Source organism: Stenella coeruleoalba (assembly GCF_951394435.1).
Source record: "Stenella coeruleoalba genome assembly, chromosome: 19".
NCBI classification, from domain to species: Eukaryota; Metazoa; Chordata; class Mammalia; order Artiodactyla; family Delphinidae; genus Stenella; species Stenella coeruleoalba.
In genome coordinates, this window is record NC_137165.1 from 39,983,408 (window position 1) to 40,257,418 (window position 274,011).

Here is a 274,011-nt window from a genome sequence, read left to right on the forward strand (position 1 = left end):
CAGTTCCCAGAGGGGAGGACAGGAGAGCCCTGCAGTCCCACTGCTGCTTTTTTTTTTTTTTTTAACGGGAATTTCAGTTCCCGGACTAGGCATTGAACCCGGCCACGGTAGTGAAAGCCCAGACTCCTAACCACTAGGCCACCAGGGAACTTCCCAGTCCCACTGCTTCTAGCCTGCCTTCCCTCCTGCTGCCAGGCTGCAAGCATCCTCCTCCAGGGCCCTCGCCCACACCCTGGCCGCCTCTCTCCCACGCCCCCCTCTCCAGCCATGCAGGGCCCAGGCCCTCACCTGGCTCTCCTTGAGGCTCATGTAGCCCTGTTCCTTGTTCCCGGAGAAGGGCTGGCAGCAGCGCCAAACGTTCTCGCCTGGCCTCACCCGCTGCACAAAATTGGCTGGGAAGAAGCCAACCCGGTCGCCGATCTTGCCCTGGGGATGAGGCTGGCAATGAACACTCGTGCCACCCCCTGACCCCCACTGCTTTCTCTAGACCTAATGCCCACTCAGAGCCAATGCTGTCATCCTCCAGATTTGGCTTCTCTGTATTTGAGCCCCTAGTCGGGTGGCTTCTGGGCTGGAAAGGGCACAAGGTGGACGGAGGAACAAGGCTGGGGCGGGGAGGGGCACAGCGAGAGTAAGACCTGAGGGTGGGCCTAGGCCTGGCTAGGGCCGGTGGAGGAAGGAGAGGAGGTCTTTGGGGCTGTGTTCTCTGAGGGTGCGGGCTAGTGATGTACCTACCACCCCCCACCCTCCGCTCCCCACCCTGCCAAGTCACCTTCCACCAGTCCTCGTTAGAGTCATCCACCAGCATGATCCGGTCTCCAGGCCTGGGATGAGAGAGCGGAGGTAGCACATGGGGCAGGAGGGACCCTCCCACTCTGCATCCCAACAGTCCTAGGCCCCCAGATCCCCTGCATGCCCCCCTCAGCTGGGGGAGAGTTCTCGATGCCCTTGGAGGACCCTGAGTGACTACAGGTATGGCGGACGCTCTCCAGGACAGAGACCGGGCAGGGGGCAGGAAACATGACATTAGCACCAATCCCTCTTGGACTCTGGCACCTCTGTCTCCTCTTTGGGCTCAGTAGCCTCAAGTGTGCCAGGAGGAGGTTCCTGAAGGTCTCCCTCACACTCGTGTTCCAAGGTCTGGGAGCACAGAGCCCTGAGGTTGGAGCCAGGCAGCTGCCCGGGGTGGGGACTGGGCCGCTGGAGGACTTACTGCAAAGCCAGGTCGTTGTTTTCCTGGGGCAGAAACTTGTAGAGCGCGACGTAGGAGTACATGGGCCCCACATCCTTCCGTAGAAGGGGCCTGGGGGCCTGTGGAAGAGCTCTGGGTCATTGTGGGGGGGACACCTTTCTTATTCCACCTACTCTCCCCTTGCCCTGACCTTGCCTACCCTGGGGGCTAGGAGATGGGGCACAGCGCTCCTGGGTCAATGACAGGGGAGGTGAAGACTGTCCTATCTGCCGTGCTTACACACCCCTGAAGGGACTGGGCCAGGGATGGAGAACAGGGATCCTCCTCTGCCTGCTGCACCCTAGAACTGCCCACCCTTGGGGCAGTAGGAGTGGGCACAGTAGGCATTGGGTCAGTGGAGTGGTAACACCCCTGCCTCCCGGGCCTACTCACCCCGGCATTGCCCATCCCTGTAGACTGAGGATAAATGATGGAACAGGGATACTCCCACTCAGCACGCTGTCACCCACCTAGGGATCAGTGACAAGGAGAAGAACAGCCCCTTCCCACCTGGCCTGCCGGGGGCTCACTGCCAGCCCAGCCTCACCTGCTGTCCAGGGCTCTTCTCCTCTGGTCCTGACCCTTCGCTCTCGGCCGGGGCTGTGAATACTGGAGATGCCAGGGTGGGGCGAGGGTGTGAGGCAGCAGGCAGCGGCCCGTACTGCGCTCCATTCCTGCCCCTGGTCCCCAGTCCCACTCACCGCTGTCGCCAGGGCCCTCCTCTGAGCTGCGGATGCTGCCTTCCCCGTCCTCAATCAGCTCATCCCGCTCGCTCTAGGGACACAGCGAGGGGAGGGCTCAACCCCTGGACCCCCCACCCTCTGAGACCTCTGCCCCCGAGGCTCCCCTTTGGTGCTCCCCATACCTACCAAGCTCCGCGTGGGGGACTCAGAGGTGCTGCTGAAGCTGGAGCGGTTCATCAGGGCCAAGGAGGTTCCGTAGCGCAGGGTCTCATAGACGGGGTCCACCTTCCCGCTGGCCCCTACTGAGGAGTCACCATCAGGGCCGGGCACCCTGCTGCCAGCCTCGCTCTGCCCTGACGTCCTGCATCTCAGCCCTGGCTGCCCTGCGGGCTGTCCCGCTCAGCCAGCCCTAAACTGAAATCTGCACTCCTCTCACCTGCCCCTCCCAGGTCTCCCTCACGGTATGAGAGCTCCGTGTCCTCCCACGGTGCCCAGGCACAAACCTGGAGCATCCTGGACCCCTTGCCCGCCTCACTGCCTGTGTTCACTCCATCACCTCATCCTACCTCCCAAACACTTCTAGAATCTGCTCACTTCTCTCCATCTCCACTGCTACCAGCCTGGTCCAAGCTACCAAACTCTTTCCTGGCAACCATCATGGCCTCCCAACTGGTCTCCCTGCTTCCAGTCCAGCCTCTCCAACCCACACAGTAGCCATAATGCTCTTGTAAAAACACAAAAATTGACCTTATAATAAAGTCCAAAGACCTGTGGTTACCAAGGGGGAGGGGGAGTGGGGGAGGGATGGATTGGGAGTTTGGGATTAGCAGATGCAAACTGTTTATACGCAGAATGGATAAACACCAAGGTCCTACTGTAGAGCACAGGGAACTATATTCAATATCCTGTGATAAACCATAATGGAAAAGAATATGAAAAATAATATATATATATGTATAACTGAATCACTTTGCTGTACAGCAGAAATTAACACAACATTGTAAATCAACTATACTTCAATTAAAAAAAAAAAAGAGAATAAAGTCCAAAGAACACTCTTAAGATGGACCCCGAGGCCCTGCACCCAGGGTCCCATCTCACCCTTTTACTCTGACTCCCTCAGTCCCATCCTCATTATCCTTTCTTTAACTCTCTGCCTCTCCCTACCTCTGGCCTGCCTCCTGTCCACACTGGTCTTCCCCAGATCCTCAGACTAATTCCCTATCTGTCAAGTCTCCCGGATGCCTTCTTTGCCTCTGTGGATGAGGTCGGTGCCGACTTTATCCTCTCTTTATTCCCTATCCTTCCGTTTCAGGCATTCACCAAATGATGGTTAATTGATGATTTATGTGATTATCTATTTCATGTCTAGCTCCCTTACTAGACCATGAGCTCCACCTTCTTCAGGGCTGTGTTCCCATGTCTAGCACAGTGCCTGGCACTTAGTAGGTGTTCAATAAAGTGTTTGTTAAAGGATGGATGAATGAATGAATGAACTCTACATTCAGGACAGCAGCATTCAAAGAAGGGAAGTGGGGAAGAAAACCAAAACAGACAAACAAAAAGAAGAAGAAGAAGTCTAAAAAAAAGAGAAGGGAGTGGTAGTCGTGCCAAGAACGGGCAGTGCCATGTGACTCAGGTGCTCCTCTGAGGAGTGCATGGGTCTCTCATCCCACCACAGTGGGATCAGGGGCAACAGTGGACACTCACCAGTGGGTGGGGACTCCTTGCTCATGGCACAGGCTGGTGGCGGCTCATGCACCAGGAGCGGGGAGCTGAAGTTGCGGCGGAAGGAGGAGGACTGTGGCGGGGGGTGGGGTGGGGCAGAGAGAGGGCACAGGGAGGTCACAGCCCCTTGAGAGTTTGGCCTTCCCCAAGCCCAAGCACCACCCCACATGAGGAACCAGCCCTGCAGGGCACTCATTCCCCCACATGCCAGGCCTGGGAGCATCAGCCAGCCATCTCTGTGTGGTCCCCACTCACCATCTTGCCTGGGCATTGCTGGTGGGAGATCTCCTCGGAGCACCAGAGGTGGACGCTGACTTTGCATGTCTTACACCGCAAACCCTGCTTGGAGTTTCCTGGGAAGAATGTGGGTTTGGCAAGAGGGGGTGGTCAAGAGAGGCTACATCCAAGGGCAAGGAGCAAAGGAGGCAGGTTAGGGCATGAGGGAGCAAGGGACTGGGCATCCTCATGCCAGCCTGGGGCCTAGCTCCGACCTCCACACAGTCAGGGTGGAACCTGAGCTGTTAGTAAACACAGCAACACGGGGTCCCCACCCACCCCCAAGGGTGCTCATGTGTCCTCCCAGAGGGAGGGGCACAGTTAGGTTTAGCAGCAGCCCAACATCAGGCAGTCAGGTCCATGGGCCCACACCCACACTCACCCCGACCCCTTCTGTTGCCACCCAGGCACCTACCCACAATGAACTGTTGGCACAGCTCACAGGGGCTGGCTCGCTTGAAGACGTGTTCCTGGAAGCTGTGCAGCCTCACTGGTTTGAGTGGTGCCAGGGGGCGTGAGATCGGGCAGGGGGACAGGGCTGGGGTGTGTAGGCCCCAGTCTGCAGACGCTGGTGGTGGGGAGGGAGGTGGCAGCGGGGTCGGGGGCGTCAGCAGCACCTCGGTGGGGCATTTGGGCTCAGACCCCGAGCGAAAGAAGAAGTTCTCCATGCTCTTACTTCGGAGGATGTTCTTGAGGGAAAGTGAGCGCTTGAACCTCTGGAGCTGAGAGAGGAAAAGGGGCTGTGAGCCTGGAGGGGACTGGCTCCCCGGGATCTCTCCTTGGCCAGCGGCAGCCTGAAGGCTGAGAGCCAGAGGTGAGATGAAGTACTGAGAAAGAGGCTGCCAAGTCCCAGAAGGCAGGTCACCATCCCAGGTGCCTACAAGAGCCAGGCAGGGAACCTCCTCGAGCAAAGGAGCTCTGGCTGGACAGGCACCTAATTAGGAGTGGTGGGAACTGGACAGTCAGCGAGTAGCTGCTGGTCTCCTTCAGCCAGCTGAGCTAGTCTGTAGGGCAGCCCAGCGTTGCCAGGTTTCTCAATTTTCAAAAAGAAATCTAGACTTTGTTTTTTAAAAATATTTATGGGGCTTCCCTGGTGGCGCAGTGGTTGAGAGTCCGCCTGCCGAGGCAGGGGACACGGGTTCGTGCCCCGGTCCGGGAGGATCCCACATGCTGTGGAGCAGCTGGGCCCATGAGCCATGGCCGCTGAGCCTGCGCGTCCGGAGCCTGTGCTCCACAACGGGAGAGGCCACAACAGTGAGAGGCCCGCGTCCCGCAAAAAAAAAAAAAAAAATTTATTTATTTGGTTGCATTGGGTCTTAGTTGTGGCAGGCAGTTTCCTTAGTTGCAGCTCACCAGCTCCTTAGTTGCGGCACATGGGCTCCTTAGTTGCAGCATGTGAACTCTTAGTTGCAGCATGCATGTGGGATCTAGTTCCCTGACCAGGGATCGAACCCGGGCCCCCTGCATTGGGAGTGCGGAATCTCAACCACTGAGCCACGTGGGAAGTCCCTAGGCTTTTTTTTTTTTTTTTAACCTCTTTATTGGAGTATAATTGCTTTACAATGGTGTGTTAGTTTCTGCTGTATAACAAAGTGAATCAGCTATACATATACCTATATCCCCATATCTCCTCCCTCTTGCATCTCCCTCCCACCCTCCCTACCCCACCCCTAGACTTTTTGTTTATAAAAGTAATTTTTTAATAAAAAATATTCATCCATTTCATGAACTTATGAAATTTAAAGTCAGTTAAGAGGGACTTCCTGGTGGTTCAGTGGTTAAGACTCTGTGCTTCCATTGCAGGGGGCACAGGAAGATCCGCATGCTGCGTGCAGCCAAAAAAAAAGAAGTCAGTTAAGAAACCTAGAACTTTATGTGACATTGGATAGAAACAAATTCAAGAGGCTTTATTTCCTTTTTAATTTGCAGAAATGGTAGAATACTATTTCTCCCGTGCCTTGCGTTTTTCTTGGAAGTCATTCCATACAAATACACACAGAGTTTCACCATTCTTTTTGTACGGCTGCACAGGAATTTCACTGAATGGAGGTACCATTTACTCGACTTAACAAAATAATACTTTGGGGGCCAAAACACACCAGGTCCTCGGTCCTTGAACGGGGAGTGGGGGAGTGGTCACCCTGGACCCTCATCCTCAGGGCTGATTCTCCCTCCAAAACACCTCTCCAGTTCATCCCCTGTAACACCTCAGCACCCCAGAGCCCTGCCCTGGTTCAGGTTCCAGCACCCTGTCGGGTTCAGGGCCATAGCTCTTTGCCTCCGCCTTGCCCATCCCCACCTGTTCTCCATGCACCTGCCAGGGAGGTGATCCCTGACCCCGCAAAAAACCTTTCATGGCTCCTCAGGACCCAGCCAAGCCCCTGTCCCAGCCATGAAACTGCAACTTGGCCAAACCTGCCCTTGCAGCCCAGGCCCTCCACCTGAGCCCACATGTGAGGACTTGAACTCAACCGTGTTTCATGCCTCTGCGCTTTTTACGTGTTTGTCCTCTTTGCCTTATCCAGTTATTCCCCGCTTTCTTCTTCAGGGCTTCCTGTGATTCTTCCTTCTCTGGGAAGCTGTCTCTTCTTCTGCAGGAATTCCCTTCGGTGGGACCACTCCCTCCTCTGGCTGGCTGCATCTGGACGGGCTTCCATGATAGCTCCGATCAGGTTTATGTTGTCCTTTACTTCTCACTCCTCCGGGAGGCTGTGAGCCCCTGGAGGGCAGGGAAGGTTGCTTCAAATGCCCATAACGGGCCTCAGCACATAGTGGGTGCTCAGTCAATGTTTGTGGAATAAATGATGAGCAAGTGGCTGGAATCCTAAACAGAGCACGTGTTCTGGAGTGCACGGTGGATTCTGCGGTGAGGCCAGAGTTATTCCCATTGCTCACCCAAACACACCCTTATTCTACCCGGAGTGAGATCTGGACCTCTCTAGCCAGACCCCTGCCCTACTCCCCTCCTGTTGAAAGCCCCTACCCCTCCCATTCCTTTCTACCAGTTAAAAAAAGAAATGGGTGGAGGTGGGGGGCAGAGGCCTGGCTCTAGGCAGGGAGACTTGGCCAGGGTTCCCAGCTGGGACACCAGGCAGCCTGTGTGCCAAGGGAATGGAAGTGGTGGCCCCTCTAACCCTAGGGAGGCCAGCAGGCCACATGACAGAGGGGAAAGCAGAGGGGGAAATGTTTGGGCAAAAGGCGGGCCCCGGTAGGCCAGCTGAAAGGCCAGAGCCCTAGGCGGACTGGCATGCTGAGTTGCTCAGCTCCTTCCAAATCCAGCTTCCTGGCCAGCACTGTGGGCTTCTTTGTGTGTCTCTGAGAAGCAGGGCCCCGGGCCCCAGCTGCCTGGGCATTGGGGCAGAGGTCGAGGCCCAGAGGGACAATTAATTAGAACACGAATATGTTCTATGTGGCTCTCGGGGCTCTGACAGGCCCAGAGGGGCGGGTGAACCACCCACTGCTCTGCACAGGGGCCGTGGGCACAGAGCACAGGAGGTCTCTGGGAGGATGTGCTGGGGGGGTGGGGGCAGAACGCAATCTGCTGCCTGAAGGCAAGTTACTTCACTTCCTCTCTCTCTAAGCTTCAGTTTCCCCACCTCCAAGTCAGGGTTAGATGCTCTCTAAGCAATACAGGCTCAAGTCCCCAAAGCAAAACCTAAACTTATGAACATAATGAGGGACTGTCGTTGTCAGAGTCCTGGAATTGATATGCAGAATCTCATTAACCCTGGCACGACCCACTGAGGTGGTGACAATTATTGGCCCCCTTTGCAGATGAGGAGCTGAGGGGGTTAAATCACTCACTCATCATGAGTCCGCAGCGGCTAAGTAGCAGAGCCGGGACTTGAACCAGTGGCTTTGGCTATTGAGCGCAAGTGACCAGGAGCACCCTGCCTTGGCCCTCAGCTCTGGCCCTCAGTTGTGCCATGGGCTTGTCATGAAATGTAGGGTTAGAAGGGACTTGAAAGACTGGGCACATAGAGCAGTCCCCACCCCGCACTGCTCTGGCCATGTCCCCTCTGAATTATTGTCTGACTCTGTTGGTCACCTCTTGTGACGGCAAGCCCATCCTCTCTTGGGACAGTCATTCCATCTTTGGGCAGCTGCAACCGCTGGAAAGTGCTTCCCTATTTAGAGCTGAAACCTGCCTCCCTGCCTATCGGCCCTTGTCCCTCCCTTGGCTCCAGGAAGGGATACTCCCGCTTACACACATCAGTTCTTCAAATATTTGAAGACATCAATAATGTTCCCCCCTCCTGAGGCCATTATTTCCAAAGTAATCCTCACAGGATGAGATTTCAAGCCTCCCTACTCTCCAGCCTGTGCCCTTTCCTGGTCCCCGCCTGGCCTCAGTGCCAAGAGCCACCTCTGCAGGGTACCAAAAGCCTCTGGAACAGAATGTTCCCTGCCACCAGGGCAGCCCCAACTCTGCCCCAGATCCCAGGAGGGTGGAGAAGTGGGAAGGAATGCCACCTGGGGTGGCTGGCAGATGTCAAGGGCTGTGGCTGGAGGGCAGATGACGGCATCTCTGCCAAATGGCTTAATGCCCGCCCACACCAGAGACATCTGGCGTGGCCACCCAAACCTCATTTGGGCTCAGCCTGGCCAGGTATTTCCATTCCTGGGACTCCTAGTTCCCAGAGAAGACCTTTCTCTACCTCCCCACCCTCTATCTTTTTGGTGCCCCCACTGTCCCAGGACCCATTCCCTGGCGTGAGAAGAAGTCACCATACACCCTGGCAAGCTGGCCCACCTGGACCCCATTCCCTCCCAAAGCACCAGGAGCTTGTCTGGCTTGGAGCCTGGACCATCAGACCTGTTATTCTGAATCCCCTCCTGGAGGCAGGACCTGGCCTGCCTGCCTCCTCCCCACCTCTCCACACCCTGGACAGTCCTTTCCTTCCTCAGCTCCTGCCAGCTCCTGAAATGGCACTAGGCAGCTGGCAGAGGGTGGTGGCAGATGTGACACAAGCTGACTCAGATGGCAGAGCTGGCATGGCAGGGTCTTTCCAAAGATGGCAGCAAAGGGGGTGCTGGCAGGACCTATGTAGTAGGATGGGATGGGGACCCAGAGAGGGCGATGCTGACACTGGGAGGGTGGCTGAGTAGCTTGGGTGCCGGAGTGAAACCCGACTTTAGGGTGAGCAGGAGGCTGGACTTGGGCTGGCAAGAAATCCCCAGGGAGCCCCAAACACTGATGAATAGGTCTGGAATGTTGACTTCACTGCCTAATGAAGACAAGTACACCAGCCACCTCTGTTGTACCTGCCTCAAACTGAGCTGGGTGGGCAGCACCGACCCTCTCCCTTCCTCTTCTCCACCTCTACAGTCTGAAGACAGAAGCTACTTTGGGACAAGTTGAGGTGGGGGAATGGAAGGAGGCTGGCAAGTGTTCTGAATCCTCTCTCTGCCCACCTCTGCCCTCCTGAGTACCTTCCCCCAGACCTGCAATCCACCTTGTGTTGTTATTACTGAGTCCTTCATAAATGAGGTACGGGGAGGGCGGCAAAGGGGCAGGGCTCCAACTGGCCTGGCACAGAGGGACCAGGTCAGGTGTACACTCCCATTCCTTCCCTGCTCCTCAGATCTCCATGGCTCAGACCCAGAGGTGCTGGCATGGGACAGTCCTTGGGCCAGGAGGAAGGAGGTACAGACCTGCCAGGCCCTGACCACCCCTCCCCACACAGCTGAGCCTGCAGCCTGCTGACTGCTGAGGCAGCACTGCCCAGCCCTCCTGCCCGCTCTGGAGAACTCTTAAGGAGGGGGCTGAGTGGCCAGGCCGTGGTGTGGGAATCAGGGCAGGACCTGGGAGGCCCTCAGTCCCCTGGGAAGCAAGCAAGGAGTTTGTATGTGTCTGTCCAGGGTGACTAGAAGGCAGCTGTGAAGCTCAGGGGCGCTGGAACTCAGGATGCGGCTCAGTTCCCTCAGGATGGGGATCTTCTGCTTGAAAGAAGCTGTCACAAATATTCCAAGCAATATTCTGCCCCCCAACACCTCATTCCTTTCCCAGTAGACTTGGCTCTCTGAGGGGGAGGTACCTCTGTGGTCTGAGAGCCCAAGGTCTGGTTCTCAGAAGGGAGCAGGAGAAGGTCAAGTGTGAATCTGAAGACTTGGCTGTGGAGACCCACCGGGTCGCTTTGGTTTAGGCATGGGGAGCCTACCTGGGGTGCCTCAGCCAGACACCAGCCACTCTGGTCCTACTCATCTTCCCTTGGTCACTCCCTTGAAGACCTTGACCTTGAATTAACCTCATATCCTGGGGGCGGTCAAGACAGAATTAGGAGGAAGATGGGCATTGGAAAGAGCTATAGATGAGCCAGTGATACCAGGGGGAGCCAAAGACCCCACCCATTTCTGGTCCTGACTGCCCCCCTCCTCATCTGGGTAACAGAAGCCGGGTGGGAACAATTTACCAGGGTGGAAAGGGAGAGAGTAGTCTGGGCCTGAAATCTGGGGGGGTGGGGGGTGGGCAGAGAGAGCACTGCCCCTTCTTCTCTCCCCATCCCCAGGTCCCCCGCTCAGGTCGCTTCCTGCAGAACTTCTTGCGGGTCAGCACCTAGAACTCGGGGAGGGAGCAGGCAGAATAGAGGCGTGGGGGGGGTTGAATGTGAGCAGTGTTCTCCCCCACCCCACCGCCTTCAGCGCCAGGAGTCTGCGCTCCGCCTGACTTCCTTGGGGAATAATTTATTCATTGTGACTCCCGCAGGAGTAGCAATCATACATAATTAGGGTTAATTATGACATTCATTAATTATGATGACTTCCCTTTTTGTTTCTAGCTGCTCCCCGCCCCCCTCCCCGGCACACGGCCCGCTGGCATGGGCTGCCTGTCTTTCTCATCCGGAGCCGCAACAACAGTCCCCGGGTCCCCGCCAGTGATGGTCCGCCCTGCAGCAGCCCCCAGCTGCGAACTCAGAAGCTGCGCAGCCCCCGGCCGCGGCCTCACGTCCCCGAGCCTAACCCGGTTGGGAGGGGGGCGAATGCAGGACTGCGGCGGGTCAGAGAGAGACATCTAGAGAGACTCAGAAATAAACACACAGAGACGCCGAGAGGACCCGAGACGCACACAGAGAGATACCAAGACAGAGACAAACAGGTTGTAGAGACATTTTCAGAGAGACACAGGCAAAGAGAGAGGGACAGACAGAGACCTGGCGGACACGGGAGGGGTGCGCCTCGCACGCACACGCGGGCGAGTATACCAGCCCACACCCGCTACACACCGCTACACACTGCCTCCGCCTTCGCTGCGCCGACTCCCTCCAACAAACGCGAGTTACATACAATCTCCCTGGAGGGTCGCGGTGGAGCGTCCGCTCATCACGCGCTCAAGGGCGTGTCGTGCTTGTGTGATGGGGGCTCCTTGTGGCCCCTCGTCACGAGCCCACTGCCCCCGGGTCGCCGCGCGGAGCGTTAGGGACCACACGGGCCCCGCTACTGTGACCCCAGGGCACCCGAGGCCACAGTGGCAACCGCATCGGGAAGAGGGCGCCCGGGCTGGGGGCGCGCTGGGCAGGGGTCCAGGCCTCGCGCCTCCCGAGTTACCTTGGTTTCCTGGAGGGCAGAGACGGTCCCCGGGGGGGTGTGGGTGGCCGCGTCATCCGGTTCGTTCTCCTTCTCGCTCATTTCGGTCATGGTTAGGTGAGAGGGTGCCGAGACCCGACGGCAGCCCGGCTGGAGGCAGGCTGAGGGTGGCAGGCGTCTCTGTGGGACCCTGAAGCCCTTCTCTAGAGACTGCCCCCCAACGAACCCCAGGAGAAACCCGCCCAGGCAAAGCACCCCCCCCCCCACTCCCGGGTGCTGGCGGAGAAAGTTCCCGGGTTCGTGGGTGAGAGGAGGTAATTACACGGAGCCGCGGGAGCAGGACGACCCCAGAAGTGAGGACCAAGGATGCTGCTCCGAGCGAGGGGAGGAGGGAAGTGGGGACTCGGGGATGAGCCGAGGGAGGGAGCGATGGAGCTGTCAGTGTCCGGCACGCTTCACTGTCCTCTACGTCCGCCCCGCCACCCCCTCCCCTTCCCCTCCCCCCGCCGGCCCCAGCCGGGCACCCCCTCCGCCCAGTCCTCGCCTCCCAACTTTGATTTAGGAGGTCGCCTGGTCCCTCCCCTTTCCCTCCGCAGCTCCCCAGCGCCTCTATGCAAATAAGGTTCTCAGCTATTGGCAGCCGCGGTGGCCAGGAGGGCGAGCTGGGCGGAGCCTGGGGGGGGGCTTGACATGATGGGGAGGGGCTTGGAGGGTAAAGAAGTGGAGGGAGCAGTTTTACCTGAAAAACCCGGAATTGGGGGCGTGACAAGGTTGAAGGAAGCCTCAGGAGATCATATTCGAGTCTGGAAGGGTTGGGGGGGGAATAGAAATAGGTTGGATCTGCAGAAGGATAGCTGAAAGTGAGATAAAGGTAGGACCTCCTGATAGCGACGTGAAGAATGGGGACACTTCCGCCCAATTAACTGGATGTCTCTCTGCCCTGGAGACACTCTCCCCAAATGTGTCTCTCCTCGGACTATGTAGGGGTTTCCTCAGCAGAGAATGGACAAATGAACATCATGTGTCAAAGGCCAGCCCTGTCCTGGAAAGCAGGACAACTATATTGTTTTCCAGTCTTGTTGCCTGGACTGCAGCAGAGAAGAGGCCTCGGTCCCCACACTTGAGGTCCCCAAACCTCTCCAAGACATGCCCCCTCCTAAAGATCCTACCACAAATGGAGTTAGATGGGGGTAGGGAGAGGTGAGGGGGAAGAGGTTTCTTACCCTCCAAGGTGTCCTCTGTCCACTTGGCCTGAAGCTAATGCATGTCACCTACCTGCTATTTCCCGAACTTCCCCTACCTCTCCTCCTGCCTCTTCTGGTCCTGATCAAAAGGTCTAACTTCATCTCTGGGCCTATCCAAGAAAATGGAGGTAGGTTGGAGGTTGAGAGAATCCTTCCCTGGGTGTGGGTGGAGAGACTTCTGGGTCTGAGTCTCCTTCCTCCTCATCTGCTGTGGGTGATGAGATGAGGGGGTGGGTGGCACTCAAGAGGGTCCTGCCTTTATGCCAGCCCTGGAGGAGGGGGCTGAACCTAGTGTTCCGTCCTCCGCCCGCCCTCCCCCCATGCACCTAGCCATTCATGCCATCTATCTCCTCCTGAGGATGAGCTCACCGGTGGAGCACTGCTCAGGTTACTGCGTCCAGGAGTAGAGATTTATTTGCCACTGGCAGAATTAGGACAAGGGTGGACGGGAGGGTTTGTGGTAGTGGGGGCTTAGTCCCCTCCCCCTCCAGATCCACACACTGCAGACTCTCTGAGTGCTAGCTTTCCTGAAAGGAGTTTGAATAGAACCTGGCCTCAGCCCTCAGACCAGTTTCCCCAAAGGCCCATTCATTACCAACTGCTCCCCTCTGAGGGCCACCCTCCTCCCTCCTGCCCAGCACAGGTCAGCCCAACGACCCCCACCTAGGCAACTCAGACTTAGAAATGCTTGGAGCACCTGAGATGGGGTCATCAGCCCTCTATCTCTACCTGTCCTGGGCTGGAGCAAACAGGGGCTTCGTCTGTGTTTGTGAGGCCTCCTGGGGGGAGGTACCCCTGTTTCCCTCCAAAGAGAAGAGGCTCTGGGTTCCTTCGAGTCCAGTACCTGTGTAGTCACTAATTCACTTGACCCTGGGTAGGTAACTTTTTTTTTTTTTTTTTTTTACGGTACACGGGCCTCTCACTGTTGTGTCCTCTCCCGTTGCAGAGCACAGGCTCCGGATGCACAGGCTCAGCGGCCATGGCTCACGGGCCCAGCCGCTCCGCGGCATGTGGGATCTTCCCGGACCGGGGCACGAACCCGTGTCCCCTGCCTCGGCAGGCGGACTCTCAACCACTGCGCCACCAGGGAAGCCCTGGGTAGGTAACTTTTAAAGCCTTGATTTCTTCATCAGCAGAATGGAGGTTGTGCCTACCTCACTCCCGGGAGAATGAATGAGACAGTGTAGTACACCACTTAGCCCAGAGAAGACAGGCACAGAAAGTTCATTTTCTTCTTTCTCTCCTTTCTTCTGGGAGATTTGTCTCTTCCGAGGTCTTTTTCTGAGGTAGAGAGAAGAACAGCTTCCTTCCCTCGCTTTCCTCGGCTGCTTGCAGCCTGCTACTCCATGAGAGAACCGACCCAGGAGACTCTGACTAGACGTGGGAAAGAATTCCCAGGGGAATCAGTGGGGCAAGGCAGGGAAGTCGGTACGCCCTGGGGCCCATCTGGTCTGGGTTTTAGAAATCTGAGGTGGGGCAGCTGTGGAGGAGGCAGGGGGCTGGATCCCATGACCTCTGGATGTCCTTTCTGGCCTGTGGCCTTCCTGTTTCAGAGCGGTCTTTAATGATCTCAGTCTGAGTCACTGTCTCAGTGCCAACAGTTCCCACTGCAGTGGCTCAGAGATGGGGCAGGAGCAACTGGGCTAGCTTCTCTGGGAGGAACATCTTAGATTTGGAGGGCAGAAAGGAGGGGTTGTCAGATGGGCAGAAAGCAGCAAGGTGGTCCAGGAGGATGAGTGGCAGCCGTAGTCTCAGAAGGGCTCTCAGACCAGACGTCATGATAGAACTACCAGGGGGCCTCTTACTAGGAGAGCTGAGTGAATGAGCATGGGCGCTGGGCTCTCGGGAGCCTGGGGACAGAGGGATGGATGGAGGGATGGACAGATGGCTTCAAATCTGCATATGGCACAATGTCCAGCACATTAAGACATTAAGAGCACCTGGTCCTCATCCTGGTCTGCCCTTTTTTCCTGCTCTGTGACCTTGGGCAGAGAGCTATCCGTCTCTGGAGGGTCTTTGGTTTCCTTGTCTTCTGATTGGCAGAACTGGACTAGATTAGTTTGAAATGGAGTTGGATTAAATGGGGGCAATAATTGTATATCTCTTAGTGTTCTTTTGAGGATTAAATGAGTTAACATATGTAAAGAGCTGGACAGAGTAAGTGCATGATAAATAATAATTATTATTATTTTATTTTAAAAAAATATGAAGGATTCTTAGGACTTCCCTGGTGGTCCAGTGGGTAAGACTCTGCACTCCCAATGCAGGGGGCCCGGGTTCGATCCCTGGTTGGGGAACTAGATCCCACATGCATGCCGCAACTAAGAGCCTGCGTGCTGCAACGAAGATCCCTCGTTCTGCAACTAGGACCCGATGCAGCCAAAATAAATATATAAATAAATAAATATTTAAAAAAATTTTTTTAAGGATTCTTAACCTTGGGCTTGTAGGTAAGTTTCAGGGAGTTCGTGAACCGCTTGAAGCTGTATCAAATTTTGGAGGATAAGCATTTTCTGGGGGAGAGTCCAGAGCTATCATCTGCTCCTCAGAGAATCTTAGATCCCCAAAAGATTAAGAACCGCTGGCCTAAATGACCCAGGGCCCCTCCACTAAGGTGTTGAGATTCTCTAATGTGAGGGATTGCCTCTGCCGTAAGGACTGACCTATTTTCTCCCACAAACACCTTCAGTTCAAGCCCCTCCCTGCTGTGGCCTCTGCCCCCATGGGTTACCAAGGACAGCCCAAGCTGAGCACATGAGTGGCTGGCCTCTCCCTCCAGCTTTAGAATCGGGGCTCCTAGGGTAGGGGGGTTCATCACGGTTGAGGTCAAGTCTGGGTTCTCATCTCCCAGCTGGGGAGAGGAAGAGGACCCAGCCTCAGTGGGGCTGGGGATGCCGAGAACACAGTGAAAGGTCTGGCCTTGCCCAGTCTCCCCTACGTCCCTCTGCCAGCCCACCCCAGGGCCTCAGAGGCAGATACCGCTCTAATGAGCTAAGGCCCACGGCAGGCATCGGTAATTATGATTTTACAGAAATATAGAAGACTCTTATGCAAGTGCCTGACATACTTCCTGGCTGTGGCATCTGCGACAGCTAGGTCCCCAGAGGCTGGAGAAGGGCCCCTCCACCCGCTGCTGTCAACAACCCTTGGAGCTTGGGACACTGGCATAGAGCCGCCTTCCCACTGCCTGTGGCACTGTCCCTAACACGCCCTGGGTGAGCTGTTCCCTCTCTCTGTGCCCCAGGCTCCCTGGAGGGGAACAACACGGGCTCCAGTGTGTGCACCCCTCTCCCTACCCTGCCAAGTCGAGGCTGTCCAGGAGACTTGTTTCCATGGGAGGGGGATAATGGTTGTGGGGATGTTTCCCTTTCTCTCTGTAAGGAAACCTCTCTTTCCACAAAGATGTCCCCTTCTATTCTATTTCTTTTCCCCTTGAGGCTGGGGACATAGGGATGACAGCAGCCTGTGGTGGGGGTCACAGCCCCTGGCTGCCCCTCCCCAGGCCCTATGCCAGTTTGCCCACCCACATCTCCCATGCCTCTGATAGTGTCCTGAAGCCACCCCTTTCTTTCCCTGGTCCATTCCCCATACCCACCCACAAAGCATCTGTTACCAAGGTAACAGCAATGTCATCACTTTGGGGTGAGCAAGGAGGTGGAGCCCAGTGGATGGGATGGGGCTGTTAGGGGTTAGAATTTTAGAGATATGAGCACTGAGGGCCCCCAAACTCTTAAAGGAGGATCTTTGGCTGCAGAGGGGCCCTGGGCACAGACTGGGCTGCAGGGTGCTGCTGAGAGCTGGTGGAAAAGAGGGAGGATGAAGTCTGGAAGCAACTGGATCTGGGTGTTAGGGGTGAGGGTGACTGGCTTACTAAGTGGGAGAAGCGTGAGGGTGATGATGCCAAAGAGATGTCGAGGCAGGGAGGATGGAGCCTGCCTGTAACTCCTCCTTTGGAATTCAGCTTGTTAACTCCTCCTGGGGAGAGGTTTTCTGGCTGGGAGAGTCTAGACCCAGTGGAAACAGCAGCTGGGGATCCTGGGGCCAGCCTGGGTCCACACTGCCCCCTGCAGACTACACAGAAAACAACGTTGGATGTCTTCCAGGGAGGAGTGTGTAGGTGGGGCCTTTGAGGGTCTACATTTGAGACATCTAAACCATGTGGTCCTACTAAGTGCCTAGAGAGGCTCTGGGCACCCGGGGTGCCAGTTTCCTGCATTTGAGGCCCTCCTGTAAATCCTGACCCAGAGAGTGCCCTCCTGCCCAGAGGATCCCTCTGAGCAGACTTGGGGGTAGGAAGCAGCGGGGACAGAGATGCGCCTTCAGCTGAGTTGACAGAGGCCATCAAGAGGACTAGAAGGCAGAGGGGCCAGAGTATTCTAGGCACATGCAACAGCCCGGGCAAAGGCACCGAGGTGTGAAACAGAAAAGACTGTTCTGGAAGTTGCCGGTAAGCAAGGGAGAGAGGGAGTGGTGACAGGGAAAGGCAGAAAAAGGTGGACAAACAGCCTTGGATGCTGGGCCAGGAAGATGCGTTTTCCTGCACAAACGGGCTTCTCAAACTTGCTCATTGGAACCCAGGTGAACCATCCAGGGGTACCATGGAGGCATGCGGGGCGGGGGGCAGGTGGGCAAAGTGGTTCACTCAGAAATTGAAAGGAATTTAAAAACATGTCTCTAGGGCTTCCCTGGTGGCGCAGTGGTTGAGAGTCCACCTGCCGAGGCAGGGGACACGGGTTCATGCCCCGGTCCGGGAAGATCCCACACGCCGCGGAGCGGCTGGGCCTGTGAGCCATGGCCGCTGAGCCTGCGCATCCGGAGGCTGTGCCCCGCAATGGGAGAGGCCACGACAGTGAGAGGCCCGCGTACTGCAAAAAATAATAATAATAAATTAAATAAATAAATAAAAACAAGTCTCTCTATTAAATGTTTGTGCAAGCCTTGCGTTTGAGTCCAAGAATATCTATACTCATATCTTTGAGTCCAAGGACTGTAACCTGGTGGCCTGGGTTCAAACCCTGGCTGTGTCTTCTCTTAGCTGTGTGACCTTGAGATAGTTACTTAACCTCTCTGTTATATAAATAAACCAACAAATGATTTTAAGCACTAACTATGGTGTGCCACAGATGCCCTGGAATATGGGCATGGTTACCCAGGTGTTTCCATAGCCCAGCTTGAGAATAGCGCTGCGAGTGATTATGGTATGGTCATTCCTGTGTCTTAGGAAGATCCCTCTGGCTCCCAAGGGCAGCCACGTGGAAACAGAGCCAGAGTAGTGGGCTCAGGGTCTTCTGGCCAAAGGCTTCATTGCAGGGATGGCCTGGAAGGAGTCCTGTGTCTTGGTCTGGGTGCATGGCAGTGAGGTGACTCAGGTTCCAGCCCACCCTCACTAGCTAATAACCTTGGACAAATTGCATAGACTGTAACTGGGGACCTTCTTACTTCAAGGGGTGGTTGTAACGTGCAGTGGGACCTGGAGGGTCGCATACCCCCGAAAAGCTGCTTCCCTTGCCTGCAATGCCGTTTTTTTTTTTTTTTGCCACGCGGTTTGTGGGATCTTATTTCCCCGACCAGGGATTGAACCCGGGACCTCGGCAGTAAAAGTGCAGAGTCCTAACCACTGGACCGCCAGGGAATTCCCTCCTGCAGCCTCCACTGCTGCTCATCCCAAGGGAATTGTCAAGCCATAGCCATCCTTGAGGAGACAAAAATCCCGTTTCCTGCTCCTCCTGCCGTTATTAATACCCCCCCGCCCCCATCTATCAAAACCACAGCAGACCAGCCACTGTCATTCATATTTACTCATCCTCAGGGCTCACAGCCCAGGACTGGAACAGAAAGTATTTTTCTCCATTTTGCAGTTGAAGAGGCCGAAGCTCAGAAAGGCCAGGGGTCCCTGCCATCCAGGTTCCGGGGTCTGATACTTCTTTGGGAGCCGTTAAATAAATGAATGCATGAACGATGAACACTGCCCCCCATCAGCCCCTCTTTCTTTGGGGGAGGGGTGGTAGACCTCATTCTCCAGCTCCCCAGGTTGGACTGTTGCCTGGTTAATTTCAGAATTCCACACCCATTTGTCCAGCAGAGTGGTCATAGTACAGTCATTAGGAGCAATGTAACCCGGTGGCCTTGGTTCAAACCCTGGCTGTGTCTTCTCTTAGCTGTGTGACCTTGAGATAGTTACTTAACCTCTCGGAGCCTCAGTTTCACCATCTGTATAATGAGGGGGGCGGTGATAATAGAATAATAGAAAAAAAATAGCATCTGTCTTAGAAGATAGACTGAAAAGCACTCTGGAGTCATACTGAGCACTGAAGAACTGTTTGCTAAATAAGAAGACCCTCTACATTTATAAGTGTTATATAAATAAACCTACACTTTTAAGTGTTAAATAAATAAACCTGTATGATATACTAGGCACTGGAGATATGTAGAGAAAAAGACACCTACATTTACTGAGGGCTCATTATCTCATTCATTATTATCCAGCCCTGTGGGGCAGAGGTTCTCACCATCCCCCCCTCCCTTTTTTTTTTTTTTTTGCAGTACGGGCCTCTCACTGTTGTGGCCTCTCCTGTTGCGGGGCACAGCCTCCTGACGCGCAGGCTCAGCGGCCATGGCTCACGGGCCCAGCCGCTCCATGGCACGTGGAATCCTCCCGGACCAGGGCACAAACCCGCGTCCCCTGCATCGGCAGGCGGACTCTCAACCACTGAGCCACTGGGGAAGCCCACCATCCCCTTTTTATAGTTGCCGCACGAAGCTCAGAAAGGCTAAGCCTAAATCCACCTAAATCCACCTAGTTGCGCTTGCACTCAGGGTCTATCGAGAGGTGTGTTTACCTCTTAGTCCCTACCTTCAAGGGGCTTCCACTCTGATGGGAAAACAAACATTAGACAAAGTACATTAAGAATAAACTGCACATCAGACGACTGCTGTGAAGGAATTTGGTGAAGGGCAGAGGAGGGACATGGGGAACATAAATGCCAGCTGGCTGGGTTGCAGGAAGGGTTTTAAGAAGGGAGCAGTAAGTTTGAAGCGTGAACAGAGTACCTTTCCAAGGTGAGACTTACTGGTGGTGAGAGGGACTCTCAGGAATAAAAGATTGGAGACTTAGAGCCAGGCCTGTGCATCCTCGAACTCTAGGGGTGCGCTGTTTAGTGTGGTGCCCTGTGGAGCTGCACACCCAGAGGCCTCGGAGACAGTTTGCTGGAAAAAAGGACCACCCTCCTAGGGTGGGGGCATTCGTGTACACAGACACACAGAGCACACAGGGATTGCCATATGGTATTGCCAGCTTCCTGTGTGCGTGCATGTGTGTCTGAAAATCGTGCTCTCATCCATTCCTTTTAGGGAAGGGGAGGGTGGGACGAACTGGGAGATTAGGATTGGCCTGTATACACTACCATGTGTAAAAGAGATAGCTAGTGGGAACCTGCTATATAGCACAGAGAGCCCAGCTCGGTGCTCTGTGATGACCTAGATGGGTGGGAAGGGCCGGGGGTGGGGTGGGAGGGAGATCCAAGAGGTAGGGGATATATGTATACATATAGTAGCTGATTCACTTCATTGTACAGCAGAAACTAACACAACATTGTAAAGCAATTATACTCCAATTTAAAAAAGATTAAAAAATAAAAATCATTTCCCTGGAACTCAGTGCCCAGACCCTTTGACCACTAATGTAGGGGTAACAGCGGTGCCTGAGCCCTGGATAGGTTAGGATTCCACCCACCCAGGTACCCTGCCCCAGGTCCCACACACCAGTGAGGGAGGGAGGGAGGGAGAGAGAGCCTGGTACATAGTAGGCACTCAATAACAGTTTGTTGAATGAATGAATGAATGAAGAACACTCCCCTCCGCCTCTGTTTCTCTGTGGGAGTGGTAGGCTTCACTCTCCAACTCTCCGGGTTGGAATGTTGCCTGGGATAGAAGACAAAACAAAACGATAGATTTTGGTTAGAGGAGAAAGACACTGACTTATTTCTCAGCAATTTTGACAGATAAAAACTTACTTCCTTGGCTCAGGGAACCCCGAGGGTATTATTAGGATCGTGTTATGCCGTGGCCTAGAAAATGATAGAGCATTTGGGGTATGAAATTCATCTGTGTTGGGGGAAGTTTCTGGGACAGTCATGTCTGTACCTCCAGAACTAGCGAGGGACACCGCCAAGGAGGCTGGGGCCCTCAGTGGTGTCCTCGCTACCCCAAGGGAAGCTCCTGAGGGTTAAACACTGGGATAAGGTGCAACTCCACAGAACTTCCTTGGATCCTCACGGCCACACTGAGTGGGAGGGAGGCCTTGATCCTATTTTACCGATGAGGAAAGTAGGTTCAGAAATGTGTCCCTGCCTCGTGGGGGCCTCAGACCACCCAGAGGCTGAGACTCCTCTGAGAGTGGGGAGCCTGGACCAGAAATTTCCTGAGGCCTCTCTGGGCCTTGGATGGGCTGTTTATACCCTGTGCTGTGCTGGCCCGGGAGGTACAGCAAATGGGTCTGGTGGGGGCTCTCAGTGACCAGGTTCTGTCTGCCTCGAGCCTGGCTTCTTTCCTTGGAGAGACAGAGCCAAGGAAAACCAGCAACAGGCCCAGGGACACCTCTTTGGGGACAGAAGCCCAGAGACTCTGAGATGGGCGGAAGGAGGGAGTAGCAGCAGGAGTAAGGGAGAGGTGGGCCTTCCCTGGTGGTCCAGTGGCTAAGATTCCGCGATCCCAGTGTAGCAGGCCCAGGTTCGGTCCCTGGTCAGGGAACTAGATCCCACGTGCCGCAAGTAAGAGTTCGCATGCCGCAGCTAAAGATCTCTCCTGCCAGTAAAGAAGATCCCGCACGCCACAGCTAAGACCCGGTGCAGCCAAATAAATAAGTAAATATTTTTTTAAAATATGAGTAGGAGAGAGGGGGTGCTCAGAGGGGGAGGTAGAGGACAGGCTGGGGGGCGGTGCAGGGGGTGGGACTGGCTTATGGAGCAGGAGTCCCCTCCACTGGTGTCCTCGAAGGGGGCCCGCGCCAGCCTCCACCTTTCCCACCTCCATCCCCCATAGCAAGCATAACAAGCCCCGCCCCCCCACCTACCCCCATCCCCTCTGCCCCACTGCCACCCTTACACCCTGCTCCCCCGAGGCCAGGGCCAAGCCCTCCCTCTGGACCCCTCCTACTCCCTTCCCCTGGCCTTCCTGGGATCTTGCTCTGTCCAACCTTGCAGGGTCCCATGGGGGGCCTCCTGACCTTGGATCCAGCTTTGGGCAATGGGTGAGTCTTGAAGTCTTGGGGGTCTTACTGCAGATCTTGGGGACTCAGGTTTCTTTGGCCCCCATTGTCAGGAATGTTCCCATCCTCTTTTCCTCCTTTTGTCCGGCTTCATGAGAGAAGACCAAGGGCCAAGGTACCTGGAGGTACCCTGCCTGCCCATTGTGTGTGTGGGCATACTCTTCGGTTTTCGCTCTCCCTGCAAGGGAGGCCCCCCAGAATCACAAAGCCTAGATAGTTAGGGTCACATGAGGTCAAGCCGCATCTTTAGAGCCCCATCTGTGCTCTCTGCAAGGCCCTTATCTATTTACACCCAACACAGTAGTGGGGGGTGGGGGCAGGGGGGCCCCTGAGCTGACTGTGTACAGTGACAACAGGGGCTGAGCCTGGGGAAGGGGGTCGTCCCCCAGGCAAACTGTATTTGTCCATAAACACAGTGCACCCCGAGCCCCAGGGCAGAGGAGGGGCAGAGAAACCAGCCCAGCTGGAGCGCCTCTCCTTCTACCTCCCGGGGAGGGGGGGCTCTCCCGGGCCCACCCCCTCCTCCTCACAGGCACGCTCTCTCTCCCAGCACCACCCCCCGAGTTGTTTCCACAGCAAGCTGGACTATGTTCTGTAAACTCCAGTCCCCTAGCCAGGTAGCCCCCAGCGACAGGACAGGTGTCAGGCCATCACTGCACCTGTGTGTATGGGGGCGGGGTAGAGACAAGGAAGGAGGCCAGGGGGAGCAAAGGCCCTTTGTTGGTCCATGTGATGTTGTTTGTCGCTCTTCCCGTCCCCTGGAGCGGTCAGGCTCCACCCTCCCCCCATGGGGTCCTGTGAGGGGTCTGGGCCCACAGGTCTCCAGGACTCTCTACGTGGCTTATGGATCTGGGGCCAATCTTTTAGCCTGAGGGTGCCCCTCGTTGTTCTGGGCCTCTGGGGGAATGGCGGGGCAGTGGATGTCCGTCCCGGTGACTTGTTTTGCTGCACCACCACTTCCCCTTTGAGTTAATGATTGGTGGGGAGCCCTAGGGATGCCATTTCTTGATTCCCCTCAGCTTGGGCTGCCTAATAGGTCCTGAGTTTCCTAGAGCCCCGGTTGCTCAGCCAATAAGAGGCTGAGGCCTTGCCCCACCCTTTTGGGGCTATGCTCTTGTATATAAAGCCCGAGGCCCCGGGTGGATGGCCCAGTGGGTCCGGCCCAACCCGGTGCTGAGCCTTCTGTGACACAGCTGGTCCTGCTCTTTTTCCAAGATGCTGTTCTGGCACAGCCAGCCGGAGCACCTGTGGCCCAGCCCCGGGGAACTGTACCCCGGGCCACCAAGCAGCTTGCTCAGGTAAGGGCCACATCCCCTTCCCACAGTCCCTGCGGAAGGCCCTGCTCTGAGTTGAGATGGACACGTCAGGGCCCCCTGTTTCAAGCGAAAGCTTATGGGCCTCCTGATCTTGAGTTCCTCTGGGGGTGGGGAAGTGGTCAAATGTACCTGGAGTTCAGTGGGTCCCAGGACGTCTCAAAACATCCTGACCACCCACCCACTCAGGACACTTGCGGTGGGCATTCACTGGGTGTCAGGCAAGCCCTGAGGGGGCAAACGAGTAATTAATAGCAGATGTTTGCAAAGGCTTGGTAGTATCTGGGATCTGTACCTTAAGGGAGGTCTGCTGGAGGCCAGAGGAGCTGAACAGGGGCCCCTTAGGCCCTGGCTGCTGCAGGGGTGCCTGCTACAGCACACTGTGGGCTCCCTGAAGGGAGAACCTGGCAGAAAGAGTCAAAGCCTCTTAGAGGATGGGGTGGACAGGGCAGAAAGCCAGCAGTGCCCTCCTCTCCCTGGCAGGGAGGCCTTGCCCTTGCCCTACCTGAAGCAGGAAGAGCCGCCCAACATCCCCCGTGCGGAACCGCCCTGCCCCGCCTTCCAGTACGTGCTCTGCGCAGCTACCTCGCCAGCTGTGAAGCAGCAGGAGGAGACCCTCACCTACCTGAACCAGGGTGAGCTGGGCCTGGGGAAGGAGAGGGGCTAGCGAGGCAGCAAGCTCTGGAGGCTGGGCCCAGGGCAGGCTGGGGGTGGCAGGCAGCATCTCTGCCCCTCAGAGTGGGTCTCACACATCCCCTTAATCTCTCCCAGGCCAGTCCTATGAGGTGAGGATGCTCTGCAACCCCAAACTGGGTGATGCCACCCAGGGGCCCCGGCTGCTGAAGGTAGGTGCATCCCTTCCAGAATTGGCAAAAGCTGGCTATGACTATCCCTCTGGGCAGGAAGCCAGTGTCATCACTATGATGTCATTGTCAAGTAGAACCCTCTCAAGTCCACCTTTCAATCTGACCTTCACAATAGCTCAGTGGTGGGCAGGAATTGTTGAGGAAACAGGCACAGCGAGGTTAAGTATTTTCTCAAGGACACAGAGCCAGTAAGTAGCAGAACCAGGACTTAGAAATACATTTACATAGCATTACTCACACACATGATTCCTTCTTTCTCAAAAAAAAAAAAAAAAGTATTTAGCTCCCATTCTTTGCCAGAAACTGTTCGATGAGCTAGAGATCCAGGGGTAAAGAGACAGATGCAGTTTCCTTCCTCAGGGGGCTTGCATTCTGCTGAGTGAGACAAACATGTAATTACACAAATTATTAATATATGCAATTACAAATTGATTTACAAATCGCAAACTGATAAGTGCAGCGAAGAAAAGAAATGGGTAGAGTGACTACGAGTGGGAAGGGATTAACTCCTCCATTTTACAGATGAGGAAACTGAGGCTCTAGGTTACTTCCTCAGTTTCACAGCTTGTGAGTGGCAGGTGGCATCTGGACACGGATCTAGTGATTCTAAGTCCTTCTGCCCCTGGAGGGTGGGAAGCAAGGTGGGGGAGAGGCTGGAAAGGTTGGCCTGCCCCAGGTGTGGGAACTGGTTCCCAAATGCCCAGGCGCCCTCCTGTGCCCGCAGAGTGTGGTGCGTGTGGTTTTCCACGACCGGCGCCTGCAGTACACGGAGCAGCAGCAGCTGGATGGGTGGAGGTGGAGCCGGCCTGGGGACCGCATCCTGGACATAGGTGAATGGGGAGGGACCAGGGACCCTTTAGGGCTGCTTTCTGTCTTAGAGGCCCTTGTGGATGGGGAGGGCTGAGCCCGACTCCCTGCCTGCAACCCTGTGCCTGCAGATGTGCCACTGTCCGTGGGGGTGATAGAACCCCAAGTGCTACCCTCACAACTCAACACGGTGGAGTTTTATTGGGACCCGGCCAAGAGGACCTCCCTCTTTCTGCAGGTGAGTCTGAAGCTGAGACAGGGAGGAGGCTGGAGCTCAGATGTGGGTGGCAGCAGCCTAAGTGGGGAAGGAAGGTGATTTTGGGTGGTGGTGGGGGGCGTGATAAGAATGAACCACTTCTAGAAACACCTTGAGGAAAAAAAGATGGATAAATGTTGATCGAATCTCAACAAAGGCAAGGACTTGTTAAACATTAAGGCAATGGAAGAAATTAAAAAACATAGGACAGAATTTAGCTTCATAAAAAGTAACGGTCTGCAATACACAGGCAAAATTAAAAGGAGACATCAAATGGGAAAAATAGTTGCCACATATGACATATAATGTGTTATATAAAATGCTAATAATGCTAATAAAATTATATATGTGTGTGTGTGTGTATATATATATATATATATATAACTGGCAAAGACTTTTTAAAAACTGTTATTGGTAAGGTTTGGAGAAACAGACACCCTCATATCCTGAGAATGCAAATTGGTGCACCCATTCTGTAGGTATGTGGCACGTGGGCAAATTTTATTAAATTTAATGTTCATACTCATTTACCCAGTAGTTCCGCTATCGCAGTGTTCAATAAGTACACAGAAATATATTTACCAGCTATTCATGCCAGTGTCGCTTTATATATTAAAAGATTTTAAATAATCAGATGTCCATCAGAAGAGGATTGACTTTGATATAAGTGTTTAGTACAGGTTTATAATGGACATTGTGTAGCCATTAAAATGATGTCTTTGAGAAATATTTCATGACAAGAGAAACTGCTTTCCCATAAGTAAAGGCGGAATATAGACTTGTACTTAAAGTTTGATTTCTATTTTGTAAAAATAAAAGTGTGTGTGTATACAAAAGTTGTGGGTTTTTTTTCCTTGCCCAGAGAAAAGATAGGAAGAGACAATACTTGAATGTTAACATTCAAGTATGTTGAGAGGTGGGGTGATGGGAAATGCTTGTATTCTTCTTTATACTTTTTCAGTGTTCTCCATATTTTCTATGCTGGAAGATTTCCTTTTATAATCGAAAAATATTGTCAAAACTCACCTGTAAGTCCCTTTTCTGAGTGTCCACTATAGTCTAAGCATCTGGATTTGGAGTCAGGTGGATGTGGCACGATTTCAGTTCCATCACTTCCTGGCATGGACCTTGCCCAGGTCACATGATCTCTGTGAGCCTCAGCTTCCCTACCTTTACCTGTTCTTCACAAGATTTGGGGAGGGCTACAGTGGGTGTGCAGGTCAGGAAGGCTTCCTGGAGTAGACTGCTAGATTTAGCAAATAAAATACAGGACACTCAGTTAAATTTGAATTTTAGCTAAAGAATTTTTTTTTTTTTAGTATCAGTATGTCCCATGCAATACTTGGGAATACTGATGCTAAAAAATTATTTGTTTCTTATCAGAAATTCAGATTTAACTGGGCATCCTGTATCTTAACTGGCAACCCTACTCTGGAATGGGATGTATTGGCTCAGATGTGAGCAGAGAGAGCTTTCCCGGTAGAGAAAAAGCTATGCAGGTGTATTGAGGTGATGATTAGGCTGGATCGGTAGGTCAGCGGGTTCATTGATGGGGGAGAGAGAGCAGCCGGGCAGAAAAGCTTGACTTGACTCTTTAAGATGCTTGAATGCCAGCCAGGGTCAGGGACTTTGCTTCTCATCTCATAACCCTGGGGAGCTGCTGAGGGATTTTGAACAAGGGAAAGAACCTAATAAAGTTATATTTTAAGAGGAAAGTAGATCTTAAATGATCTCACCACCAAAAAAAGGGTAATTATGTGATGGGGTGTTTCTGTGATGGAGGTGTTAGCGGCTAATGCTATGGTGGGTGGTAATCATTTTCCAATATATAAATGCACCATATCAACACACTGCAAACTTTAAACATACACAATGTTATATGTCAAGTATATCTCAGTAAAGCTGGAAAAAATTGTTCCCCTTAAAAAAAAAGTTATGCTTCAAGAATAGACACTGGTTGGGGGTGGGAAGTTGCTGTGCTTAATGGCTGACAGGTGACAGACAGGTAACAGCTTTCAGGTGAGATCCCTTGAATGTGGGTGGGACCTGGAGGCACCCTTCTTTTCCACCTCAGGTTCACTGCATCAGCACTGAGTTCACTCCTAGGAAAAAAGGTGGAGAGAAAGGTGTTCCCTTCCGCCTTCAGATCGACACTTTCAAGCCCTGTGACAAGGAGCTTTCGCCGGAGCACCTGCATTCAGCTGGCTGCCTCATCAAGGTGTTTAAGGTACATGCAGCACGGGGGCCCTGTCCCCTCCCTCTCAGGGCTGTCACCCTGCCTTGCTGGCTGTGTGGATCTGGCTCTGCTTTGCAGCGGACCCTCAGCCTGCGGTTCCCCTCTCTGGGACTGTTTCATTCTCCGTGCACAGAGGGATGGGGCTTGGTCTCTTTCTCAGAGCCCCTCCTGTAATGAGAAGTGGGCAGGTGAAGAAGGCCTCTGAGGTTTTCTTGTCACCCTCCTGCAGCCCAAAGGAGCTGACCGGAAACTGAAAACTGACCGGGAGAAGATTGAGAAACAGCCCGTGCATGAGAGAGACAAGTATCAGACAGCCTGTGAGAGCACAGTCTTCATGGAGGTGTGTGTACTGGGTGCGGGGGCGGGAGGGGAGGTCTGGAGAAAAGATCCTCGTTGTATACGCTGGGAAACTTGAGGCCTCAGGGGCTGCGACTGCTCCAGGATCATCACAGCCTCCCAGTGATGCCACCTGTTTCCTGCGAGGACAAATTGCACTGCCTGTTGTTCAAGACTCCCAGGAGATGACGCCTTGCCGGCTGCCTCTCCTTGCCCTGCCGTGGCCGCCCCTCACTTCTGCTCCCTCTGCCTGGAGCACCTCCTTTCCTGCTGTAGCTCCTCCAGGAAGCCTTCCCCAAATCCCCCAAACAGAGCTGCAGGCTAGTTTACTCTCTTCTTTGGGTGGAAACTTGATCTACTTGTCAGGGACTCCTGGGGCAGGGGCCAAGTTTGGTCCAAGGCAGGCCAACAGCCACCACTGCCCACCGCCCCCACACACACCCGAATGTCCAGGCTAACCTCACTGCTTGTCTACCTGCAGTGTTCACCGTGGCCAGAGCCCAGTTCGGGACCCCACCCGCCTCTGAGCCCTCTTGCTCTGACCTCCCCCAACTCCTGCAAGCTCCCCCCGGAGAGGTGAGGCAGGACGAGCACCTTCTGTCAGCCCTTGGGGGTGAGAATGAAGAGAAGAGCCCCTCAGCCTAGGCAGCGGGGGAGGGGCCGGCCTGAGGGTGCAGCTGAGGCAGCTTCTGGGGAACACGTGGGTGACACCGGGACAGGCCTGGGGAAGGATGAGGGGGGCAGGAGACTGGCCGCACTGTTTCCCTGATCCTGACTCCCTGCTCCCCACAGGCTCTGCTCCTCACCACCATTTGCCTTGGACACCTTGGGGGGCAGCCCAGCCCAGGTGAGTCTTTCCTTTCCACACTCCCACACCCCCTATTGCAAAGCCTTCTCAGCAGTGTCACCTCACTCTCCAGAGTAGGGTGGCCCTGCCCCCTGGTGGGGAGATGTGGTATGGCCACAGATAGTCAAATGGTTCGCGGATGGCGCTGGGCACTTGCCTCCGCCAGGATGAGCCTCCCGTCTCAGACTTGGGACCTCCAAGGGCAGGGGCCATGTTTCCCCTCCACCTTGTTCTCAGTCCGTGGGTCCACGGTGTTATCTGGACCGCTCTCTTTATACCTCAGGATCTGAACCCTGGAGCCTCCATCCTAGAGACACAGCAGTGGTTGCATCGGCACCGGTTCTCCAACTACTGTCGGTCGCTGGCCAATTTCACTGGTGAGGCTGGGGTCTGGTAGGGACCTGACCTGTAGGGGACTGAGGGCAGACAGTCGGGCAGGAAGCCTGTCTCTGTCCTGGCTTGCTGTGTGACCTTCAACTAACTTCTATGTAGAACTAAGAGTTGGCAAGCACACTATGCTGGCTAGGCTCTCTTCTCGTGTATTATCCCATACAATTTATACACTACCCCTGAGGACAGGGCTCAGAGAGGTTAAATAACTTACCCAAGGACACACAGCTAGCAAGTGGCACAGGTGGGATTTGAATCCAAGTCTGGTTCCCATGTCTGGGCATACCAGGGCTATTTGTAGACTAATGTTGGATTGTATCCCTTGCCACCCTTGATCCCAGTGCTCTCTTCCCCTAATCTAGCCCTGTCTGACTCTGCAGGCACTGATCTGCTGAAGCTTACCCGCCAGGACCTTATCCAGATCTGTGGAGCTGCCGACGGGATCCGCCTTTTCAATACTCTAAGAGCCAGGTGCTGGGCACTGCCAACCAGGGTCCCCTTCCCACTGTAGTGGCACTTACCAACTCAGCTGACACTCACGTTTCATAGACTGTTCAAGCCAAAGGCTCCTGAAAGACCACTTAGCCCCACTTCTCTCTTTTTACAAAGGAAGAAACTCAGGACCAAAGGACAGCGACCTGCCTGAGGTCACAGAGCAAGCAAGGCTAGCAGAGTTGGGCTTAAAAGTTAGGCTCCTGTGACTTCTTTCTGTGGCCAGCCCATCTGCATCACTCAGTTTCTGGGGACAGAGATGGATTCTTCTCATCTTCTCTCCCCTAGGGTCCAGCATTCACTAAATACCTAAGAAAAGTTTGGTGACCCCCTATCCCTAGAGACCTGGGAGGACACAGGGTTTCTCCCAGGGATGGGGGCTAAAACTGGGACCTGTTAGTTCAGGTATGAATGTAGACTATTTTCCTGGCCCAGGCCCATCCGTCACCGGCTGACCTTGTATGTCGCTCAGGAGGCCTCTAGGCAAGAGAACGAGGTTCCTAAGAACCCTGATTCAGGTGAGGTTCTGGCCTCTTCAGAAGACAAGAAACTCAGGTGTGGTTGCATGAAACCTCTTCTGGGCTGGGGAAGGGGTGATGCTCCACCATTCCTGGGACCCAGGATGCCCTTGGCATTCTCATCTTCCATGACTAGATTAGTCTTCTTTCAGGATGACTCCCTGGGTTTATTCCTCCATGCTCTATACTCTGACTCCATCTGATTCTGTCATTCTATCATATGGTGTCCCATCTCTTCTTTAAACTGGGGGTTCCTCTCAGCCTAGGCCTCCCCAAAGGTGAGGAATAGGAGGTGAAAGTGAAGAGGATTTGTAAGGTTTATTCCTTCTTCCCTGACCTGGGCCCTCCCAATGAGCCTGTCGCCTTGTCTTCTCCTTTCTCCTGATATCTGGGGATCCCTCTGGGCCGCAGCCCCCACTGACTCCTGCCCCTGTGCTGCCCACACCCCCAGGCTTTTATCAAGAGATCTCTCTGGATGAACTCAGTGCTGTAGAGCTCATGGGGAAACTGGCTGAACTGCTGGCCCTCCCAGCCAATCAGATCCATCGGCTCTTCCACCAGGGCCCTGGGGGCATCCTCATTCTCCTCAGTGACCAGGTAAATCGGGAGCGGTTCCCTGCAAGGTTCCACAAAGGCCTGGATCATTCTTCCAACACCAGGCCCAGTCTCCCTCTCCCTGTCCTAGCTTATTCCGTTTGGTTCTAAGAACAGAATCGTCTTAGTGACCCCTCTCCCTTGCAGGTGGTTCAGAATCTTGAGGATGAGTCGTACTTTGTGGCTGTGGTGAAGAAAGGTAGGGCTTTGAGAGGGAGAGGCGTGTGTCTCACAGGCCCTAGAAAGGGTAAGATTGTTTATAATACTGCCTCCTAAATGAGATTAAAAGGTTCCTTGAAGGTGTGTTGCGGGTGCTGTGTCCCAATCAAGGGGTAAACATCTGCTCAACACCAGCTTTGTGTCAAAGGGACAGGGTCATACAGCTACGAGACAGCCATTTATTGCTCAGGAAGAAGGAACTGAATAAACGCATTCTCATGAGGGAGACATGCCCTAGTTTCAGGGAGCTTATCAGAAGGGAAGGAAAGGCCCCTACCCCTCTTCCCGCACACCCCCCCCCCCCCACAGTCATACAAGTCAGAAGGGCAGGTGCTTGCTGGACACCACCTGGAGCAGAGCACTTCCGATCAGCATTTCCGATCAGCTGGCTTGTGGTCCTGGTATTCAGATGCCTGCCCTCTATCCCTCCTCTGTGCTCCGGTACCCAGGGAGGCTTCCTAAAGAGCTGGATCCAGGGTGGGGCTGGAAGAACACCTGGGTGTGGCAGAGGCCCTGCAGGCCGCTTGGAGGTTTAGAAGTAGCACAGCAGCTAGTGGTGGTTGGGGCCCGTCTCACCCCGGTGGTGCCCTTTCTTTTTTTTTTTTTTTTACTGCTTTCAGTGCAGAATCCAGATGGCTACTACCTGGTTCTGACCTAGGCCCAGGGGTGCCCTGCTGCAAGAGGAGGAGACTGGTGCCAGCCTGGTTCTCTGGGGTCCTGTGCTCACCAGAAGCCTTGTTAACATCCTCAGCTGCTTCACCAGGCTTCAGGTGAAGAGCCAAATCGTCATGTGTCCTCCTACCCCTGGGGAGGAGCCAAGCAGCCCCCAGGCTCACGTTTCTTTCTGCTCAACAGCAAGTTGTTGGAATCCCTGAGACACAGCCTTCCCTGCTGAGCTGAGCTGGCCAAGCCTGTGAGGCAAAAAAACCCCCTGGCAATATGGATAAGGAGCTTTTGCCCCAAGCAGTGCTGCTGAACAGAGTGCATTAATTCATGTTTATTTAAAATTTTATTCATCCCCTTTAAAAGTAAAGATACATACATATATATATATTCTATATATATATATATATATATATATATATATATATATATATATATATTCAATGTGTTGTCCAATTCTCTTGGTGTTATGGTCCTCTCGGGGATATGTCCCCTGCTTAAAGAGACCAGGGCAAGGGACGGAGTCTGGGACAGAAATATAAATAAATCCGACTGGACTCTTTTCCCAATTAGTTTGGGCAAAAACTAACCACTAAAGCCTCCAAAAGATTATTCAACTATTAAATCACTTATTTAAAACTTCAGTTCTAGAGACTTGGGAATTACTATAGCTCTCTTCTTGAACAATGAGGCTATAGGGCTTTATTATTTTTTATTTAAGAAATGTAGTTGAATTAAAATTAATCTTTTAATTTTTAGGTCTTAACAAATCTTTCCATACATTAAGGTAAATATAATTTCCTATGAATGTTTTTCAAAGTTCAAACTTTAATTTTGTGTTTCACTTTTAGGCCTATAATCTACCTGAAAGTGATTTTCTCTGTGTATTTTTTTTCTGTGTAGAAAACCAATTTTATATTAAAGTACTTTAAAAAAAGGTAAGTGATTTGGGGCCATATTTTATTCCACTCCTCTTTTTTCATCCCCTTCCCTCAAAATTTTTATTATGGAAAATTTCAAGCATACTGAAAAGAGAAAACCCATTTGCATGCACTGGGAGATAGGCCAAGATGCCATTATTAATCATTTACCCCATTTATCATTTACTGATCATCTTTGTTGAGTCCTAAACCTGGTGGCCTCTGGCTAGGGAAGGTAGGAAGGAGGAAGGCTCTACACTGGCTGAATTAACAGGATTAAAGCACAGGGGAAGGGAAAGTCTGCTTATTGAAGTTCAAAGACCTCGAACTTGCCTCCCTCAAAAGCCAAGGCTGTCTCAATATGGACAAGGAAGCAGGCTTGCTTCCTTGCACCCCTGGAAGGGACTGTGGGACCCCGCTGGCCCCAGATGACCAATCCAGATTAGGAATTTAACTCATGCAGGATGAGCGGATTTCGAGTGAGGCCTCCGATTCCACAGGGCTCCCCAAAGGTGTTTCAGGGCACGGTAGGTACCCTGAGATTTAAATCGAGGTTGCTGATTTGGCTCCACTGCTCGTCTCCACCAAAAGGACAGGGACCAAAGGCATCAGCCTTTGTGCATCTCTCAACCTAGGAGCCTCTGGCACAGATTAGATACTGAAATACACTGAAATGAAGCGACTCAAAGCAGGTAGATGTGAGCGTTTACCATGTGCCACTCTTATCACTTTTAATCTTCACAACTCTAAAGCAGGTACTGTTATCCCCACTTTACCAACAAAGAACTGAGACAGAGGGGTTAACTGGCCAAGGTCACGTGCAGTGAGTTTGTTTAACCATTACACCACTCCCTCACTCCTTCCTAGTCCAGGTAAGGGCAATGCTTTGCACAGATAAGGGACTCAGGTTGAATTGTTATTATCCAATTAAGACAAAAGTTTTTTAGAAACTCTGATTTATATTATGTCTTCTGTTTTTCTTAGAAGCAAGTGGAGTGCAGGGTATTAAATAAAGGCTATTGAAAAGGTACTAAATAAAGATTATTAAACAATTAATAAATAAATAAATAAAGGGTACTCACTAAAGGATATTAAAAAAAAATAAAGATGCCAAAAAGAAGCCCCTTCATTCAGCCTCAGGAGCCTTTACAGATCAAGGGTTCAAGGAAGTTAAGAATCACAGCTCCAAGTCAGGCTATTTCCGCAGTAAAATGAAAAGTCTTCACAGCTTATTTCCTTTAATTACATCATAAACCAAAAATTAGAACATACAGGAAACAATAATAGTTACATAACAATTTACTTTATATATTCATATATAAAAAAACATTTTTTTAAATTTTTTTATTTTTTTAGTCCAAAGATTTTTAAAGCAAAAGGAATCCTCTACTGCCACCTTGGATTTTATTTATTTTAAATAACCCTCCCTCCCTCCCCCCATCCTCAAGCGCCAAAAGTACTGGGTGGAAACGCAGTCGCTTGGACAGCTAATGGAGGCTGGTGTTAAGTCACCATGTAGGGAACTGTGTTGGCCCCAGGGACCGGCTAAGTGTTGGGGCAGGCCTGGTGGAGAAACAAGCAAGCAGCAGCTCCCACACACTGAAGCTCTCACTCCAGAGCAGGCCAAATGGCTGGACAAGGCTTAGGCCAGACAGCAATGTTGGGGATCAGACCCTGCTAGTCAACCATCCTCTGCACTTTACCCCTTCCTCAGGGGAGTGGGGATGGAGGCGGGGCAGTGCAAAGGGCGAAACAGCCTGGTTTGAAGATAAAAGTTGCTCCCGCAGCACCATTTACCCATCCATCTCTGTCCCCAAGTAGAGTCTGAAAGGCAGGGGTAGTCCTCACAGTTCTCTGAGCTCTGCACAGGCCCCGTCTCTCAGGTCTGTGCTCTCAGGGTCACTGGAAGGTGGGCAAAGGTGAGGAGAGCAGTTGGGAAATGACCGAGGCAGGTTACTTGGAAACAATTCCTGGGAGGAAAAAGGAGGCCGCCAGAATGGGAGGCATCTGAAGGGTGATCATAAAACAGGAATGGAGAAAGGCAAAATTAAGAAAGCCTTTCTCTGCCTGTAGTAACCCTTCGGACTGGGTAGTCACAGATCCTCAGGGGCCAGCTCTGAGAGCTGCAGCATGATGAGAAAAAAACCCCACAAGTATCTTATGATGAGCCCCATCTCATGGATCTTATATATGTTAGAGGTTAGTGTATAACTTGGGGGTAGCGTGATGAGGGGAGTAAGAGAAGAAATCTCAGGTTCACCTCTTCCTGTACTTACTAGAAATTAACAGTCATAAGAGAAGCACAGATAAGAAATTATTTTTAAGGGAAGGAAAAAACTGATGTAAACCCAGAAAAGTAGCAGCAAAGGTTTCACTTATTACAGATCTATTATATAGCACTAGGGAAGAAAATCATTCAAGTCTTTAGGGGGAAAAGGTAAAGTAATTAATCAAACCATGCCAGTTAGAGACTCCTTTTCAAGTTAGGATTTTCTAAGACTTTAGGTTCTCATTCGCTAGTGCCATAAAAAAAAGAAAACACAAAACAGAAAAATGACTTCAGGGGCTGAGAAGGGTTAGGCTAAGGTGAGAAACACATACATGTATGTGAGCAGCAGTGTAGTACAGATTTGAATGAATAACAACAAGTAGTATAAGAGACAGTGACAAGCTAAAACTTAGTGGGGTAAATCTTTCTTCATCCACTTTAATTAAAAAAAAGAAAAAAAATCACTTCAAAGATTTCCCTGGGTTCTTGGGGATATGGCAGAAGAGAAAAGGTATGTGTCTGAACACCTCTCTTCTCTTATCTCTCCCTGGGGTGGGGATTCTCATTTACTGCCTACTTGCTCTTGCCCTGGTGAAAATCATGCCCAGAAGCCGATGGGAAGCACTGGTGGTATTCAGTGGTGCCAATCCCCATCTGGATGACACTGGTTAGGTGTGTAGAAAGTAGAAGCCCTCCTTGCCACTAAGAAGGGCATGGAGTTCATTACATGGAGAGGAAAGTAAACCTATTCACATGTTTCTACATATTCAGCTGTTTCTATATATTCAGGACAGATGCTTGTACCTGAAGCAAAGTACCCCAGATCCAGAACTGATCCTCTCCTCTACTTTGAATGTCAACTACCATTTCCCCACCCCAATTCTTCAAAACAAGACACTGAAAAACACAGAAAATAAACAATGTCAATTGATATAGTTTTGGTTGTTCATGGTTCTTTTTCCTAAAAGGGCAGTGAACTACCCTGGCTGAGGAAGCACTAGGTCTCAACACCTATGAACCAACCTCTACTAAGGGGTTACTCAACAAGCACAGAAGGCAGAGACGGAGGAAGCACATTATGGAATTTTCTTAACACACACATGATTTTGTCCAACAATTTTTTTCTCTGCTGAAAATTAAGGGTAACTCTCTTGGGCTCCAAAGATTCACTCAGACTCAGCTGAGAAGGTCTTACTGACTTTCCAAAGGATCAAAGGCTTCAGAGATGCAGAACTGATGTTCTTAAGAATAAAAATGGGCAAAATAGGTAGACTTGCCTTGGGAGGGCACGGGGGTGGGGTGGGGTGGCGGGGGCGGTGCTGCAGAAGCCCTTCACGCAGAAAACTCACTTGCCTCAAATGGTAGTTTCTGGTAGGTAGAAAGTTTGTCCCAAGTGAGAGGGCAAGGTTAGAGCAGCACGTTCTTTGCTGGAGACCCAAGATGTTAAGTCTGGGCATCTGGATATAGCAAATATAAGCCAAATTTTATTCCCAAATTACCTGGGTTAATTATACCCTATCGACATGGTTGTATACAGCTCTCTGTATCTTCCAATCTTACAATTAAAATTTATGAGAGAAATAAAGGTGAGGAGAGGCTGAGACTATTAATTCCCCTCACCCTCCTGACACTTTAGCATTCTTTGGTCCAAGATCATTGTAAGCGGGAGGGTTCTGCCTCAAGACCTCCAATGAAGCATCCTACACGTCTTCTCAAACAAGATTTGACTAATTCACATGGCCTGGATTTGAGGTGGTTAAAAATCCTAGAACTGGTGGGCAGACAGAGAAGGCAATCTTTGTATAAAATGTTCCGGAAGCTCAGAGCATACCACTGAAAGAGTCTGTCAGCCAGGATGCACAACAAGGATAGAAATCTAACCTTAAATCATGTACACAAGGAGGGAAAAAGCAGAACAGTCCAATTTTCTTTAAACCCTTCCTCTCTCACTAGTGGCAACTGTCATAAGCAATCTGACTTCCAATAAACATTAAATGGACAAGGGTCCACCATGATCAAGTGTTCCTCCCCTCTAAACAATACAGTCACCAAGGATACGCTGCCCACAGGCAGGCAGGAAACCACCTCTTCTTTCCAGGGACACTCTCACACTTCCTAACAACTTCAAACCAAGACAGGTTCCAACTCATACTTTGTTTAGCGCCCCCATGGCATTAGTGGGTTATCAGACCAGTAACAATGCATTTTACAAGGCAATTAGAAGAAATAAAAGAACTTGACTGCTATATAGCATTGTAGCTATACTGAACCATTCAAACAGTTTGGAAAGCCCAAAATAAAGCCTCATAAAAATATTTACCAGGTTGCCCTCTAAAATGTGATATAAAGCATATGAAAAATTTCTGACTTGTATGTCTGCTAAATCAACTTAATGGATGTGGAAATTTATAAAAACCACTTAATCTGAAATACTTTTACATCCACTAAAGAGCAGAATAGGAGGAGAAAACATTTTTTTACATAAAGCACGATGTGCTTTCACATTCCAAATATTGGAAAAAGGATGAGGGTAGATTCTCTTACTCCTCATGTCTAACAGTTTGATTTCAAATCCAGTAAGCAAACATCAAAGATCACCCAGTGAAAAATGGCCTGAGCTACATGACAGTTACTGAATTCAAGGCTGCCCAGGATAGTTTGCCCAGATCAGGACAAGGATCCAAAGAGGAAGCTAAACTGAAGACACGAGAATAAATTAGCAGCATTGCTGGGAGTGAGATGGAAGCTTTCCAAATAGAGGGCAAGGATGGGTATAGAAAGGACATACGAGAAGTCAATGCAAAAAAAAAAAAAAAAAAAGCTGGAATCATCACCTTGATGGGGCCAATGAAGGTGTAAAAGATACTGATGATGCTAAAACATGTAAGGGGAAAAGGCTGCTTAGGAAAGAGATGATCCAGATGCATAATAACTTTGAGGGCACCTTCTTACTTATCCCAAATCTCTTCTCTCCGTTCGCTCTGTATTTTTTTTTTATTATTGAAGGCATATTGTGGAGTGGCTCTGGAGTCAGACAAATGGACCAATAAGTTTTTCCTAAGGAAGAGTTTCTCCTACATCAGTAAAGCCTTATTGGACTTTCAAGAGTGTCCCTGAAGATGAGACAGGAAATACTACGTTCAGATGGCAGGGCCCTTCCACCTGACCAAAACTTACCATGTTCTGCGTTCTCGAAGTCCTGGTACATTTCATCAGCTGACATAGGTTTTAGATTGGCATAAAAAATACATGTCCTTCCAAGCTTGGTGGGCCAGAAGTTTGCTTCAGAAAGGAGCAAGGTTCCTGCCTGACCACATACATGCCAGTGCTGCACACTCCAGGGCCTTTATTCCCTCTCTTGACTCTGTTCTTGGCCCAGACTGGCAGGGCTCGCCTCCACATGGACCTGCACATGGGTACATTCTTTGAGAACAGAAACAGCATTTCTAAGATCTTCATGTACTGGTGAATAGGGTTTTTTAAATAAAGAAGTACCTCAAGAGCTTCAACTATTGGGAAATTCGAATCCACACTCACTAATAAATCAGGGTTTTGTTCAGACACTATTTTTTTTTTAAACTTGTACGTTAGAGCACCTGCACCCTAAATATTCTTCTTTTTAGTTTTATTTGAGTGAGGACCCAGGGATCTGAATATTATCAACCACATCTGGAAGTGTGTGTGCACATGTGTGTATCTGTATATGTGGGGTATAGCCAGGAGAGTGGGTCTCACTTTAAAAAGTATATTCCTTATATGGTAATCTGAAAAGAGGATAAGGGAAGGGAAATGAAAAACACACATAATCTGAGCTTAAAAGGGCACAATGGGATTTAAAATAAATTAAGCGCTAAATAATGGTGGATAGTACAGATTCCTAGGACCTTTTCAACTGATCGCTTGTGGAAAAACAAATCACACTTTATTCTTACATATGCTGGTAGAACCAGCACCTACAAGCATTAAAACAAGCCTGGTAACAGCCTGGATCATGCAGAAGATGACCTAAGATTATAGTGGACTGGACATTAATGTCCTAAAAGACAAAAAGTCACCCTACTAAAAATCACACAAGGTCTCTAGCCTTGATATTTAGAAGTCTACTTCTCGTACTTCAGAAACTCATTATATTTCCCTCATCCTCCATGATTTTTCTTTTTTCTTTTTTTAGTGGGGGGAGCTTCTTCTTTGACTCTGAGTCACGGGCACTAAATTCCCTGCCCTCAGCTCTGGTGACCAGGCTGGGAAGAGACACTGAACCCCCTACTTCCTCTCAATGTTCTCTTTCTGCTGCCCCAATGCCTTCACCTGGCTACTACAGTATTTCATTCACAGAAACTCTGGAGCACAAGAGAGATATGGCTGACAGGTTCTGGTCCTTTGAGGCTCCAACATTAGATACGATACCATCAACAATGACATACAGTTGACCAGCTGTGATAGGGTCATTCTTGAACCCCTGATAGGCTGAAATGGGGGGGAAAAAGAGAAACTACCCGGCTCAACCGCACAACTCCTCTAGCAGCATTCCTGCTAACGCAGAACAAACCTCAGAGACACAAATCTTAGATGCCACTGATCACACCTAGATTTCGGTGAACACACAACACATCTGAGCTTGGGTGGCGGCAGCTTTCAGGTTCAGTTTTGGGATTTGCCATTCCACCGTTTCCTAATAATGCATTTCTCTCTCCTTATTAAGTTAGATGGAAGGAAAAATGTGCAGGGGGAATACCGGGCATATCATGCATGTTATCATTTATCACAAGATATAACAGAAACCAAAAGGCAAAGTTTGTTTTCATCAAAATAGTCCTAGCTCAATTTCTTCTCAGAATTTTTCTTGCTTTTGTTATAGTTTCCCTTTAGACTGGCAAAGATTCAGGCAGGGTCCCCTAATGGTAAAATTTAGAATTAAAAAAATATTTATTGATAATGTCTCTCTTAAAAATGTTTGGTAACCCCAACTAATCATCCAAAATGCAAACTGTAAACATAACAACAGCGAAGGAGTAACAAGTGTGAGTAAGCAGACTGTGCACAGACGACAGACTGAGCAAGAGTGCAGGAGGGAGCAACAGAGAGTGAAAGACAGGTACACAGTGTGCTACAGAGAGTGACAATTTGAGTGAATACGTCATCACTTTTGGACCACAGCGATTTCAATGCAACCATTTAGGAAACCTCTGGGCCAAATACTAAAACACAGGAGGAGGAATGGACAAGCCTTCTTTGTGAGCACGCTCGGCATGTTGGCATGGGAACAAGGAAGCACAGAAGCTCTGCAGTCATCTTACAATGGATGGCTACCATTGATAGGATGCAAAGAAATCTTCTCTCTGGTCCCTGGATACAACATGTATTGTTTTTCTATGCTTTCCTTGACCCTGGAGGACTGCAGCTGCCGTTCCAAAACTGCCAAAGAAACCCCTTAACAAAATAAAGAAACCACAGTAGCAGTAACACTGGGTTTGCTGGAATGCCCCCTTCCGTCTACCTTGCTTCTGATTTTCTTCTGGGCACATCCAACAGGAATGGTGAAGTTTTACCAATCCGCATGATAAAGCCAGCACAAACCCAATCCCCTGGTCACAGAGACAGAGTGGGTGGGGGTGAGAGTGGGTATGCGTATGTATGTGTGGCTCTGGGGATCTGGACGCTGCCCTCACTTTGTAACCTTTGCCCGGAACACTGGGGTCGCTTCCAATGGAGATCCATGGTAACTCTAGAAGTGTCATTAAATACTCAGTTCACCAAGGTTGACCACCTCCATTGTCATAGGATGATGCAGCATCTGCAGAAGCGCTGTCTGCTGCCCCCTACTGATGGGGGTGGAGTGACAGGTGCGAAGTAGGCGTGGACTTTAATATTGGGTAAATGGGTCTGAAACAAGACAGAAACATTACTAAGAGAGAGGGCTTAAACAGAAAGAGCAATGTTGCTTTTCAGAAAAACCACTGAGGGACTGAGTGTACATGAGGGCAGGGCAGAAGCTGAGCACAGACGGGATGTTGAGAGACCTGGGTTCTACTTTGTACCATCCCCTGTTATTCTAAAAGACCAAAAAAGCTCACATAACTGCTTCCATAATAATAAAACTGGGGAAAAAATTCATGCTAATCTCTTAACCTGTCCCAAAGGGGTTCCCAGAGCTGGAAGAAATTATATAAGCTTAAAAACTCAATTTTTTCCAAGCCATTATGGACAATGTTTCTTCTGATATTTAAAAAAAACCTCATTATCCTCTTTTAACAACATGCTTCTAATTTTTACTACATAGTTTCTAAATTCCTACTATGTTCAAGGCACTGTGCTAGTTATGTAAAAGGGCTGCAAAGATGGTCAAGATGGAGATCCTGCTTTTAGGGGACTTATAGTCTAGACATGCACATAAATAGCTAAATTAAGAGTGTCAAAGTGCTAAGTGACTCTTGAGGATTCAGAGGTGGAAGAGACTCCTGACAGCCAGGCAGGTCCAAAAACCCTAATGTACGTAGGCCATAGAAGACGCTCTGGTTGACCTGTGGCTCTCTTCCTCTTTTGGTGTTGAAGACATATGGGTACAAGGCCTCCCCATTGCAGTTATGTTCTCAGTCCTCTAGGTCTGAAGGGAGAGGCGGAACTGAGGTCAACTGGAACTCAAGATGAAGTGTGCTGCTCCTTTATGCACTCAGATGCCATAAGGCCAACATGGATATTTTTAAAGGTTGATTGTAAGGGCCAAATTAACACAGTGCCTTTCCCACAACAGGCGTCAGGCAGATGTTCCAATAAATGTCTGTTGAGCTGAATAATCCAACATATAGATTCATCCAGTCTTTTATAAGCTCCTTGCTGGCAATCTGTCTTTTAGTCATTTGGCTATACATGGGTCTCTCTATTATGAAGGATGGGGCAAAAGGAAAAGGTAAAAAACTACGTGATCCATTTGTTGCCTTAAAAAAATATGAACCGCAGCAAAACACTTTGATATGAAAGGAAATACAAATTAAAAATTTAAATCCCATTTAACTAAATATTTTCTTTATGTTACTCCTTTTTTTCCTTTAGAACCAAAATCTGACATTTGCTTTTCTGACTCTGGGCATGTTATCAGAGAGACTCTGCTGGGAGGAGATCTACTTTTCGTCCCTTCAGTGGGTATTTTCCTACCAAATATCTGGAACAACAGGTAAGAACTATCTACCCTTAGGTTTGCTCTCCATCTTTTTTTCTCTTTGCTGAATGTCCACATAAATATAAATAATCACAGGAATCTAAATCTAAAAAAAGGAAATGGAAGGAAAAAATAAAGAAAGAAGGAAAGCGTGCTGAGAACACTAGAGCCAGAGGGTGATGCCACCATCTTTACCCTGAGTCTCTTGATTCCAGCCCGTGTGATTTGCTGGCAGTCATAGAGTTCTATCCGTTCAAGGCTGTGACAGCTCTTCAAGTGCTCCAGGGATGCATCTGTAATTAGGGGGCAGTTGTCCAGTTCAATCACCTCCAGCTGGTCATGGGCGCAGGCCCCGTTCCCCAGGTGACGAATTCCATCGTCTGTGATCAGCTCACAGTGAGACAGACTCTGCAGCCAAACAGAGCAAGGAAGGACACTGAAATATTTAATGGCATTCTTAAATGGCATTCTTCTACCCAGAGGCCTGTGGAGAATACCCAGAGGCCAAAGGAGAATTTTCTGGTTTGAGTCTGAAGTATACGGAGCCATCACTGGAGCCATGTGGTGAAATAAAGAACGTATACTGGAGTTGCTTGGGTTCTGCTTTTGACAATCAATGATCAACATTTCTCTGTGTGATTCTAAATATATTTTGTGAATTCCTATAATGACTGTGAAATAGTTGATAAACAAAATATCTCCCCCCACGCTCTCCACACACAAATTATTGATACTTTTCTTCTCTACAGGGACAAGTGGGGCTTAAGCTTTTCCTGTAAAAAAATTTTCTGGAATTTGGACTAAATGTTGAATACCTGGTGCAGGGGCATGCCCAAACAGTTAATTAACCTAAGATAACTCTTACAGCTGTAAGATGTGGTCATCTCTTCACTTTACAAGTTTTCCTTAAATCCCTGGTTCCTCCATGCGAAACTCAGAACCCTCGACCGAAACATAGTTTAAAGTGCCACAAAACACCAAAATAAGCCTAGGTACAGAACAGTCAACCAGAATGCTTTCCCACAGTGTTACTGGAAGCAGTAGCAGAGACCGACCCCTAGTAAAGCCTTGACTGGTTCTATTTTATAGGAACACTTGGTCCCAATGGGAAGCAAGCCGTATTTCAGGCCATCTCATCTCCTGGATCTCTGGAAATTTAAGCACTGTTCAGGCTGGAGTGTAATTCATGTGGGAGCGAGAACTCATACTCTCCATGTCAGTTTTCAAGCTCCAAGCATTGATACAGAAAATGTTTAACTTTTCCAGTTTCTATCTCAGTTTCTCCCTTCACGCAGGTCCTCCCTTGGTCCTCTGTAAGTTGACAATTTGGAGAAATATGCTTTCCCCTAATGGTAGCCAGGCACCAAGATGAAAGTAAGAGCTGGGTTTTGATTAAATCCAATAGATACATAAAACTTCCACAGTGAAACTCACCAATACTTGAAGTCGAGGACAGTGTATAGAAAGTTGAATTAATGTGCTATCTGTTATCTGAAAGAAACATATAAGTTTATTTTAGGTATAATTCCAAAAAACTCATAGGTCATACGTCATTCTTGACTACACTAGTATTTTAGACTGATATCCTGATATCACTCATCAAATAACAGAATCGTAAGGTTGAAACCCCATCAGCTACCAGAACCTGTTCTTCTTCTTTTTTTTTTTTATAAATTTATTTATTTCATCTATTTTATTTTTGGCTGAATTGGGTCTTCGTTGCTGCATGCGGGCTTTCTCTAGTTGCGGCAAGCAGGGGCTACTCTTCATTGCGGTGCACAGGCTTCTCATTGCAGTGGCTTCTCTTGTTGCGGAGCACGGGCTCTAGGTGCACGGGCTTCAGTAGTTGTGGCTCGTGGGCTCCATAGCACAGGCTCAGCAGTTGTGGCGCATGGGCTTAGCTGCTCCGCAGCATGTGGGATCTTCCCGGACCAGGGCTCGAACCCGTGTCCCCTGCATTGGCAGGCAGATTCTTAACCACTGCGCCACCAGGGAAGCCCCAGAACCTGTTCTTTGAGAACCTATCCAGGCTGGGCTTAAACTCATCTAGTCATCTTTGAACAGGTCTGTCGAAATTGTTTGTTTTTGAAACAAATGAAAATGTGTTCCCTCATAACTTCCACCCACTGGACTTTGACCTCCTTAGAACCATCACAGAAGTGAATCAGAAGACGCTGCTCCATGAAAAAATTTAATGTAGGAACATCGTCAAATTTTTAGATATCTGGCCCATATTTTTATAAGCCATGTCATAACTCAGGATTGATAATTGGCATGTCAGTTATTTTCCCTAAGGGTGGCAGAAAGAGGCTGTTGCTGGGTTAACTACGAACATTCAGTAGGAAGAACTCCTGAAGGAAGAACAGTATTTTATAGTTATCTTAGGATGGAGAGTAAATCAGCATTTCTTTTCAAATTTCTCTCCAATTCTGAGATTGTTGTTATAATACACATAATTTCACAGGGGCTAAGAAATGGCAGGGGTGGGGGACTGGAGTGGGCAGGCGTGTGCACATCACTCAGAAGGACTAACACTGGAAAGGACACACAGGACATTTAGGCATGTGCAAGAAACAGATGGATGTGAATAAGTTTTACTTTAATAAGAACTAATAGGGACTTAGTGTCCGGATAACAAGTAATTTAGAAAAATTGGTGTCTATAGTTATTGAAGTATGTTCTCTTCTTTATTTTTACCATTAAAAAAGTTCACTGTTCTATCTTCTTTTTAGGAGTCCCTCTTTAAAATTTCTCCCCAGCCAACTAATAAGCTGAAAGCTCTTAAAATTGGTAATAAAAAAAAAACTGTTGATAAGAAGCTAAGTCTGCCTGCCTGAAGGGCAGGGTTCCATACAGAGTTGGGTCTCCAGGGTTAATGATGTAAGGGGCACTGGGTCCAGTTAAGCTAAAAAGGGGCAGTGATATCTATCAGTGTGCTGGGCCTTTAATTGTTTATTAGCATCATAACCCTGTAGCTCTAAGGAAATATCTTAGTATCTTTATGGTCTAAATGCCTGAGCCATCTTTCTTTCCAATGGCAATCTTACCGATGGCATGTATTTTCCTAGTTCCTTAGCAAAAATACCATGAGCACCTCTGCTGGTATGCCTGGAGGACACCTCAATAAATGGAGAGTCAGCAGTGCTGCAGGCTCCCCACTATACTAGGGTAGGGAATTGAATGTTCTGATGTGCGTGTATTGTGTAAGTCTCTACCGTACTATATTTCTGAGTAAAAATCCACAATCTTACCTGAACACACTCTTCCAGGTCCATCTTTTCAAGCTCATGGCAATTCTATAAGATATAAACCCAAACATTACAGTACAAACATTTAAAGTTGGGAAAAAATTAAGGCGAGAAAACTAAGAAGTAGTATTAAATAGACTGATGAAATCTTAAGAGCTTCAGTGTTGGTATCATTCTTACTCACTTCCTGCCTTATTCCATTAATTACACATTTTTTTAAAATTTATTTTTATTTATTTATTTTTGGCTGCATTGGGTCTTCATTGCTGTGTGCGGGCTTTCTCTAGTTATGGCGAGCAGGGGTTGCTCAGCAGTTGTGGCACAGGGGCTTAGCTGCTCCGCAGCATGTGGGATCTTCCCGGGCCAGGGCTTGAACCCGTGTCCCCCGCATTGGCAGGCAGATTCTTAACCGCTGCACCACCAGAGAAGTCCCTAATTACACATTTTTAAAAGGCCTTTATCACCGTGAAATTTCTCAACTATTCCACACTTAAAAGTATCTAACGTCTTAAAAGTCCAAGGGAATAAATTTCCTGAACATTGATACTGAACTAATACAGAGATCCTTTCAACGAAAAATAATTTAATGAAAATGATTTCTTTGTAAGCACAGAAGGGGAATTTGTATGTCCTCATCTAGTTATGCCATGGGCTGCCCCCGCCCCCATTAGTATTCCACTGATCTGCCTGAAAGCAAATGCCCTTCCCATGTTCCATTACACTCGTCAAAGATGGTATAATTTTAAATACTATTATTATACAGTGATTTACAAACCACTCCATGTATTAAAATCTTGTGGAGAATACAGAAAATCTCTTAAAACCTCTCCATTTAAATCAGGCTTATATGTTTCTTTCAACATTACTCTCATCCACCAGTTGCATACCAAATAACCAAATAAGCTTCTTTCAAAAGCACTAGGAAATTCCCACTTAGTTTAACATAATCTTATAAGGAGGCGGAAAATCAAGTCTCACGAAGGAATGTCATGGTCTCCAACGCACGTCTGCCTTTCCAGAGCAGCTGCCTGTAGCTGCAGCCCAAGGACGCTCAGGAACACCAGCCACAGAGACGTCCCCCCACATCCTACACCCTCAATTCTGCTGCCATTCCACATTTCCCTCATTGCTCATTCTTCTGAAATAAAACAAACCCTGAACAAAACCTACAGAACCTGAAGAAAACACTTACCCTGGCCAGAGTGGTAAAGCCTACATCTGTTAGTTGAGAACACCTTGCGACTTCTAATATTCTGTTAAAAAAAACAAAGTGAAAGTCAACCCATTGGTCCCTGAAAACTGGGTTTATTAAAACAGCAAGAATTTAAGAAAACAACCTCTTATTCCCTAAGGACTATATAACACGGAGTTACATTCACAGCTAAGCAAGTCTGTATACAGATCTTGCTATTCATTTTCATGGAGTCATCATAAAGTGGTCCTGTAAATACCACATTTTAGGGTGATGCAATCAGAAGAATATAATAGAAGCTTGTAGTTAATGCCAAAATGCATGAGAAACGCATTTAAAAGCCTTCTTGATGGCATACTGCTTACCCCCAGAGGGCAGCCTGCTCCTAGAAAACAAAGGAGATGGAGATAAATACTCTGTCTCAGTTAATCTGTTGCTAAAGTAAATTATTCTCTTTCCCTATTTTACATGTAGGCTCACTAAGATTTAAATAGCTTTTCAAAATACTATGAAGGGACTGGTTAATCATAGACCTGTCCCAAATATGAAATTCCATACTTATGAAAAAATACCCTTAAGCTTCCTGCCTCCTCCCACAGGCTCCCAGGGAGGCCCAGTGGAGAGGGCAGCTGAGCCCCTATCGGAACTGCTGAACACCACCCTAAATATCAACCACAGGGCTGGGGAATCAAAAATAGTAGCTCTTCTTTGTGAAAAGTCTGGTGGTGCCTGCACGACAGTACCAAAGAACACTGTATGTTTGCTTACAAATTACTATAGAAGTTGAAAAAAAACATAAAGCTAAAGTATAAGGAATCATTATCAACTGACAATCAATTAAAATACTGTATCTAATGGGAAAGTATGATCTGACTGAACCCAACTTTTAAGTATCACATTTGAGAGCCTTTCTTTTCCAACAATAAAATAAACCATGAAGGAGAATGGAGCTGAACATCCCTGTCTTTAAAACAGAAAAAGGTAATACGTAATGTTTTTTAGAGAGAAGACTGGCTACCTCCTCAGCTCCTGGCGAGTATTCTACTCTAGGCTTCCGAGATTACGAAGGCCCGTGGCCAGGTGATTACAAAAAAGTTTTAAGAAAGTTTTTATTGGTTTACAATGATTCTTATGTGTAAGACAAGTGGTTTCATAGGTTCTGGAGCTAGACTGCCTGAGATGGAACACTTGCTCCTGCACTTACTAACTGTGAGACCTTGAACAGGTTACTTGACCTGTGCTTCGGTTTTCTCACCTATAATATAGAGATAATAACAGTGCTTGTATGGTGTTATGATGATTAAATGAAGTAATATTTGTAAATAATTTAAAACAGTGGCTGACATGTTTACTATATAGTAAATACAATATAAGTTTTGTTTTAAAGAACAAAAAAGGTATACGGGGATTATCCCTATTTATTACAAATAGTGTGCTGTGTGCTCTTACAAAATCAATATGGGCTTGATACCATGTGCATGCTAACACTGCATTCTTAGTGAATAGTCAGCCAATCCTGTATTTAGGTAGAGAAGAGGAGCCACAGAGAAATAAAGCTTGCTTTAAAAGACCATCAGCACAAAGGAAGAGCTGTTTTTTCTCTTTAAATACTCCCTGCTATGTACCTGGCATCATTACTACAATATAAATGATCACAGGGTGGGCTTCTCAAAACTTTCTTCAGAAAGGAATTATATGAAAGCATTAATAAGAGAAAATGCCTTTATTTCTTTTCTCAAGTAATGTGATAAAATGTTGATATTTTTCTAGTATGGATAGCCAAGAAGCAGAAAATGAGGACTATTACCCCCTGGTTCAGGCCAATTACATGGAATCAAATGAGGTACAAAGCAAGTAGGTGCGCATCTGAAAGGGTAGTAGTGGCCTTGTAGTGTCTACCTTAAAAAATTCAAGGTTCCAAGGAATAAATATGAGTGAAGGAGGCCACTGCTCCTTTCCCCTGATTTTTTGAGATAACCAAGAAATGTTTACCTAAGCCGTGGGCAGTTCTGACCTAAAGCGTTCAGGATGGCATCTGTGATGTTGGAGCAGCCAGAGGCACAGAGGGACTGTAACTTATGGCACCCTCTGCATATAGTAATGAGACCTTCATCTGTGATTTGCTAAAAAAAAAAACAAGAGGGAAAAACCCATAGTTATTAGTAACTTGGCAGAAGATAAAGACAGAAAAAAGTTACCTCTGTGAAACAAGTGCCAAAAAGAAATAAAAGCAGATTTGATATTAACCATGTAGCAGACCTAAAAGAAAATGAATACACTTTGTTTCTTCCTTCCAGTTCCTTTTGATTTAGCTTTCAAGAGAATCTGTGCTCATTTCTGGTGCAAAGGGAAGAAGCTATAACAGGGTTCTTTTAACCTAATGGGACTGACAAGACTGGGAACAGATGGGGTGCATCATGGTGTAGGTTCAATTAAATGATTTTAAAACCTAGAAAACAGATAAAAACAGCAGTATTTTAATAGTATAAATGCATTTACAAGTTCAAAATTGATACTGATATTAAGGTACTTTAAAAAAATGAAACAACCTGTGGATCACAGCTGTAATCTCATATCAACCATAAATCCATTTATTTCTAAATTTTAGTTTTATAATATAAAGACTATCCTACCTGGAAACAACCTAAATGTGCATTGACAGACGAATGGATAAAGAAGATGTGGCACATATATACAATGGAATATTACTCAGCGATAAAAAGGAACAAAATTGAGTTATTTGTAGTGAGGTGGATGGACCTAGAGTCTGTCATACAGAGTGAAGTAAGTCAGAAAGAGAAAAATAAATACTGTATGCTAATGCATATATATGGAATTTAGAAAATTGGTACTCATGAGCCTAGTGGTAGGGCAGGAATAAAGATGCAGATGTTGAGAATGGACTTGAGGACACAGTGGGGGAAGGGGAGGCTGGGACATAGTGAGAGAGTGGTACTGACATATATACACTACCAAACGTAAAATAGGTGGCTAGTGGGAAGCTGCTGCATAGCACAGGGAGATCAGCTCAGTGCTTTATGACCACCTAGAGGGGTGGGATAGGGAGGGTGGGAGGGAGGCTCAAGAGGGAGGGTATATGGGGATATATGTATGCATACAGCTGATTCACTTTGTTGTACAGCAGAAACTAACACAACATTGTAAAGCAATTATACTCCAATAAAGATGTATTAAAAAAAAAAGACTATCCTAATTTAATGGAGATAAATAGTTGTATCCAACTCAAATATAATTTTGTATGTTTTAAATTATTATTTTATATTATTTTAAAATGAAAAAACACAAAAGATGTTACATTAAAAAAAAGATGTCATATATAAAAATCTTAACATGTTGGATATGATCAGCATTTTAATTTGTCCTGATAGATTTGCTAATTTTGTGTAAGCCTCAGAATAAAGCTCTCCTGTCATTTCTGTTTAATCAAACAGTATTCTTAGGTTACAAGGACAACTGAAACAGAAATCAAACTTTAAATATTCACTGCCTAAATCAGTATGTTCTCAGTATTATAGAACTGAAACAACATACAGATGAAAAATGGATGCTAAGGCAGATGCAAGATCTGTCATGAGAATAAACTGATGAGGCATATACACATGTAGAAGTACCTTAAAAAGGTGCCACACAGGGGCCTCCCTGGTGGCGCAGTGGTTGAGAGTCCGCCTGCCGATGCAGGGGACGCGGGTTCGTGCCCTGGTCCGGGAAGATCCCACGTGCCGCGGAGCGGCTGGGCCCGTGAGCCACGGCTGCTGAGCCTGCGCGTCTGGAGCCTGTGCTCCACAACGGGAGAGGCCACAACAGTGTGAGGCCCGTGTACCGCAAAAAAAAAAAAAAAAAAAAAGTGCCACACAAATGTGACGTATAGTTATTACTAAACAAGGATAACTGAAAGAAATGTAAATAAAGAGAGAAGCAGCAATCCATAAACCTGCATATTTAGCAGGCCAATGGAGTTTGCGTCACACATTATTAACAAAATACTGGGAGGGCTGTGCTGCCTTTTCTTTCTTAATGTTTTGAAATCTACAAGGGATTACTGAGGAAGAAAGTCATATTACCAATACTTTAAATTGTTAAAAGAGCAAAATCTACTAAACTTTTGTGTTTTCAAATTAGTCAAGAAAAAGAGACTACATTAAGTGTGTACTTTGGTCCCTTCAATAGTTCTGGGCAGACACTTCAAGAAGTGTCACGAATGCTGAGAATCATTTCATCACATTGTACAGAATGACAGAAGGAATGACTCATGCCCTATGATCTGGGTGAAGGTAAACAGTAAAATAAACATGACAGAGCTGGTTCTTTATGCTTACTAATTGGTTTCTGTCTGCTGGAAGGGTAAAGGAAATGAAACTAAAATGGCAAACGGTAGGTATGGTATACATGTATTTATATGTATGTATGTGTGTACGTACGTAACATATACACACACATATACAGAGTGCACATGTGTATATTTATGTATGTATATAAATAAAATCTGAAGATGTGCAAGAACAGTTTTTTCCTGCCACTGTAAGATGACGGTTTCGTGTTTACAATAGCTGTATAAGATCTTTCTTTCAGGCCAAATATTTGTTTCATAAATGAAAGTAGGCAAATTCTGGTAGTTAGCAACTATGGAAATCAAAATATCATTCCTTTAACTCAGTCTCTAGGAGCCTCTGAAACAGATCGCTATCAGCACCATCCCTTAAGGGCTGGGAGGGCAGGGTGCTTAAATTGCACAAAACGTGGCCCTATATGTGTCACCTTTAAACTAAACAACCACTATGCTCTAAAGTTTCAGGTGACCAAACAAGAAGGAGAGAGTATTATACACAGAAGGCTTAGCAAAAACAAAGAAAACCCTCACCAACTTTTTTCATTGCTATGAGAGGCTCTCACTCCAAGGCAACACATATATGCAATTTTCAAGGCAAGAGGCAAAAGCTAAAGGTGTATTGTCAATGTTCTAGGATCCTGAATAGTTTCAGCAAATTCTCTGAACAAAATTCAGGGGGTTTGGGATAGACACAAAAAAGCTGATAGTCTAAACAAGCCAAATGTGAACTACAAATACTACTTGAAAATAATTTAAAGGGTACATTTTGCTTGTCATCTGCTTGTATCAATGATTCCCAATAGTCATTACTCCCTGATAAATGTTAGTCGGTGTGACTGCAATTAATTTACCAAAAATATTTTAAATGCCGTAGTCTGTGAAAAATTTACTTCTAAAAAGTAGAGTTTTCTTAAGTAGAAGAGAAAGGGGTGGAGCTACAGTTTAGCTTATTTGGAATTCTGTATAAGCTACCCTCTATCTCATCTACGTCAAAGCCCCTAGGGGCGAGTACTGTTGAGCATTTAAAAAGTCATCTATGATTACTGCATCCCCAGGGTTGAAGCAGACAAACTACTGGTCTTTATGACTGAAACTCTTACAATAATATTATTGAAATGAATTACTAATACAGAAGAGTTGTGGGAAGGACTGCTTACTAAGCAAGTCTGCAAGTTCAAAGTCACCAGTTCAGGACAGTGTGCACCTATGTACTTGAGAGCTTCATCTTCTAGCTAGAAAGATTAAAAAGAGAGAAGAAATTATTACTGACATTGTTTAAAATATTAAAACCTTAAATCTTAAAGATTTAAGAGTGTACACATTCATCAACACATTCTAAGTATAGCCAACCAACTTTCAAAGGAACAAATGAACCAGAAACAATGAACTATGATCATATAAACGTGTAATTCAAATGATTAGTACAGTTATCAGTATTTGTTATCAGTTCTGACCACATCAAATTCATATTATCACCAAATCAAGGGAAAGATAAAATAAACATTGCCTAATGTTTATGGATTTTTCTTCTGATAAATTAAAGATGCCTTGCAGCATTTTGCTGAGGGATTTTGAAACTAAAATAACTTTCACATTGCTACACTCCCTGTAAAGTTTCTTAACAACAAACTTTTGGGAACAGGAGCTGAGAAAGAAATCTGTAGTTTATCTGCTGCTAGAAGATCAGTGCTATGCGTACAGTGCGGAGAACAGATCACAAGTAATTGACTATAATGACGCACCCCAATCAATATTTTTCAGGATTCCATAAATAACCAGGAGCTCAAGTTGTTGTTTTAAGGTGGTCATACTTTCAAAGCTCTGTTTCAAACCGTGGAAATCCTCCCTTCATGGTGAAAGAATGAGGGCATTTTTGAATAGAATACAAGGCATGGTTTTAGCAACCATTAATAAAATAAGGTAATAAGAGCCTAGCTCTACTTTGTCAGTCACTTCTAAACTCACTCTTGATCATTTCCTTCCAGGTGTTGTTACCATGTCAACTCCTTTTTTTTTCCCACTGTAAAACACTGTGATATTAAAAATTTTAATGACAAAATATGTTGGATTTGTGATGTGACTGGCAGGAAATTAGCATCAATACTATAAAATGTAGCTTGCTGTATACTTGGCACATTTAAGAAAAGCTCTTGGTAGTTAAACTAGTGGAAACTGCCAAGACTGTCTTCCTTGCCTATCCAGTTCAAGGTCTCAGGCAGTGACAACATGACAAGTTGTCTTTTCAGATTAAATTACATGAAACCCTTCTTGCCTGTGGCACCTGTTCCGTATTATGATTTTGTCTTCCCATCTTGCCTCCCCTCAAAAATTTATCTTTGGTCAGGCAGATGTTAATTCTTCTATTTTTTCACTCTAGGGAAAACCCTTTAATTTTTGGTAAGCATGGGTCTTTGGTCAGTAATACACAACTACTACGTATCTCTCAAGCCAACATCTTGGGCTGCCCACCAAGTTCATGGTGCCTCTATCATTCACAAGTAAGACAGGGAGTATTACCTGTGTGCAGCCTTTTAAGAATAAGGCTTTAAGACCTCCACAGCCTCTCACTAGTGCTTGGATACCATCCTTGGTTACTTGGTCACACCAGGAAATGTTTAATTGCTCCAACAGTGGACATCCCTCACTTAGGATAAAACAAAATGAAACAAACATATGACTAAATCCAATTCCAAAGGCACCAAAGTCTCATTTTATTGGCCATCTAGTTGGGGACATATTTACTTAATGTAGATTTAGAATACAGGCAATTCTGTAACAAAAGGGGCATTTATCAACGCTCATGGTGTTCATGTCCTACATCACTAGGAGGGCTAGCTCAAATCCACCTTAACTAACAAGCTCAGGCACAATGCTGTTTTTCAGATACATCAGATTTTTATGGAGGTTTATACTTTTCAAAGTATATTCTTTTTGCACTTATCACAAATGTAACGGTCTCTATATAGGAAATGGAAATTAAGCGACTGGTTCAAGTTAATAGAGTAATTAATGAAGAGTCAGATTCAAACTCAAATTCTCTCTCAAATAATTCAAGTACTTATCAAAGTAATAATGAGGCCATTTAAACTTTTATTTAAAAACTTACAAAGGATCTGTAAATTCTCTCTCTTGGGAAGTATCTAGGGTACAGTTTCCACAGGCTGAATTTAGGATATATTGTATTATGAGATCTCTGCCTTCTATCAAACACTAGCTTCATCTTTGATCTTTGATTTCACATTTAAACTATGGAAGAATCCCAAGCTCTGTGGCATTCTTTGGAAAATACTGCTTTAATTGTTTTACAAAATAAAGCCAGGGGATCTTAGTTCAAGTTTATTCTTCAACATTAATAGTGTGACTTCAGGCAAGTCACTTCGGGAAGCCTGACAGAACCTCTCTTAAACCAAGATTAGCAGTAGCCCTTCTATGTTCTCCCCAAACTAATGCACTCATTTCTACCATAGCACTTATCCCGCTGTAATATGGCAACACATTTAGTTTTTTTTTTCTTCTACGAGACTGAGCAACTTAAGGGCAGCAACAATATCTTATTCAGTTACCTCCCATGGTTGAATCACAGTACCCGGCATTCAAAAATGTTTTAGATTTTCTTATCTGTAAAGTGTCTGTCCTATCTACCTCGCAAGATTTCAAAATAAATGAGATCATTTATGTGAATCACTTATGAACTATAAACCCTGTTATACTATCTTATTTATTATCCTACACCAGCCTTAGATACATGTGTTCAGTGCTCATAAGGAAGGTATAGAAGGAGACACATTTTCAGATTACTTACACTCTACTTAACTAAATTTACATTTCATCTTTTAATGGCTTAATTCTTACTATTCATAAATGTAACTAATACATGGCACCATGATCTTTTATAAAAGGCTGATAAAAAAGTAAAAGTACAAAGACATTGGGCATTTCACCCTCCTTTTAAGATATACCTTTTTGTAATGCACTTTTAAAAAATACAGTAACATTAAAACAATGAAAACTTACTGAGCACTTACTATATATACAGAATCCTGCTAAGCACTTCATTCATGTACAAACTGTACTATTCTGTTCAGAAATCCTAGTTACCTCTATCATTTCACCTGAATGTGTCCTGTAATTTGGGCAAGTAGTAAAACAAAAGATCTATTTTGAACTACAGTACGTATCTATAAAACATAGTTTCCTTCAATTCCAACTTTATTTTAGTTAATAAAAAAATAAGTATCTGTTCTGATTATTGGACATTCTTGTTGTAAGAAATTTACCTCAGAGCTTTTAGAGACATGTTTGTTATTGATGTACAGGAAGCCAAGTCAAGGTGCCTGAGTTTGGAACAGAACTTGCTAAGGCTAGTACATGTACTGAAAAATGGAAAAAGGAGAAAATAATGAATAAACAAATAAGAACACATCCTACTAAGGATATTAGTATGATATACCAATATCATACACAATTCTCAATAAACAAATACGAACACATCCTTGGAATATCATACATGACTCTCACATGTTACAAGAACTGTAAAATTTCCATACCCCAAATAAAAGCAGTTATAAATCCAGGGACCTTTCATGCTGAGGAAGAGGCAGGTTTACGAAGGATAAAAAAAGCTGTGCTGTTTATGAGAATGTGCATGAGGGGAAGATGGTGCCTGATTCACATTTGGAAATGTTAGTAGCTACTGACAGCAAACTACATTTGTGCTGATAAGAGATCTACATGCATTTTGTAAATTCTGGAACACCAGAAAGATAGCTAGTACCTGCCAGCAAGTGGTGAAACATGAAGCCCAAAACCTCTGTCTCTGCTCTTTCACTTAAATCTCTTTCTGCTCAGATAACCTTTTGCATGGCAGTAATGAAAAAATAGGATTTTTGCAAGGTATACAGAGGATGGACCAGTGTTGGGCTGAAACAAACTAAGTTATGTAAATTACTGCCTGCTTTCCTCTATGAATTCCTTAAAGGCTCTTTTCCCACAGTGGTCAAGTTCCTCATTTAAAATTTTTTTAAATTACAGACAATCTCAAATATACTCAAGAATGAATAACAGAGAATGCACATGTACCATCATTAAGCTTTGACATTTATCAATATTCTACTATTGCTATTTCATCTATTTTTCTCCTTTGTTTGTTTCAGTATTTTAGAGCGAATCCCAGACATATTATTTTACCTGTAAATATTTCAGGACATATTTCTAAATAAGGATTTTAATTCCTTAATGTCTGACACCCAGTCTGTGTTCAAGTTTCCTCAATTGCCTCATAAATGCCTTTGTCAAATTGCCTCTTGCGGTTTTATTTTGCAATTTTGTAATGAACACTCTTTCTTGTGTTTGTTAACCATTCATCTCTTTCCTTGGTGAAATGTCTAAATGCTCAGGCTTTTTTTTTTTTAATTAATTTATTTTTTTGGCCATGCAGCACGGCATGCAGAAAGAACCTTAATTCCCCAACCAGGGATTGAACCCATGCTCCCTGCAGTGGAAGCATGGAGTCTTGACTACTGGACCACCAGGGAAGTCCCAGGCCTATTTTTAATTGGATTGCCTTGTTATTGATTGTAAGAATTCTCTATATATTCTTGATACACATCTTCTTTAATTTCTCTCAGTAATGTTTTATGGTTTTCAGAGTCGAAATCTGGCATTTCTTTTGGATTTATGTTATCTCCAAAAGAGACAGTCTTCCTTCCTTCCTATTGGTATGCTCTTTTTTTTTTTTTTTTTGTAAACTTATTGCATTGGCTAGAATCCCCAGCAGAATGTTGAATAGAAACGCACTTTGCTCCTGACTTTAAGGTAAGGCATTCAGTCTCTCACCATTAAGTACATTGTTAGCAGTAGTTTTTTCATGGAAGCTTTTGATCAGATTAAGGAAACTCCCTTCTATTCCTAGTTTGTTGATTTTTTTTTTTTGGCTGCGCCTGGAGGCTTACAGGATCTTACTTCCCCAACCAGGGACTGAACCCGGGCCCTGTCAGTGAAACTGCTGAGTCCTAACCACTGCACCTCCAGGGAATTCCCTGTTTAAAATTCTGATCACGAATGAATGTTGCATTTTGTCATGTGCTTTTACTGTATCTAAAGATGTATTAGTTAGCTACTGTTGCACAGCAAATTACATCAGAAATGAGCAGCTTAAAACAATAATTATTTATTATCTCATGGTTTTCATGGATCACGAAAATAGGCACAGGCAGCTTAGCAGGGCGACTCTGACGCCACGTCTCTCACAAGGCTACCATCAAGGTACTACTGGCCACAGCTGCAATCATCTCAAAGGTAACTAGGTACAGATTCCCTTCCAAGCTCATTTAGGCGGATGTTGGCAGACCTTAGACGATCTAATTCCAAGCTTACTCATTTGGTTTTTGATAGAATTCAGGTTCTTGCTGGCTGCTGGCCAGAGACCTCAGTTTCTTGCCACATGGACCTCTCCACAGAGCTACTCACAACAGGGCAGCTTGCTTCCCCAGAGCTGGAGAAGAAAGTAGAGCAAGATAGAAGTCACAGTCTTTTTGTAACCTAATCTCCAAAGAGATATCCAATCTCTTTTGCAGCATTCTATTGTTAGAAATGAGTCACGAGGTCCAGTCCACGCTCAAGGGGAAAAGATTACACAAAGGTGCAAATATGAGGAGGTAGGGATTATTTGGGGGTCATTTTAGAGGCTGCCTATCATAGTGAGATGATCATGTGGTTTCTGTCCTTTATTCCAGAGGGCAGTAAATCTCACCAGCTGCCTATTTTTATATGGCCACAAGTCAAGAATGGTTTTGGCATTTTTAAATGGTTGAAAGAAGATACTATTTTGTGACATGTGAAAATTAAATGAAATTAAAATCTCAGCACCATGCAATAAAGTTTTATTGGAGCACAGCCATGCTCATTTGTTTATGTATTGTCTGTGGCCACTTTGTAAAACATTGGCAATGTTTGTAAAACACTGGCAGAGTTGAGTAGCTGTGACAGAGACCATATGGCCGACAAAGCCTTAAATATTTCCTTATCCAGCCCCATACAGAAAAAGTTTGTTGATCTCTGCTTTATTCTACTAATTATTATGAACTATTACATTAACTGATTTTCAGATGTTATACCACACTTGTATTTCTGGGATAAATCACAGTTGGTTAAGATCCAACCCTTTTATATGTTGCTGGATTCAGTTTGCTAAAATTTTGTTAAGTATTTCTGCATCTCTGTTCCTGAGGAATACAGTAGATTTCCTTTTATTGTGAAATCTTTGTTTGGCTTTGACATCAGATATTTTTGGTATCAGAAAAATATTGGCCGGAGAAAACAAGTTATGAAGTATTTCTTCTTTTACTTTATGAGTGAGTTTGAGTATTGGTGTTATTTTTTCTTTAAATATTTGATGGACTCACCAGTGAAGTCATCTGGGCTTGGGCTTTTTTTGTGGGACAATTTTGAATTACTGAATGTACTTGCTATAGATCTATACAGATTGTCTATTTTTCTGTTGAGTCAAATTTGGTAATCTGTGCCTTCCCAGGAATTTGTCCATTTCACCTAGATTGTCTGATTTGTTAGTATGAAGTTATTTATGGTATTACCTGATAAACATTTCATCTGTCTTTTGGCTACTTAGTTCTCTCCTTTATTCGTGCTTTTGATAATCTGAGTCTTCTCTCTTATTTTCTCAGTCTAGGTTTGTCAATTTAAAAAACTTTTTTCAATGAACCAGCTCTTGGTTTCATTGATTTTATTACTGTTTTTGTTTCCTATTTCTCTGATATCCAATCTAATCTTTATTTTTTCCTTCTTTTTGCTTTGGGCTTTGCCCTTCTATTTTCTTAAAGTTGAAGGTTGTTACTGATTTGAGCTTTCTTTCTTTCCTCTTTTGTGATATAGGAATGCAGAGTTGTATCATTACCTTGGCTGAATCACGTAAATTTTGGTAGCTTTTCATTTTCATTCAGTTCAAAATTATTTAGAAGCATGATGCTGAATTTCCAAATACTTGAGCATTCCCCACATTTTGTTCTGTCATGAATCTCTAGTTTAATTCTCTAGTTCTGGTCAGAGAACATATTTTGAATGATTTTAATCTTCTTAAATTGATTAAGACTTGTTTAGTGGCCCAATCTATGCTCTATCCTGGAGAATGTTCCAGTATGTTTGTAAAGAATGTCTATTCTGTAATCATTGGGTGGAGTGCTCTATCTGCATAGTATGCATTTTTCCATCTGTTTACTTTCAACCTATTTGCGGCTTTGAATCTAAAGCATGTCTCTTGTAGACAGCACACAGTTGCGTCTTGCTTTTTGTTTTTGGCTACATTGGGTCTTCGTTGCTGTGTGCAGGCTTCTCTAGTCGTGGCAAGCGGGGTCTACTCTTCGTTGCAGCGCATGGGCTTCTCATTGTGGTGGCTTCTCTAGTTGTGGGCCACCGGCTCTAGGCACATGGGCTTCAGTAGTTATGGCACGTGGGCTCAGTAGTTGTGTTGTGGGCTCTAGAGCGCAGGCTAAATAGTTGCGGTGCACGGGCTTAGTTGCTCCATGGCATGTGGGATCTTCCCGGATCAGGGCTCGAACCCACATCCCCTGCATTGGCAGGTGGATTCTTAACCACTGCGCCACCAGGCAAGCCCCAGGTGTTGCTTTTTAATCCATATTGATAATCTGTCTTTTGGGTGAAGAGTTCAGTCTGTCTACATTTAATAAAATTATTGATATGGTTGGATTTTCCCTCCCATTTTGCAATCCTTTTCTGTTTGCTTCATGTTTTTTTCGAATTTGTTTTTCTGTGTCTCCTTTACTGTTTTCTTGTTTTTAAGTGTACTGTTTCAATTCCTCTGTTGACTTTTTACCTTTTTCTTTCTCTAATTATTTTCTTATAGTCTGCTCATGGAATACCATATGTATCTTAATTTACCATAATCTATTTCAAAACAATAACTTAGGGACTTCCCTGGTGGTCCAGTGGTAAAGAATCTGCCTTCTAATGCAGGGGATACAGGTTCGATCCCTGGTCAGGGAACTAAGATCCCACATGCCACGGGGCAACTAAGCCCACGCGCCACAAGTACTGAGCCCATGAGCCTCAACTAGATAGCCCGTGTGCTGCAAACTAGAGAGCCCATGTGCTCTGGAACCCACACTCCACAACTAGAGAGAGAAAAAAACAACCCGCACACCACAACTAGAGAGAAGCCTGCGCACCACAACTAAAGATCCTGCACACCTTAACAAAGATCCCACATGCCACAACTAAGACCCAACACAGCCAAAAAAATAAAATAAATTAAAACAAACAAACAAACCAATAACTTAATGCGCATAAAGCACAAGCATGTTGCTTCAATACATAATGGTTCCCTCCTCTCTCTTTTGTGCTATTATTTTCATATGTTCAAATATATTTCATATATTACCTCTATATATACATTATAGACCTAACAATACAATGTTATAATGATTGCTTTATACAATCTTCTATTTTCTAAAGAAGTTAAGAGAAGATATGAAAAAATCAGAGTCTTAGATTTACCCACATATTTACCGTTTCCGATGCTTTTCATTTACCAATTCCTAGGGATCCGAGTTACTGTCTGGTATTTATTTCCTTTCATCCTGAAGGGCTTCCTTTACTATTTCTTGCCAGGCATATTTACTAGGGACAAATTCTCTCCCTTTTTGTTTATCTGGGAATGTCATTATTTTGCCTACATTTACAGAGGACAGTTTTGCTAGATACAGAATTCTTGTTTTGTTCCTTTCAGCACACTGAGTATGTCACATGGCTCTGGTTTCCATTATTTCTGATTAGGTCACCCATTAACCAAATATTCTTTTTGTATACATGAATTATTTTCCTTTTGCTGCTTTCAAAAATTTCTGTGTTCAATTTTCAACAGTTTGGCCCTCACATGTCTAGGTATGGATATTTTTATCCTTCTTGGGGTTCACTGAACTTCTTAGATCTGTAGATTAACGTTTTTCATCAAATTTGGGAGGTTTTCTGCCATTAATTTCTCACTTTTTCTTTTCTTCCTGCCTCTTTCTATCTTGTCTGGGATTCATTCACATTCTACTCTTGATGTTGTTCCACGGGTCTCTGAGGCTCTGTCCATTTTTCTTTAATCTTTCTGTTCTTTAGACTGGATGGATAATTGCTACAGATCTCTAAATTTATTTTTTTTAATATTTATTTATTTATTTTTGGCTGCATGGGTCTTCATTGCTGCGCAAGGGCTTTTCTCTAGTTGCGACGAGTGGGGGCTACTCTTCGTTGCAGTATGCAGGCTTCTCATTGCGGTGGCCTTTCTTGTTGCGGAGCACAGGCTCCAGGCGCGTGGGCTTCAGTAGTTGTGGCACATGGGCTCAGTAGTTGTGGCTCATGGGCTTAGCTGCTCCGTGGCATGTGGGCTCTTCCCAGACCAGGGATTGAACCCGTGTCCCCTGCATTGGCAGGAGGATTCTTAACCACTGCGCCACCAGGGAAGCCCTACAGATCTCTAAATTTATTGATTGATTACCTGTTTTTCTGGGGTTTTTTTTCCCCCTAGCTTTACTGACATGTAATTGACATATAACATTATGTAAGTTTAAGGTATACAATGTGATGATTTGATACACATATATGTTGTGGAATGTTTACCACAAGAAGGTTAGTTAACACACTGTTTACCTCACATAAATACCATTTTGTTGTTGCTACAGTGAAAACATTTAAAATCTACTCTCAAGTATACAATACAGTACTGTTAACTATAGCCATCATGCTATGTATGTTTTAGATACTGTATTTCCAATTCCAGAGTTTCCATTTGGCTCATATTTTACAATTTCTTTTAATTGATATTCTCTATTTAACAAGTTATTATTATCATACTTTGCTTTTGAAAATTGGGTATATAATTAACATGTAACATTATATTAGTTTTAGGTGTACAACAAAATGATTCAATATACACATATATTGCAAAATGATTACCACAATAAGTCCATCCATTACTACGCACGGCTCCAATTTTTTTTTCTCGTGATGAAAACTTAAATTTCTTTCTTTCTTTCTGGCTGCGTTGGTTCTTCGTTGCTGCGCACGGGCTTCTCATTGCAGTGGTTTCTCTTGTGGAGCACAGGCTCTAGGCGCACAGGCTTCGTAGTTGTGGCACTCAGGCTCAGCAGTTGTGGCACTCAGGCTCAGTAGTTGTGGCACTCAGGCTCAGCAGTTGTGGCTCTCAGGGTCTAGGGCTCAGGCTCAGTAGTTGTGGAACACAGGCTTAGTTGCTCTGCGGCATGTGGGATCTTCCCGAAGCAGGGCTCGAACCTGTGTCCCCTGCATTGGCAGGCGGATTCTTAACCACTGCGCCACCAGGGAAGTCCATGAAAACTTTTAAGACCTACTTTCAATTTTTAGAAATCTGATTTCAGTGTATGTAACGTGCACATATTTTTATTAAGTTTATCCTTAAGTATTTTATGTTCTTGGATGTTACCACGAACGTTGCTATATTTAAAATTTCATTTTCCATTTGTTCGTTGATGGTTTACGGATACAGAATTAATTTTTGCATATTGGCCATGTTTCCCGTGAACTTGCTAGAACCCTATCATGCCATTTAAAAATTATTTTCTAATCTGTATGACCCCCACTTTTTCTTCCCTTATTGTACTAGGTGGACTTCCAGTACAATGTTGAATAGATGTAGTAGACCTAATATCCATGCTTTGACCTTAGGGGGAAATGTTCAGTATTTTATGACTAAATACAATGTTAAAATTAGGTTTTTCATATATACAAGTTATCAGGTTGAGGAAGTTACCTTCTCCTAGTTTGTTTAGAGATTTTATCCTTAATGGGTGTTTAATTTTGTAAAATGCTTTTTCTGGATCTATTGAGATGATCATGTGATTTTTCTTCTTTGATCTGTTATTAAGTTGGAACTTAATAACACTGACTGATTTTGCATGTTAAAACAACCTTACATTTCTGAGATAAATCCAAATTGATTATGATTTATTACCCTTTTCATATATTGCTGGGTTCAATTTGATAATATTTTGTTACGGAATTTTACAAGTGCATGTGGGATATTGGCCAGCAGTTTCCTTTTCCTGTAATTTTTATTTTATTTTTGATATCATGGTAATGATGATCTCATATAATGAATTAGAAAGTTTTCCCTCCTCCTCTATTTTTTTGAAAGATTATTCCTTTCTAAAATATTCGATAGAATTCAGTACTGTGCAAGCCTATAGGTTTTTGTTTTTATTTTTTGGTGGTAAGGTTTTTAATCACCAATCCAGTTTATAAAGATATAAGGCTATTCAGATTTTCTATTTCTTTACAGTTTTGGTAATTTGTGTCTTTCAAGGAAATTATCTATTTCATCTAAGCTGTCAAATTTATTGGCATAAAATTGCTCACAACATCCTCTAATTAACTTTTGAATCTGTGTAGAAACTTTAGTGATATTTCTTTTTACAGTCTTGGTACTGGTGATTTGTGTCTTTTTTTTTTTTTTTTTGCAGTACGCGGGCCTCTCACTGTTGTGGCCTCTCCCGCTGAGAAGCACAGGCTCCGGACGCGCAGGCTCAGCGGCCACGGCTCACGGGCCCAGCCGCTCCACGGCATGTGGGATCTTCCCGGACCAGGGCGCGAACCCGTGTCCCCTGCATCGGCAGGCAGACTCTCAACCACTGCGCCACCAGGGAAGCCCCTGTGTCTTCTTTCTTGACTAATTTCGACAGAGGTCGATCAAGCTTATTGATTTTATTTCAAAGAAACAGCTTCTGGTTTCATGGATTTTTCTCTACTCTATGCCCATTTTTTATTTCATTGATTTCCACCATTATCTTTTTTATTTCCTTCCTTTTACTTATGTAGATTTATTTTTCTTTCTCTAGTTTTCAAAGGTGGAAGATTTGATTTTAAACCTTTCTTTTAAGATAAGCATCTACAGGATTTCACTGGTGGTACAGTGGTTAAGAATCCACCTGCCAATGCAGGGGACATGGGTTCGAGCCCTGGTCCGGGAAGATCCCATATGATGCACAGCAACTAAGCCCGTGTGCCACAACTGAGCCGGCGCTCTACAGCCCTCGAGCCACAACTGCTGAGCGCACGTGCCACAACTACTGAAGCCTGTGCGCCTAGAGCCGTGCTCCGCAACAAGAGAAGCCACCACAATGAGAAGCGTGCACACCGCAACGAAGAGTAGTCCCCGCTCACCGCAACTAGAGAAAGCCCGCGTGCAGCAACAAAACCCAACGCACCCAAAAATAAATAAAATAAAATAATTAAAAAACAAAAAAGTTAACCAGTTGTAACCTCAAAGAAAGCAATAAAATAAACAATGTGTACCCTGTGCTTGGACTGTCTTCTACTTTCCCTCATTCAAGCAATTCTAAAGAGCCCATCTCTTTCATGAGGCCTTTTTGAAAAACAGGAGGATCCACTGACTAATCCTGGCCACTCCCTGTGTAAACATCTTCTTCACCTTCCAATAGGCAACAATTTCCCTACATAATATTTAAATGTTATTTGATACATGTTATTACCAATAGATCCTTAGGCTGAATGTTTTTTATGTCTACCTTCTTATGCCTATTGGGTCTGTGACAGTAAACTCTGAAGGATGGAGGATTATGCTTTCTTTCTTTTATATTGTGACTGACACAAGACACTGTACTTTTAAAGAGTCATTTAATAAACACTCTCTATATTGATTACTCTAAGCTATGTTTAAGATTTTACATCTTTTTATAGCATCACCTGTTTATGTGTCTTTTGAATGATAGCTACTCGTGTCTTTTTGAAATGTAAGTAGTCCTATATTAGTATTTCCTACTGCACATTCACTGACTACAATTTTAAGTTTTCTTTTAAAAATCAAAACAGAATTTGAACCAAATTCTAAGATAAGTATCTTATTCTATTTCTAAATTTAAACATCTTTCCTCTATAAAACCAAAATGAAATTTGCTAAATATATTTAGTAGTCTGCATTAAAAGCTAGTATAGGCAGGACACAAGAGGCTATGACTTACCCTTCTAAAACATAAAATACTTACGCATCTGTAGTCTTTGTACACCCATTGAGATTCAGTACTTCAATGTTCCTACAGTTTTGTGCAAAGGTCCTTTACAGGAAAGAAAGTGAAGGGTTTGAGGTGAAACGGGCACAATTCTCGGCATTAAAAAAATAACAGAAGATACCAATAGTGGTAATAATGGATATTACTGGTACAAAATGGTACAAAAAGTTGTTCACAATTACGAATAAATTACTTTTCAACCATAAACTTTTAAACATCAATCTTTTTGTCAACCAAAGTTAAAATTATCCTAACTTCGAGTAAGCAAACTTAAAAAAATTTACTCAAAGCTCCAAACGAACCATTTATAATATGGGGAATCTGGCTTTTTGGGGGGAGCACTTGTTCTTGTTTTATTCTCAAAACCACACATTCCACTACTGGATATTTGTGTTATAAGCAGTGAACGTGTATTTGGGTTCAGAATAGCTTAGGAATATGAAAACTATTCCAGCCTTTTCTGGGTGAGACAGTGCTGTGTTTGGTGCTGTTCTTCACTTCAGTCAAGAAGATGAGTTAATCGATAGCTATGTTTTTACCTTAATGCATTGTCTCCTACTCCGAGACACCCACGAAGACTTAGCTTTCGTAAAAAGCCCCCACACCTTTTTGAAATATTCTCCACTACCCGGCCCTGTAAAAAAAGAAGACAGGTATACAAAGGTAAGCCACCACATCGTTTCTGAAAAGACCACATCCTCATTTTTAAGAGACTTCTACTCGTTTTAAAGACCTAATTAAATCAATATGAAAATTTCAACTTACTGGGAGAAAGCTTTCCTGATTAACCCATCTACTTGAAACATACCTAAACCCTATATTGTTATTTACTTTGTTCCTCTTGTAAGATACCCTGCATTTGAGGAAATGGTGCTCTGTAGTTCTCTTATGCCACTACATCAATGTAGATTCCCCTCCTGCAGCCACAGGACATTAACTCTCTCTATTATTTCTGTGTATTTACTATAGTGCTCTAAATACAGCAGAGACTCAATGAACACTTCACAAAAGCTTGCTGAATGGTTTTGTAGGCCAGGCTGCTTTAAATATTTACATCCATGAAGATCAGAGAATTGTGAAAAACAGAAAAATCCAGCACGTCGGTGGGTATCATTTTAAAAGTACTTTATGGGACTTCCCTGGCAGTCCAATGGTTAAGACTTCGCTTTCCAATGCAAGGGGTGTGGGTTTGATCCCTGGTTGGGGAGCTAAGATCCCATATGCCTCGTGGCCAAAAAACCAAAACATAAAACAGAAGCAATATGGTAACAAATTCAATAAAGACTTTAAAAATGGTCCACATCAAAAAGAAAGTCTTTAAAAAACATATTAAAAAATAAAAGTACTGGGCTTCCCTGGTGGCGCAGTGGTTGAGAGGCCGCCTGCTGATGCAGGGGACACGGGTTCGCGCCCCGGTCCGGGAAGATCCCACATGCCGCGGAGCGCCTGGGCCCGTGAGCCGTGGCTGCTGAGCCTGCGTGTCCGGAGCCTGTGCTCCGCAACGGGAGAAGCCACAACAGTGAGAGGCCCGCGTACCGCAAAAAAGAAATAATAATAAAATAAAATAAAAGTACTTTATGAAGATAATATAAAGTTCATGTGAGGTTTTTTTAACTTCTTACATGGATTCTCAAGACCACTAAGTTCCACTAGAACTCAAAAAAAAAACAAACCCAACAGAAAAAATAGCTACATCTAAATCTAATTTAATCCTTATAACACAGTGAGGAAGCTATTACTTCCACTCTCCAGATGAGAAAACCAAGGACTACAGAGCTCAAATTCAGGTTAAAATAATTTAAGCTTAAGCCATTCTTCTCCATTTTAGAGAAAATAGGCAATACTAAGAGATAAAATATGGGGGAGAAGTGAGAAGGGAAAAAATCTCTCCCCAATAAAAGTAATCCAATTCATTCTCTACAAAAACTATCTATAGGCTCCCCCAGAACCCAGAATGCTCATCAAGAAGAATTTATGCAGATATCATGCTCCAGTAAATTAACTCCACTTATTTTTAAATAAACAAATATGAAAAGACTTCCTTAAAAAGAGCAAACAAAGGTTCACATTTCCACCACAAAAATAAAAACAAAAATGAGTCCTATTAAAACTAAATAACTCAGTATTATTTCAGTAAAATAATTCTGCTCATTCTCAAAAACTGAACCAGTTCTTGGGAAAATTGCAAGCTCCCATGAAGTTCAGATGCGCTGAAATGAACAGTCTCTCTCTCCTGGGAAAGGAGATTTATGTGGTTGGGGCTAATCTGTCCTATATGCTGCAATTACATTCTAACGAGAGAGATGGGGCCACACACCACGCAGTCATACCTCGATATCCCTCTGGAAATCAAACAGGTCAATTCGCTGCCAGTTACTGCCATCCAGAGCCAGAACATTCCAGGCCTATTTTGAAGAAGAAGAGACAGAATGAACAGAAGCTGAAATGAAGGGGAAAAGCTAGCAAAATTCAAGTTCACAATTCAACCTACTAATGATTGAAATTGACCAAAAAATTTCTTAGCACCTCCACCATTAACTCCCCAAAAGTCAGTCTTATTTCTGATTCATACTTTATTCTCCAAGTAGATTATCTCATAAATGAGTGGGTACAGAAATTAGTAGCTACGAAAGATCTTACATTAGCGGGCTGGGGAAAGAACAGGTTGTGATAAGTATCACAGCCGGAAACTGTTTTCTAACTTGAGTTTCCAATCTCAAAATGAGATAATCCAGCTAATGAAAAGCAAGTCTGTTACTCTATCCCTCAACTAGGAACGAGGTGAGTGTGAAACCAAAGAAAGAAGATGGCACTCTGAATGTAGTGTGTTCAATACATATGCCATGTTCAATAAAAATATGCTATTCATAGCATCACTTGTTTGGACCCAAAACTGTGATATGGTGACCTGGGATTTACAAAAGACACTATCATTTCTCAGTATACATGACAGAGACTTAATGCTTTCCTCATTACCAATTTGCTCACTCAGGCATGTTTTTCAATTGGTCATCTTTTCCTTCAACTTGATTCAGTGGTAATTTTAAACACTGAAAGTTTTAAGACTTCTCATACATTTCTTTAATTACCTAAAGGGAGGCAAGAAAGCTTCCAAGATTTTCAACCTTTCAGGATAAGGTGAAAAATGACTCCACTAAGAGTTAACCTTTTGCGGATCGTTCTGTATTTTAATCAGAAAGCCTTTAAACGTTTTCCCTACTAAATTTAAAGTGTAAACAAAAGTCTTAACACTGTTAAGTTATAAACTTAGAATATTATCTCTTACTACAACAATTCAAAACACAGATTCGATACTGAAATTCTAAAATGGAAATTAAAGATACACTTATAAGCCCCAGGTAACTATCACACAATCAGTAAGAAAGATGTCAGGGGTATGAGGGTTAACAAAGTTATTATTATAGAAATCTTTAAGGTTTTCTCAGGATTTCGATGTTACTTTTCTTTTTGTGGCTTCATATTTTTCCAACAGTTTCTTAAATGGCTCCATGGGAGACAAGAGATAAAACCTTTAAAGATCATATGTTTACTAGATTCTTAGGCTAACTCTATCTCTGATTTGATACTTCTCATTTCCTTATACTATTTTCTTCAGCAAGCAGGACACATGCTAAAGTGAGACTAAAATTAGGAATGACAGGTTCCTCTCTAGAGTTTTTGTTGTTGTTGTTTTTTTTTAAAGCAAATTAACTAAATACTTCAAGTACAGAGAATAACAGGCTAACTACCGATGTTCCAATTGTACAGATGTAATGAAAATTGGCATTCTGCTTCCTTTTAAGTTAAAACACATTAAGAAGGAAGAGGAACCTGAACATGAAAACAACAATTAAAACTCACTCAAATCAACATTCTTGAGATGAGACTCTGCAACCAAACAGGTTAAGACACTGGTCTGGGAATTTTGTTTCTCAATGATGACCTCAGCTTCATATGGAGACAAAAAAGAAACCCCACTCATTTGTACCAGCCATGACTAAGGCAACCACTCAGGTACCAGGAACAGAACTGTCATGAATAGAAATCATCAAAATATGCCTGATTGTTTCTTAAATAGCTGAGATACAGATTTAGTATGGCTTTTAGGATGTAGAAATTACATTAAAGTTAGCAAGATGAGGTGGATTTTCTATGGCAAGTTTTGTGGGGGTTTTTTTTGAAGGAAATTGGTGATGGAAATTTGAAGGAAAACCTGGGTCCACTTAACAGAGGTAAACACAATACTCTGATGCTGAGTATTGTGATATAACCATATTACATACTCAGCACCTAGGACTATACCTGGTACATAGTAGGTTCTCAATAAGTATTTGTTAAACATCAAAAAGCCATTATCCAGTTTATAAAAAGATGATAACTGTACGTACTCATTCATTTTATTAATTATTATATATCTGTATTACAAAAGAGACTATGAATGATTCATAAAGCAATTTTCCCACAACAGAGATTCTATTCTTAATATTAGGGGCAGCAATAAGATTATGTCTCACTGTTTTGTCATAGTAATGTCAATTGACAAAAATGGATAAGTAAGAGTAATGCAGAAACTGACTCTGAGAATGGAATTTGGTTTGCTCTACAATTTCTTAAAAATTAAATTCTAGCTATAACCTTTTGAGAAAAAAAATATAGGGAGATATCAAGAGCCTTCCATGTATGTACATAAAATGAATAAGGGAAACATAATGAAATACTATATTATTACAGTTCTGAGTAAAGCCTATTCTTTTAATTTGCATGTTTAGTGCTTTTTCCTTGAAAATGTTTCTTCTGTTTGTATTACACAAATAGTCAAGAATTTCAAAAAATTAAAGTTAGAGATAGTACATATAGTAGAATTCCACTGTAGAATTAACATGGGTTTGGGTATCCCATGGGTGAAACCACAACCTTGGAAACATAACATACAACTACCATCTGAAGTAAATAGTCGGCCTACTACAGAAGCTGATTATCATTAATGTCAGGAAGGGATGCTCTTGTAATCATGTCAGCCATTCTTACCCTGGAGACCTGAGCACAGCGACACAAGGTTACAACATCCAGAAAAGAAAATATCCTAAAAAGAGACGGAGAAAAACTTTATTATATGATGAATTACTTTCTCTTGATTTTTCCTTATAAATAATTGGCGATGTTAACACATGCACAAAAGGGCAGATGTTCTTTAAACAATAACACAAAAAGCTGGGGCAATTTACAATACTGCCCATAAAAATGTAGGGGGAAAAGGTAATCTTTTACTTGATAATGTACGTGTAAGTACCATAACGAGTTCATTTATTCACATCAAGGGATGATAAAATATTTCTGATACTTTTTAAAGTAAAAAACCAATTTCCACATTCTGGTTATCAAAAGAAACAGGCTAGGGGATGGTTATGTTTATAAAGAATTTTACAGCTATGAAGGAAAAAAGATAAAATATTGGTAAAACCTAAAACTGAGCAACTATAAAATGTTAAATCTCTATATATTTAATTCCAATTTGGGAAATTATAAAACTCAGTTAACACATCAATGTCAGGACACACCACCTAAAATTCTTCTCAGTCTTAGAGAGGCTAAATATTTATTTTGTAGCGTTATTACTTGAAATAATTAATTTGCCTAAAGGACGATAACTCTCTATACCATAAACCACCTGTAAAAACAGCTCAGAGCATCCTGGGAATAAAGTGAATGGGTTACTTGTGCCTACAGTTCTCCTTACTCATGAATGCCCTTAAAGATCATTTTGATCTGAATAACAAGTAAAGCTCTTGTGCAGGTGGCAAAAGGTACAACATAGCGTGTACTTTAAAGACGATATTCCTTGAGATAGCTGGAGTGTTACAAAATGGAGGTCAGGAAGCATTAATCTGGAGACGAATGAAAGCTACACTTTCTTTTCCGTTATTACTCTGAGTTAGCTTAATAGAGCAAAACTTTGTTATTTAGTGATTAGAGGCTGTCAATCACATTTTAGAACTTGGAATAAACTGAGTTAATAATTACATCAGACAAAGTTATATGCATTTTGTAAATAAAGTTTTTTGAAACTCTTTAAAATTTGGGTAATATACATAACATTAAACTTACCATTTAACCACTTTTAAGGGTATAGTTCAGGAGCATTTAAGTACATTCACACTGTTGTGCCACCACCACCACCATCCATCTCTAGAACTTTCTCATCTTCCCAAACTGAAACTCTGGACACAGTAAACAATGACTCCCCATTTCCCTCTCCCCCAGCCGCTGGCAACCATCACTCTACTTTCATTCTTTACGAATTTGGCTACTCTAGGTACTTCATATGAGTGGAATCACGGTATTTGCCCTTTTGTGATGGGCTTATTTCATTTAGCACCAATGTCTTCAAGGTCCATCCATGTTGTAGCATGCAGTATCAGAATTTCCTTCCTTTTTAAAGCTGTATACCACATTTTCTACATCTGTCCATAGACGGAAACGTTGAAACTTTCTTGTTCCCCTGAGGCGGACTTGCTACCACCCTGATGGCTCTCTTTAATAAAATAAATTTCAAATGGCGGAGGAGGAACCAAGTTGGTGGAGTAGAAGGACGTGCTCTCACTCCCTCTTGCAAGAACACCAGAATCACAACTAGCTGCTGGACAATCATCAACAGGAAGACACTGGAACTCACCAAAAAAGATACCCCATATGCGAAGACAAAGGAGAAGCTACAATGAGACGGTAGGAGGGGTGCAATCACAGTAAAATCAAATCCCATAACTGCTGGGTGGGTGACTCACAGACTGGAGAACACTTATACCACAGAAATCCACCCACTGGACTGAAGGTTCTGAGCCCCACGTCAGGCTTCCCAACCTCGGGGTCCGGCAACGGGAGGAGGAATTCCTAGAGAATCAGACTTTGAAGGCTAGTGGGAATTGATTGCAGGACTTCGACAGGACTGGGAGAAACAGAGACTCCACTCTTGGAGGGCACATACAAAGTAGTGTGCGCACTGGGACCTAGGGGAAGGAGCAGTGACCCCAGGGGAGACTGAACCTGACCTACCTGCTAGTGTTGGAGGGTCTCCTGCAGAGGCAAGGGGGTGGCTGTGGCTCACCGTGGGGACAAGGACACTGGCAGCAGAAGTTCTGGTAAGTACTCCTTGGCGTGAGCCCTCCCGGAGTCCGCCATTAGCCCCACCAAACAGCCCAGGTAGGCTCCAGTGTTGGGTTGCCTCAGGCCAAACAAGCAACAGGGAGGGAACCCAGCCCCACCCATCAACAGTCAAGTGGATTAAAGCTTTACTGAGCTCTGCCCACCAGAGCAACAGTCAGCTCTACCCACCACCAGTCCCTCCCATCAGGGAACCTGCACAAGCCTCTTAGATAGCCTCATCCACCAGAGGGCAGACAGCAGAAGCAAGAAGACTACAATCCTGCAGCCTGTGGAACAAAAACCACATTCACAGAAAGAAAGACAAGATGAAAAGGCAGGGAGCTATGTACCAGATGAAGGAACAAGATAAAACCCCAGAAAAACAACTAAATGAAGTGGAGATAGGCAAACCTTCCAGAAAAAGAATTCAGAAAAATGACAGTGAAGATGATCCAGGACCTCGGAAAAAGAATGGAGGCAAAGATCAAGAAGATGCAAGAAATGTTTAACAAAGACCTAGAAGAAGTAAAGAACAAACAAACAGAGATGAACAATACAATAACTGATATGAAAACTACACTAGAAGGAATCAATAGCAGAATAACTGAGGCAGAAGAACAGATAAGTGACCTGGAAGACAGAATGGTGGAATTCACTGCTGCGGAACAGAATAAAGAAAAAAGCATTAAAAGAAATGAAGACAGCCTAAGAGACCTCTGGGACAACATTAAACGTCAACAACATTTACATTATAGGGGTCCCAGAAGGAGAAGAGAGAGAGAAAGGACCCGAGAAAATATTTGAAGAGATTATAGTCAAAAACTTCCCTAACATGGGAAAGGAAATAGCCACCCAAGTCCAGGAAGCGCAGCGAGTCCCATATAGGATAAACCCAAGGAGAAACACGCCAAGACACGTAGTAATCAAATTGGCAAAAATTAAAGACAAAGAAAAATTACTGAAAGCAGCGAGGGAAAAATGACAACATACAAGGGAACTCCCATAAGGTTAACAGCTGATTTCTCAGCAGAAACTCTACAAGCCAGAAGGGAGTGGCAAGATATACTTAAACTGATGAAAGGGAAGAACCTACAACCAAGATTACTCTACCCAGCAAGGATCTCATTCAGGTTCGATGGAGAAATCAAAAGCTTTACAGACAAGCAAAAGCTAAGAGAATTCAGCACCACCAAACCAGCTCTACAACAAATTTGCTAAAGGAACTTCTCTAAGCGGGAAACACAAGAGAAGAAAAGGACCTACAAAAACAAACCCAAAACAATTAAGAAAATGGTCATAGGAACATACATATCGATAATTACCTTAAACGTGAATGGATTAAATGCTCCAACCGAAAGACACAGGTTTGCTGAATGGATACAAAAACAAGACCCATATATATGCTGTCTACAAAAGACCCACTTCAGACCTAGGGACACATACAGAAAAAGTGAGGGGATGGAAAAAGATATTCCATGCAAATGGAAATCAAAAGAAAGCTGGAGTAGCTATATTCATATCAAATAAAATAGACTTTAAAATAAAGAATGTTACAAGAGACAAGGAAGGACACTACCTAATGATCAAGGGATCAATCCAAGAAGAAGATATAACAATTATAAAAATATATGCACCCAACATAGGAGCACCTCAATACATAAGGCAACTGCTAACAGCTATAAAAGAGGAAATCGAAAGTAACACAATAATAGTGGGGGACTTTAACACCTCACTTACACCAATGGACAGATCATCCAAAATGAAAATACATAAGGAAACACAAGCTTTAAATGACACAATAGATCAGATAGATTTAACTGATATTTATAGGACATTCCATCCAAAAACAGCAGATTACACTTTCTTCTCAAGTGCGCACGGAACATTCTCCAGGATAGATCACATCTTGGGTCACAAATCAAGCCTCAGTAAATTTAAGAAAACTGAAATCATATCAAGCATCTTTTCTGACCACAATGCTATGAGATTAGAAATGAATTACAGGGAAAAAAATGTAAACAACACAAACACATGGAGGCTAAACAATACATTACTAAATAACCAAGAAATCACTGAAGAAATCAAAGAGGAAATCAAAAAATACCTAGAGACAAATGACAACGAAAACACGACGATCCAAAACCTATGAGATGCAGCAAAAGCAGTTCTAAGAGGGAAGTTTATAGCTATACAAGCCTACCTCAAGAAACAAGAAAAATCTCAAATACACAATCTAACCTTACACCTAAAGGAACTAGAGAAAGAAGAACAAACAGGACCCAAAGTTAGCAGAAGGAAAGAAATCAAAGATCAGAGCAGAAATAAATGAAATACAAACAAAGGAAACAATAGCAAAGATCAATAAAACTAAAAGCTGGTTCTTTGAGAAGATAAACAAAATTGATAAACCATTAGCCAGACTCATCAAGAGGGAGAGGACTCAAATCAATAAAATTAGAAATGAAAAAGGAGAAGTTATAACAGACACTGAAGAAATACAAAGCATCCTAAGAGACTACTACAAGCAACTCTATGCCAATAAAATGGACAACCTGGAAGAAATGGACAAATTCTTAGAAAGGTATATATAACCTTCCAAGACTGAACCAGGAAGAAATAGAAAATATGAACAGACCAATCACAAGTAATGAAATTGAAACTGTGATTAAAAATCTTCTAACAAGCAGAAAGTCCAGGACGAGATGGCTTCACAGGTGAATTTTATCAAACATTTAGAGAAGAGCTAACACCCATCCTTCTCAAACTCTTCCAAAAAATTGCAGAGGAAGGGGCTTCCCTGGTGGCACAGTGGTTGAGAGTCCGCCTGCCGATGTAGGGGACCCGGGTTCGTGCCCCAGTCCGGGAAGATCCCACATGTCGCAAAGCAGCTGGGCCCGTGAGCCATGGCTGCTGAGCCTACGCGTCCGGAGCCTGTGCTCCGCAACGGGAGAGGCCACAACAGTGAGAGGCCCGTGTACCGCAAAAAAAAAAAAAAAGTTGCAGAGGAAGGAACACTCCCAAACTCATTCTCTGAGGCCATCATCACCCTGATACCAAAACGAGACAAAGGTACTACAAAAAAAGAAAATTACAGACCAATATCACTGATCAATATAGATAAAAAAATCCTCAAAATACTAGCAAACAGAATCCAGCAACACATTAAAAGGATCATACACCATGACCAAGTGGGATTTATCCCAGGAATGCAAGGATTCTTCAATATATGCAAATCAATCAATGTGATACACCATATTAACAAACTGAAGAATAAAAACCATATGATCATCTCAATAGATGCAGAAAAAGCTTTTGACAAAACTCAACACCCATTTATGATAAAAACTCTCCAGAAAGTGGCCATAGAGGGAACCTACCTCAACATAATAAAGGCCATATATGACAAACCCACAGCAAACATCATTCTCAATGGTGAAAAACTGAAAGCATTTCCTCTAAGATCAGGAACAAGACAAGGATGTCCACTCTCACCACTATTATTCAACATAGTTTTGGAAGTCCTAGCCACGGAAACCAGAGAAAAAAAGAAATAAAAGGAATACAAATTGGAAAAGAAGAAGTAAAACTGTCACTGTTTGCAGATGACATGATACTATACATAGAGCATCCTAAAGATGCCACCAGAAAACTAATAGAGGTAATCAATGAATTTGGTAAAGTTGCAGGATACAAAATTAATGCACAGAAATCTCCTGCATTCCTATACACTAATCATGAAAAATCTGAAAGAGAAATTAAACACTCCCATTTACCACTGCAACAAAAAGAATAAAATACCTAGAAATAAACCTACCTATGAAGACAAAAGACCTGTATGCAGAAGACTATAAGACACTGATGAAAGAAATTGAAGATGATACCAACAGATGGAGAGATATACCATGTTCTTGTATTGAAAGAATCAATATTGTGAAAATGACTATACTACCCAAAGCAATCTACAGATTCAATGCAATCCCTGTCAAATTACCAATGGCATTTTTTACAGACCTAGAACAAAAAATCTTAAAATTTGTATGGAGATACAAAAGACCCCGAATAGCCAAAGCAGTCTTGAGGGAAAAAAAACGGAGCTGGAGGAATCAGACTCCCTGACTTCAGACTATACTACAAAGCTACAGTAATCAAGACAATATCGTACTGGCACAAAAAGAGAAACATAGATCAATGGAACAAGATAGAAAGCTCAGAGATAAACCCATGCACCTATGGTCAACAAATCTATGACAAAGGAGGCAAGAATATACAATGGAGAAAAGACAGTCTCTTCAATAAGTGGTGATGGGAAAACTGTAAAAGAATGATATTAGAACACTCCCTAACACCATACACAAAAATAAACTCAAAATGGATTCGAGACCTAAATTTAAGACCAGATACTATAAAACTCTTAGAGGAAAACATAGGAAGAACACTCTGACATAAATCACAGGAAGATCTTTTTTGATCCACCTCCTAGAGTAATGGAAATAAAAACAAAAATAAACAAATGAAACCTAATGAAACTTCAAAGCTTTTGCACAGCAAAGGAAACCACAAACAAGACAAAAAGACAACCCTCAGAATGGGAGAAAATATTTGCAAACGAATCAACGGACAAAGGATTAATATCCAAAATATATAAACAGCTCATCCAGCTCAATATTAAAGAAACAAACAACCCAATCCAACAATGGATTTAGGCAGAAGACCTAAACAGACATTTCTCCAAAGAAGATATACAGATGGCCAAGAAGAACATGAAAAGCTGCTCAACATCACTAATTATTAGAGAATTGCAAATCAAAACTACAATGATGTATCAATTCACACCAGTTAGAATTGGCATCATCGGAAAATCTACAAACAACAAATGCTGGAGAGGGTGTGGAGAAAAGGGAACCCTCTTGCACTGTTGGTGGGAATGTAAATTGATACAGCCACTATGGAGAACAGTATGGAGGTTCCTTAAAAAACTAAAAATAGAATTAACATATGATCCAGCAATCCCACTACTGGGCATATACCCAGAGAAAACCATAATTCAAAAAGACACATGCACCCCAATGTTCACTGCAGCACTATTTACAATAGCCAGGTCATGGAAGCAACCTAAATGCCCATCGACAGACGAATGGATAAAGAAGTCGTGGTACATCTATACAATGGAATATTACTCAGCCATAAAAAGGAACGAAATTGAGTCATTTGTTGAGACGTGGATGGATCTAGAGACTGTCATACAGAGTGAAGTAAGTCAGAAAGAGAAAAACAAATATTATATATTAACGCATGTATGTGGAACCTAGAAAAATGGTACAGATGAACCAGTTTGCAGGGCAGAAGTTGAGACACAGATGTAGAGAACAAACGTATGGACACCAAGGGGGGAAAACCACGGGGGGGGGGGGTGGGTATGGTGGTATGCTGAACTGGGCGATTGGGATTGACATGTATACACAGATGTGTATAAAATTGATGACTAATAAGAACCTGTTGTATAAAAAAATAAAATAAAATTCAATAAATAAATAAAATAAATTTCCCACCTTTTAAAATACTGATTACAAATCATTCCCAAATAAATATATATACCCCCAGGTACCTCAATTCCTAAAACAGTAAGTTTATCTAATGCAACAAACCTTCTTACACTGCTTAAATGCTGCTGCTTTTTCCTGTCATCCACTATATACTGCCTTTATGTGGAGCTTCATGGTCTAAAGATCCTGCTTCTGCCAAATTACCACTAATCCCTGAGCAATCTGTATAAATATAATATTACACATGGCGGGGGCACAGGAGAGAAATTTTAGATAACGATCCTAGTTAGACTTTAGTAAACTTTCAACAGATAGATTCTTTACAAAATAAAGATGGACATGAAACCTCAGGCTATAGATCAAATGCAGACCTAGGAGACTCTCTGAAGCACATGCCCCAACAATCATAATTTCATTCTTAGAATGTACTGCCTGGGGTACTTAATGTCAAAATTCCCATAAGTTGGCTTTTCACCTGGATTTGACATTATGATACATTAAAAAGAGAGAGAGAAGACAAATACAGTCGCTGTGCTCCTCTATCAAGCAATAAGAGCTTGGACTCTCCACTCCTGATTTGGCTCCCTGGTATGTGATAAGCCTCTGTGCTTAAATCCCTTCTACCACTCCACAAGCAGTCTGTCTAAATGTCTGCTATTATTTAGTAGCTTCTGACTTCTATTTATTCTACGTACTTGACAATAGAGACAATTACCTTTAGAAACCCAAATATAAGGATTGACGGGATAAGCTGCCAGAGTTTTAGTTACAGTGATTGGGGGGGTGGGGGTGGGGATGGAGGATAGACAGGAGGAGGTTCACAGTGACCATTTATTCTTCTAAATATGGTAACATTAACTTAAATAAAAAACATCACTATAAGTATGTATTTGTAGGATAAATCAAGGGGAAACGACAGTGACATTTCTATATGATAGGCCAGAACAATAAAACATTATACTTAGAACGTTCCTGCTTTTCATCATCTTCAGGCTTGGTACCTTACACTTTAACCCTTTACATAATTCCTTCTTGAGGACACCTATTATCCATAACCAGAATGGTTATGATCAAAGAGATAAGAAAACTGACGCAGAATGAAAGGTCTGTTATTGTTGAAGGATCCTGCTTGACTGCTTCAATAAAAGTCCTCCTCCTTCTCTTATCAATAGATTGTTGAAAAACCGGCCTAGCTTTGAGGCAAAGTGGGCCTCACCTTCCCCACTCACACAAAAAGACTTTGGCCAGGTCTCTGAGACATTATGTGGAAGAAGATGGGGTCTGGTTATAAATAAATCTATTGCTGTATAAAGAAAGAAAGAAAGAAAGAAAAAAAAAACCAAACCCTTAATACTAGATTCTTGGAGAACATGGAGCTGGCTGCTAAAGTAAATACCGAGAGTAGATTTGGGGATATGGTTACCCATGGTATGGTTCTGCAAAAGAAGATTTACTCCCAACTTCCTTTGGCTTGACAGTCTTATGACAAAAGTCCCAAACCTTCTTGAGCAATACCTCTTAATATAGTTCTGTTTATTAAATAAATTTAAAAAGCATAGCATGATCCTGGAGAAGGTATAACAAAATCAGTAACTCCATTCATATCATGGGGATATCTATGGGTACGACTCTTTTGGAGAGTAGTTCAATAGTACCCATTAAAATAAAAAACACAGGGCTTCGCTGGGGGTGCAGAGGTTAAGAATCCGCCTGCCAGGGCTTCCCTGGCGGCGCAGTGGTTGAGAATCTGCCGGCCAATGCAGGCGACATGGGTTCGAGCCCTGGTCTGGGAAGATCCCCTATGCCGCGGAGCAACTGGGCCCGTGAGCCACAACTACTGAGCCTGCGCGTCTGGAGCCTGTGCTCCGCAACAAGAGAGGCCGCGACAGTGAGAGGCCCACGCACCACGATGAAGAGTGGCCCCCGCTCGCTGCAACTAGAGAAAGCCCTCGCACAGAAACGAAGATCCAACACAGCCATAAATAAATAAATAGGTAAATAAGTAAAGAAAGAAAGAAAGAATCCGCCTGCCAATGCAGGGGACACAGGTTCGAGCCCTGGTTTGGGAAGATCCCACGTGCCGCGGAGCAACTAAGCCCGTGCACCACAACTACTGAGCCTGCGCTCTAGAGCCCGCGAGCCACAACTACCGAACCCGCACGATACAACTACTGAAGTCCACGTGCCTAGAGCCCGTGCTCCGCAATAGGGAAGCCACCACGATAAGAAGCCCGCGCACTGCAACGAATAGTAGCCCCTGCTAGCCGCAACTCGAGAAAGCCCGCGCACAGCAACGAAGACCCAACACAGCCAAAAATAAAATAAAATTCAAAAATAAATAAAATAAAAAACACAGACACTACATCCTGTAGAAGCAAAAGTATGAGTAAAGGTAGTTATCAGAATGTTTATGGCAGCATTATTTGAAATATCAAAAAGTTCGAAAATGACCTTAACATACATCAATTAAAAAATGCTTAAATATATTATGGTACAAAAAAAAATTTGCACTTTGCAGCCATTTAAAAGAATGAGACAGAGCTACATGAACGGACCTAAAAAGATGTCAATGATTATTAAATGACAGAAACAAAAACAAGTTGTAGAACAGTTATTATATGTTTTCATTTTTGAAAAATATAATAGGTACACATGAACACATGCATGTAAGCATTGTGCATATTATATATCTAAATATAAGAGGATATATGTTAGCTTTGTGGGGAAAAGAGGCTTTTTGTGGGGGGGGTGTTGAGAAAGCAGGAACAAGGAAGCCATTTGTTTACGATTTTTCATTTTTTTTAAAAAGTGCTGGGCTCATGAGTGATTTATATTTTATTTGTTAAAAAAAATTTTAAGGCACTGGATGCAGATCTTTGGCCACATGAGTGTTAAAGCCTGCTCCGAATGTAGAATTCTGATACTTGTCTACTGTCTGACAGAAACTATACTATATTTTCAAAGTTGCAAACCTATTCCTCATGAGACCATCAGTTTGCAGGACTTGTTCATTAAAACTATACGCTAGGGCTTCCCTGGTGGCGCAGTGGTTGAGAGTCCGCCGGCTTATGCAGGGGACACGGGTTCGTGCCCCGGTCCGGGAAGATCCCACATGCTGCGGAGCGGTTGGGCCCGTGAGCCATGACCGCTGAGCCTGCGCGTCCGGAGCCTGTGCTCCGCAATGGGGGAGGCCACAACAGAGAGAGGCCCGCGTACCGCAAAAAAAAACCAACAACGATATGCTAGTGTCTTCATTAGCAGACTACAGATGTAGGTTTGCTACGCTCCTGTTTTACTGGGATGTATCATCTTAGTTGTAGTGGCTGGACACTCAACTAAAAATGGGTGGTCTACTACTATGGGAGGGAAATGGAACATGAGTAAAGTCTCTGCCTCCAAAGAAGCAAAAATGCAGATATGCCACGTGGAAAAAAAAAAAAAAAGAATCCTGTGGAATATAATTTACATTCTAGGAAAGGGAAAATGTGTTTCTCATCATTGGCATTCTTGAAAATGCTCCTGACATATGGATGAGTGAAAAACACAGGTTGAATAAGAGCATGATGCCATTTAAGACAACTGATAAGAGGACTTCAGGTATAATTATGACATTGTAATTAACCATGATCTTGTGAAGAATTCTGCCAAAAGCAACGTATGCTACCTGTAGCTATAATGGACTTATTTGAGTTTGACTCTTTAGACAAGAATGAGTTGTTATATATTAAGTTATAAAAGTTCTCTGTACTTGCTTAGTTATTAATGTGAACACAAAGATAACATCTTCCATATTACTAACTGAATCAAAGCTGGTACACATAATCTGCTACATCAGATAATCTTCAACCTCCTACTGTGCTTTGGTCCCCCATTCCTTTTAAACTTGAACATCAATGCAAAATCACTCTTAAATAAACCAGATGCACAACCCTGGCCATAAAGGAGAGAAAACTACGTCTCCTACTCACTTTTGAAATGACCTTATTTCAAATAAGAAAATACGAAGAGGAGACACATCAGACAATTGGTCTTGTTATCCAGTTACTTACAGTTAACTGTTATTATTTTTTTTAATTTTAATTTATTTATTTCATTTTATTTTTGGCTGTGTTGGGTCTTCGTTGCTGGGTGCAGGCTCTCTCTAGTTGCGGCGAGGCAGGGCTACTCTTCGTTGCGGTGCACGGGCTTCTCATTGGTGGCTTCTCTTGTTGCGGAGCATGGGCTCTAGGAGCACAGGCTTCAGTAGTTGTGGCACGTGGGCTCAGCAGTTGTGGCTCGTGGCCTCTAGAGCGCAGGCTCAGTAGTTGTGGCACACAGGTTTAGTTGCTCCACAGCACGTGGGGTCTTCCTGGACCAGGGCTCCCACCCCTGTCCCCTGCGTTGGCAGGCGGATTCTTAACCACTGTGCCACCAGGGAAGTCCTTAACTATTATTTTAACCAAGGTTATATTCAGCAGAAATTATGCAAACCTAATCTATCCATATCTGGTAATCCCATGTACAAGATGTGACCATATGAAATCTGTGACTGATTTAGCCATGGAATTTTAACTACCAAATCTAAGTAAACTCCCATTTGAGAAATTTCTCTTAGAAACCAGTGCTAGGAAGCACTCTGTTTTTATGGAATAATATGTATTTTTCTTCTTTTCTGTTAAGAATGACATTTCATTTATGCTATCAAGGAGTTTAAAGCTAAATTTGAGATCCATCTATAGCAACTACGTAGGCTCGTACAAGGGTGCATCTGTTTACTTTCTGGCTATGGTTTTCTACTTTTCTTTACATTTCTCATGATTCTGATTATTTATTTGTATTTATTATATTTGCTCCTGATCTAAGCTACCCCAGATGCTCTGGAGACAAATTAAATAAAGTAAATAAAAATCAAATAGGTTTCAGTTATAGCTGACATACTGATTTACATATATTAGATTAAGATACACATGAAATATTGCTAACTCATAAGACATCAATCACCTTAATATAAAATATTTAAGCCAAGAGAGAATATGTAAGAGTACAATTGTCTGGACGTATGGCCAAACCTCAACATCTACCATGTACAGCTCTTTTCTAAAGAGTTCCACATCAACTACCAGGTGATGATGCCAAGCTGGTATCTGGCTGAACCTGGTTGGACACCCGACCCAAAGGCTGCCCATCTACAGGACAACCACTAGGCTATATATGATGTTTTGGCCCCAAAGCTCTTTATTTCAGTGTCTGAGAGGCCTTGTGTTTCCTTCTGGTTTCCTTATTTCCCACGGGTACTGGTAAATCCAAAAGAGCTAAATATAATACAGTGTCTCATGGCTTTAGTTACTATACATATGTTGATGACTTCTAAATCATGCTGCTAAGCTTTAGACTTGTATATACATCTGCCTTTTGACAGCTCTACTTTGATATTTTCAATTATCAAAACTGAACTATTTTCATTGTTTTCCTCCCATTAGTCCTGTTTCTCCGCCTACTTTCTTTATCTTAGTGAGTATTCCCACTATCTACTTAGTAGAAGGAAAAAAACTTGCGCATCATCTTTCACTCCCTTCCAATACATACCCCCACTGACAATGCGTCAAATCAACCAGCAAATATGTCGCCAAACGTTAACTCTTAAAAATCTCTTGATTGAGTCTATTTTCTCTCTAGCCTATCACTATCATGAGGTTCAGGCCATCACTTTCTCCCAATAAAGGGCAGAATTTTTTGTTTCAAATTTTATATAAGTAAAAATGTATTATGTAATTGTATATTTTACCACAACTATATTTATTATTACACATTTATTATAAATTATATTACTTACTATAAATTAAGTTTATATACAAGTTATATACACATGAGGAAATTCACAAACCATAAAATTTACCATTTTAATGCACACAATCCAGTGAGTTTTAGTGTGTCCACAATGGTGTGCAGTCATCACTACCATCTAATTTCAGAACATTCTCATCGCCCCTAAAAGAAACCTTGTACACATTAGCAGTCACTCCCCATTGCCCCTTTACTGCAGCCCCTGACAACCCCTATCTCCATGGATTTATCTATTCTGGACATTTAATATAAATAGGCTAATACAGTATGTGGCCTTTGTGTCTGGCTTCTTTCACTTGCTGTGTTTTTAATCATACATTTATGCTGTAGCACACATCTGTACTTCATTCCTTTTTATGGCTGAATAATATTCCATTATATAGATATAGCATACTTTGTTTATCCATTCTTCAGTTGATGGACATTTGGATGGTTTCCACTTTTTGGTTACTATGAACTGCTATGAACTTTCACACGTGTAAGTTTTTGTGTGAATATATTTGAGTATAGGAGTAGAATGCTGAGTTATATGAGGAAGGACAGCATCCACAAAGAGGGTGACCTACTGAGATATTGGACAAGCAGGGTGAAGGGGAAGCCTGGTGTGGGGTGTCACAGGTTGAGGGGGCTGAGAAGGATGTCCGTGTAGGTGATTCACATGACGAGTTGAAGCCCAAAAGAAGTGAGGGCATCCATACACTGGGGTGACCTACCATAATGTGTCAGTGCCTGGGCCATATGAAGAGGGCAACCACATGGAGCAGAAATCCACCATGGGTTTTGGAACCCAAGCAGAGTAGAAGGGTGTCCGTGCAAGAGGAGGGGAGTGGTCTGGCACGAGTTGTGTGAACCCAGTGGGGTGAAGATGGAATCCTTGTGAAAGGGAGCAGCCGCAGTCGGAGATTGGTTACAATCAGGAAGTCTGAGTAAATAACAAAATACATTAAGGATAATGACAGGTTTGTCACAGAAGGGAATTCAAATATGGAAAGGGAGGAAATTAGACTTATATGGTGCTGGATTGGAAAATACAAAATAAAATATTAAGGACCTACTCATGGGGTATCAGGTTTGCAATTTACTCTAATGGCTCAGGAAGAAAAGTTTTTTGTACCATAGTGCAACTTTTCTGTAAATTTGAGACTGTCAAGGAAAATACTCTTCACCTTAATAATCCACGTCTAGGATTCTATCCTAATGAAATCATAAAGGATGGTTTCAAATACTCAAAAGAAGAAAGATCATTATAGCTGTGCAATGATAGCAGATAACTGGGGAAACACCTAGAGTCTAACAAGGAATGGATTTTGAAAACTAGGTAAGGTTAGGAACAAGACAAGAATGACTGATAGCATCACCTTCATTCAACATTTATTTTGGAGGTTGTGGCTAAAGCAATGATGAAAAAATTACTATAAATAATTGGAAGAGTTTTTTTTTTTTGGGCAGGAGACAAATATATAGAAAATCTAAGAAACAACTAAAAATTACTAGAATTAATATTAAAGATGTGGCTAAAAGATGAAAAATTGATAGCTTTCCCTACAACTAGCAATAATAGAAACAGAATGAAATTTATTAAGAAACTGTATCATTAAGGACATGAATCAAGACAAAAATAATTAATAACACACAATGTTCTTGGATAGCAAAACAAACAAAAAAAGTTAATCTTGTTAATTCACAGTCACACAAGAAAAAAGGTTAAGTCATTAAGTGTTCACAGAGTTCTTAGTTATATCCAGCACTCTATTAGGCAGAGAGGAAATTCAACAATATAAAACAACGTATTTGCCTTCCAGAAGCATATAGCCTTTGTAAAAAGAAACATGTAGACACAGGGCAGCTTATGATTAACCGATATAATGTGTGACCTGAAAATATAAGTGCTGCTGAAAGTAAAAAAACAATGGGGTCAATATGGGTGGAGACAGTCAAAGAGAAAAGGGTTTTTTGTCATCACTCCTTTTTTCTCACTTTACAATCTAATTTCTATCTTTACTACTCAATTGCAGTTGTACCTTGAAGAACACTAATGGTTTTCTTGTGCTATCCAAAGGCTGTTATCAGTCTTCAATAAGCCTTATCCCTCCAAACATATTGACCATTCCCTTATTAAGAACCTCCTCTTCTGGCTTCTCAGATACCATCTTGTAATTGCCACTTACTATACTTCTGTTTTCAAATGAAGGCATTTCCCAAGGTTTAGTTCGTATTCTTTTGATTTACTGTTTACTAAAGTGCGGTTCATGGATCACTTGCACCAATGTATTGAGTGGGCCAAGAGGTCTGTTCATTTTTTTCCGTAAGGTGACTCTAGTAGCACTTAGGTGTCTTTAACTTCATTTGAAAGAATTTTGTTAGACTGTATGTGACAGCTGTCATATCAGTGTGTGTTTAAAAAAAGACTTATCGGGCTTCCCTGGTGGCGCAGTGGTTGAGAGTCCGCCTGCCGATGCAGGGGACACGGGTTCGTGCCCAGGTCCAGGATCTCACATGCTGCGGAGCGGCGGGGCCCGTGAGCCATGGCCGCTGAGCCTGCGCGTCCGGAGCCTGTGCTTTGCAACGGGAGAGGCCACAACAGTGAGAGGCCCGTGTACCGCCAAAAAAAAAAAAAAAAAGGCATCAAAATTGGTGAATTTTTGTGTAGCCATTTTAATATTGAAGATGGAAGAAAAAACCCAACATTTTTGGCATATTATGCTTTATTATTTCAAGAAAGGTAAAAACGCAACTGAAACGCAAAGAAAGATTTGTGCAGCGAATGGAAAGGTGCTGTGACTGATCGAACATGTCAAAAGTGCTTACGAAGTTTCGTGCTGGAGATTTCTCGCTGGACGATACTCCATGGTTAGGGAGACCAGTTAAAGTTGACAGCGATCAAATCGAAACAATAACAGAACAGTCAATGTTATACCACGCAGGAGATGGCCGACATACTCAAAATATCCAAATCAAGTGCTGAAAATCATTTGCACCAGCTCAGTTATGTGAATCGCTTTGATGTTTGGGTTCCACATAAATTAAGCGAAAAAACCCTTCCTGACCATATTTCCACAAGCGATTCTCTACTGAAACATAATGAAAACGTTCCATTTTTCTTTTTCTTTCTTTTTTTTTTTTTGCGGTACTCGGGCCTCTCACTGTCGTGGCCTCTCCTGTTGCGGAGCACAGGCTCTGTACGCGCAGGCTCAGAGGCCATGGCTCACGGGCCCAGCCGCTCCGCGGCATGTGGGATCTTCCCGGACCGGGGCACGAACCCGTGTCCCCTGCATCGGCAGGCGGACTCTCAACCACTGTGCCACCAGGGAAGCCCCGTAAACGTTCCATTTTTAAAACAAATTGTGATTGGTGATGAAAAGTGGATACTGTACAACAATGTGGAGCAGGGGAGATACGGGGCAAGTGAAATGAACCACCACCAACCACACCAAAGACCGGTCTTCATCCAAAGAAGGTGATGTTGTGCATATGGTGGGATTGGAAGGGAGTCCTCTATCATGACCTCCTTCCAGAAAACCAAACAATAAATTCCAACAAGTACTGCTCCCAGTTAGACCAACTGAAAGCAGCACTCGACAAAAAGCATCCAGAATTAGTCAAAAGAAAACGCAAAATCTTCTATCAGAATAACGCCAAGACCGCATGTTTCTTTGATGACCAGGCAAAAACTGTTACAGCTTGGCTGGGAAGTTCTGATTCATCCGGCGCATTCACCAGGCATTGCACCTTCGAATTTCCGTTTATTTCCGTCTTTACAAAATTCTCTTAATGGAAAAAATTTCAATTCCATGGAAGACTGTAAAAGGCAACCGGAACAGTTCTTTGCTCAAAAAGATAAAAAGTTTTGGAAAGATGGAATTATGAAGTTGCCTGAAAAATGGCAGAAGGTAGTGGAACAAAAGGGTGAATACGCTGTTCAATAAAGTTCTTGGTAAAAATGAAAAATGTGTCTTTTATTTTTACTTAAAAAGCCAAAGGCACTTTTTGGCCCACCCAATACCTAGAGTGTTTAATAGAAATATAAATTCCTGGTTCCTAGCCCAAACCTACGGATTCAGAATTTCTGAGTGTGGAGCCCAGATATCTGCAGAATATTTTTTTAAAACCACTCTCCAGGTGATTCTTACTAACATTATAAAGGTTACTAATTTATCACTCTCAAAAACATTTATAAAAGATGTGAATTTTGAGGTCAACAATTCAGATATTTTTAAAGCAAACTGCAAAACAAGTACACCTTCATGTTTTTAACCACCTGATCACAGACTGAAATATACCAGGCTAGAGGGATGACAATAGTGCATGGCAGCAAAGTTTTATCATTAATTTACAAATTCACATCTCTAGGTGAAGATCAATCTTTTAGTTAATCCATAACCACTGACAAAAAAAATGGATGTCAAAGATGGCATCTGCCTCAGTTTGAAATCTAATACTCAAGAGAAGTGAAGGTCAAGAATCATTCTTCAGGTACTTCCCTGGTGGTGTGGGTAAGACTCCACACTCCCAGTGCAGGGGGCCTGGGTTTGATCCCTGGTCAGGGAACTAGATCCCACATGCATGCTACAACTGAAGAGTCTGCATGCCACAACTAAAGGTCCCACATGCCGCAACTAAGACCCAGCATAGCCAAAATAAAATAAATAAATACTTAAAAAAAGAATCGTTCTTCCGTCAGAACTCTTGTTAAATGATTCAAAATGGAGGATGGGGATGGGGTAGAAAGGTGGGGGTGGAGGAACATATCTCCTGTTGTACAGATCTGACTTCTGAAACCATGTCTGTTTTATATAGTCAGAAATAAACAAAATCGGTTCTATTTCTGGTCACAGCTGAGTAAATTTTCACTGTTCTAATCTTCTATCTTCAAACTCTGAACAAAATATAAAAACAACCATCTGGGGCTTCCCTGGTGGCGCAGTGGTTAAGAATCTGCCTGCCAATGCAGGAGACATGGATTCGAGCCCTGGTCCAGGAATATCCCACATGCCGCGGAGTAACTAAGCCTGTGCTCTAGAGCCCACGAGCCATGGCTACTGAGCCCACATGCTACAACTACTGAAGCCCGTGCGCCTACAGCCCATGCTCCACAGCAAGAGAAGTCACCACAATGAGAAGCCCGCGCACCACGACGAAGAGTAGCCCCCACTTGCCTCAACTAGAGAAAAGCCCGTGCATAGCAATGAAGACCAAATGCAGCCATAAATTAATTAATTTAAAAAAACAAAACAACCATCTGAAGGCAATGGAGAGTGAACAAATGCAGGTAGCTACTAAAGAGGAAAAGGGAAGAACAAGCGACTTTCCAGTTGTTTTGTTTTGTTTTTTCATGGGTTTTATCCTGAGGGCAGGTTATACTTGGGGCCCTTAGAACTTGGATAGAAATCTGTGAAGGAGAACCAGAGAACAAAGTTTGGAGCAACCACAGGCAATGGGAAGTGAGGAGAGAAGGGAGAGAGCCAGAGTGAGGTGAGGAGAACACAAATCCTGTCCAAACCTCTGAGTGACCTCTGAATACTACGTGTGTGGGGCAGACTCCAAGCTGCTAAAGTTAGAAGAACTGAACTTACATTTCAGGGGCCAACCACCACAGGGGACACAAAGTTTGTAGGTTGGTAACTGCCAAGTTACCTATCTGCTAAAAACAAACAAATAAATCCATTGAATAAGGATGGAAAGGAAAACCCCAAACTGAATACAAACAGAGATGAATAAAATGAACTATATTTTATTTTATTTTAATTTTATTTATTTATTTATTTTTGGTACGTGGGCCTCTCACTGTTGTGGCCTCTCCCCTTGCGGAGCACAGGCTCCGGACGCGCAGGCTCAGCGGCCATGGCTCACGGGCCCAACCGCTCCGCGGCACGTGGGATCTTCCCGGACCCAGGCACGACCCCGTGTCCCCTGCATCGGCAGGCAGACTCTCAAACCACTGAGCCACCAGGGAAGCCCTGAACTATATTTTAAATGAATAATGTAAAAAAAGAGAATGTAACTTTTTTTTTCCAATGTAAATTTTGAACTCAGTATCTTCTGTATATCACCAGGCAAAAGACCAAAACAAACAAAAGTCACACCAAAAAACTATAAATAATGAATGAACTCTAATTAGGTTTTTTTCACAACGTTATGGGTTAATTATTTCATGTGCATTCTAAGATTGAGTAAATAAGTAAACATATTGTGGATAGAGTCATATTTCTCCCTTAGAGAAGACAGTTATAAATATGGAAAGGATGAGAGCTAAAATGAGCCCTATGGTATTAGACTGGGATTGGGGGTGTTAGTATAAACTAGTTATGTAAGAGTATTGTCATTTTTAATCTATCTATCCACCTATATATAGATACAGACAGACATAAAATTGCATAAAGATATGTTTACGTACCACCCACCCCCAAACATGTATTTAGCTCTACCTGATGAGAAGATCTACGAGCAATGATGCTCCAGTAGCAATAAGCATAGCTAGGGTAGAGATCTTAGCTTCTAAATACCATTCTCCACTAAAAAACATCCCTGAGCTCCTTGCAAAAATGTCTGATTCCAGGACTGGGTCAGGAAAAGTACAAGAAGGTCCTAGAATATCTTGTGTCAAAAAACAAGGATAGTGGAGCGGCTGGGCCCGTGAGCCATGGCCGCTGAGCCTGCATGTCCGGAGCCTGTGCTCCGCAACGGGAGAGGCCACAACAGTGAGAGGCCCACATACCACAAAAAACAAAACAAAAACAAACAAAAAAAAAACACGAGGATATATTCAAACAACGATGGGGCATATTCCAAGAACACAGAATATAACTGTAGGGGCTCCCACTGGCTAAGTCTGAAACATTCTGAGCAGAAAACAAGGATAACCCAAATGGGATTAAAACACACTGAATAAAGTAGGAATCCATGAGTCTATATTGATATTAAAAAATAAAGGAAAAAATGGGATAGAACAAATACTGAAGCCTGCGCACCTATAGCCCGTGCTCCACAACAAAGAGAAGCCATCGTAAAGACCCAATGCAGCCAAAAAAACCCCCCAAAAAACAAAAACTAGCTTCACAATATCAAGCTGAGCCTGGTGGGAGTTCACGGTATTAGGATGTTTAATGATAGGAAGACAAAAAGGACTTGGAAAAAAAATAGTATCTTCCCATGGCCAGGTGGCTCTTAGTCTCAAAACACAAACAGCTCTGTGTGTCCACATATATACACGACCTAAACAAAGGCAGTGTGTCTAATCTTATTAATAGTCCATCACTACCATGCTATCAAGGCAGCACAGGAGTTGCTACTGGCTAAGAAAATCTGGAGCCAAACAAGAGCTGAAGTCTCTCCCTGACAGACCTAAAATAAAACATCCAATTTACTCCTCAGAATATTTTGTTGTTGTTGCTCCTCCAGGCAATGAAGTGTAAGGCTTGGAAATATTAAAATAGCAAATTGTGGGACTTCCCTGGTGGCCCAGTGGTTAGGACTCCACGCTTCCACTGAAGGGGGCACAGGTTCGATCCCTGGTCGGGGAACTAAGATCCTGTATGCCGTGTGGCACAGCCAAAAAAAAAAAGCAAATGGCAATTATGAAGAAACACGCAAACCAGGGAGGAGATGAAGTTCTATACACAGGCAGCATCCAATTTACTAAAGGACTGTATGTGCAAAGTTTGTAAATTCTCCAATATAAACAGTATCACAAATGACAGTTTGCTTGCCAGGCAAACCTTAGGAGAAAAAAATCCTAAACTGCAATACTGTGTATTATGCAAAAGAGATTGAGCCTCAAATCTTGTAGTATAGCTGAATCAAAGACCCTTTGCCTCTGTCCACGAAGGGGAAACAATAATCTCACATCTGAAATGTTCTTCTCCCTCACTCTTCTTCTCTGTCCAGTTAATCACTACTTACCCCTTTACGACTCAACTCATGTCTCATTTCCTTGAAAGCATCTTCTGAACTCTCCAAGGTTGGTTGTAAAGTCCTACATGTGAGCTTGCTGTAATGGTCTAGGCAAACCTCCATTATAGCTCTATATTGATTATTTTCTTGGTGTTTTCTACTACTCGCTGAGCTTCTGAGGACAACGACTCCTGTTTATTTCTATATCTAACATAATGCCTGGTACACTGCATGTTTGCTCCTATAGTAAGGTTGAAAGAAATTCCAACTATGTAACATTTTGGAAAAAGCAAAACTATGGAGATCAAAAGGGAGAGAGATGAATAGGCAGAGCGTGAAGGATTTTTAGGGCAGTAAAAATACTACGTATGATATTGTAATGATGGATATATTATTACACATTTGTACAAACCCATGGAATCTACACCATCAAGAGTGAACCCTAAGGTAAACTATGGACTTTAGATAATTATGACGTGTTAACGTAGGTTCATCCTCGGCAAAAAAAAAAAGTGCCATTCTGGTGGGTTATGTTGATACTGGGGGTGGGGGGGTTATGCATGTGTGAGGCTGGGGGTACGTGAGAAATCTCAGCACCTTCTTCTCATTTTATTGTAAACCTAAAACCGCTCTACAAATTCTTTAAAAGAAAGAAAGTTGAAGGAATACAAAGTACAAGAATGAGGTCTGTAGTAATTTTTAAACTGTGCCATTCTGCTAATGCAAAATTCTCTCACCAAGAAAACATATCGATTAATTGCAGTAGCAAACTCAAATGAAAATTCATCATGCATACATGGTATAGGAAAAAACCAGCCTAAATATACGTTTATAGTCATATATGTAACTACTGTGTTAAAAATCAGTAAAGAACAAGATGTACTGACTTATTTTTCTTGGTATTTAATTAAATTTATCACTTGAGCCACTTCCTCCCCAAAAGGTTTAAGGGAATATAATTTAATTATTTCTTGATATTGCATAGCTTTCATAAAGAAAATCACTTGTCATCCTATACAGTGAAATCCTCATAGGTAACTAAGCGACTAAAACGTCTCCTCATTAAATAAGCAACCCTGTACTGTATTGGTTTTGAATGTTACTATTTATTTTTAATTGAAATAACACTGATTTATAACACTGTATAAGCTTCATGTGTACAACATTATATTTCTACTTCTGTATACCCTATAACAAGCTCACCACCAAAAATTTATTTTCCATCCATCCACCATACAGCTGACCCCCTTTACACCTTTCACCCTCCCCACCACCCCTTCCCACCTGGGATCCACTGCTCTGTTCTCAATCCTACTTGTTTGTTGGTTTGTTTTTCTTCCTTTTTCTCCTTTCTCTTTTTTTTGTTAGCAGCACCACGGGGCACGCAGGATCTTAGATCCCCGACCAGGTGCCCCCTGCACTGGAAGCGTGCAGTCTTAACCACTGGACCACCAGGGAAATCCCCTGCTTTTGTTTTTAAAATTAGTTTTTATATATTCTCCCTTACTATCAGATTGCTACTTCTTAAAACTCAGTGGACGCTCTATTAACATAACTCTTCTGATCCCATTTTTACGTACTGCTATTCATAATCAAATTTGTAATAACTGTGTCTAAAGAAAAAAAGAAAAGGAGTACATAGGGCCTGAGAAATGGCTGGCATGCATCCGCTGAGTAAAATGCACATTTGTTCTTCCAGCTTGCTTCCTGTTTCTTTGATTTGTTCTGGACAATTGAGAAGGCTAGAAAACTAAACGCTCAGTAAGAGCAATATTGGTTTTCTGTTCTTTCATTCAGGAACATCTGCCAATGCACCTTAAAGTTGACAGATGATCACTTTTGGCAGTCTTAGCATCTAATCACATCATTTTATGGTCTATGAGTAAAAAATAGAAATCAATAGTAATATACATAACATTTTTATTGCACTTCCTATGTGCCAGGCACTCTTCTAATAAGCACTTTACGTTTATCAACCCTTTTGATCCTTAGGATAACTCTAAGAGGTAAGCACTAAAATCCTCAATTTACAGCTAGTAAATGACAGAATCCAGGTGTTCAGATTCCAGAGTCCATGTTCTTCATCATTATGTGCCTTTAAAAGTAAGAAAACACACAAACCCCTATCTGCCCTAAATTCCTGGCAAATACACTGAATGAAAATCTACTATATAGCATCAATGTTGTAAGCTTCCTGGAAGAGAATATAAGATAGCATGTGTACAGAAAAGAGTTCACATAGCAGGCCTATCCTTATTAGAAAGGCCTGCTTGCAGTGCTGACCCTTGGATGGCATTTGAGAATTTGGATTGGGGAGGGTTCCCACTATTCCCTGATAAGCTTCCCTGGTAGACAACATTTTACTTTTTTTGTTATAATTTATTTCTGGAGGAATTAAGCACATCCTGTGTGACTCCACTGGGAAAGGACTCATAAGCCTACACCGGGTTTCCTCTCTATTTCACTTCATGTGCCTTTTCCTTTTGCTAATTTTGCTCTGTATCTTTTCCCAGTAATAAATCATACCCATGAGTATGACTATATGCTCATAGCCTTGAGTCCTCCCAGTAAATCACCAAACCTAGGAGTAGTCTTGGGGACCCCCAACACAGCATGATTATCTCTTTTAGACAAAAAATCCCAGCCAATTCATTCTTTCCATCTAAGTTCAGAAAGTTCATCTACCAACTCACACGTACGTATTACATATTGCATGACAATTATGACCCAACACCCCAAGAGTTGAAAAATTAATGAAAAAAGTTTCAGATTCTTATAAGCAATGATAATCCTCATTCTGAAACTGCACTTTGTTTTATAGCCAAAAGGGCATGTGTGGGCTCAAGCAGTCTTACCACTCACACTATTATCACAGTTATCAATATCATCCTCAGAAGGAATCTTCGAGAAACAAAGATTCACTTTGCATTTCACTTTAATGAATGTAATGTAATTTCACTTTACATTAGCTCTTGGAAAACACATAAGAGTCTCTATCTTATAAACACTGACATTCATTTTTCAAGAGGTACTTCTAAATAAATGCATATGGTTCTTCTCTCAAAGGAAGTACTGTCAATCCTGCTAACTGAATTTCACATTATGCAAGCAGTGGATTCCAGCTTGCTAGAGCATTACTAATAAACTTTGTTTCAAAAAGGAAGGAGAAAAATTAGTAAGGTAAAGTAAGTTACAGTTAAGAAAAAATAAGAACACTTCCTTAATTCATTGGTAACTTGGTTGTGGCTCTGGGTTTGCAAGAAAATAGTACAGCCCTAGTAACACAACTTTTCTGCTTGTAGATTGATATATGGTGGATCAAATAATGTTAACATGTAACTTAAAATCTAATCAAACCAAATATTCTATGCTACTTATTAATCTGTATTTTTTAAAATAGCTAATACAGGGACTTCCCTGGTGGCACAGTGAATAAGACTCCATGCTCCCAATGCAGGGGGGCCCCGGTTCAATCCCTGGTCAAGGAACTAGATCCCACATGCATGCCACAACTAATGAGCAGGTGAGCCGCAACTAAGGAGCCCACGTGCTGCAACTAAGGAGCCCATGAGCCACAACTAAGACCCGGTGCAACCAAATAAATACATAGTTTTAAAAAGTCTTTATTGAATTTGTTACAATATTAAAAAAAATCAAATAAAATAGCTAATACACAGACATGGTATGAAATTCCAAACACACACACACACACACACACACACACACACACACAAATTCAGAAGACATAAAAAGGCTGAACAATAAGTCATGATAGTAACAATATAATTCATAAAATAAAACAAATATCCATGAGTTTATACTGTTATAAATAACTGAATAAATAAGTAAATGTAACTGAAGTCTCTTCCTTACAGTAGAAGTCTAATTATTATTAATTAGAATAATAGAAATAGAATTTATATGCAGGAAGAATTATAGAAATATAAAACTTTGGCAAACGTAACAGTGGTAACTGTTTCAGGTAACAGCAATGAATGCTAAAATTAGTGGACAAAAATGAGTAACAACACATAGTCTTGTAACAACACATGTCTCCTCACAAGATATTTATCAAGGTATTCAAAGTTCTTAAGGAAATATTACATTCAACGAATTTCAAAAAATTACAAATGCCCTGGATAGAATTTATCAATAGTTACACTAAACTATTGTTATCTGTTTAGTGTAATTTCAAAGATACCACAAAAGCCTCTTTCCTATTTGGCTTAAATGGTTTAAACAAAAAGTTGACCCATTGCCTGAAAGAGAGCCTCAGCTAACCCATAGCTTCATGTAATGGTAAGAAAAACCACTGAGATTTAGGAGTTGTTTGTGGTAACAAAAACTGGTTGATACAGAAATTCCTCTTTATCCAATCTTCCCCAAAATACCACCTGTTTTGGCAACTATAGACCTTACAGCTCATCAACAGGTACTAGAGTAAAGTCAAAACAGCAACTAAATCAAAACCATAATGACATATCACCTCATTCCAGTCAGAATGGCAATTATCAAAAAGACAAGAAATAACAAGTGTTGGTGAGGATGTGGAGAAAAGAGAACCCTCATACACTGTTGGTGGGAATGTAAATTGGTATAGCCATTACTGAAAACAGTATGAGGTTCTTTAAAAAAGTAAAGATAGAACTACCGTATAATCCAGCAATTCTACTTCTGGGTATTTATCTGAAGGAAACAAAAACCCTAATTTGAGAAGATATCTGCATCCCCCATATTCGTTGCAGCATTATTTATAATAGTCAAGACATGGAAGCAACCTAAGTGTCCACTGGTGGATGAATGGATTAAAAAAATGTGAGATATGTGTGTGAATGTATATGTGTGTATATATATACGTATACATAGACACAATGGAATATTATTCAGCTCTAAAAAAGAAAGAAATCTTGCCATATGCCACAACATGAATGAACCTTGAAGGCATTATGCTACATGAAGTAAGTCAGAGAGAGAAAGACACATACTGTATGATCCCATTTTATGTGGGATCTTAAAAACGACAAAAAAACAAAAAATGGAACTCATAGATACAGAGAACATACTGGTGGTTTCCAGAGGTGGGGGGGTGGGTGAAATAGGTAAAGGTGGCCAAAAGTTACACATAACTTCCAGTTATTTATAAATAAGTCCTCAGGATGTAATATACAGCTTTGTGACTATAGTTAATACTGTAACATATGTTTGGAAAGTTGCTAAGACAGTAGATCTTAAAAGTTCCCATCACAAGAAAAAAAATTTTATAACTATGTGTGGTGATAGATATTTTTCTTTTCTTTTCATAAATTTTTGTTTATTTATTTATTTTTTTGGCTGCATTGGGTCTTCATTGCTGTGCGCAGGCTTTCTCTAGTTGCGGTGAGCGGGGGCGACTCTTCATCGCGGCGCACAGGCTTCTCATTGCGGTGGCTTCTCTTATTGCGGAGCATGGGCTTTAGGTGCATGGGCTTCAGTAGTTGTGGCATGCAGGCTCAGTAGCTGTGGCTCACGGGCTCTAGAGCGCAGGCTCCATAGTTGTGGCGCACGGGGTTAGCTACTCCACTGCATGTGGGATCTTCCTGGGCCAGGGCTTGAACCCGTGTCCCCTGCATTGGCAGGTGGATTCTTTTTTTTTTTTTTTTTTTTTTTGCGGTACGCGGGCCTCTCCCTGTTGTGGCCTCTCCCCCTGTGGAGCACAGGGTCCAGACGCGCAGGCTCAATGGCCATGGCTCATGGGCCCAGCCGCTCCACGGCATGTGGGATCTTCCTGGACCGGGGCACGAACCCTTGTCCCCTGCATCGGCAGGCGGACTCTCAACCTCTGCGCCACCGGGGAAGCCCGGCAGGTGGATTCTTAATCACTGTGCCACCAGGGAAGTCCCTTTCTTTTTTTTTTAGATTTTTTTTTTTGATGTGGACCAATTTTAAAGTCATTATTGAATTTATTATAATGTTGCTTCTGTTTCATGTTTTGGTTTTTTTGGCCACGAGGCATGTGGGATCTTAGCTCCCCGACAGGGATCGAACCCACACCCCCTGCATTGGAAGGCGAAGTCTTAACCACTGGACTGCCAGGGAAGTCCTGTGGTGATGGATATTAACTAGATTTATTGTTGTGATCATTTTGCAATATATCTTTTTTTTTTCTTTTTTTTTGGCTGCACCACATGGCATACAGGATCTTAGTTGCCCGACCAGGGATCAAACCCGTGCCCCCTGCAGTAGAAGCATGGAGTCCTAACCACTGGACTGCCAGGGAAGCCCCCATTTTGCAATATATACAAATATTGAATCATTATGTTGTATACCTGAAACTAATAGATTATACGTCAATTTATATCTCAAAAAGGAAGGAAGGAGGGGAAGGGAGGGGAAAAGAGAAAGAAACAGTGACTAAAGCTAGAAATGGCCAGGGCAGGCAATGCAGTGTAAAAAATTACAGAAAATGTTATCTGTGTTACTCTTATCTCCTGCCTGGATTTCTTTAAAAGTTTTCTTGTTGCTTTCCATTCCAATCCCCCAATCTGGTTGGAACATAGTACCCAGACTAATTCTTTAAAAATATACACCAGATCATGTTATTCCCCTGCCATATCATGAGAGGTCTTGTAGGCCACAGTAAGGAATTTGAGTTTCATGGCAAAAACAGAAAAACTCTAATAAAATATAAAAATATAACCACAACAGGATGCAGCCAGTTACCAAAGAGTCAAATAACTTCCATATATCTTTCTGAGTCTCAAGGTAAACTACTGCAGTACAAAATAATGCTTAATATTGAAAATAAGTGTGTCTTAGTCTTAGTGTACTCAGTTTATGGTAACAGTGAAGAACATAACCTGTTTTAAAAATATCTTTCTTTAAGATGGCTAAAATTTCGCTGAAATTTGAGGGATACCCAAGATATTCAGGATACATTTTTCCAATGGTTCTGGGTAGTCTAGGAGGTTCTTTACACTATAGTCAACCAGCACATATGTATGTTTTGCTTTCACAGAAAACATTCATTCCAAGTTCAATTCAGTTCCTTTTTCTTAGCATCTTCAAAGTGTAAGTCCTACGTAAAGATTTATAGGATTTTGTCCCTGCTTCCATGGATCTTGCAATCTAGTGGAGGACTCAGCATGCAAATACTTAGGAATGCCAGGAATACTCTTTACCAGCACTAGTGCAGAATTTTTCACCCTGAAGCAGGGACTGGGCTGGTTATGGGCTAGACTGCAGTAGCAGCTATGAGCAAGAAAAAAATGTCCCGAGCACAGTATCTTGTTAACTTCTAACATCTGCAAAGAGAATGTGCCTTTCTCAGTCATGATATTCTACAAAAGTGAACAAAGAATGGTATGATTATGTGCCCAAATAATGGGCACTGAAAATAACTTCCCTGGATGCCTGTTTCTTTCCAGGTGATTCCTAAGTCAGAGGTATATAAATTGGGAGCTGTGTGTTTTATGTTACAAGTGATCCCAAATGTAGTTTCTACACATTAAAAATAAGGATGGTAAAATCATAAGTCTAACAGAGCAAAGTGTCAAATAACTTGTCTTTTTAATTTTTAAAAGGCTATAACCCCTAGAATAAGATTGTTTAACAAAAGAATCAATAAATTTTAAAATCTACATAATCCAGATCCTGTACATATATGAAAATTAGCAACAAGTCTAAAATTTTTTTAAACAGGCAAATATGATACACACACACACAAAAAAACAGCATAAAGTTAGACTTACCGTAATAGGAGTTCTTTGGGAAGTTTTTTATTAATTACAGCTTCATCACTATTTGAGAACATCTGCAAAAACAAAATCATTGTGTCAAGTGTCACTTAACATTTTATTATGTTCAACTCAACAGTTTAGAGGTAATCCTCTTAGGAGAGAGGTGAATAAGTACAGTGGGTGTTATAAGCCAAAGTCATATTTTCAGAAACTCTTTAGGCTAAAAAATGTCTGAGGCATTTAATTTGTTCCCTGTCTTTAGAAAAAAATGAACTAATAGCAGTCAGAAGGATGACATTATGTGCCAGATGCTATTTTAAGTGTATTTTATGTATTAGTGTACTGAATCTTCATACTACCCTTAATCTTCATTGTACATATAAGGAAACTGAGTTACAAAAGGTTTATTTGCATATCAGTACAGAGTGACCATTTAAAAATGCCATTAAGGTAAGGTTATTCTCCAAATCTAACTCACATTTATTTGTTCACAGAGATGTTCAGAAACCTAGGATAGGAAATGTTCTCTTTCAAGTTTTATATATCATGCAGAAGAGTAATAATGCCTCATAACCACCACCACATGCATTCTGGATGAATGCAGGATCATTTAACAAATTAATGAAATCACTCATAATGGGTACTTTTAACAGAGCCGTCTAGTAAGCTACATAAAAAAACCAAATATCTATATATCCAATAAAAAGCAACTAAAAACAATACACATGTCACTGAAGCTGAGAGGAATATGTTCAGTCCCTGCTATTAGGTATTACATAGATGCCTCTTGACTTCATACAATGAACATTTACTGAACACCCTGTGTTAGGCACTTTTCTAGGCAATGAAATACAAAAACAGTAAGATGTTATCTCTGTACTTAAGGAGCCCCTGCTCTACAATGAAGAACACAGAAATAAGCAAATACTAATTTTGGACTGGCATCAAGGAGATAAGCTAGAAATATATTAAAATTATAGTTCAAGTAAAAGATGATGCAGGTAAGATTACAGGGGTGGTGGAAGTGGAAAATAAAAAAAGTAGACAAAAGGATTTTTAAAGAAGCTACAGGACTTGCTGATGGAAAGTTGGATCATCTACCAAGTTTCAGTGCAACAAACACACTATGTTAAAATAAAAGTAATGCTGCCTGACAATTACATGTTTTTGGAAATTGCCTGACATCAAAGAATAATCTGCTTCCCTAAATTCTCTACCCATTAATGGAAGGTATTAAGAAAAAATCATATCCCTTTTCTGTAAGGCAGACTTTCAAAATGAAGCCATCACATTTCCTCCTAAACAAGTTCTCAAATTCCACGGTTTCTAAGACTCTACACCATTAAGATCATTCTTCTTCAGGTACACTTATAGGAAAGAATGCATGAAGTAGTTATAAAGTATACCCTGAATAATCTAGGGTTGATGACATAAATAACAATGTTATTTGTTGATAACATTATAACATTATGTTATTTATGATGACATAAATAACATTAGCAAAGACAGCTAATGTATCCAAAATTGAGACCTGCCTGGGGGACTTCTTAGCACACAACATATATCTTAAGCTTGAGATCTTGGGGAAAAATCACGTTAGTAAGTATAAAACAATATCACTAAGCTAAGCACCCAATATACTAGACTATGCCCAACTCAAATCCACAAAATATAAAAGATAATCATTTTTATACTAGAAATACTAAGCTCTTTATCTTGTATATTCAAAGTATTTAATTGAATGCTACGTACCTCACCCACCAAGGCACTTTGCTCACTTGAATATACAGGGTAATTAAATTGATAAAAAAATATAAACCTGTTATGTGTTGTTCACATGATTTGTGCAATTCTAGATACAAAAAGGAACAAAAATCACATCACATCCAGGGGCTTCCCTGGTGGTGCAGTGGTTAAGAATCCGCCTGCCAATGCAGGAGATATGGGTTCGAGCCCTGGTCCGGGAAGATCCCACATGCCGCAGAGCAAATAAGCCCATGCACCACCAACTGCTGAGCCCACGTGCCACAACTACTGAAGCCCACATGCCTACAGCCCCTGTTCCGCAACGAGAAGCCACTGCAATGAGAAGCCTGCGCACCGCAACGAAGAGTAGCCCCCACTCACCACAACTAGAGAAAGCCCACGCACAGCAACAAAGACCCATCTCAGCCAAAAATAAATAAATAAATTTATTTATTTATTAAAAAAAAAAGTCACACCCAGCAGCAATTTCTTCCCCTAAGTCACTCTAAATAGACCAAATGTTGTCTCTGTAAGAACACGAGGTATATGAAAAGAGAAAAGAAAAAAAGGAATAGACAGTGTCCTGGGAGTATCTGGGAAACATCATGTGTATAGGATATCTGTCCAGGCTTATATTTCCCTCCAATTCCTTCTGCACATATGTATCCTACTCCAAGTCTGCAAGAAAAAGATCAGTGGTTCACAAACCATGGTCACCTGACTAACAGCATCAGCATCAAACAGAACCTTGTTAGAAATGCAAATTCTTGGGCTGTACTCCAGACCTATAGCATCAGAAACAGGATGCCAGGGATGGTGGAGGGAAAGATGGGCAATTTGTAGTTTAACAAGCCCTCCAGGTGATATTGATGCTTCCTAAAGTTTGAGAACCAATGGAACAGATAAAATAGATTGAGAATCTCAGGACTTAAGAAATTACAGTTATAACACATAATCAGAATATTTTATTATTTGAAGTAACATAGCAATGGAGCTTAGAAAATAATCCTAGAGGTAGACACACATTAATTTTAGATGTTTTCTAGGAAACCCAAATGGTTTCTGCTCCAGTTCACGGTATTGGGTTTTTTTGTTTGTTTGTTTAATTTTTTGGCTACATTGGGTCTTTGTTGCTGCGCATGGGCTTTTCTCTTGTTGTGACGAGTGGGGGCTACCCTTCATTGCGGTGCATGGCCTTCTCACTGCGGTGTCTTCTCTTGTTGCGGAGCAAGGGCTCTGGGTGTGCAGGCTTCAGTAGTTGTAGCACGTGGGCTCAGTACTTGTGGCACACAGGCTTAGTTGCTCCAGGGCATGTGGGATCTTCCTGAACCAGGGGTTGAACCTGTGTCCCCTGCACTGGCAGGCGGATTCTTAACCACTGTGCCACCAAGGAAGTCCCCATGGTATTGTTTGTAAAATAAATGTTTCACAGAAGCAATAGAATACATGTTTTAGATATCTTACTATTTCAGCTGAATCCAAACTCTAGGTTTCTCATACAAAATATAAAGGGTGTCAAATCCAATTATATCAAGGATATAATGAATTATAACAAATTTGTGAAGGTTTTAGATATAATCGTAGAGAAAGTCACTGTTCAAACATTTGACATTCTTAGGTTATCTGGTTTCATATTAATGTGTGGATAGATTATTATATATTTTAATAATCTATCCACAAAAAATTACAAGGATATTGTGGGGGGGAACATGAGAACAACTACATTGTTCTCTCTTGATTATTTCTTTCAAGGTAGGACATCATTCCCTAAACAAACAAAAACAGACACTGAAACAGCCCCCCTGTCTTACAGGGATAGGACATTCTTAAATATTCAGGTTTTTAAAAAACTAAGTGATTTGTTTTGTCATACATTAGCATTTATTGTTGTTTTGTATAAAACTGTAATCGTTTTTCTATAAATAACCTAGCTGAGAAATATAACTGTGAAACCACTTGTTGCAAACTGTAATTACAACATAGAGTTCCTGAAGAGTAAGAAGCATTTTTTTTTTTGGCTATTATTTTAGCCTTTCTGATCAGTTTTTAAATCTTTGGCACATTCTGGGTATTAGTTTACTAACATAGTAAACTTAAATGCTTAGCACACAAAAAAGACACAGGAAACCAATTCAAGAGGCTTTAAATACAGGATCTGGGTGGGAAATGCAGATGGGTTGAACAAAGGAAACAGGAAAAGAAATACTTTCGCAACAGTGACCCCTGCTGATTAAAGTATAGCTACCAACTCCAAAAACGGAAATTAAAAGGTCTGACCTATGTTATTCAAGCATTATGGAAGAAATACAAAAGTTAATATATGTATTTTGGCATAGAATACTAGTATCCCCTCATATCCTCTCTACTCATCTAGAGTGACAGAATTCCCAATGTTTAGCTAGCACATGGCTGTGTGGAAAGAAGACTTTATTTCTCACTACGTTCTGGCCAATGGAATGTAAGAAAAAGTGATGTGTGTGGTATCAGGAGGATCCTTAATGAGAGAGAGTGTGCCCTTTCTTTACTCCTTCCTCTAGGATGATGTGTCCATTACATCAGAGTGTAAACTCTGAGAGGAAAGGGGCCTTGTCTGTTTAGTTCAACCCAGTATAGTCGGTAAGCAACACAATGCCTAGAAATTCCTCAACCAATGAATGTCATTTTTACTAAATAGATCAGGAAATACTTTTTGACTGTAAATTCCCAGCAGGTTTCCATGGTTTTTTCACTTTGTATCTCAGGAGGGGAGGGAAGAGGAGGGGAGGGGAGGAAGAAAGAAATTTAATAAACTGAATGTTACTCTAAATTCAGCAAATAACATGCAAATGACATCAACACAGCAACAGACTGACTACATTACAAAAATAACGATTAAAATACCTGAGGAGAAAAGTTTGAAGATTCAACTTATGGCCCATTTATTTCAAGGGATATGATACATTTCTTGTTTAAAAAAAAAAAAGTTGTAATAATTCCTAAGTTTTCACCATCACGGGATTTCATCTGTATACAGCAATTTTAGCAGCTTTATTATGGCATAATGCAAATATCGTAAAATTCACTGGTTTTAATTATACGCTTCAATAATTTTTAGTAAATTTATAAAGCTGTGTAACCATCACTACGATTCAGTTTTGATGAATTTCCATCACCCCAAAAATATCCTTTATGCCCATTTATAATCAATCCCTGTGCTGATCCCCAACCTCAAGCAACCACTTATCTGCTTTCTGTCTCTGTAGATTTTCCCTTCTGGGCATTAAAAAAAAATGGAATCATAAAATATGTCATCTTTTGCATCTTTTTTTATTCTGCATGTTTTTGTTTTGTTTTGTTTTGTTTTTTGCGGTATGCGGGCCTCTCACTGCTGTGGCCTCTCCCGTTGCGGAGCACAGGCTCCGGACGCGCAGGCTCAGCGGCCATGGCTCACGGGCCCAGCCGCTCCGCGGCATGTGGGATCTTCCCGGACCGGGGCACGAACCCGTGTCCCCTGCATCGGCAGGCGGACTCTCAACCACTGAGCCACCAGGGAAGCCCTCTGCATGTTTTTAAGTTCACCTATGTTATAGCATGTACCAGTTGTTCATTCTATTTTATTGTTGAATAGTATTCCAGTGTATGGAATTCTATATTTTGTTTATTCATTCCTAGCAGACAGACATTTGGATTGTTACAATTTTTTTTACTATTATGAATAATGTTGCTATGATCATTCTCATACAAGTCTTTGGGTTGAAATATGTTCTCATTTCTCTTGGATAAATTCTAAGGTGGATATTTTCTGGGTTGTATCATATGGTTAAGTGTTTTTTGGTTTTTTTTAAAATAAATTTATTTATTTATTTATGGCTGCGTTGGGTCTTCGTTGCTGCGCATGGGCTTTCTCCAGTTGCGGCGAGTGGGGGCTACTCTTCATTGTGGCGCGCGGGTTTCTCATTGCAGTGGCTTCTCTTGTTGTGGGGCATGGGCTCTACGTATGTGAGCTTCAGTAGTTGTGGCACGTGGGCTCAGTAGTTGTGGCTCGCGGGCTCTAGAGCTCAGGCTCAGTAGTTGTGGCACACGAGCTTAGTTGCTCCGCGGCATGTGGGATCTTCCCGGACCAGGGCTCGAACCCGTATCCCCTGCATTGGCAGGCGGATTCTTAACCACTGCGCCACCAGGGAAGTCCTATGGTTAAGTTTATTTAAAACTTTTAAATTGTTTTCCAGAGTAGCTGCACCATTTTACATTCCCACCAGCAATGTACGAGGTTTCCAGTCTGTCCCCATCTTACCGTTCCTTGTTGTTGCCTTTTTTATTTCAGTCAGTCTAATGGGGTGGTATCTCATTGTGGTTTCAATTTGCACTTCCCTAATTACTAATGCTGTTGAGCATCTTTTCATGTGCTTTTCAGCCATTCAGAAGACTTCTCTGGTGAAATGTGTATTCAAATCATTTTCCCTTTTGAGTTGTTTATCTTCTTACTATTGAGATTTAGGGGCTCCTTATATATTTTGAATACACATTCATTATCTACTCTATGACTTGCAAATAGTTTCTCCCATTCTGTGTGTCATGACTTCTATTTCTTAATGGTGTCTTTTGAAGAACAAGTATTTTTAATTTTGATATAGTCCAATTTATCCTTTTTTAACACATCATGCTTCTAAATATCATACATGTGAACTCTGCCTAACGAAAGGTTATACAATTGTCTTTTAATTCAGAAACTTTTAAAGCCATACCTAGCTGACTCTCTTGACTAGACATAATGGCCTCTAAGAAGCTAAAGGGAACTTATGCCACAGCGGATAGACACAACCAAAGTCAGGAGAGGACTGTCTTTAAAGAGTTATAATGATGTAGCTTTTGGGACATGGAATAACACAAACCAGATTCACAGAAAATTTCAGAAATTTTAAAGGAAGTTGTACCTGCTGGGTACAACAAGGGACAGAAACTATTTAAAATGAAAAAAGGCCACTGGGTTCCCAACTTTCTATAGGGAGGAAGTACCCTGAGGAAGCTACTTAGCTTCATAAGGTATTTCTTATGTAAAAGGAGAGACCTCTCAGAAAGCAGTGTTAAGAGCTCATAATGCAGTACCAAGAATCACAGAGAACAACGGATTAGGGAACCATTCCCAGGAAGCAGAAATGGGCCCCAATCAAGGCACGTTTCCTGCTTCTGGGTTACCAAAAGTAGGGTCCAGCTGCTTGCTGCTCGAAAGCCAATACTTGAGAGGCAAGGTTGGTAGAAAGTAAAATTTGCTTTATTTCAGAGGCCAGCAACGAGGGGAGAGGGTGGACTCATGCCCAAAGGCCAACTCCCCACTGACAATCAGTGGGCAAGAGCTTTTAAAGGGGAGTTTCAGGTGTGTATAGGCGGAGGTAGGGGGCTACATGCAGGAACCAAATAGTCAGCTCTGACAGTCATCTTGAAATTGGTCATGCGGTGGTCTGATCAGCGTCATCCTGATTTTAAGTACAGTTAATCTTCAGTTCCAGGGTCGGTTTGTTCCCACTTCCTTGAGAACAGTTCTCAGAATTATGGCAGCTCATGCCATGGCTACAGTCTGGTCATCATGTAGTAAACTTCTTCCACCTGGTGGGGGTTGCAACATCTACAAAACAGCTCAAAGGACAGAATATTACCTACAGCCCATGAGAAGGAACTAAAGGTCCTTGAATTTGTTTAATAACTGAACTATCAATATTTGGTCTTGTTTGACTGTTTTCCTTTGCTTCTGCATTTTCTCAATTCTCTGATTAAACTCTTTAGCTAAAGTTTTTCTACAGACAAAAGGAGGCAGAGGACATGGTGGGGAAGGACCATAGGGTCCTGTTCCATTTCACCTGGAGTAGGTGACCTGACAATGCGTCTGCTATATTTCAGAATTGATATATGCTATATTTCAGAATCGATATATGCTATATGCCTCCTGTTACTTCCCCTTTTTAGGGTGAATGTATATTGCTGTTATTCTATCTCTGTGAATAACGGTATATGTTGAGTGTATGGGGCAGATAACTTTTCTTTTTAGTTCATAGGTCTCTGGATCAAGAGGAACTGCAGGTGAGGACCCTCATCTACCTCTAAATCAGATGCAGATAACAAGTTACAGGTTTTCACCATTATTTATTTGTGTATTTATACAGGTTGTTTTTGGATATAAGACTTTCAGATGTCTTGGGAGGGAATGATTTGCATGAGACAAGAATGCGAACCATTGGAGCCAGAGGGCAGACCATGGTAGAACCTTATAATAAGGGCCTCTGAAGAATCTTATCTCCTTGCTACAATACCCTTTTGCAGTGGGCTTTTGCTGCACCTCCCTTCAATAGGTGGGGTCTGTTTTCCCACCCTTTGCATTTGAGTTCACATGATGACTTGATCTGACCAAAAGAATGTGGTGAAAATAACACTGCAATTTCCAAGCTAAGCCTTAACCAAAACTTTACCTTCTGCAAACATTCCTGCCACCATGTAAGAAAGCCCAGGCTAAACTTGTGAATGATGACAGGCCTTGTGGAAAAAGAGTACCAGCTGACAGTGACACCAAGGTCTCAGACTGTAAATGAGGCCATCTTAGACACGCAAGTCCCAGTCAAGCCACCAGAGGACTGCAGCCTCACGGGCAACCTTTTTGGGTGACTAGAAGAAGTGCCAGACTGAATAACTGTTTCAAGCCACTAGGTTTTAGAGCAGTTGTTAGACAGCAAAAGCTATGAAAACATTCTACATTTTAAAAGTTCATGACTTGTGATCTAAATTTCATAGATTTGAATAAAATTTGAGACATACTGAAGCAGCCCAACACAGGTAAAATCTTTGGTGGGAAGAAAATTTCTGAGAGAGATTAAGAATGAACCATCATAAAGAAATCCAGAGTTGAAGCTGCAGAGATTTTTTTAAAACGATTTTTTCCTATAAGTAGTTTTTACTGATTATGCCATTCCCTCACTCAACCAACACCAGATGTTTTTCCAACTGATTTCTCGCCAAAATCTAAGAGGAAAACATTTTTGTATGCCTAAATAAACCTAAAACAAAGTAAGTTTGTAATTCCTCCACCCAACATCTTGTCCCTAGTAGAAATATAATTGCTTTTTAGAAGCAAACTGCTGTCAGTGCATTACCATATCATGACTAAATTTATCTTAAGAAAGAAATCCCTAGATAAAAACACCAAGGAAGGGATACATTTAGAAAACAGATACATTACTTAATAGATCAAACTTTCTGCTATGGACACTTTCTAATATCTGAGTCAATATTACAAGCTTTCTTTTATCCTGACTTCTGTTTCTTTAACCGAAATCAATATCCACTACCAATTCATTGCTCTCAGTCTGAAATAAGTATACACTTTTATTCTGTTTTCTGTTGAGAATTTCTTCCACTTAATCAGTATTAACTATCCACAGCAACATTCCAGAGCACCAACGACTCCATGAACTTCGATGAACTACTGGATATGACTGGAACTCATTTTGGGTACTGCTCAATCCTGGAAATCTTCCATGCCCTACTGAAAACTTCTTTTGAAGTTATGAAGTGAAAGGAAAGAATTTTAAAGTCAAGGTGGCAATATAATTATATGTCCTCCCCTTTTCTCCTCCACTTACCCCAGCTCCACCACACTATATACACACAAAAGAACTACTAGTAGATACAACAAGGCCATGATGGGATCTGACTCAGGATTAGCAAGCATTTAACTGAATCTCATACTCCAAAATGCCAGAGCGGGTGGTAAATCAGAGGAAAGTAGGGTTTGACTTCCTCATGTACAAATTCTAGTCGATGTGCCAGAAACTGAAAACTGGCAGAATCTGTGGAATTTTCCAAGACATATGTCAGATAGTAATTTTACAACTCACTCACAAACACACATTCTAAATCATCTTACTGCTATGGAAATATTTCCAAAGCAATGGTATTTTAATACAGCCATGCTACTTATTTGTAGAAAAAGCATTCCCCTGTTTTAGATAATGTAAGAAACAAAGTACACAGTACCCTAGATACCCTAAATGCATGCCAGAAATTATATTTTAGATTTAAAAGGAACCAAAAGAAACAATATGTTAAATCAGAACAAAGATTCTTTAAAAAGGAAGGGAAGATATAACTTTGTAAGAAAGTCATTAAGGAAAAGTGATACCAAATTAACAAAGGAAATCTATTAGACTTCCTAGGCCATGATATGAATAAGACAGTGGTGCTATTATGAACAAGATAGCTAAACAAAGGATGCATGATATAGCTAAATATTTGGCTGTTATTAATTGATATATATATATATCTAGAAAGAGGTCTCTATAATATACCATATAACTTAACTGAATTTTTATATAAAAATTCAACCAAGACAAAAGGACATTGGAAAAACAGTAGGGTCCGCCCTACCCCTATACCCTATCGAATCTTCTAGGGGGTTCTTTTGATATTTACCTCTGTTTTTCTAAATATGCTTGATTTATCAAATTTAGATATTACCTATCGACATCAACCTCTACCTCTAGCCTCCATACTCTATGTAATTTTATGACAATCTTTGTTTAAATAAAGAGTGAGTGTGAATGTAATACTGGACAGATACTACTGAGTGCTGAGCCAGCAGAACAATAGGACCATGTACTCTTTGTCCCTACAAATTAATGACAACCTCATTTTTCCTACTTTCTATATATTTTTAACTTTTCCTCAAATGCTCCAGCATCTGTCACATGTCTATCAATATTTTCCATATGCTCAAACACACCAGATATTGCTTTTTCCCAGAGCCATAACTTCCCAGAACCCTTTGGTCTTTCTTCTGCTTCCCTCTGTGGGGGGACTCTCTAGACTAGGTACAGAGCTGTCACCTTGGGCTCTCCCCTGGCTCTTCTCTTTGACTGAATTCTGAGTCTTGGACCCGATTTCTTTTCCCTTCCTATTTAAGAGTACATTCACTAGTAACTTACGGGGGAAAAAAGGCTCATGAGAACTGAAATCCTGGTCACTTGCACGTCTAAAAATATCTTTATCCTAGACTCACATTTGATTGATAATATGACTGAATAAAATTATAGGTTGGAAATCCTTTCCACTGAAGATATCTGAAGATACTGCTTAATGCATTCTGTCTTCCTATGTTACTACTGTGATATGTAATGCTATTCTGATTAGTCCTTTGAATGTAACCTCTAGCTACTCTTGCTGGAAGCTTTTAGTACAGCCTCTGTATCCCCAGTTTACTGAAATTTCATAATCAGTCCTCTTGGTCTGTGTCTTTTTTATTATTCTATCAGATCTTTCAACTTGCAAATCTATGATTCAGTTTGGAAAATGCTTTGGAAATCTGTTGGTATCATCTCCCACTATTTTCTCTGTCCTCTCTTGCTCAAATTCCTATTAGTCAAATATTGGACCTTCTGGTCTATCTTTAATTTTTTAAATTATTTGTCTCCTATTTTCCTCATTTAATATTTTCTTTCTAATTCCTAGGAAATTGCTTCAACTTTACTTCCAATCTTTACACTAATTTTTTTTGGGGGGGTATCATTTTTTATTTCCAAGAGTTATTTCTTATTTATTGAAAGAGTTTCAAAAGAGCATTCTGTTTTTTGAAGATGCAACATTTCATTTCTTAGAGATTAATACCTCTTCCCCTCTGCCCTACCCGCAGTTTTTTCCTCTCTGCTCTCTACCTTGTTTCTTTTATGTGTTTGTCTGGCCTCTCATTTTGGAGGCTTTCCTCAACTATCAGGTTATCCTTGGCTGTCCACTCCTTTTCATGGCATTAAGAAGCTATTGTAAGTTCACTGTTTGGCTCCATATCCCTATCCTTTTCATACATCTGATATTCCTGGATCCAGAACCCTCAGCCTCCATTTTCTTGAAGAAAAAAATGCCCAGTTTCCTAGAGGGGGAAGAAGTAGTTTACATAGGATTCAACCACTTAATTTAAGATTTCTTCAGCCTTTCCGACGGTGATGACCTCCCCATGAGAACATGCCTCTCCCAAAGGATCTCCTTCGTTACTTTCCAGAAGAGGAGAAGAGGAAACACAAGAAGAAGAGCCTGGTGCAGTGCCCTAATTCCTATTTCATGGATGTGAAATGCTCAGGATGCTATAAAACCACCACTGTCTTTGGCCATGCACAAACAGTAGTTCTGTGTGTTGGCTGCTCTACTGTCCTCTGCCAGCCCACAGGAGGAAAGGCAAGGCTTACCGAAGGATGCTCCTTCAGACGGAAGCAGCACTAAAAGCCCCCAGAATCAAGATGAACGGGAAACCATCGCAATAAACACATTTTGGATTAAAAAAAAAGACTTTCTTCAACCAGTACCTACTTTTAATCTCAAGCCTCATTCTTATATTTTCACTTTTTACTACCAAGTGTTGAGTCTTTTTGGAGGTTTTGTAAACTTGCTTGCTAGTCTCTGCAGACAACCCAGAGTGTACCTCCCTCTACTTGGCTAAATTATTTAACACTTTTCTACTAATTTTTTTATCTTCTAAAATTTTTTTTGTCATTCTTGTGCCTGTGATCTTATACTCCTTTTTATTCTTTTATTATAATGTTAGTGCTATTTGAAAAGAAAGGAAATAAATGTATTAAAGTCAAACTCCCATGTTTAGCCAAAATACCCATGCAATAGTTTTAGGTATCTTGAATAAAGTCATAAGCATATTTACTAAACTTCTGGATACCATGAAACTCATTAGGATAAATAATAACCTAGGATAACAGAATCAGGGTTCAACATGGTTTTAAAAGGACTGTATCAAGAGGAAACTAGGGACCTCCCTGGTGGCGCAGTGGTTAAGAATCCGCCTGCCAATGCAGGGGACATGGGTTCGAGCCCTGGTCCGGGAAGATCCCACATGCCACGGAGCAACTAAGCCTGTGTGCCACAACTACTGAGTCTGCACTCTAGAGCCTGCAAGCAACAACTACTGAAGCCCATGCACCTAGAGCCCGTGCTCCGCAACAAGAGAAGCCACCGCAATGAGAATCACGTGCACCACAATGAAGAGTAGCCCTCGCTCACCGCAACTAGAGAAAGCCCGCGCACAGCAACGAAGACCCAACACAGCCAAAAATGAATAAATAAATTAATTAATTTTAAAAAATGAGGAAACTAAACGGTAAATTTTTTTTAAATCTCTCACTAAAATTAAGCAATTACCAGTTATATAAATATGAAACTAGAAACCTAGTTTCACAAAAAACAGGGAGTTTTAGTTTATCATGAGTTACTTATGTGACTTCCTGTAACAAATTTTAAAAGAAAAGAAAAACTGTATCTTAGGATACACTAATGGAAAGCAGACCAGACCAAGGGACAAAACTACTGTATATTCTGAGTGGTTGTCAATAACTCTAACGTCACATTTGAGAAAGGAAATCAACTAAATATCATTTAGAAAATGGATCCCAGGATACTGAGAGGTTCTAAAGCTAAGTTTTGTGGAAGATGGTAAAGATAAGAGGAATACTCAAAATGTTCAATGGAAGAACATTATAGCTGCTATTAAAGAGCTGAAGAATTGTCCTTTACAATCAAGTAGCTCTATACTGTTCAAGATAACCAACCTAGGAGAAGCGGAGACAATGTGTTTAAGACAGATTTGGCTTAAATAACTGTGTAAAGCTGTGAGCTCTCCCCATTACTGGTCAGCCAGTCTCTCCAATATCAGCGATGTCATAGAGTAGATTGTTCCATTGAAGGAGCTTTAACTAGATGACATTAAGCCTGGTTCCACTAAAGGAAGACAGAAATAAAGAAACCAAGAGTCAAAGAAGGTCATTGTATAATGATAAAGGGGGTCAATTCATCAAGAAGATACAACAAGTGTAAATATTTATGCACCCAACACTGGAGCACCTAAATATATAAAGCAAATATAACAACTAAAAGGAGAAACGAACAGCAATACAACAGTAGCAGGGGATTTTAACACCTCACTCTCAATAACAGATCTTCCAGAGAATTAATAAGCAAACAGAAGATTTTAACAACATCACAGACTAAATGATCTAATAAACATACACAGAACAGTCCATCCAGTGGCAGCAAAATACACATTCTTCTCAAGCATACACAGAACATTCTCCGAGACAGAACATATGTTAGGCCACAATACAAATTTCAACAAGATCAGTAAGACAGAAACCATATCAAGTATCTTTCCTGCTCACAATGGTATTCAGATGTGTGTTTTCCAACACCCAAGCAATACCCGATTTCTTAGCAGACACTGAATGGGTGTCCTACAAATTTAACTCAATTCTGACACTATCTACCAGGAGATAGCATCAGATCTCACAGGTGAAAGGCCCAGTCCCACAAGACTACCCCCACTTCAGACACCAATTGCAAGTCCAGGGTGTTACTTTGTGCTTCTGACCAACTGGCTATAAATTAAAGGTTCCTGCAACCCACTTCTCAGGTTCAATTAATTTGCTAGAAGTGGTACACAGAACTCAGAGAAACATTAACGTATGTCTCTCAGTTTATTATTATTATTTTTAATTTACTTAATTTAATTTTTATTTATTTTTGGCCACGTTGGGTCTTTGTTGCTGCGTGCGGGCTTTCTCTAGTTGCGGTGAGCGGGTCTACTCTTCGTCCTCAGGTTACAGGCTCAGGGGTTCAGCAGTTCTGGCTCGCGGGCTGTAGAGCACAGGTTCAGTAGTTGTGGCGCACAGGCTTAGTTGCTCCGCGGCATCTTCTTCGACCAGGGCTCAAACCCGTGTCCCCTGCATTGGCAGGCGGATTCTTAACCACTGCGCCACCAGGGAAGCCCTCTCAGCTTATTTAAAGGATTCAGATGAACAGCCAGATAAAGAGGTAACACAGGGTGAGGTCTGGAAGGGTCCTGAGTGCAGGAGCTTCTGTCGCCATAAGAACTGGGGTGCACCACCCCTCTGGCATGCAGATGCTACCAACATGGAAGATCTCTGAACCTCATCCTTTTGGGTTTTTTTAATGGAGGCTCCAATACATTGACATAATTGATTATACCACAGGCCATTGGTGACTGCTTCAACCTTCAGCTCCTCTCTCCTCCCCAGAGGCGGGGAAGGGGGAAATGGGGAGTGGAACTGAAAGTTCCAACCCTCTAATCATAGTTGGCTCCCCTGGCAACTGGTCTCCATCATTCAGTTACCTAGGGGCCTTCAAAAATTCACCTTATTAACAAACTCAGGTGTGGTTGAAAGGGGCTTGTTGTAAACAAAAAGACACCCATTTCACCTTTATGGCTTTGAACTGAGAACAAAAGATGTTCCTACTGCTTGCTTAGGAAATTACAAGGGTTTTTGGGAGTTGTGAGTCAGGAACCAAGAACAAAGACCAAAATATATGTGTTATAAATCACAATATCATGAAACTAGGCATGAAACTAGAAATCAGTAACAGAAGGAAAATTGGAAAATTCACAAATACGTGGAACTCAATCAACACACTACTGAACAACCAATAGATCAAAGAAGAAATCAAAAGGGAAATCAAAAAATATCTTGAGACAAACAAAAACGGAAACACAACAAACCAAAACTTATGGGATGCAGCAAAAACAGTTTTAAGAGGAATGTTTATAGCTATAAATGTCTACATTAAGAAAAAAGAAAGATCCCAAATAAACAGCCAACATTTCACCTCAAGGAACTAGAAAAAGAACAAACTAAGCCCAATGTCCGCAAAAAGCAATAATAAAGATTAGAGCAGAAATAACCGAAATGGAGAAAGGAAACCAATATAAAAGATTAATGAAACTAACACTTGGTTCTTTAAAAAGATAAACAAAATTGACAAACCTATAGCTAGACTAACCAAGGGAAAAGAGAGGACTCAAGTAAAATTATAAATGAAAAAAGAAAGAAAAAAATTATAAATGAAAGAGGAGACATTACAACTGATACCACAGAAATATAAAGGATCATAAGAGACTACTATGAACAATCATACCCCAATAAAATGGACAACCTACGAGAAATGGATAAATTCCTAGAAGCATGACCACTTACTGTTAAGGTAATTAAACAAGGAGGCAATTGGGGTTTAATTGTCTGAGGTGGTTCTAATGCCTTGGTAGCCCACGTTGCAAACCAAAACCTAAGCCAGCATAAATGCACTGGAATCTGAGAAAATGAAACTTAAGAACAATCCCAAGTAAGGCAACTCCTTAAGATACAGCCAATCAAATAACTGTTTTGCTTCGGTGCCTTGTCTATAAAAACCTTGCCCGTAGCTCCTGTGCATGGAGCACTTCTAAAATCACTTCTGGACTGGTGCTATGCAATTGAAATTAATGTCTGCTCAAATAAACTCTTCAACATTTTAATGTGCAACAGGTTTTGTTTTTCTTTTTTAACACTTCCAAGACTGAATCATGAAGATGTGGATAATTTGAATAGATAAATAATGAGTATGGAGACTGAATCGGTAATCAAAACCTCCCAACAAAGAAAAGCACAAGACTAGATGGTTTCACTGAGAAATTCTAGGAAGCATAAGAAAGGATTAATGTCAATCCTACTCAAACTCTTCCCCAAAAATTGAAGAGGAGAAATCACTCCCAAACTCATTTTATGAAGCCAACATTACCCAAAGCCAGAGAAGGAAACTGTAAGAAAACTATAAGCCAATATCCCTGATGAATTTAGATGCAAAAATTCTCAGTAAAATAACAGCAAACCATTCAACAGCACATTAAAAGAATCATACACCATGATCAAATGGGATTTATCCCTGTGACACAAGGATGGTTCAATGCACACAAATTAATCAATGTGATAAACCACATTAACAGAATGAAAGACCAAAATGATATGATCTGAATAGATAGAAAAAAAAAAACACTGGACAAAAGTCAACATCATTTCCTGATAAAAAACCATCTACAAGCTGGATATAGAAGGAATGTACCTCAACATAATAAAGGCCATATATGACAAGCCCACAGCTGACTTCACAATGGTGAAAGGCTGACAGCTTTTCCCCTAAGATCGGAAACAAGACAAAGGTAATCTAAACACTCCTAGTCAACACAGTACTGGAAGTCCCAACCACAGCAATTAGGTAGGAAAGACATAAAAGGCATCCAAATCAGAAGGAAGAAGTAAAAGTATCTCTGTTCGCAGATGACATGATTTTATACAGAAAAATCTTAAAGACTACACCATAAAACCATTAGAACTAATAATTCATTAAAGCTGCAGGTTACAAAATCAGCATACAAAAATCAGTGGCACTTCTATATACTAAGAACAAACTAGATGAAAATATACAATCTCATTTAAAATAATATAAAAAAATAAAATACCTAATAACTCTCCCAGACTTCAGACAATACTACAAAGCAACAGTGATCAAAACAGTGTGGTACCGGTACAAAAACAGACATATGGATCAATGGAACAAAATAGAAAGCCCAGAAATAAATCCACATACCTATGGTCAATTAATCTTTGACAAAGGAGGCAAGAATATAAAATGGGAAAAAGACAGTCTCTTCATCAAGTGGTGCTGGGAAAGTTGGACAGCTGCATGTAAATCAATGAAGTTAGAACACACCCTCACACCATGCACAAAAGTAAACTCAAAATGGCTTAAGGATAAGACATGAAACCATAAAACTCCTAGAAGAGAGCATAGGCAAAACATTCTCTGACATAAATAGTACCAATGTTTTCTTAGGTCAGTCTCCCAAGGCAATAGAAATAAAAACAAAAATAAACAAATGGGACCTAAGCAAACTTACAAGCTTTTGCACAGCAAGGGAAACCATTTAAAAAAAAAAAAAAGACAACCTATGGAATGGGAGAAAATATTTGCAAATGATGCAACCAGCAAGGGCTTAATTTCTAAAATATAGAAACAGTTCATACAACTCAACAACAGAAAAGCAAACAATCCAATCAAAAAATGGGCAAAAGACCTTAACAGACATTTCTCCAAAGAAGACATACAGATGGCCAGTAGGCACATGGAAAGATGCTCAACATCACTAATTATTAGAGAAATGCAAATCAAATATACAATGAGGTACCACCTCACACCAGTCAGAATGGCCACCATTAAAAAGTCTACAAATAACAAATGCTGGAGAGGGTGTGGAGAAAAGGGAACCCTCCTACACTGTTGGTGGGAATATAAATTGGTGCAGCCACTATGGAAAACAGTATGGAGGTTCCTCAGGAAACTAAAAATAGAATTCCCATATGATCCAGCAATCCCACTTCCTGGTCATATACCCAGACAAAACTATAGCTCTAAAAGATACATGCACCCCTATGTTCATAGCAGCACTATTCACAATAGCTAAGACATGGAAACAACCTAAATGTCCATCGACAGATGAATGGATAAAGAAGATGTAGTACATATATACAATGAAATATTACTCAGCCATAAAAAAGAATGAAATAATGGCATCTACAGCAACATGGATGCAGCAAGAGATTATCATACTAAGTGAAGTAAGTCAGAAAGAGAAAGACAAATACCGTATGATATCACTTGTATGTGGAATCTAAAATATGGCATAAATGAACCTATCTACAAAACAGAAACAGACTCACAGACATAGAGATCAGACCTGTGGTTGCCAAGGGGAAGGGGGGAAGGGAGAGGGATGGACTGGGAATTTGGCATTGGTAGATACAAACTATTACATTTAGAATGGATAAACAACAAGGTCCTACTGTATAGCACAGGGAACTATACCCAATCCCCTGGGATAAGCCATAATGGAAAAGAATATTTTAAAAAGAATGTCTATATGTATAAAACTGAGTCACTTTGCTGTACAACAGAGATTGCCACAACACTGTAAACCAACTATACTGCAATTAAAAAAATTAAAAATGAAATAAAATACCTAGCAATAAATTTAAGCAAGGAGGTGAAAGATCTGTACATAAAAACTGTAAGGCATTGATGAGAAAAATTGAAGACACAAATAAATGGAAATATATCCATGTTTATGGACTGGAAACCAAATCACCCAAAGTGATCTACATATGCAATGCAATCTCTATCAAAATTCCAATGCATTTTTCACAGAAATAGAAAATCAATCCTAAAGTTTATATGGAACCACAAAAGATCCTGAATAGCCAAAGTAATCTTGAGAGGGAAGAACAAAGCTGGAGGCATCACACTTCCTGACCTGAAACTACATTACAAAGCTTTAGTAATCAAAACATTATGTACTGGCAGAAAAACAGACACACAGACCAATGGAACAGAATCAAGAGCCCAGACATAAACCCATGAATATACGGTCAACTAATATTTGAAAAGGGAGCCAAGAAGACTCAATGGGGAAAAGATAGTCTCTTCAACAGTAGGTACTGGGAAAACTGTATATTCACATGCAGAAGAATAAAATTAGACCTCTATATTACATCACTCACAAAAATTAACTCAAAATGGATTAAAGACTTAAATAAATGTAAGGCCTAAAACTCTTAGAAGAAAATATAGTGAAAATGCTCCTTAACATTGGTCTTGGCAATGATTTTTTTGGATATAACACCAAAAGCACAAGAAGTAAAGCAAAAAACAAGTGGAACTACATCAAACTAAAAAGCTTCTGCACAGCAAAAGAATCAACAAAATGAAAAGGCAACCTATAAAATGGGAGAAAACATTTGTAAACTATATATCTGATAAGGGATTATTATCCAAAATATATAAGAAACTCATATAATAATAACGAAATAAAATAAATAAATAAATAAAAATGGGCAAAGGATCTGAACAGAAATTTTTCCAAAGTATATGAAAAGGTGTTCAACATCATCAGGGAAACGCAAGTCAAAACCACAATGAGGGGGGCTTCCCTGGTGGCGCAGTGGTTAAGAATCCGTCTGCCAATGCGGGAGACACGGGTTTGAGCCCTGGTCCAGGAAGATCCCACATGCCGCAGAGCAACTAAGCCCGTGTGCCACAACTACTGAGCCTGCGCTCTAGAGCCTGTGGGCCACAACTACTGAGCCTCCATGCCACAGCTACTGAAGCCCGCACACCTAGAGCCCGTGCTCTGCAACAACAGAAGCCACCACAATGAGAAGCCCGCGCACCCCAACAGAGTAGCCCCTGCTCACCGCAACTAGAGAAAGCCCAGGCACAGCAACGAAGACCCAACACAGCCAGAAATAAATAAATAGTTATTTTTTAAAAATTATTTTAAAAAAAACAACAATGAGATATCACCTCACATTTGTTAGAATCACTATAATCAAAAAGACATGAGGGGGCTTCCCTGGTGGCACAGTGGTTGAGAGTCCGCCTGCCGATGCAGGGGACGCAGGTTCGTGCCGTGGTCCGGGAAGATCCCACATGCCGTGGAGCGGCTGGGCCCGTGAGCCATGGCCGCTGAGCCTGCGCGTCCGGAGCCTGTGCTCCGCAACGGGAGAGGCCACAACAGTGAGAGGCCCGCGTACCGCAAAAAATAAAAGACATGAGATAATAAGTATTGGTGAGGTGGAGAAACGCGAACCCTTGAGCAGTGTTAGTGTGAATGTAAATTGGTACAGCCACTATGGAAAACACTATGGAGGTTCCTCATAAAATTAAAGACAAAACTGCCATATAATTCAGCAGTCCCACTTGAGGTATATATCCAAGGAAATGAAATTACTATTTCAAAGAGATATCTGCACCTCCATGTTCACTGCAGCATTATTTACAACAGCCAAGATATGGAAACAATCTAAGTGTCTGTCAACAGATTAATGGATGAAGAAAACATTGGTATATATATACAATGGAATATTATTCAGCCACAAAAAAGAAGGAAATCCTGCCTTTTACAACAAAACGGATGAACCTAGAAGGCATGGTGCTAAGTCAAATAAATCAGAGAAAGACAAATACTGTATAATCTCATAAGCGGTGGTTGCCAGGATCTGAGAAGTGGGGGAAATGAGAGAAGGTGGTTAAAGGGTACAAATATCCAGTTACAAGCTGAAGAAATTCTGTAAATCTAATCTACAGCATGGTGACCATAGTGAACATTAATTACTATACTGTATACTTGAAAGTTGCTGAGAGTAGATCTTTTTTTTTTTTTTTTTTGCGGTACACGGGCCTCTCACTGTTGTGGCCTCTCCCCTTGCGGAGCACAGGCTCCGGACGCGCAGGCTCAGCAGCCATGGCTCACGGGCCTAGCCGCTCTGCGGCATGTGGGATCTTCCCGGACCGGGGCACGAACCCGCGTCCCCTGCATCGGCAGGCAGACTCTCAACCACTGTGCCACCAGGGAAGCCCACTGAGAGTAGATCTTAAATGTTCTCCCACAAAACAAACATCACTGGAACTTCCCTGGCAGTCCCGTGGTTAAGACTCTACTTCCACTGCAGGGGGCACAGGTTTGATCCCTGGTCAGGGAACAAAGATCCCACATGCCATGCAGCATGGCCAAAATAAAATAAAATAAAAACACATTCAAAACAAACATCATTAACTATGTGAGATGACAGATGTGTTAACTAACTTTACTGTGGTAGTCGCAAAATACACGTATGTCAAATCATCATGCTGTGTACCTTAAACTCACACAACGTTATATGTCAATTATATCTCAGTAAAGCTGGATACAAAAAAAGAAAGAAACCAAAGAGGGAACCAACATAAATAAAGAAATGTAATTTACATAGGCATACAGAATATACTAAAATAGGTTTACATTTAGTTATTTTTCTTAAACATTAAAAAAGAATCAAAATTAGGACTTCCCTGGTGGTCCAGTGGTAAAGAATCTGCCTTACAATGCAGGGGACGCAGGTTCGATCCCTGGTCAGGGAACTACGATCCCACATGCTGCAGGACAACTAACCACTGAGCTCACGCGCCTCAACTAGAGAGTCCATGTGCCGCAAACTACAGAGCCCACGCGCTCTGGAAGCAGAGCGCCACAACTACAGAGCCCATGCGCCCTGGAGCCTGTGCGCCACAACTAGAGAAGAGAAAACCCACACACCACAACTAGAGAGAAGCCCGCGCGCCGCAACGTGGTATCTCACATGCCTCAACGAAGATCCCACCTGCCACAAGTAAGACCCGATGCAGCCAAAAATAAATAAATAATGAATAAATCTTTTTAAAAAATCAAAATTAAAATCAACAAAGACTGAGAAAAAGCAAGCCAGTGTCATTACCGGATGTACAAACAAATTAGGACTTAGCCTAGAACACAGGCTTGATAACTCTGTTCTTTGGCAGTATGCTTGACCCTATCTCCCCAAACCAGTGGTGACCCAAGACAAAACAAAAACTATTAGGACAATGATATTTTTCATAAATCTACATGCATTCCATTTTTAAATGCTGGGATTATACCCTTTAGAGTTGGTTTAAATTAATCTGTATTTTGTTTTAAAATATCAATGGTATATGACACATTTAAGAAAATGTTGGCAATCTTTTATTAGTTAGCCCCCCTCCCTTTTTTTCTCTCCATTTTACTAATCCAAGGCTTTTGAAGATTTCCTAGAATGTATGTTTTATGGGACAGTTCTATAAAGAGTTTGGTCATGAATAACTTTACAAGGTTGTCTGCCAACAGCCATAAAAAATAAACAAAAACATGTTTACAGATTTTTTTTTAAAAAATCAACACTGATAGGCACAAGCCTATTGATACATAAGCAGAATTTTAAATTCAGCTACCTTTTCTCTGGAGCCTTCTCTTACTAGAAGGAAGACTCTAATCCCTTACCTGCCTGATGGAATTCTGGAACTACGTGAGGGAAGGAGACTAGCAGGTTCCACTGTTCACTGTGGCATCTTAGCCTCATTCGCCTCTGGGCTTAGTGTCCTAGGTCCTGAACTTCTCATGTTCAATTCCTCCAAAGAATAATGTCCTGACTTCTGTAAGTCTGATGGCAGTCATTCAACTGATCAGGGTGCATGGGGTGAGTATGGGGGTGGGGGTGGTGGCAGAGAGGGGTCCATCCTCCATTATAGATTTTTCAGACAATGCTCCCTGTTCTCAGCCTCCATCTGTGGTACATGGTACTTCCATGTACTGAGCTTTTCAGGGGTCTTGCAGAGAAATCATGATCTGTCTCTTGCCAGTATTCTCCTCTATAGAGTTTGACCTTCCTCTCCTCTGTTAGGTCACTTACTACTTCTTTTTGCTTTCCTTCTTCCTATACAAGTAGGATTACAGATGTCTTATCCTTTCAAAATGGAGTTTATTCCTGTCTTTAGGTGATTTTCAAAAAAGCCTGGAAATAATTTTACTTTGCTGTCTTAAAACCTGAAAGGGATGGTTTTTGTAATCTTTTAAGTCAAATAACCTTGAAATAGAGCCAACTACTGTTCAAGAGCTAAATGTTTATGTTTGATAATAACCCCCAAAGGATAACACTATTGAAACCAAGAACTCAAATGCTCGGTTAAATTAGACTACTACCTCTTTTTCAAACAAAGCCTATACTTTCTCATCTCTATGGCTTTATGTCTTCTACCTAGAAATCAATCCATTTTTTAAATGCTCTGCTCCAATTTCATATCCTCCATGAAAGCTTCACTGATTCTCTCTCCTAGGAGGGAATGCCTTTTTCCCACTTCAGGTTTTCATAAGGAAGGACTTGCACTAAACACACTCCTGACTTCTCTGTACTTCTTTACTTACAGAGACAGAGTGACTTATCTGAACCTGTCTGACTAGTTAATCTTAGAAGAGTGAAGAGCAAACTTGGCCCATCTCTGTGCTTCTACCTTTCCAAGGTGTGGAGCAAGCATTCGCCGCTTATTTAGGGCCAGACGCTCCCTTGCATAGGGAGGCTTGAGTCAATATAGCACTGCTTGGAGGCAGGTTGGTCTACCTAAAGGACTTCAGTTAAAAGGCACAATTTGGCTCACGTACTGAAAGTTGTATCCTCCAACCTGGTCTCTGTTAGTAATAAAAGTGGTATTTTGACCCCTACCTGCCACTCTTGTTTTCTTTATTTGTTCAGAACTTCAGAAAGGATAAGGGATGCTTTACCTGAAACCTCTTCAGAAATCCCAATCTCTAGGTGGAAATGTTTTCCTACTTTCCTATAATCCAGAACTTTGCTTATAGTTCTATTATAGATCTTAAATTTTTTCTTACTGTGTTGACAATCTTCTAACCTACTACGCTGTAAGCTTTTAGAAAGTGGATTAACCACAGTGCCTTACACATGACAAATCATAATATAAATATTTGTTGCACTGACTGACTGAAGGGCTAAATGTTTCTTTAAAGTAAAAGTAAAGAGAATTTTATGGTTTCTAGCTATTTCAGGTTCTACTCATTCTAAAGTCACAGCAAGTGCATATCAAAGACTGCCAGATTATAATTAATCTTATAACTAAGATGTTGTTTTCCCTTGTCAAATTTCCTCTGCAATACATTGGGTCATTATCACCAGTTCTGTTTTTTTGTCTGCATGCTCTAGGAATTTTAAAAGCTAATTAGGGGCTTCCCTGGTGGCACAGTGGTTAAGAATCCACCTGCCAATGCAGGAGACACGGGTTCGAGCCCTGGTCCAGGAAGATCCCACATGCCATGGAGCAACTAAGCCCGTGTGCCACAACTACTGAGCCTGTGCTCTAGAGCCTGCGAGCCATGACTACTGAGCCCACGTGCCACAACTACTGAAGCCCACGCGCCTAGAGCCCGTGCTCCACAAGAGAAGCCACCACAATGAGAAGCCTGCGCACCGCAACAAAGAGTAGCCCCCGCTCGCCGCAACTAGAGAAAGCCTGCACAGCAACGAAGACCCAATGCAGCCAAAAATAACTAAATAAATTTATTAAAAAAATAAAAGCTAATTATACATCCTATAAACCTAAAATTGAAAATAATTCAGTTTACACTGAGGAGATGAATTCAAATGAAATGGATAGAATCTAAGCTGCTATCTCAAGATACCTTTCTATAATATAGGACAAAGACAATAACCACTCAAATTCACTGTATTAATTAATCATCATCAGTAACTGTAGTGGTTAAAAATAAGTAGTACGTAAAAATGATTAGGAGACGACATGGCCAAACTAGTGGTTGTGGTCACTCTTCTGCAGAATAAAAATTAGAAATTGAGAAAGTACATTTTTAGTATAATTGGAGTATTTCAAAATTAGGGAGCCAGAATTGGGTTTCTTCTAAAACCTCAGATCAAAAGCGTACTCAGAGGTGACATCAGCAAAAATGGTGGAATAAGGAATTTTGAAATCCCACCTCCCCATAAAAGTAACCAAAAAACTGACAAAATCAAATATTTTTGAACTTCAGAAACTAACCGAAGGCTTGCAACAGTCCACGGAGTGTATATTCAAGAACAAAGGCTGAATCTCAGTAAGAACAGAGAGCTTTGAGGCATTTTAAGTTACCCCAATCCCCACATTTACAGTAGCACTATCTTGAAAATAACAGCCCGCACTGCTGGTAACTGAGGAACCAGAACATATCTCATTTTCAAAGTATTGTAATGATTTGTCTTGACCTGTCTGGTTGCTCCCTGGAAGATCAGCTCAAAAGGCTTGTCTTTATTTTGCCCAACTCAAAAGGGGCCTAGTGCTAAAGAAATTACTCCACTTTGTTCAAAACATTTACAGGCAAATGTTTTAGTCACTGCTGCCTAAGGAACAGATAACAATTGGGGCAAACAATAGACTAACCAAAGAGGTTGAGGGGAAAGGGCTAGAGAATGAGATGTCCATAACGGTACTGAAAAGCTCCTATATCCTGGGAATCTAGAAGGCCACATGCATGCCCAAGGTTGTGCACACACTCAGGAAAAACCTGAGAAGACCCTAAGCTGTCACTTCTGGTTGATCTTGAGGCGTTGCAGAAACAGGAAGTGAAGGCTAAGGCATAATTGTAAACTGCCTGGCTGAGTGCTGAAGGCATGCCCTAACATGTACAAGAAGCCCCTCAGCAAAGACTGAGAGAATTTCTGGTTCCAGATGTTTAAGGAAATCTCTGTACAATCATTAGCTGACTACTAAGCTAATAGAACAGAGATTTCAGTGGCCACACACGACAAAGAATAGAGTTTATAGAACTAGTTCAGAAAAAGACACTAAACAAACAAACAATACTACTACAATAAGCAGCATCAACAAACCCAGGAGGGGAGGGAATGTGATTTCTAGAGTTGCTATATTTTAATATTCAAAATGTTCAGCTTTCAGCAAAAAATTACAAAGCATGCAATGAAGTCATTTGCAAATTATATGATACGGGTCTAGTATTCAAAATAAAGAACTTTCACAACTGAACAATAAAAATACAAATAACCCAATTTAAAAATGTACAAAGAATATAAATAAACACTTCTCCAAAGAAGATGTACAAATGGCCAACAAGCACATGAAATGCTCAACATCATTAGTCATTAGGGAAATACAAAGCTAAACCACAATGAGATACCACCTCATACCCACTAGGATATTATAATTTGAGAAAAAGAAAAAAGAAGGGAAAAGAATAACTGTAAGAATATGGAGAAATCTGAACCATTGTACATTGCTGGTGGGAATGCAAAATGGGCAGCTGCTGTGGAAAATAGTTTGGCACTTCCTCAAAACGTTAAACATAGAATTACAACATGACCCAGCAATTCCACTCCTAAGTACATACCCAAAAGAACTGAAAAAAGGTTTCAAACACATACTTATGCATAAGAATATTCATAGCAGCTCTATACGCAACAGCCGCAAGGTGGAAACAATCAAAATACCTGTTAATAAATGAATGGATAAACAAAATGTGGTATAGCCATACAACGCATTATTCAGCCATAAAAAGGTAAACATGCTAAAACATGGATGAACCTTGAAAACATTATGCAAAGTCCAGAAGCCAGTCACAAAAACCACATACTATATGATTCCATTCATATGAAAGTCAGAAAAGAGAAATCTACAGAGACTGAAAGCAGATGAGTGGTTGCTTAGAACAAGGGAGTGATAGGGGATAAGGAGTGATGGATAAAGGGTACAAGTTTCTTTCTGAAGTGCAGAAAATGTTCCAGAATTGACTCTGGTGATAGTCTGCACATATCTGTGAATATACTAAAAGCCACTGGATTGTATACTATAAAAAAGAGAACTTTCTTGTAATGTGAATTATATCTCAATAAAAAATATAATTTAAAAATGTGTACTCAACAAGCTCTTTGAAGAAGAAAGATAAAAATAAATTCACAGGAAACTTCTCCTCAGTAACAACAGAACTTGGAAGATGATGGAGAAATATCTTTAGAGTACTCAGGGGAAATAACTGCAACTGAGAACTTTGTACCCAGCCCACCCTAGATGACCCTAGCAATGAGGAGGAAAAAAAGATGTTTCCACACATAAGTAATTAGGTAAGTTCACCACTTAGGTCCACGGTAAAAGAACCTTTTTAAAAGGATCTACTTTCAGAAGAAGAAAAGTGAACCAGGTACTTCTCCTGCTTTTGGGAGTAATGGACCAGATTATTTTAATGAACCTTTTAAGGACCACTAAAAACTCTGGTGAAATATTAAAAATAATGACAATAATAATAGTAGATTTTTTTAAAGCACGGATGAGCAAAAAATAGTATAAAGAACTACCAGTCCAAAATCTAGAATGTGAGAACCCAAAGTAAGCCCAATACTCAAAAATAAAATGACTTTACAGCAATATTATTAGATAAAATTAATTCAAGGAAAAAATCATTAAGAGTTGAAGGAGAGGGCTTCTCTGGTGGTGCAGTGGTTGAGGGTCCGCCTGCAGATGCAGGGGACGCGGGTTCGTGCCCCAGTCCAGGAAGATCCCACATGCCGCGGAGCGGCTGGGCCCGTGAGCCATGGCCGCTGAGCCTGCGCGTCCGGAGACTGTGCTCCGCAACGGGAGAGGCTACAACAGTGAGAGGCCCGCGTACCGCAAAAAAAAAAATAAAATAAAATAAGGGTAGTTATAAGGTAGAGAGTTAAAATTATCTATAGGGACTTCCCTGGTGGCACAGTGATTAAGAATCCGCCTGCCAATGCAGGGGACAGGGGTTCAATCCCTGGTCCTGGAAGATCACATATGCTGTGGAGCAACTAAGCCCGTGCACCACAACTACTGAGTCTGAACTCTAGAGCCCGCGAGCCACAACTACTGAAGCCCGCATGCCTAGAGCCTGTGCTCCACAACAAGAGGAGCCACTGCAATGAAAAACCCACACACGGCAACGAACAGTAGCCTCTGCTCACCACAGCTAGAGAAAGCCAGTGTGCAGCAACAGAGACCCAACGCAGCCAAAATTAATTAATTAATTAGGGGACAAAAGAGAGACAAAATAGACAAAAAGTTAATAAAAACCTAGAGGATTTGAATACCACATATTACAAGTTTGATCTAAGAGATATGTGTAATGAATTGAGTCAAATAATAACAATAAACTTACTGAATGTATATTGTATACCTTGCGGCCTTGTAAACACTTTATATATCATGTAACTCTTACAACGACCCTGGATAGAAAGATTCTATTTTGTCTCCATTTCCTAAATTAAAAAATTGAGGTGCAGAGATTAAATGTATTCCAAAGTCACACAGCTTTAAATAGCAATCTCAGCCAAAATATGAACTGATAAAAATTTAGCTTTGCCATAATTCGACAGTACTGCATGTCAGTAATTAGGGATTGGTAAGACTCTAATAAAATAATAAATCCTTAATGTTTTATTGGACAAACAGTATGATCCCTTTCAAAAGTGTCATCAGCCCTTTTGAAGTTTTCCAAGTTTAAACTGACTTTTTAAAATGTTGTAAGTCAGAAATATGAGGTCCCCTTTGTATTTAGGGTTCATCATTAGGCTTTTCCCTCTTCTACCTAAGAGTCTTCTTAAGGGTTCTGAGGCTTGCCTCCTGTGTTGATCCATCACAATTTCATATTTAGATATAAATAGAAAAACCATAATTTTAAGAAATGTTAAGAAAACGGGGTATTCTGGTCTCCAGTCTCTGACTGGTAAGTACTTCTCTTCTTCCTTCCTACAATGCACCCTTTAAAAAGGCAGTCTAATTTTAAAATTTTGTGTCTGTGATTTTTTTTTCCCCACATCAAACCAAGCATTCAATAAACAAAATCTTACTTTGTTCCAACACAGAACACTTACAAAAACTGATGATGTACTTGGCCACAAAGAAACTTTCAAAAACCAGTTATCACGGGACTTCCCTGGTGGCGCAGTGGTTAAGAATCCACCTGCCTGCCTGCAGTGGTTAAGAATCCACCTGCCAACACAGGGGACACGGGTTCAAGCCCTGTTCCGGGAAGATCCCACATGCTGCAGAGCAACTAAGCCCGTGCGCTACAACTACTGAGCCTGCGCTCTAGAGCCTGCAAGCCACAACTACTGAGCCCGCGAGCCACAACTACTGAGCCTGCGTGCCACACCTACTGAAGCCCAAGCGCCTAGAGCCCATGCATCACAACAAAGAGTAGCCCCTGCTCGCTGCAACTAGAGAAAGCCCACGCACAGCAAGGAAGACCCAACGCAGCCAAATAAATAAATAAATAAAATTTAAAAAAAAAACACCTGTTATCATAAACCACTAATACACTTATATGTAACACAATAAAATTAGAAAAGAACAACAAAAAAGCCCCTTGAGATCAATATACCTGAAATTTTAAAATAGATAGGAAATAGCAGAGCTAAGATTTGAACCCAGTCAGTATGGTTCCATTGTTTTGCTCAAACCCTAAAGTCCTCCTAATTATTAGGCTCCAAGTCTGTGTTACCCAAAGTGTGGTACTCATTTAGGCATCACCTTTATATATCTTAGAAATGCAAGTTCATGGGCCCAGGTGATTTGCCAGTTTTCCAGTTTTCAATTTTTCCAGTTTTCAATTTCCAAGCAAATTGAAGTTTGAAAACCACCTCTCTGAACCAAGGCTCTTAATCCTGGTAAAAGCTCTGCTTTTGACTCCTTATAATGTGAGATAAGGAACACCTTATTCTTTAAGCCACTAAAAGGGTTTTCTACTATTTGCAGCTCGGAGCATGCTAACTGGATACAAAAATGAATACACAAAAATCAATACACCAACTTTATAGGTTCCTAATGACAGTAAATCCTATCATTTCTACCTTTAAAATATATCCAGGATCCAATTACTTCTTACACCTCCATCACAATCAACTTCATACAAGATACCACTATTACTTTTCTGAATTACTCCAAGAACCCTTAACACCAGTTATATATATACCACTTCTCTACAAAGCAAGAGTGATCCTTTCAAAGCCTGAATGTTCCTCTTCTGTTCAAAAATCCCTATGGCTTCCCTTGTCAGAATAAAATCCAGAGCGCAAAACGGCCAATAAGTCCATTTATGACCTGCCCTGCTCTCCCATGCTCCCCACTCCCGACCCCACCCCGACCCCCGACTTAAAACATTAAGACTAAAACAAGAAGATACTCAACTTCAGTAGTAATGAGGGAAATACAAAATACAATAAAACACAATTTTCCTTCTATCACTGAAAAACTTTAAAGTTGGGAAACATCACATGTTGGTAAAGATGTGGAGAAACAAGTTCACTCACACACTATGGGCCAAAACATAAATTAGGAAAGCAATTTGACAATATCTGATAAACTTAATAATCATATATTCCCTATGACCCAGAAAACCCTCTTCTTGGTATTTAACATAAAGGAACACTTGCACATATATAAGAACATTCATTGCATTTGTGTTTGTGATGCAAAGGAGAAAACCTAAAGGTTAATTAATAGCTAGCTATACAAACTAGAATATTCATATAATAGAATATTATGTAACTGTGAAAAGAAATATATCTAACAGACCTCTAAGACATATCGTAGTTAAAATTTCCGAATGCCAGATACAGTATGAGGCAACTTACATAAACACACACACAGAAAACTAAGGCTATGTAAAAGCACAGAAAAAGACTTGCAAGGACACTCATCAAATTTAAAATTGGTCCTTATCTCTCTTTTTTTTTGGTTTCCCCCTTTTTAAATTAATTAATTTTTTACTGAAGTATAGTTGATTTACAATGTTGTGTTAGCTACTGCTGTACAGCAATGTGTATATGTTATACATATACATACATTCTTTTTTTTTAATTCTTTTCCATTTTGGTTTATCATAGGATATTGAATATAGTTCTCTGTGCTACACAGTAGGATCTTGTTGTTTATCTGGCCCTTATCTCTTTAGGTGGAGAGGATCAGGATTATGAGCAGTATAAAAAGGAATTATCATACTCAAAATGTTTTAATTTTTAAATAAAAATGTATCCACATATTTCTTATATAAATTAAAACTTACTATAATTTTTTAAAAGAAGAAAAAAGCGAGTTTCTAAACTGTATGTCCAGCATAATTTTGCTTGATCATAAAACGTGAACATATCCATACATATTAAATAGATAAATAATTTTTAAAAGGATACATATTAAACAGTTAACAATTGTTCTTCTAGAGAACAGAGAGATGGAGGAATTGCTTTTCACTTGAAACTCACTTTAAGGTGCATAGTAAATTATAATTTAACTTCTCTTCCAAGAACAAATACTAAAGCAACAACTTAATTTAACCCCCATTACCAGTCCCAAATTAAATCGTAGGCCTATAACTGTCTTATTTTTGCAAAATACAAGTGGGCAGAAGAAAGACACGTCCCTGAAACACATTAAACTGAGAGATCTGAGGCTACTTTAGGACGGCCAAAGCAGATGATGCTAAAACTGACTTTGTCTAAAATAATGGTACACTTCACGGAGACTGCATGCCATTTAATAAGCCATAGTCCAACCCAGCCACAGTAAATAAAAGCTACAAGAAAGTTTACTAGGCTAATTCTTGGTTAAGTTTTACTTAGATTTCAATTTGATCATTTCCTTTTTAGTACCACTGGCGTTAAGCAAAACAACTACTTACAAATAATATTTGGCTGGCTATGCACCTTCAACTTGAATGCGTATCCAGGCCTAATTCCACAAGAGAAAAACATTATTTCCAATTAAGATAATGTGGAGTGGCATGGACATATATACACTACCAAATGTAAAATAGATAGCTAGTGGGGAAGCAACCGCATAGCACAGGGAGACCAGCTCGGTGCTTTGTGACCACCTAGAGGGGTGGGATAGGGAGGGTGGGAGGGAGATGCCAAGAGGGAGGAGATATGGGGATATATGTACATGTATAGCTGATTCACTCTGCTATAAAGCAGAAACTAACACACCACTGCAAAGCATTTATATCCCAATAAAGATGTTAAAAAAATAAAAAGGATAATGTGGAGCATATATATTCTCCCCTGGTTCCCAGCCTAATGTTGAATTGAATCCTGTAGTTTTTCATTTTGTTAATTCATCTCTGAAACAATATCGTTACTGGAAATACCGACAAGACCCCAGTCACTTGACAACAGCCAGAACATGTAAAGTATAGAAAAATAAAACTGGATCCTAGGTAGGTATATAGTATAGACAAGACTAAAAAGGTAATGTAGTGAATTATCACACATTTCATATAAATATATATTTGATAGCTGTTAGAAGGGTCAGATAGATCTTGGCCATAACTCCAGAACAGCGTGAATTTTATGGATGGGATCATTTTTAATGCAAATTTCAGATTATTTAAATAATTTAAACACTCTAGAAGATGATAATATTGCTTCTTGGTATTCTTTCTGATATTAAACTTTTTTTATTCTACTAAACCTACTTGATCTTTATCTAGACATGTCTGTTTATTCATAAAATACTATATCCTAAATGTTTACTATTTTTCACTCAACAGTGGTATACTGCTACCTTTCATCTTTAATAATATATTATGATAAATTGAGTAAAATGCTGCCCAGACTTTATACATCAAGCCTAAGAGCAAAACTTGCAAAGAAGCTGAACATGAAGCCTTATAAACTTATATTCAAGATTCTACAAATACTTATTATAAAACTTTTAGTATCTCACTCCTAGTTCTCATGAGGAAGAATTATAGTAAAGAAGGTAATCAAATCAGTTTTATTCAACATATGAATGATACACTAACAGCTTTTGCTACAAATGTAATTTATTACATAGGTATCTGAAAGGAATTTACAACTTAGCGTGATTTATCCAGAATATTTGTTCATGGCTGTTTAAGAGTTACTTAAGTTGGCTAGTAAGCCAAAGTACAGGTTCAATGCCCATGTTTTGCAGTCCCCACAAAATTAACTTTGCTCAATTCTTTCGCCACAAACTCAAGTGTTAATCAACCCTAACCAAACATCTTATAAATACTTGCTATAGATCAAAAGAATAACAATGGGTAAACTGTTCACAACAACCCATTCTCGGGGCTTCCCTGGTGGTGCAGTGGTTAAGAATCCGCCTGCCAATGCAGGGGACATGGGTTCGAGCCCTGGCCTGGGATGATCCCACATGCCACGAAGCAACTAAGCCAATGAGCCACAACCACTGAGCCTGCGCTCCAGGGCTCGCGAGCCACAACTACTGAGCCCATGTGCCACAACTACTGAAGCCTGTGCGCCTAGAGCCCGTGCTCCACAACAAGAAAAGCCACTGCAATGAGAAGCCCGCGCACTGCAATGAAGAGTAGTCCCTGCTCGTTGCAACCAGAGAAAGCCCGTGCACAGCAACAAAGACCCAACAAAGCCAAAAATAAAAATAAAAAATAATAATAATTATTATTATTTTTTTGCAGTATGCGGGCCTCTTACTGCTGTGGCCTCTCCCATTGCGGAGCACAGGCTCCGGACTCGCAGGCTCAGCACCCATGGCTCACGGGCCCAGCCACTCCACACCATGTGGGATCTTCCAGGACTGGGGCACGAACCCGTGTCCCCTGCATCGGCAGGCGGACTCTCAACCACTGCACCACCAGGAAAGCCCCAAAAAATTTTTTTAATAAAATTAAAAAAACAACCCATTCTCAGCTGATTCACTTCGCTGTACAGCGGAAACTAACACAACATTGTAAAGCAATTATACTCCAATGAATGAAAGAAAGAAAGAAAGAAAAAAAAAAAAGAAAGAAAGAAAGAAAAAAAGAAAGAAAGAAAGAAAAAGAAAGCAAGCAAGCAAAAAAAAATATTCTCAGTCAGCATGCCCTAGAGGCAAGTATAAGAAACTTCAAGTCAACTGGATTAAAGTTCCGGCTTTTATACTCAGCTATTTAATGTTGGTAAAATAACAGCCTTCCAGAGTATCTGCTTTCCTACCTATAAAATAGCAGAAAAATATCCCCTACCTAACATACAAGATTTTTTTTTAAGTTCAAATGAAATCATAAATGGGAACATGCTCTTTAATGTGTAAAACACTATATTAAGTGGTTATTTAAGGCAGTTCAAAATATCTGCCCTACTAAAGGAAGGTTAGCAGGATGCCCTCCATAAATGAGGGTCAGTATTATTCAGTCATTCATAAATTCCTTAACAAAATTTATTCTTTGCTTTAAAAACAAATGGAACAATATGTATATAACTACCTACTATATAATTAATTCCTGGAATTACTGGTGAAAGTGTTACTTTCCTGTTACTCTTCTTCTAACCCTGTTTAATTTCTGCTTACATCTCTGAGAAATGTCCAGCTTTAGAGAAGAGCAGTTACTCTGATTAGCTCTATCATTAGTAGTCCCACTGTTTTGTTTCCCTAAAGATGTACCAGTAAAACCAAAGAAATTACTAATGAAAACATACCTCTTTTCCCTTGGTTGTCCCTGGTACAGATAAGTATAAGTAATTCATACCTGTACTTTTTAAAATAAATTTTGGACTTCCCTGGTGGCACAGTGGTTGAGAGTCCACCTGCCAATGCAGGGGACACGGGTTCGAGCCCTGGTCTGGGAAGATCCCACATGCCGCGGAGCAACTAAGCTGGTGCGCCACAACTGCTAAGCCTGTGCTCTAGAGCCCGCAAGCCACAGCTGCTGAGCCCATGTGCCACAACTACTGACGCCCACGCACATAAAGCCCATGCTCTGCAACAAGAGAAGCCACTGCAAGGAGAAGCCCACATGTCACAACGAAGAGTAGCCCCCACTCGCCCCAACTAGTGAAAGCCTGCGTGCAGCAAACGAAGACCCAATGCAGCCAAAAATAAATAAATAAAAAATGAATTTATTAAAAAAATAAATTCTTACACCTGACAGTATAGTGCTAATATTTTTTAAAAGCAGCCTCAATGGATTTTTTCTTTTAAAAGCACTAAGTAAAACGTAATGCGTCTCATATAAGCAGTATGAGGATAACAGAAAGTATGAATGCTTTTCATGAAATTGGTTCTTATCACGCTCCCATATAGCTATCTCTGCATTTACCAGAACCCACTAAATTATTTTTCTCATGCAGTTTTCTTCTTAACTAGACAACAAACTCCCTGAGGAAAAGACAATGCTTTGGAGCAGCTTCGTACCTCTAACACCTATCAATATCTGACACATATTGGTGCTAAATAAAATCTGAACAGAACTGAACTATCAATACCATGCCCTGGTTTTCTTTTTCTTTTTAATTTATTTATTTTATTTATTTATTTTTAGCTGTGTTGGGTATTCGTTGCTGCGCGGGGGCTTTCTCTAGTTGCAGCGAGCAGGGGCTACTCTTTGTTGAGGTGCGAGGGCTTCTCACTGCAGTGGCTTCTCTTGTTGCGGAGCACGGGCTCTAGGCATGCAGGCTTCAGTAGTTGTGGCACGCGGGCTCAGTAGTTGTGGCTCACGGGCTCTAGAGCTCAGGCTCAGTAGCTGTGGCACACGGGCTTAGTTGCTCCACGGCATGTGGGATCTTCCCGGACCAGGGCTCGAACCCGTGTCCCCTGCATTGGCAGGCGGATTCTTAACCACTGCACCACCAGGGAAGCCCGCCCTGGTTTTCTATAATGAGATTTTCTGTGCCCCGGACAAGGTCAGATAAGCTTTGCTGAGTTCCCAGACATATTTGTTCTTGGTAGTTTGAGAGGCTGTAGTGTGGTGTGGTGGTTTCATTAGTAAAACTGAACGTATCTGATTCATGTAAAATGTACAAGTTGTAAAAGAACTGTATTTTAGGTGCTATACATTAAATATTGTTCCTGTTTCTAGGGCTGAAACATCTAGGATAGGATATAAACTTAGGAAGAGATATTGGTTTTATAATGGCAAATCTATGGTATGTAAATTGATTTCCCAGCTTGCAAATACAAGTTAACTTTGTACTCTTTATCCCAGTGTTTCAAGGGATTAGTACTGTACAACAAACTTCACTGGTGATTCTGATTAGACATTCAGGTTGTTACTTATTTATCTCTACTATGGAATTCAGTTGCCATAAATTAAATTTAGTTTCATTTATTTCTCCTTAATAATACCCATTTAACTCAGGGAGTACTAGAGGTTTTAGGTTTAATCTTTTTTGTTTCTATTGAGGTATAATTGGCATACAACATTATATTAGGTTTAATCTTTAACATTAATCCAGTTTGTATTAAGACAGGGAAATAGATATTGGAAATCTTATTTTAGAGCTGTAAAGACAGAGAAGTAAGTGGTTTTCCCCAGCGTTCAGTTTGAGTTCACCGTACTGTCAACATTAGGCCCCTTGAGTTCTTGATTCCTATAGGCCAAACTTTTCTGTCTGGACCATTTAGGGCCTATAATCCACCTTCTGAGGCAAAAAATCTAAATACAATTTTTCTTTCTTAAGGAACGTGTTGACCTCAGTAAAACTGCATTTTTTGTTGTTGTGTAGATCTAGATTTGGGAAGCTGTTTTTGTATAACTCCAGTCAGCTGTGACTAAGAACACTGAATATAAAGTCCTTTATTTTCCTGAAGTTACCATTCATGATAATGTTAGGAAAGTTACATTATTAAATAAATGCTTTAACTTATCCAAGGATACTTCCAAAATATATCATGTTTCCTTCCTACAAACGGGTTGCAGAAGTAAGTTATGATGTGATTTTTGCAACGTGAGTGTCTTCAAATGAAGGACATGTAAATAATTTTCCAAATAAACTGATAAGGATGAGTGTGGGGAAAGGGTATTAGCAATGCGGTGCTCTTTTAAAAAAATAAATGCATCCCTACTTACTTGTCCATGTTCAGTCATGCCATAGCTTTATTTTCTACAAATCAGAGATGGAAGAATGACCAGTTTCTGGGGTAAAAGCTGACTGTTTTAAATGTCAACTTACAATTTAGTTCCAGATTCTCATCTTAGGAGACATATATCCACATTTGCCTAACAATGAATGCAATAATGGTTACAGTATAAACTCCAAATTGAAACACTGTTAATTACTGTTCAACTACATTGGTTAAAATTCATAGATGTTCCTGTTCAATAAACCTGATATATAAAATTGAATCAGATGAAAAGAGATCATTAGTTATATTCTTTCCTTTTAATACACTTTTTCCCAGCCAGGGTTCAAACTCAAGACTTCAAAGCTAATGCTCTTAAATAGGTTCTCTATATATAAATACATAAATTCCATAAATATTAAAAACTGAATCATAACACCCTAAACTCCAGGATATCACACAATCATATCCATTCCTCACTCCCTTGGCGAAGGTCATTTGGACAGATACACCATAGCTGTATATACATATACATGTACATATGGTTTACACGTACTTGTGGTATATACACATACCATACTTTTTGTCTTTTTCTTTTGCCAGTGCCCACCTCCATTTTTATCAAAATTCAGGGCAAAAACAAGCAGGAATCCAAAGCAGAATATAGGTTCAGGTCACAAAGGCTAAGTAAGTGTTTTGTGTTTAACAGCAGTTAAAAACAAAGAAATGTAAGAACACTGGCAATAAATTGAATATCTAATATCTAACTCACAGCAAGTTGGGGGATTTATTTACAGAGAATCACAGAATTTCCATGTGAGAAGGAACCTTAGAGTTCAGATAGTGGGGTCCAGAAGGCAATTAACCCAAGGTCACATAGATACACACGTGTATGTGTATGTAATATACAAACACGTGTATTTCATAGTTCAGAAGTTACTTCCCCCTGTAAAATCCTAAAGACATCATCTTAACGTTTTCATTTTCTTTTTTTTAAATTAATTGATTTATTTTATCTTATTTTTTGTCTGCATTGCATCTTTGTTGCTGCACATGGGCTTTCCCTAGTCGCAGTGAGCAGGGCTACTCTATCTATCTATCTATCTATCTATCTATCTATCTATTTATTTATTTATGGCTGTGTTGGGTCTTTGTTTCCGTGCGAGGGCTTTCTCTAGTTGTGGCAAGCGGGGGCCACTCTTCATCGCGGTGCGCAGGCCTCTCACTATCGTGGCCTCTATTGCTGTGGAGCACGGGCTCCAGACGTGCAGGCTCAGTAATTGTGCCTCACGGGCCCAGCCACTCTGCGGCATGTGGGATCCTCCCAGACCAGGGCTCGAACCCGTGTCCCCTGCATTGGCAGGCAGATTCTCAACCACTGAGCCACCAGGGAAGCCCCAGGGCTACTCTTCATTGCGGTGCGCAGGATACTCATTGTGGTGGCTTCTCTTGTTGCGGAGCACAGACTCCAGGGGCGTGGGCTTCAGTGGCTGTGGCACGTGGGCTCAGTAGTAGCTGTGGCTCACGGGCTCTAGAGCACAGGCTCAGTAGTTGTGGCGCACGGGTTTAGTTGCTCTGCATCATGTGGGATCTTCCCAGACCAGGGCTCGAACCCATGTCCCCTGCACTGGCAGGAGGATTCTTAACCACTGCGCCACCAGGGAAGTCCCATCTTAATGTTTCCGTCCTCTCCTTACTCAAATTAATTTCAAAATTAGAACATTAAAGTACATAGATGATCTAGTTCAAAAAATAAGATGACAAAAAAATGGATAACGTATTCTAACAAAAAACTCTGGAAAACCTTGCAGCTAACATTTATAGTTAATATTAAATTGTTAATTTTCTCTTTTTTTTAACATCTTTATTGGAGTATAATTGCTTTACACTGTTACGTTAGTTTCTGCTTTATAACAAAGTGAATCAGCTATACGTATACATATATCCCCATATCCCCTCCCTCTTGTATCTCCCTCCCACCCTCCCTATCCCACCCCTCTAGGTGCTCTCAGGGAGCTGGTCTCCCTGTGCTATGCGGCTGCTTCCTATTAGCTATCTATTTTACATTTGGTAGTATATATATGTCAATGCCATTCTCTCACTTCGTCCCAGCTTACCCTTCCCCCTCCCTGTGTCCTCAAGTCCATTCTCTATGTCTGCATCTTTATTCCTGTCCTGCCCCTAGGTTCTTCAGAAATATATTTTTTTAACTGTTAATTTTCAAGGAACTGCAAATCCCTTCTCTTTTTTTTCCTTTCACCCCACCCACCTCAAAAAAGGAAAAAAGAAAACAAAGAACAAAACAAATCTGGCTCTTCGCTGGTAACTGCAATTCAGGACACAGGCAGTTGGCGATGACCTTTCCAGGGCCTAAGCTGTCAACCAAGGATGACAGAAAGAAAGCATAAAAGAAGAGGTACTCTACATTTAAAAACATGCCCTAATCTAGAAATTTACTGCTTTCTTTTGGCCTGTCCCTCCTGCCACATAAATACCTTCATACTGCATATAGTAAAAAAAAAAAAAAAGTACTTAGAATAGCTATACCTATGGCATATTCTTATTATTGTAAATTGTAGTAAAACTGAGAATGCTTTTCCATTTTTTACTTTTGAATGATCATGAAGAGTTAGTATATGCACCCCTTGTTGTTCTAACCCATTCTGAAAGTACAACTCTTTTCATGTCAGCAGAGATCTCCCACTTTCTCAGTCCCCGAGATATCTATTTCTTCTTGGTGGGGAAAAAAAAACAAAGAAACCCTTGGCTACAAATTCTAAGATAGGGAATAAACCACAGTCTGACTCTGAATTCTTGAGTTTTGTCTGTGCATGTACCCATAATTATCCACTCTTGTTAAAATATAATTAATTTATAACTCTTTAAGTCATGTAGGAAATATTATATAAAAATAAAGTAGCAGAATAAATCAAAAATAAATAAATAAATGATCGTGAAATTATATCTGCCTGCATCCTTCAGTTAATCAGAAAGTTACACTCACCAACAAATATCACAATAGGTTTTACATTTGATTATATAAAACTGGGCAGGCATTCGATATATTGCCAACCTTCACCTCCTTGTTACTAGATATGATTTCTGTCTTAGCACCAAAGTAATGCATAAAATCAATTTACTATTTACTTTCAGTGTTCTATTTCCCTTTTTTTACTTTTTACTAGAAATTCCTGGGATCAAGGATAAAAATGACAGAAGACATTGCCAATATATGTTTCATAACTGACTAAACCCTTGTCTACCATGTTTTAATAGGTGACTTTTACCTCAGAGCAACTTAGAAGACAGCAAAATGGATTAAATTACTTACATTTCCACCTGATTACAACTGTCAGATATGAGGCTTATTAAAGCCAACAGAATATCATAAAATCAAATTGGAGGAAATATGATTCGGGAATAAATAGGTTACTTACCTATAGCTTTAAATCACATGCCTGCTAAATCGTTACTTGATATGTGCTGAAAATAACTAGCCAGCAAAGCCATTCTTTTAACAGAAATAGTCTTCAAAAGCTAATGCAAATCTGTTTTGGATTTATTACCTTTGAATACATACCTTTCTTTTTAAAGTTATATAATAAAGCAACATGAATCAAGCATAAATACTACTGCATAGTTCAATACCACCACCTACTGTAGTTGCTATTAAGTTAAAATCTTTTTATCAAATGGGTTCAAGTGCATTAAGACATAAAACTATAAAACCACAGGTGGATGCCTTCATTTTTCTGAGGTAATTTTTGGGTAGGGGTCTGATCTAAGAATTCACTAAGTCTGGGATATTAAATAGGAAAACAGTGTAAAGACAACTGCACAAGCAGCTAAATTTGGTCAGTTTAAGGGCATTCTTTCTTCTTCCTCCCTCCCTTGGATTCTCCTGGTGTAACGGAATATTTTATTTTGGACATCTAAAAATACCCTTGCAAGACCACAGTATTAGTTAGATTACTGAAATTTTTAATTTAGTTTCCAATCTGTCACCAGTTGGGAAACAGTAATCTAAGGGCTAGCAATAACAAAAGTACTCATTAATTTAGAAGAAATATGAGACCAAAATTTCAAAAGAGGCAACTCTGAGGATGAAAATTGAAGGATTTTTTAAAATTAAGATTAAAAAACAACACCAATACTAACAGCTAAAACTGACAAAAGGCCTAGAACATGAAGACATGACTTTAAAAGTGTGGATACTTCTAACAGAAATACTGCTTTAATGAATGAAAATCTTCAATGTAGAAACAGATTACATCGGGGCTTCCCTGGTGGCACAGTGCTTGAGAATCCGCCTGCCAATGCAGGGGACACGGGTTTGAGCCCTGGTCCAGGAAGATCCCACACGCCGCAGAGCAACTAAGCCCGTGTGCCACAACTGCTGAGCCTGTGCTCTAGAGCCAGTGAGCCACAACTACTGAGCCCACGTGCCACAACTACTGAAGCCCGTGCGCCTAGAGCCCATGCTCCGCAATGAGAAGCCACCGCAATGAGAAGCCCGCGCACCACAACGAAGAGTAGCCCCTGCCCGCCGCAACTAGGGAAAGCCCGCACGCAGCAGCGAAGACCCAACACAGCCAAAAATGAATAAATAAGATAAATAAATTTATTTTTTAAAAAAGAAATAGATCACATCTTATAACTAGGATTAAATATCAACAATACATCTTGTGAAGTTTTTGCCAAGTTAAAAAAATTTAATGACTTAATGGAAAGCATAATTTTCAATACATAACTGTTTATCTTATATATACTGTAGCAAGACACAAACATATGTTTATTTTAAATAATGAATGACTACAATATAAGTACATGATACAGTGTACTGTGCTTCAAAAGGACCCATGATTATACAATAAAGAAATATCAGTAACATTATTCAAAAAAGGACAGATTGTCTGAATGGGCCTAAAAAGCCCAGACTTTTAATTTGGATTTTCTATAGTAATGTTAGATAATTGCTTTCAAACCAATCTCTAAAGCATTAAAAACAAAATTCCTTAGTTTTACTAGTACTCTTTCCCATTGCAAGGCCTTTCAAATAGAGTGACACAAATGACTCTCACCCACTGGAAAATATAACATTTTCCACATGCACCAACTTGGAAAATATGGTTATTTACTATGCAGAATGTTCTTTAGGTTAGAAGATAAAACCTTAAGGGAGAAAAAGGGTCATTACTGCAGTCTTAACTGTACTGTGTGACTGAGCCTACAAACTTTAACAAAATACTGGAGTGGCTATTTCAGAAGAAAGGACCAAGGTCGGCTTTTATTCAAAAATTACAGATTCATAGGATCTGGAACAAAAGGAACCTTAATAATTGATTCTAACTCCCTTTTCTTACAGAAGAGGTAAATGACCAAACCAGAGAAGTGAAAAGAGATGACCAAAGCTACAGTTAGTTGGTGACAAAAATCAAGGTTATCTAATATCCAGTTCTCTTAACTCCCAAAGCAGTATTTTCTTTCTGCCACAGAACAGTTTATGATTTTTCTTATTTTGGACAAATTGAAGCAATAAAATGAAGCAGGTAAAGAAATATTACAACCTAATCATACAAACTGTAGTATTACAGATTTATCAGAGAGGCAGTGAGGTATAATGAAAAACAATAATGAACAGGGATTCAAAATACCCAAATTGGAACTCATCACTTCCTAGCTATGTGAGTCTTAACATCTCCGGGGACTGATTAAACTGTAAAATGGTATGTGAATGTCAGTGAATGTTACCACTATAACTTTTTTTTTTAAGTTATACTTTTTAATAAACCCAAATAAGAATTTTTTCCTCCAATAATACTACATTCTCATAATGGAGCTACTAAGAGTATGACAAGTGGAGAGTCCTAACTGAAAAAAATCTAAACTTGGATTCAAGGGCTAGCTTAGATATTTACACATGTCTGTCATTAATTTCACTATGTTAAGATAGCATTGGCTACAGCACTTAAAAAGAAGGATAGCTGTATTCTCTCGATAGCAAAAGCAAAATAAAATATACTGGATGAAGAACTTTAGGAAAGCTCTTTTCCACACATTTTATGGGCTTTTATACTATGTTATGCTAAAAACAGAGCAGAATGATAGAGTGGAGTAAAAAAAAAATTGCAGATTGGAATCTTGGCTCCCAAAAATACTAGCTGTGCAACTTGAATACTTCTTGGGCCCTAGCTTTCCTCAAAAGAGAATTGTGAGAATTAGAAGTAACCAAGGTAAGACATCTAGCTCAGTGCACCTGGCATACAGGACATATTTAATAATCATTATTAAATTTGGAAGGAAATTATCAAAATTTGCCACAAAACAAAGTGTACTGCAAGTAATATAAAAGTATTTGGGGCTTCCCTGGTGGCGCAGTGGTTGAGAGTCCACCTGCCGATGCAGGGGACACGGGTTCGTGCCCTGGTCCTGGAGGATCCCACATGCCGTGGAGCGGCTGGGCCTGTGAGCCATGGCTGCTGAGCCTGCGCGTCCGGAGCCTGTGCTCCGCAACGGAAGAGGCCACAACAGTGAGAGGCCCGCGTACCGAAGAAAAAAAAAAAAAAGGATTTTAATGAATTTCAATTAGAAGACTAAGACAATTCAGTACGCATTACGTTAACTTATAAGGGTTATTATAGTACAGATTTAATGCCAAAGTGATACAGCAAAGAACAACAATAATTTTCACACCTCCATATCTTTTTTTAAACTCTTTTATCCAACAGTCATCTACTTGGCTATTCTACAGGATACTACATAGCTGCCTAACAGATACTCTTCTCCCTTGATTTTAACTTAAAATTTTTTTTTTCTACAACTCTACCACTGAGTGTGAGATTTAAAGTGTGTGGCCTTCACTTACAACATCCAAAAGCATAATACACAGAATATTCCCTAAAAAAGGTTTTAAAGAATTAAATAAAAAACAATAAGCTTTAGTTATCTTCTGCCCAGATAAAAAAATGTGGCCAAGAAAACAATCTTTCACTTTTTGTATTAACCATAACTAATTTGAAATTAGTTGTTATATATTTGCTATAGAAATTTCCCGCACTCACAAAAATTTTCAGAGCTATCTGCTTACAATCATAAAATTATCAGTCCTTTAAAAACCTGTGATTTTTGAGAATTAAAAAAATAATGTAAATATTTTAGATATGAAAAGGCTGCTTCATCTTATCTACATCTTTTATCCATTGAAAGTAAACATTTAAAATGTTTTCAACGAATTAGCAAGGTTTATTACTTCATGAGAGACCAAAGTTTATTGCTTTATTACCTGTAAATTAGGTCATTAAGGGGTAAATGACTTTAAGAAACATCAGACAATGAAACTCATTAACACATATCATTTCCAGTCCCTTCTCATTTTTATTTCAGCATGAACACTTCACTTCATAATAAGAGTAGCCTTTTGTTTACAAATAAACACTGCAGAAGAAGGAGTTTTCCCTCCCTTTTTATCTTAGACACGTTAAGAAAACTTTAGTTGTACCAATCAAGGTAAACAGACATGCTTGCAGGACTTCCCAGGCAGCACAGCAGTTAAGAACCCGCCTGCCAATTCAGGGGACATGGGTTCAAGCCCTGGTCCAGGAAAATCCCACATGCTGCGGAGCAACTAAGCCTGTGCGCCAGAACTAGCCGGTGTGCTGCAACTACTGAAGCCCACGTGCCTAGACCCCGTGCTCTGCAACAAGACAAGAAACCACAATGAGAAGCCTGCGCAGCACAATGAAGAGTAGCCCCCGCTCGCCACAACTAGAGAAAGCCCGCGCACAGCAACTAAGACCCAGCGCAGGCAAAAATAAAAATAAATTAAAAATAAATAAATTTATTTTAAAGACCCAGACATGCTCAAGAAAGCAATACATTCTCTTATTATTTTAGTACCACCAGTACAGATAAACTACAAATTAAAATATAAGATAATTACAAAAACAGGATATAGCAATGCATTTTTAAAGCACAAACTACAAAGAACTCTTTCCAACAATTACTCACACAACCTAAAAGTGAATAGCAAAATGATAAAGAGCTGACTGTAATGGCAAAAGGCCACCCTCCACTCAATTCTTCAGCATTTGGGTTTCCCTTTGAAGATTTCTGTTAAGTGCTAAATATCTATTCAGTAATTTTAATGGCAGTCTGGACTTTTACAGTAGTACTGAATAGGAAACCATCATAAATTAAGTTTACTGGGTCTCTCTACACTAGGGCAACATAAAATTCTATTAAACACCAAAACATATCTACTATAATAATTCCTTCCCATGATGAAGGTAAATAGGAAGACTCTAAGGAGACCAATTCCTTGATTTTTCTCCACTCCTGGCCTGCAACAGTAACACTGTAGCTCTGCAGTTAAACTCTCCCCAACACTCCCTGTCTTGATCTTTACGGGCAAATTAAAATATTTTTCCCATAAGCATAAAAAGAAATCAAGGAATAGACTAAACTGAAGACCTTGGGTAACAATTTCATCCTCTGCAACTAGTTGGCAAGCTTCCTGAAACTTCTGTCTCACCGTCTTACAATTTCATCCTTCAAATGGAAATGAAGAAAAACACCAAGTGAGATGTACACTGAGCTGTGAGTGATCCCAGGTCAGCCTGATTCTCTGCCAAAAAAGGCCAGGCAACATTTACTCTTCTTGCTGTAGTTTCTTTCTCTTTCTTATCCCCTCAAAACACCTTCCCGTATATTACTATACTACTGTAATTCACCTGTAGCTACGATACTTCACTTCCCAAAGGAACCACTTCCTGACACTGACTACTCTCTAAAGACGCTTTCGGATGTTTTATTTCCTCACCCATTCCTTAATTCCATTACTATAAACCTCTCTCGCCAGAGGTGGAGTTCTTAGAGACAAAGAGACTTGAATGGATTTTAAGTCTCTCAGACCTTCGTCCCAACCTCAAACCCTGTACACGTCTAAGAGTTCCCAGAAACAATGAGCTACAAAAGTACAGACTAAACGGGAAAGAAGAGGAAGTATCAGAACAATACCCAAAGCAAACAGCACCGAAAACTCGTGGTCGTCTCTATCATCTCAGTCTACCACCCCCACTTCCCTAGTTTAACCAAGGTCTCTCAAACTCGGAGAAAAGCCCCCTAGCCCATAATTTCCCCCTCGCTTCACGAAGAAAGTGGCAGAAAGAAAAGAAGCTAGCTCCCTCCGGTCGATCGGAGCTGTGATGCTTTTTCTGCCGGGTGAAGGGAGGCAAGCCAAGGGTTGTGTAAAGAATGGAAAGCTGAGTGATACTGGGGGGAGGGGGAATTAGGGCGCCAGAGCTAATCCCCCGCCGGGGCCCCGCTGGTGGAAGAGGCAGGAGGCGACCGGTCGGGAGGAAGAGGGAAGCCGGGCTGCATTGGGCTTTCGGGTCGCGAAAAGGGGGAGAGAAGTCTGGCAGTCCTAGAGGCCGGGGGGTGACGGCGCCAGACAAGGGAGGAGGCTCAGTGCGGAGCGAATTTTTCGGGGCACGAGAGAGGGAATCGCCTTCCTCCTGCCACCCTAGCCCCCTCCAAGCGCACACCTCAAACCTGCTCTTGGTCACTCCGTTCACGTCCCTCCTCATGGGGCCGGCGGGTGCGGCCGGGGCCGGGCGCTGCGGCGTGCGGAGTGCAAAGACTGGGGGCCCCGGGCAGGCCCGTGAGTTCCGGCACCGAGAGGAGGCAGAGGAGCTGCGGGCAGGGGCCGTCGGCGGGGAGGAGAGACCTCTCGACTCCGGCAGGGCCTCCTCCACCTCCCGCGGTGTGGCGACGACTGCTCGTCGCTAGCTCTTCTCTCTCCTCTGCCTCAACTTCAACCCAAAACAAAAACACTCCCCACCTAGCAGCAACGCCGCTCCTCATTGGGCAGAGCCGCCCGGGCCTCGGAACTGCGTGGGGAGGGGGAGGAGGAGCGCGCGGCGGCGGTGGTGGCGGCGGCGGCGGCGGCGGCGCAGGACCACCCCTCCCCCACCCCCGGGTGCAGCCGGCGACCATCAGCCCGGGAGCAGCCGGAGCGCGGCGGCGGTGGCGGCGGCGGCGGCGGCGGCGGCGGCGGCGGCGGCGGCGGCACGAGCCCGCTCTCGCCTCCAAGGCAGGAAAGCCCACCGCGAGAAGGAGAGGCAGGGAAGTGCCTATGTGTCTGTGTGTATTTATGTATGGGAGGGGCTGTGGGGCGGATGCGAGTGCGCGCGTGCTCGCCGACCGGTGAGAGAAGAGAAAGCAGGACAACTGCACACAGCACCCGAGCCCACTCTCCTCTCCTCCGCGGGCAAACAGCACGCACCAACTCACTAAGCACTTGAGCTGTCTGTCTTGTCCTCCCAGCCCCCTAAGTCTTGTCGCTTCCCCGATAGCCTGTGCTGGCGCACATGTCCTTCCCAGCCACCCAACTCCCTTCCCCTATCACTCACTGTCGCCTTGAACCCAAAGTGCAGCAGGCGGTCCCTACTCGGAGCCATTTTCCTCGTCTCTGGTTGTCTCTAGATTGGGGCAGTGCTGCTGCCGCCGCCGCCGCCGCCGTTGCTGCCGCCTCCCCCGCCCCCGTGAATTGCATTACCGGGTGTTGCAGGGAGGCTTGGGGGGCCGCTGCGGAGCGTGGATCTTCCTGTGCATGGATCAGGAGGACAGAGGGACAATTGTGCTGCCCTCTGCTCCGGGGACGTGCGGCAAGGCGCACCTCGTGCCTTGGGGTCAGGGGGTGCAGTGCAGGAGCTGGGCGACCATTCCTTTAGCCGGGGGAGGGGCGCGCTTTGGTGGAGGTGGGGGCGGGTGAGGCAGAAAGGCCTCGGCTTCACCCGCTCCTCCGCCGCCCGACCGCCGCAGGCACCCAATGGGCTCTAGTGCCTACCCGCCCTCCAATCAGGGCTCTGGTTGGTGAGAACCTGATCCTGACGCCACTTTGGCGGGAGAAACAAGCGTGTCTGAAGTAGCAGGCGGGGGCGCTTGCCCAGCCGTAACATTCATTATGACTCTTTCTATAGAAGCTAGATTGTGTCATATTTTAGCAACCCCAGCCCTCAAGGTCTCAAAACTTATGATCTAATTTCTATGAATTAACGAATAAGAGTTTACCCTTAGAGCGACAAACTACAGAATTGTATCCCAAAGATAAAATATTAGAAACTATCACAAATTCTAGCAGTCCTGGCCGGACCACTTCTAACTGTATTACAAAGTAGATGAGTTTGTCTTCTTACCTCTTTTCACTTGCACATTCAGTGACTGGCTTATTAGGAATGTCTGATTAAGAGATGAGCTTATTTAAGAGCAACTAGTGCTGGAGATCTTTTAAAATAGGCATATTTTTGCTGGAAGGCTTATGAACCAACTCTTCAAGAACTTTTTAAAATTTTTTTATCCTAGAAAGGGCTTCCTAAGCAAGGAACCCAGCTTCAGAAACTCATTCTCAGGCCCACAAAGCCAGGTCTAGATGTTACAGCCTCCTCCCGTCCCAGATACTTTTACTGTTATTGCTTCAGTTCAGTCAAATAAGAACAGCATTTTAGTTGCATCTCATCTAAGAGCAGTTTTCTCCCAGCAAGCACTGCTGATGAATTTAGTGACGAAGGCCTGCAAAAGTTAGTAAAACTGGCTTGAGCAGATAAATCAGATGAAAACTTTCACGGGTCTGTTTCCCTAATTTCAATTATACTTTCCAGTTAATTTCAAGTAATACTCAGCAAAGACTTTTACTTTGTTAGTTAAAATTTTTTGACTGGACTTTTAAAAAGCTGAATAAACAAAAATTATTCAAAGGTTAAAAATTTATTACACATAGGCATGTTGCTTTTTATCAAAGAAATTTATTCGCATGTAAATAAACACGTTTTTGTAATGTTTGGGGGGAAAAAATCCCACAGATTTTTATCTACTTTCAAAAAAATGAAAAACCCCCAAGTATTTACAGAACGGCCATATGCACAGAAAATCAAATTTGAAAAGATTTTAGAAAAGACCCTCCCCATCTGCTCCTGATGTACATTTTTGAAACAAAATTTAAAGCTCAGCTTTTGCAACTGAGCATGTTTCCCAACCTAGCTTCTGATATGTTAAGTACTTCCTACCCCTCAAAAAACTAACTCAAGGGTAGAAATCAGGGGGGAGGGAGATTGGGGAGGAAAAAAAAAGGTAAAAGAAGATGAGATTGCTTAGGGATTGTGAATAGTGAGTTTCCTATACTGGAATCTGCTTTAAGTGACTCAGCTGGATACTATGACTCACTGGCTCCCTGGAAGGTTTCTTTTGAGAATTCATAATAGTGCTGCCCTAAATTTTCAAACCTAGGCCTTAAGGAAAATCCTTCCAAGAGCCACCAACCTCAAGCCTAGTTTTGGCAATTATATCCTGCTTCATTCCCACCGCCTCCCCCCCCAATACTTGTTTTAAAAGAAATTGATTTTTGAACCTGGAATCTTCATGTACATCAGAGCAGGTTTTGACCAAGAACCCCTAACATGAAGCCAAAAGACAGAAGAGGAATCAGGTCAAACTAAGAATACATAAAGACTCCAGCAGCAGAAGATAGGTAGAAGTTGACTTCATGTCCTTGCCGTCTTTTGAAACAGGAGAATGAGTACACCTAGACAGGAGGGAGGTGTCCCAGGCTTGGTTTATTCTGCCTCTTCTCCTCCACCCTGTGGAGAAATGCAGTGCTCCCTGGTTCTCAGGCAGGGTGAAGCAGTTTAGCCCCGGCTCCCTGTTAAGCAAGTTCAGATGCTGGGTCAGTGTGTGGGGTGTGCCCATCGACAAGTCAGGGGCTTATCCTTCATCCAGATCCTAACTCGGGATTCTTTGATCTGGGATGAAGACAGAAAGAGAGAAAAAGCTTCCCAGTTTACTCATTTTGGTATTTGTTGGCTCTGCTTGGGGGAGCTGAGCCCCTGATACTATGCAGTACATTCCCCATAAGATTTTCCCCACCCAGACCAACTTAAAAACCATTTTTTTTTTCCTGCAGAAACCAATGGGATAGGATTCAAAACTAGGTGAGAAATCCAACCTGGTTGTGTGTCTGAGAGGCTGCTACTGTATCAGCATCACAAGATAAAGCACTCTGGTATCACCTTGCCCATGTCCTCCTTAGTGTCACCCAAGACATTTGACTCTGATACGGTAACCGATAACTTTTCTTGCTCCACTTTGCAATGTTTCGTTTCCTACTTCTTATTACCTTGGGACACAAAAGTGGCAGAGTTGTTGTGAGCTGATGACCAGAAAAGGGAGAACACTAAAGGAAATCAGAGACAGTCAGGAAAGAAAGCCAAAGCTGATTTTCCAACTCTATGCTAACTCCAACCTGCAGAAAGGGATGAATATAGAAATCTTCAATATCTGATGAAGTCACTCCATTTATCTCACACACATACATAACACACACACACACACACACACACACACACACACACAAATGAATCACCTGGCTTTTTTTTTTTTTTTTAATCCAGAAGAGTTGTGCTGGGGATCATGCCCCGTCCTGCTGACACAGAACCTGAATGGAATCATCAGGAATGGCACAGTGCAGGTGTCAAAATCAAAGTAAGGCCGCAGAATTTTGAGAGGACCCTCCAAATACTGAGAACTTGTGTTGCACTCAAATGGTCTCCTGGATTTCTATATTTATGAGAAGGGCTTCTTATTGATGTCCCCCAGAATCCAGACTCAGACCTGTTCCTCCAAAAAGGTCCAATTGTGTTGCTACATAGTAGCAAGGGTTTATCTTCATACCCACCTAGCATTCCAGGCCCCCCCCGCATTACTTCAAGTGAGCTTGGAACTGTTTTAAGTGAACTATGGCTGCAAATTTTTTACTGTTTTATCTAAGGGAGCATACAATGGAATAATTAAAGTCTGGACTCCTTATCCTTGTGATGAAGGGAAACAAGGAGCCCAGCTCTCAGGAATGGCATCAGTTCTCCTACTAACAAAATGCTGGGATGTGGACTTTTGGCACATTGTAGAAATAGGAGAACTATTAATTCTGTACTGGTTTTCATGCCACTGGATCAAAGAGGCTGTCCCACTTTTAAACCTCACTGCATCTGAAAACACGTTTACATCCCAAAAAGCCAGCCCAGCTTTCTTTAAAGGAAAAAGAAACTATAAATCAATACCTCCACAGAAAGATATCTCTTAATATTCCTATGATGTCTGAACCATATGAAAAACCTCCTAAAACAAAAATACCATTTTGGTTTTCTACGTAACTCCAAAGGTGGACTCTGACTAATCTGCTTCAGCTTGATACTGCAGTACCAGCACAAGCTCCAAGCTCCCTACCACCAAATAAGCCTCGTTCTTCCACCTCCCATCATTTTGAACCCTGAACCTCATAGAATTAGAAAAAAACACTGTATAAAAGCAAACAGATAAAGGATTGAAATATTACAAATAAATAGCTAAAATCATCTTCCCTCCCCAATCACTCCTAAGAAACAGACACCAAACATTACTTAAGTGTCCAAAATGACCAAAGTCCTTCATTTGCCCACGCCTCAAATGGACAACTACCCAAACAAAGGTGAACAACCTTCATGCAAATGCATCAAGGAATGTATTGCTTTTTCATTTTCTGCCCAGCCCTTCAAATACATGCACTAAAATGTGTTTAAAACATGGCCTAAAAATGGAAAAAGGGAGAAAAAATATATATGAATATTTCCCACAAAACTGGTTCCCACCCTTCCCTCTCCCTAAGCCCTTCCCACCCCCTCCCTTTCATAAGCAAGTATTTTAACTTTTTTTTTTTTTTTTCTGGCAAAGGAACAAGTGATTCGTGGTAACCAGAATCAAACCCTATGGTCTCTTTAGTAGGGTCTGGCTATGCCTTTCTAAATTCACCCCACTTGGTGTCAAAGCCATGCCATTTAAGATTCTTAAAACACAAAATCAGACCTGTCTCACTCCTTATGGTGATTTGCCTATACACTTAGTTTTTCTCTGGCCATGGTTTTTGCTTTAAAAAGTAAGGTTCCTAGTTGCCAATCAGGGCCACATCCATAAGATCGTCATCTTCCTCCCCAATCATAAAGTCAGGGCTAAGCCTTGAGGGCCTGTCTGTAGATAAGATTGTGTTACTTGTCATAGACAAGGACTGGTCTGAAGAGATGGGTGATTTAGACCAACTCTCTGGCTTGATGCTATGAGATTTTTTCTTGTCTCGGTCTTTGTCCCGGTCCCGGTCCCTATCTTTGTCTTTTACTTTCTTCTTTTCTTTTTTGTGCTTCTTATGCTTCTCTGTGCTGTACTCTGGAAGAGGTCGGATGCCATCATCTGAGCTGGGACTGTTCTGATAAGACTTCTCTGCTATGGAGGAGCCTGACTCACTCTCACTGTCCAGATTCTGGGGGGTATATGCTGGTGACTTACTATGACTGGGAGAGCCACGCTCATGCTTTGGAGTGGAACCACTGATGAGTGGAGAGCCATAGTTTTTGGAGGAGGCCATCTGAGGCCTCAGCCCTTCTCCACTACTTTCCCCAGGTTTCTGCAAAGTCACTTTGGCTTTAATGCTGGGGGATCCCCCATCATGCTTGCTGATGATAATTTTTGCCACACCCGTGCTCCCCACATTTTTTGACTCTGAGGTCTTCTTAGATGAATCCACCGAGCCCCCCAAGGTGGAAACCTTTGATTTGTCTTTATCACTTTTCTCACGCTTGCCCTGGAACTCTCCTCCTGACATGTTATGTTTGGAGGACACAGGATGGCTAGAAGAATTTGTGCTCACCCCCACCTGGCCGTCCATTGGGTCTTCACCCCCAGGGCCACTGGTGACAACCCCATGCTTCAGTTTATCTATGACAGCTGTTAAGGACGGCTTCTTATTTCTGCTGGGAGATTTCCCTTTGGAACTCCCATGCTGGTTCTGAGAGGATGACATGGAAGAGCCACTTGAGGAAAAGGAAGAGGAAGATGCTGTACAAGAGTTAGATGATGGGGGAGTTTTCTGAGACAATGAGCCTGAAGATCCTAACCCTGAAGATGACTTCATGCCAGTGCTTGAACTAGTTCCAGACATGTGAGAACCACCAGAACCTGAACTGATAGGAGACTTGGCTTTAGAGGATGGGGGAGTCCCAGGAACAGGCTTCATTGGAGAGGCAAGCTTATCAGAGCCTCCAGGTGGCCTTGAATGGGAAGGGGATATGTTTGGTTTACTCAAAGAAGGATTCATAAGTGATGATGGCTTCCCTTGAGGTTTCATCTTGGTGCTGCTGGAGCCACTGCTCAGTCCATGCTTGGTAATAGGAGAGGAGCCAGGCTTCCCCCCAGACTGGGATGAATTTTTGGACTGGCTAGATCCCGAAGACCCCTGGCTAGAATATATACTGCTACTTAACTTGGAACTTGATGAACCTTCTGATTTACTGCTTTTCATCTTGCCTGAGTTGGAAGCAGAAGACGAGGAAGAATGGCTATGGTGGCTTTTACTTCCTGAGGAAGACACAGAACCACTGCTGGTATACTGACTGTGAGAGGAGGGCTTGCCCACCATCACGGTTCCCTTAGGAATCTGAATAGTGATTTTGGGAATGGGTGGTGTGGCAACACCTGGGGGAGTCTGAGATCTTCCTGAACTGCCTGGAGATTTGGATCCACCTGTACTAGTAGGTGGGGTGAAAGGTCGGTTAGAACAACTGTGAGATGGAGACTTCCCCTCAGTGTCTGCCTTCTTCCGTTTTGGAGGCTTATCTTTGCTTTTGCCATCATTAGAAGGGGTTCGACTGCGCTTCCCTGGTTTGCTGTCTAATCCTGGCCCTGATAGACTACTGTTACTGGTGCCATTGCCTTCCTTTACTCTCTTTTGAGTCTTTTCTTTCCCTAAGTCCCCAGTGGTCAATAAAGGACTCTGGCTACCACTGTGATGCTCCATAAGATCTGTAGGACCCAAAGCCTTACCAGCCACTGCTATTATACTGAAATCAACTGTGTCAGCTTGGCTATTGCCTTTAAACTTAGTCTCCCCATTATCACCTCCAAGCATTGGCACCCCCAAAGTATTTAGTGCCTGAGATGTAAATCCTTTGAAATCATCATTATCTCCACTTTGGCTGCTTTCATCAAAATATTCTTCTCCAAAACCACTTTGGCTCTGGCTGTTCAACAAATCAGGATTGAAATCTACTCCATCAGGAAAAAAATGATTGGTAGGAGAGTCACTACTGGGGCTTCCAGCAGCATCTGCAATAAGGTCAGCTGGATCAGTGTATGGATTTTCATTATTATTGGCTTGAAAGACATCAGGGTCAAAGAGGGCACTCTGAGAATGCCCAGAGCTTGAAGAATCTCGAACAGGGGTGCCAATGGGTGGACAATCGTCACTAGTGCTGGGAAGCTTAGAAGCTTCTTCTGCAATGTCTGAAAGGATATCAGTTACATCCGGGCCAATGCTGTCTGAACTGGATAGTCGGACCATCCTTTGAATACTGGATTGGGGATGAGGTACTGGTTGTGGGTAAGTTGTTGGGGGAGTGCTACACTGGCTTGGAGCTGGAGTGATGTGTGGCGTATCCAGCGTGTCAGCTGTCATGTTGACATCAAAGATAGGGTTCTGTGAGTCAACATCCATTGAAAATAGCTCCCTCTGAAAGTCATCTTCAGTCTGGTGCTTGGGTTTGTCAGGTGGTAATCTTGATGACTTCTTCTTCTTTGCCTTGTTGCTTCCCGAGCACATTTCCATCCGGGGTGAGCCGGAAGAGGAGTTCTGCCTTTCTAAAGGGCTGCTTCCATAAAGGGTTGAGAAATCCTGGGCAGGATTATCTTTAAGAAGGTTCATGAGCATCGGGTGGTTCTTGGTGTTGCCGGCCATCGAAGAGACAGGTGGCGGCGTGTGATGAGGAGGGGTCGGACTCGAGCCAATGGTAGACCCCCCGTTCCCTGTGATTTGCAACAAACTGGTAAGAATTGGGTTCTGAGATACCTTGCTGAAGTCCTCCCCATGGCCCACCGACTCATGCCGATCTTTGATGCTCATGCTCATATTAAACAAGGTGGTAATGGGACCCCCCGGAAAGGTGTTGGTTGGTGTAGTGGTACCACTCATTGGGTTGTTGCCTGTGGTCATGCCATACCCTGGGCTGCTAGCCGGGGGCAGGTTCTTTTTCACCATGTCTTCAACTGTCTCTGCAATGAGGGACAGTGCTGGAGTGTCGGCCTGAATGGTTTCAGCTTTCCTCCGAATAGCCCTCATCGTCACAGGGATGGACATACATCTGTAAAATAAGATGGAAAAAACAAAGTTAATATTGCACTAGCTGCTAATGAAACCAATTTTTTATTTGGGAAAACAGGCTTTAATTTTGCCTGAGACTTACATATGCCAAAAGGTTTACAATAAGCAGCTTTCAGGCAAGGCAAATAACCCGCAAGGCAGGAGCAGTTCTATGAAATGCCAGAGCTTTGGGTAAACTCATTCTAAAAGAATCTGGGGGCTTCCCTGGTGGTGCAGTGGTTAAGAATCCACCTGCCAATGCAGGGGACACGGGTTCAAGCCCTCGTCCGGGAAGATCCCACACGTCGCAGAGCAACTAAGCCCGTGTGCCACAACTACCGAGCCTGTGCTCTGGAGCCCATGTGCCGCAACTACTGAAGCCCGTGCGCCTAGAGCCCATGCTCCGCAACAGGAGAAGCCACCGCAATGAGAAGCCCACGCACCGCAACGAAGAGTGGCCCCCGCTCACTGCAACTAGAGAGAGTCTGCGTGCAGTGACAAAGACCCAACGCAGCCAAAAAAAAATTAAAAATAAAAAGAATCTGGATGGAATTCCCTGGTGGTCCAGTGGTTAGGACTCCCTGCTTCCACTGCAGGGGGCACGGATTCAATCCCTAGTTGGGGAACTGAGATCCCGCAAGCCTCACAGCACAGCCCCCCAAAAAAAAACAAAACAATCTGGACCAGAGGCAATCATCAACCTCTTTTGAAGTGCCACCAAATAAACCAACCATAAACAAGAGTCCAAATAATTAGACATCATACTGAACTAAAATAAAACTGGTAATAATGAACTTAGTAAGAAAATGCCGTCCTTTTGGGCTTTACATGTGATTAATGGTATATATAATTTATCTTAATTGATGAATCATTAGAAAAACCTCTTGACCCATCAAGTTCTAAACTTTAATGGCTTAGATCACCCCAAAGCTATACTGTGAAAAGTGCTACCACTGGCAGTAAATCTTTTTTATTTTAAAGCAAAGCACTTTTGATGTTACAGATAAATTTATGTTTATAAACATGTTTGAAAATATTTTGCTCTAGAATATGTCAGCAACCTTTCTTAAAGGACCAGATAGTAATGTTTTAGACTTTCAAAGATCATATGGTTTCTGTCCAACTACTCTGCCATCTTAGCTCAAAAGCCACCATAAACAATATGTAAATGAAAAGATGTGTTCACTTACAGGTATGTTTTATTGTGTTCCAATAAAATTTATTTACTAAACAGACCACTGGTACCTACTCCAAAAAAATCTTGAAATTACATATTAATGTTTATGGAAAGCTGACTGGCTTAAGGATCTTCCCACATACTGCCACGTGACACATTGTATGTGTTTTAAAAAAAATGACACAGAGGAAAAAGTGGAAAAAGATCTACATCTTATTTCAGCTCTCTCCCTCATAAAAGAACCCTAATGCGGGGCCTGAAGTTACCTACCTTACTTCCTATTACTCTCATAATGAGATTTATAAAACCAAAAGCTCATATTGCTTCTGATGCAAAAGCAGAGAAGGGTGAATTCAAAGCAGTGACTAAATGCTTTCCTACTAAATTTCCAATTCACTCTAATACTGAAAGCAACATTCCTTATACACCTCTTAATGGGACTCTGATGGAAAAGGGCCAGTGCTACCTTTGAACAACTTTGGCAATGAAGTCATCTGTGCAGATGAGTGCATCTGACAGCCCCTTGTAGAGTTTACAGCTCACATGTGTTGAGTCCTGCACATCCATTACCACTGAAAGACAAAATATATAGGAGGCATTTAAGATAGAGTCAGCTTCAGTTTCTGACTTTCCAAAAAAGATAAAGGGACCAAACTGCTGCCCTGAGAGAGGTGCTAGCCACCCACATAACTCACCACACACCAGGGAGTCATTCACAGGGTGCTGAAAAGATACGCTGAAACGGGATTCTGAGAGGGGACACACTTCAAATTGGAGTAGCCCAGGAGAATCTAAAAGGCAAAGAAAAGGATCATAAAATAATCAACCAAATAAAAGACTTGAGACATGTAAATGGTAATTATTAACTATGAAATTTTCTCTCCCTCATTGGAAACTAAATCCCACACACATTTTTTTAATACACAAAACCTACTATGTCACCCACAGGTGACTAAAGGTATCAGATTCCAAGGAATCTACCAGTGTATGTTACGAATACTCCAAAACAAATAAGTAACTAAACTTCAGTTTTCTAAAATGAAGGCACTTAATCCCAACACACACACACACACACACACACACACACACACACACACACACACACACACACACACACACACACACACACACACACTATCATTGGTTTCTAAGCCAAACAGGCTGACAGCCCAGAGACAAGGATTATATACTTTCTTGGGAAAAAGCATGCATCTCTGTAGGACTAACTTCATAACTACCTCACAAAAACTCATTTTTAAATACCGTGAAGCTATGTGGAAAATTCTCCTAGGATTGAAATATGTGAAATAGAAGGGTCATAAGGACACTTGCACATGCTCTGTGTCATTACTCCAACTTTCTAAAATTTCTCATTTCTAAAGAAATTCTTATTCCCATAAAAGATGTCTCCTGATTTACCTTCCATTTCTTCTTGCCTACCATTTGTGCTGATACAGCTCTATCACTGAAGTGCTTTACAACTAAAGTAAAAAATTAACTATGGTTAACTAGAGAAGCCAAAATTCGTATCAAGATTTCTAATAGCAAACTGTTTGAAAAACATCAGCATTCCAGCATCCTGGGAGAAAAAAGAGAAGGGCACAGGTCTCATCCCTTTTTAAGCTATATGATTAAGTTCTCCAAAGAATGGGGAGAGGAAATATACTCAGGACTAAAATGTGGGAACCACTGTCCTAACAACCTAAAATTTAGATATCAAGAACTCCTCTCTTCCTGCAGAATCCCAAATTCTACCTTATATATCTGTTGCAAGGTTCAGGCCCTTAGGTACCCAATTATATTGCTGCATGCAGAACAAGAGTAAGTCCATTGCAACAAAATCCAGTGGTTTCCAAATGCCAATTTACAGACTGGTTCCATCAAAATTATTCATGGAGCTTGAACTAGATTCCCAACTTCTCCCACATTAAGTTCATTTGAGTATGAAAACCAAATGTATGTAGTTTTAAAAGCTCCACAGGTGATATGATGGGCCACAAAATTAGAGAACTACTAGAGTAATCAGTTTCCATTTACCAGTAAGTATATCAAAAGGAAAGGCAGTACCTTCTTTCAGAATAGTTCTTTTGACACAGCTTCCAATTAGGGTGTTATAGGCCACTTGGTGTCTGATCAGATTCAGGATAAGAGGAACCCGGCCAGGGTGCTGAAAGGTGATTTTGCTAACAAGGGTTCCCTGTAGACTTCTACCATCTGGAAGAGGAGCATCTTTGTTGAGGAAATAGCAATGCTGCTGACCTGGAAGAGCCTGGGCAAAAAGAACAAAGGAAACGAATGCTATTTACTCACCCACTGTACTCCAACCACAAACTATCCTTAAAAAAACCCTACTCCTCAAAAATCAGCAATTTCTTGCTGAATATTAAAGCTCCACAGTCAGTTCTTTGGTCAGCTAATGTTAAATGCCAAATACTCGCTTGGCTGAAAAGACCCCTTCTTTGTAAATGTTCCGCTAATGGTTTCCTAATCTAGCTAATATAAAAATTACCTCAGAAATCTGTATAAGAGAGGTCCCTGGACCACAAGTGCAAAATCTATATTTTTAATAACACCCTATATAGTTATAACAGAGCCAGAATTTGGGAACTATTACTTACTCCAGACTACTGTCAAACATTCAAATAAATTCAAGTCCAGATGTGGTTTTAAAACGCTCCTTAATTTATTCATTCCAGTACTTTCTTCTCCATTAAATACTTTGCAGATTATAAGCTCATGGCACTTGAAAGAATTAAACAGCAATAACTCTTAATACCTACTTATGTGCTTGTAAAAGTTCAGAATACCATTAAGACACTTTCACCTGAAATTTCAACAATGAAATGTACGTTGTTTCCTGACTTGGAAGCTCATGCTTTTCCTTCAGTATGTTTCACAGATTTCTGTAATTTCCTGCCTGACTGAGGAAAGAGGACATGATCCAGCGGTCCAAAAGAACATCATCTGACCTCAGTTATCCTATAAAAGGAAGATTCTGATCTTGGGTCCAAACATAATCTACAACAATTCATAAGGACTTACTTACAGCATAAAATCGCATGTTGTGATTCAAAGGTATAGGGTCAGGGTCCTTTGACAGCTCAAATTGAGTGATCAGTTCATAAAGGGGTACATAAGTTGGTTGGGTTTCAAACAATGGAATTCCTAGAAAAACAAAGATCAATACAATGATCACAGTGAGATGCAAACGTTGACAGCTCAGTTTTCCCTTCATGAGTTCTACTTCATTCGCCCATTTATTCAAAAAGTACTTACTAATAAGCAAAAGCACCATGACATCTATACCCATCAGTGGTTTTTTGAGGCCAAGACTGAAAGGTCTAAGATAATCTGAATGTGAAGTTTGCTTTTCACTTTTATAACAATTATTAGCTCCTGATGCTTCCTAAAACTCACCTGTGCAGTTCTGAAGTTTCTGAACAAATGCTCTAGATACTGGGATTGGCTGGGGAAATTTCAAGAAGAAACAGGCAGGAAGATCAACACTGTTGGCACTGGTGATTGAGGAGAAGGAGGGAGTCCTTCAAAAAAAAAGAAAAGGTGGAGGATTGGGATTTTGAATGATGTGAAAATGAAAAATCTAAACACTCATTCTTAGACATGTCTGTATCATATAACCACCTACTCACAAAACCTATCAAAAGTTCACTCTTTGAACTTCCTTCCCCCAATTCCAAAATATTCTGTTTGTTAACCCTAGAGTATCTTACCAAACATCTATCCTGAGGCACGTTCTCTAGTTATTACTTCAGTATAGCTCTAAATCAACATAAAGTCCCATAGGAAAATCCCATAGAGCAATCATTAAACCAGTGCAAGTAGCACAGTTCTCTTCTTTCTCTCTCAGGATAAGAATGTGTTCTATGAGCAGACTTCAAAGAGGAACATGCAGATATTAAAAAGAGAAATTAAATGGGTAAAACAAAAAGCCCATCTCTAGAAAGTCCACTGGGGGAAGAGCCAAGTCAAAGTAATACCCGTTTCTTACTGGGCTTAAGGTTGAAATAAATGGACATTGCTAACCTACAATTATATTTAACTTACCATTTGTTGTCAACTGGATGTGACCCCATAATTAATGGTGCAATTGGGAGTTTATACATAGCAGATGTTCCTTCGATTGTCACTGATGCATTCATGCCCAAAGATCGAGGAACTGAGAAAAGGAAAGAAAAATGGTATTCTCCAAAGTAACACGAATTATAAGGATCTTGAGTTTCCCTGGTGGCGCAGTGGTTAAGAATCCGCCTGCCAATGCAGGGAACATGGGTTCGATCCCTGGCCCTGGAAGATCCCACATGCTGCGGAGCAACTAAGCCCATGTGCCCCAACTACTGAGCCTGTGCTCTAGAGCCTGTGAGCCACAACTACTGAGCCCATGTGCCACAACTACTGAAGCCCGTGTGCCTAGAGCCCGTGCTCCGCAACAAGAGAAGCCATGACAATGAGAAGCCCACACAGCACAACAAAGAGTGGCCCCGGCTCACCGCAACTAGAGAAAGCCTGCGCACAGCAATGAAGACCCAACACAGCCAAAAATAAAAGCAAATAAAAAAATAAATTTATTTTTTAAAAAAAAGAAAAAATTATAAGTATCTTAACATTAAAAAAAAAGCTAAAAGCTAACTTCTGTAAAATTTGTCAGCCCTAATTTGTTTGTCAGATACTATAATACCTATATAACTCAGAAACACTACAAGTTATCTTTCTAACCAACCAATATTTCTGTCAGTAAATAAAACAAAATACAGGAAACAATGCAGTCAAAGGAAAAAAAAATTTTAAAGGCTCATTACCAATATTTACTTATTTTCTCCAACTTCAGAAAGCATTTAAGTAGAATTATGATTATAGGATAGTCAATGATTGAAGTTAAAAGGGGACCAAATGAGGTATTAGGCCATTTCTCATTATGTTTTAGTCTATTAACGTGCAAATATAGGGAATTCTCTGGTGGTCCAGTTGTTAGGACTTCGGGCTTTCACTGCCAAGGGCAAGGGTTCAATCCCTGGTCTAAGATCCCATCAAGCCGTGCTGTGCAGCCAAAAAAAAAGTACAAATTCAAAGTAAGATCCATTATTTTAGTTCTTTAGCAAGTTGGCTAATTTCTTTACCTTTAAAGTAATGATTAAAGGGAATTATTTCAAGTCAGATGGTTTACATTTTTTTATTCACTCATTTACTTATTCAAAAGGAATTATTCAGTTTTTATTATTATGTATGTATGTGTACATATAGATATGTATATCTGTAGGAGTGTATGTGTATGTATCAGATGCAAACTCTGGTAGAAATGGAAAACTTTGGTAGGGATGGCAGATTTATTTGGGAGTAGCAAACCAGAAAGTACAGGCAGGCCTGGGCATTCAAATTTTTTTTTTTTTTTTTTTTTAATTTTTTTTATTTTTTGCAGTACGCGGGCCTCTCACTGTTGTGGCCTCTCCCGTTGCGGAGCACAGGCTCCGGACGCGCAGGCTCAGAGGCCATGGCTCACGGACCCAGCCTCTCCGCGGCATGTGGGATCTTCCCAGACCGGGGCGCGAACCCGTGTCCCCTGCATCGGCAGGCGGACTTTCAACCACTGCGCCACCAGGGAAGCCCGGCATTCAAATTTTTGAAAATATTTTTTAAACACTGAGCAAAACCTTCAGTTAATTTACAGTGAAAGTCTTACCATTATTCTCATGCAAAATGATAGGGGATGTAGTCTTATCATCCAGCAGGTCAGAAGGAGAAGCATAATACTTCAAGTTCATCAAATGACCTATGCAAAATAAAACTTATCACTACTTTTTTATCAGGTAAATTACAAATAAAGAAAAACATTCCCATTCCTATAAAACTATATACAAGAAAAGAGTTTCAGATATGAGGACTAATGATCCAAAGCAGCTTATGAAATATGACAGAAGCATAAATATTGATTCTAGCAGCAACAATTTACTTCACAATTTTAAAAACAAAACTAGGGGAGGGCAGGTGTTGACACCTTAGAAACCATTAAAAAAAATACACAAATGAGAGAGGGATAAATTGGTAGTTTGGAATTGGCATATACAAACTACTATAAATAAAATAAACAACAGGGTCCTACTGTTGTACCATACATAATACCTTGTAATAAACTATTATAGAAAAGAATGTGCAAAAGAAAAAAAAACATATACACACATATATATAACTGAATCACTTTGCTCTATACCAGAAACCAATATAACACTGTAAATCAACTATATTTCAATTAAAAAAAACCAGAAACACAAATGACTGGTAATTTTCACCTTCTGCTTATAAACCCAAGGTGAAATTGTAATAACCCCTCAACTAAAATTAGACATTTTTCTAAACAGGTAAAATAGAATCACATACCCCCACTTCTTGGAGTGAGATAGCCAACACTTCCATGAAGAATCTTATCCAAGGGACCAGCATTGGTTGCTTTCCTGCAAGACAAATGATCTATGTTTGCTTATATTTAAGCCCTGAAGGTATTAGTGTACAATGTGATAATGAGTTCAGCTCTTAAACATATTATAATTCTATCCTAATGACTCTATGTTGTACCTGGGCATTTAACAATTGTATTTCAACTTCAAAGTGAAGGGATTATTTCTAAGAATACATGTATGTATTATGTAATACATGTATTGTATGTAATATGTATGTAATATGGTGAACAAAAATTACAACTATACTATTATTTATCAGAAGGGAAGCCAGGGCTTCCCTGGTGGTGCAGTGGTTGAGAGTCCGCCTGTTGATGCAGGGGACACGGGTTCGTGCCCCAGTCCGGGAAGATCCCACATGCCGCGGAGCGGCTGGGCCCGTGAGCCATGGCTGCTGAGCCTGCGCATCTGGAGCCTGTGCTCCGCAATGGGAGAGGCCACGACAGTGAGAGGCCCGCATACCGCAAAAAAAAAAAAAAAAAAAAAAAAAAAGGGAGGCCAGGTTTGACAAGTCTTCTGATAAAACCTAAGAAATAAAAATTTTAAAAAAACTTAAAAAAATAAAAAACCTAAGGAATACCAACCAACAACTTAGGGATACTGATACTCAGAAAATGGAATGCAATCATTTGGGAACTGAAAGGATATGGACAAGATGTACAATACAGGTAAAACACAGATGCATAGTAACATACATCTATAATATATATTTAGAAAAATAAGAGCCTAGTAACCCCATAGACGAAAAACTTTAAGAACAAGGTCAAACAGAATTGACACTTTAGCCAGTCTTACCAATACATAACTGCCATTTTAGATAGATCCTGTTCTAAGGATTGGAGAGCCAAGTACATTTTAGTCTTTAGTTTGCTAGAAAGTAAATAAAGAAAACAAGAATTAAATAGTTGACAAATATATGTACACACACACACAAACATGAAAGCCTAGAGAGCAAGTCTACCTTGGAGGCAACTAAGATATCTATTTAAAAAACAAAATAAAACTTTAAAATGTTAAAAAATCATTACTGATCTACCAAAGCTAACTTTTATCTCTACTTAAAAGAGCCAAGCAGGTATACAGAATCCCAGGTAGGTTAAAAAATAAAAGTGGCAACCCAGTTCCATAACAATTTCTTTCAGCCTAGAAATCAGTATGTTGAAGACATCTCAAGGATTATCTTCTAGCACTATAATCCATTAATGCAGATATTTGTTTATTTAATATACCTTTAAAAGACATTAAGCTGGAAGCTGAGCTATACATTGTCAGTATGAGTAGAAATCACAAATGAGCTAGGGCCGAAGACTTGGCAAATTTCTAAGTACAAAATGGTTTATAGATTTATACTAATTTTTCCAAAAAAAGCAAAAAAATAAAAATACTTACTTGTCCCCTGGAAGGTTATAAAGATTAACAAGACCCTTAAGGTGCTTAGAAAATTCATCAAAATTTTTTTCCCTATAAGAAGTTCAGGGGAGAGGGAAGAGAATAAAACATACAATTACTATTCAGTCTTATCAGCAAAGTGCCAAAAATCATGGCTATATAAAACTAATCTTAATAATTTACTTTACTCTTTTTCCCCCAAAGTTTTCTAGAATCAATCAAAAGTAGGAAAAGAAAATGCAGTGTATCCCTTTCTCTGCCCCATTTTTCTGAAGGAGGTGCTAATAAGCAGTATAAAAGATAGTCAAAAAGACCCGATAACTCATATAGTAATTCGCTCTTAAGTAATGAGACTTGGTTTAAATAAATCACTTCTTCTCCTCTTAATCTGTAAGTGAGATGATTGGATGTCATGAGGAAAAAAAACTTTTGGAGAGAAAATGGAAATAAATAAATTGGGAAGATAGAACACTTTTCATGTATACAGATAGAACACTTTTCATGTATACGGCAACATAAGAGCAAAGAAGGAAAATGAACACTAGGAGAGAGATGGGAGACCTAAGGAAAAGGGGAATGGGTACTGTGGAGGCAAACCACATATTCCAAAATGTTCCTATGACTAGCTTTACCCCAGGAAAAAGTAACTACTACCATGAACCCCTGGCTTCCTAGAACCTAATATTCAGGCATGGTTTCTTAGTCGAATAAGGTTTTGTGGACAAGAATCCAACATAACTCGACAATTCTAACTCTCTACATCTATTTCAAACTTAAAAACAAAAAAAATGTCCCTTGAAAGCTGTACTGCTCTGACAACGTCAGATACTTGGTCGGGCATTTATTGACCACTTACTGCCCAAAGTGCCATGAAGACATTAAAAGGAAGCAAGAGCAGCAGCAAAATATATTCCCTACCTTAAAATTACCATCTATACAAAGTGATCAAAAATACCAGGTAGGACTTCCCTGGTGGCGCAGTGGTTAAGAATCCACCTGCCAATGCAGGGGACATGGGTTTGAGCCCTGGTTCAGGAAGATCCCACATGCAGCGGAGCAACTAAGCCCTTGCACCACAACTACTGAGCCTGAACTCTAGATCCCACGAGCCACAACTACTGAAGCCTGGGCACCTAGGGCCCATGCTCCACAACAAGAGAAGCCATCGCAACAAGAAGCCCGTACACCACAACGAAGAGTAGCCCCCGCTAGCCGCAACTAGAGAAAGCCCACGCGCAGCAACGAAGACCCAATGCAGCCAAAAATAAATTAATTAAAAAAAAAAAATACCAGGTAAAGACCAATATTCTTCCTAAGGTTCCCACTTTAAAACATGCCTACAAATTAACTTTAGAACACCATCAGTTCATAAATTGGTATGGTCTCCTACTCCACATTAGAGCCAGACATATTTTTTTCCTGGACTATTCTGGTAATACAACTTTGCTAGACTTATTGAGTTAATGAAATCATAAAATGTTATTTTTTATGTTACACTGCAATTTTTCAAAGCTCGTTCAAATCTGGTGTATTTGGCTATAAGGACATTAAACTGATCATTGAGAAGACTGAGTGTAAAACTTATTTCCTCAATATTAACACCCTTTCTAAGACGCCTCCATGTGATATCTGATAACTTCACTATAATTTAAAATATAAAATAGATGTAATGACTTTCTCAAATTCCCAGAGAGTTAACTCTGGGTTTAAATTTAAGCATGAAAATTTCCACTCAATTCAAAGAGAAAAGATAAGCCAATGGCAAAAAACATCAATTACTAAAAGAGACTGTCTTCAAGCCTAGCACTTTACTATAATGGGACCCATATACCTTAAGTAGAAAATAATTTTTCTCAAAGTTGAAGTGAAAAAAAGTTCTTTTCATGGTATAGACTCAAATTTCTCAAGCTTTCTTTGATTCAATAATTAGGTTCTATTTATTTTTGTTCCACACAGAATTCCTAAGGTTAGCTCAGTAGTTCTCAACCAGGAGTGATTTTGCCCTCCAGAGGACACCTGACAATACCTGGAGATATTTTTGATTATCATAATTCAGGAGATATTGCAACTAGTTGGGAGAGACCAGGGATGCTGTTAAACATCCAACAATGATCTGGGCATCCCCCTACAGCAATGAATTTCCCAAACCAAATTTCAATACTGTCAAGGTTGAGAAACCCTGGGATAGACGGAATAGGGTAAAAAAAAAATCAAGCTAAGTCAATTCTGAAAGTGAACAAGTACAGACTGTGAAAAATCTTGACCCAAGAAAATAAATTTGTTCCTCAGGAAAGTAACTTCCTACCATCCTCAAAACTTAGCTATAAAGAATAGCACTGTCGGGCTTCCCTGGTGGCGCAGTGGTTGAGAGTCCGCCTGCCAATGCAGGGGACACGGGTTCATGCCCCAGTCCGGGAGGATCGCACATGCCGCAAAGCAACTAAGCCCGTGTGCCACAACTACTGAGCCCGCGAGCTACAACTACTGTGAATGCATGCCACAACTACTGAAGCCCGCACACCTAGACCCCATGCTCCACAACAAGAGAAGCCACCGCAATAGAAGCCCGCACACCACAACAAGAGTAGACCCTGCTCGCCACAACTAGAGAAAGCCCACGCGCAGCAACAAGGACCCAACACAGCCAAAAATTTAAAAAAGCAATTAAAAAAAAAAAAAAGAATAGCACTGTCTGCCAGTATCAGGGAATATAAATGTCATCTGCTCACCTTAGCTGCTGTACAAGCTCTGGACAGCTCTGAAATTAAAGAAATTATGTTAAAACTTTAAACTACTTTAAGACACTTGAAGACATCAAAAGTTTTTCTCCTTTATTAATAACACATGCTTTATAAAAAAACATTAAAACTATAGAAGATTCTTATATTAAGATATCAAAAATATCTTCTTCCTACTTGGTAAACCATGGGTTGGGTCAGGAAATTAAAGATTAAAATATATATGAAATAGCTTATAAAGGAATCAACTTTCAGCTGCTTGTTTAAAACATTAGGACCTCTCTTTAAAGCCATCCTTGGAATCCATATTCAACTGTCTGGTTATACACATTTTACATTCCTCTCTATTACAGGGTTTTTCAGAGACATTAGTTATGTACAAGATTATCTGTCCTTCTTGATTATAAGTTCTTTGAGGTAGGAACTTTAAATTATTTGTATCCCCAGAAACTATTGTTCAATTGCGGCTCATGTTTGTTGATATGAAATGGAAAGGGTTCCTCTGGTGTTTCCTTTTGTCAAAGCCTCTGGATGATGTCAGAGATGGACCCAGATTATACTAAATTCCACTCTACAGCTACTGATGTTGTAGCCCATCACATCATCTCTATAGTGGCTCATGAAAAAAACCTAAACCCAAGCTATTTCAAACCCCAACAATTCCTTTTAAAATTAATGTCCCTAAGTAAACCCCACAGATTCCAGTGAAATATCAACAACACATACCACAGGATTCTCCCCATGGTGAGCCACTTTTACATCACAAAGCTGTCCTGCAGGATCTAACTGCACTTCCACATAGAACATATCTGACGTGATGTAACATTCAGTGCCACTGGCACTGAGATGAGAGCCCAGTCTAGCAGGAACAAATCAAAACAAAAATTAATAGAAGACACATAAATAAAGCCACCCAAAGTCAACACTAAGTTAAACATTTCTGCCTACAGATAGACTACTTACCCATTCTGTCTTGCTATAGACTCCAAACGGTCAGTCATTGCTGGTAAAGATGTTACTACAAAAGGGTGAAAAAAGGAAATCACAAAAGATGTTCCAAATAAATTGTATTCTTCAGAGTCAGAAACATCTCAAGAGTATATCTATCCTTCCAAAGCCAGAAACATATTCAATAGTTCAAATGCTTATAATGCGCATAAAGTTCATTGGTAAGGCTTAGCTGTGGCCTAAGCAGTAATAAGGATCAAAAAAAAGATCTATTTGAAAAAAATGATTGCACCTTTCTCGTCTCTCTTTTTCATTACTCATTTGGGACAAGTTATCTTTAATTTAAAGAAGACACACTTAGGGACTTCCCTGGAGGTCCAGTGGTTAAGACTACGCGCTTCCACTGAAGGGGTCGCAGGTTCAATTGCTGGTCAGGGATCTAAGATCCTACATGCCGATCAGTGCGGCTAAAAAAAAGACACATTTATCTGCTAATGCTAGAATAAGGAAGATTAACATCAAAACCAGCATAGAAACAAATATTCTATGTTCACAGTGGCATTATTTACAATAGCCAAAAGATAGAAACAACCTAAGTGTCCATCAATGAATGAATGTATAAACAAAATGTTATTTTATTTACATATAATGTATACATACAATAAAATATTATTCAGCTTTCCTAAAAAGGAAGGAAATTCTGATATATGCTATAAAATGGATGAACCTTGAAGATATTATGCTAAGTGAAATAAGCCAATCACAAAAGAACAAATACTGTATGATTACACTTATATGAGGTATCTAGAGTAGTCAAATTGTTAGAGTCAGAATATAGAATGGTGGTTACCAGGAGCTGGGAAGAGGGGAAATGACAAGTTACTGTTTAATGCGTTCAGAGTTCCAGTTGGGAAGATGAAAAAGTTCTGGAGATGGATGGTGGTGATGGTTACACAACAATGTGAATGCACTTAATGCCACTGAACTGTACAATTAAAAATGGTTAAAATGGTAAATTTTGTTATATACATTTTACCACAATTTAAAAAAAAACAATATTCAGCTGAATCAGGTTCATTTGTGATAATCAGAGTAAAATCTGTTTTTACTTTCATTTTCCTTCAAAAACAGACAGAAGTACTAATTATAAGCTTGAATAATCAAGTTCATGATTTGAATTTTATGTTTGCTTGCCTGAAAACATTCTTTATAAACACTGTAAAAATCTCTTAGAGTCAAAAAGTCCATCTTCTTATTGAGTTAATTAGGAGAGAACATGTGAAGGAAAAAAACTTTCCCCTGCTATCTGCAATCTTATAGCTACCCTCCATCAATTATCTTTTGAGTTTCTACCAACCTCCAAAATGGGATAAAAAATAAATGTTTCAAAAGTTCAGGTAAGAGCTCATCTCAACTCCATAATGAAAGCAAGAACAACACCTAGCATAGAACGGTTGACCTATCTCAAATTTATATTTCTAGTGTAAGTATAAAATAGTCTTTCCTAAACTGGGTTTTTTTTAAAGAAATTAGCATATTTCAAAGATGTTTACAAACCTTTGAGAGCTTTCTGCAGCGTCTCCAAGCAGCTGACCAAATGTTGGTGCCCTCCAGAACTCATCACAACCCTCTTCTCCTGTATTAAGAAGGAAAACATTTCAGGTAAAAACTAACAAAGCCAACAGTGTTTTGGGTAAACATACACATTATCCCAGAAATAACATTTCAGGATAGTCTATATATTATGGTATAGTCTATATACTCTATATTTTCTATATATTCTAGATAATCTATAGATTTTTAACTGTTAGTCTGTCCATCCATCCAAAAGAGGAAAGGTTAATATACATGGATACAGGCATATCCATATCCATGAAAGCAGAAAAAGGTATTTCCAGATCTAGGACTTCCCTGGCAGTCCAGTGGTTAAGACTCTGCACTTCCAACGCCGGGGACGTGGGTTCGATCTCTAAGATCCCACATGCTGCATAGCATGGCCAAAAAAAAAAAAAAGCCTATACCAAAGGTATTTCCAGATCTAAAGTAAGATAACTTTCAGGGAAAAATTAGGAAGAATCAAAATGTAATAAATGAGATCAGCCTCCTGTAGAAGTGACTACATCCTAAGATTCAGTAACTTAAATGGGGTGGCTCAGATGGGACAATTCCCAAATCTAATAAGGTGATATGCATGTAATCTAAGAAATACAGCCAGACCTTAGTCAAACTAGATTGACTCTAAGAAACAGGATACGTAGTCCAGAAAAAGCCAAAGAGCAAAAAATTTAGCATAGTTTTTCTAAACATATCCAGGGAAGAAGTTTCTCTTTGCACAACATTCTAGTCCCCAGAAGTATGAACAGTTTTATGATACAAGGATAGTTTTTCAGACTTTTCCACGCCCTAAATCCATCTCTCTTGGCTCTAATTCCACCCTCACAAATATCTGACTAATTAATAATCTAGCTCCCTTTGTACCTTGAATATACAAGGACCTTGTCCATTGCAAGGACAATGGATACCAGTACTTTGGTAGCTGGAAAGACAAACACTCTGCTGTAAATTAATAAACTGGCATTCTGATTTCCCCGTTAATCTACTGAAATTTTGTTAGTATGTCAGTTGTTGAAAACTCTTCAAAATCTTTTACGTACCAATAAAAGTAGGTTTCTGAATCTGCAAAAGTAAGAAGTAGACAATGGAAGCTATGGTGACCAAACCAAGAACTGGTAACCCAAAAGAGGGTCTTAGTAGCCACCTGGAATCCCTCTATGTCATAATGTCTCCCTAATGACAATATCACTTATAGACCATATTTCAAACTAGAATATGGCTGCCTTATAGTATAAAAATGACAACCTCTGAATTCCCAGACTGGAAAAATTGCCATTCTTTAAGACTTCTAAAAAAAAACAAAAAACCTCTTTTATGTACACAATCCTGAGCCAGAAGATATCTGTAGGACTTAGTTATAGAAATCTTTTAGCAGCATGACACTTTGGTGTCCATTATCTCATTTGATCCCTACAGCAAAAAACTGGTGTTGTGTGTCTCTACTTTCCAGATGAGGAAACTGAGGATCAGAAAGAACAAATAATCTGTCCAAGGTCACTTAGGTAGAAGTACTGGAGTCAAGACTAAAATACAGGTTTTTTGACAGCAAATTCAGTTTTTTTACTAGGCTATATACTGATATGATCATTTTAAGCTCTAATAAATCTACTAAACTGAACTTACACTGGACCCGGTGTAAGGTTTGGTAGAGGGGTACTTTCACTGAGTATAACATGTATACAGAAAAGTATATGAATCTGAAGTGAAGAGATCGTTAATTATTACAAAGTGAACACAGACATATAACCATTGCCCAGGTCAAGTCATAAAAAAGTACTCCTGTAACATTTTACTACCACTGGATTCATATGGATGAACTTTTAACATCCAGCCTCTACCCTCACCCCACTCCCTGTATTCCACCTAACTAAGGGCTCCCCATACTGGTGAATGACTCAGAAAGGAGAAGTAGTACTGTAGAGAAAGAGGGCCACAGAGTAAACAGGTGAAGTTAATTAAAAATGAATTGCAAACTCAACTAGCAGAAAAGATACAGTGACAGTATTAGCACATTAGAATCAAGGAGCTTGACAGGAAGTGAAAAATAAATGTCTCTCTATATCAGTCTGTCATGTGTATCTTTTTTTTTTTTTTTTTTTGGCGGCACTGTGGTCCTTGTGGAATCTCAGTTCCCCAACCAGGGACTGAACCTGGGCCACGGTAGTGAAAGCCAGGAATCCTAACCACTAGGCCACCAGGGAACTCCCTATCAGGTGTATCTTTTATAGGTGTATTTCTTAGCACTTTGCCTAAAGTACCCCAGTGTACCATAACTCACAATTAACACAATTCTATAAATATACCTCCTTCTTAGGTAGACTCTTAAAAGTTGAAAGCCATCATGTGCTTATGATTTTATGAGAAATAAAACTGAAGACACACCATAATAACTAGTTAGAAAAAGCCTACACAGGGAGCTTAGCTTATTAAATAATTATCTAAGCACAACACTTTATCCACTTCACCACAATCCTCACCATGACTTGACGCACAAGCTTAATGGTTTCACTCCAAGGTCTATTTTGGTTAAATTTTGCATGGAGCCGTTCCAAGAGAGAACTCATCTTACTCAGCTTTTCCGACTCTAAGATATAAATCAGAAAACATCATTAGCAACTGTTCTTTCAAGACCTTCCACAATTTTTCTTGCAAACAAAACTCCCATACTTCATCCTGGTAAGAGCTCAGTTAAAATATTTTCCAATATGATTTACTTCAAAACATATGAAGAATTTGTTTTTAATGACAAGAAGACACATACAATTGTGGGTCTAGTCTAACAAACACCATAGAAGGGGACTGCTTTCTATTCAAACTTAATGAGAACCAAAAAAAGAACCATCTCTAATGCTGTTTAAGGATCAAGACTACCATTTAGTGACAAAATAATTTCATGGTATTCGTGAAATCCCTTATATGATATATGCAGAGCACACATTTGAACATGGCCTAACTACGGTTAGTTGGTTTTCAAAGTGAAAATACAGACTTTAATTTTTTCACATAATTTTAAGAGATCAATTTATAAGTATTATCAAGAAAACAGGCTTTATTTGCCATTCAGATTTTTCCTATTTAAACTCAAACTATATGAACAAGGAAGATGTCAATGACTAAAGGATGAGTTTCCAGAAAAGTTAAGAGAAAGGCAGAAAAGAATGGCTCCTGGATAGTGTGTGAAGGAACCTCCTACACCCTCCAACACTCCTGTAATTCTTGTAACTGCTTAGCACGAGCAAGGACCTGTGCTGGAGACCACCGGCAGTGTAAAAATACAATATGCCTGAGATGACACCTGTGAGGGGGTGTGGGTAAGTTACGTGAAAATAACCGTCACACAAAGCAAAATGAGATTTGTTCTTAAAAACAGAGACACATTACTACTGAAATTCAAAGGAGGAAAAGTTTGTAATTAGTTGTGGGGATGTTACAGAAAAGGTGCCATTGAAAGATGTATAGAATGTCAGCAATCTGAGTTGAGGTAGTGACATCTTCTAAATCAAGATTCAACTCCTCCCTCCAATGCCTTCATCTTCTGGAAAACTGTTTTTTGGTTTGTTTCAGCCAATTTATAGTTCTGGAGAAATGTCTGACAATTCCCACTTTCAAGACTCATTCACTCAGGCACTATTTTACATGATGGAGATACAGCAGTGAGCAAACTAGACAAAACTGCCTCATCTAGTTTCCATTTTACACTTGTCATTCCTCTGCACCAAGAAGTATACCTTTTTTCTTCCTCCCCTTCAAAACACACCCCGCCCCTTCTTTCCCTTAAGAAGCCTGATGATAAATATCTTTACAAAAATGCTCTAATGAAACATTTTTTGAGCAACTATTATGTGCCAGGGACTGTATAATGATGAGTAAGGCAAGATCCTGATCTACATAGCTCAGAGCACATTGGAGAAGACAAGTATATAATAGTGAGCTGTATCAACAGAACTATGTCCAAAATGCTAAGGAAGCATTTAAACTGTAAAGTGGAACGTCAGAGAATCTATGTAAGGTTACACAGAAAGTTGTTTTTCAGCAGTTCTGAATTAGTTCAGACATTGAAAGATTGAAATTCAACGCATTTTTAGAATATACAATAGCACAAGATGTGAACACTGTGACATTCTTGAGAACTGCTGGCTTTTAATACCATAAGTACCTAATCATTTCATTCACGCGAAAACATTCTCCAGTACTTTGACATACAGCGCTGTATTATTGTTTTTATGTCATCATTCACACTTCTCTTCTGGAAGGAGCAAGTTTTACATTCACTCGCCGCGTCTCCCATCCCTTTAGGCTAAAAATGCCCTGAGGCCCAAATGATTGCCCCTAGCTAAGCAGGAAACCTTAACATAAGTTGGGAGCCCCCATCTCCCCAAAGTCAAAGCTCTCCATCACCAAGGAAGGCAGTCGGAATCTAAAACTCACACACATCCCGCCTCCTAGACTCTGAGCCCTCGGGAGAGTGGCCCCCGCGGAAGCATCTGCCCCCCAGCTCCTCTCAGAGATTGGCTCCCCCAGCTGTGTCCCGCCCCCTGCTTTTCCCCTCAGTCACTCACCCTCGGTTTCCCCCTGAGCCTTCATCCTGACAGCGGGAAGGGCCTGAGTCCTACACAAGAGGATATGCCCCTCCTCACCACTAACAGAGGAACCAAGTTGGTTCGGGCTCCCGGGACGCAGGGCGCCTGCAGTCCCCACTCTTCCCGGGAAGGCTCAGTCTGAAGTCCCCGGCGGCAAGAAGAGAAGGGTGCTCGCGGCCGCCGCCATCTTCCGCAACAGAACTTCCGAAAGATCGCGAGATTAACCGTGATCCTGCGAGAGAGAGGAAAAGGGTTGGGCACCAAATATCGCGAAAAATGGTTAATACGTTGCTACTCGCGAGATTCTCCCCACCCTTCCTTCTCTCTCAATTGTCTTAGGCTTCTCGGCCGTAGGCATGGAGTTTGCTAGTTGGAAGTGTTCGGCTCCTCTGCGGAAATTGGCACTTTCGTTTTGGCTTTTAAGCAGTTTGCAAATTTAAATCCCCAGCTCTCTTTACTAAAAGACTAGCTCTTCGAAAATACTGTTATCGGGAATATTTTATTAAAATACTCGCTTTCTTGAGATACTAGGTGGAAAAAAATGTTGGGTATTTGTAACAATGTCCCAAGCTAGCCCGGTACACTTAATTTACATGTCCTAATTTTCTTTTTAATTTCAGAAATATTTTTCTTGAGCAATTCCAATATTTTTGAAGATCTGGGAGATTCTGGATTAAGAAAAACTTGTTTGCAGCAGTCAGATCATCGGATGCTGTTAATTATCTTTAGGATCCCAAAGGTGTTCACAATTGATTGTATCTTTTTTGTAATCATAGTGAAAACAAGCAGTTTAGCTAATACTCTACACTACAAATCACAAAGAATGTGTAGTCATATCTCTTGTGTCAGTAAATCCTCCCAAAGAGAAAGCTGGAGTAATGCCGATAAGTTCGTGGCCACTGGAACAAGAGCCAGGCTAAAATACAATTGTGCTAGCATTGGGTGGAAGTTCTTAAAATAGTTAAGGCTGCATTTTTTTTTTCAATGTTCTTTTTTTCCATACACACCCTTGAGAATAACTGCTGAAAAGTTGGATTTTACCTAGTTTGCTGTCAGGATATTAAGCAATGGATTTCCACTGGTTCTTTAGTCTCAGACTTTCCCCATATTTCAAAAATGATATGCAAACATCCTCCAAAGCCATTCCAGCAGGTAACTGCAGTTCAGATGAGCAGGCACAGCAGTGTAAATTTAATAAGAATAAATCTTTATTTGCCACATGCTTATTGCCACAAAGATATAAACCATGCTCCTTGAAAGTAGAACTTAAATTTTACTTCTTGTCTATTCCTCGTGCCCTCATTCCTTTCAGTCACTACACAGTGAGTTTCTCGGGGCAGGAATTGCCTCTCATTTCTGAATCCCCACTACCTAGCACTGTACCTGGGCTTAGTAGACAAATGTTTTACTGGGCCTAAAAAGCTTCTCTAGACCCAGCTCTTCTCCCCTTGCCAAACCCCAGCCACACTGACCTTCCACCTGCAGACAATTCCTTCACTCCTTCCTCTCCCAAGGTCCTTGAACATGCCTTTTTAACTGCTGGGAGGTCTTTCCCTACCCCACCCCCCCTCTCCTCACTGAGGCCAACTTATTCAGATCTCAATGTAAATGTCTCTTGCTCTGGACTAGAGAAGCAAGGCTTCTCTAACCCGTCACTTGATCAGGTCCTCCGTTATATTATTTCAAATTTCTCTTTAATACCACTTTCACCATCAAAATTAATTAAGTACATGATGATGCATTCAATGCCTGTCTTCCCTGCTAAACTATCAAATCCAGGAAGGGCGGCTGCTTTCACTACTGTCTAGTGATACTGCCTAGCCTAGCTCCTGACACATGTCAGAGACTCAATACATATTGTTGGGATAAACTGATAGTGTTGTCAGATAAAATACAGAACACTCAATTAAATTTGAATTTCAGATAATCAACAAATTTTTTTTAGTGTAAAAGTATGTTCATGTAAATCTAGCAAAAGCATTTATCCAAATGAGAATTTCCAAAGACAGTTCATATTTAAAATGCTGTGGGAATTCCCCGGCAGTCCAGTTGTTAAGAGTCCATGCTTTCACTGCCAAGGGCCTGGGTTTGATCTCTGGTTGAGGAACTAAGATCCCACAAGCCGTGTGGCACAGCCAAAAAATAAATAAATAGAAACAAAAAATAAAATAAAATGCTGTTTCCTTTCCTGTTGTCAAAGTACTCTTCATCCAACAAATATCTGTGGAGTCCTAATACTTGTGTATTAGGAGCTGGTAATATAAACTTGAAAGCACAGTCCCAGCCCTTGATGGGCTCACCTGATTTAGAGTTCTGAAAATATGACTGGTCACTGTAATTGTAGGCACCGAAAAATTTTTTGTTAATTTATTCTTACGCCCAAAGCATCACTGTTGGATACACAGTTACATTTCCCCATGAAAGCTCTCTGTACAAATAAACAATAATGTCTGTATTAAGTGTGGCTAGGAAATGTTAAATCATATAAAACTTGAAAACAGAATAAACTTTACCAAATTTTAGTCACAGAATAGAATAAGTTATTATTTCTCATCCGAAAATGCAGCTGAAATGACATTGTGGAAAAATTTGTACTCTAAAAGTAAAGATAGGAGAGACGTGTCATTAAATAAGAAAAGCATTTAAGGTACACATAGGAGTAATCTTATATGCCAAGAAGAGGAGGATGGACAAATTTTAAATGACTAAGCTTTGTGGGAGACTCCAGAGGACTCTTTAAACCAAAATCTAAACTAACAAATTGGCCTTGGGGTGAGGGAAAATTATTATAACTTTAGTTAAATATTTCCCCTTGTGTACAGCCTAAGGAGAAGCTTTCTGACCTGCTTTGGGGGATTTACAGGGAAACTACAGTCATCACCTGACTGATCACCTTGGGCTTCCCAGAGTTGCCCTGACTCCCTGCCCTGCGAGGTCATGCAAATAAAGCAAATCATGCAGTCCTGGAATTTCAGAGTTCAAAGTTTTTCTGTAAAGGGAAGCAACCCTTGTTTTACAAAGGCACAATTCTCACCAGTTTTGGCCAATCTCAGCAGTTGTATTTAAAAATTTAGACACACTCAAAATGGCTTGAAGGCTTAAAGACATAACACCATAAAACTCCTAGAAGAGAACATAGGCAAAACATTCTCTGACAATAAATCATACCGATGTTTTCTTAGGTCAGTCTCCCAGGGCAATAGAAATAAAAGCAAAATTAAACAGGGGACTTCCCTGGTGGTCCAGTGGATAAGACTCCACACTCCCAGTGCAGGAGGCCTGGGTTCGATCCCTGGTCAGGGAACTAGATCCCACATGCGTGCCTCAACTAAGAGTCTGCATGCGGCAACTAAGATCCCATGAGCCACAACTAAGACCAAGCACAGCCTAAATAAATAAATAAATATTTTTAAAAATGTACCATATCTTTTAAAAAATAATAATAATAAACAAATGGGACCTAATCAAACGTATAAGCTTTTGTACAGCAAAGGAAACCATAAAACGAAAAGACAAGCTGCAGACTGGGAGAAAAATATTTGCAAATGATGAGACTGACAAGGGCTTAATTTCCAAAATATACAAACAGTTCATGCAACTCAATAACGAAAAAAAAAAAAAAAAACAATCGAAAAATGGACAGAAGATCTAAATAGACATTTCTCCAAAGAAGACATACAGATGGCCAACAGGCACATAAAGAGATGTTCAACATTGCTAATTATTAGAGAAATGTGGAAATCAAAACTACAGTGAGGTACCAGCTCACACTGGTCAGAATGGCCATCATTAAAATGTCTACAAATAATAAATGCTGGAGAGGTTGTGGAGTAAAGGGAACCCTCCTACACTGTTGATGGGAATGTAAATTGGTGCAGCCACTGTGGAAAACAGTATGGAGGTTGCCCCCCAAAATAAAAATGGAGTTGCCATATGATCCAGCAATCCCACTCCTGGGCATGTATCTGGACAAAACTATAACTCAAAAAGATACATGGGGCTCCCCTGGTGGCGCAGTCGTTGAGAGTCTGCCTGCCAATGCAAGGGACACGGGTTCGTGCCCCGGTCTGAGAAGATCCCACATGCCGCAGAGCGGCTGGGCCCGTGAGCCATGGCCGCTGAGCCTGAGCATCTGGAGCCTGTGCTCCACAACAGGACAGGCCACAACAGTAAGAGGCCTGCGTACCACAAAAAAAAAAAAAGAAAAAATCAGAGTAATTTTGATGAACTCATGCCAACGCTTAATAAGGTGGACCAGTCACTTCATCTAATCAGCTCATTAAGTCTCATGTCATCTGCCATCATGTTAGACACTGGTGGAGACCTTTACATCCAGGCCCTCTTGCAGCAATGAATGAGGAGTTACCACACCTGAGTTCAAGTACTTAATTCTATCCTCTTTTATTCTTTTTTCTTGATAGTATTAATTTTACTTCTGTAGATGATTAAAAAGTTGTCATGAAAAACTTGGTCTTTTTCTTTTTTTTTTTTTTTTTTGGCTGAGCTGCATAGCGTGTGGGACCCTAGTTCCCCCATCAGGGATGGAAACGGGGCCCCTGGCAGTGAGAGCACAGAGTCCTAACCACTGGACAGCCAGGAATTCCCTGTCTTTTTCATTTTTTTTTAATGAAGATTTATGGGCTCAAACATTTAAGTAAAAAACTTTTTTTGTACCCATGTGACCCAAAGCAACAAGAACATTTTCAGGGAGTGATTTGGAGAGTAGATTTTTCTGCCTTCATTCAGAATGTTTTCTGGCTCCTAATTTACTGGATGCTCTTTTCATATACAAATCCTTATCTACGTTTTCTGGCCCAACTCAAATGTCATACTTTTTAAAAAATTTTTATTTGTTTATTTTTGGCTGTGTTGGGTCTTCGCTGCTGCGCGCGGGCTTTCTCTAGTTGCAGCAAGTGGGGGCTACTCTTCGTTGCAGTGCACGGGCTTCTCATTGCGGTGGCTTCTCATTGCGGAGCACGGGCTCTAGGTGTGCGGGCTTCAGTAGTTGTGGCACGCGGGCTCAGTAGTTGTGGCACACAGGCTTAGTTGCTCCGTGGCATGTGGGATCTTCCCAGACCAGGGGTCGAACCTGTGTCCCCTGCATTGGCAGGTGGATTCTTAACCACTGGGCCACCAGGGAAGCCCCTCAAATGTCATACTTTTATAAAGCTTGCTCTTACCACTCCCAACCTTCTTTTGAACCTCCACACTGCTCTGTATCATTCTTATGACATTTATTACCTTATGTTTTGAGGTATGAATATATTGTCTATATCCTTCTTGAGGGGTCTCAGTGGGCACTAGTACACGGAGAAGGACCTTAAAGTCCCACACACATATTTATTGAAGAAAAGAATGGGGAAGCTTGGACAAGCCACTTAGCTTCTCTGTTCCTTAGTCGCCTCACTAATGCAACCTATTTCAGGGGTAAGTTGTGAAGAGGTAAGTTGTGAATGGAATGAGTTAACATGTGCCAAGGAATTTTGAAAGATAAAAAATGAGGGGCAGTGTAAGATACTTTTTCCTGTTCATGAATACTATGCTTTGCTTGTTCATAACTATAATCTTCTGTGTGAAGATAAATGGCTAAATGATTCCAAAAGAGCCAGAAGATGATCTCAAGAGGTGATGAGCTTTCAAGATTCTTAAGATTTTAAGCAGACTGGAGAGTGGTAGTGCCACACAATGAAAGAGCTTGTAGCTTAAGGTCAGACACGAATTTTTTTTTTTTGGCTGTGTTGGGTCTTCATTGCTGTGCCCGGGACTTCTCTCTAGTTGTGGCGAGCAGGGGGTACTCTTCACTGTGGTGTGTGGGCTTCTCATTGCTGTGGCTTCTCTTGTTGCAGAGCACAGGCTCTAGGTGCGCGAGCTTCAGTAGTCGTAGCATGCAGGCTCAGTAGTTGTGGCTCATGGGCTCTAGAGCGCAGGCTCAGTAGTTGTGGTGCACTGGCTTAATTGCTCCACGGCATGTGGGATATTCCCGGACCTACGCACCCTGCATTGGCAGGCAGATTCTTAACCACTGCACCACCAGGGAAGTCCCCAGACGTGAATTTTTATCTCTTCTTTGGCCCTTGCTGGGTTAGCTTTGTTACCCTAAGTAACTTACTCAACTTTTCTGAGTCCGGGTTTCCTTATTTGTAAAATAGGGATGAGGAAATTGTGTTATTGCAGGGCAGTACGAGAATTAGTAATAATGCACGTAGTAGTATATGCTACCTAAGTGGGAAGAATCGTTAATACTTAGGGACTTGGGTTGAAATAGCCCCACATTTGCTCTTTATTCTGTTGACAATATTTTCATCGTGGTATTTAAAGGAGCTGTTACAGAGTATGCAAAAATTAGTTTGCGCCGGAACTTGGGAATATGTATTTGTTCAATGAGTTATTAATAAAGTCTTGAATTTAAAAATTCCTCCTAAGTCCGTTTCAATAAAGTTCTGCTCAAACGCGGAGCTGGGATCTTATCGCGAGAATCTGGCGGAATGCGTTTCTGGCCCGGGACTTGCTCTCGCGTTGTTTGAGCAGGCAGTGGGGAGAGGTGAAAGGAAGCAGGAAATACCGCGAGAGTACTGCAGATTCTCGCGATATTTCCTGGGATTACCCCCTCCCCCTTCCTCCCAGTGCTGTTTCGGTTTAACCTAGTGTGTGACTGTGAGCCTCTGTGAGGGAGCGAGTGAGTGTGAGGTACTGAGGTGAGGCGGAAGCTAGAAAAGGGACTCTTTCAGTAGCGAGGGACAAAGGGGGCGTGAGGCACCTAGGCCGCGGGACCCCAGCGACAGGAAGCCGCCCCGAGCCGGGCTACCGGGAAGGGGAAGGGCCCGCGCAGTCCTCACAGGGCCCCAGAGCCGGAGTCGGCCCCACAGCCCCGGGCCGTCGGCTTCCTACTTCCTCGACCTCCCCGGCGCCTGGGCCTGAGGATTGGCTCGGCGTGGGGAGGAGGGGAAACAGACTCGAGCGGCTACCCGTTGTCTCGCAACTCCACTGCTGAGGAACTCTCATTTCTTCCCTGGCTCCTTCACCCCCCACCTCATGTAGGAGGGTGCTGAGGAGTCGGGAGGGAGGAGGAGCCTGGGCTACCGTCCCTTCCCTCCCCACCCCCTTGTAGGGGCGCTTTGGTAGGCGTGGGGCTGGGGCTGGGGGGGAGGGTGGGGGTTACTTTTTGGAGTGCTGGGGAACTTTTTCCCCATTTTGAGGCCAGGGGAAAGGGAATGCCCAATCCAGAGAGACATGGGGGCAAGAAGGACGGGAGTGGAGGAGCTTCTGGAACTTTGCAGCCGTCATCGGGAGGTGGCAGCTCCAACAGCAGGGAGCGTCACCGCTTGGTGTCGAAGCACAAGCGGCATAGGTCCAAGCACTCCAAAGACATGGGGTTGGTGACCCCCGAAGCAGCACCTTTGGGTACAATTATCAAACCTTTGGTGGAGTATGATGACATTAGCTCTGATTCCGATACCTTCTCTGACGACATGGCCTTCAAACTGGACCGGAGGGAGAATGATGAACGTCGCGGGACTGATCGGAGTGACCGCCTCCACAAACACCGTCACCACCAGCACAGACGTTCCCGGGACTTGCTAAAAACTAAACAGTCAGAGAAAGAAAAAAACCTGGAAGCCTCCAGCAAGTCGGGATCGATGAAGGACCGGATATCAGGAAGTTCAAAGCGTTCAAATGAGGAGAATGATGACCATGGAAAGACGCAGGTCTCCAAAAGCAGCAGCAACAAGGAATCCAGGTCATCCAAACTCCATAAGGAGAAGACCCGGAAAGAACGCGAGTTGAAGTCCGGGCACAAAGACCGGAGTAAAAGTCATCGGAAAAGGGAAACACCCAAAAGTTACAAAACCGTGGACAGCCCCAAACGGAGGTCCAGGAGTCCCCACCGGAAGTGGTCGGACAGCCCCAAGCAAGATGATAGCCCCTCAGGAGCTTCTTACGGCCAAGATTATGACCTTAGTCCCCCGAGATCTCACACCTCTAGCAATTACGACTCCTACAAGAAGAGTCCGGGAAGTACCTCAAGAAGGCAGTCAATCAGCCCACCTTACAAGGAGCCTTCTGCCTACCAGTCCAGTACACGGTCACCCAGTCCCTACAGTAGACGACAGAGGTCTGTGAGTCCCTATAGCCGGCGACGTTCTTCCAGCTATGAAAGGAGTGGCTCTTACAGTGGGAGATCACCCAGTCCCTACGGCCGAAGGCGGTCCAGCAGCCCTTTCCTGAGCAAGCGCTCTCTGAGCCGGAGTCCGCTCCCCAGGTGAGCTATTTGTCTAACAGCCCGTTCCTTCTTTCGGTGGCTTATGAGGAACAGGTGATTAGACATGTTAACATTTTGTTGAAGCCCCCAGTGTTCATCATTGACTGGAACACTTTGCTATTGGCTAGTCATCATGTAGGTGAGTCTGGTCTCCTCTTAACCCAGAATTGGAGAAGTGCAGAGTTCACATGCCTACAGCTGCTAAAGGTAGGTACTTCCAGTGGTGGGATCTTCAGTTGTAAGCTCCCACGTGAGAAAAATCATAGGCTTCTGCTTACTGACTGCATAGGATTGATACTGGTGCCCAGAGTTTATCCAGCTATTTCAGTTGCTTTGTCTTAACTTTTTAAAAATCACTTTGGTATTAGTGCCTTAGGCTTCATTGGACCTGATTGGAGATGTAAGAAATTAAAATTTTTCATTTGTATTATCTCGGGGCTATTTGCCTAAGTCATCTACCATTTGTGCTGTCCACTGAGTCTCCAAACTTGTAAGTTTATTTCCTAATTGACAATTTTTTGATAACTTACAAGAGACTCGTGTCTTTTTTACGGTATGCGGGCCTCTCACTGTTGTGGCCTCTCCCGCTGCGGAGCACAGGCTCCGGACGCGCAGGCTCAGCGGCCACGGCTCACGGGCCCAGCCGCTCTGCAGCATGTGGGATCTTCCCGGACCGGGGCACGAACCCACGTCCCCTGCATCGGCAGGTGGACTCTCAACCACTGCGCTACCAGGGAAGCCCGAGACACCTGTCTTTTATGTGATGTTTCTAGTGGAAATTCAGCCAATTAGTTCTTTTTCCCTTTTATGGTATAACCTAGCAGAAATTGTTTCCAAGGATAATTTGATTTTATTTACAGCATCACCATTGACTTATTTGTGACCACAGGTTAATTTCAAAATCTTTCTCTTAAAAATTGGTAATAGTACCTTCACTGTGATATTTTTGGTGAGAAAGTCATGTTAGTTTGAAATTTAATTGTTGAAGTGAATTGTCTACAGAAAACTGTTCTTGTTCCTAGGTGGTGAGATGTACCTTCCTCTTTGCTTTTCTTCAAAAGCAGAACTTGGGCTTTGGAGTTATACCTGAGTGGAATCCTAATCTTGCTTTTGTGACCTTTGGCGTATAATTTAATTTCTCTGTGTGTGAAATGAGAATAATAACTACCTACTTCTAGAGTTGTTGTGAGGATTAATTAGTAAATATGAGTGCATAGCCAGGTACAGTGCCTGGTACTTGGAGCCAGTCAGTAAATTCTATCAATGAATGAGGGAAATGTTGTTGAACACTAGTAGAGAAATTATGCGAATTTGAAAAAATCCATGCATGTCTTTTATATGTCAGTGTGAGTAATTTTTGCTGACTTAAAGTTATAATTATTCGTAAACTAGTTTGAATTCATCAAGCTACAGGAGTTCCTAGCTGTTAGAGTCTGAAGTTCCTTAGGCTTTCCCCCTCCATTTTATTACAATTTTTCAAGCACAGAAAAGTTGAAAGAATTGTAGTGAGGACTCAAGTATGTCCCACCTAGATTCTGCAATTAATATTTGCTATACATTTTATCATCTCTATCCATCTCTCCACCTTCATTTGTTTTGATTCATCTGAAAGTAAGTTGCATACTTACTTGAAGTTTATAGTGAAGTTCCATTCTGTATACTTCACTATAAACACTTTAGCATGTACACCATTAGCTAGAGTTCACTTTTTTTTTTTTGGAGGGATGAGGGGTAAATTTATATACAGTGAAATGGATGTCTTAACTGTACCATTTGTAAAATTGCTTAGTTTTTTAAGGATGCCTTAGAAATATTCTCAGAATATTTGTTTTCTTGAGGGAGTAGTTTCATTAAGCCTGTTCTGAGAATTTTTGATTGTTATGGGGTTTGGGAATACAGAATTACATTGAGGCTAAAACACTAAAACAAGTTTCAGTAAAAACTGCTACTTTGCAGTGATTCCTTTTGGATTCAAATCTCAAGTTCTCTCTTCCTCTACTCACTTAGTTGGAACTAGTGCAGTGATGGTAAAAATAAATCAAGAAAGAATTGGAGACACAGTATTATAGGACACAAATATAAACACTACATAATAATTCTGGAGTCACATGCACATTTTTAGTTGGCTTGAAAAGAGCATTATGTGTTTGTGTGTGTGCGTTATGTATGTAGTTTTCCTCATTCAATTTCTTAGAGTCAGGGTGGAGAAACATACAGATCCCTTTTATGGTATTCTCTTTTTTTTTCCTTGAGAGACAGTCAAGATTAAACAAAAGATTTCATTTTTAAAGACTGAAAATGCTTTGGCAGAAACGCAAGGTCTTCGCATCCACCAAATTATTAGTGATTAATAGTAGAAATTTCATTTCAAATGGTGGGACCTAACTTAATTTAGGGAAAAAATACATTTGTTTTTGAAGACAATTTTTTTTGTTGCCTGCATTTACCTATTTGTTGTTCCCTATACCCCCTTTTTTCCTTGAAGAGTGGACCTGGACCTCAAATGTAACGTTTATATAACTTATGGCCATCCAAACATCCTATTAATTGTAGGCTTCTGTTCAGAAGTTTAAGGTTTGTAGCAGAGTTCCTTAGGAAGATTTAGTCATGCTGAAAGATGAAAGAAACAGTGGTTTGTAGAGCACGGTCTCTGACATTACTTAGTGTTTTTCTGAGATAATGTTAGTTTTAGACCAGCCTATAATTCAATCAGAGAAAACCTCTTGTTTTAGCCACTTATTTATAAGAGAAGTATTAGTTTTCTGAAGGGTAAGTGGATACTTGGTAAATTCACTTAACTACTTTCAGTATTTTATATCCTCATGTTCATATATACATTGTTGTTATTGTTGTTTTGAGCACTTTGATTCCAATGATAACTTTACATTTTAATAAACGTGGAAGAAAGTTTCCAAAAAGCATTATAGGTATAAGAAAATCATGACTAACATCATGTGAGTTGTTTCACCTACCATGTATATGCTATTTGTTTTGAAACATTTTGAATCACATCAGCCTTACCAATGATCAACGATAAAGGGAGATATTGAAGATCTGGAATGGGAACAATTTGTTTTACACTACTGCGCAAATTATCTTTTGTCCAGTCACATTTTTTGTGCTGATTTTTTTTCCTCCTCACACTGAGGCCTGAGCACATTAGGCTTTATGAAAAAGCAAAAAAGAATTAATGAGGGTTTGGGTTTTAATTTAGAATAATCTGCCTTATAGATTCCCAGATTTTACTTTCCAATCCTTCCTTAATAATGGAGAAGATAAGTTGAACATGCAATAATACCTTGCTTTATGAATTCCTAAAAAGTTTATTGGAAATCATTTTATATTTGAAAGTACTAGAAGCCATCATAGTTTTAATAACTTCTAATAAATTATTTTGGTAAGACAGTTTCTCTGGTTTATCTAGTTTTTGTAAATCCTAACTCTTGTAATTGGGGGTTTGTTTAGTATAGGTGCAACTTAATTATAAAGTGAGGATACAAGGAACAGAAACTTTTCCTGGGATTTCTCAATAAAATAGCTGTCTAGTTTAAAAAATTTAGGTTTTGCTGAAGTGTGCTAGTTACTTTTAACTTCCTAATTGATATAACCCACGTTTAGCATTAAGTATGACTTTTTAAAATCATGTTTTCAGTTTATCAGATATTTAAACCAAAGTGCTAAAAGTAATCATTGTGAATATGGGTATTTTCTAACATGGGAAAAAAGTATCCATCCATCTTCCTTCAGTTGAATAAGTAGTGGATAATTTTTAGATTATATGATTGAAATATGTTGCCATGCAGGATTTATTTCCTTCTAATCTATTTTTTAAAGTAAAGAACAGTTTTAAATTTACAGAAAAATTGTAAAGATAGTACAAAGAATTATTTTATGTCCTCAAACTCAGTTTCCCCTATTGTTAACATCTTACATTTGTTACAATTAATGAACCAATATTGATACATTATTATTATTATTTGATGGTACCTAATCTATTTTTAAGATTGCTAAATACTCAGTGGGTTTTTTAAGTTACAGTTTTTCATAGTTTGTTTAACTGATCTATTCCACATTGCTGTAGTCTATCCATTTTAAACTGCTTTTTTCTTTTTCCAGTAGAAAATCCATGAAGTCTAGAAGTAGAAGTCCCGCATATTCAAGACACTCATCTTCTCATAGTAAAAAGAAGAGATCCGGGTCACGCAGTCGACATTCCAGTATCTCACCTGTCAGGCTTCCACTGAACTCCAGCTTGGGAGCTGAACTCAGTAGGAAAAAGAAGGAAAGAGCAGCAGCCGCTGCAGCAAAAATGGATGGAAAGGAATCCAAGGGTTCACCTATATTTTTGCCTAGAAAAGAGAACAGTTCAGTAGAGGCTAAGGATTCAGGCTTGGAGTCTAAAAAGTTACCCAGAGGTGTAAAATTGGAAAAATCTGCCCCAGATACCGAACTGGTGAATGTAACACATCTAAATACAGAGGTCAAAAATTCTTTAGATACAGGGAAAATAAAGTTGGATGAAAACTCTGAGAAGCATCCTGTTCTTAAAGATTCAAAAGGACAGGGAACAAGAGACTCTAAACCTGTAGCACTAAAAGAGGAGATTGCTACTCCAAAAGAGACAGAGACATCTGAAAAGGAGACCCTTCCACCTCTTCCCACAGTTACTTCTCCACCTCCTTTACCAACTACTACCCCTCCACCTCAGACACCCCCCTTGCCACCTTTGCCTCCACTACCAGCTCTTCCACAGCAACCACCTCTGCCTCCTCCCCAACCAACATTTAGTCAGGTTCTTTCTTCTAGTACTTCAACTTTGCCCCCTTCTATTCATCCAAGGACATCAACTCTGTCCTCTCAGGCAAATTCTCAGCCCCCTGTACAGGTTTCTGTGAAGACTCAAGTGTCTGTAACAGCTGCTATTCCACACCTAAAAACTTCAACGTTGCCTCCTCTGCCCCTCCCACCCTTATTACTGGGAGATGATGACATGGATAGGTAAGTCCTGTGGTTAACTGGGAAATTTTAACCCTCTTGTTCTAAGTGTAATGTATTTTTTGTTCTCAAGCTTTGTCAAAATTGATCTAATGAATGGCTGTTTAGAATGCTTTCATGAATAAGAAATGCCTTTGATGTTTGGTTTTCAGTGGAAAAGTCCTTATATATGACATTTATTAGGAAAAGAGAATTACAGTTTGAGGTCTACGTAACCCTTTTTCTCATAAGTGTATTTATTGATAATTTTGATTCAAATTTAAAAATCATGTGTTTTTCTCCTTAAATTTTTATGTTGAAAATTTTAATATTAAATAGCTGCAGAAAAGTTAAAAGAATATAATTAACACCTGTATACTCTTCACCTTGATTCACCAGTTGTTAATTTTCTGCCATATTTGTTTTAACTGTAGATATCATGACACTTCTGAATACTTTAGCATGTCTCTCCTAACAAGAACATTTTCCTATATAATCACAATACCTTTATCACCCTAAAAAACTTATCATTCATTTATTAAATAATATCAGTAGCATATCAATAATAATAATATCCTCAGTGGTCCCAAAAATGTCTTTTATAGCTACTTTTTTTTTCCTCCTGATGCTTTAAAAAAATTAATTATCCTGTAAGAAGAAAAGAACAATATGTAGAATCTTTGCTAATTAGAATATAAATTCACAGTGGGGTGATGGGAAGAGCTCTAATTTTAATGAGTCCTCTGAGTGTTGAAAACTGAAATAATTTGAAGCATGAATCTGATTTCATGGAAGGCATTAGGAAATATATTTGTTTAATTTCTTGACAGGCCTAGCCAGGCAAGTACCACCAAACAAACATGATTTAGCAGTGACATATGCCATGGCAATCTTTGTATTATTCTTTTTCCTGTGGAGATTCTGCCCTCTTGTTCTGGAGGATGAGTTTCACTTATTGCAACAAACTTCCACTGTAAGCACAAAAATAAGTATTATTGGTCTTGCATCCCAGACCAATTCCCAAGCTTCCCTTACTTTCCAGGTGACATCAGTAGTTTGAACAGTGATACATTTCAGCCCTTTAGATCTATATTTTTTCAGATTACACTCTGCACTTTTTTTAGAAGGTGCAAGTGCAATAAATGAGAGGGAAAGAGATTATTTAAAAGAATGGCTCCATTACTATACATAGCTGTAAATCTGATTTTAAAGAAAAATTTCACATGCTCTTTCTAATATTAATAGGTATTTATGAATTCTGCCACATCCTGAGAACTGCAAAGGAGAACAGAACCTGAAATTTATGTAGAAAAATTTGTTTGAGGTACACAATATACTTCTCATAGATACAAGCGATATATTTTTACAGTTTTTGTTGGAAAATAGTCAATTGAGTATCATCCAAAGGGAACCTAGGCCACTGTCTATCCGCAGGAACCTTGTTTAAATCTTAGTTTACGTAGTGGCTAGGACAATATCAGTGTGGCTAAGGATCTTGCTTTTGAAATGTTTACTTGGCTAACCAAATAGCTGTTGAACCTACCTACCATGCGTCAGCATGGAGTGCAGGTTTCCAGAGGTGGAACAATTTTGATAGAAAGCACATAGGAATTTTTATCTTTCAGATTGCAGATGAGGGGTAAAGTAAGACCATTCAGTGCTTATTTGAGTATGTGTAGCTATCTTTAAAAATGTGTAAGAGAGAGAATGAAGTGAGAAAACTTATTTTTGTTATATATTTATTCTGATTCCAAAAGTGTAACTATTTTATTTTATAGTCCTTACTAAAGGTAGAAAAATGGAAGTGAAGATTTCTTCCACTATCAGTTTTATTTTTTCACTATAAAACTATAAATTCAAGATAGTTTTTCTGTTCTTGTTTTTATTTACTTATTTGGTGCCACCCTATCCATGTACCAGCTGCACCTATCTTTCACATGAAAAATATTTATTTATTTAAAAAAAATTTTTTGGCCACACCGCGCAGCATGCAAGACCCTAGTTCCCTGAGCAGGGATTGAACCTGCCCACCTTGCATTGGAAGCGTGGAGTCCTAACCACTGGACCACCAGGGATGTCCCGAAAAATAATTTTATGTAAGAAAACTTTTTAGGAAGGAATCTGAAAGTTGCACATGGGACTCATATTCCTCCTACTTTATCTCATGTGAGGCTTCAGGAGCTTAAATGTTGAGAATGTGACTTACACATCTTTTTATTGCCTACAGTGTTTTAAACATAGAACACAGAATGCAGTCATTAAATATTGATTATTTGAATAAGTAAAACTGCTGAAGGAGCCAGAGTCAGGGCTTGTGTGAAATGACATCGGGCATGTAGTTAAATTATTTGCCACCTGGATGACATAAAGCTTGTATTAGAGGATTTGTCCTTTTGGGAAAAGATTGAAATTTTTCTTTCAAACATATATATTGGGCAGGAGTGTATTAACCCAGGTATCAAATGCAGGAGTGAATTTAATTAATGGTACTGCAAAAACCTTTATGATTCATGGTGTACAATTCTTGGTTTCAAGAAGCAAAGGCTGCCAAACATCCACCGTGATATGGTACATTCTTCATGAACATAGCTATTCATGGGGATCTGCTGCTTTTTAAAAATTTTCAGTTAACCACATAGGGTTTTTTTAATATTGTTTTCTTTATTTTTTTGAAAGCCTTGTTCATTTGGAGTTTTATCAGACTTGAATAGAGTCTACGTTATTCTCAAAGGCTGTATTTTTAAAGTACTGAGCTCGTGTAGAATAGGCCTGGGTAAACATTCAGATTAGATTTTAGGATTTTTGTAATAGAATGCTTGTTTTTTACTAGAATGCTAATACAATGTTTTTAATGTATTCACTCAAATTTTTAATAGAAGTTTGTAAAAATAAATCACTTTTTAAACAACCTGCTTTAAGGGGAAGGAGATAAATGATCTATTTAAAGTAGTTTATTTTACATTTTGAAAATTAATAAGAATTAATTTTGGGGAATTCCCTGATGTTCCAGTGGTTAGGACTCTGTGCTTCCACTGCAGGGGGCTCGGGTTCTATCCCTGGTCAGGGAACTAAGAGCCCTGAAGCCACGTGGTACGGCCACCCCCCCCCCCAAAAATTAATTTCTTTTCACATAGTTCATATGTAAATTCATATTTTTTTTTCTTTATTAACAATAAAGACTTATTAGAGGTGTTACATTGTACCTACAGATTAAATCCAGCATCGTAAATTCCAAGAGACTATCCGGATTCTAAAATTTCAGCATCTTGGAGCTTGGCAACTTTTTTTTTTTTTTAATTATATACAAGCATTATGCAACCTTGTCACTACATGTGAACCCATCTGCAGGTATAAATGGAGAACCAGGAAATACTGATATTGGTAGGGTAGATCAGCACTTCCTGGTACTGAATCTTCAAGTAATGACTTAGATGTTCAGTATCTGCTCCAATATGTTAGGCTCTCTGCATCTACTGTATGCCCTCAGAACTATATAGAGCTTTATTTTAGTGAGTGCCCTACACTAAAGGCTAAAGAGCATAATGTTGTTAAGCACTGCAATTTTATGGGTCATCATTATTCCAAGGTTTTTGGTACATTTGGAATTTATTGAAACAGAATTTGACCTCTATTAACTTGTGCCCTGAACTGGTAGTACATATCCCATCAAACATTCTTTCTTGACATAAACATACTAAAAATATAATTTTTCAGAAGTAATGTACATTTTCACAGTAGCAAACAATATTTGAACCCATAAAGTAAATTTTGGATAAAACAAGTGTAAATATAAAATATAGACTGAACGTAAATGATGGTGAAAGAATTCAGATAATTTGATTCTAGTGACACAGAACCAAGATGGAATCTATTTCTGAGTCATGAGGAATTGAAATTTATAAAAAATATTTTGACATTAGTTGAAAAATTAGGAATTTTCTTTCCCAAATGTCTTAAAAATTGGGGAAATTTAAAAAATCTATATGGCATCCTGACTCAAGAGTTTTCTGGTAACAGGCTTTGTTCCCAGGGTAGAAAAATCTTAGTGCAAATTATAATAATGTTGTGTGTTCATCTCTATCAGTAATTTAACAGAAAGTTTCAGGTGATTGTTTTGCTGTCCATTGACTACCCCAGTTCTGGTTGATATGGTACAAACTAGATTCTATTGTTCTGTCTGATTTATAAGAGATTAAAATGATGAAAATTGGTAGGAAGTAGTAGCTTTTGAGATTGTGTTTCACACACAGAGGGCAGCAGTATGCTTTAAAAAGATACATTGTGGGGCTTCCTTGCTGGCGCAGTGGTTAAGAATCCACCTGCCAATGCAGGGGATATGGGTTCGAGCCCTGTCCCAGGAAGATCCCACATGCTGCAGAGCAACTAAGCCCGTGAGCCACAACTACTGAGCCTGTGCTCTAGAGCCCATGAGCCACAACTACTGAGCCCGAGTGCCACAACTACTGAAGCCCACGCGCCTAGAGCCCGTGCTCTGCAATGAGAGTAGCCACCCAATGAGAAGCCCGTGCACCGCAACGAACAGTAGACCCCGCTCTCCGCAACTAGAGAAAAGCCCGCGCCCAGCAACAAAGACAACGCAGCCAAAACAAACAAACAAACAAACATACATTGCAAGGGGTAGATCTGTTCTTTATGGTTCTGTGGAAGTATTCATGAAAGAAATTTTTTTTAAATAACCACTTGTTGAAAACATAGAGGAGGTTTGTACTGTGGTTAGGATTCTCAGATTCTTTTTAATCTTCTGATACTGTGATGGAATACAAAAGACTATCTAGCATGGTTTTATTTGTAGGCATGAATTAGTATGCTGCACTATCTTTTCTGAGGACATGCATGGCACAAAATCCTTCCTTTACTCATAAATAGAGGTGGTTAAAAATTGGATCTGAAAACTGAATTTTCTAGTCTATTCCAGGAAAGCCATCCCTTCTGTTTCCCCCACTGACTATTAAAATTTGTTGATTATCATGAGAGACCTTCTGCTATCAGTGTTTTAATGATTCTGAAATAGTCTCTTGGACTCTTCTCCTTAGATTTTTAGTTTGAAGGTTATTTATCCATTTTGGATGGTTGGATATGGTTGCCTTTTGCTTCCCAGCTAGTAGAATAAATAAGTATATTTTTCACTTATTTTGATTTTCAGCTTAGCTGTATTTCTTACAAAACACTGTAAAATACTATTTGCTTTTTCCAAGTTTCTCGCCACATCTTTAGTAACATAATAGTATTGGCTTGGCCAAAAAGTTCGTTCAGGCTTTTCTGGAACATGGAAAAACTCGAACAAACTTTTTGGCCAACCCAATATTACATTGCTGGGCTTTCAGTCATTTAAATCTTTGCTGGTTAAAATATGGAGCAGGTTTGGTGACTTCATGAGTTGCATTGGTGCTTTGCAAATTTAAGATTATAACTTCCTGCATTTTATTTCATCTCAATAAAAATCCACATAGAATCTTAGGAAGGACATTAAAGAAGTTTATTAAAGTTGCTACAGGGGCTTCCCTGGTGGCGCAGTGGTTGAGGGTCCGCCTGCCGATGCAGGGGACGCGGGTTCGTGCCCTGGTCCGGGGGGATCCCGCATGCCACGGAGCGGCTGGGCCCGTGAGCCATGGCCGCTGGGCCTGCGCGTACGGAGCCTGTGCTCCGCAGTGGGGGAGGCCACAGCAGTGAGAGGCCCGCGTACCGCAAAAAAAAAAAAAAAAAAAAGTTGCTACAAATAATATGCCAAATTTTTTATTAGTTTTTTTAATATACTATAGATTTCTTTTTGCAAAATCCAAGTCTCTTTAACTGTGATAAACTCCATTTCATTATGTTATATTACTGGGGTTTTTTCCCCTTAAAAGTAAAATCTTTGTAATCTTTTAACAGCCAGACATTATAATCTTTGAAAAGGTTTATTTGCACATCCTTTAAGTAATTGTGATCTTTTTCATTTTTTCCTCTCTGTTGTTTAGTCCGAAAGAAACTCTACCTTCAAAACCTGTAAAGAAGGAGAAGGAACAAAGGCCACGTCACCTACTCACAGACCTCCCTCTCCCTCCAGAGCTCCCTGGTGGGGATCCATCTCCCCCAGACTCTCCAGAACCAAAGGCAATCACACCACCTCAGCAACCATACAAAAAGAGACCAAAGTGAGTTTTTGGAGGGACCCTTCCTTAATTACAGCTTTCTTCCTTACCATTGGACCACAACCTACACCAGTAGGCTTATAGAGGATTGGGCGTAATGTAGATCTTATTTTATTTTAATGGATAAAATCCTTTCATCTACACTCATAGATACCATGTTGTGTTTTTTAGAAAAACAATAATTTCCCAAATCCAAGTATACCATGAACATTGATCCCAGTGTATCTTTTGAATTCATAATACTTAGCGTATTGAAGAAGAAAAAAATCCTTTAATTCAGAGGGTGTCAACCATGTACACATTAATGAAGAATTAACAGATGGGGGATTTTTTTTCCCCGAACTACATAAATTGCCATGCCATAAATGTAGTAGAATCTGAGTTTGATCTTCAGATTGTTAGCATTCTTCTCTTGGTAGTAAAAATAGTTGCCATTTATTGAGCACATATTATTGCCAAAGTTTTATATTTTACTTTCATAGTAACCCTATGATGTAGGGATTATTTTCCCATTCTATGGCTGAGGAAGCCAGTACTCAATAAAGTAGCAAATCTATTGTTATTTGATCTTATGTCTTCCTGAAGCAAAAAAAAAAAATCTGTGAGAGATTAGCCACTGTGAGAGACTGTTTAAACTATTTATTTCATATCATTTGAGTCCTGCTTTTTTAATAAAGAAACTGATAAAAGACTCAGGAGCCAGAGAAATCATCATAAAAGAATTCTGTTTTGTTCTTTGAATACACTTAGGTAATTCCTTGGCGTGGTTAGGACTCCATGCTTCTACTGCAGGGGGCACGGTTTTGATCCCTGATCGGGATCCCTCAAGCCGTGTGATGCAGCCAAAAAAATAAATAAAAAAGAAAAAGAAAAAAAGGAATGCACTTAATTTTTTTAAATAACTTTTTTGTTCGTTTTTATTTTTGTTTTGCCTTTTTTAGAATTTGTTGTCCTCGTTATGGAGAAAGAAGACAAACAGAAAGTGACTGGGGGAAACGCTGTGTGGACAAGTTTGACATTATTGGGATTATTGGAGAGGGAACCTATGGCCAAGTATATAAAGCCAAGGACAAAGACACAGGTAAATATTGCCACAACATTTTAGATGTCAGAAGGTTAAAAATTTAGCAGTACTGATGTCTTAGGTGGATTTAGCAAAAGTAAACTTTGAGTTCTTATTTGATCTCCAAAAGTTATGAAATAGACTAAAATTTTCCAAAAGAATAGTATAATTATTACTGTCTAAAGACCTTCCTCCTTCTGTCCGTTGTAAATGTTTTATAATAAACTTGCTGGGAATTTAAGAGAAGGTAAAAATAAAATTTGTCAGTTGCTCTTTGGTAAGGGGCTAGTCCTTGAAGATAAAATGAAGTAGCTGGATTATTGATATATTTTAATAATACAGAATTTTTAGGCTTAACAGAATATTGAATTAAAATTTTAAGGGCTTCCCTGGTGGCGCAGTGGTTGAGAGTCCGCCTGTCAATGCAGGGGACACGGGTTCGTGCCCTGGTCCGGGAAGATCCCACATGCTGCGGAGCAGCTAGGCCCGTGAGCCATGGCCACTGAGCCTGTGCATCCGGAGCCTGTGCTCCGCAATGGGAGAGGCCACAACAGTGAGAGGCCCGTGTGCCGCAAAGAAAAAAAAAATTTTTTTTTAAATCTTTAAAAAGACAAAGATAAGAAAGGGAACATGGGGATTTTTTTTTTTTAACAGTATAAAAGTATCTGCCATGTAGCATTAAAGTAGGCATTAAGGGGCTTCCCTGGTGGCGCAGTGGTTGAGAGTCCACCTGCCGATACAAGGGACATGGGTTTGTGCCCCGGTCTGGGAAGATCCCACGTGCCGCGGCGTGGCTAGGCCCGTGAGCCGTGGCCGCTGAGCCTGTGCGTCTGGAGCTTGTGCTCCGCAACGGGATAGGCCACAACAATGAGAGGCCCGCGTACTGCAAAAAAAAAAAAAAAAAAAAAAAGTAGGCATTAAGTCTGTTTCAGAGCAAGAGCATATATTGGTTGATTCATGATGGTGGCCAAAAAATGCTAATTGTAATATAACAGTTTGAATTTGTTGTAACAGGAGAGCTAGTGGCCCTGAAGAAGGTGAGACTGGACAATGAGAAAGAGGGCTTCCCAATCACAGCCATTCGTGAGATCAAAATCCTTCGTCAGCTAATCCACCGAAGTGTTGTTAACATGAAGGAAATTGTCACAGATAAACAAGACGCGCTGGATTTCAAGAAGGACAAAGGTACTAGCAAAGAATCATGTTTCTGCATGGGAGATTGGTACATTTTATTTCCCTTTCTTAGCTTGTTTGCCTGTTTGCATTTTTTAACAAGTTGTACTGAAGTCCAGCTTCTTTCTTTAATCCACATCAGAATTAAGATGTTAACAGATTGTTCTTGTGCTGAACAGTGCTTATTTTATAAAATGTCCATTCGTCATTATTGTACTCATACTTTTAGAAATCATTGTTAATCATTAAAATTAGAGTCTGCTGTTAACACCTAATAAGGCCAGCACACGAACAATATAAGATTCTCCTCCAACCAACGTTTTGAAGTCGGTTTTTTTTGTTTCTGTTTTTTACAAATTGTAATAACAATAATGGAAATTAAAACCCAGATTTGACAGTTACTCTCATTTTTACATCCTTCATTTATATGCATCCTTTTTTTTTTTTTTTTTTTTGCGGTTCGTGGGCCTCTCACTGTTGTGGCCTCTCCCGTTGCGGAGCATAGGCTCCGGACGCTCAGGCTCAGTGGCCATGGCTCACGGGCCCAGCCGCTCCGCGGCATGTGGGATCTTCCGGGACCGGGGCACAAACCCGTGTCCCCTGCATCAGCAGGCGGACTCTCAACCACTGCGCCACCAGGGAAGTCCACATCCTTTTTTTTAATGTAGTTTTGTACTTATACAGTTTTGAATCCAAAGCAGGTATTTCTAAAACAGTTTTCAGGTCACATAGTGGTTTGTTTTCCTGGATTTGTAACTTTTGTCTATGGGGATACATTCGTTTATTGTTTTCATACTTATGTTTGAAGTAGTCTATATATGACATCCAGCCTACTTTTATTAAAGTAAATCTGAAGGTTTAGAGAGGGGCAGCTGTGAAGAGGTGGCATCTGTGAATATAGCCTGAGATGTTAACAGAGAATATGATTGAAATACATAAAATTAGGAGGGTAATGGATAAAGTTAAGTTGGACTTCTTTACAGAGCCTCAAATATATTAGCTCTAGGGGGGTAATACCTCTTGAGTTTAGTAGAAGTAGTTTTAAAGAAAAGAGGAAATCCTGCTTAGATAAATTTATGAAAGTTAGATTGGAATAGAATTAAGTATACTAGGTATATTTCTGGGTGTGTTTTTTTAACCTTTTCTGATTATAAAAATAATACAGTGTAGGGGCTTCCCTCGTGGCGCAGTGGTTGAGAGTCCGCCTGCTGATGCAGGGGACACGGGTTCGTGCCCCGGTCCGGGAAGATCCCACATGCCACGGAGTGGCTAGGCCTGTGAGCCATGGCCGCTGAGCCTGCGCCTCTGGAGCCTATGCTCCGCAACGGGAGAGGCCTCAACAGTGAGAGGCCCACGTACCGCCAAAAAAAAAAAAAAAAAAAAAAAAAATACAGTGTATAGCTAGTTTCTGTGAGGATGCGTAAGAAAGTGTTAATTGGTTGCTTCTGGAGAGGTGCTTGCTTTTCATCCATGTCCTTCTGTACTGTTTAAATAATTTACCTCGTACTGTTTAAATTCTTTTTTAAAAAATCGTAAAATAATGGGTGGTTAAGACTCTGTGCTTCCACTGCAGGGTTCATGGGTTTGATCCCTGGTCAGGGAACTAAGATCCCACATGCTGTGTGGCACAGCCAAAAACTTAAAAAAAATTTCTTTAATCATAAAATATTAAATGAGTGAATGGATGTGATGCATGCCCCTTGTGGAAAAATTGAAAACATAGGCGAGTAAGAAAAGGAAAATGGCAATCATTTCTCTCCCACTCCCAGTATATGAGCATCCATAGAAGATCACTGTAGTATTAGCATGTTGGCATTTTTTTTCTAGTACTTTATGTTTTATATATATTGTATTTATTTTAACATAACCAAGAGCAAAGTGTATTTAGTGTTTTATAACTTGTCATAAGCAATTTCTTGTATCATTAACATGTTTTAATGACTGTGCATAAAGATAGATGAATCCAAATTTATTTCACCAGTCCTTGTTGAACAATTAGTTGTCAGTTTAAAAAAATATAATAGCACTGCATTGAGCATCTTTGTGCATAAATATTTGTATTTTGATTTATTTCTTAATATAGTTTCCTAGAAGTAGAATTATTTGGTCAAAGGAATTTTCATATTTAATGTTAGATTGCTTTTAAGAAAGATAGTAATAATTTATGTCCCACCAGTGAGTCCCATCCCACTTTATCCTCCCTAACATTGAGTTTATCTTTTTAAAAAATTGTCATCTTACCTGATAGGTGAAGTATGAATGATATCATTATTTTGGATTGCATTCTTTATATTCTGAGTTTTTTTCCATGTCTATCAATTTTACTTATTTCCTCTTTTTTTGAGTTGTCCGTTTGTGTCCTTTATCCACTCTCTTCTGCAGTTTTAGTGTTTTCTTAATTCATACGAGGGCTTAGCTAAAGCTAAGATATTCCTTTAATGCAGTGGTTCTTAACTTTTTGGGAGTCATGAACCTTTTAAAATATCTTATGGATTCACTCTTCAAAAATATACATTTAAAATGTTGCATACACATGTGTTTAAAATGTTGTATGCTATTTAGAGAGTTCAAAGAGTCCTTGAAGCCTATCCCGTAGACGAAGAATCCTTGCCTTTATGCTACTGAGAGAAGAATTTTAGACTGGATGGATCATTGTCTAACTAGGTCTAGTATTTCGTATGTTACAGTGTTTGCTTCTATCATGCACCTGTTGAAAGTGGAAAGATAATGTGGATTTCAAATCTTTCATAATTCTCTTAGCCTTTTATCTACTTTTAAATTTAGGGAGTTGAATTAGATGATTCATTTTTCTTTCAATTCTTAAATACTATAAATTTCATTAATAATTCGTACTAAATGTACCCCTGGCGTTATTACGTGAGTGCTGTTAACTAGGGTAAAGATTTCTACAAAATAGTCTTAGACAATGTGTAACAAATGGACATGTTTGTATATTACAAATAAAACTTTATTTACAGCAGTAGACAGGCCGGATTTGGCCCAAGGAGTCTGTAATTTGCCAACTGATTTAGATCATAAAAGACTAGTTATACAATCTAATTGGGGCAGTTGTCCCTTTAGAGAAGTAAGTAGTCCAAAGAGCACTGGACTATGAGTCAGAAGATTAATTCAAAAGATAGTTCTGTTATTTATTGTTAGAATGGGCAAGTTATTCAACTGCTTGAGTTTTAGTTTCTTCATGTGTAAAATTAAGTGGTTTTTCCAGAAAGCTTATGGTCAACTCCAAAATTATGTTAAAATTTGACGCATTGTCATTTTGGCATCCTTTTTTTTTTCTCTTGTTTTTAATTTTTTCCTTCGTCCTGTGTAGGAGCCTTTTACCTTGTATTTGAGTATATGGACCATGACTTAATGGGACTGTTGGAATCTGGTTTGGTGCACTTTTCTGAGGATCATATCAAGTCATTTATGAAACAGCTAATGGAAGGACTGGATTACTGTCACAAAAAGAATTTCCTGCATCGGGATATTAAGTGTTCTAACATTTTGCTGAACAACAGGTAACACAGTAACCATATGAGGTTAAGCATTTTCTTCATCTCTTCTGACACCCTTAGTTTCAGCTAGTTAATTGGGGTTATAGGTAAACCCAGTAATGCACTTTTTTGCATTTACGTACATCTGATGTCTGTACCTTAGGGACAACTTGTGATAGGGGTACTCTGATCAGCAGAGTCTCCAGACTCAGTGTTGATAAGGACTAAAAGAGGTAGGATTGTAAAGGTTTTTTTAAATGCAGACATTTTAGAGAATTACTTACATCCTATAGGAATATTCAAAGAGCTTTTGCCATAGTTAGTAAATAATACTTTTGTGGTCTTAGGCAAATTCAAACACACATTGAGTTCTTAATGACATTCTCCTTTGTTTAGTGGGGAGAGACATACCTGCTCTTTTAAGTGCTCTTGAGACTTTCTCAGTTATCGAATTTCAGAGTAAACACAGATGTAGTTGGTGACTGACCTTGCTGCCCAGCACTTACTCCTGGGTTTTAATAGTATAGACAGACAGGAATTTGGTGAAGAACAGTGTTAATTCTTCAGAAGTTTTTATCATCTGCTTTCTTCCTCTCTGGCTATTTGCCTAAATTGCGTTGGTGATATCAGTTGCGTTACAGTAGTCTTTGGTGATAGCCCTACATACTGAGGAATAAAAAGCAAGTCTGGTACCATTGAAATAAGGCCAGTGTTTTGTTCTGTAGGTAGTGGGCTGTTTATAGCCATCTTTGTCTGATGCACCCTTTGTTTTAAATATTTCGGATCAGTTCTATTTAACAAACATTATCTAGATGGGAATATGGAATGGTTATGACATATTTCCTGTCTTTGTGGAGTAGGGTGACCAACTCTCCAGTGTTGCCCGAGACTGTCCTGGTTTTAGCACTAAAAGTCCCACATGGGATGGTTGGTCCCTGAAGATTTCAGAGTTTAGTAGGGAAGCTAAACAAATAAGTTGCTCAATTCAATAAACATTTATTAAGCTTTTTTTTTCCCCCCTTGAATTTGGGAGCATCTGGGAAGATGCAGTCTTGAGGAATGAACAGGAATTTATCAGAAAGACTGACAACAGAGGTTCACATTTCTAGGCAAAAGAAGAGTGCATGTACAGAAGCACATAAATGTGAAGATAACATAACACGTTATGTTTGGAAAACTGTAAAGGAGTCAGTATTGCTAGGGCAAGAAGAGTGAAGCACATAATGGCAAGAGATGAAGCTGGACAGTTGCAAGGAGCCAATTTAAAGATCTTGTACATCTTGCTAAGGAGCTTAAATTTTATTTACAGGTAACAGCCATTGAAGGGTGCTGGTTAATTTTTTGTTTTTAAATTATACAATTAATGCATTATTGTACAAATTACTGTAAAATTGTTATTTGTAGTTAAATACCTTTTTTTTTTTTTTTTTAATTTTTTTATTTTTGCAGTACGCGGGCCCCTCACTGTTGTGGCCTCTCCCGTTGTGGAGCACAGGCTCCAGACGCGCAGGCTCAGCGGCCATGGCTCACGGGCCCAGCCGCTCCGCGGCACGTGGGATCTTCGCAGACCGGGGCATGAACCCATGTCCTCTGCATTGGCAGGCGGACCCTCAACCACTGCGCCACCAGGGAAGCCCTTAAATACCTTTTTGAGACAAAACACGATATTAAAAATATCATTCTTTTCTGGAGACTTCCCTGGTGGTCCAGTGGTTAAGACTTTGCCTTCCAATGCGAGGGTTGCGGGTTCCGTCCTTGGTCAGGGAGCTAAGATCCCACATGCCTCACGGCCAAAAAAAAACAAAACATAAAACAGAAGCAATATGGTAACAAGTTCAATAAAGACTTTAAAAATGGTCCACAACAACAACAAAAAAGTCTTTGGGGGAAAAAAAAAAAAAATATATATATATATATATATATATATATATATATGTCATTCCTTTCTGTCACTATCCCTGTGATCCACCACAATTCTCATTAAAGCTGGGCTTGGTTAATCTGTATCCACAGTAATAGTGCTTCAGAAATTTGATGATGGCTATCATCTTGCAGCTTTCTGGACTATAGTATTAATATACTTTTTTCTGTTCCTTTTGCTCCTCTATTGGGGGATATTTCAGGCCAGGGAATAACTGCAGTCCTGCTTGGTGTCCTTTCTGGTGGGTCAGGCCCCTTTCTGTCCCTGACTTCCCATATTCAGGAAGTTGATAAGGTTTTAGACTAAAGTGAATTTCCTTCTCAGGTTGCGAAGCAGGATGCAAGAGTCTCATGGTGTAGTCTGATCCAGCCAGCTTCTGCTCTTGCGCATTTAGTTCTGTCTGCACAGAGACTTCTTGGTGAGATGGCCTAGAGAGGAGTCCTCAGGTGGAGAAAGAAGAGAAAGCATTGACGAGAGAGGGAGGAGAGCAGCGTTGGGCTCCATGATGTTTATTTTATCTTAATTACACAAGTATAAATGACACCAAATTATTTTAGATATAGGAGAGACATAATTAGTCTTCTGTTTTAGAAATATCACTAAATGGTCACCATATAGCATGTGGACTGGAGGCAGAGAGACTTATTAAGAACAATGTAAGAAATGGTCAGTGCTTGAACTAACCAAGGCATTGCTAGAAGAGGATGGGCAGGATAGACTTGGTAGATCAGTAGACTTTGATGAGTGAGTGAATGGTGGCGAATGAATCAAAGTACTTTAACTCAAAGATTTCTGACCTGAGAAACTATCTAGATGGGTGGCACAGTGGTCAATATAGGGAATACAGAAGGAACAGCAGGATGCGTCGGGGGAAGAGTAAACCCCTTTTGGATATGTCTGTTATATATCCAGGGTAGTGATATCAAATAGGCATATGGTCACATGGGAGTTTCAAACTAGCATTGTAGATTTAGGAGTTATCAAGCATAGAAAAGATGTGAGAAGATGGAACCCCAGGGGCTGATTAGACAGAGAGGAAGAAAATAAGGAAATATGAATGCAAAATAGGCAGGTTTAGGAAATGAGTGGTCATAGATGTCAGGTGATGCAGGTAGATTTTAAGGCCCAAAGAGAGAATCTGAAAATTAAAAGGTCAGTGGTGAAAGTGTGGGGTAAGTGGGTGGGTAGCACAATTAATGGGAAGGTGATTGTAGGTGTGACTTCAGTTTTTTGTTTTTATTAATTTTTTTATTAAAGAAGCAGAGGTTTGAGCTTATTTAAATGCTAAGCAAAAAGAAAATCAGTAGAGAGGGGGAAGTTGAAGATTCAAGAAAGAACCAAAGTAATTTAAAGAAATGAGTTTCTAAAGGAGATGGGGGTCAAGGCCAGAGGTGGTAATACTGATTATCCTTGAATAAGAAAAGAGATTGACGCACTTTTCTGTAATTGAAGGGAAAGGAGAAAGCAAGGTTAGAGGTGTAAATAAGTTTATAGGTAAAAGTATGTTAAATAGGTCCCACCTGATGGCTTCTGTCTCCAATGAAGAAGGTTATTTACTGAGAGTGAGGGGGGGAGGGAGGGGATGGATTAGGAAATACGGTGCTGGTGATGTTTAGGTCTAGCCTCATTTTCCATAACTGTATATCTATTGCCATTTCAACTTTCAGTCCTACCATAGTAGGACTTACTTTGAGTCTTGGGATCAAAGTAAGGATACCAAGAAATTTGAGGAACGCTTTTTGTCTCAATATAGGGCTCAAGTCAGCTATTTCTTTCCTTTTTGCTTCTCTCAGAATTTGCTTATAAATCGAACTTAAAATGTGATGATGTCTGGGACAGGTGGGTAAGGTGCCCGTAATCTTTACGAGGAATGGTAAGAGTTGATTTAATGTAAAATTTCGTTGCTAGTAGCTTTTTTGTTTTAATATTTTGTCCCATTGCTCAGACTTTGAAGAGCACCTCCTAGAAGAGCCCTTTTTTTTTCTCTTCTATCTCACTTTTCTGCTTGATCTGAGCTATCAGGCACCTGAGATCTCCCCAGTCCCTTAAAAAAGGTGAATTGGCTTTTCATTCTGCAAGATGTAAGGCAAACTGTAAATGTGAATAAATAGACTACACAAGAATTTAGATAAATATGATTAATCCAAAATAGTTAATGATGGTTTTTAAATAGTTTCCCAACATTTTGTGTTGCATTTTATTAAAATATTGCTTGACATCACTGTCAAAGACAGAATATTTAGCAGAGTGAAATGTGGATGTGATCCCTTTAAGGGAGTGGTTCTCAAAGTGTGGTTCTCGGATTAGCACCATTGGCATCACCTGTGGGCTTGTTGGAAATGCGGATTCATGGACCATGACCTACTGAATCAGCATCTCTGGGAATGGGGCCCAGAAAACATTTAACAAGCTTTCCAGGTGATTCTTATTTCGAATTAACGTTTGAGAACCCCTCTGAAGTCATAATTGTGTATCTTTATGGTATAGGAAGTGATGGCAGTTTGTTGGTAGAAGGGGCCTTGTTCATCATAAAAATTGTTTGTTCAGATCAAAGGTATGTTCTCTGTTTGAAAAATCTGTTATAGCCACAGAATTGTTGCAGTTTACTTTTTGTTATGAAAAATGTCAAATTATAAGAAAAACTTGAGACACTAATATAATTAATAATACATATACAATTAACATTTTGCTATATTTGCTCCCTTTTTATTTTTCTGCCTGACGTATTTTAAAGTAAATTACAGATATCATTACGTTTGATCCAGTGGTTAGGACTCGGCACTTTTACTGCTGGGGCCCAGGTTCAATCCCTGGCTGGGGAACTAAGATCCCGAATGCCCTGTGGCATTGCCAAAAAAAAAAAAAGCCTTTTGTATAGCTAGTTTATTCAAACCAGAATCAGTCAAGGATTATGAATTGGATTTAGTTGTTAGGCCTCTTAAATCTCTCTTAATCTAAAACAGCCCATTCCGTTTTCCCCCAACAGTAGGTATTTAATCTAGCAGGTTCTAGCCACTGTTGTTTGCCAAGAAATAAAAGAAATATTTAGTTAAGGAGTCAGATCCAAAAATACAGTAGTAGTCCAAAAAAAACTCTCTAAGGCTTTGTATAGTGGAGTCCTCAAAAGAGGCTTAATCTGGCAGAGTGACCATTAAGAGTAGAACTGAAAGAGCAGAGGTTAAAAATTCATTTTTGTAATTCCTTTAACTCCTAAATTAGCACTTGACTTTTTAGGTGTAATTTGGAGGCTGCTGTTGTTACTTATGAAAATAATTAATTTTTGTTTTACAGTGGGCAAATCAAACTAGCAGATTTTGGACTTGCTCGGCTCTATAATTCTGAGGAGAGGTGAGTCATTCAACAAAATTACATGCGGGAAATAGAAAAGAGTCTTTTTCATTCTTGGATATGCTAGTATTCTGCAAATTGCAATAACTCTCTGAGTTCCTAACTCTCTGAGTTCCCTAATTTTCTAAATGTGTTACCACCTAGATTTTAGACAGTAAATTATATCTAAATTCTTGAATCTGCCTTAGACTGAAATAAATCAACCCAAATTGGAATGGAAGTTATTTCTTCATCACCTTCTGTCCAGTTTACTTTTGAACTCTTAGGTTGCTATGGAGCTGTTTTGATGATCCCGTCTCCAGTTGGCAGCTATTTTAATTTGCATTTAATTGTACAAGTATTTTTCATCAGAAACCATTGTAACCATTGTAAATTTATGTCATGGTTATGATTTACATTTCAGCCGCCCTTATACAAACAAAGTCATTACTCTGTGGTACCGACCTCCAGAACTTCTGCTGGGAGAGGAGCGTTATACGCCAGCAATAGATGTTTGGAGCTGTGGGTAAGGCTTTTTTCACCTTTTCTTTTGTTTGTAACTCACATACTGTTGAATTTGTAACCTGTTTTATCTCTACTTTGGCTTTTTGCCGCTCTTATTTAAGTTCAAAAGGATGGGGATCAACTTTTAGCCAGATTTCAAAGAAATCTGTTGAATATTTCTTAATATGAGACACATATTTTTTTTTAACATTTCCCCAATTTTCTTTTTTTTTTTTAAGCTTACTTTGAATTTGGATCCAAATACATTCAAATAAGGCTCATAGATTGTAATTGATTATCTCAAGTCTTTTAATTATAGATTCCCCCTCCATCACTCTTAGGATTTTTTCCCCCCTCTTATAATGTTTTTTAGAAGAAACTGGGTCATTTGTCCTACAGAATTTCCCATAATCTGGACTTTGCTGGTTGCATTCTCATGGTGATCTTTTAGCATTGTTCTCTATTTTTTTTATTTCCTGTAAATTGTAGGTGAATTCAGGTTTGATTCCCAATACCCACTGACCCTGAAACTATTTTACAGGTGGTTTTGAGTACTTCTGACAGATTACATAGTCACTTGTACATCAGAGTTGGGGGTAGGTAGCAGTGGGAGCCTCTGCCCATAGTACAGGCAATAACTGGATACATTATCTGTAGAGAACTTAAAAACAATTTAAAAATGCATTACAAATTAGTCTACTTTTTATTATCCTCTTATACAAGCAGTTCTAAACAATGTCTAATAAAATATTCATCCCTATGGGAGCAGATTTACACATACACACACCACTTTATATAATATGTAATTGTCTCTTTTTGAAATGTTATTAGCTATTAATGATCCACATCCATCAATCCATTTGTGGTTGTTTTGTGATACGATAGTCTAATCATTTTATTCTTTCTTGAAATAAAGACAGTTTATCTATTTGGGTACAGATGATACAGAAAAGGTTTAATTAGGGAATTCCCTGGTGGTGCAGTGGTTAGGACCCCATGCTTTCACTCCTGAGGGCCTTGGTTTGATCCCTGGAAGGGGAACTAAGATTCCACAACCTTCGTGGCACAGCCCAAAAAAAAAAAAAAAAAAAGTTGAAAAGGTTTAATTAAAGGTTGAATTATTTCATTTTATTTACCAGTTTTCAAAATAATGAGGTGGCTTACTATTATCCTCCAAAGATGACCAAAGAGAAGTTATTTGGGGTTTGTTTTTTAGTTTCATTATGAACTCATGGATTTAAACAAATAATGACATGTTTTAATTCGTAAACATGTTGACATGTTTTAATTCGTTGTAGTTATCATCTTTATTCCTCTTCAAACTGTCCAGTCTTTGGTCAGTGGGAGTTTATGCAGGTTAATTCTTGGGACCTTTTGACTCAACCATATTAGTCTTTGATAGCCTTCATTGTTTTCTGGTTCTAGGCTCATCCTGTTCATTTCCTGCTACAGACCTGGAATTGGCCATTTCTCTAAGGAGTCTTAGTTCCTTTTAGTACAAAATGATACTTAGAGGCCACAATTTGTATGTTAGGGGCATAGACATTTAAATGGGCTGTGTTTGTTGTTTCATTTTTTTTAATATATAAATTTAATTTATTTATTTTTGGCTGCGTTGGGTCTTCGTTGCTACACGTGGGCTTTCTGTAGTTGAGGCAAGCAGGGGCTACTCTTTGTTGCTGTGCGCAGGCTACTCATTGCGGTGGCTTCTCTTGTCGTGGAGCACGGGCTCTAGGCACGTGGGCTTCAGTAGTTGTAGATTGCAGTCTCTAGAGCACAGGCTTAGTAGTTGTGGCACATGGGCTTAGTGACTCCGTGGCATGTGGGATCTTCCCGGACCAGGACTTGAACCCGTGTCCCCTGCATTGGCAGGCGGATTCTTAACCACTGCGCCACCAGGGACGTCCCCTAGTTAATTGTTTTCTTACACTGTATGATTTATGTATGCACACTGACCTTGACCTCCGTACTTTAGGATTCTGACACACATACTTCCCAGTGGAGCGTATCACTTTTTTCCATTTTCTCTCCTCTGTTAATGTCATTCTTTAAAAGGAGCAGTATAGGGCTTTTATTTCAAAATTCAAAAGGGTGATGGAGAAAGAGCATAATTTCTGTAGTAGCCTACCCAATTCAAATGAAGCTTTAGTTAAATTTTACTGACTCAAGCTGGGCGTGTTTGTGTTCTGGACTATTTGCTCTAACAGTATTAGCATTTAAATTGTCACAACTAGGCTCTAAAGTTAATGCCCCATTAAGATGCACAGGGAAAGTTCATAGCTCTGTTGGTACTATTTCTGTGCAACCTGCTACATTAGTGCAGTAGCAAAGTGTTGATTACATAATGATGTCTTCCCCACCAAAGGACTGGAAACTGAAATAAAACACAATTGGAAATTCAAATTATAGAAAATTATACTTTCTTTAAAGCTCAGTGACTCATTGAATTGAGATTTTGCTTGACTTTTGATGTGCACTTACTGCTTTGGTGATCCATGGTAGTCTCTCAGAGGATACTTTTGTGGGATGTTCTTGACAGAATTAATTGATGGAGCAGTTCAGTTTGAAAATCCGGGGAGAAACCAGAAAGACTAGTACAACACATTATACCTAGAGTGTGAAAACTCATCTGGGTTTGTTCTTTTTGCGTTTTATTTTACATGTTGTGATAACACTGTATTTGGAATTTGATTTGGCAGTTAATATTAGAAACAGAATTAAATTTTACTTATACTTTTCTTTCTTTGGATAAGGTTTGTGAGAATATTGGAAATAAGAATTTGAGGTTAACAAATACTAAAAGAAAGGTGCTAATAAGTTTAAAAGCTGGGTTTGTTTGCTTTCTCAAATTTTGTCAAGCTGAAAAATTTCAAAGTTAAACTATATACAGTTGTCCCTCTGTATCCACCGGAGGATTGGTTCCGGGACCCCCTGCATCCAAAACGCGGGGATGCTCAAGTCTGTTATATTAAATGGTGTAGTGTTTGCATATAACCTACACACACCCTCCCACATATCCTCCAGTATACGCTCAATCATCTCTGATTACGTATAATACCTAATACAATGTAAATGCTGCATAAATAGTTGTAAATACAATGTAATTGCTGTGTAAATAGTTGCCAGTGTGGCAAATTTAAGTTTTGCTTTTTGGAACTTTCTGGAATTTTTTTTCTAAATATTTTCAATCCATGGTTGGTTGAATCTATGGATAGGAACCTATGGATACGGAGGGCTGACTGAAAACGTTGGTTTTGGGAATATTTGTAAATTAATCTCATTTCAGAGCACAGGTTAGAAGAGGTGCGTTCACTCTTTTGTTCCCCACTTTTTGAAAAAAAAAATATTTCAGGCACACAAAAAAGTATAGAGTATTCATGTAATTTTTTTCATGTTTTAAATTTATTTTGAAATAATTTTAAATGTACAGAAAAGATGCTAGAATAGTACAAAGAACTTTAGTATAACCTTTATCCAGATTCACTGATTTTTTTTAACCTTTCAATTGAGATTTACAATAAACTGCATATATTCAAAGTGTATAATTTTTTTGACATATTATTTATATACACCAGTGAAACCATCACCAAGGTCACCTCCAAAATTTTCCATGTGCTCCTTTGTAGTCCCTCTTTACTGTCCATACCATCCCATTCCCAGGCAACCACTGTTCTGCTCTCTATCACTTTAGATTGATTTCCATTTCTAGAATTTTATGTAAACAGAATCATACTATATATGCTCTTTTTTCCCTATGGCATCTTTTTTTTTTTTTGCAGTACACGGTCCTCTCACTATTGTGGCCTCTCCCGTTGCGGAGCACAGGCTCCGGACGCACAGGCTCAGCGGCCATGGCTCACGGGCCTAGCCGCTCCGTGGCATGTGGGATCTTCCCAGACTGGGGCACAAACCCGTGTCCCCTGCATCGACAGGCGGACTCTCAACCACTGCGCCACCAGGGAAGCCCTGCCCCTATGGCATCTTTTACTCAGCATTAATTATTTTGAGATCATTTGTGTTAGATTCACTAATTTTTTTTTGTTTGTTTGTGGTACGCGGGCCTCTCACTGTTGTGGCCTCTCCCGTTGCGTAGCACAGGCTCTGGACGCGCAGGCTCAGCGGCCATGGCTCACGGGCCTAGCCGCTCCGCGGCATGTGGGATCTTCCCGGACCGGGGCCCGAACCCGTGTCCCCTGCATCAGCAGGCGGACTCTTAACCACTGCGCCACCAGGGAAGCCCAGATTCACTAATTTTTAACATCTTGCCACATTTCCTTTTATATTCACATATGTATATATTATGTGGTATGTATATGTATTATATATATGTACTTACATATAATACAACGTACAGTATATACATAGAATAAAATGTGCATTTATATATGTATACCATATATGTTTTTCCAGAACTATTTGAAAGTAGTTCTATGTATCATGCTCCTTTCCCTCTTAATATTTAGTGTACGTTTCCTAAAAACAAAAATATTCTCTTACAATCACAGTATAATTATCAAATACAGGGAATTTAACATTGATACAATATATTTAATAGAGTACTTTAACCTACATTCCATACTCTGATTTTGTCGGTACCCTCATAATGTCCTGGAAACAATACTTCACCTGATAGAGGATCCAGTCCTTTATCATATACTACATTTAGTTTTCATTCTTTAATCTGGAACAGTTCCTTAGCCTTTTTTTGGTTTTGATTTTGGCTGGAATATTCCATAAGTGTTCTTTTTTAAGTTTAGTTGATTTATAATATTAGTTTCAGGTGTACAACATAGGGATTCAGAATTTTTGTACATTATGTTTCATTTAAAGTTACTATAAAATATTGACTATATTCCCTGTACTGTACAATGTATCCTTGTAGCTTATTTGTTTTATACATAGTAGTTTGTAGCTCTTAATCCCCTACCCCTATCTTGACCTTCTCCAAGTCCCTCTCCCCATAACCACTAGTTTTTTCCCTCTATCTGTGAGTCTATTTCTGTTTTGTTATATTCATTCGTTTTATTTTTTAGATTCTACATATTAATGATAATATACAGTATTTGTCTTTCTCTATCTGACTTATTGCACTAAGCATAATACCCTCTAGGTCCATCCATGTTGTTGCAAATGGCAGAATTTCATTCTTTTTTATTTCATAAGTGTTTTTTTTTAGGGTATTACATTTGTATTTACATGAACCCTGTTTGCCTCTTACTGATGATGTTAATTTTGGTTACTTGGTTAAGGTGTTGTCTTTTTTCCACACTAAATAGTTATCAGTTTTCCTTTTGTAATTAAGTAATTTGTGGAGAGATACTTGGAGACTGTGTAAATATGTCAATATAGTTTTGAAAGGCCTTTTCAAAATGATAAGAGTGTTTAAGCATAATGTGTTTGAAAGTCCTATTGAAACTGATCCTGACTGATGACAATAAACTTTTCTTTACAAATACAGTGCCAAGAGGGCTGTACATGTACATAGTGCACATTCTGTAGAGCAGATGAATGAAAAAGGCTAATATTCTTTTTGCTGAAACTGCTGAGCATCTTTGTAAAATTGAAGTGTGTGTTTTTCAGTGTTTAGTTATTTCCTAAATTTACAGTGGAATTGATAGAAAAGGCTTCTTGACTCCTTTTTTCTGCTTATAGACTGTCCTTTATAGGTGGCAAAAGTTTGATCTACCAGCAAATCTAAATCTTTTGTACTATTTTCACTGCAAGAAATATTTTCTTTTATGAAACTCAGACCCTGAGTTTTGGGCTTATTTAGTATATCAGATACAGTCTGATATACTATAAAAGTTTATTGAGACACACTTTAAATAGGCTCCAGGGATTTCTCTTCTGACCTCTCATTTTTATTCTTTCTAGATGCATCCTTGGGGAACTGTTCACAAAGAAGCCAATTTTTCAAGCCAATCTGGAACTGGCTCAGCTAGAACTGATCAGGTACAGCTGTGCATGTGCTCTGAGTGCCCAGGGGTGATAGGTAATCTCATCCTCTAATTTCTAACACTTTTCAGTCATTCTACTAAGTGAGTTTATGCTCCTTATGTCTACGTAAGTTTCTCTTCACTCAGTCAGGTTTACCATATATTTTGTCATGGGTTGTATATGGAAAGAAGTTGTATTCCACTTACTTCTTAGGTCTTTCTTGGCATTTTTTTTATTAGTTCTTCATATAAAAGCATGCTGTTTTCAGGATGGCTGTTGCATTCTTATTTAGGTTAGATTAAGATCAACTTTATCCAGCAAACATTCGTTGAGCCTGTTCCTAGAGCCTGAGATAAATTCCTATCTCTGTTAAACTTTAGGATTCAGAGATAAATAAGATAGGTCCCTGCTCAGAGAACTCAGAGTTTAGTAAGTGATGCATCAGGTAAACAGATAATTATAAAAGGGAGTCTGTAATAGAGGATTTGGGGAAGGTCTGGGGTTGGGATGGAACTTGAGTTTTGTTTTCTGTTTTGTTTTATTTCTTTTCAATAAGATTAAGGGGAAGAATACGACAGGCTAATATAGACCTTTTTTTTTTTTTTTGTGGTACACTGGCCTCTCACTGTTGTGGCCTCTCCCATTGCGGAGCACAGGCTCCGGACGCGCAGGTGCAGCGGCCATGGCTCATTGGCCTAGCCACTCCGTGCCATGTGGGATCTTCCTGGACCCAGGCACGAACCCGTGTCCCCTGCATCGACAGGCGGACTCTCAACCACTGCGCCACCAGGGAAGCCCTAATGTAGACTTTTTTTTAAAGGTGGTGTGTAACTCATGTGTTATGCAGTAAATTCAGTTTTCCATCAAAATTCCAGACTTAGGCTCTCTTCTGCTAGTTTTCCCTTTTAGGGACATTATAGGACCAGCTCAGCGCTTTGAAATTATTATTAACTGAACAGAACAAAATTGGTAGTTGAAACCTATGTGGAGGATTAAGAACATGTTTTACAAAACCAAATCTGTGGATCATTTTGGACTATTGTGCCAGTATTATCTCTTCACTATCATGTAACCAGTCTTTCTGTCCTGTTCCTTCTGTCCTTAAAGCAGTGCGGTCAGGTTTTATCTCTCTGCATGCCTTTTAACTTAATAAGCCAAGATCCCCCAGACCTGAGGAGGTAATAATTTCTGCTTCTAGAATCTCCAGAATTTATGATGCTGACTCACTGACTTCCTTGTTCTTGCTTTTTGCTTTGTTTTCAGTCGACTCTGTGGTAGCCCTTGTCCAGCTGTGTGGCCTGATGTTATCAAGCTGCCCTACTTCAATACAATGAAACCGAAGAAGCAATATAGAAGGCGCCTACGAGAAGAATTCTCTTTGTGAGTTTGACAGATGTGTACATCTAGTTTCTGTGTTTGGCTGTTGTTTGGACTTGACTTTTTCCTGTCCTAGGGAGTTAGTGCTGTCCCAATTTATTATGAAAACACACCATAGGAAAACATTTTATTTTTGAGCAGTATGAGTTTTATCATAGCCCTTTTGTAATTTTCTCATATGAAGGCTTTAGCTGATAGAAAACCATTTTATTTTGAATGATATACAAGTTTTCTCATAGTCCTTTTGATCTTCCTAAAACAAAAAGAATAAAACTGCTGGCTTCATGTTTTCTACCTGTATTACTATTGCATTTCTTGAATCCTTTGTGGAAGTAAATCTGCTTGCTTGTTTAGCCAGGTTCCAACTCCCTTCCCATAGTTTTACATGGAGCTGGAAATTCAGAGACCTTTGACATAAGGTCACCGGTTTAAGAACTGTGGGGTCATTGTGAACTCATTCTTTCTCTCTTCCTTTTCACAGCATTCCTTCAGCAGCACTTGATTTACTGGACCACATGCTGACGTTAGATCCTAGCAAACGTTGTACAGCTGAACAGACCCTGCAGAGTGACTTCCTTAAAGATGTCGAGCTCAGCAAAATGGATCCTCCAGAGTAAGTGCTGGTGGCCATGTAGTGACCCTAAACCTTCCCGAGGCTTCAGGAGATGAGAAACTCAAAATAATAGGTTTTTTAAAAAAGGAACTGCAGTGGCCAACCAAATAGAGAGGTGTCCTTGAGTATTATGGTTGATAAGTTTATTGCTTTATGTTTTTTTCTTAAACAAGGAATAGATTTAGATATGATATTTGTTCTAACTGGACTCATGCTATCTTCTTTTGTCCCTGGATCCCCAGCATATTGCTCTATATAACCTCTTTGAAAGTATTCCTTCTAATTTTTGCTTTTAACCATTTCATCTTTTTTAATTCCCTATATCTGTGGTGACCATGTTATCCCACACGTGCAAGGACAGTCCTAATTTTAAATAGTTTGTCTCACTATCAAGCCATATGTCCTGAATTTTGATATAGAAAATATGGTCTATGAATGTATCTTTCTTCCATCAGAATCTTATTAATTTCCTGTATTGTATGAGATCCTCAGAGGTTCTACACTCACATCTCACATTCTGATAGATAAAAATCTTTGACTCTCACTGACAGCATTATAGCTTTCATGTCAGAGTTTTTGGGCATTTCTTTCTTATAGAAATACTGTGTATCTTAAATGTATGAGATGTTAGTACACGAACAGGTAATATCTACAAATCTGATAATCCAAAGAAATGTTCGAATTCATTTATTGTGTTTGAATTTTGATACACTGAATGTGATTGAAATATGTAAGCTTTTTAGTAAAAATTGGAAACTTGTTATAGAGAAATTTTGGCTATGATAATCTTTATTGTGGTAAGGTTTGACTTACTGGAATTTATTGAGTATAGGAAAGTCTGGAAATACGTTAAAATATACTAATAAACCTCACAAATGAAAATATCCAGTCATGAAATTCAGTGGGCAGAAAGAAGAAAGAACCAGTTTTTTGGTCCTTACAGACCAAGTAATACATAAATCGATTTTACACAGAGGTGATTTAATCATGATATTCTCACGTGGTTCCAAGATTTAAATTACCTTGCCTGGACTTTTTGTAGATATTAACAAGGCAGTCACCTCTGTTCTATTTATTCCCAACTGAAACTTGACCAGTAAAGGTCTCCTTTATTTTTGTTATGCCAAGCAAGAACAGTTATAAAACTTAACTGTTTGACTGGAATATGGGCATTTATATAGCAAGTGTGTCTGTGGTATTAGCAACATCTTCATTTCTCACTGTAGAAAGAAATTCTTTGGGCTTTTGGATTTTTAGTTTCTCAGACTACAATATGCCATGATTCTATTTACACTGCTACTATCTGTTTACTAACTTTTCTGGTTAGTTTTATATTTTCCTTATCCTTTCTATTTCCCCTTGCTCTTTGCCTTCCCATTTTATTTTATTTATTTTTTAAAATTTATTTATTTTTGGCTGCGTTGGGTCTTCATTGCTGTGCGCAGGCTTTCTTTAGTTGCGGGGAGCAGGGGCTACTCTTTGTTGCGGTGTGTGGGCTGCTCATTGTTGTGGCTCCTCTTGTTGCAGAGCACAGGCTCTAGGCGCATGGACTTCAGTAGTTGTGGCTTGTGGGTTCTACACGCGGGCTCAGTAGTTGTGTCACATGGGCTTAGTTGCTTCATGGCATGTGGGATCTTCCCGGACCAGGGATCGAACCCAGCGTGTCCCCTGCATTGGCAGGCAGATTCTTTTTTTTTTTTTTTTCCCCCGGTATGTGGGCCTCTCACCGTTGTGGCCTCTCCCGTTGCGGAGCACAGGCTCCGGACGCGCAGGCTCAGCGGCCATGGCTCACGGGCCCAGCCACTCCGCGGCATGTGGGATCTTCCCGGACTGGGGCACGAACCCATGTCGCCTGCATTGGCAGGCAGACTCCCAACCACTGCGCCACCAGGGAAGCCCAGGCAGGCGGATTCTTAACCACTGCACCACCAGGGAAGCCGCTGCCTTCCCATTTTAATCTCTTGTTCCTCCATTCACTCACTACTGCATTCCCACACACATTTCTTTTGTCTTTTTCCAGCCTCCCCCACTGGCAGGATTGCCATGAATTATGGAGTAAGAAACGGCGACGGCAGCGACAAAGTGGTGTTTTGGTAGAGGAGCCACCTCCACCCAAAGCCTCTCGAAAAGAAACTATCTCAGGGACAAGTGCTGAGCCTGTGAAGAACAGCAGCCCAGCACCACCTCAGCCTGCTCCTGGCAGGGTGGAGCCTGGGGCTGGGGATGCAATAGGTCAGTGCTGGCAGTGCTGGGATAGAGCCTTTGTGCTTTTACTAGCACTTGGCAGATTTTGAAGGTCAAGTGCAAGGGTGTGTGTGTGTGTGTTTTGTTTTGTTTTTTTGTGGTACGCGGGCCTCTCACTGTTTTGGCCTCTCCCGTTGCGGAGCACAGGCTCCGGATGCGCAGGCTCAGCGGCCATGGCTCACGGGCCCAGCCGCTCCACGGCATGTGGGATCTTCCCGGACCAGGGCACGAACCCGTGTCCCCTGCATCGGCAGGCGGACTCTCAACCACTGCGCCACCAGGGAAGCCCTGTGTGTGTATGTGTGTTTTAATATAAGATTAGATTACCCATGGCTCTCTAACATAACTGGAGCCCTGTTTTATGTTAGATTTGATAAGACCTTCTTAGAATTTAATCATGTTAAGTCACAATTGCTAAATGTAGTTAGTTCTGTAGCCTGTTATTTGATCTAAATATATCAAAAGCTGTGTAATAATGAATTATTATAAACAACAAAGTAGCTCTCCTGTGGTGCAACCATTTTTTCTGAACTACAGCTATTCCTTCCTTGGCTCATTTTTCCTTCCTTGTCCACTTAAAACAGTGGTTTTCAATTCTGGCTGCACATTAGAATCATCTAAAAAGCTTTAAATGTAAACACCTCCAAACAATTGCCAGATCTCTAGGGATGGGACCTGAGGCTTCTGAATTTTAAAATCTCTCCTATTCTCATTGTAAAGCAATTATACTCTAATAAAGATATTAAAAAAACAAACAAAAAACCTCTCCTATTCTGATGTACAGTAAGGGTTGAAAATCACTGACCTTGAAGAATATAGATAAAATGAAGTCACTTTTACTCACAATACAGAGATGTTTTAATTAGTCCCTGTATTTTTAAGTGAAAATATAAAGAATAACAAATGTGTCATGACAGTTGGAGGCATGAAAAATGAGACATTCAAAGTGAAACTTCATTCATTGGGTATCGTAAGTTGCTATTGCCAATTGAAGAAGGCAGAGGTCCTTGCCTTGCCTCATCCTCTTATATTGGCTCCACTGTCTCTCCACAGGCCTCGGTGACATCACACAGCAGTTGAATCAAAGTGAATTGGCAGTGTTATTGAACCTGCTCCAGAGCCAAACCGACCTGAGTATTCCACAAATGGCGCAGCTGCTTAACATCCACTCCAATCCAGAGATACAGCAGCAGCTGGAGGCCCTGAACCAATCCATCAGTGCCCTAACAGAAGCCACTTCCCACCAGCAGGACTCAGAGCCCACGGCCCCAGAGGAATCTTTGAAGGAGGCACCCCCTGCCCCAGTGGTCCAACCTTCCGCAGAACAGACAACCCCTGAAGCTTCAAGCACACCAGCTGACATGCAGAATATGTTGGCAGTTCTCTTGAGTCAACTAATGAAAACCCAGGAGCCAGCAGGCAACCTGGAGGAAAACAACAGTGACAAGAACAGTGGGCCACAGGGGCCCCGAAGAACTCCCACAATGCCACAGGAGGAGGCAGCAGGTAAACAGACCGGTCATGAATCTCATTGAGCTCAGGTGCTGTTGATCCTCTTAAAAATCTCTTAACATTTTCTTTTTCACATCAGTGGCCTCGGTTTCAGTCTTTCTGTCACCTAGTCTACAGGAGAACATAGCACCAAGTGCTGTATTTCTTGCCCAGCTTCTTTTATTTAAGTCTCAAAGCTTCTTAAAGCACCTTTCATGTACTGATTGTTTTTCCATCTTTCCATTTCCTAGGAAGTAGGTAAGTAAAGTCCCTGTGTTCTCACACAAGGAAACCACAACTGTAGCTAGTGATGCATCTTGAACCACTGTGTGTGTGGTGGCCAGCTAGTATTGGCACTTGAAAATCTGCCTTCCAAACAAACCATTATCAGATTGTACAAATAGTCAATTGTACTCTAGTATAGTGGATGCTAGATACCAGAGTCTCGCCAGAAACATACAGTCAAGAAAGCCCTAATAAGATATCATTGTTAATCTCCTGAAGAATAATTTGAGATTTCTAAGTAGATAATTAACAAAGTACATTTCCTTTCCAAAAAATAGCATATAAAAATGATTCCTTTAAATCTGTGTTCCTGAAAGAGATAATTAAATGGACCCCAGATTAGGAATTGAGCATTATATTAAAAAAAAAAATCTGAAAAAAGGAAATATGTATACCTTGATCTCAGATGACCACAGCATACAATTTATTCGAGGGAAAAGAAGTTTAAATTTTCTAATGAATTCTGATTCACAGTCTTTACTTGCAAAATCTTTACTTATCTGAAAGTGATTCCAATTCCTTGGAAATTTTTGCTGTCCATGAAGACCCCATGAATTGGGGAATGAGAAGATGTACAAGGTCTGATGGGGTACACTAACCTTCAACTTTTAGGCTGTTGCATTCACATTTCATATGGGTTGGTATGGAGAATATATGCCTTATTTCCACTAGCACAAGGTCAAATATATAAACTATTTATCATATGTAAAGTTAAAAAAAAAACAGAAGGTAACATAAATAAAATTACCCGCTTACTTTATAGATAGGGAAACTGCAATCCAGGGAGTTTAAATAAGCCTGCCTATGGTCCCACTGCTGAAATCATATTATTGGCAGAGGCAGAACTAGAATTCCTATACTTTGTTAATGTGTTTCTTTTTAATGTGTTTCTTAATTCACTTTGCTATTATGCCATAACAATTCCAGTTGTTTTTAAGAGACTCCAGGACGTGGAATAACAGAGAAAGCAAATCTAGAATTAAAGTAGGCCTTTTTGTCTTATCTCTCATACCTTCCTTCCTTGCACCACCACCCACCCCCCAACCAAAAAAAAAAAAAATTCAGCTATAATCAAAATATCTGAAAGAAGTTGTTCAAGTTCAATGGCATAGTGATTGAAAGAAATTCACCCAGTAATTGAGTCAACAAGCTATCAGCCAAATGGTGAAATTGAACTAAAATTAAGGCCTGGCTCATGGCCAGAAATTGTTGGATTTACTTTTCAGAGGAGAGTAGAAATGCCATTCCTAATGATTACAGTCACTTTTGGATTATCCCGTTGGTGTCTCTCCAATGTCTCTATGTTCTTGTTTCTCCCCTGCTACCTCTCATTTGGCCATTTTAGTGTTCATTAGCACTTCCACCAGAGGGCAGACTGAGTTAGCCAGAGAAGGTAAAAATCTATCACTTTGGCTACTGTTTAGCTATTCTGTACTCGTTGGGAAAGGGTTTTGGTTGAAATCTAATGAGTAAAATGAAGTTTTAAGTTATTTGTGTATTTCATTAATCCCTCCCGCCATCGGTACAGGCTGTTAAAGATTGGCATTATTGTTAATACTTTGAATCTTATAACAGTATGTTTTTTTAATGTGATCTTTACTTTTAATTCTCTTAAGATGTTTTATTAACCTTTAATAGTTCTTTACAATCCATCTGCCTTTGCTATTTTGAAATAGTCTTCATCCTCTCATACATGTGAAAGAATGTGAGCTCAAGAATTAGTTCTGTTGAAACACAACTAGGCTATTTACATAAAAGGCAAATATGAAAAGTAGTATAGATGGAAGAAAATAAGTGTAGCTTTGTCCATTTTTGCAGTTAGGCATTTTTAAAGTTGTTTGCCCTTAGTATTAAAAAAACAAACAAAAAAACCCCAAAAAAACTGGTGTTCCATTTCATGTACAGACCAAAAATACTTTAAAAAATAACTGGTACTGTGATTGATGTTCTTATGTAGTGAGATATGTAGTGTTCACGGCAAAAAGCTCTGAAATCTATAGATGTTTGTAGTCCAGTTAGCTCTCCTTTTTCTGGATGTCTACTTTTCAAGTTGTGAGTTTTCTATAGCTAATTCTTTTGTCCTTTAATTCAGTTTTCTCTACCACCTAGTCAACCAGCCAGTCTGTTAACAAGTAGCTTGGGTGCGTATTGTATATAGGATGACCACCTTGTCCCTGTACTGTCCTGGTTTTAAAACTGAAAGCAACCTGGGAACCCCCTCAGTCCCAGGCAAATTGGGACTCTTGGTCACCCTACTTGTATGTTACACACCGACCTTATCCTCCTACTGCTCAACAGTTTTGTAGTGTTTTCAGAGTACTTTCATCTGCACGCTAAGGGCATGCTTACTTTCCTGATTGTTTTTGCAAAATATAATTGTGGTAAATATACAACCAAAATACCTAATGATAACTATAAAAACTACTTTTGGCTTGCCTGAGTAATGACTTTATATCACTATCTCAGATAATAATAAAGAATTGATTATATGGACATTTAAAAATATACTTCCATAGGGAACAGAAAAATCAATCATTTGGAAGATATCCCAAAACTTTAAGTCTTTTCTTCAGCAGGATGACTCCCAACTCTCTAAAGTCACAGTTCTGATTGTACTTGGTTTTGTGTGTCCTCAAACTCACGCCATTGTACATGTCTAGTCTCTTGCCTTGGCAGGAGTTCATTATCAGACAATGATTGCCATGGTTAGGCAAAGTAATCCAGCAGTGGGTGACAAAAACTTTAGGGAGTGGTTCTAGTAAGATCTTTGGAAAGACAGAGTGTAGTATTAGTTCAATACATTTCTAAATACTCGTTTCTTGTCACTGTCTCCAAGATAAACAGATGTTTATCAACATCCCATTCTGCATGACATTGCTATAGTGATTTTTTATAATTACTGTAACAAAGGAAACTGAATGACAGTATGGTGGTTAATATCCTATTCTTCAGAATGTGATTATGGGGAAAAGGGACTCAAGTTGGGAGAAGCAAGTGTATAATTTATACATGACGGTAATGGAAGGTTTTTACTTTATTTCAGCTCTCCTGTATATTCTTTTAGTTCTGTTTTACGTGTTAACCTTATATCATCAAACGTTCTGTAAAATGTGTTAGCTAAGTCCATATAAGGTCTCCTATTGTACAGCAAGATTATGTCCTAGATATGTGACCACAGCATTTGTATTGTTCCCTCTCATCTTCCTTCTTTCTAATTTTCATTAATGTTTTGATCCAACAGCAAAAAAGGGGCGGGGAGGCTACCAACAGCCTACATATTAGGACAATTCCTTAAGGAAGGAAATGGAGGAAATCTCAGACAAAAATCAGGACAATCATTTGAAATATATGATCTTTTTACACCAGCTGTTAGATCCAGAATGCAACTGTTTTACTTTTAATCACTTGATTTTATTTATAAATTGCGATTTCCTGATCCCAAGGTTTTATTCTTTATATATATTTGGTTACTTGTATTAATATTTGTTTATGTCGGGCAGTGTGTGTGTGTGTGTGTCTGTGTGTGTCTGTGTGTTTGTGTTTATAGTCACATGTGATTTTTAAGATGGTGTTTAAAAGAAGTAACCCTTCCACAGCATGTCCTCCTCACATTCTTCCACCAGAGAAGAGGCCCCCTGAGCCCCCCGGACCTCCACCGCCGCCACCTCCACCCCCTCTGGTTGAAGGCGATCTTTCCAGCGCCCCCCAGGAGTTGAACCCAGCCGTGACAGCCGCCTTGCTGCAACTTTTATCCCAGCCTGAAGCAGAGCCTCCTGGCCACCTGCCACATGAGCACCAGGCCTTGAGACCAATGGATTACTCCACCCGACCCCATCCCAACAGGACTTACGGAAACAATGATGGGCCTGAAACAGGGTTCAGTGCCACTGACACTGATGAACGCCACTCTGGTCCAGCCTTGACAGAATCCTTGGCCCAGACCCTGGTGAAGAACAGGACCTTCTCGGGCTCTGTGAGCCACCTTGGGGAGTCTAGCAGTTACCAGGGCACAGGGTCAGTGCAGTTCCCAGGGGACCAGGACCTCCGTTTTGCCAGGGTCCCCTTAGCATTACACTCAGTGGTCGGGCAACCATTCCTGAAGGCTGAGGGAAGCAGCAACTCTGTGGTACATGCAGAGACCAAATTGCAAAACTATGGGGAGCTGGGGCCAGGAACCACTGGGGCCAGCAGCTCAGGAGCAGGCCTTAACTGGGGGGCCCCAGCTCAGTCTTCTGCTTATGGAAAACTCTATCGGGGGCCTACAAGAGTCCCTCCAAGAGGGGGAAGAGGGAGAGGAGTTCCTTACTAACCCAGAGACTTCAGAGTCCTGAACGATTCCTTCCCTATCCATCCTTCCACCCAGTCCTCTGAACCTTTAATGAAATCATTTGCCAGAGTGAGGTAATCATCTGCATTTGGCTACTGCAAAGCTGTCTGTTGTATTTCTTGCTCACTTGCCACTAGCAAGCGACTTATAAAATAGTGATGTCGGCACCAGTTCCCCCTGGATGGGCTATAGCCAGAACATTTACTTCAGCTCTACCTAGTAAATATAAGTAGAGAATACGGAGAGGGTCATTAAATTGAAAAGTAAATGTTTAATTAGTTCATTGCCTGTACTTCTTGAGCAGAAGAAAAAGGAAACAGTTTCAATTCTGAGATGGTTCAGGAGAGGCTCTCTTTAGGTTTTTAAAGTTTTGTGGGTTTTTTGTTTTTGTTTTTTTAAGAGAATAGTGTTCACAAAATTTGAGCTGCTCTTAGGCTTTTGCTATAAGGGAAACAGAGTGACTGGCTGATTTAAATAAATGTTTCCTTCCTCTCCACCATCTCACATTTTTGCTTTCAAGTGAACTCTTTTTTTACCCCATTGAGCATCTTGAACATACCTTTTTTCCAAATAAATTGCTTGTCCTTAAAGTTTGCTCCACTTTGAGAAAAGACATGCCCTATCTCTCCCTGCACATGAAGCAGGTTGTAGAAAGTGGCATTCTTGGGCAAGTAGGTAGACTTTACCCCATCTCTTACCTTTTTTACCCCATCTTTATAGTTTTTCTTTCACTCTCTCTCTCTGTCCTCTCTTTTTTGAGGCATTTGTTTGGAAAAAAATAATTGTTGAGATGCCCAAAAACCTGGGATAATTCTTTACTTTTTTTGAAATAAAGGAAAGGAAATTCAAACTCCTATATTGTTCTCTGTAAATCTTCAATTCTAAAATGTTTTTTGGTTTTTTTAAAACCACGTTCTGATGGTGAAGTTGATTTGTAGATGCAACCAGCCTAGGACATTGCTGCTGAGCTAGGATAGGAGATGATGCCTCCATACATGGAGGGCTACTAAGATCAGTTAGCATACATATTGTTTACGCATATATTTTTATGTCAAGAAAAACCTTTGAAACAGAGCATTGTAATATTGTCAAAGAGAAAAAAATACATCCTGAAAATACATGGAAATGTAACTTAGTTTAGGGTGGATATTTTTCTGAAGATGTATCACTACCTGAGACCTTTTTTTAAAAAATAATTTTAAAAGAGCAGACCATAAGAAAGAACAGTATTGACATATACACATCTCAGCATGTATATCCTGCCAATTCTTTTAGGGATTTTCCTCCAGAGAGGTTTGATTTTGGTTTTGGTAAAAGGGGTTAAATTATGACTTCATGGCAAGAATTTTGCCTTATTATAAACAAAATGGAAGAGGGAAAGGCTTTCAGGGTGGGATAACCTGGGAGGTTTCTCATTCTGGCTTCCAGTTTTGTGTGAGTACCAGCATATAATGTGTTTTAAAAACATAAACATTTAAATAAATTATCTGCACAGACCTAGACCTTTGTGAAACGTAGGTTAGTCCCGTTTTACAAAGAAAAGGCAAATACGTTTCAGCATCTTGGAGAATAGTTTACAGACCTCAACTCAAAGTTTCATGTTTCAATGCCAAGTTCTTATATTAAAAAATAAACACTACTTGTAAGAGAGAGGTGCGTTAATTAAAAAATAAAACAAAAACAACAACAAAAAAAAAACTTTAAAGAAATGAAAGAAGAACCCTCTTCTGATACTTACATGAAGACTATTTTCCCCTGTTACTGAAATAGGCAGATATTCGGTGTGTGCATTTCTTTATTATTCTCTGGGTTTTGGTCTGGCCTTGCCCTCAGGGCCAAACACTGATTAAAAAGAGAACCTTCTAGCCATTTTGGCATTGATGGCTTTTTATACCAGTGTGTCCGATTAGATTTGCTAGGCTCACTGACATGCTATTGGTAAATTGCATTAAAGTTCATCTGAACCTTTTGTCTGTTGACTTCTTAGTCCTCAGACATGGGCCTTTATATTTTAGAATATTTGAATTAGAGTCATTGAGCCCTGCTCTCCCATTTTTGATTAAAGAACTTAAGCCTTGGATACTTTCAAAAGTATCCAGTGAGAAAAATCGGTTTCCCATCAAATATGAATAAAATTCTCTATATATTTTAATTGTATTTTGGTTATCAGCAGTCATCAATAGTGTTTTTCCCTCTCCACCCCTTATTTTTAATTATGCCAAATACTCTAAATAATATACTTAAGTCTCCATTCCCCCATCCCTACTACTAGGGATGGGGGTGAGTATGTGTGTGTGTGTGTTTGTGTATGTATGATCCCATCTCAACCCCCACCCCCATTTTGGGAGTCTAACCTTTAAAAAGAAAAAAAATATTTTGGACTATTTCTAAAGGCGGAGGGACAAAGAAACAACCTGTAATCTGTCTGGAGGAAGAAGAGGTATTTGCTAATTTTTCAGCTATGTTATCTATAAACGTGATGGAAGTACAGGTTTGGCAGAATTTCTGCTTGGCTATTAGAAAATTACAAACCCAATTATATTCAAAAGTGGTTTTGGTTTTAGTTACTGAACCATGGGAGATATTGTCCATTAAATACATTATTTTGAACAGATGAGAAGTCTGATTCTGTTCACGAATGAGAGGCAAAACTGGTTTGACCATGATCATTTTTGTGTTTTGAAAACAAATTTGCCTGACCCAGTTTCTTTAGTTTTTTCCTTCAACTGTCCATGGGAACAATAAGGATTTGAAAACATCAGATCTATATGTTTAAAAGCAGGGCAGTTGGCACAAATTTGTAAGTAGGATTTCTGTTAGCTTATTCCATAGACATCACCCAGCCGTGTGTGTGTGTGTGTGTGTGTGTGTGTGTGTGTGTGTGTGTGTGTGTGTGTGTGTGTGTGTGTGTGTGTGTGTGTGTGTGTGTGTGTGTGTGTGTGTGTGTGTAATATGCATATATAGTTACAGTACTAAAATGGTTACCAGCAGGTTTTGAGAGAGAATGCTGCATCAGAAAAGTGTCAGTTGCCACCTCTCTCCCTGATTTAGGTTCCTGACACTGTATTCCTTTCTCTCTCTTGTTTTTGCCCCCCATCGGGTTTACCTTGTCTATGTATAGATATTTTGTAATATATTAAATTTTTTCTTTCAGTTTATAAAAATGGAAAGTGGAGATTGGAAAATTAAATATTTCCTGTTACTATACCACTTTTGCTCCATTGCATTTACTTCTTAATCTGTACCCTTTGAGCAGATCTAATTATATGTATAAAGGGCATTTCTCCTCCACTTTATCCTAGGGGTTCTTTGTCTCAGAATCTCTGTAGACTCATAAATTATCACAAAAAAAAAAGTTCTCAGGATTTGAAGAGGTGCTTCAAAACACTAGACTAGGAACTAGAGAATAAAGAATTGGGGGAAATCATAAGATGTGATTTTCTAAAGTAAAAAACAGTTGTACAAAAGTAATGATGGTGCTAGGCCATCAAAAGAGTTGAGCTTCATGTACCCTGACTCCTCCTGAAAGGAGAGGTAAGTGGGTTTGAGCTCAACTGTCATCAAGAGAAGTTGGTAAGAAGCTGTTTAGACCAAAAAAAAATAGTCTCTTAAATCAGAAACTCTCACCCTCATGCCAGTTCCTGTGTTGCCTTGAGTAGGGCCAGCATGGGGATGGATTAGTGTTGCTAGTTCTGTTGAGATTTCCTGATACATTGCCAATCCAGGAAGTAAATAGAAGTTATTTATAAGGGTAAAATTCCTATTATTTCCAAAATCTTCTCCTGTCTCCACATGAGAAAATTGCTTTCCCTTCCCTTTCATGGTTTAGGACACTGGGGACTAAACGTTCCCTTGTAATATGTGCTACAGTCCTGCTAGTTATGACATAAGTAGGCAGAGGACAGGAAAAAAGAAAGCATCAGGAGACAGGAAGAGGGGAGAACAGGTATCAGGAAGTTGTGAGTGGGGTAAGCAATCATACAAGGTTAAGGGGTACACCAGCACAAGGAAATTGGGAAGAAATCTGATTCAAAAACGTGATGATGAGGGTTGCCAGCTTGTTTTTGAATCCCCACAGTTTAAGTAAGATGTTTCCTTGCCTGTGGGCTGTCATGTCTTTACCCAGAAGGAGAATGGAGGGCTCAAGATTGTTCCACTTCCTGGAGTCCTGTGTTCCTTGTTACCCTCCAGAGAAAAGGAATTCGTTTTTGATCTTAATGTACTGCAAGTTCATGACTAGGAGTGTGAACTTCAACCTAGTAGAGAATATTGTTTCCACTTCATAGCAATGGCTGTCTTCAATTCTGGGCCTGAAAGTTGAGGACCTAACTAACCTGGACTTTTTTCTCTATCACACTCAAGGCTATTTCTAAGTAGAAGCCATACTGTTCAGTACCTAAATTTCTTGGGCACTATCTTTTCCTAGACAGGCATCCTTAACTGTGTGGTAAGGTTAATGCCTCAAGGAAGTTAACAGTTAATATTCTTTGTGCTGAACTGGGATTTACATTGTTACTAAAGACTGCCCAATAGCTTGCCTTTTTTTTTTTTTTTTTTTTTTTTTTGGTATTGAGTTACTTCTCTGTTCACAACTTAGTCATCCTGAACGGCTAGGTGGAATGGAAGTGGGGAGTTCCTCAAGTGAGTAAATATTCAAACATTCCAAGGGAAAAATGGAACTGCTGAGTCTTCTGGTTGTCCTGAGAGGAAAGGTGAGCATTCCTGGACACTTTGGTTAATTTTACTGTCCAGATGTGGCATTTCTAGTGTTCCTATATAGCCTTAGGAATACTCTCAAGTGAGAGTATACTCCAAGCCAGTTGGGGGAGGTATGACACCTAAATGAATTACTGGTGGTACTCTACCACTCCTCACCATGTGCAGCTATCTCTCCATCTCCTGTCCACCCACTTCCTTTCATTTCCTATTTTTCTCTCTTCTCCCAACTCACTACCCAACTCACATGCTTTAGTCCTGCCAGAAATATTGATTGATTAACCCTGCAGGGTATTTAGAGTTATTGCTGCTTAGTAGTTTTGAAGGGTAGTGAGAAGCAATTCAGGAGACAAATGTCTATTCCAAATCCTCAACTTAATGGGGTGAGAGGTGAAGGAGAAAGTAAGATAACTTTCTTATTGCTAAAAGCTATGAAAGGAGCTTTTAATATACGTTGTGTGGGGTACAAGAGATTCTTTAACTGGTTAACCTTTGCTTCTTCATTCTCTTCCCTCATATCCTGAGACTGTTGCTTTTGCTGATAACACTTCGAAGCTCGGTTGCAGATGGTGTCTATAGGAAGTAAAGCTTTATGAAAAGAGGGCCCTGCTATCCTTGAGAAAGCAGATGAGGGTTGCTTTGATGTCCTGGTGATTTAATCACTAGGTTGCCAAAACACTGGACCACTGGGTTGCTCTCATATCTCTGTCTCAAGAATTGCTAGTCCAAGGCTGAGAGAAAGAGGCTGATATGCTGTTAGTCTTTAATACTCCCTAGGTGGGTAGTTGTTAGCCAAGCCTTCTCAATATGCAGCCTTCAGCCACATCATACTTCTCTGGAATGAGAGGGTATAGCCATAAAGTAAATTCATTCAGCCATATGTTCCCTAGGACCTGGAAATAGATGGATTTGGGGATGCTTTGCTCTGGCATAGTTGTAACCTGAAGATAATATTGATAGCTCTAAAAGAATGAAGGACATTGTATCCGAGCCAAACCATCCCTGACGCCGTCAACATGGAGAAACCTTAAAAAGGCTATAATGTAGCAAAGCTAAGTGAAGAGCAGAGCCTGGGTCTTTGAGAGCGTCTTGTCTTTAGTTGAAGGCGCCTGCCTGATGGGTTGTCTCAAGGAGAGGATCTTTCTTCCTCTTGTGTTTGATGAGGGACACCCTTGGTGAGGATCAGCTTGTAGACAGATAGCCCTCCCTACCAAGGCTAACGCAGTTTTGAATGCTTTTGGCCCTGGAGAAAGGAGGCTGAATTCAGAGACCTAGAGAAAGCCTAGGAGTCTGATCCCTTTTATAAATTCAGGAACTTCTAGGTTTGGCCTTGTATCAGTATTTGCAATTTCTGTTAGGGGACCAAAGACCTCATATAAAATGAAGCAATATGAGAAGGAGATGGAAATAAGGGAAAGAAGGGAGAACCAGAGGAGTCTGGGGGTGGGGCTGCAGAAAGAAACAGTGTATCATTGCTTATAAAGAAGAGATACAGATATGAGGATGGAAGGAAAAATTGTTGTTGGGGTACTGAAAGGGGATAAGTGCCTTAAAGGTTCACAATTCATTTCAAGGAAGCCCCATTAAAGAGTAAAGTGTCCCCTTGATTACAGTAGTGTTACCTTTATGGTTGGAGGATGAGCCTGGAACCCTTAAGCTGGGGGATGCTCTGCAGACAGTTTCACAAGGGAAGCTAGATTATATTAAGCAAATAATTTATATCAAGGACATTTTTCTTAGCACTGCTATCTATGTAGTTCAAGACAGTATTTCAGGAATAAGAAGGAAATGATATGGATGCATCAAGCTAAAAATTATTTGTATTTTCGGAGTTCTAAAACTCTCCTGCAAGTGGTTCTGTATGTTTTAGGTCAACCTGCAAGCTAATTATTCCTCTCCCCTTCATTTTAGACCCAAGTGAGGATGATGCATAGAAGAGCAAACAAACCAGAAGATGTGAATTAGAGTCACAGAATGTTAGAGCTACAAAAGGACATTAGTTTGTCTAGTTCAGTGCCGTCGTTAGCCAGTGAAAAAACAGACCCAAAACGGTTGAGAAAGTGTTGGGAGGAAGAAGGGAAAGAATGGGGAACTAACGTTGTCTGGAACCTACTGTGTCAGATACCATAGTACCTTTGCTTTTATTATCTGGATTATTAAGCACCTTGAGGCCAAGGGATGGAAAGAATAAAAGGCAAATCCTTATTGTCCTGAGCAATATGTAGGAGATAAAGGGGTGTGGCAGATAATTTTTGCCTGTCTAAGCACACAGGGCTAAACTAGAGGAAGTGGAGTCAACATTTGAGAGTGAGGTTAATCTAAGGAAGTACTTGCTAAGTAGTTGAGAGAGACTCATGAATAACTTCTCTATTCCTAGGTACCTTCCAAAAATGTGATGGGTCAGAGGCAGGCTAGAGACAAGGCTGGTAGGAAACAAGATTACTATTGCCTCTGGGATTGATTTCATTCTAGAAAATCAGGTCATGACCTGAGAACATAGGATTAATCTTAGAAATAGGGAACAAAATGGGGCTTCTCATCCTAAGGGGTCTTAAAAAAACAGTATATATACTATGAATTAAGAAGATAAACAAAATCCTATGGTTACTGTATATATATATATTTTTTAGGTTTTTGTTTTGTTTTGCAACACACTTTGAAGTCATGTTCAATGTTGGTGAGGGTAGGTGGCAGCCTGAAAACTGACATTGAGAATAAGATTGTATTTCTTGTAGTTGTTTGATATGATATCCCGAATTATACCATGAGGGCTGCTTCTATGGGGAGCAGTAATATCATTAGCTGGATCATGTCCTGAGTACAGGGCAACTTCTGGGGAAGATGATGAGAGGGTCCCAACTTTAGGAAGCTTCTGGGTCTAGTGAGAGATGAGGCTTATACCTGGTGGGAAGTAGGGAAATAAGTACATTAATGCAGGTTATAAAATAAAATAGTAACATAGTACAGAAGGAACCAAAGCAAAGAAGTAATCAGAAAAACTGGAGTTAACCAGAAAAGATTCCTCGAAGGTAATGAGGATAGAGGACATGAAACAGAAGAGAGGAAGGTGATCAGAGGGAGAAAACTTATGGAAAGCTTATGTGTTTTGTGCAGAGGGCTATGAGTGGAGTAGTCAGGGTAGTACGGGAAAGGAATATTAGGAACCGAAGTTGGAGGAGCAATCTTGTTGGCCTGAATGAGGAATTTGAATTTGATTTGGTAAGCAGTAACACAGCAGAGCATGATGAGATGAATATGACGTTGAGGCCTTTTGCAGCTATACTAGGTCATGGAAGCAGGAAAGCTTGCTAGGATATTATTGTTCTTAACCAGATGTAAGGCCCCAAGAGCCAGGACTAGAGTAGGACAAGGGGAAGGAGATGAAAGAGAGGGGGCAGTAGAATTAGCAAGACTTGATGATAGTTTGGATGTGAGGGGAGGAATAGAAGATAGGCTGAAGATGATAACCCCAGGACGTATTTATGCTGTTGATGGTGATGAGAACTTGGAAAGAGGTAGCTGCTTTGTTTTTAATAAGTAGAAAGTGTTTACTTTATTAACCAATTGATGGACTATGTCTATGTTCATTATTGCGGAGTCTAGGAGGAGGCACAGCCCCTGGAAAATAGTTGAGCACATGCTATGTGCCCAGATGATCACCTGCACTCTGCCTTTTTCAGGTTGGAGAACCAAGTGAAAGAGAGTTTATTCCTGGGGTGTACCCGCAGACTTCAGGAATGCTATCCCACTCTGGATCTGGGAAAGAAAATACAGTTTTTTTGCCAGTTTCTTCCCCTTTAATGCTTTGAAAATGGGATAGGACTAGCCTGTGGCAGCATGTGCCTGTGGATGCACAATTCTCTGGCTTGATTCTTGGAAGGCCTTTTTCTCTCCCTCCCTGGGGGTCATTTGTATCTCTGGTTCCTGCTCCCAGAGCCATAAAGTGGGAGCCCCCATTTATTAATTGGGTTGGGACTGGGGAAGGGGTCGGCAGGGGACTCTTTAGTGCAGCCGGCGGGGGTCTTCCCGAATGAGCCCATTAGCCAGCCCCAATGGCAGCTGAAACGGGGCCGCAGCCAAGTCCTCTCGGTTTCAAAAACCCTCTGTTGCCTGCAGCAGATCAGAACAAGGCCTGCGGGAGCCCTTAGCTTCTGATTGCAGCTGTGAGGAAGGACAAAACAATTTATAGGAAGCCAAGTATCTCCTGTCTCACTGTCTCTTCCTTTCTGACTTTGGGGAGGGAGAAGACTGGGATGTGGTGTCCCCTCCCACTATAGCTTCTTACAAGGCATGTATAGGCCTAAGTAGGAGAGAACAGGAGTGAGTGTATATGCATTGATCGGACATTTACGTCTATGCTCCTGAAGTGTTTACACATGTCCTCGCTTTCTTCTTCCATCCACACACAGTTGTGTTGGCTAAGCAGTCACTGGTTATACGGGGCTCCCTAGGGTGAGTGTGCTCAGTGTGTTAGGGGGGCATGCTTGTCATACTCTTTCCTGCCACATACCTGCCTTTTCTCCTATCTGCTTTCAAGATTCAAGGTTAGAATTAGATCACCTTTTTAACATCTTTTCTTCATAATCAGAGGAGTTTGGCCTCCTACTGGAACTCACTTGTTTGTCCCTTTAGTTAAGCCAGCATGAGAGAGGCAGGCATCTACAGGGGAGCTTCTTTATGCAGTGGCCCTGAGAGAAAGGTGTGAAGGGTAGGAATATCTCACTTCCTGATGGAAGGACACTTGTGTCTTCTTCCTGATAGAATCATAGATGGCCAGAGCTAGAAAGGGAACTAGAGACCACCTAATTCAACTTCTCAGTTTACAGAGCAAGAAACTGAGGCTTAGGGAAGGGAAATGCCTTGTCCACAGTCTCACAGTGAGTTAGTGGCAGCCAGCCAAGATTAGAATCCAAGAGCATCAATTCCTGACAGCCCTGTGCTTCCTCCAGAAAGGAAGGTAGGGCTGTGAGATTTTGAGGGGGGAAGGACAGATTGAGGGGGAAAGTTAGGTTTAAAAAAATTAGTAGAAAAACTGAGAAGCTTTATATATTTTTACCTCAAAGATTAATCTTTCAATGACATGAAAATTGTACAACTGTAATTTTTATTTAGAGTCAAGAACTCTGGTTCGTTGGGAAGCAAGTGGCAAGCCACAGCCAAATATCCTGATGCCTCAGAGTTACACCATAGTTCTAGGAGCTCGTTGCCAACTATCTCTGGGGGTTGGATAGTAGGGAAAAGATCCTCAGAGGCATTGTGAGGAATTTACCCCAAAGCTCAACTCAGGCTCCTTTGCATTATAATACAGCTATATTGAAAAATAAAATCAGAAGGAAAGGAGAAAGAAAACACCTCACTTGCTGGGAAACTAAGGGGAATTGCTGAATGAGAGAAGGGATTATAGAACTCTGAGTAAAATAAAATAGTCTCTGAGATTACAGGCAAATGGGGGTGGGGCTGTACTCCTCCCCCCTGTTATTTAGCTTTGGGTTGGTTTTCTCTGTTGGGGCGGAAGGAGGGTGGTGTGCTCCACAATGACCTAAGCCCTGAATAGTGTGCTCAATGGACTGACATGCACAGCAGGTTCTAAAGTCATCTCACTCTGGTACTGAGACTCCCCTCCCCTCTTTGGACCTCTCCCAGATGTTTCTACAGTCCCTTCCAATGCTTATTTTCTGAGCATGAGTCTGGGAGCTATTGATGTGCAGGGAGGGGAATGCTAACGAGTTCCTAAAGTGGAAGCAGTATCTTGGAGGGAGTAAGGCAGTTTAGAGATAGAAAGAATTATAGGTCTGGGTCAGAGGGGCCGGGAGGCTGCAAAATGAGTATTGACTGCTCTTGACATATAGATCCCAGTACATATCTTTACGTTTTCTCCATCACACCCTGGTTGATAGCACAGGAGGAATGTGGAGTTGGTCCCCATGCAGATTAATCCCTACACAGGGAGTGTATAGACCTACCTGCCCAGATTGCATCAAATCTGCTGTCCCACAAACCTCCTTTCTATCTCATAGGACCTTTTTCTGGCCTCTGAGCCTTTCTTCAAGAAGCTGTTTTGGACAAGAGAGGCTTCAAATACAATCTGATTATCTGATCTAAAACTAGATGCCCTCCTTTGAGTCACTTTCTTGCATTAACTTTCCATTAGCCTTGAACCTTCGTTGCCCTTTATAATTCTGGGTTTCACAGCTTCTATTTCTGTTGAATTTCTAACTTTTAAGTATAGGAACCATGGTTTTTTACTTTATCAGACTGGGAGCTAGTTCCCTGGAGCTAGGAATCTTAGAACACTTACAACTCTCTTTGGGAGCATACTTAAGGTTCACCAGAATCCTTCTCAGCTCTGTGAATTAGAAGAGTGGTGATCATCGCCATCACTTTACCTACCAAGGCCATGCTCCCTGGGTGAAAGTCCATAGACCGTTTTTGGTGTCTAATCCCTTATCTCATTTCTAATATAACCTGAATTTTCTTTTACAGGTGGCAGCAGCAGTAGGAGTGATGGCCCCTGAGGAATTTGGTAATGTCCATCAATTACCTGACATCCGGACCCCTGCAAAATTCAGTCTCTTTCACAGACTTTAAGGCCAGGTAGGGACCTTAAGCCAATCAGAGGCCACTGGCCTGCTTTTGTAAGGGATTAATACACACACACACACACACTCACACACACACACACACACACACAGTCTCAGGGAAGTTCTTATACCCAAAGATCTCCAGAGGAGTTTCCTTAGCTTTTTTTTTTTTTTTTAAATTCTTTTCCATTATGGTTTATTATAGGATATTGAACATAGTTCCCTGTGCTTTGCAATAGGACGTTATTTAATCCATTCTATATATTATATAATAGTTTGCATCTGCTAGTCCCAAACTCCCAATCCAACCCTCCCCCCACCCCCCTTCCCCATTGGCAGCCACAAGTCTGTTCTCTATGTCTGGGAGTCTGTTTCTGTTACATAGATAAATTCATTTGTGTCATATTTTAGATTCCATATATAAGTGATATCCTATGGTATTTGTCTTTCTCTTTCTGACTTACATTGCTTAATATGATAATCTCCAGGTCTATCCATGTAGCTGCAAATGGCATTATTTCATTCTTTTTTTATGGCTGAGTAATATTCCATTGTATATATGTGCCACATCTTTATCCATTCATCTATCGATGGACATTTAGGTTGTTTCCATGTCTTGGCTATTGTAAAAAGTGCTGCTATGAACATAGGGGTGCATGTATCTTTTCAAATTATAGTTTTATCTGGATATATTATGCCCAGTAGTGGGATTGCTGGATTATATGGTATCTCTATTTTTAGTTTTTTAAGGAACCTCCATACTGTTTTCCATAGTGGCTGCACCAATTTACATTCCCACCAACAACGTAGGGAGGGTTCCCTTTTCTCCACACCCTCTCCAGCATTTGTTATTTGTAGACTTTTTAATGATGCCCATTCTAACTGGTGTGAGGTGATACTTAGTGATGTTGAGCATCTTTTCACGTGTCTACTGCCCATCTATATGTCTTCTTTGGAGAAATGTCTGTTTAGGTCTTCTGCCCATTTTTTCACTGGGTACTTTGATTTTTTGTTATTGAGTTGTATGAGCTGTTTGTATATTTTGTAAATTAAGCCCTCATCGGTGACATCATTCACAAATATTTTCTCCCAGTCCATAGACTGCCTCTTTGTTTTGTTTATAGTTTCCTTTGCTGTGCAAAAGCTTATAAGCTTGATTAGGTCCCATTTGTTTATTTTTGCTTTTATTTCTATTGCCTTGGGAGATCCTTAGCTTTTTACTTGACCCTATGATGGTGTCCTGTCTTCTGATTAGCAATTCCTCCCTCCTGGCTGGAGTGGGTAACCCTGTCAATTGGCATTGTGGTCATTTCATTCCTGTTCTTTTCTCTTGGCCACAGCTGTGCTAATGAATATTCCTCAATAGTGTGATGCTGATATTGGCTACTCTCAGCCTCTCTACAGCACCTGCCCCGCTCACCCACCACCTCATATGTACACATAGTCCTGCTTTCTTCTTCCCCAAGAAGCTATTTTCTCTTTCTTTCTTTTGCGTGAGGGTAGGGCATTGATATCCCTTCTTACTACCTCTCATCAGCTTCTCCACATCATTTCCAGGTTTGATGGGAGATCCCCCCTGTCCAAACGCTGTGCAAAGACACGAGAAGTAGAGGTCTGCCAGCCTGCTTATTTCCATCCTCAATGCCTAGACCTGGGCAGGTCACCAACCTACTATGCCTACCCCTACCCTTCTTGCTGCCAGGTAGGTGTGCTCCTCTCCCTACCCACCAACCCTAAACAGGGTCATATTTCTCCCTGGGACTATTTCTCTCTGTTGTTAAATATCTCCAACAAGGGGAAGGCCTCTGTGACTCAGCTCTCCACCTTGGTGACTTCCAGCCCTAAATTTTAGAAAGCCCTTCCCAATGTTAACTCTCTACCCCCTTTTCTGTAGTTTAAAACGATTTCCCCGGGCTTCCCTGGCGCAGTGGTTGAGAATCTGCCTACGGATGCAGGGGACACGGGTTCGTGCCCCGGTCCAGGAATATCCCACATGCCGTGGAGCAGCTAGGCCTGTGAGCCATGGCCGCTGGGCCTGCGCGTCCAGAGCCTGTGCTCTGCAAAGGGCGAGGCCACAACAGTGAGAGGCCCGCGTACCGCAAAAAAACAAAACAAAACAAAACAAATACATTTCCCCCATTTAGTGCATGTGGAAATAAGGGAACAGTAAACAGTAAATGGTTGGTATTTGACACTGGAGGGGAAGGGTCTAATGACAGGCAACCCTTCTCTTCGAGCTGAAAGCCTGAAGTCCAGATGTGCATTCTGTCCAGTGGCCTGGCATCCTTGGGGAATACTTGAATCTTTTGAGGGAAAGGTTTTATCTGGTGTCCATTCCTGAGGACAAGGATCTCAGACTCTAAGAGTCTCTCCATATTCATTCCCAGACCCCTCCAAGGGGTAGCGAACGGATTGCTACAGGGAAGAACCCAGCAATAGGTAATACTCTGTCTTGAGCTCGGGTGGCAGCTCTTGTCTGGCACTTATAGGGAGTTGGCAGGGGTGCCAGAGCCTCTCCTGCCACTGGAGTTGACATCAGCTTACCCTTTTGACCTTAGGTCTCATCTCTCAGCAATGCCCCTCTCACCCCTGCAATCCAGACAGCACAAGCAGCAGGCCTAAATAAGCGCCAGGTCTGGGTAAGGTGCTCCCTCCCCCGGTAGGCACATACCTTGAGTTGGAGGTGAAGCAGTTAGGATGGGATGGATGGAAGGACAGAGTAGGTGTTAGAAAGTAGGAAATGTCTCTGGAAGTGGCTGAGCAGTAAGTAAGCTTTGGGCACCTGGGGTACCCTGCCTACCTCTCTGTCAACCTGGATGTCTGATCCCTCAAAGCTGCTGGTCCACTTGGGCGGCTGCAGTCTTGGTTTCTGCCACACGAGGGCACTGCTGACCAATTAAAACTCCTGCCCCTCCGCAGACAGAGTTTGGGTGAGGGGAGAGGGGGACTCTGCGATCTTTCTCCAAGATAGGGGTCAGAAACACCCCCCAGAGAGCCTGAGACCAGGGGCCCAAGGAGCCAGAAGAATAATTAGTTGTTCTTTCACTTCTTCTTCCTTAAAAATGGCCTGAGACCCTGAATGCTCTTCCCTAGTGGACTGACATGTCACTATATTCCCAGCTGAACCTGGGAAGCCCCCTAGCTCCAGTCACAAAACACCTTGCACATGTGTTTCTCTCCTTCAAGGTGTAGCAGGCTCCAGCTGTCCACCCCACTGTCCCCAGCCTCTAAGACAGTCTCTTTCTGGCCCAGAGGGTGGAGGTATCTGGTTTTTCAGAGAGGAAAAAAAAAAAATCTCTTACAATTGTTTTAAGAGAAGTAGCTCTTAAAGAACTAGCTCTCTTAGGAAAGAGTTTTGGGGAGAGGACTCTCTCAGAGAGACTGAGAGACTAGGAAAGTTCAGTCTTCTATGCCCCCGTCACCTCCCCCAGCACAAACCCGCAGAGCTCAAGATGGTCTGGAGGATGTTTACCACCTGCATGGCTGGAGGACACCCAGGCCACTCTGGGGCGCTGCGACGACAGTAGTTTCAGAAAGCAGGATGGGGAGGGCGGCTGCTCTGACCCTTGATCCTCATGCCGCCCCCGTACTGTGTAATGTCTCTGCTAGGGATCCAAGTGGCCGTGGAGCCCTTATGGGGATGAGGTATCCCATATTTGACCCTCAGTCTCCATGAAGCCCTTCCAGGCTGAACAGGCTAAGGGAGGTGACAGAGGTTCTCCTCCTCCCTCCTACCCCCATGATCGAGGGCCCCTCCCCAGGAGGACAGCTTGATTAAACAGTCGGTGCTGCTGGAATTGCTGCACAGCTGGCGCTCCCCCCAGCACCCCGAGCAGCGCAGCAGTGCAGATTAAAATCTCCAATTAGCGTTAAAGTGAAGTGAAGAGGTACTGAGGCTGCCAAGGAGGCCAGACGGGGGCCCTCGGTCGGCAGATAGCCCCACTACTGCCTGGATTCTGAGTACCACCCTTTTTTTCCTAGCTCCTCTCCCAACATCTCTCAGTGCCTACTAGCTTTGCATGCTTGGGGCCAGAGGGCTTTAGAGGGGTGGAGGGTGGGGCTGATGCCTTACCTGACAAAATGCTGGGGACACCATAAATGTGGAGGAGCAGAGATGCCCTACTCACAGGCTGCCAGTTTGAGGTGACTTCACACTACTGCTGCTTCTTTTTGCCTAGAGAAAGGGCAAATAGGACAAGTCCCTCCAGATCCTCTTACCTATAAGGTGCTGCCCACACAAATGTACACGCTTGTATATTTTATCCTATTTGACCCATCTGCTCCCACCCAAATTATGGCTCCTTCCTTCATCGCTCCGTTTTTTTCTCAGCTTTCCTGTGGGCAGGGGTAGGTACAGCCTGGCTTGGGAGCACAGCCATGCCCTGCCACCTGGGTCCCAAACAGCTTCTCGTTATCTTCTTTGCAGTTCAGGGAAGAGCAGGGATATGCCAAGAACGGAAGCCTCAGATTCTCCCAACCCCTGAACATCACACCCCCTCTTAAGGGCCCTCTACCATTTATACTTCTACTCCTTCCTTCACCAAGCCCAGAAGGAGGGCAGTATAGCTAGACACACCCTTTGACTTCCCTCTGCCCCTTTAAGGGAAATGGAAGTGGGTACCCAGCTGACTGAACCTACTCACACCTCCAGAAATTAGACACCAGGGCACAGTGCCACCCTCCCAGGCTGGCACATGCTACCCTGGCAGAAGTTCAAATAGCTCCCCCGCCGAATACCCCCACCTCTATGTCTTCCTCTTCTCTCTCCCTCTTTCTTCCTCCCTCTCTCTTTTTTTTCTCAGCTCAAAGCACAGCTGAGCCTTAAAATGGGGGTGGGGAGGACCAAGCTGGGGCAGGGGGGTGGAGAGTTCCAATAGCACGTTTTCACCTGCCATTTAATTGGATGTATTTTTAATTAATGGGACCTCAGGGACCAACATGAGACAATCTGATCTCTGAATAGGGACAGGGGAGGGATTGGGTAAGGGAGGAGGATTGGGCCACTGGGTGCGGTTACCAGGAACCCAGGCCCATCAATCACTGGCCACTTTGCGTTCTGGCATGGAGAATAGCAAGGTGGAGGAGGAGGGGAGGCACTGGGGAGAGGTACCAGGATTTCCCCCCAATGGCCAGGACCTCCAAAAAGGATGGAACTGTACCAGCTGACTCAGTTTGGGGCCCCAAAATTGCAGCCAGGATATTAGGTAAGGCTGTTTTCTTGTTCCCGAGGTTTTGTTTGGTTGAGCTTGTCCCACTGAGTGCTGTAAAATTGTGAAAGGAAGGTGGGGACAGAGCTTTGAGGTCCTTGAAGGGGAGGACAGGAACTAGGGACCGTAGAACCAGAGACTGTGGTGACAGGGAGGAGAAGGGCAGGGTTCAGAGATATTTCTGTGTGTTTAGACATAAAATAAGTGCCGTTGAGATTACATGCAAAACAGCATGCAAATGAGGGCTGGTGCCTTTGGGGTATGAATCATAGACCCTTACTGTTGCAAGGAAGAGAAGCTGGAGCTCATCTTGCCAAACGATTCATTTTACAGATGTGAAAACAGAGACCCAGAGAAGGGAAATCAGTTGAATCCTGCCCTGGAGTTGCTTTTGTTCCTGGATTTGGAGAGTTCCTGGGAACACAGGGAAATGTAAGTACGTAGGGTGTGAGGAGGAAAGTCAAGGGAAGAGGGTAGGCAGAATATTATCCTCTATTGCTTGGAGTCTCGCGTCTCGGGCTCCTAAGTCTTGGAAGCAACTCAGGGGAGTCAGGTGGGTGCATTACTGGGGGAACATTTCCCTTGTACAGCCTGTTCCAGAGGTCATCTCATCCATTCCCTTGTTTCCAAGTAGACAGATCCCCCATAACCTCCCACTCCCATGAGATTTTACCATATTCTAAAAGGTCCACAGGGAAGGAAATACACTAACTTCCCCAGTTCCTTAACCAAGAAATAAATCCCCCAATGGTGACTAAATATTGAGCTTTTTCTGAGATCTTATCACAAGTTTCTCTGCTGCAGTATAAGCTGCTAGAGAAAATTATGCCAAAAAATGTAGCGAGGAGTGGTCTTGTCCCATGTCTAAGCCAAGAAGAGAGACAGAATTAAAACTCAAGGCTCTGAAAGCTGAGTCAGAAATGCCCCTGTATTCACACGGTGCCATGGCCCAGAGCTCTTAGTCAAGCCCCATCTGGCTCTATGCGGTGTTGGTGCACACTGGAGAGAGGGGCACATTTCCAGCTGTCCCCATCTCCCACCCCCACCTCCTTCACTATTCAGACACTAGAGTTAAGAAAGAATGATGGAGAGAAGTGGCTTGCCCACCAAGTTGCCAAAGATGGCATTTCCTGGCATCTCCTTCCTTCCTCAAAAAATTCAACATTCTTTTTTCTGTGCTTCATGAGACTAAGTTGCGGAAAGCAGTATGGGTAGAAACTTCGTCACACCCTCCAAACCCCCAACACTTATCCTTTACTCCCAGAATTGTCTTCTCCTCTATCTTAGTACACCATTTAATATCCCCAGAGTCCCTAGGGAAGAGCAAGATGCACCTCTCTAAGTGCCCCCAGACTCACCCTGCCCTGTCTTAGACACTCGGGGTCATCTCCTTGGCTACCTAATTCTCTGCCTTTTCTGCTACCAAACAAGATGAGAAGGGCCCCCTTGCATTGCCTCAGGACAGTCTGGATAGACTCCATCTAGCTCCTCCCCTGTTTCCAAGGGCCTGCAGAAGTGGGGGTGGGGGAGGAAAACTGTGCCAGGGAGTTGAAAAGGAAGATTCTCTTGTGGGGGGAGATGGGGGCGAAGCCTGAAAGAGGAGAGAAGTTAGAGAGGGGAAATTTGGAAACTGAGGCCTGTAGTCCCGCCTGTGGGGCTGGCTGCATAACATAAGGCAGGCCGTTCATACTGAGTATTGTTCAGGGGGGTTATTAGATGGCTCCTGTTTCAGAGCTGCTGCTTCTCCTCTGAAACAGAGAGCAGCAGAGGAGGAGCACGCAGTGAAGAAAGAGAGGAGGTGTCAGGCTTTCTCTAGGCCCTCTTTCTCACCCCTTGTCCACCCCTACTCCAAGATTAGAGGTATATTGGAGGGGCTAAAAGGCCCTTAAAGCATTCAATCTAGATTCTTGATGTTTCTCTAAGGAACAAGATCTCCCTCCCCTCAATCCCCACCAGCCCTGCCTCATACTCCCAAGGTTTAGCCAAGGGTATGAGATCTACAGCCCTGGAGTCAGAGCCTGGAGCCTACTCTGGAATCCAGAGGAAACCCTGAGCTTTTGCAGGGAAGGAGGGATAGACTTGAAGTAAGTAGAAGGCAGAGGTAGCGGTACCCAGAATCCCCTGCGCTCTAGAGAAGAGGGAATTGTTGAGGAGCTCATTGCTGGCCCAGGGTTTAGCTTTTACTCTGATGGGACTCCTTTCCTCCTTCTCCCTCAGTGTGTCCCATTGGTTGGTGAGAGAGCTGGATGTCTGAACCTCCCACCTCAGCACCTCGAAGGTTATCATGCAGATCCCCTCTCTAGCTCCCAGAGCCATGGAAGAAGTGAAGAAAGATATTTCAGAGGTGGCAGCGCCATGATGTCCATCAGTACCCAGGGAGAGAAGCCAAGGAGAAGAAACAGTGCCCAGAGAGGGAGCCAGGAGGAGATGTGTGCTCCTGAAACAGCCTTCTTACCCCATCCCCTCCCCTGCCCCCTCCAACATGCCAACAAGGCTCTGTGCCCAAGTTGTGCCGGCTCTCCTGGCTGGTGATCCTGCTCTGCTGTACAGGCAGCTGGCCCTCTGCTCCAGCACAGAGCGCGTGGTGGGGTCTGTCGCACTTCTTTCTAACTCATCCCAGTGTGTCTGTGGTGCAGATTCCTAGGGATGCAGGAGGGGGCTGTGGCCCTGCGAGTAGGAAGACAGTGGGCTCTGGGGCCCTTTAGGTGCGTATCTTCCTGGCTGGAGTGGCTGTGGGGAGGGAGAAGGCTGCTGGCAGCTCACCTGAGTTCAAGGTTCTGGTGGCTCATAGCAACAGGGGTGGCTCATGAAAACAACCGAGGGGAAGGGGGTCCAGGCCTGTTAGAGCTCTCTTTTACCCCATTTCTCCCCCACTCTGAGCCGTGGATAGAGGTCTCTCATCTGGATTGTGGGGCAAGGAGAGGCCCCAGCTAAGAAAGAAGAGAGGGAAATGGGAGAGAAGATAGCAGGGAAGCTGAGCATTCCCAGGGAGAGGCTTCCCAGTGAGGAAAGGATAGGAGAGGCTAGTTACTCTTGCCCCAGTGTATCCATGGGCTGCACAGAGGGTTCTGTGCTGAGGCAGCTCAGTGCTCCTAGGCACCTTTCAGGAAAGGGGCTTTCCAGGCAGACACAATTACTCCTCCCTACTCTCACTTACCTGCCCAGAGGTCTGGGTACCCAGCTGACACCGCATGACTTAGAAATTAAAAAAAAGAAAAGAAAAGAAAAAGACACTATTACAGGACCAGAACCTGGAAGGATTACCACTACTTGGTCTCAGTACTCTTTTGCTGGAAACAGAAACCATGATCTTCAAAGGTGCTGATTTTCTCTTCCCTTACAGGTCAGGTGGGCAATGTGCATCTTCTCCTGACTTTCTGAATCAAGGGGATGATAGACTACTGTGTTTGAGGTCATATCAGCAGAACAGGGCCAGAAAGTGGACCAGGAGAATCAGCTGTGCTTCTGACCACAGTCCCAAGGGCCTCCCTGTTTCAGCAAAAGGAAACAGGGATCTCGGATACCAGTGTATCCAGACACATAATAGATATCCTCCTTCTAACCTCAGAGGAGAATAGGAGGGGAGTTCTCGGACAGAGCCTAAGGTTCCATTTGCCTATTTCTATTGCTTTCACCGATGACGGCTCTGCTGTCCAGCTGGGATGAGGGGCCCTCTGCGGGATGCTCCTGGGGATCCAGAGACAGTTCTGATTGGAGGAAGGGACAGACCAGCTGCTCTTCGTGTAGGGAGATGGGATCAGCTCCACTCCCCCAGCTCTCCCTGGCAGCATCAGGAGCCCAGGGGCCCCTGCTGGAACACCCATAATAAAGCCCAATCCTGAACTGAACTGACATATCACCTGGCTCTGGTATAAAAGTGGTGCTGAGGGGGAGCCTGGGTGTACCAGGTGGGGTGTAGGCAGGCGTAGGGAGTTCAGCCCCAGGAGATACAAGGATCACTCCTCAATACCACGTGTTCCTCCTCTTAAACCTTCTCCTCAGTCCCCCTTTTCTTCCACCTCCCTTCAGCTGACTCCACTCCTGGCTACCTCATGCCCTCCAATCTGAGAAGACATGGTAAGTAGTTGTCTGTTCCCTATACTTTTCTCTTTCTCATTCTCCTCCCCTCCTCCCAACTCCCAGCCAAGAGTTACCCCATTTGACCTCTTCCTACCAGTGAATGCCATCAGGATCTGAACCTGGAATCACCCCCTTCCTCTGAGAATGCCACTCTGGCTCTGAGACTGACTCACCAGTCCTCATCCTCCACATAAGTATAGCCAGGCCAAGACAGGTACGTCCACTGGCACCAAGGCCCCTGACCTGGAGCGAAGGGCAGCCCTAGGGGTACAGTGGGGCTTGGCCCTAAATGCATATATCTCTGTGTATTGGGCACACTGGTTTATTAGTGTTATTTCAGCATTGTGATGCAGAGAGAGTAAGTGTAACAGCTGCTCCTTGCTTGCAGTGTTTATTGTTACCTAGAGACAACCTCCTGGCTTTTTCCCAGCTCCCCCTCCCCCCCCAGCCCAACCCCCTCCCTGCCAACAGTCCTCCTCTCCCCACACTGATGGGAAATTTATAGCTTGCCCATACCATGCCTTTAACTCTCTCCTGTCCATAAGGTAGATGGGCCAAGGGAAGCCAAAGTGAGCTGTGAGCATGCTTAGGCCCTGGCAGGGTAGAATAGTGCGTGGAGGAGGGAAGGAAGGATGGAGGGAGGGAAGACACCTCTTGTTCCCAATCTATGTCTAGACTCAGGCCCCAGTTTCCCTCCTGGCTCTCATGTTGAGAGAAAAGAGCTTTGGACCTAGTCTTGGGATCCCAGCCTCCTCCTCATAAGATTATTCTTTTTCCTCAGATTATTCTCTAAGCTCCTCCCGTTAGGCTGGCTGGTCCTGAGCAAGTACAGCAAGGTAGTATTGAGACGGGAGGAATAAATGCAGAGTGGCAGAAGCCCCAGATCCCTCCTTTCTATAGAGATGTCACATTGCGACAAACAAGAGGCTCTGGCGTGAGGGATGCTGGCCAGACCTCCACAGCTGGGTAGATGTCAAACATGAAGCTGGCTGCTGAGCCTGGTGGGGAAAACTGACCACCTTAACTTCACCCTGAGCCCAGGACTTAGGTCCTGAAAGAGTCCCAGGCCGTCCTCCAAGTTGGTCTCCTTGGTCTGGGTAGGCTACTCTCTCTGCTTTTCTTCCTGGTCCATTTTCTGCTCCTCATCTTTTGGTTTGATACCTTGGGGAAGATCCAAGAGACCAAGGGAACTGAGGCCTCAGTAGTCCTGGGGAAAGAGAAATTCCTCGATCCCCTCCTGACTCAGAACCTTTCATGGAGGGGCACCATGTCATATATTCACCATCCCCACTGGAAACAAGAGAGGAAAAGGGATTGGATTTTAGCAGAAAGGATAGAGTTTAGACACATGGAAAAACTTACTCATGGGATATAAGACTTCAGAATGGACCTACTTCTCTTCAGAGATTTTTCTTTTGCCTGGTATGAGTTTAAGTCTGTGTCCACCCAAGGGGCATTGGAAGAACAAAGGGTATTTTTCTGGGGCTCCTCCAGATGGGGGCCTCAGTGCAGTTTCCTCCTCATTTCTTCTAAATGTAGTATGTGTGGCGGTTAGAGTGTAATGCCAGTGCTGCCGTTTACGAGCTGTGCCACCTAGGTAAGTCGCTTAACCTCTTTTAGCCCTAGTGTCCTTGTCTGTGAAATGCAGATAAACAACCTTTTAAGGTGGTGAAGAGAGTTTAGTGAAATAATGTGTGTAAAGTACCTAGGACAGTGCCTGATACTGAGTAGGTGCTCAGTCAACAGTGGTTGATACAATAGAGTCTATTAATTTTATGGAATCATCAGGGCTGACACCGTGTCAAAGACTCTATGAGTCCCCTGGAATTATAGGCCAAATGTGAGCATGTGCGTGTGGTGGGGAGAATGTCCATAGTTTTACTGATGATTTGGAGCAGGGGGTGGCAGTCTCCTGGAACAGAAGTAGCCCCAATCCTTTGACTCATACTCCCAAAGAAGTCAGTTTCCCCATTCCCATGCCTCCAGCTAGGAGTTCCTTAGGTAGTATTCTGCCTGGAAGTACAGCTTCATCTAGGGTGGAGCTGGGAGAGACAGCCATTAAGATAGCAACACAGAGGAATTCCCTGGCTGTCCAGTGGTTAGGACTCTGTGCTTCCACTGCAGGGGGCATGGGTTTGATCCCTGGTCAGAGAACTAAGAGCCTACATGCCACATGGTGCAGCCAAAAAAGAAAAAAAACAAAAGATAGCAACACAGAGCACTTGCCAAGCACTTTACAGTTTGTCAAGTGCATTTACCTATATTAGCCTTTTAATACCCAGAACATCCCAGTAAAGTGAACTACCATTTATTGACTGCCAGGCATTGTGCTCAGTGTATATATTTTTTTAAGTATGTTTAAAGTCTATAGAGTATTTCATCACCTAGATCTGCTATGATGTATAACGCTCATCCACTATTTTAATCATTTAGACATATTTACTGTTATAAATAATACCATGATGTACATCCTATCCTAAAACTTCATGCATTTTTTTATAGTAAATTCCAAGAAGTGAAATTATTGGGTCAACAGATACAAATATCCCCCCTCCCCATAGGTATGATCACTTTATTGATGTACCATAATAAGAATAATATTTTTTAATCTTCCTCTTTGGAATTCTTCAATGGAAACACATGGGCAGCCCCTTCTTTCTCCTAAACCCAGCAGAAACATTAATAATCTATCATATCCTTTTTAAAAAATTGAGGTAATTGTAGATTCACATGCAGTTGTAAGAAATAATACAGAGAGATCCCTTGTACATTTTGCCCACATTTACCCAGTAGTAACATTTTGTAAAACTATAGTATGACATCACAACGAGAATACTGACATTAGTTCGATCCATATTTCCCCAGTTTTACCTGTGTATGTGTGTATAGTAAGTTCTACGCAATATTGTTACCTGTGTAAGTTCTTACATCTGCCACTACAGTCAAGATACTGAACAGTTCCAACACCACAAGGATTCTTCATGTTGCTCTTTTATAATCACGCCTACATCACCCCCTTCTTAACCCTTGGCAACCACTAATCTATCCTCCACTTCTAAAATTTTTTCTTTCGAAAAATGGAGTCATACACTATGTAACTTTTTAGGATTGGATTTTTTCACTCAGCATAAGTCTCTGGATATCCACTCAAGTTTTTGAATGTATCAGTAGTTTGTTTCTTTTATTTATTTCATGATATGGATGTACCACAGTTTAACCATTCACCTGTTAAAGAACACTTTGTACACAACATTGTAAGTCAAGTATACGCCAATAAAAAATTTTTTTATAAAAGGAACGCTTTGTGCTCCCACTTTGTACTCGCTAGCAATTAATGAAAGAGCCTGTTTTACTTGGTGTCCTGAGTGTTTCTTAACCCTTCAGGCATGGTACCTATTATTATTTCCATTTCATAGACAGGGAAAATTGAGGCTTATCGTAAATGATTTTCCCACAATCACATGCTGTTAAATGGCAAAGAAGAGCTTGGAACTCAAGACGGTAGGGCTCTTTCTACTACACCAGGCTTTCTCAGACCTTGACGAAGGTTGCTGGGAAGAGGGTATAGGCAGAACCAGAAGAGAGATGTCGGAGGCAGGAAGAGCACTGGAGCAGCCTGGACCACTTCAGGTCCTCACAGCTAACTTTGGTTCATAGGTTAGAAGATCAGTGTCATGAAGCAGGGGGCAATACGGCTTATGCCCTTCAAATTGTTTCCCCTTTGCTGCTTCAAGACTGAAGTGGATGGAGCCCATGAGCAATCTGCCCACAGACCTGGGGCCTAGAATAGGAAAGGGAGGACTCAGCCTTTGGGTGTCCATCAGAGCATAAATGGTCAAGGGTCTCCTTGGAAATGTGAAATTGAGTGTATCTCTGTTGAGGTCTGAGGAAGTTGAGTCCCATGACAAGTGAGCTCTCTATTCTGGGGCGGGGGGCAGTAAGGGAGAAATAGCATTTTAATTTTATTTTAGTGTGGTGGGGAACTATAGGTCATTTACACACACACACACACACACACACACATACACACACCCCTTGGGCAGGCTCAGTGTCTGGGACATGGTTCGGGGAAAGCAAAGTGGAATCAAAAATGGTTTTGCTGCTGCGGCCGCAGGCATGAGTATGCTCAGGCTTCAGAAAAGGCTTGGCTTCGGTGTCCTCCGCTGTGGCAAAAAGAAGGTCTGGTTGGACCCCAATGAGACTAATGAAATTACCAATGCCAACTCCCATCAGCAGATCCGGAAGCTGATCAAAGGTGGGCTGATCATCTGGAAGCCTGTGACAGTCCATTCCTTGAAATACACCTTGGCCCACCGGCAGGGCAGGCACATGGGCATAGGTAAGAGAAAGGGTGCTACCAATGCTCGAATGCCCGAGAAGGTAACCTGGTTGAGGAGGACGAGAATTCTGCGCCCGCTGCTCAGAAAATACCGTCACTCTAAGAAGATTGACTGCCACGTGATCACAGCCTGTACCTGAAAGTGAAGGGTAAAGTGTTCAAAAACAAGCGGATTATCATGGAACATATCCACAAGCTGAAGGCAGACAAGGCTCGCAAGAAGCTGCTGGCGGACCAGGCTGAGGCCTGCAGGTCTAAGACCAAGGAAGCCCAAAAGCGCGAAGAGCGGCTCCAGGCCAAGAAGGAGGAAATCGTCAAGGCTCTGTCCAAGGAGGAAGAGACAAAGACATAAAGTTCTCTCCCTCTTCTCTGTTCAGAGTGGCCTCGGCAATTACACAGATCACTCATTCAATAAAAAACAAGCCTTTATCTGCTTAAAAAAAAGAAAAATGCCAGTTCACACTTAGTCCTCACTTTACCACTGCTCTTTCTCTCCAAATCATGGACAGCTAAGTCAGAAGGAGCTAGAGAAATCATTTGGTCTATCCCCCAGCCTCTGGGCACTGGTAGAAGCTGACAGGTGGAAACCTAGAGTCAGCCCAAACGCTGCCTCTTCTCACCTCCTGCTGGAACTGGATTTTTTACAGTTGATGTTACCATTGCTCCCTTGGCCTATTCTAGTAGCTGTGGTGGACTTATAACAACTTTCTCTGTCTACTTAAAGCTCCAGAACCAGGCTGAGAGCGCATATCACTCTTCTCCATCTTCCATGGCCCATCAGGAATGGTACATCTTCTTCCAATGGTGCCCTCCATCCTTATCCAGTAATTCCAGCCATGGGGGATAAACACTGAGGGCTTCAGAATGTATAGGGAGTACTTTGCATTGTTGAAGCAACCAGAGATGTCCATTCTAAACCTCTTTTTTGGGTGGACTTATTTTTTTTTTTTTCCTGCTGTGCCTAGGGGCTTGCAGGATCTTAGTTTCCTGACCAGGGATTGAACTAGTGCCCTTGTTTGTGAAAGCATGGAGTCCTAACCACTGGACCGTCAGGAAATTCCCTGGGTGGAAGTTCTTAGACAAAAGGAGATCACTATTTACTGGCTTTTATCCCCTCTGAGATTTCCTGATTGTCAGAGGTCCTGAATGTGGAGACAGCTACCTGCCCTTGAAGCCAAGATGGCGCCTTATCAGGAAACTTCAGGGCCCCTGCCTCTTCCCTTCCCTTGGCTGCCCCTCTACTCCAGGTACCCTCCTCTCCTGCCACCACTCCCTTCCCATCCCTCCTTTCTCTCTCTCTCTCTCAGCAAGTTTTTTATGTGATTACAGGCACTGCATGGTAATTAGTGCTAAACTCATTTGCACAACTACAGTTAATTGGCTACAACAATTAATTAATGTGTTGGAAATTTGGCACTGGAAAAAAAAAGTTTGTCATCAAAAAAAGGGCAAAAATTGTAGAGTGAGATACCCATAAAAATCGAGGGCAGGCTTCAAAAGCCCAGCTGGGCCTCAAACTTCAGGCTGGCCTCAGATGCCTTCCGACTCTCAACTTCAACACATTTTCCTCTTTCATTTTTTCCCTCTTCCTTTCTCTATTTCTCTTCTTGCTCTCTTTTTTTTTTTTTTACAACTTAAGCAAACTCATTTCCCTGATAAAATATAGCATGACTAATGGCTAGAGCATGTAAAAATCATTGGGAAAATGTCCTTGGAAGACGAATGCATTTTCAGCAGAATAATTAACTTAATTAACAAATTCACATGCATATTCATCAGGCTATTAATGTCTTCTCGGCTCAGCTTGATGAACATTGCGGTAATAACCATCTCATTTACATACTGCATTCTACTGCGATCCAAAACAGACAACATACAGGCGTATACACACACACACACACACACACACACACACACACACACACACACACACACTTGCACCACTACACACAACATGCCTCCGCCTATTTGACTTCCAGGTTGGCTGGGGGAGAGAGAAGGAGAGAGAGAGTGGGGGCTGGGAACCCCCACTGGGTGGTGTGATCTTTAGAGGGTCATGAGTGAGGTGTGCTAAGGATACCGACATGTGAATGTCTGAGAGAACTTTAATTCTCTCCGTCTGCCTCTGTCACTCTCCCTCTGCCTCTTTTTCCTCATTTCCTTTTCTCTGTGTCATTTTCTCCCTTCTTCTCTACCGCCCCCCCCAAACCATGTCTCTCTAGGGAAAAACTTGGTATCCGTGCCAACTTTTTCCCCCCTCCCTTCCTCCTTCTCTCTCCTCCTTCCCCTCTCCCAACTGCTGCCAGCCGGCATCAGCGCCGAATTGCCATCTCCTTCAGCTCTCTGTGGAGCAATCTCAGAGAGCAGTAAGGTGTGACGCGGAGTTCTGCCGGTTTCGCAGCACCGCCTGCGGAAAGAGCGCAGGATGGTGGAGGAAGATTAAGAGAAATCGCGAGCAGGGCTCGGCTGCCATTGGTGTGTGCAAACGCCGAGGAGCAAGGGAGAGGGAGAGCGAGGAGGGGGGGTAGAAAGGGAGGGGGAACCCAGCAGCTGTCGGCCTAATTCTTCTAACACTCTGCTTGTGGTCATATTAGAAAAACAGATTATGCCCCTCGGTGCCACTCACTTATACTTGACATACGTTAATGTTCTATATCTCCATTCTCGGGGCTTGATGACAGAGGACTTCAGGTCTAGGAGGATGGGGGTCTGGGCGGCCAAGGGGCAAAAAAAAGACCCTGCCTCCTCATTCTTCCTGACCCCCAGCCCCAGCCTGTACCTGATCTTTAGAAAGGAGGCCTGGGCCCAGAATTTGCTTCTGATGCCACCACTTGCCCCTGCTTTTTTCAGCCCTTAGGAGGTGCAGAGGTCAGAGGACACCTGGAAGTCCTTTCCCCTAAAAGTCACTCCCCCTTTAGAGTCTTAACAGGTCACTTTAGAGCCAAGTGTACCAGCTTTGTGGCATCCCCACCCCTAACCTTTCTGTGGGCTCTGCCCCTCAAATCAGAAGATGGGGGTCAGAGAAAGGGCTCTATGAAAGCTGGTGCTCCTTGAGGGGGTTACAGAGAAGCCATGAGCAAAACAAGGCCAGGTTTGTTTCTGGGTTGCTATGGAAACCAGGTTGCCTCCCGGCAGGAAGGGAGGAGTGCCTGAGGCCTTCCTCCTTCCACCAATCCTGAAGGCTATAAAGGCGGAGTTTGCTAAGGCCTGGGTAATAGGGCTGGTCTTGGAGGACACACCAACCATTCCCCAGAAGCCCAGCCTGCCAGTCTATAGCCCTTCGACCCCCACCCTCCCTACTCTCTCACCCCAATATTCAGTCAAAGGAGGCTTTTCCTCTAGGTGCCTTGTCATCTATGGAGACCTGTTGCTTAGCAACCACTAGTGCCTTCTTCCTAATAACTCGCAGAGACTGAGAGATATAATATCTGTCTCTATATTCAGTTTCCCTCCCTTGTCTATTTATATTTAATAGCCGAAGCCCTGTCTTGGGTTCCCTTGGCATCTGTTTTAGAAGGAATAAGCTGCAGCCTTATAAAGTTACACCCTAGGAAGAATTTCCAAACAGGGAAGAGTTGGAGAAAAGACTGGAGTAGGTAGGGAAGCTGTGGAATCATATTCTCTTAAGTATAGGTAGAGGAAAAAAACTAGTATTTAGAACTTGGAATGTGGGGAAGGATTCCCCAAAGGGATTCCCAAGGGTCCACTCAGGACCTGGAATGGATGCCAACAGAGCTGCTTCCTGGCCTGGCATTTTCCTCTCCCCACACCCTGCCCCGTCCCTCCGTCCTCACCACTTCCGGTCTAGGGCGCTCTCATATTTCCGTATATGGTAGGCTCACCCCTCTGGGGATGTCCAGTTTTCTAATGTCTGGATGAGACTTTAGAAAGGGGGGTTCTGTGTCGATGTGTATTCAACAAGGCCTGGGTTTTTCAGGGAAGGAGTTCTGAGCTCTCTACTAGAAAACCTCAGACTTGACCTGGCAGTGGAGGTGGTACAATAATCAACAAAAATGAGGAGCAAGGAAGGCCCAAGAGTAGCCTAATGGCTGCACGTAGAGTCAGGAGACCTGGGTTCCGGTCCCCTCTCCTTACTCTCCTGTGATCCAAGTTATTCACTTAATCTTTGAAACTCCTTGTTGCTTTATTTACAGGTGAATAATAATAATGTTTACCTCCCTGGACTTTAGCAGGATCAATTAAAGTAATATGTGAAAGAAAACACCTTGGAAGCCATCCAATTTAACTAAAATATTATTTTAAGGTTTGGCAAAGGTCTGACTGCTGGGAAGAGGGAAGCATCATGAATCCAGCCTGGCCCGGGCTTAGGAACGTCATTAGTTTGTTAGCCAGAAAAGTGTGATTCTTTGCCCTCTTGTCAGTGGGGTAGGGAACTTTAAATCAAAATCAAACACAAAGCTATATGGGAGAGTAGCATGCAGTGCCCCTACCCTCCCCACCTCCATTCCCAGCCTCTGACCTCTAGTTCTTCCTGCCGATTCCCCGTCCTGACCCTCCACCTTCTCCCCAGTCAGCACCTTCACTGCCATTGTACTCACTTTCAGACTGTACAGTTTCACCCTCTGTACCCCCCTCCTCGGCACCTCCTCCAACCCGAGCCTTCTGTGGGAGACAGATGGGGTGTCTGCAATGGAAAAGGCTCTGGGCTCTATGCCGCCTTGGGTGGGCAGCCCCCCTCCTCATCTCCCCACTGCTCCCTCTCACTACCTAAGACCCTCAGATTCACCCCAGGCAGCTTTGAGAGCTGCTGAGGATTCCAACTGCCTTCTCAGACGCAGCCCCAGAAGCACAGCCAGAATGCCATCTTTTTCCAAGACCTAACCCCAGCCCCTCTTCATGGAAGACCAATGCAAAGGAAGAAGGAGTTTGGGGGATGGTAGAGCTCTATGTAAAGGGACTAAAGTGGAGAGGCCCAGAGTCCCTCACTGACCACTGGAAGGCTGGGGTTTGGGGCCTGAGGTGACAGAGGAGGCTAAGCCTAGGCAGTTCCTTTGTTCCAGAAATCTGGGGTCCCTGGAGGGAGGCTCAGCTTAGGGAGGGGGAAAAGGGAGCTAACATTACAGAGCGCCACTGTGAGCCAGGCACAATGCCAGAGCCTTTCCATACCTGTACTCACAGCTAGCAGGTGAAGAGTCAGGGCAAATAGGTGTGTCACCAGCTCGCAGCATCTCCCAGCACAGTTGAGCACCTCGTCCTTTGGTTCTGTGATGTCACTGCCGTTCTCCTGCCACTCTAGCTGCTCTTTCTCTGTCTCCTTTGCAAGCTCATCCTCAGCTCCCTAGACTCAGCCAAGTCCCCTGATTATATACTTTCATGGTACTATATAGTCTTCTTTCATAACATTTAGTGCAGTTATTTCATACTTATTTGTGCAGTCATTTGAATAATGATCCTATTTCCCTCACCAGATGGAAAGTTCCACAAGGACAGTGACCATGTCTGTCTGTGTTCACCAGTGTGCTCCCAGTGCCCAGCACAGTGCCTAGGATAAAGCAGCTCTTTGGAAAATATTTGTTGAGTGAATGAAAAAATGACAGAAGGACATCTCTCTGGCCTAAACTCAGCTTAGTAGCCACACCCCCACCCCAGTGTTGACTCATCTGCAATGTGTGGAACAGGGAACAAGGTGCCTGGGAGGCCAGGCCACTTCATTTTCCCTGGAAAAAGCTATCAGGACAGGACAGGCCAAGTCCCAGGATATGGGGCCCTTGCCCTGCCCAAGCCTGGTCCTGCCTGTCTGCCCTCCAGCTTCTCCAGGGATTGAGAGAATTCAAAGTCCCAACAATGTCTCCCCATGTTGGGGCCTGAAATCACTCGTGAGCTGGAAGGGAGGAGTTCCACTGGGGAAGGGTGCTCTGCATAAAACCCCCCTTTTCTGCCTTACTGCCTTAGCTGAGACTGCAGAGACTATCTGCTATCACCCCTCTGTTTGCTTCTGTCTCTTCCCCTGGGCTTCAAGGAAGAAGATGGTTTGACCAAGTGGGAGGGCTGGATGGTAAGAGCAGGATAGTCCGCTTGTTCCTTGAAATCTCTTGGGGGCTGGTGATGAGCTTCGGCCAGGTGATTGGAGCAGAGGAACACAGAATCCAGCGGCCTCAAGTCCTTTGGAGCTGAACTCTCTAGACCCTGGGAAGCAGGGGTGGACAAAATGACCTCTAGGAGTGGCCAGGCTTCAGTCCAGCGCTTTATCTGACCTCTTTGCTGCCCTTGCCATCTAACCTCAAATAACATTCCCGAGTCTGCAGAAAGTTCGAGTTAGGCCAGGCCCAGCCGCCCTTTGCTCTCCCTGGCCACTCCTCATTCTAGCCAACCACCCAGCCCAGAGCATCTCTCCCACCCAGCTCAGGACCAATACCCAGTGCTCATGGCAGCCTCTCACCCAGCCCCCTTATCCTGACAGTGCCCCTCAGCACCTAGGCACCCGGGGTCATGGATCTGGAAGCCATTCTAGGCAGTGTTGTTCTCTCTGACCCCACCTGTTCTCTGGGCCCCTAATGAAGTAGGACAACTCAGGCTATGGGCCAAGTCCTTGTGTCCTCATCAAAAGCAACATCTGTCCCCTCCAGGAAGATAACCCTGTGGAGAGGGGGGTGAGACAGGCACAGGGTAGGAACCACCATCCTTCCCGGGCCCTCCCTCCAGATTCCACTGCAGGCACAGATTGAGGGTGAGGGCCAAGACAGCCGCAGAGTATTACACTCACATGTGCCCTGCACAGGCCTTCATGTCTCTGAGCCTCTGCATATGAGGGCCCCTCCTTGACTCACCCAGCTACCTGGGCTGCCGCTGCCGCCAAGCCAGCCTTCTTTTATTCATGCGTTGTTTTATTGCTGGCAAGTGCTGCTGTTGGAGGCGTTCTTGCCAAATCCATCCCAACATCTTGGCCTGGCATCAGGGCAGCATGCTAATGTGGAAATTTAAAGAGCCGCTAGGCTTTAAATCAGAATTTTAAATGAGCAGCAGTGATCCAGAGGGACCCGGGCAAAATCGAACAGTATCTGATCCACCCTTCCTACACCCACGCCCATAGCATCACCCCACTTCCTCCCACCTCTCCCCTTGACTTGGACACTAGGTGTGGGAGTGGCATGGGGCACACTAGGGGAAGAAGGAATTGGTGCAGGATGGAGTCATCCAGGCCAGTAAGCAACTAGAACCCCCTACTCAGGACCAGGGAGGGATCCACTGCTTGCTGTCATGGGCAAATGGAGGCAGGGGACCTCTACACAAGGGAGCAGGGCTGGGGACGGTGAAACTGACATTCCCACTTCCCGTTTTACCAGAAAACAAGAAAAGAAGTCCCAGAGCAGAGAAAAGGTAGAATTCCATGAAGACACTCACATGCCACATATACTTGTGCACACGGGGATATGTACACACAGCTGTGTATGCAGGTCAGAATGCTTCCTGAGCCCCCTGTAGCATGTATACACGCACCTTGTACATCACTCATACATGGAGAAGAATTATTCCCATGTGCAGGTCAGTCTTTCTTCTCATATCCAGACCACTGTCCTAACCAGAGCAAGTTGGTTTCTGCAAGGTGCTAGCCAGAGCTGTGCCTCAGGTTTTTCCACGAATCCTAATGCACCAACGTTCCCCAGCTCCCGGCAGCTGCCTTGAGTCAGCCCAGATCAACTCTGCCAGGATGGCGTAGGTGGCTCATCCTGTGTACCTGTCATGGCTACAGTGTGGTGCCTTCTCCAGTGGCCATCAGGTGACAGGCTCAGACATCTCATCTGAGAGAGGTTCTGGGCATAGCCTTGGTTTCAGAGAGAAGAGGGGGCTAATGGCAGGTGAGAGAGGCAGAGCCTGTGCCTTTCTGTGACTCGCCTTCCTCCTTACCTGTTTCCCCTCATTATCAGAAAAACTCGATTGAGCGTCTACCCTCAGGGAGACACCGGGCTTAGTTTAGCACAGTGCCTCATAATTTTCTGGACGGGGTTGATGACAGCCCCAGAATCTGGATGTGCTGTCCCCATTGGAGGATCCATAAGGACTCGCATGGTAACCTCAACCTTATCCATCTTAGGCTGCTAGGCCAAGTGATGCTCCCTGACCTTCCCCAGGATTCCCCCTCCCTAAAAGAAGGAGGCAGCTCTTCTGTGGGCTGGTGTGGCTGCCAGCCAAGAGGCTTGGGGCAGGCCTGGGGCATGCAGCTGGCACCTGCCCCCCAGATCCCCAAGGAGCACCCTCCTCCCTCACTCCATAGCCCCATTTAGATGGCCCCTGGGCTACCGGGAGACAGAGCTCACCGCTCCCCATTCTCAGAGAAAACCTCGAGCTGGAAAGCCCATCAACTCCCTTTCCACTACAACATGCTCCAAGAACCTCCATCCAGATTAGATATACTAAAGACACACCAGGTACTTTTTCCAGACAGGACCAAACAATACAGTAGGGGTTGGGCTGGGGCTAGGTAAGGGGCTTTGAGGGGTGAGGCCTGGGCTGGAATTATGGGAGAAGTTGCTGAGGGCAAGAGATGGTTGAGGAAGAAGAACTCAATGGGAGTGAGACAGGACAGGGGGACATGAAGGGAAGGGGCTGAGTGAATCTGCCTCCCTCATCTAATTAACAACATGCAAATAATATGCAAATAATCCCCTCTTTGTTTAGAGACCACAGGGCCTGTGCTTTTTGGAAGTGGGCTACTGAGGAACCACCAGGCAGTGTCTCTGAGACCCTCAGATATGGGACACCCAGGCTCAAGAGAGGCCAGAGTGTGGCCATCTGGTTCTAGCTTATTCCCCGGATGGACTCTCTCTATGGGCCTCAATTTTCCTATGTGTGAAATGGCAGGACTGGACAGGATGGTCTCTAAGGCTTCTGTCCATAACTGACAGTCTAGGATTCTCTGATTGGGGACCCAGTGCCAGCCCAGGGCAGACAGCTTGATTCCATTCAGGGGTGGAAGCTACTCGGCTCTCTTGCCCCTGCCTCCCACCTCAGCAGTTCTGTCATGCCACCCCCCACATCCCCATGCACCTGCCATTCCAAGTGTGGGGAGTTTCCTGAAGACAGTGTTTTCTCTTACTCTGTGCCTTTACCCACACTGTTTCCTCTGTTTGGAATGCCCTTCCTGCTTTAGCCCCTCACCTGGCTAACTTCTTCTCCAACTACAACAGCCTTACCTACCTTACCCTTCCACCCTCTGGGCATCCCTGTGCACTGTCTACTTCTCTCATTTCCCACTAGACTGTGAACTCCTAGAGGGCAGGCACTGGGTTTTGTTCAAGATGGAATTTCCAATGTAAATGTATTGGTTTCCCCAGGTTGCTGTAACAAATTCCCCCAACCTTGGTGACTTATAACAGAAATTTATTGTCTCACATTTCTGGAGGCCAGTAGTTCATCAGTTTCACTGGGCCCAAATCAAGGTGTCAGCAGGACTGTGCTCCCTCTAGAGGCTCTAAGGGAGAATCTGTTCTTTCAGCTTCTAGTGGCTGCTGGGCATTCTTTGGTTGTGGGCACATCACTCCAATTTCTGCCTCTGTCTTCACGTCGCCTTCTCCTCTTCTGTGTGTGTATAATCTCCCCTGCCTCTCTCTTATAATGACACCTGTGGCATTTAGAGCCCACCCAGATGATCCAGGATATTCTATCTCAAGATTCTTAACTTAATCACATCTGCAAAGGCCCTTTTTGCAGATAAGGTAACATTCACAGGTTCCAGGGATCAGGATGTGGACATTTAGACTACCAAAAGAAGCAAAGACATCTTTAAATTTACCTTTTGATAAGCATTTGCCATGTGCCAATCACCATATATACATTTTTCTCATTGCATTTAAGTCTCACAATAAAGGTATTATGAAAGGTAGATATTAATGCCTCTACTCTACAGATAAAGAAACTGAATAAGGCTCAGGGAGATTGAGCCACCTGCCCAAACTCACATAGCTGATGAGTGTCAGAGCAGGATTTAAAACCAGATGAGCTTGGTTCCAAAGCCAGCATGATTTTTGCCTCACCAACAGCCTCAGAGCCTACCTCAGGCCCTGGCACAAATTTCTTACCTGAATAGATGTGCCGAAAGAGAAAGATAGGTGGACAAGAGACAGGAAGATGAGGCCCAGCCTGCCTAATGATATTGACTCAGGTTTTCTTTTGCCAAAGACCCCTTACCACTTCTTTAATCCTCCCCCATCACCCTTGACCCCCTTTTTCAGAAGACTGGAATCTCCCCCAGTTTGTAGCCCCCTGCCAACTACTACTGCCCAGAGGAGTGGCACAGTGCCTGGACTTCAGGCAGGAGATATCAAATCACAGAACCAGAGGGAACTCCGGAGGTCACCGCTTCTAGCCCTCTGCCCACATACAGGCCTGCACATGAGGACAGGACAGACAGGGTCAGGGTAGTGGGCAGCAGAAGGGAGAAGTAGCCATCTCTTATCTCAGCTACCCTTTCTCCCCACTTCTTACACGATTTGTGTTGGGAAGTCCTCACTCAAGCCTAACCTTCCAAACATCATGCTGTAATGAAAACTGGCCAGCGTAAGAAGTCATGTAAATCGGTCCTAGATTGTCCAAAACATAACACGAGATTTTGGCTAAGTCCCTTCACCTCTCTGGGCCTCTAATTCTTCATCTTTAAAATGGGATCGATAATGATAATAATACCATCTCACAGGGCTGGTGGGGGTATAATAACAGGAAAGAAGCAGCTAACCCATAGCCTGGAGCAAGGCAGGTGCTGTGAGACTATTTTGTAACAGCCCCTCAGCCCTCCAGCCGAAGCCCTTCATCCTGGGTAACACCGGGCTTTCTTTGCTCACCTCAGCCAGTCTGGTCTGCCTTGCGCGCTAGACTGTGAACTCCTCTTGGCAGGACCTCGCTCAATTTTTAATCACTGCCCATTCCCCTCCCCAGTCTAGCCCTTGCTTGGGCGCGTAGGCTCAATCTACATTTGATAAACAAACGAGTGAGGGTATGAGCCAGACCCCCAAATCCCGAGAGGCACAGAGCCTGACTCCCACCACTAAGGGCACGCCCCTTTCCCCTGGGGTCCAGGAGGCGGTGGTGGCGGCAAGGAAAGAGGCGCTGCAGCTTTAAGATTTCTCTTGGGCGTCCCGGTTGCCAAGGCGCGGTTGCCAGGGGCCTGCGCGGTGCTGCGTTCGGCCTCCGCGCGCCGACTCCGGGCTTCCGCCGCCGCCGCCGCCGCCGCCGCCGCCGCCGCCGCCGCCGCCGCCGCCGCCGCCGCCGCCGCCACGGGTTCGGCTCCTCCGAACCGTCTGGCGGACTTGGCACCGGCCCCGGCTCTTCAGTGCCCCCGCGGTGCGTGGCAGGCTGCGGCTTCATTATCCTGATTGATTCCTCCTGCTCCCCGACACCGTGGGGGCCCCGGCCAAGGAAGGGGGGGGGCCGAGGCCGCATCTGCGGGCCCCTTCCCCGGCCTTTGCCCCCAGTCGCTCCTCGGGCTGCCGGGTGTTCGGTGCCGTGCTGCGGCAGCCAGGCAGAGCGGGTAGGGAGAGCCGGCCAGCCTTTGCCCCCGGTGGGCGGGGAGGGCCCCAAGGAGGAGCGGAGCTGAGTCCGGCTCTGAACTCCGTCCCAAGGGCCCAAGATGCCCTCCCTGGGCCAAGAACACCGCCGGCCTCGGGCCTGCCTTCAGCAAAAATTTTGCCCCTTCCACAGGAGGGTACGGATGGTTTGGGGTGGGGAGGGAGCACAGTGATGGACTGAGAAATTCGGTGCAACAAGCCTTGGCAAAATGGGGAATGTGACATCTTTGAGGAGAACTGATCACATGGGCCAAGACAGGGTGGCACATGTCTTATCAGATGCTTCCCTGGGTGCCTTAAGTACAGTTCTTAGGGGAAGTAGGGACAGGGTCTGCTCAAACAACACAGGACATGGCAAGGATCTGCGCTCAAAGGAAGGCCAGGGGCCTCTAGAGAACCTGTCCCCACATCTAGCAGGGGTGGTCTGGCCATGAAATCCTGGCCCCCAGGAAACCAAGTGCTGAGGGGAGGCCTCAGTGGAAAGAGCATCTGGGGCCAGACCTGAGATTAGAGGCTCTTCTTAGGTCAGTTACTTGGTTTGTGACTTGGGCAAGTGACTTTACGTTTCTTAGCCTTGGTTTATTCATCTGTCAAATGGGGTTAAGACTCCCCTGACAGTTGTCAATAGCTGAATGGGATAATATGTTGATGGCAGGACCCTGCCTAAATTCTGGCCAGAAAGAGAAAGGGAGATGAGGGGCTGGCTTCCATCCCTGCTGCTGTGCTGGGTGGATCCCTGCTCTCTCCTTGAAGGAGGTTAAGTCTCCATATGCTTACATCCCTTTTTAATTGGAGGAAGACCTGGAACCTTCCAGCCAGAGCTGCTTCCTTGTCAGGGTAAAGGGACAAAACTCTCCACCTCATTGGTATGGCATGGACTTAACTTCTACCCTCCTTCATTCCTTCCTTCCTCCCTCCCTCCCTCCCTTCCTTCCTTCCTCCCTCCCTTTTTCTTTTCTTTTTTCTTTTTTCCATTTGCCAGTTTATTATAAAGAACAGCAGACAGCAGATGAAGGGGTACACAGGGCAAGGTCCAGAAGGATCCCCATGGAACTGGGGTGCACCACCTTCCCAGCACATGATACATTCACCAGCCCAGAAGCTTATCAAATCTTGTTGTTCAAGAGTTCTCATAGGGCTTCCCTGGTGGCGCAGTGGTTGAGAGTCCACCTGCTGATGCAGGGGACGCGGGTTCGTGTCCCGGTCCGGGAGGATCCCACATGCCACGAAGTGGCTGGGCCTGTGAGCCATGGCCGCTGAGCCTGCGCGTCCGGAGCCTGCGCTCCGCAGCGGGAGAGGCCACAACAGTGAGAGGCCCGCGTACCGCAAAAAAAAAAAAAAAAAAGAGTTCTCCTAGAGCTTAATCTGGCATAGACTTAATTTCTAATTCACATCAGGTTCTCCATGCCTCTCTCCATGGGGCCTCTCTTCCTACAAGCCATGACAGTCTCCCTCTAGTGCCTGGGCCCTGTCCTTTCCAAGGGCCAAACCTGGACTATTTCTTATATACGCTTAGGCTTTTTGGCTAACTCCAACCTTTAGCTTTCCTCAGCCCTGGGAGAGAGAAAGCTGGTGAAGGATTTGAGGCCAGTTTTTCCAGTGATAGTGGGGTTTGCGAACCTGATCTGGGCCACTCTGGCAACTCAGTGTCTTATCTCTGGGCGTGTTTCCTCATGGGTGAGTTCATTCATTTATTCTTCCAGTCTGTATTTCCTGGGTGACCACACTGGTGCACCCAGCAGGTGGGAGTTTGGGAATAACACAGAGTGGGTGGGAAGACCTTTACCCTGAAGCCACTGATCCGGGGGCAAAACAGACAGACACACATGTCAGCCTCTCTAATACAAGGGTATTTACTTCAGGAGGATCCCCCAGATTATAGAACGTTCCGCAGTGTCGTGATGCTTCCGCCTTCCTTCCTGAACACAGCAGCCTCTTGCCCTGGACTCTTGAGCCAGAAGCTAATTGCTTTCCTGTGGGAAAAGGCAGAGCCTAGAATTTGAGCCTGGAGCTTTTGTTTATTCTGTTTTGTTGGAATTATCTGTTTCTGTAACAATCATGCATTACTTTCATATTCAAGGTAAAAACACAATAAAAACATTCCCAATTTGGGAAAAAAGATGTCAGGGAGGGAGGATTTCTTTCCCCTCTGGTCACCAGACGTATCTAGGCATGCCAGGCCGTCCAGGGCCCTTGATCAATGTGGCCCTGTGAGCAGCTGCCTGAGTCTACCTACTGACCCTGCTTCCCACCTGCTCCTGGCTGGCCTGCTCCATCCTCAGCGTTTATAGGCCTGGGCTCCACTTCCTATTAATACAAACCACGTGAGACCCTTGCTGTGGTGTCTCTAGGCAGAAGAGGGAGCCACAGCCGCCTAGTGGCTACCAGGGAGACTGGCAGGAAGGGGCATCTCCGCTAGGCGTCTCCTGGGAAACAGCAAGCTCCCCAGAGCAGGGACACTGGGAAGTAGAATCCTGCCTCTGTGTGTTTGTATGTGTGTTGGGGCCGGAGGTGGAGTTAAGAAACCCTCACCCAACCCCCTCTGCTCTTCACTCTTCAGGGAAAGCATCTCTCAGCATCTCTCCTTACTCCCTCCCCAAACTCCAGCCCCTCCCCAGAAACATGTGGGTTCTGCTGGACAAGTGACCCAGAAAACACTCCTTCAGACTCATGATGCGGGTGGGGAAATCAGGGGACTGAGAGCCAGAGGCCCACATCCTCGGCTGCCTGCCTCACCCTGTGGCCCCGGTCAGTTGCGCCCCCTTTCTGAGTCGTGGGTTCCTCCTCTGTAAAATGAGGGCGCTAGGTGAGACTTCCCCATCATTCTTAGCCCCCCGCATTGGAGCTCCTCCACAAGGCCCGAGAATGCAGTGAGGACATTCTAGGCCGTTCTTTCCTGCCTTTGGAGCAGGTACCTGATAGGAGCTAATGATTCCTTGTGTGACCTTGACTGGTCACTTAAACCAGCCTGGGCCCTTCATCGGCACGTTTATTTATTCTAGTATTTGTGGGTGCTTAACGAGAATAGTCTACACTGAGACGGTCCAGAAATGGCCCAGATTTTCATGAAAAGGCATCTCAGCTTCCCATGGCGTCCTGCACCAGAGACCAGCTGCATGCTATATTCCTTCCATGATTACCCCCTTGACACGGAGCTGGAGGGCGCTGGAACCTTCTCCTTCCTTAGTGCCCGAAGTCAGCCAAGGGGAGAATCCATGGTACCCCCTGGGGAATAGAGATGGTGGCAGTGTCCCTGCACCCTTCCCCTCTCTCACACCCACCTGGTTCCCTTTGCCCTCCCATGCTCTTGAGGGACCAAGCCCCCCTCCCAGTCCAGTCTACCCCTCGCCAATAAAAGATGGGATGCCGGGATTGAGGACAGGAGCCCTTTGGAATCCGCAGGCAGAGGTCAGAGATGCTGCAATAGAAGCAGGTGTCTCTCTCCCAGCTGGATTGCCGCTCCTCCTGGCCTCGCTTCCGGGAGATCCCCTTCCTCAAGAGACCTTACCTTTCGGGCAGGGAGGGGAGTGCTGAGAGAGAACTCCATGCAGGCGATAACTCCCACAACTCTTGAAAGAGACAGAGGAGCTCCAGGAAGGAAGAGGGCTGGGGGCGCTGCAGAGACCCAGGGGCCCAGGCCTCCTTTGGGTGTCCTCTTAGGAGGAGATTCTGACTGGCCCTCCTGGCCTGACCTGACCCTGTGGCTTCTCAGCCCTGTGTCTGCCCTGAGGGAGGGGCCAGGGAGTTGGAGGTGGGAGAGAAGAATGGGGTTGGGGGCAGGGGAGCGAGGAGGGGAAGCAGCAGAAGTGGGGAGGGAGGGTGTTGGTCTGGATTCTGACTGTCGCCTTTATTGGGCACCTACTGTGTGCCAGGCGACGGGCTCTGTCCCAGTTTTACCTGGATAGTCTCATCCAGTTCTCACCCTCACAGAAAGCTCTGTGCCACAGGAGGAAACTGAGACTCAGAGGTGTTATGTAACTTGCCCAAGGTCACACAGCTCATCAGCAGTGAAGCCAAGATCCTAGCCCAGGTCTGTCGGCCTCCAGTGGGCTCTCCCTGCTGCCAGAAAGTCCTCCTCCTGGAAAAGCAGGTCTGGGGTTGGGGTTTTCAGTCAGAGCTCATCAGGATCCCCAGAGGCAAATCTATTGTCATCTGCCCTCCTCCGTCTCACCCATCTGCCAGGCAAGTCGCAGGTGAGCCCCCTGCCACGGCCCCTGCCCCAGCCCCAGGTGCTAGCTCAGCTTTGACTGGCTCCCTGCCTCTCCCTGGTGCCCCCAAGGTGGCTCTGAGGTCACCCCACACCCCAATGCCTTCCATTCTGTGCTTCCAGATCTCAGGATGCACAGGAAAAAGGAGGCAGAGAGAGGTCACGTGAAGGTTGGAAGCTGGGGCTCTGGTTTTGGGCACAAGATTGGGGGCCTGCTTATCTCCTTTGATTCAAATGAACCCTTTCCCTAACTCCCACCCCTCACCCCCAGAGACAGCCAGAGCTTTGCTTAGTTAATGAAATACAAAAGAAGGAGTCAGGGGGTGGGAGCGGCTGGAGAACACTGGAAAGCAAGGGAGAGAGGAGAAGTTGGGCCTCTTCCAAAGAGTTAATGTTCCACAGTATGATCGATTAGGTGTCAGATGTAATTTCAAACCAATACAAGATGAATGGCATAATTTTCCCTCTCTCATTTTAGACAGAATTAAGAATCCATTAGCTAACACAAATTTTTGGCAAGTTTAATAGGAGCTCAAATCTACATTCGGAGGAAAAGCTCCCCAAAGCCTGTTTCAAGCTTTTATTCCTCAGGCTTCTGGCCTCCCACATCCTCCCATCCCTCACAGACCCTCTGCTGTCTGTCCCCACTAGCCGTCCTCTCTCCTCCCTTCCCCTGGTCCCCTTATGCGCCCCTCCCCAGCCCAGCCCAAGATGAACTGGCCTGACCTCTCTCACAAAGGCTGGGCCTGCCCACCATTGTCTTCCAGTGGCAATGGGTGGCGGGTGAAGGGGCGGAGGGGCTGGCAGTGGGTCCAGGAAAGGGGGGAGGTTGTTGAATTGGCCCCAGGCTCCAGACAAACCCTAAGGAGAGGGGTGAATTGGGGCTTTGGGGCCTTTTGGGTCTCAGTTACTCCTCAGTTTCACCCCTAGAAAAGTTCTTGTTTTTATCCTAGACAAAGCATTACCCAGTTCATAAGGGGGACTCCAACCTCATTCTTCCTCAAGATCTCTTACATTTACATAAATTAATCCACACTGTAGACCTGAGACAGGGGAAGAATAGCTATTGTCCCATTTTATAGATGAGGAAATTGAGGCTCAGGAGTGGGAGGAGGAGGGGTTGATTGGAGTCATCTGGGTCCAAGAGTAGCCCTTGGTTCTGCTACTTGCTCGCTTACTCGGACCCCAAGGCATTTACCTCTGGGCCTCAGTTTCCTCATCTGTAAAATGGAAAGAACATTAGTACCCAGCTCATAGAATCACCCTAAGGGACAGACGAGAAAGCTCTTGATAAAGGAGAGCCTTCGTGACTGTCCATCCAGGTGGAGGTGCCAAGTGTCTACTCTGCAGCAGCCTATGATTCAGCTCCTGCCCTTAACCTCTGAGCTCACAGCCTAGTGAGGAAGACACACATGTAGACCAAACCTTGCCCTGGAAGGCAAGCGAGGCTTGAATAATAATTATGGCAGCTTACCCTTACTTACCCTGTGCCAAGTGGGAGCAAATTCTTTGCACGTAGTAACTCATTTACTCCTCACACCCTTATCGCATAGATACGATTATCATTACCCCCCTTTCCAGATCAGGAAACTGAGGCACAGACAGGTGAAGTAACTTGCCTGAGGTCACCCAGCTAGGAAGTGGCAGAACTAGAATTCAAACCCAGGCTGCCTGGTCCTGAAGTATGTGGCTCTTAACCCGATGCTGAGCAGAGGTCAGGGCTGGGCTGGTGAAGGACCAGAACGCGACTGAGCCTGCTCAGGGGTCTGGGAAATCTTTGAAGAGGACAGTAGGCTTGAATGAGGTCTTAACTGATGAGTAGGAATTTACCAGGAGGGCAAGGAAAGAGCATTCAAGGCAGCAAGAACAACATGTGCAAAGGCGCTGAAAGAAGTCTCAGCGTGGGGGATGGTGAGTAACACACTTGCCAACCACAACGTGGGGTTCAGTGGAGGATGGGGAGAAACAAGGTTGGACAGGCAGGCCAGCTGCTTCATCATGACAATCCTGCTCTAAAAACTGGGAAGTCTGGGGCTTCCCTGGTGGCACAGTGGTTGAGAGTCCGCCTGCCGATGCAGGGGATGCGGGTTCGTGCCCCGGTCCGGAGCCTGTGTTCCGCAACGGGAGAAGCCCGCGTACCACAAAAAACCCCCCAAAAACCTGGGAAGTCTTTCCTATTGTCTAACTGGTATAGACAGCCTTGCATGCCATTCTCAGGAGTTACAACTTTTGCATATTGTTATAATAGGTAGAGCTAGCATCTTCCACGTGTCAGACACTTTATATTGATTGCCTTGTGTCTTCATTCAATAACCACACTAAGCAGATACTGTTATTTTATGTTTAAGATGAGTAAACTGAGGCTCAGGGGTATTAAGTAACTTGTCCAAGAGACATAGCTAGAAAGCAACGGAACTGAGCCTCAAACCTAGGTCTGACCCCAGAGGCCACACTCTTAATCCACTATGCTTCCTGTGTCCTGGTAGGCAGTGGGGAACTTGGGAGGAATTTTCAGAAGGGAGTGATGTGTTTGTATTGAGTTTTAGAAGAAGAATTCTGGCAGGGTGTAGAGGTTGGATTGGAACAGAGTGAGACTAGAGGCAGGGAATCCAGTAAGGAAACCGTTGCACTGGTCTAATAGGAGAACAAGGCGCGGAAAAGGTCCTCCATCATCCATGGGGATGAAAGAGAGGGCCTCCTGGAGCCTAAGTAATAATAATCATAATAATTAAGTGTCTACCCTGTGCCAGGAACTTCCCATGAGCCATTTCCAACTCGTATAATGCTGTAGGGCAGATACTGTTAGTCCCATTTTACAGATGAGAAAGCTGAGGCTCAGAGAGGTTGACCAGCTTCTCTGGACAACACAGCTATGATCCGGAAGAGCTGGGACTGACCTGAAGCCCTAGCCTTTCCTCCCATCTCACTGCCAGAAGGTGGTTGGGCCACACATCAGAAGTCAGCTCTTCCCTCTTGGTGTGGCTTAATATTCCCTGGGATACCTAGGGAGTTGGCCCCCCTCCCCTTTGGCCCCAGCAAGTGGCCTTGAGCTGAGGGATGTGGGAAAAGGGGTGCGGAGGAGTGGAAAAGAGAAGTTGGAGAAGGACGAGCTCTGGAGCTCTGAGGGGAGAGCCGGCAGTCATTTTTACCTGTGATTGACCATTCAGGAAGATGTACAAGAAAGTGTACAGGAAAGTGAGTGCATTTAATTCTCTTAACCCTTAAGTTGGGAAGAGGCTTCATACCTTTACTTCATTTCCGAACTTTTGGGAAGTCCTTCCTGCTATCTAACTCTCATCTCTCCTAATGGAGTCATGAATAACCCCAGTTGCCAGTTTCAAGGAAGAGCCCCTGCCCCTCCACCCAGCCATGAGGACATACCTCATCACCTTCCTCATGGGGTGGGACTCAGGGGATGGGGGAGGATTCTACCTACTTACCTTCATGTCGCTGCATCCCCAGAGGTGTCCCTCTGAAAGGAGGAAATGACCAGGCCACCTGGCCCAGCCCCTCCTCAGCAGAGAGGGGAAGGAATAGCAGTGTCTGAGGTGGGAAGAGAACCAAGGAGGAGGGGGAGACCTCCTGGGGCCACAGCCTGAAAAACAGACCCAGGGCTCCTGCCTTGAAGGCAGGAGGATCTCTGAGTTTTGGTAAAGTTTAGTAAAATTCATGAGCATCATAGCCAAGGTCATATAAAAGAAGCCATATCTCTGCCTGGGCTAGAAATTGCAGGAGCAGGGAACTCCTGGGTCAGGCCAGGGTCACCAAGGAAGAGAACTTGGGGAGGGAGCTGGGGAGACTACTTAAGAGAAAATGGCTTCAAGGGAAAGAACTCAGGCTTTGGAAGCAAAGGGGCTCAGGTTAGAATCCAGCCCTCCTGCTGCAAAGGCAGAAGTACCTTGAGCATGTGTGTTCATTTATTCAACAGAATTTCATTGATATCCTACCATGTGCCAGGCACTGTTTGAGGCTCTGGGATGTTTCAGACAAAGATTGTTGCCTTCAGAGAACTTATATTTTGGCTGAGGAGACAGGCATAGTACATCAGTAAATTATATTAGAAGGCAGTAAATGCTATGGTGCGGGGGAAGTCATGAAAAGGTGATCTAGATTGGAGGGTGGTCCCATTTTTAGCCACTCTTCTTCATTTGTAAAATGGTGGCAATCATACTTACTCCTCAAGATAATTGTAAAGATTAAATAAAATAACATGTTTAAACCTGCATTGCCCAATCGGAAGTCACTAGCCACATGTGACTATTTTAATTTAAATTGATTTAAATTAAATTAAAAATTTTAAATGATGTTTTTAATATAAATTTATTTATTTTCGGCTGCGTTGGGTCTTCGTTGCTGCATGAGGGCTTTCTCTAGTTGCGGCGAGTGGGGCCACTCTGTTGCAGTGCACGGGCTTGTCATTGCTGTGGCTTCTCTTGTTGTGGAGCACAGACTCTAGGCGCACAGGCTTCAGTAGTCATGGCTTGCGGGCTCTAGAGTGCAGGCTCAGTAGTTGTGGTGCACGGGCTTAGTTGCTCCGCAGCATGTGGGATCTTCCCGGACCCGGGCTCGAACCCGCGTCCCCTCCATTGGCAGGCAGATTCTTCACCACTGCACCATCAGGGAAGTCCAAAACTTAAATAAAATTTAAAATTCATTTCCTTGGTCATATTTAGCCACATTTAAAGCACTTGATAATCTCATATTGGCTAGTGACTACTGTATTGAACAGAACAGAAATAGAGCATTTCCTAACAAATGCTGGAGAGGGTGTGGAGAAAAGGGAACCCTCCTACACTGTTGGTGGGAATGTAAATTGGTGCAGCCACTATGGAAAACAGTATGGAGGTTCCTTAAAAAACTAAAAATAGACTTACCATGTGATCCAGCAATCCCACTACTGGGCATATATCCAGACAAAACTATAATTTGAAAAGGCACATGCACCCCTATGTTCATAGCAACACTATTCACAATAGCCAAAACATGGAAACAACCTAAATGTCCATCAACAGATGAATGGATAAAGAAGTTGTGGTACATATATACAGTGGAATATTACTCAGCCATAAAAAAGAACAACTCTGCAACGGGAGAGGCCACAACAGTGAGAGGCCCGCATACCGCAAAAAAAAAAAAAAAAAAGAACAAAACAATGCCATTTGCAGCAACATGGATCAACTAGAGATTATCATGCTAAGTGAAGTAAGTCAGAAAGAGAAAGACAAATATCATATGATATCGTTTATACGTGGAATCTAAAATATGGCACAAATGAGCCTATCTACAAAACAGAAACAGACTCACAGACATAGAGAACAGACTTGTGGTTGTCAAGGTGTGGGGTGGGGAGGGAGAGGGATGGACTGGGAGTTTGGGGTTGGTAGACGCAAACTATTCCATTTAGAATGGATAAACGACAATGTCCTACTGTATAGCACAGGGAAACTGTATTCAATATCCTGTGATAAACCATAATGGTAAAGAATATGAAAAAGAATATATATAACTGAATCACTTTGCTACACAGAAGAAATTAACACAACATTGTAACTCGAATATACTTGAATAAAATAAATTTTAAGAAAAAGAAATAGAGCATTTCCATAATTGTAGACAGTTCTATCTGACAGCGCTGGTCCAAAGCACTCAACTCAGGGCCTGGCCAAAGTTGTATGCACAGTAATGTGAACGCTTACTGGAGGGCTCATCACTCTTGAAGGACTCAAGCAGTGAAACCGACAATTCTTCCAATAGCCTGCCGAAGACCGCCCGCTTGATGTTCTCCAGGGTTGAGTCTGAAAACAGAATGGGGAAGAGCCAGGGATTGGTCAGGGCAGAAGGAGAGTAGGAGGAGGGTCAAGTCTACAGATTAGGGAGTTTGTGATAAGGATTGCCCAGAGGGTGGAGGTGAGGGGAATATGTGCCTGAAGCAGGAAAGAAAAGAAGACCAAGAGGGAAGAGTAAGGAGAAAGAGAAATCCAGGCACCAGAGAGCTGGCCCCAGGATGGGTCTTCATTGCCAGCCCCTAGAGAATGGATGCCACTTTTGAGGTCCTTGATCTCAATACCTTTATTATTGAGTTCATTCATTCATGCAACATTTGTTTACTGAGCACCTACTATGTACCTGTTCCTGTCCTAGGTGCTGGGAGTGCTACTATAAATAAAGCGCCCCCCTCAGGAACCTTGTTGAGTGTGATGTGGGGATGGGGAAACTAGACAGTGAACATAATAAATGTGCAACAGACGTAGTATTTTAGGTGGTGATACGTACCAACAACAACAGAAAAAGCAAGAAGGGGGAAAGGGAAACAAGGCACAGTTTTGGATGGGGTAGTCTGGAAAACTTCTTAGAGAAGGTGATGTTTAATCTTGTTTGCCTAGCGGGGAAATGGGGAGTGAGTGCTAAGGGGTATGGGTTTCTTTGGGGGGTGGTGAAAATGTTCAAAATTGACTGTGGTGTTGGTCACACAGCTCCATTCATATACTAAAAAGCCATTGACTTGTACACCTAAATAGGTGAATTATATCTTAATAAACCTGTTATTTTTGTGGGTTTGTTTGTTTTGGCCATGCGGCTGGCAGGATCTTAGTTCCCCCACCAGGGATGGAACTGGTGCCCCTGCAGTGGAAGTGCAGAGTCCTAACCACTGGACCACCAGTGAATTCCCTAAAGCTGTTATTTTTAAAAAAGTTACTCTTCGAAACTAATGTAATATTGTATGCAACTATATTTCAAATAAATATATAAATAAATAGGGGCTTCCCTGGTGGCGCAGTCATTAAACGTCCGCCTGCCAATGCAGGGGACACGGGTTCGAGCCCTGGTCCTGGAAGATCCCACACGCTGCGGAGCAACTAAGCCCGTGCGCCACAACTACTGAAGCCTGCATGCCTAGAGCCCGTGCTCTGCGATAAGAGAAGCCACTGCAATGAGAAACCTGTATGCCACGACCAAGAGTAGCCCCTGCTCTCCGCAACTAGAGAAAGCCCGTGCGCAGCAACAGAGACCCAATGCAGCCAAAAATTAAATAAATAAATAATCACTCTGGCTGCTACAACAAAAAGAGACTGAAGCAGACCAAGGACAGAAGCTGTGGGCATCCAGGAGCTAGAATATGGCAGCTTGCACCAGGGTGGTAGCAGTGGGGAGATGAGAAGTGCTCTGATTCTGGATTTATTTTGAAGGCCGAGCAGACAGATTTGCTTTTGAATCAGGTGCGGGTGTAAAAGAGCATTATCAAGAATGACTCCGGAGTTTTGGGCTTAGGGAACCAGAACAGTTGAGGAACTAGAGTCCTGGAAAGGGAGAGGGGCTAGCCTGAGGGCACCAGTCACCAAGGGCAGCACCAGGACTCTGAAAGGGGCAATATTATGAGTTAGGTTCTAAGAGCCTGGCCTTTCAATTTGGACTGTATCCCTACGTATTGCAGAGCCCCTCACAGCATCAGTTTCCTCAGCCTGTTTTCAGCGAGCTGCAAAGACTGATTGGGACAGACTTGACTCATCTGAGGTGCTGGGAGAGCTTTTATTCATTCTCTTTCCCCTTACTCCCTGACTTTCCACCTGAGACAGCTCTGAGCCAGAGCCCAGGAGAGAATGAGGAGGGGGGATCTTGCAGACCTCAGGTCCCAGAGGGAGTGCTGGCCTGGGGTCTGAGCACTGCTCTCAGCTGTCTGAGTCCTGCAGCGGGGAGAGAACAGGGAAAATATACTCGACCCCCTGAACCTGAACTGTGAGCAGCATGTGTCCTGTGCTTCCACCTTCTCTGAGGCAGGAAGGCTGTTGCTGACACGTTTGGGATTGGCAGGGGATGATCTCTGAGCCAGTTCTTCCCAAGCCAGTGGGAGATTCTAGGAAGTCTTTAATTACAGCTTCAGAGTGGATGCTAGGTTAATGTGATGATTGGAAAGGTGTATTTTTCAATTACATTTAACGAAAAGATTTATAGTCAAGTAAAATATAATTAGGAGGCTGCCAGTAGACAGGCCCCCTGAGAGGAAGAAAGAGAGATGAGACAGACCCCTAATGGGGCAGGCTGGAGCCCAGGCTACAGGACCTGCTTACCCTTCCCCCACTCCTCTTCGAATATATCAAAGTACTCATCAATTCAACCATACAAACACATTGGCTAAGTACCTATTGCATGCTGTGCCCAGAGTTTACCGTGGGAACAGAACAAATACTACAGTCCCTACCCTCAGAGAGCTTACAGACCAGCAGGAGAGACAGACAGACACCAAGTCAAGAGCTAATAAAGGACTTCTCTGGTAGCACGGTGGTTAAGAATCCGCCTGCCAATGCAGGGGACATGGGTTCTATCCCTGATCCGGGAAGATCGCACATGCCACGGAGCAACTAAGCCCACGAACTACAACTACTGAGCCCGCGTGCCACAACTACTGAAGCCTGCAAGCCTAGAGCCCGTGCTCCACAACAAGAGATGCCACCATGACGAGAAGCACACACACCGCAACGAAGAGTAGCTAGCCCCTGCTCGCCCCAACTAGGGGAAGGCGGGGCACAGCAACGAAGACCCAATGCAGCCAAAAAGAAATAAATAAAATAAATTTACAAAAATAAAATGAAGAGTTAAGTAAAGTGCTGCAAAGGAAATAACAGAATGCTGAACTAGAGAATAACCAGGGCACCACTTTGGATAAAGACATCAGGAAAGGTTTCTCATGGGGGTGAGGGGACAACTGAGACTTGAAGGGTGAAAAGGAGCTGGTCACAAAAAGAGTGAGAGGGAGGCGAGGGGATTGATTTGGGCCAAGAAAGCAGCTCAGTCCCTAGGGTGGGAAGGTGATCTTTCCAATGTTTGCAGAGTGGAAAGAAAGGCCAGTGAAGCTGGAGTATGAAGAGGGAGAGGCAGAAAATGACACTGGGGAGGGAAGCAGGGACCAGACCCAGCAGGTAAGGAGTTTGGATTTTATTCTACGTGCTAAGGAAGCCACTGCAGAATTTTAAGACAGGGAGCGAAAGGCCCAGCTTATATTTTTAAAAGATTACCCTAGGGCTTCCCTGGTGGCGCAGTGGTTGGGAGTCCGTCTGCCGATGCAGGGGACGCGGGTTCGTGTCCCGGTCCGAGAAGATCCCACGTGCCGCGGAACGGCTGGGCCCGTGAGCCATGGCCGCTGAGCCTGCGCGTCCGGAGCCTGTGCTCCGCAACGGGAGAGGCCACAACAGTGAGAGGCCCGCGTACCACAAAAAAAAAAAAAAAAAAAAAAAAAAAAAAAAAAAAAAGATTACCCTAGCTGCTGTGGGAGATTGGATTGCAGGGGGGCAAGGTGGGAGGTAGAGCAGAGACTGAGATGAGAAGTGACATGAGCTGGCTTAGGGGGGAAGCATTGAGGAAGGAGAGAGGTGTCTGGACTCGGGGTACATCAGTGGTTTTTGGTGAGAGTCTATGTGGAGAGTGAGGTAGGGAGAACTTGAGGATGACTGCCAGGTTTCTGGCTTGAGCAACTAACCAGTGGTACCATTTATTGATGGGGAAGCCAAGAGAAGAAACAAGAGGGAAGACATGTGGACGATGGGTTCAGACTTTGAATGGAGACCCTCTAGAGGCTTCTGAAGGACAGAGATCTGGCTGCCCCACAACAGTGGGGTTCCCTCTCACCTCCCCAGTCCTTTGCTTCCTCGCTTGCCCTTCAGCTTTTCTGCAAGTCTAACTTCCACTCCCGCTGTGCTTGGGAGTGCATGCCGGTCAAGTTTGGAGAGAGAATACTGTCATTCATTCTCAATTCCCTTTAACTGCCTAAATTCCTGAAATTCTACCACTAAATTTATACTATCCTCCTATGCATTGAGCACCCACTATGGGTCAGACACTGTGCTGGAAGCTTAGCTACATTATTTCATCCAATCTGGCTAACCACTCTTTCCATAGTATTAATGTCACAATACAGATAGTGAGCACTTAATGACAACTCTCTTGAGCTAAGTCCTTTACATGAACTGTCATATTTAAATTACACTGAGAAATAACCTGCCCAGGGTCCCACAGCCACTTAGTATTGAAACTGGGATGAGTAATCTAGGATTGTCTCCAGTACGCCAGGCTCTGTGAGGGGGATGAGCACTTCACGAGGAGCGCGTGACTGATGGAGAGGACAGCCATCCGGATGCCTGTCCCCTCTCCCTCACTCATTCTGTCCCAGATGAAGCATAGAAACAGCAGTATCCCCCCAGATTTACCTGGGTGCAGAGGGCAGGCGCTCCTGATGAAAACCCCAGGGCCTGCACCGCCCATTTGTCGGGCAATGAACAGTTGTTATAGGAGCTACCAGACCCTTACCGTGGTTGCCTGGTATCATTGGAGGGAAGGGCCCACTCACATGATGATGTCCTCTTCTGTGACACAAAGCCTCCCCCACACTCTAAGAATGGCTTGGGCGTTTGTGTATGTGTGTGTGCATTTGTGCAGGAACTGGTACAAAAAGGGCCAGGTGACTTGCACACATGTGCAAGCCGGAATAGACCTGCCTCCCATGCATTTCCCTCAGGATATGTGTGTGTGTGTGTGTGTGTGTGTGTGTGAGTGAGGTATCTGGCTGTCTAGGCCCTCACAAAGGCAAATAATCTGTATATTTCTTCATGCCCGTGACTGTGAGTGGAGTTCATGCAGGATGGAAAGGGCCTGGCCCCAGAGTTGAGTTCTGAGCTCAGTTCCCACCTCTTCCTGCCTGTCTCCAGCTGCCTGCATCCCCCTCCACCTCCCCCCTTGCCGGGGCAGAATGCCCTCAGCCTGTGCCGGCTGGCACACATGCCACATGGTGACTGGAGCACGTCTGGGCAAGGAAGACGCCCCCCAGGCCTGGCTGGGATACTAAGCCACCCGCTCCCTCCCCCACCTCCAGAACGGAGCGTCCCCATCCCGTCCCCTTTCTCAGCCAGGGACACAGGCAGCAGGCGGGGACACAGCACAGACAGATACAAACACACAGATGCACCCGGAAATGCCCACAGGCGTGTGCCCCAGAGAGGCACAGACACGGGCTTCACACAGGCTTGGGTACACTCACATACACACACACACACGCACAATCACACATGCCGAAAGTAACTCGTGGGCAGTCACCACTTGCACAGATCCCGGCAGGCAGAAGGGTCCGGCCCCGCCGGTCAGGCAAACCCACCCAGTGCCTCTGTCCGTGGTGCTGAAATCAGACAGACCTCTTTACAGAAGGAAGAGCTGGAAAGAGACTTAGGATAGGTAATGGACAAGAAAGAAGGAATGGAGGAGAGAGAAGAGAAGGGAGGGGGAAATCCACAGATAAAGGGGAGAGAGAGAGAGAGAGAGAGAGAGAGAGAGTTTAGAAGATACCAGGAGAAACAAAATATTGTGAACACTGGGACAAGGAGAGGGAGATGATAATGGAAGGTGATCTCAGTCCCCCATTCCTGCCCAAGTGCAGTATCAGGCTCAAGGATTTATCTATCTTTGCCTTTCAGGGCCAAGAATGAAAAGAGTTTGGTAGGGGTACAATGGCATGTGAGGGACCCTGGATGTGTGCTTTCTGTTGACCCCCAGTTGTCTTTTTCAGGGTGTCTTCTTGCCCTGGAGGATCTTAAAACAGTATAGTAAGGAGAGAGACACCAGGGAAACCCAATAATGACCCTGCAAATAGCTCCCCACATGATTTCTTATCCCAAATGGTGTTGGGCAAGTGGACAACAATGTTGATCTGGATTTGTTCTGGGGATTGCAGGGATTTAGTGACTGCTTAATTTTATCCACAAGATTGGATTATGGTTTACTATCTCCCTCTCTTGAGATAAAAGCTTCCCTCTGGTAGGATTGCCTAGTAAGAATGGATCTCCCACCAGCAGCCTCTTAGTTGTGAAATTTATGGAACACGAGTAATGCCCACTTTCCTGATTGGGAGGGGAGGATTTCAAGGACCAAAATGTTTACCATATAACTAGGCAAGAGAGAATGAAGGGGGAAATGAGAGAGAGAAAAAAGAGGAAAGGGGAAGAGAAAGAATTGTGAAGATAGACAGAGGATGAAAGAAGGAAGGGAAGAGGAAAGAGATTGGAGAATGAGGAAGGGGGAGGGTGGAGATGCAGATGGCAGGAGTGAGAGAGGGCATGAATGACCCAGACAGACTACAGTGTCCAGGGAAAGGGCAGAGGAAGAATGCCAGGTGGAGCAAATTGCTTCTCTCGAGCTTCCCAGAGGCCCAGATTAGACTGGAAGTCCTGGAGCTGTTCACAGTGACATCGTTCACCCAGAGCTTCAAGCAAAAGACCCATGGGCCAAGACTATGGATGTGAGGAGAAGCTGCCCTAGCAAACAGGGTGGGTGAGGCCAGATGCAATCAAATCTGCCTGTGTGGTTTCCCCGTGGGTGGGATGGGAAGAGTGGGTGCCCCCTTGGGGGTATTTCCACCTATTTACACCAGTGGCAGGAAGAGAAAGCAACATGTGTGGATGGTCACTGGAGAGTGGATATTTGACTTAGGATGAGAAGCAGGCAGAGGAAGAAGAGAAGCAGAAGAAGAAGAGTAAGTGGAAGAGAAAGGATACTGGATCTCCTAAAGTTTTTTTTTGTTTGTTTGTTTTTCCTAAAGTTTTTTTGACCTCGTAATTATTCTTTCTTTTTTTCCTATCAAGAGGGAAGAAGCCAAGCCTAGGATACAAGCTGGGCAAAATGTGTGTCCTTACCTATAGTATAGGTATAACCAGAGTCCCAAATTCATAAGGTGGTTGAGGTGCTCATCAGGGCATGTATAATGCTTGTCAGTTACTGATACATAATAAACTCCAAACATATGCTAGTTTCCATGTTGTTGCTGCATCTTGGTCTTGCACTAGGATCAGCTGAGAAATCTTTCATCTATGACTAGACTGCACTAGGATCAGCTGAGAAATCTTTCATCTATGACTAGACCTTCTTGCTACAGTCTCAGGTCCACCTTTGGGCACTGTGATTTTCCCGGCTTTTCAAATTTACTCCTGAAGAGAAGGAGCCAGGAGGTTTGCTGGGGTACAGAGGGGGAACCTCATGGTCCAGGGAACAGGGTGCCTCAGGGACCATTAAGGATGTTTTCCTGGATTCCTGAAAGAGCTGGACCCTGGACCTACAAAAGTGTTTCTCTACCAAGACTGGAGCCTCAGCACCCCACCCTATTCAGTGCTGGTGCCTCGGTCCTGCTCAAGCCTGTACGGATGTGGACATGTGGGGCATTTCTTCCAGACTGCTCTCCCAACCTCGATTCCTTTGCCTTTTTTTCTACCTACCCCTCACCTTCTTTCTTCTCAGGAATCTAGTTGGGAGAAAAGGAATTCCCCCACTATTTAGAGGTGTGGATTTCCCCACCCTTCACAGGCCAAACGGATGGCCTCATTCTGGAGGTCAAGGAAGCATGTGGGGGCTGGCACAAGGAGGGGTGAGGGGTGGCAGGGCAGCCCCCATGTCCTCCCATTCCCCCCAGCTCCTGTCTCATCACTGTCACTATTCAATCATAGCAGATGGGCTGCA

General features: G+C 42.6%; 6 protein-coding genes and 1 pseudogene across 16 annotated transcripts in view; 4 read left to right on the forward strand and 3 right to left on the reverse strand.

Annotated features, from left to right (window-relative positions):
* The window catches only part of STAC2 (SH3 and cysteine rich domain 2), a gene marked incomplete at its 5' end in the record, with an annotated part of 12,436 nt that extends 883 nt beyond the window's left edge, over positions 1-11,553 (reverse strand). Inside the window, 10 exons of the mRNA XM_079905218.1 lie at positions 289-426; positions 773-824; positions 1,214-1,311; positions 1,779-1,897; positions 1,933-2,005; positions 2,101-2,213; positions 3,625-3,715; positions 3,898-3,995; positions 4,334-4,640; positions 11,464-11,553. Coding sequence (XP_079761344.1) covers positions 289-426; positions 773-824; positions 1,214-1,311; positions 1,779-1,897; positions 1,933-2,005; positions 2,101-2,213; positions 3,625-3,715; positions 3,898-3,995; positions 4,334-4,640; positions 11,464-11,553 — 1,179 coding nt within the window. The remainder of the gene's footprint in view (positions 1-288; positions 427-772; positions 825-1,213; positions 1,312-1,778; positions 1,898-1,932; positions 2,006-2,100; positions 2,214-3,624; positions 3,716-3,897; positions 3,996-4,333; positions 4,641-11,463) is intronic.
* An 11,598-nt stretch (positions 11,554-23,151) lies between these two features.
* On the forward strand, positions 23,152-31,483 carry LOC307177839 (transcription factor CP2-like protein 1; the record flags this gene model as incomplete). Its single annotated transcript, XM_079905279.1, has 15 exons — positions 23,152-23,249; positions 23,748-23,899; positions 24,036-24,109; positions 24,855-24,960; positions 25,069-25,175; positions 27,268-27,420; positions 27,659-27,769; positions 28,247-28,341; positions 28,558-28,612; positions 28,896-28,989; positions 29,383-29,473; positions 29,930-30,012; positions 30,464-30,609; positions 30,754-30,805; positions 31,446-31,483. Exons 1-15 carry the CDS (start codon positions 23,167-23,169, stop codon positions 31,481-31,483), a joined length of 1,440 nt encoding a protein of 479 aa, XP_079761405.1. The 5' UTR covers positions 23,152-23,166.
* Positions 31,484-33,851: 2,368 nt separating this feature from the next.
* Positions 33,852-145,397, reverse strand: FBXL20 (F-box and leucine rich repeat protein 20). 2 transcript variants are annotated; one of them, XM_079903796.1, is made up of 15 exons: positions 145,151-145,397; positions 98,826-98,887; positions 69,731-69,785; positions 67,033-67,107; positions 65,242-65,336; positions 64,679-64,747; positions 54,899-54,994; positions 53,139-53,265; positions 51,779-51,853; positions 48,266-48,396; positions 46,274-46,334; positions 45,085-45,129; positions 43,268-43,324; positions 42,029-42,241; positions 33,852-40,560 (listed from the first exon to the last, which is right to left on the reverse strand). In XM_079903796.1, the coding sequence occupies exons 1-15, from the start codon at positions 145,190-145,192 to the stop codon at positions 40,453-40,455; spliced, it is 1,311 nt and encodes a 436-aa protein (XP_079759922.1). In that variant the 5' UTR covers positions 145,193-145,397; the 3' UTR covers positions 33,852-40,452. The 2 variants fall into 2 exon arrangements, with proteins under 2 accessions (XP_079759922.1, XP_079759923.1); XM_079903797.1 differs by lacking the exons at positions 42,029-42,241; positions 43,268-43,324.
* Positions 110,518-110,793, forward strand: LOC307177694 (small ribosomal subunit protein eS27-like). Its single transcript, XM_079905068.1, has one exon. The coding sequence runs from the start codon at positions 110,538-110,540 to the stop codon at positions 110,790-110,792; it is 255 nt and encodes an 84-aa protein (XP_079761194.1). The 5' UTR covers positions 110,518-110,537; the 3' UTR covers position 110,793.
* A 2,761-nt stretch (positions 145,398-148,158) lies between the features above and the next one.
* Positions 148,159-172,930, reverse strand: MED1 (mediator complex subunit 1). Of its 4 annotated transcripts, none has more exons than XM_079903789.1 (18): positions 172,709-172,930; positions 170,627-170,733; positions 168,093-168,171; positions 166,551-166,605; positions 166,314-166,446; positions 165,579-165,607; positions 162,850-162,921; positions 162,256-162,330; positions 161,384-161,457; positions 160,689-160,778; positions 159,059-159,170; positions 158,411-158,535; positions 158,040-158,158; positions 157,061-157,262; positions 155,689-155,784; positions 155,460-155,565; positions 153,677-153,817; positions 148,159-148,402 (listed from the first exon to the last, which is right to left on the reverse strand). In XM_079903789.1, the coding sequence occupies exons 1-18, from the start codon at positions 172,731-172,733 to the stop codon at positions 148,372-148,374; spliced, it is 1,671 nt and encodes a 556-aa protein (XP_079759915.1). In that variant the 5' UTR covers positions 172,734-172,930; the 3' UTR covers positions 148,159-148,371. The 4 variants fall into 4 exon arrangements, with proteins under 4 accessions (XP_079759915.1, XP_079759913.1, XP_079759914.1 ...); XM_079903790.1 differs by lacking the exon at positions 148,159-148,402 and adding an exon at positions 153,231-153,482; XM_079903787.1 differs by lacking the exon at positions 148,159-148,402 and having other exon boundaries at positions 148,919-153,817.
* A 6,979-nt stretch (positions 172,931-179,909) lies between these two features.
* CDK12 (cyclin dependent kinase 12) lies at positions 179,910-241,379 on the forward strand. Of its 6 annotated transcripts, XR_013824971.1 has the most exons (17): positions 179,910-180,989; positions 185,106-185,987; positions 191,942-192,118; positions 193,057-193,196; positions 194,193-194,363; positions 197,683-197,872; positions 203,061-203,117; positions 203,521-203,622; positions 209,475-209,552; positions 210,801-210,917; positions 211,396-211,527; positions 213,548-213,759; positions 214,825-215,277; positions 231,074-231,184; positions 232,729-232,873; positions 236,712-236,810; positions 238,596-241,379. XR_013824971.1 is itself a non-coding variant. In XM_079903795.1 (14 exons), the coding sequence occupies exons 1-14, from the start codon at positions 179,941-179,943 to the stop codon at positions 231,103-231,105; spliced, it is 3,792 nt and encodes a 1,263-aa protein (XP_079759921.1). In that variant the 5' UTR covers positions 179,910-179,940; the 3' UTR covers positions 231,106-231,529. The 6 variants fall into 6 exon arrangements, 5 of the variants coding, with proteins under 5 accessions (XP_079759921.1, XP_079759917.1, XP_079759919.1 ...); XM_079903795.1 differs by lacking the exons at positions 232,729-232,873; positions 236,712-236,810; positions 238,596-241,379 and having other exon boundaries at positions 231,074-231,529; XM_079903791.1 differs by lacking the exons at positions 231,074-231,184; positions 232,729-232,873; positions 236,712-236,810; positions 238,596-241,379 and adding an exon at positions 219,144-222,852.
* A 3,195-nt stretch (positions 241,380-244,574) lies between these two features.
* LOC307177941 (large ribosomal subunit protein eL19-like) lies at positions 244,575-245,217 on the forward strand (annotated as a pseudogene). Its single transcript has one exon. The product of its transcript is annotated as a large ribosomal subunit protein eL19-like (transcript).
* The last annotated feature ends 28,794 nt before the right edge of the window (positions 245,218-274,011 follow it).

Excerpts from the sequence above, each read along its gene's own strand:
- LOC307177694 (XM_079905068.1), top strand. The coding sequence starts at position 110,538 with ATGCCTCTCCCAAAGGATCTCCTTCGTTACTTTCCAGAAGAGGAGAAG.
- FBXL20 (XM_079903796.1), bottom strand. The coding sequence starts at position 145,192 with ATGAGGAGGGACGTGAACGGAGTGACCAAGAGCAGGTTTGAG. Across the intron at positions 69,786-98,825 it reads CCCAAAGAACTCCTATTACG|GATATTTTCTTTTCTGGATG; the intron begins GTAAGTCTAACT and ends GTCTCTTTTTAG. Across the intron at positions 45,130-46,273 it reads GCTTTACCACTCTGGCCAGG|AATTGCCATGAGCTTGAAAA; the intron begins GTAAGTGTTTTC and ends TATATCTTATAG.
- MED1 (XM_079903787.1), bottom strand. The coding sequence starts at position 172,733 with ATGAAGGCTCAGGGGGAAACCGAGG. Across the intron at positions 166,447-166,550 it reads TCTATAGCAAGACAGAATGG|ACTGGGCTCTCATCTCAGTG; the intron begins GTAAGTAGTCTA and ends TGTTCCTGCTAG. Across the intron at positions 157,263-158,039 it reads ACAACATGCGATTTTATGCT|GCTCTTCCAGGTCAGCAGCA; the intron begins GTAAGTAAGTCC and ends CTTTTTGCCCAG.
- CDK12 (XM_079903791.1), top strand. The coding sequence starts at position 179,941 with ATGCCCAATCCAGAGAGACATGGGGGCAAGAAGGACGGGAGTGGAGGA. Across the intron at positions 193,197-194,192 it reads AGCCAAGGACAAAGACACAG|GAGAGCTAGTGGCCCTGAAG; the intron begins GTAAATATTGCC and ends TTGTTGTAACAG. Across the intron at positions 211,528-213,547 it reads AGCAAAATGGATCCTCCAGA|CCTCCCCCACTGGCAGGATT; the intron begins GTAAGTGCTGGT and ends GTCTTTTTCCAG.